Genomic DNA, 288,358 nt, shown 5'->3' with positions numbered 1-288,358 from the left:
TAAAAAAAAAAAAAAAAAAAAAAAGACTCACTCAGGACTGCTCTGTTTTCCAGGCAAAGGTCTCCAAAGCTTTCCCCCTATCCTTTATGGAGCATTTTATAAGGGTCGAGTGTGAACTGTTTTATATGTACTAATTCATTTTATACTTCAAATGACCCTCTACAGGGGGTGCTACTATCCCTCCCACATTAGAGATGTGGAAATGGAAGCACAGAGGTGAAGTCACCTGGCTGAACTCACACAGCCAATGAAGCCAAAGGCTAAGATGCGAATCCAGGCAGTGTGTCTCCAGAGTCCAAAATCTGAACGTGTGCACTCAATGGCCACCTCTAATGCACTACCTCTCCTTAAACTTCTGTTAGGTCTGCAAGGTCTTTGGTCTTTGGACCACTGCTCACTATGCGAGCATAAAATAAAATCGATTAGGAGGTGCCAAGTACAGATGTCACACGCCTTCAAACTGATAGCACAAAGACTTCAAATGGTCCTTCAAGAGTTCTTGCTTCCAAGGGGTCACTGGCTCTGGCTCCACGGGTGCCGTTAGCATAATGACAACCCTGCTTGCAGCCTCAGCCCCCATGCTGCCCGTGTCTGAGTGAGTGGCTGAGTGGCTGCCTCCCAAGGCTTCCCCTTGGCTTCACACTCCACGGGAGAGTGCAGACAGCCGCATTCATCCACTGCAGCAGCCTGAAAACCCACTCAGCAACTGCGTGCCCCTGCCCTGAGGCCAGTTCACCAGGAAGACCTGTGGGCTTCTCCAAGCCGGCCTGATATTCAAAAGGAGGGAAAGCAATAAAATAAAAAACATGGGTGACACAGGATAATACAGCAAGAAAAATGGGGTTTTATCCAGATGAAAACATTAATTCATTCATCGAAGGTTCTTATTATCACAATTTCTCACCTTCCCAAACTCAAGACCTCTAAGCAAAGTTTCTAGAATTATACCAAATAATCAAACGCTCCTTCTAGATTCTGTAAGCATTTTTTTGTTTTGTTTTGGTTGTTTGTTTTGTTTTTGCGGTACGCGGGCTTCTCACTGTTGTGGTCTCTCCCGTTGCGGAGCACAGGCTCCGGACGCGCAGGCCTGCCACGGAGCATAGGCTCACGGGCCCAGCCGCTCCGCGGCACGTGGGATCCTCCCGGACCAGGGCACAAACCCGCGTCCCCTGCATCGGCAGGTGGGCTCTCAACCACTGCGCCACCAAGGAAGCCCTGTAAGCATTTTTTTTTTTAAGAAAGAGTTTGTATTTCACTTCTACGAAGTGGAAGGAACTGTATGTATTAATACTTCTGCAAAACAGCCACAAATTATTTTGTCATCCTTTGAAGATAATTTCAGGTAGAGAAACAAAAAATAGAAAACACTCTCTATAACCTTGATATTAAGGCTCGTGCTCACGTGGAACAGCGTTAAGAATGTGAGTTTGGGGATTGGGCTGTCTGGGTCTTATTCCCACCTACCACTTACAAACTGCATGCCCTTGGGCAAGTTAACTGTCTTGCCCAGCCTCACTCTTTTCCTCTGGCATACTTATTAGTATCATGCCCACTTTACAATGTGGTGGGATTGTTATAAGGCTTCAATGAGATTATGTATGTAAAGCTTTCAATAAATGTTAGTGGTTATCAGCACGTGATTATTTTTGTCACCAAATATAAGATTGGTTATATTAATGAGAATCCTTTCTATTGGAAGAGACAGAAACCAGCTGAAATTAATTTAAACAAAAAAGAAAAGGAATGTATTGGCTAGCTCATCTGAAGGCACACAGATGGTACCAGCCCCAGGCTAGTCAGGATCCCAGAAATCAAACAGCATTAGAGTCCGTCTTTGTTCAATACTGGATTTCATCTCAACTTCAGTCTATGAGTTGTCCTCATAGTCTCCTCGGGGACATTGCTTCTGGGATCAATTCCTACAGCTCATGACACACGGGACAAGATCTTGAATTCTTCCAGCTCCATTTCAATTCAAAAAATTCCAGGGAAGTTACAAGCTTTTTCTGGTGGTCAGGGAAGTGGGGTCTATCGTTGGCTACCCCATCAGAACCACATGGGGTTCAACAAAAAAAAAAAAAAAAAAGAAGAAGAAGGATGCATTGTGCTAGAACATACCTGTTATTCATATGGGAACCAGTGTGTCATGACAAAGTCCCTTTAAAGAGTGTACACTATCTATCTACCTATGTAGATCTATAATATTCAGTATATACATGTTATTCAACGAACTGATGAACCGTAAGTTGTATACACTTTGCAGAAATTAAGTTTATATTTTCTTCTGTCCTCCACAGTGCCCAGCACAGGACAGTCACTCTAAGAAGGATTTGTGAAGTGACTAATAACTTAGCTTTGGAATCAAATGATGTCACTGTATTAGTTGGGATTACTTAGATTATGCTTCTGTTTAAAAAAAAAATAACCCCCAAATCGTAGTGACTTAGCACAAGTTTATTTCTCACTCACACAAAGTCCACTGTGGTACAGGTGACTGTCCAGGGCAACTGTCCTCAGGAGACACTCAGAGACTTCACAATCCTGCCATGTACCATCTGTAACTCAGGACCCCCTCAGTCAACATGCAGAAGAGAGCTTGCAGGGGGTGGGGAGCCACCTCGTACTGGAAATTAAGTCTTTCACTCCAGAAGGGACCCATATCATTCTGCTTGCAGCCCATTGGCTAGACCCACCCACTGCAAAAAAACAAACTGGGGAATATCATCTTTCATATGCCTGGGAGGAGAGGAGAACCAGATATGTGTGAGCTCTAGCTGTCCCCACCAAAATCAATTAAGATAAAACTATATTCTATAAAAATTATACCCCAATTTTTAAATATTAAGACAATCCAAAGAGAAGAAAGTAGCCTAAAACCTATTAATACGGCTTTCCTACTACTCCATCACTGAGCTCCATTCCCCAAATTTCTGAATAAACCCATGTTACAGCCCAGCAGAGACTAATTCCATTTGAAAGTTCAAAGTTTATTTTGCACGCTCCACTATTAGACACAAATGACCTTCAAAATCCAAATGAGCATACAATCTTACTAGTGGCAATTGACAGTTCTTTGCAAAAGCCTTTTAAAAAAAATATGCCTACTCTTTGACCCTGTAATTCCACTTCTGTGATTTAACCTGAGGAAATAAGCATGGACATGCACACAGATTTAGCTACAAGGATGTTCCTTGCAGCCTATTTGAAACAGGGAAAAGGAAGAATTAACCTAAATGCCAGCAAGAGTATGCTGGTTAAAGTATGTCCTCACACCAGAATACTATGTATCCATTAATAATCACACTGTGAAGGTGTGTTTATTAACGTGAAAAGAGGTTTGTGGTACATCGAGTGGTGGGAAAAGCACGTTATAAAATGGTATGTACACTGCATATGCCTGGGAAATATTCTAGAAGGAAATATATCAAGGAATTAAAAATGTTTGCTTCTGTGTGGGTGGGGTTATGGGTATTTTTATTTTCTCTTTTTTGCTAGACTACTATTTTCTGCTATTATGAGTATTGCCATTGAAATAAGAAAAACAAGGTACTTTAAGTTATAAATACATAATATCCTTGAGCCTATCACACAGTCACTGCTCATAATGGGGCTTTTATCTTAAAAACTGCAGGCAATTAGGTTCTTTTCCGTCTTTACCGCTCACAGTCAGTACTGATGACAATAAGCGATTTCTGGGAGACAGCACTTCCCAGTTTATAAGACCGTTTGTATTCAGAAGGCTCCCCACAACCGTAAAGGAAGGTAGCACAGGCCTTTCTACCCCACTTTACAGCTAAGGCTCAAAACTTCTACATGACTTACCTGCCCAAGGTGGGAGGCTACACAAGAATTCAGAACCCTTCCAGGCCGCTGCACTGTCCCAGGGAACATCACTGTGTTCCAGGGGTACCACTCACATAAAATATAAGTAAAGAGTGCCCCCGGAGGTGCGCTGTGTCCAGTCCTGCTCAGACCCTTACCAGAGTCGAAAGTCCTCCTACACTGATGAGCCAGCCTGTGGCCACAGTGGTTTACAGGTAAGTCAGCAAATTAGCATTCAACAGATATTTATTGAGCACGCCTACAAGCTAGCAGGCACCTGAAACTAAAAGTTTGGCCTTTATCCTTTAGGCAACGAGAAGATATTTGAGGGTCCTAAGCAGTAGAACGATGTAAGCAGAGTTGTGTTTTAGAAAGAACATTCTGGTAGAAATAAGAGTCAGTGAAGGTGAGCAAGACCAGAGAGGCAGGGAGACTGGTGAGTTAAGAGGCTACTGCAATCGTCTGGGCAGGAGAAAATAAATACCTAAACCAAGGCAGAGGTACCTGAGTGATGGAAAGCATCAACATCATCACCATTCTGATAATATTAGGAGGAGCTACTACTTACTGAGCACTTATTATATGCCATATGCTATGCTAGTGATTTACATAATGACCCCATTTGACCTTCAAACTAACCCTATGTGGTAGGCACTAACTATTATTATCCTACTTCTGAGGTACAGGTTCAGAAGAGTTAGGTCAACTGCCCAAGGTCACATAGCTAGCATGTGGCAATGATTCCAACTTAGGCCCATGTAACTTCAAAGCTCATCCTCTGAGCCATCATGCTAAGAATTAGCAGAAGAAGGTGGATGACTAAATGGATGACAACGATATGACAGAAGGGGATAATGAGTTCCCTTCCAGAAATGTGGAATGCCATGGAATGTCCAGATGGAGGAATCCAGGCTGGGGCTGAGGCTGCATTTCTGGAAGCCATCCGTGTGTAGGTGAAAGCTGGTGCCCTGAGAATGAACAGCTCATGGGGCGAGTACACAAAGCAGACCGCCTTGAATGGAAGCCTGGGGAACCTCAAATTTTAAAGGCCAGGAAAGCTTCTTTTAAAAAGCAAAATACAGGAAACTCTCTGGTGGTCCAGTAGTTAGGACTCAGCACTCTCACTGCCAGGGCTCCAGATTAGATCCCTAGTCAGGGAACTAAGATCCTGAAAGCCATGCAGCACAGCCAAAAGAAAAGAAAAGAAAAAAGCAAAATACAATCACGGCAAAAGGAAAATCAGGAAAGAATAGGGCCAAGGAAACAATGAGTAAAAGAGTTCCAAAAATCATACACTAGACTTAGTGGTATCAAATGTTACATTCCCAATAATAGGGGCTGATATTTTTGAGCATTTATTCAATGCCAGGTACTATTCTGAGTGATTTGTGTATATTAGTTCATTTAATCCTAACAACATTCCCATAGGAAGACACTATCCCCACTCGCAAATAAGAAAACTGCCCTGTCCCAGGTCCTATGGCTTATAAGCAGTGGAGCAGAGGTAAGTGCAGGGAAATATTCTAGAAGAAAATATATCAAGGAATTAATAATGTTTGCTTCTGTGTGGTTGGGATTATGGGTGTTTTTGTTTTCTCTTTTTCGTTAGACTATTATTTTCTGCTATTATGAGTAGCACTTGGTGAACAGCGTTAATGAATATCCCAGGCCTCTTCCAAAGCTGAAGTTTCATAATTTTTTACGAAAAAAGATCTTTCCTTTTTAGACCTCTAGAGCCAGAGTTAGACTGCCTGGTTGTTATATAAAGCTAGGCAGTCTAACTCTACAGATGGCACCCATGGCCTCTACACCATATTGTCTTCCTCAGTAATGTCTAACATTTTTTGAACATTCAGTATATGCCAGGCACTGTTCTACCTGCTAACTCACTTAATCTTATCACAATAACCTTATTAGGTGCCATTATTATTCTTATTGCACCGATGGGAAAACTGAATCATAGAGCAGTTGCCCAGAATCACACGGCTGGTAGAACCATCAAGGTATATAGTAGACCCATCCATGAGGAAATTAAAGAGTTATCAATCAGTACTTCGTGGGTGAAGGTGAGTTGGCAGGAATCTTAACCAAAGTGAAATGTAGAAATGAAAAATTCAGAGTTCAAGGGAAGCTAAGATATCATGAAACTTCAGCTTTGGAAGAGGCCTGGGATATTCATTAACGCTGTTCACCAAATGCCAGGCATGGTCGGATTGCACTTTCTGGCCGCCTGTGCTTGTGTGGTCCATAGCACTAGTTCCATCCAATGAGTGGTGAGAAGACATGACACATGTCACTTCTAGGCCAGCTGACTGCCAGTAAAAGACCCTTCAGAGCACTCTTTCCCTCTGTCAGAGCAATCTGCAGCAGTGGGAATGGTGGCTGCTAAAACAACCTGAGTCCCAGAGCATAGGAACATGGAGACGAGCCTCAGCTGACCCACAGTGGGCATGTGGCATGAATGAGAAATAAACCTGGCTGATACCAAGCCTGAAGTGACCTGGGTGGGGAAACTGAGGCCCAAAAGGACAGAGATCCGCCCAGCAACACAAAGCTGGCTACCTAGAGGCACCGAGCGGCAAAAATCCACATCCGGCATCCCATCCAGTTATCTTTCTTTTATACATCACTGAGCATCTTGCATATTTTGTAAGTCACTGCCCCTTCTAACCCAAAGCATATTCTGCTTCTGTAAATTAATGCAAAGGCTGAATTTAACTAATCATTGGCTAATTTTCATAAACTGTCTTCTAGTGCACACACTCAGAACTCAGTTTTTTCAAAAGGTAGAAGGAGAAGGCATGGGGGGGTCTGGAGGGGTGGGGTAGGGAAACCCTGCTCTATTATTTACAGAATCAACGCTAATTTAATTAAGTATTGACAGAAAGTGCTCAATATTGCAAATAGTTGCCACCCGTTTCTCCTGCAGTCTGGATCTCCTCGTAGTAACTGACTTCACTCCATCTTCCTCTTTGATGTATGAGGCCATAAAACAGGGAGTGAGTAAGTCACCTTCGAAGAGGCCTTTTGTCATTGCAATAACTAGAAGTAATTTATGTGCACCTGGAATTTGGGTTCTCTGTCTCTGACTAGACAACAGACTGAAATCACAATTTGGATGCCAGAAGCCAATCAGAAGGTCAAAGTGACTCTGAAAGGTATCAGTCCGCTAAAATCTACGATAAGAGAACACCAGCATCCATGCTCAGCAATTAGACCATCAGCAAAGATTTCAGACGCAGGCTGCCTCAGAGATAAACTGACCCTTCAGAATTGTCCCAAGTTGAACGGAGAAGGTCAGGCATGGATCTGTCATTGGATGTGGGCCATCCTAGGAAGGCCTTGGATAAGATGAGTCTGCAACTCAGGCTACCACCCTGAGTTTTACTCCCAACCTGGGATTTACTTCACCTTTGCAGATATCCTGGGACCCCTTCCCCATCATAACCACCATCCAAGTCCCTCCCATCCTTCACAACCCTGTTTAATTCCTGCCTCTTCTAGGAAGGCCTCCCTGACTATCCTAGCCTATGATATATACGGTATACTCTGACTTTACAATTCTTCGGGCACTTGTCACATTCCCCCTGGGTACGTGCTTTTTATGTTTGCGCGTCTAGACTCTGTAGATCATGTTTCTGTAGAAATAGGTTTCATCTCACGTGCCAACTGTGATCAATTAGTAGTGGCTGCCTAGAGTGCTAGAGTGAGAACTCCAAGGCTGCATCTGGGCTCAATGGTTAAGAGTGCAGTGATTGATTAACAAGGTCTGAAATGGGCATGGCCAGGAAAAATGAAAATGTGTGGCATATGTCTGCCCTCTATCCTGTAAACAGTGAATTCTTTAAAGATAGAGTCCATAAACTGCATTTATTTATATTCCCAGGAACATCTGCATAGGCACACAATGCATGTTCAAAAATTATTTGCTGAATAAATATTTCCCATTTTAACAATGACGTAACTCTACTGCATTAATCACATGAATTCTAATTATGGGTCTTTCAAACAGCCCTTAACACACATAGGTATAGATTTGACTCCCATCAGAAATCTTTCCAAAGCAAGATTTTATATGAAGGATGGCTTTTGACACATCAGTCCCTAAGGTTTCTGAATCTGAAAACGTTAATACTTAATAACTCCTAGCATCCATGAAGTTATTAATGATTTTTCAAAGTTTTTGCTCCTCATTTGGTTACTACATAACTTTCATGAGGTAAAAGTTTATTCCCATTGTACAGCTTTGAAATAACTTGTTTAATAGCATAACGCTTAGTCAAACCAGAAGATGTAACCCAATAAATAGTTACCAATCCTCCAAATAGTAAAGTAAGCCCTTAAGGTCCAGGCCAGTGTTTCCTGTAGTTTTTTCCCTGTAGAACACCAGGATTTTTGTAGGGTTACTACATGTCTTCTTGTGGTCAAATAAGTTTAGGAGACATTAATAGGTATTCCCTATGGTGGGACTTCTCAGAGCGTTTAAGACATTAATGCACTTGGTGAATTGCACAGAGGACCCTCGACATGAAATACTTCCCATCTATTCAACCTCAGAACCCCTTGGACAAGAAGCATACAAGTGCTATAAAACCTTTTGGGAAATGATTACCTGGGCTCATCAAGCTCCCATCCTTAGTTTTTAATCTAAAATTTGCATCGAGGTCACTAAAAGGACAGCAGAGTAGTTAAGAGCTTGGGCTCTAGAATCCAACTAGCTTTAAGTTCTGGTCCCAGCACTTAATGGCTGTGACCTTGGTTGAGTCACTGAATCCCCAGCCTTGCTTCCTCACCAGGAACATGCAGATTCTAACAAGGCCTAACTCCTAGGACTGTCATGAGGACTGAATGAGGCAAGGCAGGTAGAGCGCCTAGCTCACATAAGCACTTGATAAATGTTAGCTGATTTTATTGCCAAAGAGGCAGGAAGGTCAGAGTGGAAACTATTTTAAAACAGAACAAAATACCACAGGTTGGGCTCCCTGGGAGGCAGACTCCAAGATAGAGTTTAGCCTGCAGGAAGCTTTTAGAAGAGTGTCCTCAAAGTCAACATCAGTGGAAGGGAAGGGAAGAAAGAGAAAGAAAGTTGAGCCACCCCCAAAGGGAGAGACCTACAGATAAACTGACCCTTCAGAATTGTCCCAAGTTGAACTGAGGTCAGGCATGGATCTGTCATTGGATGTGGGCCACCCTAGGAAGGCCTTGGATAAGATGAGTCTCTGCAACTCAGGCTACCAGCACTTGCAGCAGCTGGGACAAGCTCTCCACCAGAGCTGCATCTGAGCAGTGCACACAGTGTCTTGCACACAATGTCTACCACGCCAAAAACAAAAGCAAAACACAAAACAAAGCAAAAGATTCCTCTGACCCTCTGGGAAGGAAAAAGGGGAGTCTGCAGATATCAACCAAATCTAGTCATTTATTCATTCATCATTTATTAATGCCTGCCATATGCCAGGCCCTGGGGCTCAGGGCTTATGAATCAGGTACTGATTATATAACAATAATAATAATGTCTTCTCTTGCCTCTTTAAAGCATGAAAATAAAGATGGGGAAACAGAGAAGGAAGAGATATCAAATCACTTCAAGCCAGGATATATTCTCAGGTGATCAGTCACCTGTCAGCCCAGTATGCAAAGGTGTTCATTTGAATGAAGAAAGGGACACGGCAGCTTTCTTCCCCCAAAGCAATACATCAAGTTGTTCTTGTGGTGACTGCGCGAGCTTGGCAAACTGTGCACTGCACAAAATTGAATTTCCAGGTTTGCGGAAGCCTGGGCAAGCTCGAGATGCATGAGAATTTATGGCTTTAGGTACTTAAAATGCCTCCCATTAATTTGTTATGACCTTCCCCCCCTGCCCACGGCCCCAGGTTAACCACAGTCTGGGGCTGAGCGAAGGTAAACGGCACATCAATCAAGCGAAAGCAGCCCCAGAGAGACAGGTGTCTGCCTGGCGGAGGGACAGAGAGAACAGAGTCCTTCATGTCCCCAGAAGCCTTGGCTGTGTTCCTCTCTCCCCTGGAGCGGCTTCGGTCCTCAGGGTCCACCTTCCCTCCGGACCTCTCCCATCCTCTCCATCTTGTCACTCGTCTCCCTAGTGGCCCCTCAAGCATTGTTCTTCTTTAGCACAAGACAGCTCTTGTCTTTCCCACTGACCATCCCATCTGTTTATGTCATGTCTTCTCAAGAAGCCAGCCAGCTACTCTGCAACTAATATTTCACATTTGCCTAGTACCTTACAATTTACTTCTGGGCCTCACGACCAGCCGAGAGGTAGGCACTGCAGAAGTGGTGACTCCCACTCCAGAGATGAGGGCACTGAGGCCCAGAGAGGCAAAGTGACTTGCCCAAAGTCACAAAGCAGAAGGGCGGGACCCAAGCCAGGCCCTCTGTGCCACAAACTAGCCTCACCGCTGCCTCTCAGCCCCAGGGACCAGGCCATGGGTTGGCAGTGTGCCTTATACTCAGTAGGACAATTGATCCAAGTCACAGATTGGGGGGATTACCTGGGAATCCACAGGGAAGATGGCCAGCCCCCCAGAGGAGGCCCATGAATACACTACTGTGCAAATATATTATCCAACTTGAGCATACTTGGAGAAGCCAAAGGTTTTTTTTTTTTCTCAAGCCAAAAGCAACAGATTAAAAAATTGGACTAAAACAACATAGATGTTTTTAACTTCGCTGCCCCAAGTGAACTTAGGAAATCCATGGGCCTCTGAGCCTAAATATTTTTCTTGTCAGTTAAAGTTCTTGTTTTAAAATTTTCCCAGGCACCCTTTTAAGAATGAGTCCTTGGCAGGTATTATTCATTCTACATCTTTTCTTTCACTCAACAGATATTCACTGGGCACCTACAGTGGGCCAGGAGCTGTGCTAAGTGCTGAGGACCAGGCAGGCAGATACCTGCCCTCAGGGGGTCTCACAGGCTGGCAGAATAATACGGTGATTAAACAAGTAAGTACAATGCAGAATTTAGAAATATCACTCTTTGTAACTCTGTTCATTGGAGTTTAAAATAGGACAACCTTTATGAAGAGCAATTTGGCAGTACCTATGAAAAATTTTAAATGCGCGTAGCTTAGGACTCAGCAGATGCAAAAGTAAAATGAAACAAAACTAAACTAAAACAGCAGATACTAGAGTAAGGGCAAAAGGTTATAGGTATGAAAGGGAGGGAGGGAAGGAGGGAGGGAGGGAGGGAGGGAGGGAGGGAGGGAGGAAGGAAAGGAAAACTTAAATACCCATCCAGAGGAGTATAATTTAAAAAGTTATGGTACATTCATACGGTAGAATACTACGTAGTCAATAAATATATGAGATAGACTTGTCTGTACCAGCCTGGGGAAATGTTTATAAAATATGCTAAGCGGAAAAAAGCAAGTTGGAAAACAGCGCATGTGTTATACCTATCTATGTATATGTGGATACGCCTCTATAGGCATATATGGACATCTAAATGTGTATCTATTTAAAGCCAAAGGGAAAAAATCAGCAAGGAGACAGACCAAACTGTTACCAGGGAATACCTCTGAGCAGTGGAATGGCAATGGTTTAAATGGATAAACTTTCAAACAATTTGCAAAGTAATCTTACTTTTGTCGTTTTGAAAACCCAGTTTAGCAAAATAAGGACTATTAAATGTTCTGACAGGGAAAGAAGAGAGAACTGTCTCTGAGCACCAAGCAGGACTTACCCTTCACTTCCTACCAACCCTTCACTTTTTTACCATTTTAATCTGCTTATCCTTCAATCTCCAACATTTCCCAGCAAGACCCCAAGCATCCTGCAATTTATAACCCCACCTAGTGGCAAACAGGTGAATTTCAGACGCCAAACTTAAGAGAAATACATTGTTTTGCAAAAGGAAGGTGGATGTGGTGGACTTCACAGTGGAATGCTGCAAAACGACTAGTGACAAAAAGGGGTCTTCCAGAGCCCCCCTTACCTCACAGGTCATTACGAGGAGAAAACGAGCCGAGTATGTGCAGAGGCTGCTTCCCAGTTCACACACTTGCTTGTGCAAGAAACACAATTACTCTTATTTTTTCTAACTCAGCTAAACTTTTATCTTGAGCTCTTATTCTGGCCAGATGGCAGAGACTTACTTTTAGTCAATACAGTGCTATTGGCTCTACCCCACCACCACTCCCAATACACAGTTTACACACATATAACACCAGGACCGGGGGAAAGTTCAAGGGCGGAGGGGTGTCCGGGAGCCAGTGTGCTGGGATTGGGGGTTTAAGTGTACACAGGCTACTGTAAGGTGCCCCATGCCTTCTCACCAGGCTCTTTCTGGCCCAGTGACTCTCCCTTGTTTGTGAGTCAGGAACTCTCTGCACAGTCAGGCCACCCCTGCCTCCCTCCAAGACTGGCCATATCACCTTCTTCCCTTGATACTCCCTTCCTGGTTCTCCGCCCAGAGGACAGGATGTAGGAAGTCTCTTCCAGATCCGCAGAGTTCACCACCCTCACCACCTCTGCATTAGCCCTCCCCTCCGCACCACAGGGGATCTTCATCTAGCCTGGTAGGGCTGTGGGGAGTGGTAAATCCCCCTGTCCTCCAACACTCCAGAAGTCAGCTGATGGGAGCACAAAAACCTGGAAGCTCTGCCCCCATTTCCCCTAAGATAAAGAAGCCCGGCACAGAGCAGAGTGGGGTGCGATACAAGGGTGGGGAAAAGGAAAATATAAGGAGAAAAGAGTAGAAGCTAGTGTGCCATGTGAAAACAGTATAGCATGGTGGTTCAAGGTTTGGTTATATAATTGTCTGGGTCTGAATCCCCACTCTACCACTTACTAGTGGTGGTCAGACTATTTCACTTCTCTTCAGGATACCAGTATCCACCTCAGAGAGCCATTGTAGGAATTAAGTGAGATAAAGGGATGCAGACACTGAATCAGTCTTGTCACTGCCATTCTGCTCACAAACAGACTGAAATTTGACATTGGTCCATCATAATTCAATTCAGAGTTCCTTACACGCCACCCTCTGCCTAAAGGTGGGAATGTCAATTGTCTGAATGTGAACCTCATGCTGAAAGCACTTTTTCTTCTGAGGGAAGAAAGAGTAGCGTCACCTTCTATAGTGGAGCCTCTATAAGGAACTTCCAGGTCAACATCTCTTCAGCAATGTTCCCAAGGCTGAGAGAAGCGATGCTTGGAGCTAATGGCAACATCTACTCAAAGCCTCCTCAGGTCTTAATCTCGAAGATCTTGCTTAGAAAAGCCTTCACACAGACGTACCCTGTTGACACTGGGCATGCCCATGTAGGGGGCATGCCCATGTAGGGGCCTTCCCAGTGACAGGAACTGATTGAGAAAAGAGGTTACGGAAATACACTGTGACTGCCTAGGCCCTAGCAGTTAATGTCTGGGGAGCAAAGAATGCAGAAACAGAGACAGGATAGTCAGGCAGGAGAGGTGCCATAACTTAAATAATAAATCAGTCACGAGGACCCCCAGTCCCGCTTTGACAGTAAAGATAAATCTGAGAGACATTCCTAAGTTGCTCTGCAGATACTAAAACCCCCACCAGGTGGAGGAAGTTGACTGCATGCTGACCATCAGCATGTAGCCCCCAAACAGGTTGGAACCAGAAAGTTGATGATGTTGACTCCTGAAATACCACCCTGTTACCTCACCCACCAACTAATCAGAAGGATGTCTACGAGTAAGTTATGCACTCCATGACACCCTCCCTCACACTGCATTTAAAAATCCTTCCCCAAAAGCCACTGCAGAGTTCAGGGCTTTTGAGCATTAGCTGCCCATACTCCTTACTTGGTGCCTGCAATAAACACTGCACCTTCCTTCACCACAACCCGGTGTCAGTAGACTGGCTTTGCTGGGCATCAGGCAAGTGGACCCAAGTTTGGTTTGGTAATACCATGAAGCCTTGAACCAAAGGAAAAGCCCTCTCTCTAAACAGATGAAGGCAATGGTTTTCCCAGCATTAGCATGCATCACCAGGAGGGCTTGTTGTAACAGTTTGCTGGACTCCACCCCTCAGAGTACTAATTCTGCAGGCTGGGATTGAGGCCATTAATTTTCATTTCTAAGAAGTCCCAGGTAATGATGATTTAGCTGATGGGAGACCATTCTCTGAGAACCACTGGATTACAGAAAAACACTGCTCAATAAGAAGAGCTATGCAGAACTTTAAACTAAGACAGGGACTTACATATGTAATTCATTCTCCCTCAGGGTAAGCTCACAGAAATATCACAGTGCAGTGATCTTTGGTATACCTTGCTCTAGAGTGAGGGTTTTACATTTATTAGCACTCATTATTCCCATTGGAATGGAAAATGTGACATGGCTGGTGTCTACAAAATTTCCCCCAAATCCAAATACCACGCAAAAACCCACGTGGATAAGAACAGGGAATCCATTAGTCCTATAAATTCTACATACACATTTCCTCCCACCCATGGTCTGAATATAAAGACTATGCTCCCAGCTCACTCTTATCCCTTCTGTGGATTGGCTCCTCCTTCCACAGACTCAGCAGGGCTAGGCAGCCACTGAACTAGACATCCGCCAGCTCACAAGTCCCTTCTCTAGAAAGTTCCCCCTGATCCATGAGAGGAGACAGAAGCCATATGACCCTACTCTCTTCCATTTCTGATTAGACCAGGAATGAATAGACCCAATCCAAGATTAGCCAATCAGGTTCACTCCTGGGAATTTGAAATTGGGATTCAGAGATATTCAGTCAGTATCTGAAATTGGCTAGACTGATAAGTATGAGGTGGCCAGAATTCACCAGATGGCCTGAGGAGCCGAAGAAACTAATCTATAGAGAAAAAAGAGCAAAGTAACTATGCATAGGTAGAGAGAGAAGATAAATACGTCCCCGTGGCATTCCAGACCCCAGCTTATATCTCTTCCTGAGGACTTCCTGGGGCCTTCCTTATCCCACCCTCAGGTTCCATGTGACATTATATGTCCGCATATTTTCCCTTTTCTAGCTGGAATCACTCATTTATTCAGACCTCAGCTGTTTGTTGAACACCTGAGCTGAGCCAGGTGCTGTCCTTGGTGCCGGAGAAATGGTGGTGAATACTACAGACCCATTCTTGATCCCATGGAGCAATCAGTTCTGTTATTTGCAACCCAGAACACCTAGTATAGCTCCTACATCTGCCACAATATAGAGAAATGCACTCACAGAAAGAAAAGTTACGGAAAAATATATTACAGTTTATCGAACATCTACTATATGCCAAGCACCTTGCTAAGTGCTTTACGTGCACCATCTCTGACAACAACCCTATGAGGCAGGAATTATTATTATCCCCATTGGCTCAAGGACACACAGCAGTCACACCTGGGTGGTCTGAATCTTCAGAGCTGCTAAGAGAAACGAGAGAAAGTGCCAGAACATAAGCAGACACTGGGGAAAGACACATACACACAAACCCATTTACACTCACACACAAACTCATACACACACAGAATTCAGGCCAGCTATATCAGCACAGACTCAGGCACCCTCTTGGTCTCTGTCAGGTGCTAGCCTCTCTGCTTCATCTCCATCCTATAAGGTGACAAAAATCAGAAATAACCCTCCCTCTTCAGAAATATCCTTGAAGAGCAACTAAGCTTGGCAATACTTTAATTGGACAAAGGCCTTCCAAATGTGGCCTCCTGAGAATAGCAGGGATGCATTTCCACCTGCCTTTTAGAAAATGTGCCCTCCCTGGATTGCATATGAATGCTCTTAGGGAAATGCCAGAGAGTCACTTTAAATGCTTTCTGCCAGCAGGTCAGCACTTACCCACTGGACACCTACCTCCCCAGGAGCCCCACTCAGGTTCCCTTGCAGTTCCATCCCAGTCTGCTCCCTGCCAGGCCCAGGAGAGCAGGGAGCAGCTCTGATCTAGGTGGACAGAGATGTGACTAGTCCCTGCCAACAGCCCCTCCCCTCTCAGTACAGACAAGCAAAACACTTGAAGGCTGGCTGAAGCTCCGAGTCTGCAGAGTCTGGGAAGAACACAGGATTCTAACAGACAGGGGACATTCGAACAAGAGAGGATGGCAAATCAGGGTGCAGATACCCCCTGTATGCTTGTCAGCTTCCTCATCTGGAAAGCTGGGATTCTCAAATCTCCCTTACATCAAAACAGATACCATTTATTGAGCACAAGCACTGCGCTAAACACATTTGCAAGTTATTTGAAAGAACCCTAGTCGATAGAGATGACTGTCCCCATTATATAAGTGACAAAACTGAGGTTCCAGAAGATAAAGCTGGGTTCACTTAGCTAGTCCTGGTTCACATAACTAGCAAATGGCAGAACCATCACTTTCCAAATTCCACGCTCTTAGCCACGAGCTGGTTTCCTTTGACTTGTGTTTGAGAGGATGAACTGACAGTGAGGAGAAGAGGGCAGAGCCGCCAGTACGTCTTCGTAATTTGCCAGGAGTCAGCCTGATCTAGCTGGAACTTTGATTCCTCCCCTCCCCACCACCACCCCAACCCCTTAATTATCTCCTAACACAGCTGCACACTTCTCAGGACCATTTTCAGGATCCTAAGACAGGAGGCTTAACCCCAGAAGGCCTTAGCTGCCACCCAGCCCAGCAAGCTCACAGAGCCCTAAAACAAATGTGCTGACAAATCCATATCCCATCATCATAGCCAGAAATTTTTAAAAACAGAAATCTGAGACGTGCTGAGGGAACTGGGAAGTGGTATCAGAGTTTAGGCTTCAAATGCTTCTCTAAAGAACAACAGGAAATGTCTGCCTTAAAGCCCCATAGAGTGAAGCTTTATGATAAATTTGGGAAACCTCTTTGAAACTCTTTCTGTCTCCCCATCCTCTCTGCTGGTAAGAATCACTCACACATTTCATTTAGTACTTTCTGCTTTGCCCTCACACAAGCTTTAGGGTGAGCTCTCTCTCTCTCTCTACTTGTCCTTCCTGAATTCTCAAGGTTCTCAGCAAAAGAAAACAAAACAAAAACAGTGAAATATTCGGTCCTCTATGGGAAAAGAAATCCTCAAAGATACATGTCTCAGAAACAGAATGATATGCTTTTATCTTACATTAGATCAGGTATGTTTCCAGTTACAGAAGAGAACAACCAATATCTTACAGCTAATTATAACTCTGATGTTGTCTGGGGTCTGTAGGTCCTTGTCACCCAGAGAAGACAAAATGTAAGTTCTGTTAGGGGCAGGCATTTTTGCCCCTTTTTTCCCACTGCTGTATCCCCAGTCCCCAGAATAGTGCATAACACATTGTAGGTATTCAATAAAATGTTTTAACTCTTTCGGGATCCATCCAGACCTATGAATCAGACACTCCGGGAATGAGGCCCAGCAATGCGTATTATAACAAGCCTTCCGGGTGATCCTGATATTCACTCAACTTTAAAAACCACTGAACTATGATAGAGGTCTGTGCTGTTCAATATGGCAGCTACAAGACACACATGGATATATTTTTATTGATATAACTGACATATAACGTTATGTTAGTTTCACACGTACAATGTAATGATTTGATATACTTATACACTGCAAAATGATCACCACAGGAAGTTTACTTAACATCCATCACCACACACAGTAACAAAAAAAATGTTTTCTTATGATGAGAACTTTTAAGATCCACTCTCTTAGCAACTTTCAAATATACAATATAGTGTTAAATATAGTTACTATTAAAACACCTTTAATAAATAGGCAAAATCACCTAAGCATACACAACACACACACACACCCCCTCTGGGGTAGGCAGACTTAAAAAATAGCTCCCAGTGATTCCCATTTCCTAGTATTCCTGCCCTTGTATAACTAGCCCTCTCTTTAAGGGTGGGCTATGTGCAATGACTTGCTTCTAACCAAAATAATATGGCAAAGATGATGGGATGTCATTTCCATGACTAGATGTCACTTCTATGAGTAGGTTACAAAAGATGGTGATTTCTGTCTTACCAGCAAAACTCTCTCTCTCTGGTTAGCTTGGATGAAGCAAGCCGCCATGTTGAAGCCCACATGGCAAGGAAATGAGGGAAACCTTCAGCTAACAGCCAGTGAGAAAATGCAGTCCTCAGTCCAACAGTCCCCATGGAACTGAATTTTGCTAACAATCACATAAGAGCTTGGAAGCCTATCTTTCCTCAGTTAAGCCTTCAGATGATACCCACATAATGACTGACACTTTGGTTGTAACCTTGTACACCCAGGAAAGCTATGCCTGGATTCCTAAGCCACAGAAATGCAAGATAATAAATGCTTGTTGCTTTAAGTTTTAGAGCAATTTATTACACAGCAACAGATAACTAATATTCCCTCACAGTGTAGAAATCCAAAACCTTCCCCAGCATTTCTGTGAATCACAGGCTGCTTATATTTTCCTGTTTCCCCTGGATTTGAACTCTAGGTTTAGTTTGATTTAAGAACCATCTCACTGTTCCACCTACACTACCCCTATTCCACACTCCCTCAATCTAGCCATGAACCTCAGTCTCTTCTTTATTTCCAAGTTCTCAGAGAGCAGGTATGATAGGCTAACCAAAAAGCTTAAAAGGAAAAAATAAAGAATGAAATGTCCCTAGGTGGCTTGGAAAAGCTCCAAAATACTGCTGCAGATCTAGAAGGCCATATGTATACATAGAGTTGTGTGCATGCTGAGAAGACCTGAGAAGATCCCAAGTTCTCATCTCTGGCTAACACTGAGGCTCTATTCAAGCAGGAGTTAAGTCTGTACACCCACGAAAGCTATGACTGGCAGCTGTAAACAGCCTGGCTCAGCACTGAACATGTGCCCCAACACAAACACAGAGCCCCTAAGCAAAGCCTGGAAGATGTACTGGCCCCAGACTTTTAAGGAAATCTCTACCCAATCATTCCCCAACAAGGAAATTAAAATTGTACTCTAGAAAATATCTATATTTAACACAAAAGAAGGCAGTAATAGAGGAACAGAGGAACAAAAAAATATCAGCTGTATAGGAAAAGGTAAAGTCGCAAGCATAAATTTCACCTTCTTGGTGATTACATTAAATGTTAATGAATTAAACACTCCAACTAAAAGGCAAAGCTTGGCAAAATGGATTTTTCTTTAATGATCCAACTGTACACTGTCTATATGAGACACTTCAGATTCCAAAACACAAACAGGTTGAAAGTAAAAGGACTGGAAAAGATATACCAAGCAAACAGTAACCAAGAGGGAGCTGAAATGGCTATACTAATATCAGATAAAATAGACCTTAAGACAAAAATTGTTACTAGAGACAAAATTTCTAAGTCAGTCAACGAAGAATACATAACAATTATGTGTATACCTAATGTGTATGACAGAATCCCAAAATACATGAAGAAAAACTAACAGAATTGAAGAGAGAAATAGACAATTCAAAAGAGACTTAGCAGACACATCAACCAAATGCAATGCATGTACCTCAATTGGGTCCTGATTTAGACAAATTTTATGTGTATGTGTATATATATACACACACACACACACACACACACACACACACATGCAAGAAAATCAGGGAAATGTGAACACTCAATGAATATTTGATGATATTAAGGAATTACCATTAATTTTTTAGGTGTGATAAGGGTATTGCAGTTATACTAAAAAAAAAGACTCCTTTTCTTTTAGAGGCATATTCTGAAATATTTTTAGATAACTTTATATGATGTATGCAATCTGGAAGGAAGAGGCAGAATACGAGGACTAGATCAAACAAGATTACGTATGAGTGGATAATTAACGTTGCTGGGTGGTGGGTCCATGACAGTCCATTTTATTATTCTTTCTTCTTATGGATATATTCAAAGTGTTCCATAATAAAAGGCTAAAAAAGGCAGAACAAAGCTACCTGACTGCTCACTCTGAGAAGCTCTAGGAACAAAAAGATTACTATTTGTCCATCCACTCAAAATTCATTTGTTGATTATTTACTATGAGTAAGTCACGGGGATAAACATGCTCTCAAGTAGGCACAGATAAAAATACTTATAAACAAAGAATGGAAGATGTGTCATAAGAGAGGCCCAAATGCAGGGCTACAGGGAGCTCATGAGGGAGAGATTATTACTGATGGGGACAAGGGAAAGCCTGAAATCACAGAATATTAAGCAGGAAGAGTCTCCATCGGAATCATCTTATTTACATCTGAAAAATCTGAACTCCAGAGAGAGGAAGTCAATTTCCCCAGTTACCACAGCAACATTCTAACAGAGCTGGGATTTATTTGTTCTGTAGTTAACATTCATAGAGAGCTTATTATGTCCTGACACCTTGCTTAGAACTTCACACATATTATTTCATTTAATCCTCACAATGTATTCCATTATTATCCCATTGTACAGAGGAGAAAACAGAGGCTCAGAGAGGTTAAGTGACTTACCCAAGTCAACACAGCTAGGAAGTGGCAGAGCTGGGTCTCCAACGTAGAAAGTTTGTCTCCAGAGCCTTTTCTCTTCTCACTATAATGGGATTTAACCCATAGTTCCATCACTCTGTGCTGGGTTATGCTGTAATAGGATACAGAGAGAGAGAGGAACAGATGTTTCAGGCAGAGGAAATAGAGGAGATTCAACTAACACTACTACTTTGCCCTATAGAGCTTTCTAGGACTGAGCACCTAGAGAAAAGGACCCTATTGCATTAATAATTTTATGCCACTAAACCATGGTTTTATGCTCACATAAATGAACAAAATCTGTCCACTGTAACCACTTTCCATACAGTGATCTCTGACCCATTGCTCTGGTTTTCTGCACTTGAAAAACAAAGCCCAGTTGTTGGGCTGCACTTCACAGGCCTACAAGACCTGTGCTTGCCCAGCTTCAAGACCGAAGAAAAAGCCTGGAGTCAGCAACAGAGACATCAATGGTTTAATAGATGGGGGGGGGGGGGGCTTACATGTCTTAAGCAAAGTCCTGGAGTGATTCCCCACCATGTGCAGTGGACAGCAGGCAGGACGTGGTGGCAGTCTTTGCTTGGGGTGGGGGGTATTTCCAGTTATAGGGGAATTGATGTCTGGTAGGCTCAGTAGTTACCAGGAAAACCAGTAGAGGGGCACTCCCCTCACCACTCCTTTGATAAGAACAATCACTAGCTAGGCCTGGGGCAAGTACGTAGGAAGGTCAGTCATATGCGTAGGGTACACGTGAAGCAGGCACTGGTTGGGCAGGGGAGGTACAGAGAGCAAGAGAGCAAACATCTTGAGTGGCCTGACCATACACCAGTTATCTCAGTCCTGCTGAGGGTTGCCAAGCCTCCTCTGGCAGTTCTTCCCCACTCCCAGCTGGACTGCAGCGTGGAAGGCTCCAGGGGCCGAGCCCTCACATGCTCCCTAGCTCTTTCCTCCTCTTAGAGGGGCTCAGTGGCATCATGGAAAGCTGGGCTCTCATCCTTAGCACTAGCACAGCTCACCCAGTGACCCTGAGGAAATCATTCAACCTGGACCTCAGTTTCCCATATCTTTCACATAAAAGGGGTTTAAACCAAATGAGCTTTAAAAAGGCATATTCTTCTATAAAAATATTGAATCACTATGCTGTACACCTGAACCTAATATTGTAAATCAACTATACTTCAATTTTTTTTAAAGGCATATTCCTCTCGGACAAGGCATAATTCCATGAAATCAGGGAGTGAGAAAGAGACACTTAAAAAAAAATTCTCTATCAAGATAAACAAAAAATTTTATAAACCAAATATAAAACTGAAAATTAAATACATATATAATAAAATAAATATACACATGCTTATTCACTGTGCAGTGTTAGGGTACAGCACTATTTTATGCAACTATTGGACACAGAATATCAGACAGACAGGCTGGAGTTTGTAGCCCAGCTTTGCCAAGCACTGGATATGTTACCTCCTTGATTATAATAACAATAATAATAGTTAATAGTCGTTGAATACTGCCTAAATGTCACGAACTCAACCCTCTACAGTGCCCTCTGGGGAAAATCATCTAAGCCTCAGTTACCACATCTATAATAAGAATGAATGGAGGCACACCATAATACAGTAGCAGTAAAATTACAGATTCTCAGCAAAGACTTTCTAAAATCATATTATGTTATTTTGAACAAGGTGTAAGCTTGTTGACAGCAACTGCTTCATCATCATCCAGGCTAATGCAATGTTAGCATTATTATTTTTGTTAGCAAAAAAAATTTTGTTAGCAAAAAAAAAAAATCTATTCAAATGTTTGTCCTTACTTTTCTTGAAAACTACTATTTTTAAATGTCATCTTATATCTTTTGGGTTGTTCATTCCAATAGCAATAATAGTAATAAATGTGTTATCTCCTTACCTTTCCCATTATTATTCCAAAATAAATTCTAACAAATTTAGGTAGCTCATCATGAGATGCCACAAAGAGCAATTGAACAAAAATAAAACATCTGTGAGAGAGACAGCCTCTATTGAAATCTAGAGCCAAAAACTGAAGAATTTAAAACCATCTGTATCACTATTAGGCACTCAGTTGTTCTTACCAGGCTCTAAAGAATTGAGGCTATTTCCACTATCACATGGCTATGTTCTCTCAGTTGGGTTTTATTATTTTTAGTGATTCAGCTACAGAATCAGAAGAGTGCTCAGAGATCAACCAGTTCAATCCCCTTTCAGTTCCAATCCCTATGTTCAGGAGAGAAAAACAAGACCCCAAAAAAACAATCAGGCAGCCAATCAGCTATTAGCTGTTGCACACTTATTATCATTTGCTAGCCTCTCTCTAGGTTCTTGGGATACCCCATGAACAAAAGAACACTAAAGATGATCCCTGCCCTCATGACACACATTGTGGCAGGGACAAGTGACTTGTCCAAATAACACTTCAAACAGGGACAAAACTAGGTCACCCTATGTCTAGACCTGGGCTAGAACCTTTATACCCAGTGACCAGACACCTTGGTTTACATCAACATTTGAATCATACCTGTGATTAGGATTATTCTTCCCACATTTTGTCCAACAGGCCTTCAAAACTTCCCTTCAATTCCATCTCTTTGGCAGAGACATACATTTCTGATTGCCAGATCAATCTGGGTTAACTACAGTGTGCTTAACCTATCTAGACAATACAGTGTCACAGACTATAATAATTATGTCTTATAATGTGTGTAATGCTGAAAAGTTTACAAAGTTTTCTGGAATCATTTGGGAATTAGGTATCCATGCAAGGTATTCCCATATTACCCTACACTTTCATTATAGTATTTCTTGTGTTACATTTTGTAAGTGCTTATTTTCTGTCTCCCTCTCTAAACTGTAAGCTCCATGATGGGGCAGGGGCATCTGTGTGCCCCATTATCGATATCTAGCCCTAAGCCAGACACATGATTGGCATTCAATCCATATTTATAGGTTGAATGAATAAATGATCTATTTTCTCTCTCAATCTTCTTGATGATTGAAGTGGGTAGAGATTACTACTACATTTTACTGGACTGAGAACTGAGACTCAAAGTCCAGGTCACATCTCCAAGGTCACGCAGATGGTCATAATAAAACTTGATTTCCTGACAATTATTCTAGTGACTTTATGTTTCTTGTACACTAGAACCACATGTTTTCCATCTCTGAGCCTTTCACAGAGTTGGTCACAGCGTCTGGCCCCTAGTAAACCTATTATTAAAAATTATTATTGATGAAATAGACTTTAAGTCAAAATCCGTCTTAAGAGAAAAAGAAGGACATTATATAATGATAAGAGGATCAATATACCAGGAAGATATAACAGAACCTAACATCACAGAACCGAAATATATAAAGCAAACATTGACAAAACTGAAGGGTGAAAAAGACAGCAATACAATAATAGTAAGGAACTTCAATACTCCACTTTAAATAATGGATAGAATATCCAGACAAAAAGATCAATAAGGAAACAGAGGATTTGAACACACCATAGATCAAATGGGTGTAAAAACCATATATAGAACATTCTACCCAACAGCAGCAAAATACACATTCTTTTCATGTTTACACAGAACTTTCTCCAGGATAGACCACATCTTAGGTCACAAAACAAGTCTTAACAAATTTAAGAAGACTAAAATCATACTAAGTATCTTTTCTTACAACAGTGGAATAAAACTAGAAGAAATGGATAAATTCCTAAAAACACACAACTAACCAAGACTACATCAAAAAATAGAAAGTTTGAAAAGACCTACAATGAGTATGGAGATTAACTCAGTAATCAAAAACCTCCCAACAAAGAAAAGCCAGGACCAGATGGCTTCACTGGGGAATTCTACCAAACATTCAGAGAAGAATTAATGCCAATCCTCAAACTCACTGAAAAAATTTAAGAGGAGGGAACATTTCCAAACTCATTTTAAGAGGACAGTATCACCCTAATAACAATGCCAGACAAAGACACCACAAGAAAACTACAGGCCAATATCCCTGATGAATACAAATACAAAAATCCTCAACAAAATACAATCAAACCAAATCCAACACATTAAAAGGATCATACTCAGGGCTTCCCTGGTGGTGCAGTGATTGAGAGTCCGCCTGCCGATGCAGGGGACGCGGGTTCGTGCCCCTGTCCGGGAAGATCCCACATGCCACGGAGCGGCTGGGCCCATGAGCCATGGCCGCTGAGCCTGCGCATCCGGAGCCTGCGCTCCGCAGCAGGAGAGGCCACAACAGTGAGAGGCCCCAACAGTGAGAGGCCCACGTACCGCAAAAAAAAAAAAAAAAAAAAAAGATCATACTGGAATGCAAGAATGGTTCAACATACAAAAATCAATCAATGTGATACACAACATTAACCAAAGGATAAAAATCACGATCATCTCAATAGATGCAGAAAAAGCATTTGACAAAATTCAGTACTCATTCATGATAAAAACTGTCAACAAACTAGTAATAGAAAGAAAGTACCTCAACAAAATAAAGGCCACATATGAAAAGCCCATAGCTAACATCATTCTCAAGGTGAAAAACTAAAAGCTTCTCCTTGAACATCAGAAACAAGGCAAGGATACCCATTCTCAACACTTCTATTGAACATAATACTAGAAGTCTTAGCCAGAGTAGTTATACAAGAAAAAGAAATAAAAGGTGTTCAAAATGGAAAGGAAGAAGTAAAATTGTGCCTGTTTGCAAATGGATATAATCTTATATATAGAAAACCCTAAAGATGCCATTAAAAAAGCTATAAGAACCAACAGACAAATTCAGTGAAGTTTGGGGATACTAAAAAAAAAAAATCAACCAATTATCTGAAAAGGAAATTAAGAAAACAATCTCACAATTACACCAAAAAGAATAAGATATATAGGAGTAAACTTAATTAACGAGGTGAAAAACTTGTATACTAAAAACTACAAAATACTGATGAAAGAAATCAAAGACACAAACAAATGGAAAGACATCCAGTGTTCAAGGATTAGAAATGTTAATATTGTTAAAATGTCCATAATACCCAAAGTGATCTAGTGATTCTATACAATCTCTACCAAAACCCTAATGGCATTCTTCATATATATATAGATACATATATTTATTTATTCATTCATTCATTCATTCATTCATTTATTTATTGGACTATAATTGCTTTACAATGTTATGCTAGTTCCTGCTGTACAACAAAGGGAATCAGCTATATATATACATATTTCCCCATATCCCCTCCCTCTTGAGCCTCCCTCCCACCCTCTCTATCCCATCCCTCTAGGTCATCACAAAGCATCAAGCTGCTCTCCCTGTGCTATGCAGCAGCTTCCCACCAGCCATCCATCTTACATTTGGTAGTGTATATATGTCAACGCTAGTCTCTCAGTCAGTCCCATCTTCCCCTTCTCCCCCTGTGTCCTCAAGTCCATTCTCTAAGTCTGCATCTTTATTCCTGCCCTGCCACAACGTTCATCACTACCTTCTTTTTAGATTCCTAATGGCATTCCTTAATAGAAAAACAATTTTAAAATTCATTTGAAACCACAAAAGACCAGGATTAGCCAAATCAATTTTGAGAAGGAAGAAACAAAGCTGGAGGGATCACAATTCCAGATTTCAAAATATATTACAAAGCTACAGTAATCAAAACAGTATGGTGACTTCCGTGGCAGTGCAGTGGTCAATAATCTGCCTGCCAATGCAGGGGACATGGGTTCAAGCCCTGGTCCGGGAAGATCCCACATGCCGCGGAGCAACTAAGCCCTGTGCCACAACAACTGAGCCTGTGCTCTAGAGCCTGCGAGCCACAACTACTGAGCCCACATGCCACAACTACTGAAGCCCGTGCACCTAGAGCCTGTGCTCCACTACAAGAGAAACCACTGCAATGAGAAGCTTGCACACCACAACAAAGAGGAGCTTCTGCTCGCTGCAACTAGAGAAAGCCTGTACGCAGCAACAAAGACCCAACAGAACCAAACATAAAATTAATTAATTTTTTTTTAAACTGTATGGTACTGGCATAAAGACAAACATATAGACCAGTGGAACAGAATACAGAACACATAAATAAATCTACACATGTACAATCAAATAATCTCTGACAAAGTTGACAAGAATACATAATGGGGAATGGCTTGTTTCTTCAACAAATGATGTTGGGAAAACTGGATAGCTACATGCAAAAGAAGGAAATTGGACCTTTATCCTATATCATAAACAAAAATCTACTCAAAATATATTCAAGACTTAAACATAACACCTGAGACTGTAAAACTCCTAGAAGAAAACATAGGAGAAAAGCTTCGTAACATTGGTCTCGGCAATGATTTCATGGATATGACACCAAAAACACAGTCAACAAAAGCAAAAATAGATGAAAACAGATGAGGCTAAAAAGCTTCTGCACAGCAAAGGAAACAATCAACAGAGTAAAAAAGGCACCCTATGGAATGGGAGAAAATATTTACAAACCTTTTATGTGACAAGGAGTTAATCTTCAAAATATATATGAAACTCCTGTAACTCCATAGGAAACAAACAAACAAAAACCTAATGTAGGCTAAGGACTTGAATAGACACATAGATACTTCTCCAAAGAAGGCATACAAATGGCCAAAAAGTATATGAAAAAATGCTCAGTGACACTAATTGTGTGGGAATGTAAATCAAAACCACAATGAGATATCACCTCATACCTGTCAGGATAGTTACTATCAAAAAAACACGAAAGACAACAAGTGTTGGTGAGCTTGTGGAGAAATTGGAACCTTTGTACACTGTTGGTGGGAATGCAAAATGGTGCAGCCACTATGGAAAATAGTATAGAGTTTCCTCAAAAAATTAAAAATAGGACTACAATATGATCCAGCAATTCCACTTCAGGGTATTTACCCAAATGAACTGAAATCATGATCTCAAAGAAATATTAGCACTCCCATGTTCAGCTGATTATGTGCAGCCCTATTCACGATATTCAAGATGTGGAAACAACCTGAATATCCATTGACACATGAATGGATAAAGAAAATGAGATATATACATACATGGAATATTATTAAGCCTTAAAAAGGAAGTTCTGACACATGCTACAATTACAACATGGATGAAACTTGAAGACATTATACTATGTGAAATAAACCAGTTATAGAAAGAAAAATACTGCATAATTCCACTCATATGAGGTATCTAAAATAGTTAAATTCATAAAACTAGAGAGTGGAATGATGGTTGCCAGGGGCTGGAGAGAGGAGGAAATGAGGAGTTACTAATCAACAGGCATAAAGTTTCAGTTAAGTAAGATAAGAAAGCTCTAGAGTTACTACAAAATATTCTACCTATAGTCAACAACACTGTATTATATACTTAAAAATTTGTTAAGAGGTTAGATCTCATGTTAAGTGTTCTTACCACATTAAAATTTTAAAGAAGTGTTGTTATTATTATTAAGAAGAAGAAGAAATAAAAATAATTTGCTAAAAGAAAGAAGCTCTGGAGTCAGAGGGTTCAAATCCCAACCCTGCCAGTTACTAGCTGAGGGACCTTGGGTGGGCTTCTTCATATACTTATTCATCTTATAAAAAGAACATCATAGTTCCTACCACCAAGGAGGATGGGAGGATTAAAAGAGATATCGCATGTAGAGGTCAACACAACATTGGCATTTCCCACGCAAGACCTTCAGGCCAAGGCCCCCTCCCCAGACCCACAGAAACAGCAAAGCCTTCTTCAAACTTGCTCATATAGTGCAGATGTACCAAACCAGGGGGTTCTAAGACTCGGATGCTCACAAAGTGGTCCCCACCTGGACAGGAGGCACTCGTAATCCCATTCAAAGTCCCTGAAAGGCTTCTTCCCAGCTTCTGATCAACTCAAAGTTTACTTGTCAACTCCTACAGGTTCCTACAGCTTCATTCAGTTTGGACAGTCTTTTCTGGTGATTTGTGTATGAAAAACTCTAAATGCCTCAGTTGGCATATGAACAAAGGAAATCCTTTTTGTTCAAACTAAAACCTTTGAAGAAACTAGCCAGGGGTTGACATAAGAGAGCAGCCTCACAGTCAGCACAGGCCAAGTAAATAGCCTAACAGTATTAACAGAACTATGTGAACAATAGGAGGCACCATAACTCTCCCACATGTCCCCAAATAAACAAAGCCCCAATCCACAAGCACCACAGACTGGATGACAGCAGGCTGGAAAATGCTGCCTAGAGATCAATCCCCAGTCTTTGTTCTGTTTTCCAAATCATTCAGCACAGAGACATTTGCTACATTGGACCTTCTGACATGAAAGCCGCTGCTAAATAGTTCTGACAATTCATGAGTGCTATTTATTGTCGTTTATGACCTCTACAAGGGAAAAGCTTGCAGCTGCTCTTCAAAACCCAACACTTTTTTAAACCTTCATTCATTTAACAAATATTTACTGGACACTAACTCTGTGTCAGACACTGAACTAGATCCTGAGGATCTAGCAGCAGCAAACAAAACAGAAATGGTTCCTGCCCTCAGGGATACTATATTCTAATGGCACAGACAGACAAAAGCAAGTAGACAAAAAAAACAAAATAATTACTAATTGCGTAAGTTCTACAAAGGAAGCAAATGAGGAATTGACATGGGGAATAATAGTAAAGTTTGAGGAAAGAGATAACATTTTAGCTAACATTCAAAGAACAAGGAAGGAAAGCCATGAGAAGAGATGGCGCTTGTATAATTCCATTTGTACAGAATGTCCACAAAAGCAAATCTATAGATACAGAAAGTAGATTAGTGGTTGCCGAGGGCTGGGGGTGTGAATGGGGAGTGAGTGTAAACAGGCATGAGGTTTCTTTTTGGGGTGAGGGAAATGTTCTAAAATTAGATTGTGGTTGGTGCTTGCACAACTGTAAATGTATGAAAATCACTGAATAGCATATAAAATAGGTGAATTTTATGATATAAAATTATCTCAATAAAGTGACAGAGACAGAAAATGGATGGATGGATAGACAGGTGGATGGACAGATGACAGATAGATAGATAGGTAAGAGAAATAGACAGTTAGATGGACAGATGGATGGGTAGATTGATGATTGAAAGAGAGAGAGACTGAGACAGAGACTAAAGCCAAGGATACAGTCTTTTCTGAGGGCTCCTGAGCAGCTCTCACCAAACTCACACAGTGCTTCTCCTGGATTAGCCAAGATTCTGATCCCTGATATCAGTATGGAGGTTCCTTAAAAAACTAAAAATAGAATTACCATATGATCCACCAATCCCACTCCTGGGCATATATCCAGACAAAACTATAATTCAAAAAGATACATGCACCCCTATGTTCATTGCAACACTATTTACAATAGCCAAGACATGGAAGCAACTTAAGTGTCCATCAACAGATGAATGGATAAAGGAGATGTGGTACGTATATACAATGAAATACTACTCAGCCATAAAAAAGAATGAAATAATGCCATTTGCGGCAACATGATTGGGCCTAGAGATTACCATACTAAGTGAAATAAAGTCAGACAGGGAAAGACAAATATGATATAATATCACTTATATGTGGAATCTAAAAAAAAAATGATACAAATCAACTTATTTACAAAACAGAAAGAGACTCACAGACATAGAAAACAAACTTATGGTTACCAAAAGGGAAAGGGGGGTGGGGGAGGGATAAATTAGGAGGTTGCGATTAACATATGCATACTATTATATATAAAATAGATAACCAACAAGGACCTACTACATAGCACAGGGAACTATACTCAATATTTTGTACTAAGCTACAAGGGAAAAGAATCTAAAAAGGAATATATATATTAGTTCCTGAAACTAACACAATATTGTAAATCAACAATACGTCAATAAAATAAATAAATAAAAATAAAATGTAGGAAAAAAATATTCTGATCCCTGAATTAAAGGGACTCTATAGGAGAGAACAGAGGTTTTTTCCTTACTTATCATTTTGGTTGCTTCGATTCAAAACAGAGAGCGTATATTAATTACTAAGAGTCGTACTTAATCTGAGCCTGTCTGCATAACAATTAAACTGTTCCTGAATTTCGGTTCAGGAGAGAGAGAAAGAGAGATGGGAAGATCATCTCAGGTGGAAGGAACAGCATGCACAAGTGTTCTCATGAGGGAAGGCACCTGGCACGTGCAAGGACTGAGGGAACCACTGTTCGGGACTCAGCAAGAGGTAGGAGAGTGAAGAGAACGGGGCCACCAGGTCACACGAGGCCTCCATGGCCATGGTAAGGAACAAGTTGCTTTCCACTCTACAAAGTGGACTCGCTGTATTCGCCCTTCAAGTTATTCATGTTTTGATGAAGAAACAAAAGGCAGAATATAGAGAAATGATACATCCTTGATGTTTTACAACGTCCTGCCCCACACAATCTCCCATTGGCTCTGCCAACAACCCAGTCAGAAGACATGGTTTTATGAACTTCAGTTAGGAGATGAGGAAACTGACACATAATAAAGTTAAACTGCCTTGCCCAGGTTGACACAGCCATTAATACGGAAGCTGGAACCACCTTTATTTTATAAACAAATTCTCCCCATTTTCAAACTTGTGGTTTACCAAAATCCACATTACCGATCTCCCTGTATTAGTCATCCATCTCAGCATAACAAACCTCCCCAAAACTTAGTAGCTCAAAACAACCCTTAATGTTGCCCAGGAATCTATGGGACAGCTGGGCGATTCTGTTGATCTAGACCAGATTCAACCAATCTTCACTGGCCTTGCTCACGTGTCTGTCACGTGGCTGGTCAGCTGGGATCCAGCTGGTCTCACTAACATGCCAAGCCAATAGTTTGACTGGCGGCTGAAGGCAAAGGAAGTGATTGGGCCACATATATTTTATCATATCGTATTATAGCAATAGGCTAGCTGAGGCGTTTTACATAGCAACAGTAACGTTTCAAGAGAGCAAGTGGAAACATGCAGTGCTTCCTGAGACCTAGGCTTAGAACTGGTACCCACCTCTTCTGCTGCATTCTATTGGCTAAAGAAAGGGACAAGTCCAGTCCAGAATCAAGGGGAAGAAAAATAGATTTTACCTCTTAATGGGAAGAGGTACAAAGACCCATTGCAAGCCAAGAATACAGGGAGGAATGAAGGATTATTACCATTTTTTGCAATCTACTAAAATCCCATTCCCACAAAGAGCAAGAAGTAAATTGCCCCTAAGGGACTACTGATCAGGAATTATTCCTGGAGTCTCACTGTCCTCTCTGGTCATCTCTGGTTGTGAGGCAGCAAGAGAGGATTATAATATCTGTTCATCAGTTTTTCTTCCCCTCCCGACACCTCTTTCTTAGAGTCTTCTTGAGGGCCTCTGGCTCAACCCCTCCACCCTGGTCATAGCTCACCAGATGGATGGACAGGACGAGCATTCCACTCAACCTGGCCAAAGACATTGTATTTGTTCCCTAGGGCTGCTATAACAAAGAACCACAATGGAGTGGCTTGAAACAACAGAAATTTATTCTCTCACAGTCCCGAAGGCTGGAAGTCCAAAAAGAAAGTGTTAGCAGGGTTGGTTCCTATTTCATGTTCTAGGGAAAATTTTTGTCCCATGCTTCTCTCCTAGCTTCTGGTAGCTGCTGGCAATGCTTGGCATCCCATGGCTTGTGGCAAAATAACTCCAATCTTTGCTTCTGTTCCCACATGGCATTCTCCCCCGTGCCTATGTCTCTTCTGTTTCATCTTCTTACAAGGACCCTAGTCATTGGATTAGGGTGCACCTTAATCCAGTAGGACCTCTTTTTAATGAATTACATCTGCAAAAACCTTATTTCCAAATAAAGTCACATTCTGAGGTTCCAGGTCAACATGCATTTGGGGGGATATCATTCAACCCAGTACAGGGATTCTCTGTCCCAGGTACTTGGAAATAAGACTTGGAAACACTTATTTGTCTTTGTTAATTCTGGAACAGAAGAGACATGTAAGGAGCTGGAATGGCCATTTCCTTCCATGTATGTAAAACAGAGAAAGTCAAACTACGGAGAGGAAAAGAATGAAGATCTGTAGAAAGAAGCAGAGATAACAAAACATGCTGAGATGGACAGAAAGACAAAGAGAGACACAGACCTTCCATCTTGGTTTCTCAGGGTCTTCAGAGCCCTGGCTCAGTTCCTCACAGGACCAGGTTGCACTCTCTACCCTCAAACTCCAATAGATACTGTTATATCCTTCCAATAAACTTCTCTCTTTGGTGTAAGTTAATGTGAATGGATTCTGTTAATTGCAACCTAAAAACTTCCACAAAGCCAGAGATGAATTCTTTATCCTGCCAAGATGTTTCTGGTGGCCAGCCTGGCTGCGGGTGCCACAGGAAGATGTCAATCATGAAGTGGGCAGTCTTGTCCTGGATATTGCTGTTGTCTCTGTTCATTGCACAATGTTACACACGGCGGTTAGGTTCCCAGACCAGCCCCCAAACGATCTTTAATCTTACAGTGCTGTTAGCATGCTAACTCAGTTACAGAACAAGTAGATTAATAAGTAAACGTATAAAACTGCATTCAAATATGTCAAATAAACTCACAAAATCTCCTTTACAGCCTGCCGAAATTAGGGATGTCTCCTCTCCCTACTCATTCTTTGTTTTGTTTTGTTTTTAATTTTTCAGGAAACAGAGATAGAGATTGCTCAAAGTGTTTTCACTCTCCTTGTAATCTCAATTGCAGTGTTCAGTGATGTCATAATATGTAATGGACAATTTGGCCACTCAGTATCCTGTGAACATCCGATAAGTCCATCATTTCCAAGGAAGAAGCCAAAACTCACTTTCCCAGCCTCCCTTGCAGCTCGAGTTTAAGTGTATGACCTAGTTTTGCCAACCTGATACAAGTAAGCCTTAAATTTGGAAAGGAACCACAAGGGAAAGCAGCACTATGCCAAATCCACATTTTAATGAACAAAGTTGTGAAAGTATCTAGGGGACATTTGTGACAGAGCTTCTGTCCCTAACATTACCAGTGAAAGCACCAATTTTTATGCTGAGCGGTTGTGCTGTCCTCATTGTAGTGTCCCCACAGTGTCATTTGGGCTTTGTTTCTGAATACATAGCCAGCCTCAAGCTTCATCTCTTGCCTTCCCTGAGATTCTGTGAGCCTCCTATGTCCTTTAATGAAATCCTTTCTTAAATAAACCAGCAAAAGTGGATTCTGTTGCTTGGAATTAAGAACCCTGACTGAGAGACGGTATTGCTGGTAGTATTGCTCCTACCTTCTACCAAAAGTAGGATTCTTCAACCATCTAGACTACCTTGAGCACTTGAGCTGGATTGTCTCACATAGCCTCAGATGTGGGTAACAGGACCGTTCTGACCCCTTTCATTGTTTGCCTCTTAAAAGCAACTTAAAATCCATGGCAGCATCCCCCATCAAAACTGAAAGGTATGTTTTTCATATATGTTACAAAGACATAAATACAAATAAGCATAATTTCTAAATACTGGGGCTTTAAACAATGATTTTTCAGAAACTATATAATCTATCCCTTATTACAAAAATGCAGCCTATCTTTTATGAGGGGCACCAAGGCCTTAGCTTATCTTGCTTGACAATAGTCATCGTAGTCTTTCAATCTCATCTGTTCTCACGGGAAGGAAAAAGTATGACATTCCAGGGACAGGTGTTTCAGGTTCCACAAAGGGTATCTTTCCAGGGGGTCTTCCATAACTCAATCCATTTGTACATTTCTTTTTCTGTGAATTTAATTTTTCTGTGATATCTGATCATGCCACTCCATTCAGTAAAACTCAAGTCATTCTGTACTGACTTTGGAAAAAAGTCCAAATTCCTCAGCATTATACATAAGGCCAAATAACGCCTGTCTCTCCAGCCCTATGTCTTGCTATGCTTTAAAACTCTACTCCTTGTCTCCAACATTCCATTCTCAGCTATACTCCACTACTTGTGGTTCATTCATTGAATGGGGTATACTGCTCCTTGCCTCTGTAGCCTTGCTCACACTGCTTCATCTGCCAAGAGTCACCTTCTGTACTTTGCCCAAATGATAAACACTTACCCTTTTATCAATACACAACACCAGTGTCAACTACTCTAGAGTATCTGCATATTCACATATGGATTTCATTTGATAAGAACTCTTTCATTTGTAAGTTAACAAATCATTCATACTGTCTTTAATTGGGAAAACGATTTGAACACTTTACAAAAGAAGATTTACAAGTGGCCAATAAGCACATGAAAATGTATTCAATATCATTAGTCATAATAAAAATGCAAATTAAAATCACAATGAGTACCATTTCACAACCATTAGAATGGTTAAAATTATAAGAACTGACAAAAAGAAATGTTGGCTAGGATATGGAACAACTGGTACTCTCAAAAATTGTTGATGGGAGTATAAAATGGTACAGGTACTTTGAAGAATTGTTTGCCACTTTCTTCTAAAATTAAACACATATCTACCTATGACCCAGCAATTCCATCTCTGGATACTTATCCATGAGAAATAAAAATATAAGTCTACAAAAAGACTCATACAAGTATATTCATAGCAGCCTTATCATAATAGTGTAAAATGGAAATAATCCAAATACCCATCAATAGGAAAATGATAATCACACTTATATATTCATACAATTGAATAGTACTCAGCAGTATAATAGAACCAAACTCTAATATACACAACAGCATGGATGAATCTCAGAAACATTGCGCAGAGCAAAAGATGCCACACCAAAAAGTAAAGACTGCATGATTCCATTCATATGAAATTCTAAAAAAGGAAAATATAATCTATAATGACGGAAGTCAAAAAGTGGTTGTCAGGGGAGGGGACAGGGGGAAGATTAACTGGAAAAGGGCACAAAGGATGACCTCCTGAAGTGACAGAAATGTTTTATATACTGTTTTGGATGGTGGTTGCTCAAGTTATATATTTGTGGAAACTTGTCAAAATGAATATTTAATCTGTACAATTTTTTTAATTTAATAAACAGTATTTATTAAAAGTACATAGATCATGGAAGTACTTTTAAATATGCAATCTCTGGGATGTGGGTTCACAAGACTCAACCAAGCGAAATCCCTGCAGTGAGTTCCTTCTTTTGGGGGGAGGGGTAGAGAGCTTAGAGTTCTAAAATGACAGTGACAATGATGGCAGGAGTCAAGAGTAAACGATAAGAAAGGTTGGTCGTAAGGAGGGAGCTGAGAGAAGGGAAGCTTATGGGCTCGCTGCGCTGTACCATCAGGGCTTGGTGTCTTCAAAGATGTCAAGGAAGAGGATGAACAAGGAGTCAGGTAAGACTTGCTAGTGTGATGGGAATTAGTTCAAAGAGAACACGCACAGAAAATCAGAATGCTTGGAGTATAATCAGGAGGCTGGGAAGTTATTCTAAGGAAGAAAATGGCTGTGTTGTGTGTGCTGTTGGGAAAGGGATTCTGAGTTGGTTACTGATATTCAAACACCTGCACTAATTAGGTGTGTTCATCTGGTATGAGTGGGATGAACTTTGATAGACATTCCAGGTGAGGGGGGAAAAGATCCAGGGTTAAAGCTACTTTGCGAAACCTAGAGCGGGAGGGAGACATTGTGAAATAACATTAAAAGCATGAGCTTTGGAAATCAAATGGATCTGAATGATAATTTATTTATTAACCAGGTATTTGGTCAAATATTATTCTGGGTGTTTCCGTGAGGTGGGTTTTCAATGAGATTAACACTTAAATTGGTAGATGACTAAAGCAGATTGCCCTGTATAACGTAGGTGGCCCTCAGTCAGTTGAAGGCCTGAAGAGACAAAAAGGCTGACTCTCCTCGAGTAAGAGGGAATTCTTCCTGCCTCATGGCCTTCAAACTGGAACATCGGCTTTTTCCCACCTTTTGGACCCAGAATGGAATGATACCTTTGGCTCTCCTGGGTCTCCAGATTGCAACTCACCCTGCAGATTTTGGGACTTGCGAACCTCCATAAGCAAATGAACCAATTCCTTATATCCTTATAATAAATCTCTCTATATATGTATATATTATATATACACACACATATATCCACATCCTATTGGTTCTGTTTCTTTGGAGAACCCTAATACAACCTGGGTTCAAATTATGGCTGTTTCTTAATAACTGTGTGACCTTAAGCAAGCCCTCTAACCTCCCTGAGCCTATAAAATGGAAATACTTAAAAATCCATTTAGCACAGGATTGTAACAAGGATTAACTGAAATAATTTCACAAAGCATTGAGCACAGTTTCTGACACATAGTGATCAATACATGGAAGTTGTTGTCGACATTATTTTTATTATTATTATAGCAGGCTCTCTTTTGAGGAGAAAATGCAGGTAAAACAGGACCTAAAGATGTATTTTTGGTGAGGGTGGTAGGAACGTGTGTAGGAAATGTCAAAGCTTTACCTAGTCAACAGCAAAGAGTCCCTTGTTCTTTCCTTCTAGTGTTCTCCCCTATTTTCAAGAAAGCTACTTCTCTGTTTCATCTCTCTCATGTAACTCTTTGTATGGGAAAATTCAGCTGAACCACTTTCTAAAACCCTAATTAAAATCTTGTTAAAAAATCTTCCAAATATACGTCACTTTTTCTTGACTTAAACATAATGGATGTAAAAATGTAGCCCTTCTGACTTAGGATGTTGCAGTGGTACTGAGTTTTTACAGAAAATATTAGTAATCACTGTAATGCACGATGTATTTTCAAAACTAAATCTCTCATAGCAATTTATTTTGCTGTCAGCCTTTCATAAAATTAAGTGTGGCATCAATTCCAGTTTACTAAGAGTTTTGGCTAGTAATGCTTTACTGTAAAAATCCCCTCCGTTTGACAATTTTAAGGAAGAGAATAATATCTTCATTTTATATTCTTAAATCTTTTCTCAGGATAAGCATGAAATATCATTGTGCAGAAACAGATCCCATTTCAAATGTAAACCTTTCATTTAGCGACCAGACTTAACTATCCACAGATGCGGTGGAGGTTCTGAAATTCCCATTTTTTAAAAGAGTAAAGACTGGCCAACTCCTCTGTGAAAAGAACCTGACTAATGCCAGTGTGTGGATTAGTTCTGGCCTGGAGAGCAGACAAAGTTCTATCATCTTGAATGTAAAACTACAGCACACTACTGAGATCCCAAAATAACTTAAGAGTCTGGTCGTTGGTTTTATTTTCCTTGGCTCCTTCCTCATGGGTGTTAGTGGTGGAACTGGGGGAGAGGTTAAGGTGGGCCTGGAAAAGAAGGGAACTGTGTTCCCTACAGCAGCAATATAGGTCCACTGCCCAATCCTCTCAACTATAAAAAAACTCTCCCTTCCCAAAATGGGCAATCTGGTTTGGAAAACTCACATTTACTCAATGAAACAAAACTACAAAAACTGTAGCTCTTACTACATGCTAGCCGTATTCTAGATGCTAGAGATACAAAGATAGATACTAGTTCATAGCCCCAAGAGTTTAGTCTAGTGGGAGAAACATGTAAGTGAACAATCACAGCACAGTGAACAACCGAATAACAGACGTGACTCAAAGAAAGCAGGGACAACCTGGGGAAAGGGAAGACTTCACAGAAACGCTAACAGGCTGTCTTCAGGATGCAGGTGGTCCATTCTAAGGTTAAGTATTTTTAAAGCAAAAACTCAATTTCCAGACTAAAAACCTTAATTTCTGAACGTGAAAACTTTACGTTCAGGTTCTTATAATCTATTATATGCACACACAACAATAACCCACACAAAGGGAAATTAGCTCAGTTTGAGAACATGATTCACCATCATTCACATCTGCTCAATTTAAGTCCCTCCCCAAATACGCATTACACTGAGGAATATGTGGTAGCAACTCCCCAAAATTAGGACAGAGAGACTTTTGCTGCTATAGAACAATATAAAACACTACGCATACCTCTGGATGTATTCAGTTGTTGGATTGTAAACCGTTAGTCCTTTTTAAACTCTGTTAAGATGGATACCGAATAAGGAATAATGCCCTAAACTCTTGCAGTTTCCATATTTACATCTGAAAAATCTCCAATTTACCAAGGCCAATGTGGTATTTCTGGGGAAAAAAATGAAAACTACACACTTGATTTATGGATTTCTGTCATTCATTCATGTCATAATCCTAAAAGCTACCTTTATTCCACAACTTTCCACCATTTCTTTCTAAGAAAAGGGTATATGAAAAGGTTTTTTTTTTAAGGTTATAGCCTTCAAAAACTTGAAATATAAATACGAATGATCCAACAATTAGAAAATGTTCCCCTACTACCATCTGACATTGCCCGTTTATCATTCTATTTAATATTCTTTTGTAACATCTAACACCCTTCACCTAACAAGGTCAGAAGTTCCTTGAACAGTGTTTTATAAGCTACCTACAGAGACAATCCCTGTGAAACCTGAGGATGCCACACCAACAGAAGGCCGGTCACTGTGATACGGCAGACCACTCTGCAAAGTCAAAATTGTAGTTCACTTAACCTCACAGCTTCTTTCCAGAACTCCCTCCCCGCCCCCGGCCTCCCCCGCACACCCGCCCCAAAGAACGGGAAAGTGTCGATTTTATAAGACGTCTGGACCTGCCTTCTTCAAAACGAAGCTTTCATCTGATTCCTGGAAGGTCACCTCGGTACTCCCAGGGCTCAGGATACAGCGCTTAGGTTTTTGACCATGGGCGTTGTCTCCTCAACCGGTGACCTTCAGGCCTCTGTGGTTAGCCCGACCCCTGGATGGCCTTCACACCACGGAAGGCACCATGCCTACCACTGCCACTGATTCAGAGACACGGCGGCTCAGTGGGGGCCCGGCTGCCCCCCCCAAACCACTGTTGGCGACGCCGGCCAAGCCCGAGGCCCCGCTCAGAAAGGCTAAGCCACCGCCCCACCGAGGTCACCTAGGACCGATGCCCCCATGGGCTCGGTCCACACCGCCTGCCCGAGCCCTCGCCGAGCCCCACTCCTGTTCTGACTTCAGCCAACACCGCACCCCGTCCACCAGGGAACTTTCCAGAACCCTGGTCCTCTCTGGGAAGTCCCGAGTCGCATCCAGGAGGGAACCCCAATTCGTTTATTTAACGCCTACGCTGAGCTCAGGGCTGGGCTGGCACGCGGAGGAGACCCTTCGCCCTGGCCTAAGGAAGCGCCGGCGTTCCACTGCCTCGGGCTGGGACCCGTCCTCCAGAAGAACCAAGAGAGGGGCAGCAAGGGACCGGGAGAACCGCGCCCCCAGCCCCCATGTCCCCTCTGCCCGCCTTTACCTTGCCGGACCCCACCAGGGCCGCCGGAGCTAAAATCAGAAACGAGCGCGACGCCCGCTCCTGTGCACTCGCCGCAGCGGGGCCAGGGCCGCGGCCCGGGTGACTCAGGGCTCCGCCCACATCCGCGAGGACCTTATCTGTACAATTTTTAATGTAAAGTATACCTGAATTTAAACTGGCTTTAAAAATGAATGCTCTCGGGGCTTCCCTGGTGGCGCAGTGGTTGGGCGTCCGCCTGCCGATGCAGGGGACACGGATTCGTGTCCCGGTCTGGGAGGATCCCACGTGCCGCGGAGCGGCTGGGCCCGTGAGCCATGGCCGCTGAGCTTGCGCGTCCTGAGCCTGCGCGTCCGGAGCCTGTGCTCCGCAACGGGAGAGGCCACGACAGTAAGAGGCCCGCGTAAAAAAAAAAAAAAAGAATCCTCTCCATAGATCCGTACATGTATATACACACAACATTCCTCCTGTAATTTCTGTATGTTCCCAGACCACAGAAGTTTACACACCCTGGATTCCTGGATTAAGAACTGCTGGACAAAATGACTCCTAAGAGCTTTCCAATATCTCACATTCTCTGAATTCTCTAAAGAAAAAACAATTCTGGAATCACAAGGTAATTACAAAGTCAATGGGGAAAAATTACTTCCCCAAATTCCATTCATTCCCATTTCACCTATAACATAAACCAAGAAACACACACACGGTCTTCCTTGGAGGTTACCTGCAAAGGTTAACTATCTTTATCCGCACCCTGTGGAGCAGAGGCCGAAGTTAGGGAACTCATTGTAAAGAACAACATGGATTGGAGGCGGCTGCTAGCCAGAGGAGACACAGCATGAAACAGAAGCCCTGGTTTGGAGCCTCAGTTTTATCACTAACAAGCTAAAGAACCCTAAAGGAATTTTGGAATCAATCAGGCCAACTGTCTCATTTCAAAGATCAACACCCTGAGTTCCAGAGAAAGGGATTAACTGGCTTAAGGTCAAATAGCAAGTAAGTAGCAGAGCCTGAGTTAGAACCCTGTCTTATCAAACCCAACTGTTGTGCACCCTGTTGTTTTATTCGGCCAGTGTCTATTTTCTAGGAATTTCTTCTTTGTCCCATTAAACACAGGGCTATAGTAGAGCTGCTATATTCCTTCAAAGCAACCCACACTACCAGGCCTACAGTTTATGGGTCTAGAGGGAGAGGTGAGCAGGGAGAGGGGAGAGGAAAGAGAGGAGGAGGAGGAGGAGGGAAGAGAGAAAGATTCCGTTTCTTAAATTTTATTTATTTATTCGTATTTTTTTCCTGTTAGAAGTTGGTCTTTTTTTTTTTGCAGTACACGGGCCTCTCACTGTTGCGGCCTCTCCCGTTGCGGAGCACAGGCTCCAGACGCGCAGGCTCAGCGGCCATGGCTCACGGGCCCAGCCACTCCGCGGCATGTGGGATCTTCCCGGACCAGGGTACAAACCCGTGTCCCATGCATCGGCAGACGGACTCTCAATCACTGCGCCACCAGGGAAGCCCAGAAGTTGGTCTTTTGAAGTTAGTTTTTGTTGTTGTTGTTTATTTTTCATTGAGGTATAGTTGATGTACAATATTATACAAGTTTCAGGTGTACAACAGTGATTCACAATTTTTAAATGTTATATTCCCTTTTTAGTTATTATAAAATACTCGTTATACTCCTTGTGAAGTCCATCTGCTTTTAGATGCTTGTACAAGGAGCCTGAGGCAATGGCCATTACCTGCAATGGTCTGGAAAATCCCTAAGTCAGAGGTGCCCAAGGACTAGGCCTGCTAATCAGCTTACAGATTATTTCTATAGAGCTTTTGAGAGTTCAGAGAATATTCAAGAAGGTATTTAGTAGGAGAAATTAGAAACATAGGCAGGATGCACTTAGACGTCAGTTTTAGTGGGTTTTTTTCGGAGGGATATGTCTCCTCAGGTAAGGGAAACAAAAGCAAAAATAAACAAATTGGACTACATCAAACTAAAAAGCTTTTGCACAACCAAGGAAACCAACTAAATGAAAAGGCCATCTACTGAATGGGAGAAGATATTTCCAAATGATATATGCAATAAGGGGTTAACATTCAAAATATGCAAAGAATTCATACAATTGAACATCAAAAAAGCAAACAACCTGATTAAAAACAGAGTATATGAATAGACATTTTTCTAAGGAAGACATACAGATAGCCAACAAACACATAAAAAGATGTTCAACATCACTAAGCATCCAGGAAACACAAATCAAAACCACAATGAGGGGGCCTCCCTGGTGGCGCAGTGGTTAAGAATCCACCTGCCAATGCAGGGGACACAGGTTCAAGCCCCGGTCCGGGAAGATCCCACATGCCACGGAGCAACTAAGCCTGTGTGCCGCAACTATTGAGCCCGCGTGCCACAACTACTGAAGATCACACACCTAGAGCCTGTGCTCTGCAACAAAAGAAGCCACCGCAATGAGAAGCCCGTGCACTGCAACAAAGAGTAGCCCCCACTCACTGCAACTACAGAAAGCCCACACACAGCAACAAAGACCCAACACAACCAAAAATAAATAAATAAATTTATTTTTTCTTAAAAAACCGCAATGAGATATCACTTCACATCTGTCAGAATGGCTATCATCAAAAAGACCACAAATAGCAATTGTTAGCTAGGATGTGGAGAAAAAAGAACCCTCACACACTGTTGGTGGGAATGTAACTGGTGCAGCCACTATGGAAAACAGTAAAGGGGTTCCTCAAAAAAATTAAAAACAGAACTACCATATGACCCAGCAATTCCACTCCTGGGCATATATCTGAAGAAAATGAAAATACTAATTAGAAAAGATATAAGTACCCCTATGTTCATAGCAGCATTATTTAACTAGCCAAGATATGTAACCAACCCAGTGTCCATCAATAGATAAATGGATAAAGGAGATGTGATATATGTACAAAACATAAAAAGAGTTATGTACATCAGTGTACAGTACCACCCAGAGACTGACAGGAAGGGTCTTACTCTGGCCCCCACATTTTAGAAGACCTCACATGTCAGAAAAAAATATATTCCTTGAAGAACACATGGGCACCTTTGTCCGTCAGTGTTCAACACTATAGCAAGCATGGCCCATCCCCTAAGTACCTGCTTTTCAGACAAATGCCATTCAGGCTCCAGGGAAGCAGTTCTGCTCACCTCTTGCCCCATATCCTTGAAGAGATGGCTGAGTCCAAATGCCACGAAGGTTTGTGGATCGTGGCTCTGCTGACATCAAAGACAGGAAGGCAGAGTGCAGGAGGGTTTGTGTGGTGGGAGTGCTTACGTTAGAGAAAAGACAAATTAATTTGTCAAATCCTTCCACAAAGATAGCATAAATGTGATAGATTCTTGAATAATGAAGTGTAATTTCCCAGTAGTGCTGAGGGTCCATTTTCTTTTTGCTTGTGTTCTAATATGTTATTCACAAATTAGCATGGTATTCATAATTGCACATGGTGACTAACGAATATTTGCCATATTAAACAATTCATCTGTATGTACTATCATGAAAAGATGGCCAAAATGTCTTAAGTAAAAAAATAAGATGCAGAATAGTATGTACATTATGTTCCCTTTTTTTTTTTTTAAGTTCATATACACAGAGACACACAATTTGTTTTGTTTTTTTGTTTTCTTTCTTGCGGTACGCGGGCCTCTCACTGCCGTGGCCTCTCCCGTTGCGGAGCACAGGCTCCGGACGCGCAGGCTCAGCGGCCACGGCTCACGGGCCCAGCCGCTCCGCGGCATGTGGGATCTTCCCGGACCAGGGCATGAACCTGCGTCCCCTGCATTGGCAGGCGGACTCTCAACCACTGCGCCACCGGGGAGGCCCCCACAATTTGAACAAAGTAAATTTCTGGACTTTCTGTCTGGAATTTTCTCTTTCTAGGGGTCCACTGAGAGGGCATCTTACTGTATTTCATGCTCTTCTAAAATGTTTGAATGTTTTTTACTGTTCATAGATTACTTTTTCAATTTCAAGAAGTAGTATTTAATAAAAAAGAAAGTCCTTATACACTGAGTAAATTAATTTTCTTTTTTGTTTATCTATTTTCTGATTTTTCTACATTGAACCTGTATTATTTAGTAACGTCTAAACAATTCACTTCTAGTGAATTCATAAAAGCTATAAAAGTTATAGTCACTAGTCACTTTCCCTCATTAGCCCAATGTGCTTGCACAGGATTTTCTGTCTCTATAGCTCAGAATGTGGGTTTCCAGTTATGCTGCGAAAGGAAGCCATGGTGCAGGGTGTGTGTATGACAGAGAGACACAGATACAGAGACAGAGGCTGACAAAAACAGAGACAGAGACAGAGAGACAGACAGAGAACAATCACAACAGCTGCCACAATCTCCCCAATCTCCCCAGAGTAAACCCAGGAAAGCAGCAAAGATAACACCTTGAGAAAAATGTTTCCACCTGGGGGTGTCCAGAGAATCTTCCCGGAATCACTCCTCTGGAAATCACAACTCCAACACTGCTTGGGGAGCCTGGCTAAGAGAAGCTGAGGCAGAGAGAGAACACAGTGCCAGCAGTTGATGGTAGGTTCTTATCAGCCCTTCAGACTGCAGAGGCCACTCACACCCGCCAGCTTGCTAAAACCTCCCGTGTGCCTAAGCTTCCCAGTCATCCCAGCACACACTGCCGGCCCCCTAGCTCTGCACACAAGCTGTCCAAAACTCTGAAACCAAAGCAAGAAGTCTCCACAGTCCTGAGTTTCAGACCTCCAGCTCCAAACTCTTCTCTTTAAAAAATGCCTATTAGCTCCATTTCACCTCATCTCATTCTAAAATCCACTAATTCATTGGGGGAAAGAGAAGCCTTTTGATCTCTGATTGCCTGGCCATTCATAATAGATAACCTGTCTTGGGGGAAAAAAAAAGTCACCATTAGCTGTTCCATTTGATATGCCCCAGAGCTTCAATTATGGAACCCTACTAGTGGAACAGAACTTTATTCTAATGAGGCGAATCAATAACGGATGAGGGGGCAGGGAAGAGCAAGAGAGAGACAGAAAGAAACAGAGAGATTGAGACAGAGACCAAGAGTCCAACCAACAGACATAGAGGGAGGAGTTAGAAACAGAGAGAGGATGAATGGATCAAACCTCCAACAGCCAAACCATCACCTAGGAGGGTTTTTAGCACAATCCTGGTTGTTTTCCAAACTCAAAACTCGGTAAAAACTGCCCCGGGACTTCTTACTCCCTTCATCACAGATAAAAATGGGAAGCAGGGCTTCCTTTTCCTGACAGTTCCACAACTGCCTAGACCCTCTCAGCAATGACCTTCCAGTGTGCAGAGCCACTATCTTAAGGGTCTTGGCAGCCGGCAGCCTTGAGAGTGAGCAGTAATGGGGAGTCCGTGCACACTTCAGGATGCTTACGTCATGAAAGTTTAAGTGTAAAGCAGATACGGTTGGGGGGAAGGAAGCGTGGGGAGGTGGTTCACGGGGAGTGGGGGAGAAACCTGGGAACAAGTTCAAAGGAAACACACTTTACTACCAAGGACTTTGAAGTAATCAGCTCTCCTTTAAAGAAAGCTCTGTTACTAGGTCATTTATATGTGTCTTGGGTACAATTTCACTACTCAAGAAATATGTGTACAGGGTTCAATCACATCAGTTCTGGTGATAGGGGAATGCTTAAGATATCTGAGCAGAAGGTACTCTTCTGGAATATTCTGTTCCAATGCAAAACACTAAATACACACACACACATCAAGTGACCTGACCCCAGGATATTTTCAGAGGCATCCAAAAGCCCCAACAGAGTGATTGCCCATACCAAATCTTATGTACAGAGGCTCCGTAGCAAAGAAAGTTGGAATTCAACCCGCACAAAAGACGGCTTGCAGAACAGGGCTACAGCGTCTGCTTAATTCCTATCAATTTGCTTGGAAAAGCCTGACAGAGACATTTTTGAGCCCTAAACAGGGTAACTGCAGCTCTCCTCAGAAAATTTGATCAGCAAGCTATTTGCATTCAAAGTCCAAATCTCTTAATCGTGGGTACCATGTTTTCAAATAATGATACCACCTGGAAATTGTACAGCACTTTATGTTTTTAAAGTGCCTTCACCCACCTGGTGTCCCAGTGCTAGCAGCCAGGCAGGGCAGGACACGGAGAAGGAAGCCACTCAAGGCAATGTTGTGCCTAAGGTCACACCCATGAGAAGTGATGTCCCAACTCTACATGTGGCTGAGTCAGGGACAACGGACTCCACGGATCTTTCTGCGATGCCCGGAAAGCCTTGCACATTGACAGAACCTCACATTTTAAACGTCATTACTCTGCTGGCTCGCATGGGCATTCACATTCACTACCTCTGCTCCTCCTTCCTTCTGCCTGGAACGCTCTTCCCCTGGGGAATAGCCACTCGTTATTCACATCTTGGCTCAAATGTCATCTCCCCAGAGGTCTTCCCTAACTACCCTTTCTAGCAGGTAAGTCTTCACTCTGACATCCCTTGCTTTATTGCCTACATAGAATTTAGCACTTTCTGAAATTATTTTCTAAACTGGTGATCATGTTAATCACCTGTTCCCCCAGCAGAACCATGAGGACAGGAACCCTGCCTAGCTTGTGCATCACTATATCCCACATGCCTAGAACAGTGCCTAATATACAGTAGGTACCCCCATATATTTTCTGAATGACTAACCTATTTCATTAATACTCATAACCAACTCTGTAAAACAAACACAAAAGCATTATTATTCCCATTTTACAGATGAGGAAACTGAGGCCCAGAATGATTGACTTGTTCAAGATCTCAGCTAGAAAGTGACAGAGTTGAGAAAAGAGCCTGGGTCTTTGACATCCAGTCCACGGCCACCTGCACTATATAGCTTTTTTATACCAAAAGTTTGAGAAGTGAGAAATTCTTTAATTAATCAAGAATTACTTTACATACCATTCATTTATTCAAAAAAAGATTCTGAGCAGTTACTAAATCCAAGAAATATATTAAACACTATGGGAGATAAAAGGATATAGGCAAGATATATTTCCTGCCTTCAAGGAACTTACCATCTTTTAGGGGAGTTAAAATAAACACACAAATATCAATAAAATAAAATTGAAAGTTGTAAGTGCTATTATGGACTGAATTGTGTCCACCCCAAAATCCAAATGTTGAAGTCTGAACTCCCAGCACCTCAGAATGTAACCTTACTTGGAGATAGGGCAATTTAAAGAGGTAAAGGTTCAATGAGTTCACACGGGTGGCCCCTAAACCACATAACCATATCTGGAGATGGGCTTCAAAGAATGATTAAGTTAAAATGAGGCCATTTCACATATATACAATGGAATATTACTCAGCCATAGAAAGAAATGAAATTGAGTTATGTGTAATGAGGTGGATGGACCTAGAGTCTGTCATACAGAGTTAAGTAAGTCAGAAAGAGAAAAACAAATACCATATGCTAATGCATATATATAGGATTTTAAAAAGCGGTACTGATGAACCTAGTGGCAGGGCAGGAATAAAGACACAGACGTAGAAGAGAACAGACTTGAGGGCAAGGGAGGTAAGGGGAAGCTGGGACAAAGTGAGAGAGTAGCACTGACATATACACACTACCAAATGTAAAATAGATGGCTAGTGGGAAGCAGCCGCATAGCACAGGGAGATCAGCTCAATGCTTTGTGACGATCTAGAGGGATGGGATAGGAAGTGTGGGAGGGAGGCTCAAGAGGGAGGGGATATGGGGATATATATATACATATAGCTGATTCACTTTGTTGTACAGCAGAAACTAACACAATATTGTAAAGCATTTATACTCCAATAAAGATGTGAAAAAAAAAATGAGGCCATTAGGGTAGAGCTCTAATCCAATAGGACTACTGTCCTTATAAGAAAAGGAAGAGACACCAGGGAAGCTAAGGAGAGAGGCCTCAGGAGAAACCAAACCTGCCTACACCTTGATCTTGGACTTTTAGCCTCCAGAACTGTGAGAAAATTAATTTCTGTGTTTAAGCTACTTAATTTGTGTCTCTCTCTCCTCTTCTTATAAGGACATCAGTCACACTGGATTACTAGCCCACCCTGTTCCCGTATAACCTCATTATAACTTAACTAATTATATCTACAACAAAGCTATTTCCAAATAACGTCACATTCTGGAGGTCAGGACTTCAACGTATCTTTTCGGGGGAGGGGGGCAGATACAATTCAACCCATAACAATTGGCTGGTTCAATCTTACTCAAAAAGACTCTTTCTCAAACTTTTTCTGGAATTAATGGAAAAGATAAACCCCACAAGGCTTGGGGCTTCCCTGATGGCGCAGCGGTTGAGAATCCGCCTGACAATTCAGGGGACAAGTGTTCGATCCCTGGTCCGGGAAGATCCCACATGCCACGGAGCAACTAAGCCCGTGTGCCACAACTACTGAGCCTGCGCTACAGAGCCCATGAGCCACAACTACTGAGCCTGTGTCCCACAGCTACTGAAGCCCGCGTGCCTAGAGCCCGTGCTCCACAATAAGAGAAGCCACCGCAATGAGAAGCCCACGCACTGCAACGAAGAGTAGCCCCCGCTCACTGCAACTAGAGAAAGCCCACGTGCAGCAACGAAGACCCAATGCAGCCAAAAATAAATAATTTTTTTAATTAAAAGAAATAAACCCCACAAGGCTTGATGTAAAGATTATGTTAACACAGAGTTGTCAGTGCCCCACCAGCCCACCAGTGGAAAGAGACTGGCAGAAAGCAGAGCCCGAAGAGGGAGAGATAGAACAAATGCTGATGGCTTTCTCTGAGCCCCTGGATCCACCCACGCCTGATGCTGCTTTTCCTCAACAGAAAAAAAAAAAAGAACGGAGCAGGCCGGAGCCACTGCCATTGCCATGACCCGTGATAACCAGCAGGAGCTCACCTGCCACAAGAATATGAAAAAGCAGAGCAACTTGGTTAAGGGAAAGCACCGAGCTGACGGGCTTTCTGCTGCCGCCCGCAAGCAGAGGGACTCGGAGATCATGTAGCAGAAACAGAAAAAGGCAAACAAGAAGAAGGAGGAACCCAAGTAGCTTTGTGGCTTCATGTCCAACCCTCTTGCCCTTCGCCTGTGTGCCTGGAGCCAGTCCCACCACGCTCGCGTTTTCTCCCGTAGTGCTCACAGGTCCCAGCACCGATGGCATTCCCTTTGCCCTGAGTCCGCAGCGAGTCGCTTTTGTGCTTCCTTCCCCTCAGGTAGCCTCTCTCCCCCTGGGCCACTCCTGGGGGTGAGGGGGTTACCCCTTCCCAGTGTTTTTTATTCCTGTGGGGCTCACCCCAAAGTATTAAAAGTAGCTTTGTAATTAAAAAAAAAAAAAAAAACACCTTTTTTTTTTTTTTTGGTGAAAAAAAGAACCATCCAAAATTCATTCTCCAACAGACAGCATCAGCAGGTAAAAACTACAGCGGTTTCTCTGTAGATCATACATTCACAAGGTATTATTACCTTAACAAGTGAGAAAGCCTCTGGTGTATTTTCTGTAATAATATCCACTTCACAGTGTAAACAGGTACTATTATTGTGTTCACTTACAATTCCAGAAGGAAAGGCACAACTTGGCAAAACAAATTTTTTTGGATCCTAAAGTCAGGTGCAATTACCGAGAGACAGACTTGAGAACAGGCGCAATCCACTTTTCCACATAGAAGGGCAAAGACTTCACCCAGAAATGTGGGTCTTTCTTTCTCCTTGTTAAATCCTCAAAAGTAACGCTTCATCGTCTGCTTAATATCACATATACAAAAGAGGGATTAAGAAGAAAAGAATCACAACAACATCTTGAACTTCCAGTTGCTCCCATCAATACATCAACGCTTAGGTTTACAACTGGGCCTAGGAACACTTCAGTGGTCATCAAATAAGAAAACAGAGACTATAGCTACAAAAATAACACATGAATGAGGTAGATAATTAAAGCTTTCACATCCACTACTTGCCTGTTCCAACTTGGTAGCCTTCATGCAATACTCAGAAGAAAAAAAATATATATTCATACTTACTTGGCATAAGTCACAATCAAGGAACTTCTGGTACAAATTAGTATAAGAAGTTATTAGTTACTAGACTTAACTGAACTAGGGGTTAAGTCTGGAGAAGTGAAAAAGAAACATCATTCCAGGTAGGAATGCTTGGCATATAGTTAAGTGCTCAATTATGATTTTTTAATGAATTGTTAAGGAAATGGAATGATAGAAGACCATATATGTTTAGGGAGAACCAAGAGACCAATTTGACCACAGGGATCTCACTGAGACTCCGTACACTTTATTTTTATTTTTTCTAATTTTATTGAAGTATAGTTGATTTACAATGTTAATTTCTGCTGTACAGCAAAGTGCCTCAGTTATACATATATATATTCTTTTTCATATTCTTTTCCATTATGGTTTATCATAGGATATGAATACAGTTCCCCATGCTATACAGTAGGACCTTGTTGTTTATCCATTCTATACATAATAGCTTACATCTGCTAACCCCAAACTCCCAATCCATCCCTCCCTCAGACTCCCTCCCCTCTGACAACCACACCTCTGTCTGTTCTCTATACCTGAGTCCATTTTGTAGTTATGTTCATCTGTACACTTAAAATGTGGAAATTGTATGTTATGTGAATTGTATCTTAATAAAGCTGTTTAAAAAACTGTCAAAAAAACCCCAGTTATTCAGGTTATTACATTCTCTCTGTTCATTAATCCAATATAATTGGATAACTTAAAACCAACAGTCCAACTAATAAAGAAAATAGAATCAATAAGATTTGACAAGTACACGACAGCAGGAAAAGGAAAGACAAAGCTACCTCCAAACTCAAGTTATTGGGAGGAAGTAGGGACAAGAATGGACAAAGGGAAGTCTATAGGAAGAGTAAGTTTGGGAGGGAAAGTAATGAGGTTGGTTTTGGATTTCGTGAGCTTAAGATTCTAGGATGACATGAACGGAGCTATATTCTATAGGACATAGGAAATATAAGATCAGGATCCATGGGAGAAAAGATTTACCTCCCATAAGTGTGATTCGTGCTAACACAGAGGGGTGTGTCAGAGTTCAGTGCAGGAAACCGAAGTCACTCTACATGTCAAGCAGAAGGAGATTTAATACAGGGAATTAATTACTCAAAAATAAAAAAAAAAAGAGCACTGGAAGGCTAGAAAGGGTAGAAGTCAAGGGGTCTCCAAGGGACTGGAGAGATCAATGACATGCTACCATAGCTGCAATCCCACCTGCTGCCACCCCTGCCCCTAGAGCCCCTGGAGGCTGGTGACTAGGCATTGGGATGCTGAGTGAGTCACCACAGCGGCCTCTTAACACATTTCCACCACCTTGACTCTCAGTGGCCATGGCTGCAGAGAGATCTCATGCAAGGGCAATGAATTGGGGGAACTTATCTTGCATCTGGAATCCTAGCTGCAAGAAAGATGAGTTACCTTTCCAATCTCTCCAGGTAGAAGGAAGAGGAAATGGCAATTGAGAATGCCAAGGCATGGCTTCTACTACAAGGGATATATGAATACGATGACAGGCTAGGTAAAAGAGCAACTAATTGTCAGTGTGATCACTGTACAGCTTTCAACAAGTGCTTTCACCCACTGAGTCTGTTTCTCCATCTCTAAAATGAGGCAACTGAACTAAGCAATTTGTAAAGTCCTCTTCAGCCCAGCTCTTTTAGATGTCTGTGAAAGCCACTCAAGTCCTGACCTAGAGTTAAACAATTTTCTTCCTGGGAGTATTAATTTCCCAGCCAACAGACCAGCCCTACACATTTGAACATAATCATTAAACACCTGGCAAGAAGTGCCACCCCACATTCAGTTTAATAACTCACATTCCAATCCAATTACTGTGTGTTTCATAAGCAAGTACTTATTAGAATACAGTTGTTTCTCTGAGCAAGCAGTATTTTTAGAAGGGAAATTACAATGATTATCTTCCAGATATAGGCATGAATAATATAATTATTCCTCCTCTCTCCTCACTGTTAACGTTTCCCTTCCAGGCTGTCTTAGATGGGAGGCTTCTAGCCAGTGGCTCAATGCAGTCACCTTTCCCACTCTGGACCCTTTTGCCCCTTCAACTTAGGATCCTCCCTATCTCTTTATCAAAACACATCTGTCCTGGGTCCTAGAGGAGCTTAGGGATTTGACAAGGGTCCTACTTTTTACCTCTTCTTCTCTGACTTATGACTGCATGTGAAGTTGGAGGGAATTTTGGGGGAGAGACAAGCAGCACACTGACAATGAGGCAACTGTATGGTTTGGAGCATCTGTGACCTCTTTCTGGGTCTCTGAATCCCCACCTCTACATTAAGAGGATTGGATTAGACCAGGAATTCTTAACCTGGGATACATGGGCAAGCTTTGGGGGATTTAAGGATAAGCCTAAATTATATGAAGTAAGTCATGTGTGTAAGGAACATTCGTGTCCCCAGTTTCTATTTGGGGGAATAATATGGTCATATCAGCACCACAGCAGAGCAAGTGATCTAGCTAAAGCAATCAGTGCTCTCTATTTCCTGGCAAGGGTACTGGTTTGGAGACGAGCATGTGCCTAAAACTTACAACCAGATCCAATCTTGTGACTTTTATTGGGAATGCTACAACAGAGACATTCTTTCCTGCTAGACATATACTATTAAGAATGAAATGCCAGGAGCTTCTACCAGCCATCTTGGAACCCACAGGGGAGCCAGCCTTGGGATAAAGCTGACATTGTAGGAGGCAGAGCAGACAGACAGAAGAAATGAGTCTTGGCGAAATTGTTGAAGTGCTGGATCAAGGTTCACCTGATACCCCTAAAGTTTCTAATTACATAAACCAGTAAATTTCCTCCACTGTTTAAGCTGCTCTGAATAGGGCTTCTTCTGTAACTTGAAATTCAAAGCAACTTAAATGATAGTATTATGTTTATCTGTGAAATGCTCTAAGGAGAGAAGCCACAGTTTTCAGGAGATCTTCAAAGGAATCTGTGATCCCAAAAAATATTTTAAATCCTTAAACTAGGAAAATCTTTAAGGTCTCTTTGCAGCATTAGCGCGTTCTGAAATCTTATGACTCTATGAAATTCTAAATTGTTGGTTTGACTGATAATGTGTAACTCACACCATTCTAAAAATAGCTTTTTTAGAAACAAAGTTGATTTTTTCCATTACGAAAGAAAAAGATGCTTATTACAGAAACTTGTAAACTATAGGAAAAAAAACTAAACAGAAAGACAACCACTGTTAATATTTCTGAAGTTTCCACACAATATTTTTATTTTTCTATGCATAATCTTAGGGAGATTTTCATACAGCTGAGTTTACACTATATGTGCAATTTTGTATCACACTTTTTTCACTTGACATTATCATATTGTTCCCACATCATTATAAACCCTTTGTAAACAGCCTTTTTTAACGACTTCTTAACATTCTGCTGAATGAATATTCTATAATTTACTTTATCATTCCCCAAATGTTTGGCAAAATGAGGTTGTGTCCAGGTGTTGTTTTTGGTTGTTTATTTTCTTGGGTTTTTTGTTCTGTTTTGTTTTTGCTATTCTATTTCCTTTTATAACAGAAGCCTCCTTGCTGAACGTAAAGGAAGGAGGCACTGGTCCTGGAGTGTCTATCACGATGCCAGACCTCGTGGGGAAAGAGGTGGAACGCCATCTGGACACGGGGCAGCCTCTGCCTGGCCATGGAGACAACTCCTGGGTCCTACATCAATCCAATGTTAAGCCACCTCTGTCCCTCTCGTACTTCTTCCATTTGGATGGGGCGCCACAGGCAGCATTCCTGGCCTCTCTCCGCCTTGAGATGGAGTGCCTGCCCTGATCGGTGAGCTTGGGAAGGAGCCCCTTTCACGGAGGACCAGCACAGCCCTCTGTTCCTTCCTCCTTGTTTTTAGCAGGTCAGGCCCCAGTTTGGGCAGCTCTGCAGTGATCCAGCTTTGTCTGTAACAGGGTGAGCAGTCTCATTCTGTTGTCCAGCAATAAAAATTCCCTTTAATCTCCAAAATCTGTCTGATTGGGATAAAGGTGATATTTTGGTCACCTATCTCCTTAGGTTTTGTCTAATTTTTCCATTGGTTCAAGCAAAGAAGAAGGATGCTATCTATCCAAGCCCTTCAAAACTACAACTAAGACAACAATATCCTCCACTGTTGCTGAATTTCTTCTGTCCTCATCCCACAAGCAGGCTGTTGGGATTTGGGATTCTGTTTAGAGGACTTAGCTGAAGGTAAAACTTCTTGCTACCTGTGGATCTTGGCAATCAGTACTATGTTCAGACAGATACCACAGATAACAGAATTTACTATTATTTACAACAGCCACTCCTGTTTCTTGAGTGGTAATCATGCACCCTGCATTGTGTTAGATGCTTTACACACTTAGTTCAGGCTAACAAAAACCCTATGAGGCAGGTAGTCACCTCCATTTTACAAGTGAGGAAGCCACAGCTCAGAGAGGTCCCGTAACACCCAGACTCACACCGGCAGCAGTGGCCAGGCTAGGATCCACACTTAGATTAAAGCCCATGCTGAAAGCCCATGCTCTTAACCTCTTGGCAGCCCAATGGGTTCCTCTGAGGAGGGGTCAGGACAGGGGGAGGCAAAGGAGGAAGGACTCCCATACTCCCTCAACACTCAGGCCAGGGAACTGCACCAGGCTCAGAGCCCCAGCAGAGCCATTATCTTTCCCGAGGCCACCTCTACAGGGTCAGTGTGGTTTAAAGGGAACTGCGGCGGCTGGGGGAGGGGGGGGGTGCTATTTATTTTGGGCTTCTGTTTTTTGCGGTAAAATTCATATAACATAAAACTCACCATTTTAAGTTGTACAATTCAGTGGCATTTAGTACATCCACAATGTGTGCAATCACCACCTCTATCTAGTTCCAGAACATTTTTATCACCCCGGAAGCATACCTTATTACACAGTCATTCCCCATCCCCTCCTCCCTCAGCCTCTGGCAAGCACTCACCTGCTTTCTGTCTCTATGGGTTTACCTTTTCTGAATATTTCATAAGAATGCAATTACCTGTAGATTTCTCATGGGTGATAATAGCTTACAACTCACTCATTCTGTAGCTAGGGAAGCAGTCCTCAAAGCACAGGGTAGAAAGAATTCTCCTCTCGCTGCCTACCCTGACTTCCTACTTTGCCACTGAGCTGAGCACCCACCCCCTCTCCCTACCTCCCTTATACCTTCACTCTAAAAAGAAAAAAACTTTCCCAACCAATGAGCCGATGACTAGGAAATCTAATGACTCAACCCTTCTTCTCTTGGCTCAAGAAGGTCAAGGCCAAAATGACAGAGTTTTAATCACAGTTTCAATTTCATTACTTGTGATTGGTCCGTTCATATTTTCTATTTCTTCCTGGTTCAGTCTTGGAAGGTTATACCTTTCTAAGAATTTGTCCATTTCTTCCAGGTTGTCCATTTTATTGGCATAGAGTTGCGTGTACTAGTCTCTTAGGATGCTTTGTATTTCTGCGGTATCTGTTGTAACTTCTCCTTTTTCATTTTTAATTTTATTGATTTGAGTCCTCTCCCTCTTTCTCTCGATGGAGAAATAGTACGGAGGTTCTTTAAAAAACTAAAGAATTACCATATGACCAAGCAATCCCACTACTGGGCATATACCCAAAGAAAACCATACTTCAAAAAGACACATGCAGGGCTTCCCTGGTGGCGCAGTGGTTGAGAGTCCGCCTGCTGATGCAGGGGGCACGGGTTCGTGCCCCGGTCCGGGAAGATCCCACATGCCGCACAGCAGCTGGGCCTGTGAGCCATGGCCGCTGAGCCTGCGCATCCGGAGCCTGTGCTCTGCAACGGGAGAGGCCACAACAGTGAGAGGCCTGCATACCGCAAAAAAAAAAAAAAAAAAAAAAAGACACATGCACCCCAATGTTCATTGCAGCACTATTTACAATAGCCAGGTCATGGAAGCAACCTAAATGCCCATCAACAGATGAACGGATAAAGAAGATGTGGTACATATATACAATGGAATATTACTCAGCCATAAAAAGGAACGAAATTGGATCGTTTGTAGAGACGTGGATGGACCTAGAGACTGTCATACAGAGTGAAGTAAGTCAGAAAGAGAAAAACAAATATCGTATATTAATGCATATATGTGGAACTTAGAAAAATGGTACAGATGAACCGATCTGCAGGGCAGAAATAGAGACACAGATGTAGAGAACAAACGTATGGATACCAAGGGGGGAAAGTGGAGGGGGGGCGGTGGTGGTGGTGGGATGAATTGGGAGACTGGGATTGACATGTATACACTGATGTGCATAAAATGGATGACTAATAAGAACATGCTGTATAAAAAAATAAATTAAATAAAATTCAAAAGTTAAAAAAAAAGAAGAAGACCAAAATGGCACTGATTATGTCAGAAGTTCAGCAGTCCAAATAGCCTGGGCTCCTACAGGAGTCCTCAGTCAATGAGCACACAATTCCACTGTCATGTCCACTTCCACCCATGCTAGCCTTCACCCTTGGCATAGGAGCTCTGAACACTGTATACATTCTTAGAATGTGTTATCTCTTCTTTCAAGATGAATTCAAGTCTTCCTGAAGTAGCTATGGAAGTGAGCAGTGAGCCTGGTTCATCATTCCTGTCTGTGAATGGAGAAGGTTGGAGAAGGCACAGGAGAGCTTCAGAGTTATTCAAAATGAGACTGCCAGAGTACAGAGTAGGAGAGGCAGAGAAGGACTGACTGATGGGAAGTCAGGACCAATGAGGCCAACAGGGATGGAGGGATTCTGTGCTGGAAAAGGACTTCTACATCTTTCAGGACCATCCTGTGGAAATATGAATTGAGACAGAGACCAGGCTGTCTCTGGGAAATTATACAGGCACACAGCATTTCCCTGGAATTTCTCTCCTGGTCCGCACCTGACATGAAGAAAAAGGTATTCACCAAGGACTTATAAATTCCAAAAAGTTCCTAGGTCGGTTCCAAATTCTCTGCATCTCAGCCCAACAAGAGAGCTACCTATATTCCCATGACAGAGAAGAGGAAGGAGGGAGCCGTAACAGGAGAACTGGGACAGATGAGACACAGCAGCCCTTGGTCCTACTGTGTCCCCTCCTGCCTTTTCTGAGTGGCACTCTGTGAACCTGAATGACCAGTCAGGATCATGAAGGCTTCTCGCTCTCATTAATCGCAGAACTCCTGTCACGCCCACCACCATCACCCACCCCCAACATACACACACACACACACACAACCCTCCAGTATCACTAAGTCAGTAGGCAAACACCCAGGATCTCTTTGGGAGGTTACCATTCAATGGATTGAAAATACAGAAATGAGTGTTCTGTAGCTAACAATCCTAACCCTAGAGGCTGAACTGGGAGCACGGAACACTCACCCCTCCACTGACACCCTGTTTCCTAGGGCTGCCACAACAAATTACCACAAACTGGGAGGCTTAAAACGACATAAACTTATTGTCTCATAGTTCTGTCTCATAGTTCTAGAGGCTAGAAGTCCAAAATCAAGGTATTGACAGGGCCATGCTTCCTCCAAAATCTCTAGGGAAGAATCCTTCTTGGTCTCTTCTGGTTTCTGGTGGTTATTAGTAACCCTTGCCGTTCCTTGGTTTGTGGCAGCATCGCTGCAATCTCTGCCTCTGTCTTCACATGGTGTTCTCCCTATGTGCCTATGTACACATTTCCCTCCTCTGATAAAGACACTAGTCATTGGATGAGGGCCCACCGTAATCCAGCATGAGCTCATCTTAACTTGCAAAGATCCTATTTCCAAATAAGGTCACATTCACAGGTTCAGGGAGTTAATACTTGAAGACATCTTTTGGGGTAACATAATTCAACCCCCCACACCCTCTAATTAGGACCAAACCAGAGGCCTGTGGCATGTTAACAATAGAAAGAGTTTCTAGGACCTCAAAAATATATCATCATCAACACTACAAAACAGAAGTATTTATTTAGCACTTACCAAGTGCCAAGCATTGTGCTATTTTACATGGATTTTCTTGTTAATCCTCAAATTGACTCTGTGAAGTAGGAACTATTATTAGTCCCATCTAAAAAGCAAAGAAATTGGAGCTTTAGAAAATTAAGTAACTTACCCAAGGAATATAGTGATCAATCCAGGATTTGAACCCAACTCTCTCTGACCCCAAAGCCCACCAAATTTCTTCCATGCTTTATTTTTCACGCCAAGCTGTGCGATTTGGGGCAAGTAAGTACCCCTCTCTGGGGCTTCAGTAGCCCTATCTGTAAAAAAGATCAGTTCCCCTAGTTTTCTAAGGGCTCTTCCCGCTATGAGTCCAGAGCTCTTTGAGTCTTTTCACCCAGGGTGAATAACCACTCTGGCCAGCTGCTCCACTTTTAAAATCCACTGCAGAAAGGTCTGCTCCCTGACCCCCTCCCCTCCCCTTCCCTCCCCTCCCCAGCAGCCAGACATCTTGCAGAGTGTGTTTAAGCATGATTCAAATAAACAGGACTGCAAATAACTTTTCCAAACTCCAATACCGGGTTCTGACAGCCTCAACAGAAGCAGGAATCATTTCTATCTGCACATACACTTCAGAGAGAGCCTAACTGACCCACAGGGAAAGACCAGCTCCATGAGCAACGCACATCTTTACAGCACTTGGGAAAAAAAACAAACAAACCTGGATTTCTAATTTGTTTCTCATCAGCTGTGTGCTTCTGGAGCTAAGCAAGAACCATCAAGTACGCAAAGTCTTTTACTTGACTTAAATGAAAGTTCAGGTTCCAATTCCACATTTCCTGACCCCCTCCTCCTGGCATTTTTCCTCTGCTTCTCACTCCACTGTCCAACTAGGCCACATATGTGGGGCTCTAAACATCACCACAGGAGAGAAGCAAGCAAGGGAAGGGGATGGGGAATAACTAAAAGATTAGGGGCAGTAAAGGAGCTGGTGGAAACATAAAGAACATCACTAAGAGGAGCAGGACCCAAAATGATCACAAAATCATAAGATGAATCACATTTATTGGATGCTACTGGTTTCAGGCATATTTTCTCTTGTAAAGCTCTCAGCAATTGAGAGGCTGCTGTGTATGGTCCCACTTTACAGATGAAAAAACCAAGGCTCAGCTAGTAAATGAGATTCAGGACCATGTGTGGCTGATTACAAAGCCTCTTTCTTCTACAATCCTGGAGCCCCCAGGGACCACAAAGAATAAAACAGTCCCTGTTTTGCAGTTTACACTGCTCTTGGTGTCACAGCTGCCAACTTCCAAGAGTATATTCTCTACTTTTTCTCATGGAAGAAGAGACAAGATTTTGTTTTAATGAAGCGATTAACAGATAAGATTACCTCAGATCCGGAGTCTCAGACAGAATCAACGCTTGTCAAGAAAGTGGTCATCTTCACTCTCCACTCTCCTCCCTCTGGCTCCCGCGGCAATGTCAAAATCAAGGACTAAAGGATTGCTGAAAGCTCTCGAAGCGACAAGATTTTACTCCAAGCTACACTCCCCATCCCCTCCCAGCAAAGGTGCATGCTGTGCAAACCTACGCTCACATCCTGGCTCCCTGAGCCTCCCTCATCTGTACGGTGAGGGTGACACTGCTGTATACATCCTGAATCCCACAGCTCCTCACTCCGCCAATCCCTAAGGCCCTATCCAACCCCAATCTCCTGTAATAGCCACCTAATTTATCTCTTGCCTTTCACCCTTGCTCCCTTTAGCCACGCTGTCTACCCAGCAGACACAGCGATCCTTTTAAAATGTAAATTAAGTCACGTAACTGTCTTGATCAAAACCCTCCAGTGGCATCTCATCATGCCTAGAATTTAAAAAACGCGTTGTCGTGGGGGAATTCCCTGGTGGTCCCGTGATTAGGGCTCCACGCTTCCACTGCAGGAGAGCGGAGAATGAAGATGACCACTCTTTCCAAGCGTTGATTCTGTCTGAGACTCCGGATCTGAGGTAGTCTTATTTGTTAATCGCTTCATTAGAACAAAGTCTTGTCTCCTCCTCCATGAGAAAAAGTAGAGAATATACAGTCCCGTGGTTAGGGCTCCGCGCTTCCACTGAAGCAGGTACAGGTGACCAGGGAACTAGGATCCTGCATGCCACGTGTCTCAGCCAAATAAAATAAAAAAATAAGATAAAATAAAATAATAAAATAAAACAAAATACTGTATGTCGTGGTCTCCAAAGCCCACTCCTGCCTGCTTCCCTTACACTCTCCACCTTGATCCCTCCACGCCAGCCACGTGGGCACCTTCTATGGATAGTTCCTGAAACTGCCAAGTCATAGCTGTCTGCACTAGCTGGTCCTTCCGGCCGGCATTCTCTTTCCCAGAGTTTCACACGCTTCCTTCCTCACTTCATCTGGGTGTCTACTCAAATGTCCCTTCTCCAGAGAAGCTTTCCCTCGCCTCCCCAATTGCAGCTTCCCTAGCAAACTCTAAAAGCTTCTTTGCCTCATTTTTTTCAGAACATTTATCACTACTTAAAATTTTACATGAGTATAAATTGTTATGATTGGTCACTTCCACTAAAATATAAGCTCCATGACAAAAGAAGTCTTGTCTATGTCGTTTATCCAATACTTGCCAAACAGTAGGTGCTTAATAAATATTAGTATAATGAATGAATGAATGAGACCACATAAGTTTTGGCAAAGACTGCTAGCTGTCTCCAATATCCATTCTCCCCTCTTCCTTTAAGTAATCAAAACCCCAAGCTGTAGTTCAACACATTACCACCCACCTAAAGACTATGTTTCCCAGACTCCCTTGCAGCTAGGTCTGTCTGTGTCACTAAGTTCTAGCCAATTAGGGTTGCCAGACAAAATACAGGATGTCCAGTTAAATTTGAATGTCAGATTAACAACCAGTAATTTTTTACTATAAGTATGCCCCAAATTATAAGTCCAATAATTTTTTTTTAATAAATTTATGTATTTATTTAGGCTGCGTTGGGTCTTCGTTGCTGCGTGGGGCTTTCTCTGGTTGTGGTGAGCAGAGGCTACTCTTCGTTGTACATTGCAGAGCATGGCCTCTAGGCGCGCCGGCTTCAGTAGTTGTGGCTCACAGGCTCTAGAGCACAGGCTCAGTAGTTGTGGAGCATGGGCTTAGCTGCTCCGCGGCATGTGGGAATCTTCCCCGACCAGGGCTTGAACCCGTGTCCCCTGCATTGGCAGGCGGATTCTCAACCACTGCGCCACCAGGAAAGTCCCTAGTCCAATAATTTCTTTAGTATAAGTATGCCCCATTAGGACAAAAAAAGTATTCGTTGTTTATCTGACATTCAAATTTAACTGGGTGTCCTATATTTTTGTTTCCTAAATCTGGCAACTCTATGGCCAACAGAATATAAGAGAAAGTAATGCCCACAACTCCGAGGTCACACCCTTAAAACTACGGGACATGTCCTCACTTTCTTTTCCCCTCTTGTTGGCTGAAACACAATCGTAGAGGAGGTGTGAGTCATCTTTGACCCTGTAGACCAGGAGTCCAGGCCCCAGGCTGATATGATAGAACAGTGCTGCTCTGCTCTCCAGATCCACCTGCTAGCTCAGACTTGTACATGAGAGAAAAACTACCTTCTGCTTCATTAAAGCCTCTGTTATTTTGTTCTCCATTAAAGCAGCTATATCAATATCAGAACAAATGCAAAATTATGAATGAATTATGGTAATTCGTGTGTCTGCTAGATCATCAGAAAGCCTCAATAAATGTTTATTTCCTCTTCTCCTCACTAACAGCGTTGTCCCCTCTTTACCAAATTTCACAGCCCTGTTTTGAAGGAATTTGGCATCTTCATGCTTTATCAGCAGCTCTTGCAAGCGCAGACTGTTTCAAAGCGGGGCTGCAGGAATTCAGCAGCCAGCAGAGGCTGTGCACCCTCTTGGCCTCTGAGGAGAGGGGCTCAAGGTGAAGCTTATTCATAGGGTAAAATTAGGCAAAGGGACCAATAAGATTTTCAGTTCTCCCAGCACTGATTGCCAGCTGCCTGGAGAAGCTCCGGAGTTCCCTGACACACAGCTCTGAGTCCTGGAAATACTCTCATCTATGGAAACCCAGGGAAAAGAGAAGCAGCTGAGGGTCCTTCTGCACGGGTGTCACCATCAGCTCAGCCACAGTCACAGACGCCCAGAGCGGGGAGGAACCTCCGGGTCTCCGTGGCAAGTTCTCTCCTCCACGCCCATCCACTGCTCCCCACACCTTCAGATGGCTGGTCTCTGCTCCCCTGGCCACTCCATCTAAAGGAGAAGCCCCTGTCACCCTCCATTCCTGCCTTGAACTTTACAGCATCTATCTCTTCCTATTGATATTATATATCTACTGGGTTATCGTCTGCCTTCCCCACTGAAAGGTAGGCTCCCTGAGGGCAGGGAATTTGTCTCTCTTATTCACTGCTTTACACCCAGCACCTCAGACAGTGCCCAGGCGATGAGGAGGTACTGGATAAATATTTTTGAATAAACAAACAAATAGAAGATAGATATGGGTACAGATATAGATATAGATATAGGTATAAATATAGACATATCGGGGTCACCAACAAGCCAAGCAGATTTTACCAATGGCTTCCAGCACAGGGTGACAAGAAAAGTGACAAAACCTCCACGTGCACGATAATACTGATGTTTTGTTAAAGAAAACTCAGCTTTTAGTGTAAGGTTTGACTCCCTATTGACATAGAAACCTCTGCTGGGTAGAGGTAATGTTTGCACAGAATGTTAGAGCCAAAGGCATCTGAAGTTCAAGTCCCCGATGGGGAAAGAGAGCCCAGAGAGATGATGGGGTCACACTAACAGTAGCAAGTAATATCTGCAAAGCACTTTTTAGTTTCGGAAGCATCTTCACTTCCTTACTTCTCACTTGATCCTCACAACAATTCTACTGGGCAAGTGGTGGTAATATTAATAGCATTGTATTATTTACAATTGCCAAAGTATGGAAGCAACCTAAGTGTCCATCAACAGATGAATCGATAAAGAAAATGTGGTATATATATACAATGGAATATTACTCAACCATAAAAAAGAATTTAAATTTTGCCATTTGCAGCAACCTGGTCGGACTTGGAGGGCATTATGCTAACCAAGTGAAATACATGAGACAAATATTGCATGATATCACTTATATGTGGAATCTAAAAAACTACAACAAACAAGTGAATAAAATAAAAAAGAAGCAGACTCACAGATACAGAAAACAAACTAGTGGTTACCAGTGGGAGAGGGAAGGGGGAAGGGGCAATATAGGGGTAGGGGGAGAAAAAGGGTTATTATGGGACTACATGAAATCATGTGTTTGAAACTTGAAAACTGTAAAGCAGTATAGAATTTAAAGAATCTTTCATTCAGTAAAAAATAATACAATGCAATAAAATAAAATAAAAATGTTGGTAGCATTATAATTATATTGAAATACAATAATTAACCTCCTGAACTGTGTACTTAAAAATGGCTAAGATGGTAAATTTTATGTTATGTGCATTTCACCACAACCAGAAATTAAAATTATATATGGGTATATATATAAAACTATTAGCCACAACTCTATTTTGTACATAAAGCCAATAAAGCTCAGAGAGGCTGTGATTTGTAAAAGTCACACAGTAAGGATTGTGTGGGGAAGCCAGCCTCACATCAGGACTTGCTCTGGACCTTTCCTACAGGGAGAGGGAAACTTCACAAACATGCCAAGAACCAACCTCAAGCTAGAAGATCAGTGCCCTGAGTTTTCTAAGGAAGCTTCTAATACACTTAATCCAGCACAGCTGTTCATGCAACTCTGCTGGAGAGGGCTGCCTCTTGTGTGATACCGTGCCGAGGGGTAGCTGATCCAACAGACAACAGCTCAGTACAGACTTGCGTGTCATTTACTCTCATTTCATGACAATTAATTTGCTTGGGGACCAAGGGTGTTCAGTAGTTACATTAAGATGCAAAGAAAAAGTAAACATTCATGCATCCTTTATCTCCTCATTTCAAGACAGATAAGTCCCATCAGTGTCTGCAGAAGATATTCTCATTGACATTGTTTATCTGTTCCACTTGACTCCAAATGACACTTGAGAAACAAGAACTATCATACCACGGTGTTTTTATAAAGCAGTGATGACTACAGCGGGCCAGATATTAAAGAGAAAACATCTAGCCTGAGATTCTACTGCAGCATAAACTCAGTGAGATATGACACAAAGAATCAGGCCCAAACATGCAGGAGAGCAAGAAAGCCTTCCTGGAAAAACCCATCTGGGCTTGAGTCCCTGCTTAATATGCAGCACTGTGCACGTTGGATTTCATTTCATGTGCCCACTTTGCTCCAACATCTAAATCACTGTGTTAAGAAAGAGTCTGAAGCCTAATCAGAAGTTACAGTCATAGCATGGAGCATAGGACATCATAAGTACCTGTGTTCTGATCCTCCTCCAGCTCTCCCACCTCACTTAGATCATGCATCTCTCTTTCATACCGGCTGTCTGGTCTTGATTCAATACCAGGCTTCTCAAGATAGGGTGGCAAAATGGTTAACTTTGGAGCCAAAGAGAGTTACATTGGAATCTCAGCTCCATCACTTACCACTTACATGACCTTGGGAAGTTACCTAACCTCCCTGATCTTGTTTTCTCATCTCACAAAAGGGGAATAATATTGCCTACCCCATAAGATTGCTGTGTGAATTAAACGAGATATTTTGTGCAAAGCACTGGGTACGGTGCCTGGTGGCAGCAAGGGTTCAATAACTGGGCTATTCATGATGCCCTATTATGCCTTGCACAGTTAACCCCAGAGCACATTTTCAATAAGCATTTATTAGCGGTTATCTCAGGGTCATGAGAATGAATGATCTCTTGGTTGGTTTTTACTGTACTTCACTCAACACGAATCATGCTTTATTGAGCACATATTATGTGCTAGACCCTGCTGCACGTGGTTTGTGTCTCAACTCATCTAATCCTCACACAGTCCAATCATTCTGTGGGTGGGGGGAACAGGAACACGCACCCGGGCAATCTGGCTCCGGCACCTGCCCTCTTAACCACTACTGCCTCTGCCCAGGAGCAGCTGCTACTTCTTTTGTAACCAGAAAATCAAAAATATTTTAAAAACAATTTAAGATAGTAAATACACACTTGTTGAATGACTGTCAGCTCTCATCTGAATTTGCAAGAACCTGATGATTGAGAGATTGACACTTCTTTTTAATTCAGTCGAAAATTACTGAGAGCAGAGTGTCAGGTACAAAGCAAGATGCTGTGGGAAATATAATAGAAGAAATGATGCCTTCCCTTCAGGACCTTTAGATGTGGAAGGTGAAATATTATTGCTAGTAGCTGACATTCATTTACTGTGTGCCGTGTGCCCAGTCACTGTACTAAACACTTTGTCTACATTATCTTATTCAATACTCATGACGAATCGATGAAATAGGTATGATTAACGCCCCCATTGTGCAAATGAGGAAACCAAAGCTTTTAAATCTTAATAACTTGCTGGAGGTTCCAGGAAGAAAAACCTGCACAGGTTAAGTGCCACGTGGCTGCCACAGGCAATGATTCACATCCATCTTTCTCTTCCCCACTGTCTTAAAAAGCAGGCCACCTGGTGGGTGCTTGAAACATTCCTGGCAAAGTGAATACCCACTTTTCAATACACTCTCATTGCTAAATATCTGTGCATTTACCAGACATTAAAGTTTACATGCATGTGATTACAGAGTTAGTGAGTTCTAAAGAATTCCACCTTCAGAGTTCATGGGCCTCTTCATACATCCTCCCCACCAGCATCTCCTCTTCCACCTTCAGCATTTGGAGATGGGCCTGAAATGGAGAAGACATTGCCATCTCCCTGCTCTCGCCTGTTAATTCTCAATTTCAAGATGTTCTATTACACCTGATTTATGGTCTGACAGAGCTCATTCTAGCCCACGACCTTGAGCTTGTCAAATGCACGGGGGAAAATTTACTAACGACTGTGTTCATCTTAATGCACTGTAGGGAATTTTTTAAGTGAAAAAGCCTCAAGAAGCAGGGACATTTCAAACAGCCAATTATGAATAACAATCGTTTGATGGCTGAGCACTGTAGATCTTCCAGCTCATTCGGTTTTCATCTAATTAAATCTTTCATTTCCACGGGCAGCGTGCAGTACAAACTTGTGTCTGCTTTTGTCGGCTGGAGATAATCAATAGCAGACATGTGGATGCATTTCAGCATTTATTAGCAGCTCAATCGAAAGTTGTTTTATTTTAATAACATCCTTGCCTTTGTTCTGTTCAGGATAAATCGACAGCTTTGATGAATAACAGACAGAAAACTGGTTTATATTATCCCATTAAGAGTAAAGATATCAGAGAATGAAAGGGAGCTGAGAAACTGAAAAACACTTTAAAGCTGTATTTTCCTTGTTATGAAGAAAAGGGAGAAACAAAAATACCTTCCATTCACTCTAAAGTATCATCAAACGTATTTGACTTCAGCTACATATCCCTTCCAAGACCAAAACAATAAATTCCCTCATTCTGAAACTTTCTACCACTTTTATTTGCTGATCATAGTTAGTAATTCTTGGTTAATTTCCACTGGAGCTGCAAGATGGATCAGAAAGGGGAGAACCAGGTACAAAATGTCATTCGTTCACCAGAAATGAACCCAAATGCCCAAAAGCTCACATCCTGAAATAGCAGGCACAATGGCAGGGGTCGGATGCCTTAGAACAAATACACAAGGTTCACCATGGTGAGGCATTTACAACAGCCTGCTGCACACCTTGGTCAGTGGAATTTAAACTGATCTGTGGGCCAGAAGACCTCTCTTTGAAATCTCGCTTGGTATAGCCAACCATTTACTTGACAGTGCCATGAAATATCTCTCAGGCATCTCAAATATAACATCTAAAAACCTGAATGTTTTGCCACAATAAGACACCACTTCACACCCACTAGGATGGAGGTTATCCAAAAACTTAATAAATAACAAGTGTTGGCAAGGAAGTGGAGAAACTGGAACCCTTGTGTACTTTGAGTGTGAATGTGAAATGGTGCAGCCACCGTGGAAAACAGTTTGGTGGTTCCTCAAGAAACTTAAAATAGAACTACCATATGATCCAGCAATTCCACTTCCAGGTATAAACCCAAAAGAAGTGAAAGCAGAGGCTTGAACAGATATTTGTACACCCATGTTCGTAACAGCATTAAATAACAAGCAATAAGCAAGAGCTGAAAGGTGGAAGCAACCCAAATGCTCGTCAATAAGCAGATGAATAAATAAAATGTGGCATATACATACAATGGAATATTACTCAGCCTTAAAAGGGAAGTTCTGACACAGCCTACAGCATGGATGAACCTGGAAGACACTGTGCGAGTGGAAAAAGCTAGTAACCAAAGGACAAATACTATACGATTATATGAGGTACCTAGAGCAGTCAAATTCATGGTGACAGAAAGTCGAATGATGGTTGCCGATACTCGGATTTTTCTTACTGTGGTAAGACATATATTACCACAATAAGAAAAATCTGAGTATTCTAACGCCCAGATATAGTTGCCCTCTGATATTTCCCACCTGAGCATACAGTGCATCCATTCACTCAGGGGCTCCAGCCAGACAGCTGGGAGCCAGTCCTGGTACCTCCACACTCAAGCCCCGAGCCCTCCAGGCATTTCTCCACTAGCAGCCAGACTGGGCTTTTACAGGCCTAAACCGCGTCCTGCTACCCTTCAGCTTCAAGCTTCCCCTTGCACTCAGAATCCAATGTGGACTCCTCCCTCTGAAGCCACATGACCTTGCCAAATTCTTGTGCCACATCTTCCCTCACTCTGTACTTCTGTGCTTCTCCTCACACTCTGTACTTCCATTAGTTCCTCAAACTAACCAGGTTCCATCCTCACGCAGGGCCTTTGCCCGGAACATTCTCCCCTCATCCTTTGCAGGCCAAACACTCCTTAGACTTCAGGCCTCAGCATAAATGGAACTTCCTCAAGGGTGCTTCACAGTTGCCACATTGCAAAAAGAATGCCTCTTCTCTCCTGTCAAGTGCTCTCTTAGCCCCCTGGCACTTTCTGCATGCCTCTATTTGTACATCCCTCACTACCCAGGAGACGGTCAGACGCCTGAGGTCAGCGCCCAAGTGCCTTGATCCACAGTCCCAGCACTTATTGCAATGTCTGGCACATAGTAGGTATGCACTTGTTGATGAGTGAATAAACAAAGGAATGCATGTTCTTTTAAATCACCCAAACAACGGGAAGCAGAAACCCTGCCTTTAACCCAAACAGCCCCCACCTTTTACTTTCTTAGACACCCAGACAGGCCTTTGTACAGTAATGTGAAACACGTCCCACCTCCACTATCCCACATACCTGCTCATAACCATTGGCACTGGACGCTCGCACCCAACGGCACCCTTAGAAAGGGGCCTTGCTTTTCCTAAGACGGGGCTGAGAGGGACACCTGTCGAAGACAAGGCAATTGCTTGAGTTGTTTCCTGCAGTGATACGAATCCACTGACAAGTGCCATGCAGCTGTTCCCATACTCAGTTTTCACTGGCACACTGCCTGCTGTGTTAGTGAGCAAGTTCCTTGAAACAACATGAGCTCAGCAATATTGATGGAATATAAAATTAGGTATGTAGCTGCCAAGCACCCCAGAAAGGTCCCGATTCCTTACCTCAGCAGTAATGATGAAGCTGGAGGCTCCCCGGCCATTCTTCCTCCCTCTGGCAGGCATCTTCCCCTAGGTAATGCTCCAACAAACAGTAACTTGGGTTGCCGTGATGATGATGATTATTATGGACTCTATTTTATTCTCATTTAATTAGTAATTATTTTAAATTACATGGCTGAAGAGCTGCTACAATGGGTGTCGCCTGGCAGTCAGGGGTTAATTCTCCAAAAATGCAGAAATATGGGCTATTTTCAGTTCAGCCGTTAGACGCTGTAGTGATGAACGCCTCTCACTGCCATATGGTGTGGTCTAAACCTAGTGTCTTTTCACAATAGTTTCACTTCTATTACCATTAGAGAGAAATATGTAAAAACAGTTTTCTCTCTAAACAGAGCTCCCATGCCAGCAGGCCCTAGAGTACCCTAGAGAAGGAAAGCAAGCAACCCTGCAGCACAGGTCGGTGCCAGTTGCTTTCTGCGCCCCCCTCAGGGATGCTCAAGTTTACAGCTGATATTGAATTGGCCATAAAATGCACATGTCTTCTTTTGGACTCACGAATCCGGTAACGAACCAGGGGTGAAATCCCAAACCCATGGGGCTCGCTGGTGGTGGATGCATGTGAAGCTACCTGGCAACACCCTGTTTTTGTGTTTTTGACATTTAGGGGTGGCTTTATGTCTACAGATGAATATGCTCTCCTCAAATCACTGAATCCAGGGAAATACTAAGATGAGGCTGGAACATCTTTTTGTGTCATAAAGTAAGAAAGTCCTCAAACGATGAAGAAATGTCAAAAGGACACAGGAAGCAACTTGCAATGGCTCCCACTGGCCAAATCTGGGACATCTTGAGCATGAAAAGAAATACTGATAGCAACAGATTAGTATACAGTGAATAAAGCAAGTACTCATGAAGCTATACCTATAGAAGTAAATGAATAAATAAATTAGAAAAGAAAGCTCTTCTTTATAGTAAACAACTAATAAATGCAAAAGAAATGATGGTTATTAGAAAATCACCATTTACTAACCATCATAGTAATGTTTAATTCAATCAAGAAACATCAAAGGATGCTAAACTCTAGTGGGTGAGAGATTGATGAGGAAAGAGATACTTACATAGTCTCAAAGTATCTCCTCACAAGATACTTATTAATTACAAAGAGACTTTACAATAATTTTACAGTAGAGACACCTGGCAGACAGCAGCACAATAAGTGAATCAAAGTTAAAAATACCAATAACCAGGGACTCCTCTGGTGGTCCAGTGGTTAAGAATCTGCCTTCCAATGCGGGGGATGCAGGTTTGATCCCTGGTCGGGGAACTAAGATCCCGCATGCCGCGGGGCAATTAAGCCTGTGCGCTGCAACTGTTGAGCCAGTGTGCCTACAACTAGACAGCCCATGTGCCACAACTACAGAGCCCACGCACTCTGGAGCCTGTGCACCACAACTAGAGAGAAGCCCGCGCGCTGCAACAAAGGAGCCTGCGTGCTGCAACGGAAGATCCCGTGTGCTGCAACTAAGACCCGACGCAGCCAAAAATAAATAATTTTTCAAAGAAAGATAGTAACTTAACAAAAAAAATCCCAATAACCAAATAGACATCGTGTGCCACCCTGTGGGGTGTGATTAAAAGAAAAAAAAAAAGCATCTGTGACATTCCAGTCAAAACACATAACCTGAGTCTAACCATGAAGAAACTGGTCAAGACCAAACTGAAGGAGATTCTACAAAATGACTGGCCTACAATCTTCAACCATGTCCGCGTCACAAAACGTAGGATTACCACATGATCCAGCAATTCCAATTCTGTATTAATACTCAAGAGAAGTGAAAGCAGGGACTTGAACAGATATTTGTACACTCGTGTTCAGAGCACCAATATTCACAGTAGCCAAAAGGTGGAAGCAACACAAGCCTCCACTGAAGGGTGAATGAATAAACAAAATACGATATATTCATACAATGGAATATTGTTCAGCCTGGAAAAGGAAAGAATTCTGAAACACGCTATAGCATGGACGAACCTTGAAGACATTATGCTACATTAAATAAGTCAGTCACAAAAGGACAAATAATGTATGATTCCCCATATATGAGGTGCTTAATAGAGTGGGAAGATTCACAGAGACAGAAGTAGCATAGTAGTTGCCAGGGGCTGGGAGGAGGGAGAAATGGGGAGTTCGTGTTTACCGGATAGAATTTCAGTTGGAGAAGATAAAAAGTTCTGGAGATGGATGGTGGTGATGGTTGCACAACAATGTAAGTGTACCTAATGCCATAAAAATGTACACTGAAAATAGTTAAAATGGTAAGTTTTGTGTTGCATATATTATACCTCAATTTAAAAAACAAAGTATTCAAGCTTTCGAGTCAAACCTGGGTTCAAGGGCTGGGAGGAGGAGATGGGTAAGCTTATGGCTCTGACAGTAATGATAGTTTCACAGGTGCATAGTTATCTCCAAACACCTCAAGTTATATATATTAAATACCTATAGCTTTTTGTATGTCAATCATACCTCAATAAAGTGGTGAAGAAAAAAAAAAACCTGGGTTCAAATTCTGACTGTGCTACTAACTCACTGGGTGACCCTTAGAAAAGTTATTTAATTTCTTTGAACCTCAGGCTTCTCATTTATAAAATGGAGACGATATTCAAGCCTACGAGATAGGATGGTTATGAGGCAGAAGATAATACATTTAGCACAATGCCTGGCACATAGTAGGCAGGAGATAATATTAGCAAGATGATAAATGTCCCCACACATGAGATAACATGCTACATGTTTTTAGAGGACGAAGCTACTTTGGTGTGGTTGGAGTATGCGGTGCTGAGCGAAGGTACTAGAATGAAAAGCAGATCTTTTATGCCAAGATGAAGAGTTTACACTTTGTCCTGAAGGCTGTGAGGAGTCACTGGAGGATTGTAAGCAGTGGAGGGAAATATTAGAGAAGAAGAGAGAGAGGACAAAGACATCTGTATATTTCACTCCATCATGGGCTTTCTCCTCTCCATCAACACAGATAATTAACACCACTGGCTTCAGGGAAAACAAACCATTAACAGAAACGCCACATTTAACACTCTCACTTTGCAGCAAACACCTTATCAGAAGAGGGAACTCGGATATAAAGAAGTAACGAGCCACGTAATAAAGTTAGGCTTAAGCACAAACTCCAAAAAGACCGCTCTGCCTTTATCTCCCACTTGAATCACTGGGTGGAGGGTACAGGAGCTTCCTGTGCTTCTATGACTTAACCAAGGCTTCCCACTGCCTTCTCCATCTGTCCCCTAACCCGTGCCAAGCTTCCTTTGGCCCCTTAACATCTGTGATGAGCAGGGCTGGGTCAGAAGCATTTTGCTCGGGTTCAACCTGCACATCAAGAATGGCCTGTGTCACATAACCTCATCTCCTTTCAGTGTTCTAATGTGGTCACATTTTCACCACTGTCACTGTCATTTTAAATAGCTGCTCTCTTCTGATTTTTCTCTCCATCTATAACGCTTAAGCGTTTAGGTGAAACTCAAGATAATGAAAGTAGCCAAAAGCACACATTTCTCCTGGCTAAGCTGCATTTTTCACCTGGTTCTGCTCAGTACTCTAAATGAGATTTTTGATTTTACTGGTTTTTTTCCTAATTACCTAAGTAATATACGTTCCACCTAGAAAATGTCAAAAATATAGAAAAGCAAAAAGGAAAAATAAAAATTACATATAATCTTATCAACCAGATATGCTTAAAAATACTGGTATACATCCTTCTAGGTTTGTTTTTTTTCCTAGTTTTCTATGCATATTACTACTTGCTCTTTTTAAAATTGGACTCATGTTGTACATAGTGAAAAACTTATGTTTTAAATAATAACTAGTAATTAGTCTTAACACTTCACATTTTATGTCATTAATAGCATATTGTGAACCTATCCCTATGTCATTCAAAAATGTGCTTTAATGACTCCATAGCACACCATCACATTGTGTGTATCAGAGCTATGATCTCCGCTGTCCAAGTTGTTGCATGCACAAACTGGTAGGCCTGGCGTGGGGTGGGGTCCCCCTGGAATAAGAGGAGCCTTTTTTCTAAGTCACACAATGGTGTGCATTTTAGCTAGAAAACGCCCAGGTACACAAAGGGAACATAACCTAGCCAGTTCCCCATCATTGGAATGTTTTAGGTCATTTCCAGTTATCTTTATTATGAATATCTTTGTACATATCTTGTTAAATCAAAGAATATACAATTTTTGAGACTCTTGTTAATGTTGCTGGACTGCTCTCCTACCAAGTGTTTCAGAGTGTTCTTTTCTCTACAACTTTCCAATTCTGGATGTTTCCCTTCTTTTAATCCTGGACAATTATATATGTGACAGGTACACACTTTTAATGTGTAACTACTTGATTACTAGGGAGAATGAATATTTTAAAATGTTTATTAGTAATATGTATTTCTTCCCTTAAAAGTGCTCTATCCATATTTCTTGCCTGTTTTTCTACTGCAGTATTGGTCTCATTGATAGTAGGGCTCTTTGCATTTCAAGAATGTTAACCATTTATCTGCCATATATATATATATTTTTTTAATTTATTTTTGGCTGCGTTGGGTCTTCGTTGCTGCGCGCGGGCTTTCTCTAGTTGCGGCAAGCGGGGGCTACTCTTCGTTGCGGTGCACGGGCTTCTCACTACGGTGGTTTCTCTTGCTGCGGAGCACAGGCTCTAGGCACGCGGGCTTCAGTAGTTGTGGCACGCAGGCTCAGTAGTTGTGGCTTGCGGACTCTAGAGCACAGGCTCAGTAGTTGTGGTGCACGGGCTTAGTTGCTCCGCAGTATGTGGGGGATCTTCCCAGACCAGGGATCTAACCCATGTCCCCTGCATTGGCAGGCGGATTCTTAACCACTGCGCCACCAGGGAAGTACCCTGCCATGTATTTTTTAAACTTTTTCCCCAATTGTACATTGTCTTTCAATTTTTGCTTTGATGTTTAAAAATTTGTACATCATTTTTAACTTGGGAGTAATCAAACCTATCGATCTTTTCCTTATGTCTTCTGCCTTTGATATTTAAAAAGGCTTTCTCCGTTCCAAGTCAGATTGATTTCACCCATATTTGTTTAATTTCTTATACACCTCATAACTGCAACCTAGGTTCTTTTAAACTGGGTTTGGTTTATAAGGTTCACAGTCTTTAAACCTGTGCTGAACCATGTAGTTGCTCTGGCTGATAGAGCATTGTATAGGGAATGGGGAATTGGATGAGGAAATGGATTATCTTCACCAATGGACTTGGATCCTCTGTGTGTAAAATATAGGAAATTACATTTGGAACCCAAGTTTTACCTTTTTTAAAATTATAAAATATGGTACATATACAGCGGGCCGCACAGTGTGATGAACCATCATAAAACAAATGTTCATGTAACTGCTATCCATATTACTGAGATGGAGAGGGAGGGAGAGAGAGGAAACGAGGGAGGGAAGAGGAGGAGGAAGGGAGAGTGGAGGGAGGGAAGGAGGGACGGAGGGAGAGAGAAGACAGAAATTCCTACAATGGGTTCTTTCTCAAGGACACACTCCTTTTATCTCTTGATAATCACTATCCTGTGTCAGTCTTCACTTCCTTGTTTTACTTTATGCTCTGCTCTCGTATGTATTCATCACCTATCTTTTCTGCATATTTTTAAGTTTCTAATGGTTTTTTTCACTCTTATTTATAATCCATTTGGAATTTATCTTATCATACGATGTGAGGAATCAAAAGTTAATTTTCCACAAATGGTTTATCAATTTTTTCAGCACTGTTTAGCATAATACTTTCTTCCTGAATCAGTTTCTTAAAGTCAGATCTCTCAAGATGTAATTCATCCTCTTTAAGATTATAATGCCATGAATTCTGACAAATACATAATGCGTAGTCACAACAATCAAGACATATAGATGGAGTATTTCCATCATCCCAGAAAGTTTGCTTGTGCCCTTTTGTAGTCAATCCCCCATCCCCACCTGCCAGCTCCTGGAAACCACCGATCTGTTCTCTGTCCACACAGTTTTGCCTTTTCCTGAATGTCAACTGAATATAATTATACAATGTATGTAGCCTTTTTTTTTCCCCAATGTTTTATCCAGCCTTTTCAGTCTGGCTTTTTCACTTACCGTAATGCTTTTGAGATTCATCCATCTTATTGATGAGAAGTATTCCATTGTAGGGACGTACCACAATTTATAGATTCGATCTTCCAGCATTAAGTATAATGGTAGCCATAGGGTTTTTGTAGATGTCCTTTATCAGATTGAGGAAGTTCTAGTTTGCGGAGTTTTTATCATAAATGGATGTTCAATGTTATCAAGTGCTTTTCATGCAGATATTAAGCAACACATCTTGGTCCGTCTGCCCTGGGAGTAATAGACTCTGCCACTCCAGAGACTTGAGGTTGTAGTCTACTGTCCAGGGAAAATTGTCCAGGTTAGTAGGCAGGGCCTTGGGCCTCACATCCACTGATCACTTTGAACCCTGTGGGTAACTGAGTTTGCTGCCCTACCCACAGTAGCTTAGAGCTTTTGATCCCTAAAGGAGGAAAATCCAGGGACGCCAATGGCATTTTGTGTCCCCAACATCCATTGATTGCCTCCCTCTGCCTGGACCTCAGAGGTGGGCTCAAGAGGGCCAGCCTCCTGCCCTGCTCCCAATATTTCTTGTGAGCACCTGGTGGAAGTCTGTGGAAGAGAGTTTGTAGCTGAGTGGAAACTCCTCTTCTACCTCAGCTTTCCCAGATTTACACACTCACCCACACATGGATTTTGTTACAATTTAGCTGATTTCTTCTCCCCACGTGGATAGTGGCCGTGCCTCTCCTCCCCATGCTCTGCCAGAATGGAGACAGTTGTGAAGCCCATTTCTCCTCGGAGGGGCTTGTCTCTCTTCTGAATGAGGTTACTTGGTTGCCTCACAACCTCATCTTTCTCATGAGCTCAACAAAAGTAACGATTTTGTAGTTTATCTGTCATTTTCTCATTATTAGGACAGAAGCGATGTGCTTAGCAGCTTTCTGTAACTTAAGCAGAAATATAAGAACATTTCAATTCCACCTTTATCCTAAACCATATGGATATACTTGAGCCTGTTTGGCAGGCTATTTTTATTCTTACACAAGAATCATGCTACTTTTATAATAAATCTTTCTTTCTAGCACTGTAAGTCACCTCTCAATCTTCTAAAAATTCTTCAGCCTTTTATTAAGCTTCCCAGGTGACCTTAGGATTATATTGTCTAGTTAAAAAGAAAAATACTTTTGACATTTTTATTAGAATTGAAATGGCTGAATTATTGAGTTATGCCATCCAAGAATGTGGTATGCCCTACCATTTATTTAAGTCTTCAAGTCTCCCAGGTAAGTTTTACAGTTTTATTTATATGGGTCCCGCATACTTTTCTTATGTCAAGTTTATTCCTAGATATTTTCTATTTTAGTCTCTATTTTAATGCCTTTTTAAAATTGTATATCCTGATGATTATTGATTTAAGGCATAAGCATTGACTTTTGTATACTGATCTTGTAACCAGCTGCCTTACTGAACTCTCCTTACTTCTAATAATTCTTCAGTTGATTTTCTTCGGTTCCTAGGGAGGCAATTATACGCAAGTAATAATTTGTCTCTTCCTTTCCAAAGATATTTCTCTTATTTCATTTTATATTACTGCTTTGACTAAACTTTTGGTAAATTAAATAACCATGGATGGTGGGCATACTTGACTTGTACCTGACTTTGGTGGGAAACTCCAGAGCTTCATCATTAAGTACGATGAAACCTGAGGCAGATACAACAAATTCGCTTACTGAGCAGTCACTCAAATTCCCTTGCAGGCTGTACTTGAAAAAGAAGAGAAAGGAACAGCCCCTGACATTCAGAAGCTGGCCAGGCACTCAACGCTGTTATTCTCCTTTTGGACGTAAACCAGGTATCTCACAGAATACCAACTCAGACAAGGTCATTCTGACAACATGATTAAATCATATAAAGCAAGTCCACAACATAATTTTGTCTAAGCACAGACAAAAATAAGGTTGCTGTGCCATCCACAAAATACCAAACATCACCCTCTTTTCGCTTAAATGAGTGACTGTTAATTCTTTATCAATTAATGACACCTGTTTCCTCACCCTAGTCTGCCCTCCCTATGTATAAAATTTGAGATAATCATAGAATTCCCACACACACACTTTCTGATGGCATCCAATACAGAGCAAACCTTAGCTTCCTTAGACTCTCCACAACTCAATCAACCAAAGCCCAAATCCTATAAAGTCACTCAACCAAAGCCCAAATCCTAATATCCTCTTGCTGAGGATTCCCCATGGTTCCCCACAGTGTGTGTTCTCCCTTGCTGCAACAATAAACCTGACTTTTTCAACTATAATTGTGATCATGGTGGTCTCTGGCTGCAGGATATTGACATGTTTTAGGAGGCTAGAAAACTAGAAAGTACATTTCTATACTCCTTTATAGCTAAGGTTCAGTCCTATGACATTTCTGCCAGTCACTGATACCCATGCTTAAATTAGTCTAACAAGATGTTGGAATGGGACACTTGCTACCTTAGTGTGGTGTCTTAGACTGAGGCACCACTGTGATAGGTATCAAGATGCCAAAATGATTGTGAGAGAATCACTTCTAACTCCCAATTATGACTCAAGTTCATCTTTTGATCAATTCTAATCCAGAACTGTACAGAGAAATAGAATGATCCAGCTCATTCCTACAAAGAATTTTAAATTTTTTCTGTATGTTTTATGCCCTTGTCTCATACGTACTTTTTCATTTGTATTTCTTTTTAATTGTAGTTGATTTACAAGGTTGTGTTAGTTTCTGGTATACAGCAAAGTGATTCAGATACGTATATATATACACACACACATATATTTTTTCATATTTTTTCCATTATAATTACAAGATATTGAATATAGTTCCCTGTGCTATACAGTAAGACCTTGTTACTTACCTATTTTATATATAGTAGTTTGTATATGCTAATCCCAAACTCCTAATTTATCCCTCCCCCACCCCCTTTCCCCTTTGGTAACCCTAATTTTGTTTTCTACGTCTGTGAGTCTGTTTCTGTTTTGTAAATCATTTGTGTCATATTTTACATTCCACCTAAAAGTGATATCATATGGTATTTGTCTTTCTCTTTCTGACTTACTTTACTATGATAATCTCTAGGTCCATCCATATTGCTGCAAATGGCATTATTTCATTCTTTTTTATGGCTGAGTAGTATTCCATTGTGTGTGTGTGTGTATATATATATACACACACACCACATCTTCTTTATCCATTCACCTACTGACAGATATTTAGGTCACTTCCGTGTCTTGCCTATTTGTATCATTTGTATTTCTTATTGGACTTACAAGATCTGTCCATTTCAATGATTCTTTCCCCCAAAGAACCAAGAATTAGGAGTGTTTTATTATCAAGTAGATTATGCTTAAACTTTCTTTTTAAGAACAAATTTCTGGTTTTAGGGCAGTATTTTTAAAAGTGACCTAGGGCTTCCCTGGTGGCGCAGTGGTTAAGAATCCACCTGCCAATGCAGGGTACATGGGTTCGAGCCCTGGCCAAGGAAGGTCCCACATACCCCAGAGCAACTAAGCCCATGCGCCACAACTACTGAGCCTGTGCTCTAGAGCCCGCGAGCCACAACTACTGAGCCCACATGCCGCAACTACTGAAGCCCGTGCACCTAGAGCCCGTGCTTTGCAACAAAAGAAGCCACCGCGATAAGAAGCCTGCACATCGCAACAAAGAGTAGCCCCCGCTCATCACTAGAGAAAGCCCACGCACAGCAAAAAAGACCCAATGCAGCCAAAAATAAACAAAAATAATTTTTTTAAAGTGGTCTATATAATTCTTACTTGAGATAATGTGAGGTCTTCTTTGTAAATCAATTTTACAATTGTAGAATCAATTTAGAGTCTACAACTGTAGAATCTAAAATTTGTAGAATCAATTATACAAATTGCTATGGACATTTGAAAAGGATAGGTATTCTCCTTAAGAGTACAAAGTTTGAAATACTTATCACAGCTGCTACTATGTAGCAAACTACCTCAAATTTCAGTGGCTTAAACAATAAGAACTTACTAATTTCTTCATGAGTCTGCAGGTCAGTTTGTGGTGGTTTACCTGTTCTCACCTGGGCTCATTCAGGCTTCTGTCATCAGTTTTTCCTGCATCTGCAGCTGTGCTGATGTCTGCTGGGCTCTCTCGTGTTTTGTGGTTGGCTGCCTGTAAGCTGGGGCCCACATCTCTCTTCCACGTGGTCTCTCTTCCTTGAGCAGATCAGCCTGGGCTTGTTTACATGGAGAAGCAGAGGTCCAAGAAAGAAAGAGGAAGCAAACAGGGCCAAGGCTGAAAACCTGCAAACTGTCACTTCTGCCACGTTCTATTACAAAGTAAGCCCAAATTCAAGAGGTCAGAAGAGACTCCACCTCATAATAAGAGGCGCTGCAAAGTCACACTGCAAAGAGCATGGATATAGAAAGAGTCAAGAACTGTGGCCAGAGAAAATGAACTTAAATCGTTTCTTATGCTGGGGTCCACTATGGAAACTTGGAACTTTTCGATGACCTTCAGGAGGTTTAGAAATGGTTTCACATTGACTGCAGAATGTATTCCTCCATATGTGCATTAAACAACGCTTTTAGGTTCATTTATGTCTTTTCCTTAAATTCCACTTTGTGATATTAATATTGCCATCCCTTACTTTCCAGAGTGGAATTTTTATGTCTCCTTGAGCCATAAGTGAAAATAAAAATTCATTCAAGTCCCTATTGGACAAACACAAAAAATATTTTACTTGACTGCACAAGTATGATTCATTTCCCAATATTTTCTCTTTGATCCAATGTATTTGTGATTCCATACAGATAAATCCTAAGTTATGTACTAACATAACTCAGAGTAGGCTGGTTTGCTTAAGAATAAAGGCTAGAACCTCTCTTATATAGAGATCTGACCCTAGACAGTTATATCAGAGACAGTGGGTTAAGAAGAGGATGTCCACTCTTGCCACTGTTATTCAACATAGTATTGGAAGTCCTAGCCACAGCAGTCAGAGAAGAAAAAGAAATAAAAGGAATACAAATTGGAGAAGAAGTAGTAAAACTGTCACTGTTTGTCCATGACATACTATACATAGAAAATCCTAAAGATGCCACCAGAAAACTACTAGAACTAATCAGTGAATTGGTAAGGTTGCAGGATACAAAATTAATGCACAGGACTTCCCTGGTGGCACAGTGGTTAAGAATCAGCCTGCCAGTGCAGGGGACACAGGTTTGAGCCCTGGTCCGGGAAGATCCCATAGGCTGCGGAGCAACTAAGGCCATGCACCACAACTACTGAGCCTGTGCTCTAGATTCCGTGAGCCACAACTGTTGAGCCCGCGTGCCACAACTACAGAAGCTCGTGTGCCTGGAGCCTGTGCTCTGCAACAAGAGAAGCCACCGCAATGAGAAGCCCGCACACTGCAACGAAGAGTAGCCCCTGCTCACCGCAACTAGAGAAAGCCCACGTGCAGCAATGAAGACCCAGCGCAGCCAAAAATAAATAAAATAATGATAATAAATAAAAAATAAAAATAAGGCAGTAGGTGGCACTCACTTCCCTCTTGTTAGCAGAAAATTGTTAAGAGTGTTCAGCACTACCTGATTCTCGTTGATACACATGTTTTCATTGACAAGAGGCACTCTGTCCACAGCCCTAGTCTGGTGTTTCTCAAACATTTGTATGTAGAGGAAGAACTTGGGGTGCTTGCTTATTAATGCAGACTTCTTATGGGTTTCGCCCAAGAGATTCTGATTCACTAGAAATATGTTTTAAACAAGCACTTCAGGTGATTCTGTTGTAGGGGACTGTACTTTGAGAATATCCCTCTAGTCAAATGAAGAATGTAGCTTTAGTGCCATGTTTTAAGATGGCATTAATTATAGATACTATTTACTGGGACCTCATTATTTGACATGTTCCATGCTATATTTTACAAATAGAATTTTGTCAAAAGCTTTTTCTGCATCAATTGAGATGATCACATGGTTTTTATCCTTTAATTTGTTAATATGGTGTATCACATTGATTGTTTTGCATATACTGAAGGATCCTTGCATCCCTGGGATAAATCCCACTTGGTCATGGTGTATGATCCTTTTAATGTATTGTTGGATTCTGTTTGCTAGTATTTTGTTGAGGATTTTTGCATCTATGTTCATCAGTGATATTGGTCTATAATTTTCTTTTTTGTGATAACTTTGTCTAGTTTGGGCATCAGGGTGATGGTGGCCTTGTAAAACAAGTTTGGGAGTGTTCCTCCCTCTGCAAATTTTTGGAAGAGTTTGAGAAGGACTGGTGTTAAGTCTTCTCTAAATGTTTGATAGAATTCGCCTGTGAAGCCATCTGGTCCTGGGCTTTTGTTTGTTGGAAGATTTTTAATTGAAGTTTCAATTTCATCACCTGTGATTGGTCTGTTTATATTTTCTAATTCTTCCTTATTCAATCTTGGAAGGTTGTACTTTTCCAAAAATTTGTCCATTTCTTCCAAGTTGTCCATTTTATTGGCATAGAGTTGCTTGTAGTAGAGTCTCTTAGGATGCTTTGTATTTCTGTGGTGTCTGTTGTAACTTCTCCTTTTTCATTTCTAATTCTATTGATGTGCATCCTCTCCCTTTTTTTCTTGATGAGTCTGGCTAAAGCTTTATTCATTTTGTTTATCTTCTCAAAGAACCAGCTTTTAGTTGTATTGATCTTTGCTACTGTTTTCTTTGTTTCATTTATTTCTGCTCTGATCTTTATGATTTCTTTCCTCCTACTAACTTTGGGTTTTCTTTGTTCTTTTTCTAGTTGCTTTAGGTGTAAGGTTATATTGTTTATTTGAGATCTTTCTTGTTTCTTGAGGTGAGCTTGAATTGCTATGAACTTCCCTCTTAGAACTGCTTTTGCTGTGTCCCATAGGTTTTGGATCATCGTGTTTTTGTTGTCATTTGTTTCTAGGTATTTTCTGATTTCCTCTTTGATTTCTTCAGTGATCTCTTGGTTATTTAGCAGCACTGTTTAGCCTCCATGTATTTGTGTTTTTTACTTTTTTTTTTCCTGTACCTGATTTCTAATCTCACAGTGTTGTGGTCAGAAAAGATGCTTGATACAATTTCAATTTTCTTAAATTTTCCAAGGCTTGATTTGTGACCTAAGATGTGATCTATTCTGGAGAATGTTCCATGTGCACTTGAAAAGAAAGTGTATTCTTCCACTTTCAGGTGGAATGTCCTAAAAATATCAATTATTTTAGAATGCAAGCCTGCGACTGGTTCAATTCCTCTCTCCATTAATTTGAATGCACTCTGAAAAATGAATCAATCCTAAACAAGACAACCAAGCAATAGAAAGCATTGTTGGTAGGAGACATAAAACAGTCATTATTTAAGTAAAATAAAACTTTCTAAGTTAAATGGTTTTTGGAGTTTTAGATTAATATATCTAATAAACTCCTGTAATTTCAACTTACTGCTAAATCAGTAAAGGAAAATAAAATCGCTCATCCACTGGCCTATGCCAACAGTGAAAGGAAAAACTGAACTATAGAATGCCCTAAAATATTGCACTGAAACAATGTGCAGGGATGCTCCCGTCCACCACCCCCTCCCCCAGTTCCAGGAGAAAAATCAAGTGAAATAGTTAAGGACAAGTTTTCTTATCCTATAACTTTCTACTCAAGTCCAGTATCAAAAGTACCACCTGCAGGGCACAAGCTAGAAAGCTAACATTGCCCTCAAACATCACTCAAAAAAGCCTTCTGAATTACATAGTCTGTCACTATGTTTAAAGCTGATTTCTCCTTCCTAGTTGCAAATACATAAAATATACCCAGAGGCTCAAGAGAGATGGGCAGAGCTTTATAAATATTCATGTAAAACTAGCAGTTGTACTTCATATTTCAATAATTCAATGACAAATCATAAAAAGCATCTGTCTTTAATTTTTGTTGGTTTTAGGAAATGAATGGTAAAATATATACACTGTGGAGTCTTAATACCCCCATCATAGAGTGTGAATGATGGTCCGGTTGCGAAGCTCCTGGATATACTCTTTGGCATGGGCGACTGCTGTCTTTGGTGCCTCAGGTGGAGGTGGAGGGCCTTCCACCAACTTCACAAAATAATGGCAAAAAACCTTCTCCATAATCCCAAAGCGACCTCTGCCGTGGTATCGGATGCGTTTCAGGTACTGGCCCCGCCCTGAGGTGGACTGAGCTAGACAGAGAAGAAAAAGAAAATTATAGGAAACAACTGTATCCACAAGATTACAGCTTGATCAGCTGAGCAATTTCTGCCCTTTCCTCAACTGGATTCTAAGACTACATGAGCTCACAGGCTGGCTACAGCAGGTTTGTCTCAAGACAAGTATCTCCTGAGTCCTTCCTTACTAAGGACCAGGCTCTACTCCAGGTGCTGCAGAAATGGGAGTGAACAAGAATAGCAAGGGTCCTGGCTCTGTGCAGTGCACACTCTAGAGGAGAAAGAGAGAAAATAAACATGACCATTTTAGTTAGTGACAAGTGCTACAAATAAAGAAAACAGTGATGTGACAGAGACTGATGGGGTGCTGGGAGGCAACTTGAGACTGGGGGGTGTCAAGAGGCATCCTTGAGGAAGAGACATTTGATCCAACACCAGAATGAATCATTCATGCAAATATCTAGGGGCAAGGTGTTCCAAGAAGAGGGAACAGCAAGTGCAAAGGCCCAATGGTAGGAACATGCTTGGCTTGGTTCAGGAACAGAACCTGCTGAAGCATAGTAAGCAAGGGAAAGAGTGATAACAAACAAGGGGACGAGATCAGAAATGAAGGCAAGATTACACAGAGCCCTGGAGGCTGAGGGATGACGTTCTGATTTTATTCTAACTGTATAATATTCTAACTGTTCCTTTGGAACCAATGATTCCCAAATGCTGTCCTCAGGCTACTACATCAAACTAACTTAGGGAACATATTTAAAATGCTGATGCTGAGATCCCATCTCTAGATACTCTATATTTGGAGTGGGCTTTGAAAATTAAATCCTGAGCAAACAACACTCCCCCGCACCCCAAACAATTCTGATTCACAGCCAGGTTTAGGAACTCCTGTATCACATCTGTCCCCTCATCTCCCCTCCCCCATTCAACATGTCAAAGTTTGACCCTGCAAAATTTGAAGAAACCTCTTAAACAGCACAAGAAGAAATCTGTTCACCTGTTCACCCACAGTAAATCAGGGTAGTAATTACCTTCTACCACCTTCTGAATTTACTTAGTCTTACGTTTTTAGTTAATTTAATAAGCCTTTTAAAAAGGCAAAATCTATAGCATATGTAGCAAATTAATTCACTTCAATACTCACCATTCTTTTACTGTGACAGAACTTTATATTGCAGGGACCATATCAAAGTATGTGCTCCACAACCCTCTAACTACAAACCTCTCATGAAATGGTTTCAGCAGAAGCACCCTAGCTTTGCCAAAGAGAAAGCTAAGGATGAAAGTGATTAAGAAAACTGCCTAGGGTCTCAGTGAGATAAGGAGAGAACTACCACCCTTTTATCAACTTCATCTACTGGCACTAAAGAAATGAATTTAAGAATTTCCAAAGATGGGGGTGGGGGCAGGTGGGTGAAATGGGTGAAGGGAGTCAAAAGGTACAAACTTCCAGTGATAAAATAAATAAGCCATGGGGATGTAATGTACAGCATGGTGACTATAGTCAATAATACCGTATTGCATATTTAAAAGTTGTTAAGACAATAGATCTTAAAAGTTCTCATCACAAGAAAAAAAATTCTGTAACTATGTACAGTGACAGATGTTAACTAGACCTGTAATCACTTTGCAATACTGAATCATTCAGTTGTACACCTGAAAGTAATATAATGTTATACATCAATTATACCTCAATTTTAAAAAAATTTTAATTTTTCCAAAGAAAAAGCAGCATTACACAAATCACTTTATAATAAGGTACTACCAGGTGCCCTGAATCCACTTTTCAGGAGGAATCCTACAAACAAAAACAGTGACACTGGAAAGAGGGTAGAAACTTCTAAAAAGATTTTACAAACATGATAGCTAATTTTATCCAAAACTGCTACTCTACCCAACTTGAGCACCAATTTCCAAATACCCAGAGAATAAGGAATACTACTCCAGTGAAGGAAGTATCAAAATTAGCTAACTGTGCAGGACTACATAATCTATCAAAACACAATGATCAACCCTATGAGGGTCTATGTTAACTACCATTTTCCTCCCATCTCTCCCAAAATACAGAAGAGAAGACACGCAATACCTGCTAAATGCCAGTTATGATTTCCTCCTTAATCCATAAAATACCATCTGCTTACCTTTATGCAAATAATGCCATCCCTTTTCTATGTCAAAACAAAAACATTAATTCTTCTGAAACACCAGGATTCCTTAACACTCTGGAATGGGAATACCCAACACAGCCACTCGGACATCTGAATGAAATCAGGGCTTAGAGTATAAATTCCGAATTGGTTTTTTTTTTTTTTTGGCCGCACCACACAGCATGCAGGATCTTAGTTCCCTGACCAGGGATCGAACCCATGGCCCCTGAATTGGAAGCGTGGAGTCGTTTCAAACTGCTTTAGTACGGAACCATTTCAATTAAATGAAACAATACGTAGATGCCTACTTTCACGTGAATCTGTTAAGAATGAAACACGGGTGAGGGTAGATCCAAAACTGCTGCCATTCATTCACCCAACATATAGAAATTCCAAGTTCCTGCTGGGTGTGAAGCGCCATCCTGGGCTCTAAGGATACAGCAGTGACCAAGAAGCCTTTCTGCTTGTCCCAGGCCCCACCCCTGGAGGCCTCAGAGCACAATTTCAAAACCAATGCTTAGAGTTAATAGTCTTAAAACACTGCCTTAATAACATAAATCTCTTACCCAAAAACTTCCTGTGGTTCCTCGTCAATACCGTTTTAACCAAATGCCACAGCTTGCCATGTTCAGCCTTCTGAAATCTAGGCCATGTTCACCTTTTCAATTTCATCTCCTCTAAGGCAAGCCTCTACTTCCTCTGCACTGTTCTACTCACTGTACCACACACTTACTGCTCATCCCAACCTATGTGCCTTTGCTTAAGTGGTTACCTCACTTTGAAAATTTTTCCTCTTGGACACTCCTTCGGGTCCCCAAAAGCGTATCTTTAAAAGCTAAAATTGTCTAGAAAATCTCCATGACTATTTTAACCTATACTGACCTCCTCTTCTCTATTCCAACAATACCATTTACCTGTTACTCTTTTTGGTCCCAAACCATACGCTACCTTGTGTACGTGTTCATGTTTCACCTGTAAAGGTTACTTCCTCAACAAAACTTACACTCCTCTTGTATTGTCCCCAAAGTTCATGCCCCATAAGGAACAGAAATGATTTTGAAATACATCTTCTGCTAATTAATATCATTTTTTCAATACAGATGTCTCTGGTAAATTTGCTCAAATTCTAAAATAAATTTCAAAGTTTTCCAAGTACATACAATACTAATAGTGTACGTGGTTTTGTTCCAACTAGGGAGAACAATTTATGTATTCTTCCAAAGGGCTATTACTGTCAAAGAACAAAACTACTTGTGCTAAATGTTTTAAATTGCTATAAAAGATATACCATCACCTAACTGTGTGTGTGGTATACTCACTGAAGGCACTCAAATACTTTTTGAATGAAAGAAAAAACATAAAGACATCTCAAAAGTGGAAATGACCTTCTAAAAATAATGCCCAAGATAATGCTCTTCTAAAGATAATGCCCAGCAGGTACCATATTTAAAATATTGTCAATATTTCCTATTACTTGTATTTAGGTAAATGAATCTTGACTTAACTTTAGAAACTCTCCCCCTTCCTCATCATTCTTAGCCCAGAAAACTGATTTACAAAGTCAGTCGTTCACTTTCCCTGAAGTGAACTACTATAGATGTCATGAATCATGAAGCAGTGACATTTTATTAGTCCATGTCCACTTGTTAAGGCCTGTTCACAGTGTCATTAGTCATCATTGTAAGTCTGAAAAGGAAATGAACTTTCAAAGTCTGTGGTCATGCAACACCAGGTATTAGCTTTAGACTGATGACAAGCATTTGAGGGAATTACCACATAATGAGAACATATGCTACCAAAAAAGCAAGTCCCTTAAAATGCCCGTACTTACTTATTTCAGGGGACTGAAAGAGCTATTGCTGAGCCGAAACAGTAGCCAACAAGTAACTAGTCTTTCAAAGCTCTAAAAGAAGTCTATGGAATAAAATGTCTAGGCCCTTTCAAAGACTGTAAGAAGATAAATCCATTTCCCAGATTTTATAGGTAAGAATGAATAGAACTTACCCAGGCCTCTCCCCTGGGGTTTCAGATTCAGTAAGTCTGTGGTGAGGCCTGGGAATCTGTATCTTTAATAAGAACCTCAGACGATTCTTATCAGGGAAGTTTAGCAAATACAGGGATAAAATGCCTGATGTGTCGTGGTCAGATACTTCATCTTCCTGGGGGTACTCATCTCTTTTTCCTTCATAATGGAATTAGGCAACAAAATACTTAGCAAATGAGTTTGTAAAATCATAAGACAAATCCAAAGTTATTAGCCCTACTTAAGAAAAGAGATTTTGACCCAGAACTACATGAAAGGAAGGTGTAGGAAGGGCAGAGGTTTTTCAGCAGAAATGTGCCTAAAGAGACCAACGCATTAAAGGACCATTCACATGGGACTGGTTAAGTTGATTTTTGCTTAAAGGCAACATTGGACTTTGCTCCTTCATTTGGGAAGACAGGATTAAGCTCCTCACCCTCTCTCTCAACAGTACTACAACTGTTGAAACATATTTAACACAAATTCCATTTCACTTGCATCTGATTTCCATTATGAAATGTTGCCTATCAGCTAAGAAGCCAATATTCCTATAAAGTTGAACAAAATTAAATAAATTTGATTTCATATTCAGTCATGGAGCAGGAAGGGTCAGCAAGAGGTTTTAAGCAAACGGTCTTGCTCTTTATTTCATCTCTTTCAATGATTCTGGGTCCTTCCAGCATTATTTATTCATGCTGCTCCCTGAAGAAAATGCTTATGATTAATTACTGTGGACTGCATCTTCTGAGTTGCCATTTGATTCCCCTCTGTATAAGAATGGTATTAGTTATACAAGATTCAGCTTTAAAATAAGATATTTCAGTTGAAAATCATAACTCATTTGAATTTCAGAAGTAGGTGTGGTTGCCAGCATCAATTCCAGGCGAGTTGAGGTAAGGTACTAACTAAATCAGAATAAATATCTCCAGTAGAGCAGAGGTTATATGACAAAGTGCAATTTAGATGTTTTTTTAAAATTCTAATTTTTGAAAAACTATAAGGCACAGCTAACTTCCCCCAGAATGATTCAGCCTTTTACCCTCCATTTGGAGAGCAGCAGTTCCCATATTTTGAGTTTAAAATAGCTTTAGGTAAACAGTCCTTCTCATATGCAGGTTTGGCAGATTGAGAAAATTTTGCTTTGACATCAACATCTCTGTTTGATTACAACACTGCTGAGGTTAGCAGTAATTGCTGCAGTAACTCCAGCCACTGCTCTACTTTACTGTGGTGTTAGGGGAGCGGGGGGAGAGCTTTGTAATAACCATTGATCTCTTTCTAAAAAAGGAGCAGTATGAAGGTATGCTACCAAAAAATCCCTTACATTTGTACAGTGTACCAGGCTTCCCAAAACATATTCCCACACATTAATTTAATGTGATGTGGAACAAGCATACAAAGCTGAGGTAATGCTTCAGGATGTAATAACAAAGGGGAACCAACACATCTGGGTCATCTGAGCCTTCGAAGGCCCCTTGGCTTTTAGAGTTCAACAGATTTTCCATTCTGGTAATTGGAAGACTAACTTATAGCATACCTTTAGGGATTAGGCACCTGGCTTGGCACATTATAAACAAAGATTTTTTTAAGTCCACCTGTGATCCTTTATATGTCTCCTTTGGGTTGACAAAGAATTCATTTTTTAAAAAATCAGTTACATTTTTCCATAGTTTCATTATGATTAAAGGGCCACTCTATATATCATCTTGATATCCATTATTTAATAATTATCAGCAACAGGTTTCATGATCTCAGTCTCATTACGGAACAGGTAACAATAAAGCAGTAAAGTTAGGACCATTTACAACTGACTAACATTAGCATGCTGAAGGCTGAAGAATAAGCTATTAGCAACAATTTTCACTAGCAAACACAGTCCAAAGTATTTAGATATCAAAGACTGTTATTAGATGAAGAATTTGGCATCACTGTTGGAAGCCATTTTCCAAAGCTAAGAATATTAAAGATCTTACCTATATATAAATTGGATCTGAATTCCACATTGTGGTCTCTCACTGCCATATCTTGTGCTTCTAAGAGAACCTTAAATAAGGAAAAGAAAGGCATTCATATGGCTGACCCGAACTAAAACAGAATTAAATTTCTTATTTCTTATTGTTATTTCTATGACTGCTAATCACATGCCTTCCTATTGCAGTCAATTTTAAAAAGAGAATATCAAATTATAACAGTACTAAGGAAAAGGGATACAGTGAGCTTTCCTTCCTCAGACAAGAATTGCAAATGCAAAGAACACAGTCCAGGTCCTGCTAAGTTTTAAATGGAATGTGTAAGCTGTAAAGAAGGAGATAACAACACTTGCAGCAGTACCCTTGGTAATGGGCATTATGGCTTTGATTCATAGACTTGTCAAGTTCAAGAAGCTCAAGGGCTAAATCTTATTGAAAATTCTTAAACTTTAGATCCAAAATAACCATTAACAACATCAGACAAGTAGAGAAAATCATACTTGAAAATTTCCTTTAAGAATTATTAAATTTGGGAATTCCCTGGTGGTGCAGTGGTTGGGAATCCACCTGCCAATGCAGGCGACACGGGTTCGAGCCCTGGTCTGGGAAGATCCCATATGCCGCGAAGCAACGAAGCCCGTGGGCCACAACTACTGAGCCTGAGCTCTAGAGCCCACGAGCCACAACTACTGAGCCCATGTGCCACAACTCCTGAAGCCCACGCGCCCAGAGCCCATGCTCCACAAGAGAAGCCACCGCGATGAGAAGCCCACGCACCACAACAAAGAGTAGCCCCCTCTCACTGCAACTAGAGGAAGTTGATAAACAAATAAATAAATTTTATAAATTTATTTATAAATAAATTTATTTATTTATAAATTTATTTATTTATAAATTTATTTATTTATAAATTTTATAAATAAATAAATAAATTTTTTTAAAAAAGAAATTATTAAATTTATACTCCAAGGATATTTTGACTTAACTTCCTCCAGAACACATTTTTTAAAATAGGACAACTGTTGTCAGAAATAACAGAAATCAGATCTTTCCCTCCTTTAAAGATAAAGAATGTAGTACAAAGCTGGGTACACAACAGATAATTAGTAACTGCATTCTGAATGGAAATAAATACAAGCATTATAATAGAGCCTCTTAGAAGTCTGAATCCAACCACCTTAAATATTCACCCACTAAAAGATATGACTTTATATGAAAATTAACTGAACTATAGGAAATAATGCTAATATCCCCAGATGTCCTCAACTCAGCTTTTTGAAACAAAAACACTCATGTGCCTAGAATGAGTCAGCACAAATATCAACAGTCATGTGCACCCAGTGAATCAGCTACATTTAGAGCTAGAAGTGTCTTTAGAGATCATCCAATCCAACCCCACCTAGTTTACAAGTGAGAAAAATAGAACCAGACAAGTGTCTTGCCCAAAATCACAACAGAAACTGTCAGAGAAAAGATAAGACTCCAACTCCCCTGAGTCCCAGTACAGTGCTCCTTCCACTCAACTAGTTATAAAATCCCAAGCTCTCAGTTGTGGAACTTACAAAAAACAAAATCTTTATAAAGTTTATCAAGCCCCCAATCATTAGAAATAAGATGTATCACTTCACTTCACAGACAGATCATAAAACATAAATCACTATCTGGTGCAAATAAAAGCATCTAAGGAAAAAAAAAATACTTAAAGCACAGAACATTCCTAAGGTATAAGGACATTAATAAAACTGAGTCCCCTAAATCTGTATTGTATAAACTATGCCATTTACACTAGCAAATTCAGGATTTAGGAAAGCTTACTAACACCTGCAAGCCAACTATTCGCTCCCTCCCCACCAATCTTAGTTTACCTCTTTAATTATCTGGGCCCCTTTTTTGTCACTGAATTCCAACTGAGCCAGAGCCTGGTCAATGGACATTCCTTGTATCTAGAATTAAGGGGTAACAGACAAGAGAAAATAAACAAATTAGTTTACGAAGTCAGCATTCCCTTTTCAGTGAAAAGTAAAAGTCTTACATAATCCAAATAACTTCTAAAATTAGCTAACTAGTTACATGTTAATTACATCTCAATAAAAGTGGGGAAAAACTTTTTTCATTAATAAAAATAGCTAACTAAACGCAGGCAAAAGAGAACAAGTTTGAGAAGGGATGCCACCACCCTCTCTAGGTCAAAATCAAACTTAAAATTTTTAACCACTAAACCTGGATTATAATGGTTTCAATAATAATAAAAGAGAGTGGACATGACAGAGAAAGATCACAGGTTGGCAAGGATCACAGTAGGCACTAAAGGCATCTCCTTCTCCTATAGAAGAAATGTATTACATGTGTATTTGCTGCTTTTGTCTTCTCTCATATATAAATTTCATTTTCGAGGTAAAAAACTTACAAAGGCAACAGTTTTGAAATAGGTTGAATCAACTTTTACAGATACGTAAGCTTACTTCCTGGATTCTCTAACTACAGCCAGGTTCTTGATGCCTTTTTTCTGAAGTATCTATATATCCAACATGATTTAGTTTGTCAGGAGGTAAAAATTAAGCAAAATCACCAACCTCTGAACTATCACTTTTGGATTACCTACGAAATGTGTAAAAATGTAATTATATTCCTCACTTTTTGGAAAAAACAGGGCAAGTTTTTTTGCTTTTTTCAAATCCTGGGGTAAAATTTGTAGCTTCTTTCCCTATATATTATACGGTAATAGTCATTTTAGCTTACCAATTTTGCCAAATACCACATCTTGTCTTTGCTGTACTTTATTTGTCTTCGACAATGGTAGATTTCCTTACAAACAGGAAAAAAAATTAAGCAATTTTATCAAAATGACAGTAAAACACTGTTAATAAAGTTTTTACTTTCTGTGTTTAATGAAATGCTGCCATAAGAAATAAAAACATTATTAAGAATTTGGAAGACTTCCCTGTGGCGCAGTGGTTAAGAATCCGCCTGCCATTGCAGGGGACACGGGTTCGAGCCCTGGTCCAGGAAGATCCCACATGCCACAGAGCAACTAAGCCCGCGAGCCACAACTATTGAGCCCGTGTGCCACAACTACTGAAGCCCATACACCTAGAGCCCGTGCTCCGCAACGAGAAGCCACTGCAATGAGAAGCCCATGAGCCTAGAGCCCATGCTCTGCAACAAGAGAAGCCACTGCAATGAGAAGCCTGCGCACCACATCGAAGAGTAGCCCCCACTCACTGCAACTAGAGAAAGCCCACGTGCAGCAACGAAGACCCAAGGTAGCCAAAAATAAATAAATAAATAAATTTATTTTTTAAAAAAAGAATTTGGGGACGCTTTTTCCCTATACAAAGTTATACTTTTCCAAATTCTCACTATGTTATAAAGATTACTAAGGGAAAAACAAACTGTAAAATGGCTAGTTTGTGACAAAGTTTGCAATGCTGCTATACAGAGGAATAGTAAAAGACTTAAACTAAAGTATTTTGAAAACATTTAGCTGGCTAAAAGAACAAAAGAAAAGGTACAAAAAGGTTTCTTGTTAGTGAGGAGAACAATGGCAAAATGGATAAAGTAACTATTTTCATAAGAAAACCAATACTGTAAGTGTTCAGTCAAGAGCACAGGTTCTAGAATCAGACTACCTCGGTTTGAATCCCAGCTCTACCATTTACCAGCTACTTAACTTCTCTCTGCTTAAGTTTCTTATTCTTTAAAATGAAGATAATAGTACCTAACACATAAAACTATAATAAGGATTAAATAAAGTTACCTATATAAAGTAAGTACTTTACAGTGTCTAGCACATGGTAAGATCTTACTAAACGTTAGCTTTTATTGTCTTCTATTTATAGTGGTAGGTATATCCTACTGAATTTTTAAATCAATCATCCATTAAACAATTTATAGTTCACAAAGCACTTTTCATATTTCATATGATCTAACTCTATGAGTTGGGAGAAAAAACACTTTATAAACCTTTTACAAAATGAAAATCAGAGAAATCAAGTGACTTGTGCAAGACAGCAAAGTTTGTAAGCTAGTGCCACACAGGGAAGTATGTGAAGGACTTAATACAATGTCTGGCAGGTGTATCTTTAAAGTTCCCCTCATGACTCTAAAACCCACATTCTTCCTACTATTATACCATAATGCCACTTAAAAAAAAATTAGAAAACATTTTTCAAGGCAAATAAAAGCAGAGAAACCTCAAAACTTTCTAACATTCTGACTCCTGCTAGAAGTTTACAAATGCCTTAGGATTTTACTCATTGCCCCATCTACTATTATTTAACTACATATTCCAAATTGTGAAGATCAGAATGAGATAGAATAGTAAATATTATCTGGCCTTCTTCTAAACAAGAGATAAAACTAATTTTTAAAATGTTTGCAGGTAGCGGATTGGAAAGCCTAAGGGACACTGCAAATAATGGCACAGTGTATCAACTATGTGACTAGGTGAGGAAATTATTCCCTGTTAATAAGCAAGGTGTTTATAAACAGCATTAATAATTTAGTCATAACAGGTATAACTGTTACACCAAAGTCAATTTACTAAATACTATTTAAAATCAGAAAATGTTAAGGTATTTTCCAAAAGTCTTAATTTGTCCCAGAAAAGGATTATTCCCTCAAACAAAATCTGTGCAAAATAGAGAACTAAATGAGGTTTCTCCAAAGTGCCTATATAAAATCTAACCAAATGTCTTCACACAGGCACTTATAGAAGTATATATTATGCAAAAGTTAACCAAAATAGTTTCAGTAAATTACAATATATAACAAATGATTTAATTGACACTGTTCTTCATTTGCTAGAGTCAGGTAGATCATCTACTGCTAACTATTTGAATTTTGCTATTTAGGATGTATCCTGAAGTGTGTTTAACATCCAAAAAGACTCGTATTTACAAAATACAAAATTTCGCTTTAGATTCTGGACCTGACAAATACTATTATGATTTCTTTATTTCCAGTTAAAGCCAAGTCCAGAGAGCTCAAGTAAGAAGTAAAGAAAGCTCATTATAGAAAATATATATTTTTTTTAATTTTTACTTTATTTTTGGTTGCATTGGGTCTATGTTGCTGTGCATGGGCTTTCTCTAGTTGCGGCGAGAGGGGGCTACTTTTCGTTGCGGTGCACGGGCTTCTCACAGAGGTGGCTTCTCTTGTTGCAGAGCACAGGCTCTAGGCGCACGGGCTCAGTAGTTGTGGCACATGGGATTAGTTCCACCACGGCATGGGGGATCTTCCCAGATCAGGGCTTGAACCCATCTCCCCTGCATTGGCAGGCGGATTCTTAACCACTGTGCCACCAGGGAAGTCCCTAGAAAATATTTTATTTATGATATTTGTACAAATGTGTAAATTTTGGTTAATTACAAAATGGAGTCAATGCTTAATAGCAATCAATGCTTAATATTTTATTTATATTTTATTTTATGATATTTTATTTATGATATTTGTACAAATGTGTAAATTTTGGTTAATTACAAAATGGAGTCAATGCTTAATAGCACAGATTCTATGACAAATCAAACTTTTAAGCTCTGATGGCACAATAAAATATGAAAGTTAACAACTCATTTGTTTAAGCTATTAAGATCTCTTTTTCTTCTTAGTTCCCAATCAGGTAGGAGGTCTTTAAATGAATAAATTAACTCCCCTAAATGAGAAAAAAAAACACAAAAAACATAAAACTGTACTAATTCAGACTAATATCTAGATAGCAACTGAATTTTAATAAAATGCATGCTGTCAAGTTCATATAAAAACTAAGCAAATGACATTACTTAGATTATATCCATTATCCAGTAGCCTTAAATCCCAAAGGACCTTAAAAGATGTTTGCTAAACTGAATGATTTATAATTAACACAGTAATTCTATTTCTAAAGTACTTATCACAGTTCATCTTCTTAAGGATTCAAATGTTCCCACCTTGTTTATGCTATTATTACTTACTTAAACTTTTTAAGAGATGTGTATGTATCCCACAGAAAATTCATATTAAGCTAGAAATTTGTCTTTTATTTCAGACTAGAGCAATGTCTAGCAATTTGGAGAGGGCAAAAGGATTCTGAGCAACTAAAGATAAGTTAAAGTCTGGAAGGAATAAGGTATCTCTGGAAGGAATCCAATGATTAAATTCAAACCTTAGGTTCAAAGGTTTGTAAATTACAAAAAAAAAAGGAAGAAAAACCTCACAACCAAGTGTGTCTATACTCAAGTATAAAACATTGGAAAATCACACATATGATTTTAATATTGGCCAATGGCTTAAGCCATTCTTACCAACCCCTCGTGCTCCATTATCAAGCCTCTTGGAGTCAAAAATCAGTCGAAACGTCTCAAGCTATTAGCTCAGTTTTAGAGTTAAGGCTCCTATCCAAGAAGTTAAGTCAAGGCAAATAAGTAAAACAAAGACAATCATTTTAACTACAAAAAAGATAAATCTAGAACATTTTCTGTACCAATTAAAGGATCAAGCAAATTCCTGTATAATTTTTTTCTTTTCTTAACATGGAATAATAAATCACTGCTAGCCACACAAGAGCAAGAGTGCTTTATCAAAATCAAGAGATTAGTTCTACCCACAAACTTACAGCTGGTCTCCGAGGTTCTCCAGGCAGTTGTGGAGGATAAACAATTTTATTCTTCTTCTCCCATTTTCGAGATATTTCAAGAGAAGCACTTGTGTGAATATGTGATTGGGGTAAAACGCTGTGAGATGAAAAAAGCCTGTAAAGCAACAGACATTTAGAATCTTTTCCAAAGCTTATCTATCTTCTGAACCACATCAGCTCCATTTTGATGGCAACTATTTAAGGATCACGAGTGGAAACATTCTAGACATATTTGTTAACAAAGAATCGAGATTACATAAAATACCACAAAGAGCTAGTAGTTTACTGAAGGCTAAGAAGAGTGAAAAGTCAGTAACTCATGTAAGTCAAATAATAAGTTATTAACACAAGATTTTAATTGAGGTATAGCTGGTGTAAGTTTCAGGTGTACAGCATAGCGAGTCACAATTTTTAAAGGTTACATTCCATTTACAGTTATTATAAAAGTTTGGCTATGTTCCCTGTGTTGTACAGTATATCCTTGGAGCTTATGTATTTTATACATAGTAGCTTGTACCTCTTAACCTCCTACCCGTTCTGCCCCTCACCTCTTCCCTCTTCCCACTGGTAATCATCACCTTGTTCTCCACATTTCTGTTTCTTTTTTGTTTATATACACTAGTTTATTTTATACTTTAGATTCTACATATAAGTGATATCATACAGTATTTGTCTTTCTCCATCTGACTTATTTCACTAAGCAGAATACCAACCCAAGTCCATCCACGATGTTGCGAATGGCAGAATGTCATTCCTTTTTATTGTGGTCAATGACTATTGATTCTCTACTGTAAGTCATCTCAGTCCTAAAATAGATTTAAAGGCACAGAGGATCTCTGACATGATCTGTGGAATTCCTCAACTTTGTTGAATAATCAAGACAAATAACATCACTTTCTAATCCCTAAGAAATTAATGCATAAAGGTGGCTTCATTCGCCTCCTGATGTAAAAAGACACCACCCACCATCCATGAAGTAGTCTTTCTGCAAAAACAAACTCGAATTAATCAAGCCTCCAAATTCAATGCAGAAAATACAGAGACAGGGAAACCTGTTAAACAACACAAAGGGGATGCACTCAGCAAAATCCAAGCTGTACAAAACTCTACAAGACGAACAGCCCATTTTCTTCAACAAATAAATTACAAGGAGAAAAAAAAAGAGCTGAACAAAGAAACTACGGATTACGAGAATTAAGAAAAAAGTCAGTTAATGGGTGGACTTTTTAAAAAATTTTTATTCAATGTATTTAAACTAAAAAACAAACAAAACAAACAAACAAAAAACCCCAATTCACCCATTTCTCTCACCCTCAACCCGCTGCCTCTTGCAATCACCAATCTGTTCTCCGTACCTATGAGGCTGGTTTGGTTTTTGTTTTGCTTTGATTTTTAGATTCCACATATAAGAAATATCAAATGCTATTAGTCTTTCTCTGCCTGACTTATTTCACTTAACATAATACCCTCAAGGTCCATCCTTATTGTCACAAATGGCAAGATTTCATTCTTCTTTATGGCTGATTAATATTCCTCTATGTTTGCGTGTGGTGAGTGTGTGTGTTTATATATTTACATATATCACAATTTCTTTAACTACTCATCCACTGATGGAAACTTAGGTTGTTTCCATACCTTGGCTATTGTAATGTAGCAATGGACGTGAGTGTGTATATATCTTTCCAAATTAGTGTTTTTGTTCTATTCAGAAGTGGAATTGCTAAATCACACGGTAGTTCATTTTTAGTTTTTTGAGGAACCTCCATACTGTTTTCCACAGTGGCTGCACCAATTTACATTCCCACCAACAGTGCACAACAGTCCCTTTTCTGCACATACCTGCCAACACTTCTTATTTCCTATTTTTCTGATAATAGCCATTCTAACAGGTGTGAGGTGGTATCTCATTGTGGTCTGGATTTGCATTTCTCTGATGATTAATGATATGGACTATCTTTTCATGTACCTATTGGTCAATGGCATGTCTTCTTGGCAAAATAGCTATTCAGATCATCTCATTTTTTAATTTGATTGGGGTTTTTTTTACTATTTAGTTGTCTAAGTTTGTTGTATATTTTGGACATTAGCCCTTTATCAGATATATGACTTACAATTATTTTCTCCCATTCAGCAGGCTGCCTTTTCATTTTGTTGATGGTTTCCTGTGCTATGCAGAAGATTTTTAGTTTAATTAGGTCCTACTTGTTTACTTTTGCTTTTGCTTTTGGTATCAGATTCAAAAAATCATTGCCAAGACCTATGTCAAAGAGCTTACTGCCTGCTTTCTTCTAGGAGTTTTATGGTTTCAGGTCTTACATTCAAGTCTTTAACCTATTTTGAGTTAATTTTGGAGTATGGAGTAGGATAGGATCAAATTTCATTCTTTGGCATGTGGCTGTCCAATTTTCCAAATACCATCTGTTAAAGAGACTGCCCTTTCCCCAAAACATGTATTCTTGCTCTACTGTCATAAGTTAATTGACAACATGTGTGAGGGATTATTTCTGGGCTCTATATTCTGTTCCATTGATCTATGTGTCTGTTTTTATACCAATATCATACTGTTTTAATTACTATACCTTTGTAATATAGTTTGAAATCAGGTAGCATGATGCCTCCAGCTTTGATTTTCTTTAAGATTGCTTTGGCGGGGCTTCCCTGGTGGTGCAGTGGTTGAGAGTCCGCCTGCAGGTGCAGGGGACACGGGTTCATGCCCCGGTCTGGGAAGATCCCACATGCCGCAGAGCAGTTGGGCCCGTGAGCCACGGCCACTGGGCCTGTGCATCCGGAGCCTGTGTTACAGAGGCCCATGTAACACACACACACACACACACACAAAAGATTGCTTTGGCTATTGGGGTCTTTGGAGGTTCCACACAACTTTTAAGCCTGTTTGTTCAGGCTTCTCTGGTGGCACAGTGGTTATGAATCCGCCTGCTAGTGCAGGAGACATGGGTTCAAGCCCTGGTCTGGTAAGATCCCACATGCTGCAGGGCAACTAAGCCTGTGCACCACAACTACTGAGCCGGTGTGCAACAACTACTGAAGCCCGTGCGTCTAGAGCCAGTGCTCCGCAACAAGCCACTGTAATGAGAAGCCCGTGCACTGCAATGAAGACCCAACGCAGCCAATAAATAAATAAATAAATAAATAAATAAAATTAAAAAAAAACAAACAAAACACTGTTTGTTCCATTTCTGTGAGAAATGCCATTGAAATTTTGATAGGAATTGCACTGAATCTGTAGACTGCTTTGAGTGGTATGGTCATTTTAACAATACTAATTCTTCCAATCCATGAACACAAAATATCTTTGCATTTATTTCTATCTTCTTCAATTTCTTTCATTAATGTCTTATAGTTTTTAATATACAAGTCTTTCATCTCCTTGGTTAAATTTATTTCTAGGTATTCTATTCTTTTTAATGCAATTGTAAATGGGTTGTTTGATTAATTTATCTTTCTGATAGTTCATTATTAGTATAAAGAAACAAAAGATTTTTGTTTGATTTTGTATCTTGCAACTTTACTGAATTTGTTTATTAGTTTTAAGTTGTTTGGAGTCTTTAGGGTTTTCTTATCATGTCATCTGTAAATAGTCATAGTTTTACTTCTTCCTTTCCAATCTGGATACCTTTTATCTGTTTTTCTTGTCTAATTTCTGCAGCTAGAACTTCTAATACCATGTTGAATAAAAGTGGCGAGAGTGTACATCGTCGACCTTAGAGGAAACGGTTTCAGCCTTTCACCATTGAGTATGATGTTAGCTGTGGACTTGCCATATATGGCCTTTATTATGTTGAGGTATGTTCATTCAATACCTGCTTTGTTGAGAGTTTTTATCAAAAATGGATGTTGAATTTTGTCAAATGCTTTTCCTGCATGTCAATATTGAGACGATCATATGATTTTTATCCTTCATTGTGTTAATGTGGTGAATTGCACTGACTGGTTTGCAGATGTTGAACCATCCTTACATTTTTGGAATACAGCCCACTTGATCACGATGTATGATCCTTTTAATGTATTGGTGAATTCAGTTTGCTAAGAATTTGTTGAGGATTTTGCATACATGCTCATCGGGGATACTGCCTGTAACTTTTTGTGTGTGGCACCCTTGTCTGGTTTTGGTATCAGGAAAATACTGGCCTCATAAAATAAGTTTCGAAGAATTCTACCCTATTCTACCTTTTGGGAGAGTTTGAGAAAGACTGATTTTAATTCTTTTAATGTTTGGTAGAATTCACCAGGGAAGCCATCTGGTCCTGCACTTTTGTTTGTTAGACGGCTTTTGATTATTCATTCAATCTCCTTGCTAGTAATCAGTCTGCTCAGATTTTCTATTTCATCATGATTCAGTCTTAGTAGTTTATATGTTTCTAGGAATTTCTCCATTTCTTCTAGGTTGTCCAATCTGTTGGCATATAATTATTCATAGTAGTCTCTTAAGATCCTTTGTATTTCTGTGGTATCACTGTCACACTACTCTTTCATTTTTGATTTTATTTATTAGAGTCCTCTCTCTTTTTTCTTGTTGAGTCTAGCTAAAGATTTGTCAGGTTTGGGGTTTCTTTTCTTTTTTAAATCTTTTCAAAGAATCAGTTCTTAGTTTTATTGATCTTTTCTATTTTTTTGATCTTTTCTATTGTGTTTTTAGTCTCTAGTTCATTTATTTCTGCTCTAACCTTTTTATTTCCTTCCTTCTACTAACCTTGGACTTCATTTCTTCTTCTAGTTCCTTGAGGTGTAGAGTTAGGCTGTTTCTTCAGACTTTTCTTATTTCTTGAGGTAGACATTTATTGCTGTGAACTTCCCTCTTAGAACTGCTTTTGCTACACTGCATAAATTCTGCTACGTTACATTTCCATTTTCATTTTCCTCAAGGTATTTATTTCTTCTTTGACCCAGTGGTTATTCAGTAGCATATTGTTTAATCTCCTGAACTCACATCCTCCTACAGACACACTGAGTCTACAGCTACATGTGGAACAACTTCCTTTTAAAAAAACCTAAAGGCTGGCTGGGTGACAACTACATATCAGGCAAACAAGAAGAAAACGACATTAAAGCAGGTAGGAAAGGGTGGCTCACAATCCTGTCATAAACCCCACCCCCAGTATGGCAACCCATACCTGGGAGGGAACTCAAAACCCAGAGCTTCTCCCTGAGAAACAAAGGGTTCAAACCCCACATCAGGAACTGCAACTTTTAAGACACGCACTTCAGATGAACCCCCCAAACACCTAATTTTGAAAACCAATTGAGCTCATGGCCTGAGACCCACAAGATGGAGACAATCAGAGAAACACCTCTTAAAAGAGTCACGCTCAGAAACTCACCTGCCCCAATGCCCAGCTCAGAGGCAGCTGATTGCACCCATACGTAAAGTAAAGGAGGCTCACCTGCTTACAGTAAAACCTCAGGCTAGGGGGACTTCCCTGGTGGCACAGTGGGTAAGACTCCACGCTCCCAGTGCAAAGGGCCTGGGTTCGATACCTGGTCAGGGAACTAGATCCCACATGCGTGCCGCAACTAAGAGTTCACATGCCACAACTAATGAACCCGTGTGCCACAACTAAGGAGCTGGCAAGCTGCAACTAAGGAGCCCTGGAGCCGCAATTAAGGAGCCCACCAGCCACAACTAAGGAGCCCACGTGCTGCAACTAAGGAGCTGGTGAGCCACAACTAAGGAGCCCACAAGGAGCAACTAAAGAGCCCGCCTGCCACAACTAAGACCCTGTGCAACCAAATAAATAAATAAATATTAAAAAAAAAAAAAAACCTCAGCCTGGGGACTTCCCTGGGAGTCCAGTGGTTAGGACTCCACACTCTCACTGCTGAGGTTCAATCCCTGGTCGGGGAACTAAGATCCCACAAGCCATGTGGCACGGCCCAAAGCAAACAAACAAACAAACAAAAAACACCTCAGCCTGTGGATCAGGCATCCAATTTTACATACACATTTAGGAGCCTGCTGGAACACTCACTGTACGGGGATGGAGACTAGTGGGTGCCATCTTTGCCCTCTTGCTTTGCTGTGTCCCCTACATTGGCAGGCAGATTCTTTTTTTTTTTTGCGGTACGCGGGCCTCTCACTGTTGCGGCCTCTCCCGTTGCGGAGCACAGGCTCCGGACGCGCAGGCCCAGCGGCCATGGCTCACGGGCCCAGCCGCTCCGCGGCATGTGGGATCCTACCGGACCGGGGCACGAACCCGTGTCCCCTGCATCGGCAGGTGGACTCCCAACCACTGCGCCACCAGGGAAGCCCCGGCAGGCAGATTCTTAACCACTGCACCACCAGGGAAGAAGTCCCTAGGCGATAACTCTTTATTGCCTGGCTCTGGAGGTCAGGGGAGTTTGCGCTCCTGGTCACATGGGACTGTAATAATAGGTGTCACACAGACAGGAGTTCATAACCCTGTTTGGCACCGTGATTTTTATGACTGCTGCTAGGGGACACTTCTACATCGCCTGACTCTGGTGACCAGCAGGGCTTATGCCTGTGGGCCCCCCAGGACTGTAACCAACAGAGAAAGAGTTCCTAAACAGCTGCCACCCCCAGGGCACAGCAAGAGGCAACAGACCTTTGAGGTCTGTCTTTTGGTGAAGGAGGCGTGTATTAGCTAATCATGACGACTGTGGCCTGGGGGCAGGCTTCTAATTAAACAACATATGGAAGGGCTGACTGTAATCCTGGGCTGGTGCAGTTTCTGCGGCTGACATCCAGAGGATGCCCATCACCTGGCCCTGATGGCCAAAGGGGCTTGTGTTCTGGGGTCTCATGGGACTGTGGCAATTGGGGAGGGATGGTTCTTGGCAGGCTACTATCCTCAGAAGACTGTGCAGACAGCAGACCAAGGCACACTCCCCATTCTTTCTGTGAAGGAGGCCACTCTGCCTGTCCCGGAGCTTTCGACTGAGTGGCAGGCCTCAAGTCTGGCACACGTTTGGTGGCCTATGGAGCTGCTCTCAACAATGCAGGCTGGACACCCCATCTTGGTGCTCTTTCTCTGCCTTGCTGCAGCTCACCAGTATCTCCCAAAAAAGAAGCTTATACATTCATCTGGACAGTGTATCCTGATTTTTGCAACTGCTGCCCAGGGGACAGATCATGTGGCTCTGGGGGCCAGCAGGGCTTACATTTGTGGCCCCCCAGAACTGAATATATCTGCATACTTATAAAGCTGCTGCCTGAGGGTCTAGCTTCCAGTCCGACTGAATCTAGGTGCTGAAATCCTCCTCTTTGGGACACTGTCTATTCTTGGCACATCCTCAACTACTGGGAGCTACTAATAACATAACAGGATGCTTGGACAAGCACAAAAGTTTGAGAGATGACCAAAAGTTGGGGCAGGGCTGAATAAAAAGTTTTATCTCTTACATGAGGCCACTCCTTCAAGACTGGGAGAAGTGGTTGTTTCTTCTACTGTATAGAAACCAACACAGAGAGTCAAGCAAAACAAAGGAACAGAGGAATATGTTTCAAGTCAGTTAACAAGATAAAACCTCAGAAAAATATCTTAATGAAACAGAGATAAGTAATTTACCTGATAAAGAGTTCAAAGTAATGGTCATAAAGATGCTCACCGAACTGGGAAGACAAATGGATGAACACCGCGAAATCTTCAACAAAGAGATGAAAAATATAAGAAAATACCAAACGGAAGTCACAGAGCTTAAGAATATAATAACTGAACTGAAAAATACACTAGAAGTGTTCAACAGCAGACTGGATAAAGCAGAAGAAAGAATCGGTCAACTTGAAGAAAAGGCAGTGGAACTCACCCAAGCAGAGCAGCAAAAAGAAAAAGAATGAAAAAATTTGACTATAGCTTAAGAGACTTATGGGGAATATCACACAGACTAACGTTTGCATTATAGGGCTTCCAGAAAGAGAAAGAAAAGGGCAGAAATCTTACTTGAAGAAATAATGGCTGGGGAATTCCCTGGCGGTCCAGTGGTTGGGACTCCAGGCTATTACTGCCAAGGGCCAGACTTTGATCCCTGGTCAGGGAACTAAGATCGCTCATGGCCAAAATAAATAAATAAGTAAATAAATAAATTACTATCCCTCTACTCTACCATAAAAACTCCTCTTAAGAATGGACTTGAGGACATGGGGTGGGAGGGGGAAGCTGGGGCGAAGTGAGAGTACCATGGACATATATACACTATCAAATGTAAAATAGCTAGTGGGAAGCAGCAGCAAAGCACAGGGAGATCAGCTCACTGCTCTGCGATGACCTAGAGGGGTGGGATAGGGAGGGTGGGAGGCAGGCTCAAGAGGGAGGGGATATGGGGACATGTGTAAGCATATGGCTGACTCACTTTGGTGTACAACAGAAACTAACACAGTATTGTGAAGCAATTATACTCTAATAAAGACCTATTTAAAAAAAACCCAACAAACTCCTCTTAAAAAAAAAGAGAGAGAAAAAGAAATAATGGCCAAAAACTTCCCTAACTTGGGGAAGGAAACAGACATTCAGATCTAGGAAGCCCAGAAAGTTCCAAGTAAGATGAACCCAAAGAGACCCACATCAAGACACATTATAATTAAAATGTCAAAAGTTAGACAAAGAATATTAAAAGCAGCAAAAAAAACCAAACAGAAAGTCTTGTTACATACAAGGGAAGCCCCATAAGCCTATCCACAGATTTTTCAGCACAAATTTTGCAGGCCAGAAGGGAGGGGCATAAAACATTCAAAGTGCTGAAAGAAAAAAAACTTCCAACCAAGAATACTCTACCTGGCAAAGTTATTCAGAATTGAAGGAGAAAGAGAGTCTTCCAGACAAGCAAAAGCTTAAAAGCGTTCCTCACCACTAAACTGACCTTACAAGAAATAAGAAATGTTAAAAAGACTTTTTTAAGTGTGGACTACTATAATCTTAAAAGTACAAAAGTTATTTAACCACTGGAAATTTGAACATTAACTGGGCATTTGATATTTTTTAATAAGATACATGGTGAAATATTTATGGATGAAATAATATACTATCTGGGATTTGTTTCAAAATATGATGGGGAAGAGCAGGGGCTCTAGATAAAACAAGAAAATAAGATAGGCCATGAGTTAATAATTGTTGGAGTTGGGTGATGGGTCCATGAGGGTTCGTCATATTGTCTACTTTTGTTTACATCTGGGTATAGCCAAATAACAACAACTCTGGTGTTTCCCTACCGCTCAGAATATAGTCTAAACTCCTTAACAAGACACAGAAGGCCTTCCATAATCTAACACCAGCCTGGCCATCTCAGCTTATTCACCTTAAAGCCTAACGACACAAACATTCATTGTTCCCTGAACAAGCCACATTCTTTCATATCTTTACACTTTTGCTCATGTTGTTTCCTCCTCCCTTATTATCTCCTAAATGAAACGCTTGTCCTGTTTTAAGTCCCAGCTCAGGTGTCACCTCAATGTGAACCTGATCCCTTCTCCAAGAGAACCAATCCCCCCATTGCCTTAGTACTCTGTTCTTGCCAGCCGTATAGCAATGAGTTGTATTACTCCTGAACTGTAAGGTGGCTGCAGAAGAATGAGTTCCTGGATGTAAGAGGACAGAATTTTCTAATAAAACTATAAGCCAGGTGATGAGGGCAGAGACTACAGAGTCAACTAGACCTGAGTCTAAACCCTAACTCTAATACTAGAAGAATGGCCTTGGGGAATTCATATAACTTTCTAGACCTCAGTTTTCTCATCAGTAAATGGAGTAATAATAGTAATTACCTCATAGGCTTCTTTTTTTTTTGGCCACACCGCAAAGTATACAGTATCTTAGTTCCCCAACCACGTCCCTGCAGTAGAAGCACAGTCTTAACCACTGGACTACCAGGGAAGCCTCCCACACAGCCTTCTTAAGGAGCTCAAATGAGATACTTTAAGGAAAATACTTAACCTGACACATAATAGGGCTCAATAAATTTGAGATTATTACTTTTAGAATGAGAAGAATACCTACTTCATTCTGTTGGTGGTATATAAATAATTAACATACAACACCCTACAAAGTCTAGCACAAGATAAACACTGGTAGCTAGTATTAACTTTAAATTAGGCCCTCTGAACAGTTCATGTCTCCTGTTCTCAAAAAAAATAAAGTCTGAACTGTCTGAATTGTGTAAACTTCGTATAACACAATTTCAAACCTTCTTCTCATGTTTATAATCATGATCATTTGTTTCTATGAAGTTGTAATTCGTGGGTGCACTAAGTTTGTCAATTTCTTTATCCATGAGAAGAGGAATTGGCGTACTTCATCTCCAGGGTCTCTACAAACCTTAATTCTTCTTTCATCTCATGGATGACAGCAGGGTTACAGAAATATGAATACCTTGGCTTCTCTTTAACTCTTCAGTGAAATCACTACTATACTAAACAGTCTGAAAGACTGCTTGAGGGTGAGGCCCATGCCTTCTATATCCCCCATATCTAGCATAGTGTTTGATACTCCTCAAATCCTCAATACACATTCAGTGAATTAAATACAATGGCTAATAAATTAAACACATTATGAATCAATAATGACAAAGCTTTCCGAACGCCTACAATACTTTCAGGGCTCAAATGCTTCATAAAATGAATTATCAACCAAATACTAAACAACTGTAATCAAATCAAAGTAAAATATGATTACAAACGGGGTCTTTAATTCAGAAGTATACTAAATCAAAAAGTCTCATGCGCCCTCTCCTGGCCAACTATTGGAATAACACTAAGTTAAAGCAGGAAACGAAGAGCTCATAAAGTACACTCGAAAATAAAACTAATTCAAAATTTAAGGCTTTGTTTTTTTTTGCCATGCCAATCGTCTTGCAGGATCTTAGCTCCCCGACCAGGGATTGAACCCAGGCCACGGCAGTGAAATCACTGAGTCCTAACCAATGGACCGCCCGGGAATTCCCAAAACTTAAGGCTTTTATGAGACCACTTTATGTAAGAAAGCCTGTGAAGAGTCACTAAAGAAAACAAATTCAAGAAAAGGAAGTTGGGGGACTTCCCTGGTGACACAGTGGTTAAGAATCCGCCTAAACCATCATCAAAAAAATCTACAAACAATAAATGCTGGAGAGGGTGTGGAGAAAAAGGAACCCTCTTGCACTGTTGGTGGGAATGTAAACTGATACAGCCACTATAGAGAACAGTATGGAAGTTCCTTAAAAAACTAAAAATAGAACTGCCATACGACCCAGCAATCCCACTACTGGGCATATACCCTGAGAAAACCATAATTCAAAAAGAGTCATGTGGGCTTCCCTGGTGGTGCAGTAGTTGAGAGTCCGCCTGCCGATGCAGGGGACACAGGTTCGTGCCCCGGTCCGGGAGGATCCCACATGCTGCAGAGCAGCTGGGCCCGTGAGCCACGGCTGCTGAGCCTGAGCGTCCAGAGCGTGTGCTCCGCAACGGGAGAGGCCACAACAGTGAGAGGCCTGCATACCGCAAAAAAAAAAAAGGTTCTGAAGAACCTAGGGGCAGGACAGGAATAAAGACGCAGACATAGAGAATGGACATGAGGACATGACGATGGGGAAGGGTAAGCTGGGACGAAGTGAGAGAGTGGCATGGACATATATACACTACCAAATGTAAAACAGATAGCTAGTGGGAAGCAGCCACATAGCACAGGGAGATCAGCTCGTTGCTTTGTGATCACCTAGAAGGGTGGGATAGGGAGGGTGGGAGGGAGACGCAAGAGGGAGGAGATATGGGGATATATGTATATGTATAACTGATTCACTTTGTTATAAAGCAGAAACTAACACACCATTGTAAAGCAATTATACTCCAATAAAAATGTTAAAATAATTAATTAATTAATTACAAAAAAGAAGAATATGCCTGCCAATGTAGGGGACACAAGTTCAAGCCCTGGTCCGGGAAGATCCCACATGTCATGGAGCCCGTGCACCACAACTACTAGAGAATGCGCTCTAGAGCCCGCGAGCCACAACTACTCAGCCCATGTGCCACAACTACTGAAGCCCACACACCGAGAGCCCATGCTCCACAAGAGAAGCCACCGCAATGAGAAGCTTGCGCACCACAACGAAGAGTAGCCCCTGCTCACCACAACTAGAGAAAGCCGTGGGCAGCAATGAAGACCCAATGCGGCCATAAATAAATAAATAAGTTTATAAAGAAAAGGAAGTTGGAATTAACAAATGATAGCATGGGTTATTGCTAGAATCCATTTCCTTCTGTAAAATTTCTTCCAACAAATATTAGATTTTAACTCTGCCTAGAGCTCTAGCTTACTGTTAGCATTCTAAAGAATGAAAATAAATTAAAATCTTAAAAAACAAAAACAACCAAAAGGCAACCAGGATCAACTTTTATCATTTTGAAACTCAAATATCACTACTGGTATTTACTATACCCTTTCATTTACTAGGAAACCCAAATCCCTTTAGCTTCACTGCATCTCCGTAAACTGGGTGAAGGAAGGTAGGCATGAACTACCACTCCAGAGCGCTTGTACACGAAACACACACAGGTTCCCACAGTACGGTGAGATTGCCTGAGCTCAAGCAGAAAGTAAATGGTATGCTGGAACTAGCATATGAATTTCCCTTCTCTCATCATTCTGGTGTTTTCTATCTACCAATACTTGAGGATTAAGTTTAAGTACCATGTTTCAAATCCTGCCCATAGTCATTAGGCATTGAAGAGTAGCAGATACAATCCAAATTTTAGGATTAAGAGTTAACTCAGTTAAGACAGAATATCTAAAACTTTCTCAAGTCACAATTTGACAGAATACTTCCTCTTTGTTACTCAAAGTTTACTCTGAAGTTTAGTACAAGGTATACTCAAGCCCCAAGTGAAGATGATACTGGCCTCAGGGTCAATCTTAAGAAACTCATGTTGGGCTTCCCTGGTGGCACAGTGGTTGAGAGTCTGCCTGCTGATGCACGGGACGCGGGTTTGTGCCCCGGTCCGGGAAGATCCCACATGCCGCGGAGCGGCTGGGCCCGTGAGCCATGGCCCCTGAGCCAGCGTGTCCGGAGCCTGTGCTCCGCAACGGGAGAGGCCACAACAGTGAGAGGCCCGCGTACCGCAATAAAAAAAAAAAACAAAAAAACCCCTCATGTTATTAGATGCATCAAGGTAAAAAGTTCTTTGTTCCAAATTTACTTCAGATAACATTAATCCCACACTTGAGGCTGAATAAAAGAACATCCTCCCTCTTGCCTCCATTAAAATCTAAAATAAAAAGCTGAAGTGATATGTATATTCTCATAACTCAGTATAATTTTAGTACTTAGTGAAAGTCAAGGACAATCAAACAAGGAAACAAGAATTTAACAAACAAAAAAAGTGAAATCCCAGCAACTATGGACCATGGTAAGTTCAGAGTTTTTCGACCTCAGCATTACTGACATTTTAAGCAGGACACTCTTTGTTGTGAGGGCTCTCCTGTGCCTTTGTCATAAGGATGCTTAGTGGCATCCCTCACCTCTACCTACTAGATGCCAGCAGCACCCCCTGCCTTGTGACAATCTTGCAGCGCCTCCAAATGCTGCCAAATGTCTCCTGGGGGGAGGTGAGAGACAAAACTGCTCCCAATGGGAAGTCACTATTAGCTAAAGCAGCATTAAAACAAACACACAAACAAAAACAAAATGACAGTGCTAGTTTTTGCAGACTAGGGAGCATGACCTCTCTGTTCCAAAAGGTTCCAGTTATCACGCCATACACACGTGGATGGTTAGTAAGTCAGATTTTCTCACTCTGTAAAGCAATAATGACTGAATGCCTAAATTTTACATTCTTATTCATAAGAATAAGCGGGCCCTTAAGGCTGCCTGGCATTCCTACTGTATTTCTCTAGTCCATTTACTCTCCTAGCCCCTGTAGACAAACTTCATACCTCTTCCTTGCTAGTTAAACCTCCCATATCTCCTCCCTCATCCTCAGTCTCAGCTGAAAATTGTGCTTATTCCCTGAGAAAATTGAAAAATCAAAAGAGAACTTCCAGGGAACTTCCAGGGGACCTCCCTCAGTTAAGAATCTGAGCTCCCAATGCAGCGGGCCGGGGTTCAATTCCTGGTCAGGGAACTAGATCCCACATGCATGTCACAACTAAGGAGCTGGCAAGCTGCTACTAAGGAGCCCGCAAGCTGCAACTAAGGAGCCTGCTGGCCGCAACTAAGAAGCAGGTGAGCCACAACTAAGAAGCCCACCTGCCGCAACTAAGACCCAGCGCAACTAAATAAATTTAATTAATTGTTGCTTTTAAAAAAGAAGAAGAAGAGAACTTCCACAAGCTCCCACCACCTAATCTATATACCCACCAGCATCCATACCCATACACACTTACTATCTTCACTTGTTACTATGAATGCAAGTCTATGCCCTAATCAGGACCAATCTCATCCCTTGCTCCCTAGATCCCATTTCTTCCCATCTACTCAAGGGCACTGCTTCAGCAATTCTTTCTTCCCCCTTTAAATCATCAATTTTTCTTCTTTATTGGAACACTACCATCAGCAAACAAATATACTCTAATATCTCCCAACTTAACTGTCCCCTGACCAACTCCCTCTAGCTACTGCTGCAAAACTCCTTGACTGAGTTACCTAAACTCCGTCTCTAATTCCAGCCCTCCCATTCATCCTTAACCCTCTCCCATCATTCCATCAAAAGTGCTTTATCAAGGTCATCGAAGATATCTGTGTTGTAAAATCCAGTGGACAATTTTCAGTCCTCATCTGAGAATGATCTAAGTATCCCTGGTAAAAGGGCTCTCTGACTACCCAACAATTCCAGAAAGCCCGGGCACAGCAACGAAGACCCAGTGCTGCCAAAAATAAATTCCTCACACCACCACTAAGCAACGCTCTGACACCAGCTGGGTGTCCTACAATTAAATTCAATTCTGACACTCTCTACCTAGGGACAGCATCACATTAAGGGCTCTGTCCCGCAAGACCACCCTCCACTTCTGATGCCAATTACAAGCTCAGGTTGTTACCTGTGCTTCTGACCAACTGGCTATAAATCAAGAGGTTCTCATGATGCCCTTCTTGGGTTTGATTAATTTGCTTCACCGGCTCACAAAATTCAGGAAACCCATTTACTCACTAGATTACTGATTTTTTATGAAAGACAGTAAAAGATATGAATCAAAAGCCAAATGAGGAGATACATAGGGCAAAGTCCCAAGCAATGGAGCTTCTGTCTTCGTGAAACTTGGGGCCCAGCACAGTGACACATAGAAGCATTCTGGTTCCCCACTCAGAAGCTCTCTGAACCCCCTCCTTTTGGCTTTTTATGTAGGCTGCATTACATAGGCAGGATTAACTAACTCACTGGCCTTTGGTAACTGATTCAACCTCCAGTCCTTCTCCCCTCCCTGGAAACCAGGAGGTGGTGGGACTAAAAGTTCCACCCCTCTGTTCATGGTTGGTTCCCCTAACAACCAACCCCCATCCTTAGGTGCTTCCCCAAATTCACCTCATTAGCATAAACCCAGTTGTGGTGGAAAGGGGCCATGTCAGGAATAACAAGACACCCATTTCACTTTATGGCTCTGAAGCCATAAACTGAGGACAAGAGAACAAATATGATGACAAAAGAAGCTGCCATAACCCTATGGCTCAGGAAATTCCAAGGGTTTGGGGAGCTGTAAGCCAGAACCATGGACAAAGACAAAATATACATGAGAAATATATTTTGGCCTATTTGTCATAAATCATAATATCACATCTGGTCACCTGCTCTTCCTTGAGGCACTTTCTTTACTTGAGTTCCAGGACACTACACACTCTGGGTTTTCCTCTCACCTCTCTAGACACTTCTCTAGTCTCCTTTGTTTTGTCCTCCTCAACCTGATCTGTAAATGTTGGCTGCCTCAGGTAGGAATCAATCCTTGGACTCTTGTGCTTTCTATCTACTCTCATAGTGAAGTCAACCAGACTCATGGCTTTAAATACCGTTCATACACTGATGGCTCCCAAACCCGCAGGCCTTCTATGAACTCCAAACTCATATATCCAATTGCATCCTCACGTCTCTACCTCACACTCACAAGCCCCAAATCGAGCTCCTGATGGTCTCCCCAACTTGCTCCTCTGGAAGTCTTCCTATCTCAGCAAACGGTGACTCCACGCTTCCATCTGCTCAGGTCGTAAACCCTGGTGTCACCCTTCTTTCTCACAACCCACGTCCAATTCACCAACAGGTCCTGTCAGCTGCTGTTAATGCACTGCCAGAATCCAACCATTCACCCACCTTCACAGCCACCCTAATCTCAAACTTGAAATATTCAGTGGTCTCTACTTCTATCCTTGCTCCTCATCCCCACACTGGTCTGTTCTGAACACAAAAAGAGCCACCACCCATAAACATAAGTCCGATCATATCACTCTTATACTGAAAATCCACCAATGGTTTCCCATCTCACTAAGAATAAAAACCAAAGTACTTAAATGATCCATAAGGCTCTACATGATCTCCTATTCCTTCTTCTGACCTCATCTCCTACTACGACCTCCCCTCCTCACTCACTGCTTCTGACCATACTAGGTATGTTCCCTCCTCAGGGCCTTTGCACTTATGTTCCATCTCTCTAGAATGGTGTTCACCCAGATGCTGGCATGCCTTGACAGCCTGCTCCCTGGTTTCTTTCAGATCTTTACACAAATGCTATCTTAATGAGGCCTTTCCTATCTGAAACTGCAACCTCCCTCTTGTATACACACACTTCCTATTCCCATTCTCTGCTCTCATTTTCTCCTAAGCAGTTGTCACTATCTAATATACTCTGTATTTTACTTATTATTTGCCTCCCTCACTAGATTGTACACTCCATGAGAGCAATGATTATGTTCTTTGTTCATTACAAAATTCCTAGTGCTAGAATAGCCTGGCACACAGCAGGCAGTACATACACATTTGTAGAATGAATTAGAGAATACAGGGGGCAGCCAGGTAATATAAATAAGAGGGCTGGGTATAGGTACCTATGTAAAAATTTCACACTTGGTTGGAAAATGAGGAAAACTGAAGAATATACATCCCATCTAAAGAGTGGTACACTCTTCTGCTCTAGAAAATTGTTGCCACGCTTTGCAATGCATAATAGAATCTAGAAACCTAGATTTTTATGAGCAAGCTGCTACTTTTTAAACACTGATTGAAAAAGAAGGTTCTAAACACAATATAACAAACAGACAAAACATATCTGTAGGCTTGATTCATCAGACAGATCTCCAATCTGTAACCTCTCGGGGTAAGCTAGCACAGCCCCAAAGCGGCTATTTAAAATGTTTCATTCTTCCCTGCCCCCATGTTACTCTTCTTTTTCATGATATAGCACATATTTATTCATTTATTTTTATTTATACTTTGGGGAGTTTGGCCCACTATAGAGGGGATGAGAACAAATTTAAAAAGTCACAATTCTCAGTAGAACAATTTTTAAAAAGAATCTGAGAATAAATCAGAAAGTTTATAAATATATTCTTGTTCAACTTCCTAGTTCACAGATCTAACACCTTCCCTCAGAAAAGCTAGTGGAAGCCTCTGGTGTCAATAATCATGTGAAAATAAGGCATTAAACCTTTCAGATCACTACTGTGTCATTCAGAGTAATAACAGTCATATTCTAGTGAGTAACTAACTGCATGGGTACATAGAGCTTCTAAAGCCCTCATTTTGTCCTAAGGAATGCTGAAAAGAATTTGTATAATTAGCATAAACTATTCTATTACATAAAGCTGGAAATCTGTACCTATACTTAATTTGCCATTAGGATTCCTTCTTGGCACTGGAGTGGAAAAACCTGAATCTCATTTCTGGCAATCTCTCAGACTACAACTTGCATCTGTTCAGGCTGACTGATGGTTCAACTTACACTTACTGACCAAGTAATAAGGATAGAGTACTACAGGTACTATTCTAGGTGATGGGAATGCAAAGAGACATAAAACCTATTTCCAGCCCTCAAGTGACTTAAAATTCAGTTAGAGAGAAAAAGGATTAACCATAATGTGCAACAGGCATTACAATGTCGGAAGAAGTCACAGGAGGGCTGGGGTAATCAGGATGGCTTTAAGGAGTTGGGACTTGAGCTGAGTGTTTACAAAGTATGGACTTCCACATTCAGAAATCTGGTAAAAGAGCACTCCAGGTTAAAGGCACAGCAAAAGTAAAGGTGTGATTTACAGGGCATCTTTCTGAAAAAAAGGACCTGAAGATGATACAATAGACCTGTTTTGAAAGAGAATACTGTGGGCTGAATGGTGGCCCCAAAGATATGTGCACATCCTTACTCCCAGAATCTGTGAATAATACATTCTATAGAAAAGGAGGTAATTAAGTTAGGGATCTTGAGAGAAGGAGCTTATCCTGGATTATCTTGTTTGGCCCTAAATGTAATTCTGTTTTTCTTAATGAGAAAGATGCAGAAAAAGTTTTGAAGCAGAAAAAAGGAGGGAAAGGTAAGGTAAAGACAGAGAGAAGCCGGAAGAGGCAAGGAATGGATTCTCCCCTATAGCCTCCAGAGGGAGTACAGCCCTACTGACACCTTGATTTTGGATTTCTGGCCTCCAGAACTGTGGGAGAATAAATTTCATTCGTTTTAAGTCACCCAGTTTAGGGTAATTTCTTACAGCAGCCCTAAGAAACTAATACAGAAACCTTTCAGATCCATGAGTTAGACTTGAAGGAGATACAAACGCTGATTGAAAGAAGAGTTCTGAGAGTGCTTTCAAAGGAATGAAGTGTCACATAAACAAGAGACTCACTAAACAAACATAAATATTATGGAATTGAAAATGTCCATCTATAAGGTCTCCTTGTTTTAGCACATGGCCATTTTAGGGCTTATTGTCAAGCCTCAATAATGGTCAATTTTTCTTTTTTCAAAAGTAAATGTCAGGGAACTTGCCTGGTGGTGCAGTGGTTAAAAATCTGCCTGCCAATGCAGGGGACACAGGTTTGACCTCTGGTCCAGGAAGACCCCACAAGCCACAGAGCAACTAAGCCCATGTGCCACAACTACTGAGGCCGTGCTCTAGAGCCCATAAGCCACAACTACTGAGCCCACACGCCACAACTACTGAAGCCCGCGCACCTAGAGCCTGTGCTCCGCAACAAGAGAAGCCACCGCAGTGAGAAGCCTGCGCACCGCAACAGAGAGTAGCCCCTGCTTGCCACAACTAGAGAAAGCCCGGGCACAGCAACGAAGACCCAGTGCAGCCAAAAATAAACTTAAAAAAAAAAAAGTAAATGTCAGGGAATTCCTTGGCAGTACAGTGCTTAGGACTCCATGCTTCCACTGCAGGGAGCACAGGTTCAGTTCCTGGTTGGGAAACTAAGATCCCACAAGCTACACAGCGCAGCCCACCCCCCTCAAAAAAAAAAAAAGTAAATGTCAGCATACACTTGATTTCTATTTGAATCCTTTTAACTAAAACATTAAAATAAAAGATCATTACATTATACCATTTTGATCATGGTTTGTGGTTCCTGGGGACTGTTGTCACTTTCAGGAAATACAACCTGAAGTGATTGGGAGTAAAGTACCATAACGTGTACAATTCACTTTCAAATGATTCAGGGAAAAAAGCATGTATATTTATAGAGTTATGTTTACAACTGATGAATCCAGCTGAAGGACACTGTAATCTTTCAACTTTCCTATACGACGGAAATTTTTCAAAATATATTGAGGAAAATATTTCACCCATTAACACAAGGGTCACTGCCTGACACATTTTCCAACATACTTTACACCACTAATCATTACTGTGTAGTTACGTTTATTATTGTGTATCATTATCGTCCTTTTGTTTTGTTATGATGTCCCAGTGCAAAGATTCCTACACTAAGGGTTATGAAATTACAAGCCAAACTATGAATGCGATATGCATTTTTCTGGGAACATTTCTTGTGGCCTTCGCCATACTCTCAAAGAGGTCTGTGACTCAAATTTAAGAACCACTGTCCTAAAGGGCAAGGAATCACAAGCCCTCAGATCATAGGATAAGATCTATTTAAGAGAGCACAAATCAGCGGGGCTGTCAAATCTGCTGGCCATGGCAATCAGAACACTGAAAGCATGGATGCATGAAAACAAGAGGTAATTACTACCCCTTACACTGGAAAAGTCTCTTAAGAGTGACTCAACTGAATAGGCTAATGTATATTTCAGTTTCTTACCTTCCTGCCAGTTGTTCTACAAAAGTGGGGCTGATAGATGAAATATGTAATCTCATCTAAGAGTGTTGAGTAACTACTGATTGGTTCCAGCATTAAATCCGATTCCTCTCAAACAACTTCACAGCAATATCATCCCCAGTCAAAACACCTCCACAGTACCAGGCGCTAAAACAGACATTTTACGTATTAGTCTCTTAGTTCTCACAACCACCCTTGAAGTTAAATATTATCCTCATTTTTTGATATGAGGAAACTGAGCCTCACAGAAGTTAAGCAAATGGCCCAAGACCGCAATACTTGTCCCTGACAGAGACCTGAAATCCAGCTCCATCACCTGAAGCCCAGTATTTATTCAAATATATCACACTGTTCTCATCATTTATCCACCAAACTGCCGATTCATGACATTTCCAACTTGGGTTTTCTTGTGGAGAATTTTAACCTATGTACAGCTTAGTAACCAGTGCCTTCAAACTTTTAAACCACCAAAATATACTCTTCATTCTTTAAACTTAAACTCACCTCTTCCAGAAAGACTCCTCCGACAAACCCCTTCAGGGCTCATCACTCAGTCCCTCCCAGGATGTGATACAGCACTATTTTAAGCCAGAGAATTTTTTGTTTAGATCCTAGGTTTGCCATGTAACCTTCAGTAAGTCACAAAAATTCCCAAATGCATGCATCAGTAAAATGGGAGACTTGAAATTCAAAGGTTGGAAATTGTCAATCTGCTACCAAATATAGCCTGCAGAAAAGTTTTATTTGGTCGCAGCATTTTTTTAATCCAATTCAATGCCTTTAGAGGAGGAATGCACTCTACGACTGCCACAGGCCCTACCACTCTCTTTATACAAAGACCACTTCTGCTAGTTCATTCATTTCTATTACCTGTCCGGCAATTGGTATGTAATTAAGTTTCCAACCACTGAATTAGATATCTCTAAAATTTTACACGGTCATCATAAGCATTAGTTATGCCTTTTCTACTTAGTTTTCATGTGGTCATTTCCCCACTAGAAAGTTCAGAATGGGGACTTGTAAAATTATATAACTTCAAAACTAGAAAGAGCCTCCAAGACTACCTAGCAAAATCCAACCCTCTTGTATTACACAGATGACAAGACTGAAGCCAAGCTGCTTTAGTTACTTGCTCAGAGCTTCCCAATATAAGTCAGTGTGGGACAATTTAAATCAACAAAAATCAACAAAATATTCACTTTGTGCAAGACCCTATACTGGAGCTACAAAAAAAACAAGAAGTGTCCCTAACTGTCCAGGACACACGAGGTAGCAAAGGACACAGACACATATACATGAAGCCATTATTTAAGGAACACATACTAAAGGAAAGGAGAAATTGATTTCTTTCATTTTTAGTGAGATCATGAAGGGGAAACAGTTAAAGAGGGGTCTGAATAATGAGGACTGCTGTTACTGACAGAAAGTGAGAGAAAATTATGAAAAACCAAGAAACAAGTAAAGGCACAGCATACTCAGAAAAAGTAAGTAAATCAGCATGGTTGGGGGTAGGGTGATAGAAGATAATCTACGAAAGCAGTGAAGACAAATCCTAAGTGCCAGTACTTCCTACTTTCTTCTTTAGCCCACCTCTTCCTCCCTTGAGCCGAGAATCTAAGACAAAGCTAGATATAATGGGAACTCAATAGTAGTTTATAATGATAAAAACACTAATGGAAGCTAAGATTTAGGGCGGGATTATTATACACCATGCACTGTACAAAACACTCCATAAGCATTATCTCATTTAATCCTGATTAAAAATATATGAGGTAGTACTAATTTTCCTCTCATATCATAGAAGATAACTGAAGCTTAGAAAGAATAAGTAACTTTTCCAAAATCGCAGTTAAAATGTGGACTCACACTCAACTTATCTGTCTCCAAAGTCTATGGACTAAACCAAAATTAATGTTAACAAATACATCAATCAGAAAATTTACAATCAGATTATCAACCTCCAAAGAGCCACAGCTGTACTACAGAAGAAGAACGAGAAGGGAGCAGAGAAAGCCTCTTGCCAGTACTGACTTCAGCTGCATTCCCTAATCTTAACGCTTTGTCCTGAGGTCAAAGAATGCTCTAAAAATATAGTATAAAGCTTCAAAATTCCTGTAACTGACGAACCTTGGGCAACTTACTTTACTTTGAGGGCTTCAATTTCCTTGTCTGAAAAAATGGGTATAGCAGTACCTACACTACGTAGGATGCTGTGAGAAAGAGATAAGGCGTACAAAGATTTTAACAATGTCAGGCACGATGTAAACCGCACCTGTCTACAATACAGTCCCTGCCCGTAATAAGCAAATAATTACAGAGATAACTAGAAAAGTACGCTCCCAATTTGGGCGGGAGAATCTAACCATATCCAAAAAGATCAAAAAAAAGTGTTCAGAAAAGACATTTACAACGTCTCTTCGGTCATAGATAATCCGGATATCCGCAGGGCTATGCAATACGGAGGTGAAAACACAGGGTGGCAAAGCAGAGACTGGCTGTCTCATTCGCTAGCCTCAGAGCCTAAAGCAGAGCCTGGCACTTAGGGTCTAAGTAACTGAGACTAGTAAGACTAAGGCTTGGACCCTTCCCCAACTCCAAGGCGAAAGACTTACCCCAAGGCCAGCTTCCCCCTCAGATTCTGCATCCATAACGCACCTGCAATATCAACACACGCCATCAATTCAGACTCCCACCTCACTCCCTCCCTCCACCCACCAAGAAATCCTTACCCAAACGATCCAGTATTGCCGCCGCCATCTTTCTCCCGCCCTCTACGGAAGCCTCTGAGTTCAGAGGCCGTGTGGGCAAAACGCATGCGCAATTCTCCGGACTTAACCCCCCTCTTATCGCGAGACCGAGCCGCAACTGACACCCGAGGTGTCGTCATGGAGACCGTGAACACGCGGCCGGCGCTTAAGGTGTGGTCAGATCAGCCTTGCTTGGGAAAGAATTACTTAACAAAGGTCAAAGACTAGCGAGTTTCCGAACATTCGTCGGGATCCAGAAAAACTGCGAAGCCTCACCTCACAAATGGTCTGAAAGGATTTGGAAAACAGAGACCGTGAACCAAGCCAACTAACCTTCAGTTTTCTCAAAAGAACTAAGTATTCCTACGGCACAGGCTTGTGAAGATCACTAAAGATTGTGTGAAAGCTCTTTTAAAGAACAAACATACAAACTACTATGTATAAAATAAATAAGCTACAAGGATATTTTGTACAACACAGGAAATATAGCCAATATTTTATAATAACTTTAAATGGAGTATAATCTTTAAATATTGTGAATCACTATATTATACACCTGAAACTAATATTGCAAATCAACTATACTTCAATAAATAAATAAAAATAAAGAACAAACAGTTCAAATACAAAGTATGATGCTAATCTCCAGGTTGACCTCCAAGAGATAAGAGTTAATAATCAGCAGGAACTTGCTACCATATATGGCCAGCAGGCATTTCACTAAATCTCGTGTATTCCTCACAGCAATCCAACCAGACCTGTATTATCAGGTCTTCAATTGAGAAAAAAGATTTAGGATAGGTTAACGTCTCTCAGATAATACCTGGCAAAAACAGTGGTCAATCTAGGGTTGGGTGCCTCCAAAGTTAGTGCTCCTACCCACATCCGAATAAGTAAATGTATGTGTGTGTATATATATATTTGTTTTTTCATTAGCATAGATAGCTCTGGTTTCGTTTGCTACATATGCAAGAGTTCCTGGTATCCAATGCAAACAAGCAATACGGAGTAGAAGAGTGTAAGCGCAGAAACTGAGCATTTTAGGACGTTTGAGTTGGAAGGAAACTTTGGTTCTTTTTCCTCCACAGCACTTAACACAAACAGTCCCTTCATAGAGTTGGCACTTAATCAGATCAAAAGAGAGTCACTCTATTCTGCTGCTTCTTGAGTATCAAAACCCAGAGCCAGAATTTCCACCCAGTTGCAGAAACCCTTGTTTTTGATTTCTGATTCGAACTTTTATCTTTGTTAATTGTCTTCTTGTAGATACGTTTAAAGCATCTCCAGAGCTACCAAGGCGCCCCGGCACATAGCTTTAAAAAAATATTTGATGGGACAGGGTTGAACAGGTCCAGAGAATAAACCAGCAGTGCGGGGAGGTGACTCCATCATTCTAACCTCTTAATTAACCTTCCTTGCTGTAGCAAATGAGAATACCTAACCAGCAGCACCAGACCCTCCAGCCGCAGGCGGCATTGGTGGGGCAAAAAGCCGCCCGCAGGGCCCAGCCTTTCCCAGCCCCGAGGCCGCAGGAGCGGCGCGCGCAGTGAGACCTGGACCTCCGCGCGCGCCGTAGCGGCGTGCCCCAGGAGGCGGGGCTCTAAATTAACCCCGCCCCCTTCCCGTCTCCGGCGTAGGGCTACGAACTGTCTTCCTCATCCCCGGTTGCTCGTGATCATGGGACAGGAACCGCGCACGCTGCCGCCCTCCCCTAACTGGTACTGCTCCCGATGCAGCGATGCCGTGCCCGGGGGCCTCTTCGGCTTCGCGGCGCGGACCTCTGTCTTCCTTGTCCGCGTGGGCCCGGGAGCGGACGTGATCTCAGGGACGTCTCCATTTCGAGGTAATTCCCCACCTCTTGGCCCCAGCCTTCCTGCACTAATTGCGTTCCCCGGGGGCGCCGAGCGAGCGTGTCCAGCCACCCCCCCCTCTCTATTGATGGGGAAACTGAGACGCGGGCAGGGAGAAGGGTCCGCTCACAGTCATCTAAACTGAGTCGTGTCCCGGTCTCCGAGGTTGGCTGTACACCACGCTGCGGCTGAGTGGTCCCGCCTCCTGGCGCTCTCACGTGGATCCTCTGGCTTACTGAAGAGTTATCCATGTGTCTCGCCAGGAATTTATAACACCTAGCCCTTCCTCCCCAACCCAGTGCGTGCGGGCCCCCTGAGAGCCTTCCTGGGGTTGGGTGCTGCCTACAGCTCCAGGTCCTAAGAGAGATCCTGCAAATATGATACTCATTTCTGTAAGATGAATGACTTGAGCCGGATGCTTTCAGGCTCTAAACTAGGTTTTGATTATGCCTTGGGATATGGTATGCCAGATACTTATTCTTTTCCAAATGACTTCTGGCCAGATCTAAATAGGAATCCCTTTTACATTCTTCACTTGAGCTGCTCCTCAGCCTAAGAACTAGGCACATCAAGTGATATGAATGGTATTTTACAGTTGAGAAGACTGAGACCCAAGAAGATAAAAAGACTTGTCTGAAGTCAGGTGGCAGAGCCAATACCAGCAGTTGGGGTTTCTGATTGTGAGTCCCTGGAAATGTTTGTTATTCCATGGGATAAGTGAGGCCCCAATCACCATCTAACAACAGAAGGATTCTGCCTGGAATCCTAGGTAGCACTTTAATCTGGAGTCGGTTTTGCTTGAAGTCATAGGGGAGTTGGTGGGACACACCGAAAGGGTGTCTGGCTTCACGTTTTGTCATCACCCGGGTCAATACAACCTCTGCGCCACCAGCTCTGATGACGGGACTGTGAAAATCTGGGATGTAGAGACAAAAACAGTTGTGACGGAACATGCGCTCCATCAGGTACCATGACTTGCTGGTTTCTCAGACCATTACTATTTATCTGTACCAGAGTTCTCTTCCTTCAAGTATAGTTTTGCTAGCTCATCTGTGCAAGGTAACTTTTATAATTGTGTTTGTTCATTAGATTAGAAGCTCTATATTGTAAGGTACCTCAAAACTTTTTTGGAAGGAGATACATATAAATCAGACGTCAGCAAACTGCACTGCTGCCTGCTTTTGTGAATTCTTTCATTGGAATACAATCACAGTCATTCATTTAAGTACTGTCTACAATTTTAAGTATTGGCTGCTTGCACACTACCGTGGCAGAGTTGAGTAGTTACAACAGAGACATTATGGCCCACACAATCTGAAATATTTACTCTCTGGCACTTTACCATGAAAAAGACTCCTGATATAAACTGTAAGTGAATGAAACTTGTTTCCAAACTAGATGATTAATTGATATACCTGCCTAGAGAATGTAGGAAAGGACTCAGTTAATCTTAGTAAGAACTTTGCATTAATCTATCAAAGGAAGAAATTTTTTAAATGGCTCTTTGATCCCCAGTAGCCTAAATTCTCCTTTCATTTGGTTATAATGTAGTCTTGCTCTACAAGTGGTCCTAACAGTATTTATTAAGTACCTATAATGTGCCTAGCATTATACAGGTTAAAAACTAAGTAAAAAAAGTTCAGCATTGACAAATGAAAAGCAAAGATATCTTTGTTTTGTTTTAAAGCATACAATATCAGCATTGCATTGGTCTCCTCTAGTAAAGGATTTACTGGTATCTGGAGATGAAAAAGGAGTAGTTTTCTGTTACTGGCTTAACAGAAATGACAGCCAGCACCTCTTTATAGAACCCAGGACAATTTTCTGTCTTACTTGCTCACCTCATCATGAAGATTTAGTAGCCATTGGGTAAGTACTGTGCCATCTGCACTGATGATCTATTTTTGTTTATGATCTTATTTTGCATTTTCTTTACCTTCTCCTGTCCCTTTATTCTTCAGAGGAAACCATTTACAGGTACTAACCACTCTCCCTTCACCCCTGGTATCATTTATTCTTGTGACCTCTGGGTCCTCATTGTCTCTCCCATTCTATTTTTGTTTCCTTGGTTTCCATGATACTGTACTTTACTCATTCTTCATATCTGATTTCTTCAGTCAACCTCCAAATGTCAGAAATGTCCTCTTTCATCTTTTTTCCCTCCATACTTACCCTTGGTTATAACATTTACTCCCAAAGTGTCAAATGACTCAGCTCTGTCTCTGGTTCTCAGCTCTCCCACTCAATTGGGAAAGCGATCTGGCATTGGGATCTGTCTCCCCAGTGATCACCAAGGTTGTTTCACACGAGCTGCCTGAGAGCACAATCCCCTCTCCTTCACCACTCCATTTACTTCTCTCCCAAAGATGTTCAGTCTCTCTAGTTTGAATACTAGACATAAGCACAAGAATGTAGGAGGAGAAAGTTCAACTGGAGTGGATTCAAGAGACTGGGAGGTGAGGTAGATACACATGGAGACAACGTTTCCACAGTTTGTTGTGACAACGTGCATATAGACATGAAGCCAGAGGAGGTGTATGGGGGTCAAGGGAGTATTAAATGGAAGATAACAAAGGCATGTTTTTATGCTGATGCTGAGGCAGAAAAGGGGGAGCCTGTGGCAGGGGTGAACAGTGAAGAATGCATGAGTGATAATGGGAGGTCAAGAGGAAACTGGATCCAGACCACAAGTAGAAAGAACAGCTAAGAATGTGGAAATAGGTGCAAGAAGGTTCACAGATCTTGTTGGAAGAGGAGGGTGTTTCATTCTGATGGCTGCTGATTTTCTTAGTGAGGCAGAAAGAGGTGGAGAAGAAGTCAAAGAGGTGGAGTCAAGTTCAGGGTGGGGAAGGAGCTGGATGCAGGAAGAGGGTATGTAAACAGTCATCTCAGAGAAGAGGAAAATGAACTTACTGAGAGAAACTGCAGGTCCTGTGGTCCTGGTTGAGTGCCAAGCCAAGGATTGTGGTCATGAATTTTAAGTAAACTACTCAAACTGGTTGACAAAGGAAATGGTGGGGTTCAACCAGGTTTGGGGTTTTGTGGAGTAAATACCCCTGAGAGAAAGGGGGAACAAAGGAGATAAGGGTGTTTTTTAAGGAGTGAATATAATGATGGATCATGAAATCTGCACTGCATGGGGCAAAGGACAGGAAGACAGGTGTGGGTGAGTTAACAGTGAAAACGGAAGGGGTCTGTGATCAGAGGTCTCCATGAAATGGGAGCATTGTCTTGGTGGAAGTACAAGAGAGGGAGCAGAAAGGGTGGTAGGCAGGGGTCAGAGAAGCGTGAATCAAACTGACCTTGAAAGATGAGCAGGAATTCACAAGAAGAGTCTTTCAGGTGGAAGACAATCAAACAGGATTGAATCAGAATTTGTTTTTAGAGGTTCAAAACAGTCCCTGAAGTCTTGACTGAAATTGTAAAACAGGCTGATCACATGACTATTAGGTTATATATCTTGATGGTTTTCAAAGTCTGTGTCTTCAAAGATTTGATATATTCTATGATTTCATGTTTTTTAAATAAAGCTGTAATGGGGGAAAAAAATTTTTAATAAAAGGAGAAAAATAAATAAAGCTGTAGTGGTATTTTTCCCTGTAGGACCGTCTAGTGTATAGGAAATGTAAACAGGTATGTCCACTTTGGAGAGCAATTTTGCACTTTCTAGTAAAGCAAAAATGTGTATATCTTAACATCCTATTACTAGGCATCAAACCTGAAACTGGCTTAAGTGTGTATAAAATTCTTAATAGCATTTTTTGTTTGTAATGGTAGAAAAAAAATGGAAGCCCTTCAAAAGAAAAATGAGTAACTAAACTTGTGGTATATTCATATGGTGGAGTACTATGCAATAGTACAAACGACTGACCAGGAACTAGAGTTACATGTGTCAACATGAATGCCACAAAAAGAATGAGTGAAAAAAGCAAGCTACAGAAAAACAGACAACATGATACCATTTATATGAAGTTTCTAAATGTACAAAGTAATTCTGTATCTTATTTAGGAATATATACAAAGAAAGGCTAGGATTAATGTAACACAAAATTGAGGAATAGCAGTTTACCTCTGGGGAAGAAAGGGAGAGAGGTTTGATTGGGGTGGGATGTACAGAGGACTTCAGCTGTATTGGTAATATTTTTTTTCTTAAGCTAGAGAGTAGATATTTCTTGTATCTGAAATACTTCATCATTAAAAAAGAAAAAACAAAACTATTACAATTTCTAAGTTTCTTCCGAATTCAAAAAATGACAGCCTTGGAATATCCAGATCTAGAAGTTAGAATTCTGCAGCTTTTGTTAGAAAAGTAAGATCATTTGTAAAAGGAAGGAGATATTTTTAGTTTATTAGGACAAATTCATTTCCAGTTAGGGAAATTGCTGGGCCCCTGTCAGAAGTATTCTTCTGTAAGTTCCCCTTGGGCACAGGCATGGTCCACTGTTTGAGCTTCGTGACAGGCAATGTGTATAGTATAACTTAATGCCAGGAGTTTGGCATGGGGGAGGGTTTTTTAAAAACTGGAAAACATGAAATAAGTACTTTGGAATAAGGACAGAACAAGATTATTTCTTACTCTTTTTCCTTCCCCCCACCCCAAATGCACTTAACTTTTAGAAATGCACAATAAGTCCTAAGCCAAAATGTTTCCTAGAAAGACAGTCTGTCTTCATTTTTCAGTAATATTTCTAACTCTCGTTTTTTAGCTACAAGGATGGCATAGTGGTTATAATTGACATCAGCAAGAAAGGAGAAGTTATACACAGGCTTCGAGGCCACGATGATGAGATCCACTCCATAGCCTGGTGCCCCCTGCCTGGTGAAGATTGTTTATTCATAAATCAAGAGGAAAATTCAGGTAGAGATGATTTAAGAGGGTTCAGTACTCTTTAGACCTAAAGAACAAATTAGGTAGAATAGTACAATTTGAATTATGTTTAAAACTAGATTTTACAGATCAAATCTATGAAAACAGTAACTAAGTTTCAGGAACCCTTGCAAACTAATTTTTCTTTGATAAGTGCATGTTTAATGCAAATTAAAAACAAAATTACCATCTCTACCCTAGAAGAACTTGAAATCCCCAATGGGAAAGTTATAGCACAAACTCCAGTAAAAAAAGGCTGCTACTTAGCCACTGGAAGCAAAGATCAGACCATTCGTATCTGGAGCTGCTCTAGAGGCCGAGGTAAGACTGACATTTAACATTTCCTTTGTGATATAACCTATTATCAATCCAGTAGAAGTAGAAGCTTATTATTTCTTGTTATCCTCGGTGTGTGTCATCTGTCAGAAAGCAGTTCTTTACTTTTCTATCCAGAAAGTTTTAGCCTGGGCTAGAGCTCTCTGCACTCTGAACATCTGGCTTTGGTGTTGGCAATGAGGTTTTCTATTGCATTCACAGAAAGATCACTGTCTGGCCTGGAGGGCAAGATGTTTATTATGAGAATGGGAATATCTGAATTTGGCAAGGCCTGGATCAAAGGAATGGAAAAGATCTCTAGAGCTAGAGCTTTTAATGCACAAATGCAGAATGAATAATGTATACCTAATATAGAAGTACCTGTTTAAATGTAAAAGCTCACTTTACCCATATTACAGAGACCCTCAGTCATATAGCTTTCCCAAGCTTCTCTTCGAACAGAACTTTTACCTTAAGTTTATATTGAATAGATTGAGAGGAACTCCAGGCAGACTGAATTCTACCTTTACAGTAAAAATCTACCTTTTCTCTTTACAGCAGTCTTCTTTCTCCAATTTATGTAAAACCATGGAAGTTTTTTCATCTTTGTCCAAATGAATTAGTACACGTAAAGCAAGTAGCACAGTGCTTGGCACATAGTTAGGGTTCAGTCAGTGGTACCTAGTAGTATAATTTTGGAAAGCAGAATTTTTTAAGGTTTGTGGACTGCTCTTGGACACACTTTGGCTGATACTCCCTACTGGGGACAACATCGGGCTAGGAATCCCTCCAAAAGGGTAATCTCTGAACTTACAGATGTCTAATACGATGGCATTCAATTCTGGTCATGCAGCAGAATCAGCTGGAGGTGCCTACACCCCACCTCGAATCTGCTGAATCAGAATCTCTAGGGGTAGAGCCCTGGCATATGTATTTTTAGAAGCACCAGTGGTAGTTCTCACGCACAGTAGGGACTAAGAACATCTGGTCAGTAGCATATCAGGAGTGGAGAACTTACCACCGCAACTGCCAAATTTGTCCCCGTTGTTGGATTTCTTGCCAGCTAGAAGATGGAATCCTACTCTCTGTCCTTCCAACTTTGAAGAATCTTGGGTTGTGTTACCACCTGGGTTCTCAATCCCAGTTGGAACCTCATTTTCCCAGATACACCATATTCTTTTTTTTTTTTTTTTTTTTTTTTTTTGCGGTACGCGGGCCTCTCACTGTTGCGGCCTCTCCCGTTGCGGAGCACAGGCTCCGGACGCGCAGGCTTAGCGGCCATGGCTCACGGGCCCAGCCGCTCCGCGGCATGTGGGATCTTCCCAGACCGGGGCACGAACCCGCGTCCCCTGCATTGGCAGGCGAACTCTCAACCACTGCGCCACCAGGGAAGCCCCACACCATATTCTTAATGTTTAAGTTGCCGAGACAGCCTGTAAGAGCTTGTTTGACCAAAATGTGCTAGACTATATGTGTAAATTTCCATGAGGTCTGAATTCTAAGCAACCAAACTAACAAACTTTTAAACGTGAACTGTGTTGTGAACTGCTGGTGGGTTCATGCATGTACTTTCATTGTCTTGACTGTCCATGGACCTTCTTTTAACCTGCAGTGGTGACGACTTTGAAATTGCCCTTTCTGAAGAGAAGAGGAGGGGGTATAGACCCAACTGTTAAAGAGCGCCTTTGGTTGACACTCCATTGGCCCAAGGGTCAGCCAACACAGCTGGTATCCAGCTGTTTTGGGTAAGTCTTTTTGGTCATGCTCTCTGACATATTTTGTTCTCTTCTCTAGCCTCAGGAATTCCTAGGCCTTTCTTTCTAGACACAGAAGATGGAGAAAGCAGTGACTAAGGTTTATATTATAATGGGCCATTTGTAATGGAAAAATCATGGAACTAATACCTGTGCTGTCTAATAAGAGTTGTGAAAAGATCAAATAAGTACGGCCTGGTGGTTAAGTGTGGACTCTGAAGTCAGGCGGAACTGAATTTCAGAATCAATCTGTTACTTACCGGCTGTTCATAAGCAAGACCCTTCACTTTTCTGAGCTTCAGTGACTTCACATGAAAAAAGGGGAGGATATAAGTGTTTCCTCTCTCTTAGGATGATTATGGCCATTCATTAATCAAAATTTATTGAGCACCAGCTTCTAGTTGCTTGAGATGGTAAGTGAATTTAACAGACAAGTTCCCTGCTTTTAAATGAGGTAATACAGGCAAAGCATATAGAAATACCCCAAAGTGTTAGTCACATCCCAACTATCCCCACTGCTCCAAAAAAGACATACTATGTCTTAAAGCCTTTGTGGCTCTGCAAATTATGGTGGCATTTTATAATTAAAGCTTTTAGGAAAATCTGTTCAAAAGGTAGTCCAGTACAACTGTATGATTCAAAAAGAATGAAAGGATATAGTAAAGCTCCCTTTTTTTGTTTTGTTTTTTTTTACTATTTCGGCCACACCACACAGCTTGCGGGATCTCAGTTTCCCAACCAGGGACTGAACCTGGGCTGCCGCAGTGAAAGCACCAAGTCCTAATGACTAGACCACCAGGGAACTCCAAAGCTCCCTCTCCACCTCTGTCTTCACTACTTGGTTCCCCTCTCCATAGGCAGTGACTTTTTTTTGTTTTTGTGTGTGTTTTTCCAGAGATTATTTTGTGCCTATTTCAGAATATGTAATTTTTATCTCCTTAAAGGAACAATGAACAGAAATTATTTTGCAGCTGAGGGCCCACACTCTCTGGCCCAAAATCACTTGTTTTCAGATTGCTCATGAAAGAGAACTAATACTTGTTTTTCCTTCACAGAGGCGAACTGCTACTATGGGATCTCACTCAGTCTTGGAGACGGAAATATACCCTCTTTAGTGCTTCATCAGAAGGGCAGAATCATTCAAGAATTGTGTTTAATTTATGTCCTCTACAAACTGAAGATGACAAACAGCTGCTGCTTTCCACATCAATGGACAGAGATGTAAGAACAGCTTATTTTGCATTCAGCACTGTACAGCAGTGATTGAGGACTTGCATGGGATTAGAGGGCTTTTTCAAACCGTACATTATTTCTCACACCTCACCTTGCCCCCGCGTTCCAATTTCAGAGTTACTGATTGGCATTCAATACATTAGCAGCAGAAAAGTAGGGGAAAGCTGATAAACGACCAAGATGCCTTTTTGTTAAAGCAGGTACAACAAGGAAGAGTAGATGTGTCCATGGAAGGCTGTGCGAGATCATCAAGCCTTAGCTTTCAGATACCCTCGTCTATCGTTCAGGTAGCAGAGCCATCTCCTCTTGGCACAGTCTCTGTAAGAGACAATCGGCTTTACTTGAGACACCTTTCTGTTTTACAATAAGCTAGGCTTGTTTGACAGACCGTTCTCTTCCAAGTCACTGTTAAACAAGTGACGATTAAAAACTCAGCACTCCTCTTCCACTGGCTATGATAAAATACTTTGCTTTTGAAGATAACGATTCTGATTCTTCCACTGTCCTGAGGCACCTGTATCTTTTTTTTTTTTGAGTCTGCCAAATGAGAAAATTACCAATGCTGTAATACAGTGATACAGTAGAGTGGAAAGGCCACTGAACTCTGGGAAATAGGAAGCCTGGGTTCTAGTTTATTGTGCTCTCAATTCACTTGGCATCTTAGGGAATAAAGATCCCTCTGAGCTCTACAATTTATAACTGATTATTTTTTTCTCATTCCTACTGGAATAGTTAAGTTACATTATCCTGAGGTATTCTGAGCCCATCCTATTTGAAGTGTTGATTGTTTTCCCTGTTTCTCTGACCTTCTTTATAAAGACCCTAACCCTTCATCTTTTCAGGTAAAATGTTGGGACATGGCCACCCTGGAGTGCTGCTGGACCCTGCCTTCCCTTGGTGGGTTTGCCTACAGTCTGGCTTTCTCTCCTGTAGACACAGGCTGTTTGGCGATAGGCGCTGGTGATGGCATGATCCGTATATGGAATACATTCTCCATAAAGAACAACTATGATGTGAAAATTTTTTGGCAGGGTGTCAAGTCCAAGGTTACAGCGGTAAGGAAGCTTTCTTTGAGCTTGCCACGAACTTTTTTCAAATAACTAATTCTCTTTTAGAGAATACCTATTCATATAAATGAACTCTATTGGGAATTCAGACTTCTTCAAGGGTATTTTCGATGCAGTTTGAAAGTGGAGCAGCAGAAGGACTCTCTCTGACCAAACCCATTACATACCTCCTAATTCAGAAATTTGGCTTTGTTTGTAAAATTAAGGTTTTGTTCAAGTCACACTGTTTTCCAATAGTAAGAAATTAGAAATAACCTGGATGTGTATTCATAGGAGATACATTAAATTATAACCACATGGGGAATAGTATTAAACTATTAAAAGTGATAATGTAGATCTTTCTTTGATGTGGGAAAATGTTAATGATTCATGAAAAATGCAAATTACAAAACATGGAATGCAGATTACAAAACAATATGTATAATTTTTTTGTTTTTCTTCAAAGTGATATCTTTGTTGTGGCTATTTAATCTAAAAGCAATAAAGGTTTGTGGTTCAAAACGAAAACCACAGTACAGAAGTGTAGGAAGCAAAAAATGTTTCCTACCCCACCCTTGACTCCATTCTCCCACTTCCATCATCCAGAGAACCACTGTTGACAGTTTGTGATGTATCTTTCCAAGCTTTATTAATGATGAATAGAATCATATTTTCTGAATTGTTCTGGAATCTTTTATTCCCCACTCAACAATGTATCATGCACATCATTTAAATGTTTGAACCTATTTTCGTTTTTTCAATTATATATAAAGTTCAACCACAAAAAATGTCTAGAAAGATACAGAATTGGCAGTGGGGTGTTTGGATGGTGAGATTACAGGTGACTTTTACTTTGTTTTTAATACTTCTTTGTTTCTCTCTTTTAAATAATGAGAATTTGTTACTTTTAAAATTAGAAGACAGAAAGAACAAGAAAGTTTTCCAGCTGAACACTTGAAGTATAACCTAAGGATTCCCTTAACACTGCCCCTTTCCTCATTTTTTTGTAGCTCTGCTGGCACCCAACCAAGGAAGGCTGCTTAGCTTTTGGAACTGATGATGGAAAAGTGGGATTGTATGACACCTACTCCAACAAGTAAGAAATAGATGATTCCTATTTAGCCCATTGACCAAATTGTCAGTGAGTTAATTTTGAGTTCAGAAACCTGGATGTATATCATAATAGGCCTGGGAAGCATCTTTAAGATTCTGACTCTGAGTTTAGGCTTAGAACTCAGAATTTTATTTAAAAAAATTTTTTCAGGTGATGGTGGTTCAGCCCATCTGACCTGTGGGAACCACTAAAATAAACCATTTGCTTTTGTTTTCCCTAAACATTTTTTTTACAAAAGTTTTCAGACATCGAAGAATGTTAAAAGCCGAGAACAAAGAACATCTCTGTACCTTCCATCTTGATTTACCAGTTGTTAACATTTTGCCGTACTTGCTTTATTTGTCTACACTTAACAAAAATTAACAATATCCATAATATGAGCTAATATCCAGTGCATATACAAATTTCCTCATTTGAGCCAAAAACGTTTTCCCGAGTGGTTTTGTTTTTCAAACTTTTTTCAATCAGGGATCACACATTGTATTTTGTTATGTCTCTTTAGTCTCTTATTCTAGAATAATCCCCCACTTCTTTCCATAACATTGCCTTTTCAATTTGAAGATTCCAGATAAGTTGTTTTGTAGCATATTCTGCATTTTGGACTTGTTAATTCTTTGTGGTGACTTGTAACTCATTTCACTATTCCCTGTATTTCTTATATTCCTTGTATTCCCTGTATTTCCTATAAACTGTCAAGAGCTGCACTGTCCATTACAGTAGTCTTTAGTCACAGGTGGCTACTGAGATGTGCTGAGTGTAAAATATACTCGAGATTTCAAAGGCTTAGTCCCCAGAAAAGAATGTAAAATGCCTCAGTAATTATTTATTTTCATTATATTTTAAAAGATAATACTTTTTATATACTGAGCTAAATAAAATACATTCTTAAAATTGAATTTCACTTGTTTCTTTTACTTCTGTTAACTTGGCTACTAGAAAGCTTTGAGTTGCAGATGTGGCTCACAGTATAAATCTACTGGGCACAGCTATTCTAGATGCTTGATTAGATTCCAGACCTGCACTGTTCAGTTTGGTAGCCACTGGCCATGTGTGACTATTTATAGTTAAAGTAATTAAAAATAAATAAAATTAGAAATTGAGTTCTTAGTTGCATGAGCCACACTTCCAGTGCTCAAGGGCCATATTTGGCTAAGGGCTACTTTATTGGACAGCACTGTTCTAGGCCAGGGATTAGAGAATTATGGCCCATGAGTTAAGAATAGTTTTATCTTTTGAAATAAATGAAAAAGAATCAAAAGAATATTTCACAACGTATGAAAAGTAAATAAAATTCAGATTTCTCTGTCCATAAGTAAAGTTTTATTAGAGCCCAGCCACGCTCTTTCTTTTTTTTGGCCGCGTTGGGTCTTTGTTGCTGCGCATGGGCTTTCTCTAGTTGCAGCGAGTGGGGGCTACTCTTCATTGCGGTGCGTGGGCTTCTCATTGTGGTGGCTTCTCTTGTTGTGGAGCACGAGCTCTAGGCACGCAGGCTTCAGTAGTCGTGGCACACAGACTCAGTAGTTGTGGCTCGCGGGCTCTAGAGTGCAGGCTCAGTAGTTGTGGCGCACGGGCTTAGTTGCTCCGCGGCATGTGGGATCTTCCTGGACCAGGGCTCAAACCCGTGTCCCCTGCCTTGGCAGGAGGATTCTTAACCACTGCGCCACCTGGGAAGCCCCACACTCATTTTTTTTTACCTCTTGTCTGAGGCTGCTTTCATGCTACCACATAGAATAAACGAGTTGTGACAGAAATTGCATGTTTCACAAAGCCTGAAGCACTGACTCTCTGGCCCTTTACAGAAAAAGTTTGCCTAAAGATCATTTGCATCTAAGTGAGAATCATTCATTATACTGTGCAGCTAACCTTTTTATATGCCAGTTTTTTAGGTACTTATGTATAACTGAATACGCAATAACTATTTTTCTTCATATCTAGCTTTTTTTTAAAAAGGCTACACTATTTCAAAGAAGTATTTAATAAAATAAAACTATATATCAATTTAAGTAGGTTTGTGTCATCACAAAACTGCTGACTAATTCTGGTAAATTACTATCGTTTGGTTATTATAAGCTGAATATCTAAACTGATAGCAGCAAAGGTATGTAGTAGGAGGAAGGATGTTGCTGTAGATACATTGTTAGTATTCAGCCAGAAATGCTTATTCTACTTCTTTCAGCCAAAGAAAAATTGGTTCATTGTCTAGAGTGATAATGATAAATGTGTCAGATACATGGAAAGAAGTCAACAGCTAAGTTAGTTCAGTCATAGGTTCTAGAATCCTGGGATTCTAAAATCATACAAAGAATACAGTATATGTTAAAGGTAATAACCGCACTGCCCTGTCCTGACACATCACATATTATTAATCACCACAGCAACCTTCAAAAATACCCTGAAGAGCAACGTTTCTTTAAAAAAAAAAAAAAAAAAAATCAAAAACTCAAAAAGAACTACCATATGATCCAGCAATTCCACTCCTGGGTATATATTCCAAAAAACACAAAAACACTAATTCGAAAAGATACATGCACCCCTGTGTTCATAGCAGCATTATTTACAACTGCCTAGATATGGAAGCAACCTAAGTGTCTATCAACAGATGAAAGGACAAAAAAGTTGTGTGTATACACACACACACACACACACACACAATGGAATAACTACTCAGCCATAAAAAATAATGAAATTTTGCCATTTGAAGCAACTTGGATGGATGTGGAGGGTATTATGTGAAGTGAAATAAGTCAGACAGAGGAAGACAAATACTGTATGCCATCACTTACATGTGGAATCTAAAAAATACAACAAACTAGTGAATATAACAAAAAAGAAGCAGACTCACAGATACGGAGAACAAACTAGTGGTTGGGGTGGGGTGGACTATAGGGGTGGGGGAGTGGGAGGTACAAACTATTGGGTGTAAGAGAGGCTCAAGGATGTACTGTACAACATGGGGAATAGCGCCAGTATTTTGTAATAATTAAATGGAAAGTAACCTTTAAAAACTGTAAAATAGGGCTTCCCTGGTGGCACAGTGGTTGGGAGTCCGCCTGCCGATGCAGGGGACACGGGTTCGTGCCCCAGTCCGGGAAGATCCCACATGCCGCGGAGCGGCTAGGCCCGTGAGCCATGGCCGCTGAGCCTGCGCGTCCGGAGCCTGTGCTCCACAATGGGAGAGGCCACAACAGTGAGAGGCCCGCATACCGCAAAAAAAAAAAAAAAAAAAAAAAAGAATGTGATGTTAACGACAGGGTAAGCCAAAAATGACTTCCAGTCTTTTACTTGAATATAAGGTGGATACATCTGCTTGGTGATAATATATGCTTAGCAGTAACCTTAGTTCTGGGCTTAACAGTTTGCATTTTCTGTCTTATCCTGTTTTTCTCTAGTTGTGATAGCCTTTACACTGGTATATAACTACAGTAATATTAGAGTATTTGACAGAGATGGGGAGAATGATCCCAAGCTGGCCAGTTGGGGAGGTTAATAGCATTCTTTTACTGGGTGAAGTATGTTCGGGACTTAATTATTTTGTTAGTAGCTATCATTACATGGTATATTATTTAAGTGTTTGCTTGTTTACAGTCAGTTATTTGGAGAAAGGTACTGTTAAATTATTTTTCTTTAATATCAGCAACTAAGTTTATATAACAGGTAACTTTTTGAAAAAGATGGTCTGTTTTCCACTATATCTTTTTGTTTTAAGTCTTTCTGTTTGTAATCCCCCTTCCCCCCAGGCCTCCACAGATTTCTAGCACATATCACAAGAAGACTGTATACTCATTAGCCTGGGGGCCACCGGTACCCTCCATGGCACCCGGTAAGTGTGAGTCATTCTGTAACAAACGTGAGAGTATTCTCTTTCTTTCAACTTAATCCTAGGATGTGCAACCTGGAAAGAGTCATAAATATTCTAATGCAGTGGTTACTTAAGCAAGCTGCTATGTCCCCAGGGGTCCATGAGGGCATTTGTAACAGGTGATAAATTAGAAAGCATTCACCCAGAATAAGCCTCTCCAAACTCCAAACTAAAGCATATTTGATCTCTTTGAGCTGAATTTTTTCATTGTGAATATAGTTATCTCATGCTTGGTCCTGATACCTAGTCTAATGATTTTCACTAAAATTTGCTATCACCTTTTAATTTTATCAGAATGATAATGTTGGGAATTCCCTGGCAGTCCAGTGGTTAGGACTCCGTGCTCTTACTGCCAAGGGCCCAGGTTAAATCCCTGGTCGGAGAACTAAGATACCACAGGCCATGCAGTGTGGCCAAAAAAATAAATAAAGATAAGCAATTTATTTAAAAAATAAATTTAAAAAAAAGAATTATAATGTTAATGATCATCTGTTTTCACCTACAGTTAAAGCAAACTTACAGTTTCTCAAATGATCTCTTGTTGCCTTTGATGTATTCTGACCCTTTTCCTTTTCTAACCCCTCAGCATTATATTTCTCTCGTATGCCTACAGTGGTAGGTCTTGCAGAATTTTAAAAATGAATGTGTTCAGCAAAAGTCTTTGGTAATCTTTTCTTCACCATATATAATGGGACATCTGTAAATTTCCATAATAATGTAAACGTTTACAGTGTAAATCATCAGAACTCAAGCAGCATTGCAGTGGTAGTTCATTCATTCATTCATTCAACAAATGTTGATCCTTGATTTGTGCCAAGCATAGTTCTAGCAGTGGTGAAAATAAAACTTGCCCTTACAGAAACCCACCAGAACCACTGTCTGCTTCTTAAAAATCAACAGGATGATTGCTGTAACACCAAAGAAATCATTGCTTTGAGTACAGCTTCTTAGTTAGTCATAGCAAGTCCTGCAGCTCCATATATTTAAATGCCCAAAGAGTACTTGTCGGTAAGAGAAGGTAAATTCCCCAAAACTTTGAAAACATGTTTTCTGACCCCAGCTTTGGCACCCCTACTATTTTGAGTGGCAGAAGAATGTTTAAAGCAAATATGTTGTATTATAAATATTAATGTAGAATTAGTATACCGTTTATTTCTGCCCCCAACAACTGTGTTCAGATGCAAAGAACAGTGACTTTATTCCAATAAATTAATGTAATTCTTTTAAAACATCTCATAGTATGATATGGTCATACTATAGCAACAAATAGTTAAGCTGGTGAAGTACAAAACGGATACGCTTTCTTTCCTTATCTCATATAGGAGGAGAAGGGGACAGACCTTCCCTCACTTTATACAGCTGTGGAGGGGAAGGGATTGTCTTACAACACAACCCCTGGAAGCTTAGTGGAGAGGCCTTTGACATCAACAAACTCATCAGGGACACCAATTCAATCAAAGTGAGTTCTTGTGGTCTAAAGTCTTCTCATGATCTCTCCATCTTCTTGGCTTCTCATCTTGCATGATAAATGCCATTATAAGAGGTATCCATTATGCTCAGGCAGATTTCAAGCTTCTTTCAATTGCAATGGTGATTTATTATAAACTTTCCAATCTTGAATATAAAGCAGCCTTTTCACGCCAGCCACTTTCTCCAGAGTGAGGTGTTCGTAAAAATAATTTTTTAATATGGTATTCAAGTGCAGATATAAGGTATTTTGCTCAAGACAGAACTGTCATTTTGTTTTTAATTTTTTTAGTGAAATAATTACAGATTTATACAAAAGTTGCAAAAATAATACAAATAATTTCCTTATATCCTTGACTGAGATTTCCACATTTAGCCACATTTTCCTTACCATCCTATCAGTGTATCTGTATGCCAGAACTGTCTTTTTAAATGAAACCATAAATGTTGAGATTTCCTTACTCTTTCAAACGAGCATTTTTTACTGTTGCTCATTATTTTGTATGGCTAGCATAAAAATAACATTTAATCATAAATTGAATTATTTTTGTTGACTGTATTCCTTCATGTCTTAAATGTCATCTGAACGTTAACATTCAACAATGAATAAAAGACAAAATTCCTATTCTTAACAAATTTTTAGTTTTGTGACAGTTAAATGTATGGATCAGAGGCTCATATAAGGAGTTTGGGCTGGAAATAGAAATTTGGAGTCTCTTCACATGAATGGTAGCTAAAGAAGCTGCAGGTATGTATGAGGTGATCTAAAGAGACAAGTAAGAAAAGAAGAGGGCCCAGGCAGCTTTGGGGAACACCAAAAAAAAGTTAGGAAACAAAAAAGATTCTGGAAAAGAAACAGAAGAGATAGGAAGAAAAAAGCGTAGTGTGTATGACTTCTATTAAAAAGGTGATGACCCCCATGTTATCAAAGCCAATGGATATGTTTCATGTCTTATTGTGGGATAAAAATCATTTTAATTAAGTTCATTTCACAAGGTTAGACACTGCAGACATGTAGTATTTACTGGCCTCTCTTTTTTATCCCATTTAGGAAATCGTATTTCAAATACTTGCTCTTAGTACCTCTTTGGCGAATTATGTAGATTATTTATAAGAATGGCTGTTGTACAATTAGAACATTTTTAAACTAGGGATTTTCTTTTTTTTCCCCACACCGTCATCACTGATTTGTAAGAAGAACAATGTTTTCAGTCAAGATTGGTTTGTTTTGCTTTCTAGTACAAATTGCCTGTACACACAGAGATCAGCTGGAAAGCAGATGGCAAAATCATGGCTCTTGGCAATGAAGATGGGTATGTGTTTGTTTCTTTATAAAAAAAACTTTGTAATTGCGCATACATTTGATCACAAGCTAATGCCATCTGTAATGTTAGTTGGGAAACCCTAGTTGTATTTGATATTATGACTTATCCCTGATATCCTTAAATGACTCAGCTCTCTGCATTTTTGAGAACTGCAAAATAAGTTAAATATTTTCAGCCCAAAGAGAATGTTTGCCTACTCTGTGTTTTGGCTGTTGTGTGCTTCACAGAATCCTCATCTCCAGAATTAAACTGCCTAAATCTCCCTTCATTTTTTTTATAGTAAACCTAGGCAGAAATGCTTTTTAGGCCTCACCATGCCCTTTCCAACATCTTTTTCTTTTTGTTTTTTTTGGGTTTTTTTTTTTCCCCTTTCCAATGTTGATCATAGTAACATAGTCCTATTTCAGCCATTTGTTTATTAATTCTTCTTTTAGCTTCTCCCTTGCACCATTTATTATAAGAGCCTGATAAACACAACTTTCCAGAGATTGTTGAGATTTGTGAAAACTGTTTGAAAGACCTAGTTTTTGTGTCTGGTTCTTTGTGAGAGAGTAACCTCTGCAGTTTATATAGGGTTATCCTATTCCATTTCACCTTTCTTTGACTGATGGGATGAGGGAGATACCTGTTTGCATTGGACTGTAATTTGAGCATCCATCTTTCTTGTCTTGGTGTGTTTCTTATTCCAGATCAATAGAAATATTCAAGGTTCCTAACTTGAAACTGATCTGCACCATCCAGCAGCATCACAAGCTTGTGAATACTATTAGCTGGCATCATGAGTATGGCAGCCAGCCAGAGCTGAGCTATCTGATGGCCTCTGGGTCCAACAATGCAGTCATTTATGTGCACAACCTGCAGACCGTCATAGGTAACTTTGGTTTCTTTCCATATTGGGGGTGGTATATGTGTTCCGCTACTTCTTGTTCCAATTTCTGTGCCTTTTTCCTTTCTTTTCGGTATTAAAGTAAATACTACTTTTATAATTTTTCTGCTTTCAAAAGTAGTATATTCACCTTATTTAAAATACAACAAAAGTTTCAAACATGACAAAATTCCCTAATCCCATCCCTCAGTAAAAACCAGTGTTATTAGTTTGCTGCATGTTTTTTCCAGATTTTCTGAAGTATAGTTATTGCTATAGTTATTCCAGGCCAGGGGTAGGGATATGACTTTTCATCTTGTGTGAAATTGTCGCTCTCCAAAAAGATTTTGCCAGTTTATATCCCCTTCCCTCAGTGTTTCCATGTGTGACTGCATCTAATTCTCACAGTCCTGGGAGGTAGGTTTTGTTATCTTCATTTTCCTGATTAAATTGAGGTTCAGAGACGTTAGCTCACTTCCATAAGTCCCACAGCTAGTATATGATAGAGCCTAGATTCAAACTCAAACTCAAATTGTCTAATTGCAGAGTCTGCATGTGTTCTAGTAACTACTAGTCCCTGCCTGGCACGTTGATCTTTTTCATATTTTCATATGATGTATTCCTTAATGAATCTTAAACTTCTCTGAATTTCTTCAGCACCCAGAAGAACCATAATAAGTGGTCAGAGGCGCCTGTTCTTTTAATGTGAAGGAGATGTAATTACTTTTTTTTCTAATATGAAGAAATTATAATGTGACACTAATCTGTTTCCAAAGTGCTGGAGAGTATGTGCTGTCAACCATAGTGAAAATTTCAAGTTGACATTTTAAATTTCTCTAGAACTAATTTCCAGTAATTTCCTGAGAATCTTTATTTGTAATAACAAAACAATTTTTATTCTAGCAGTGACTCTCTCAAGTTGAAAGGAATATAGGAAAACTAATAGTGTACATAGATTTTTCTAATAATAAATAGCAGACAGTTTGTAACTAATAAGCATGATATGTTAGAAAGCTTATCCTAGTCCTCTGATTCCAAATTAAATATCTACTTTGGCAAAGGACATAAACTTAATTTTTTTAAACTGAAGTATAGTTGTTGATTTACAATATCGTATTAGTTTCAGGTAGACAACATAGCGATTCAGTATTTTTATAGATTATATCCATTTAAAGTCATTATATGGGCTTCCCTGGTGGCGCAGTGGTTGAGAGTCCGCCTGCTGATGTAGGGGACGCAGGTTCGTGCCCCGGTCCAGGAAGATCCCACATGCCACGGAGCGGCTGGGCCCGTGAGCCATGGCCGCTGAGCCTGCGCGTCCGGAGCCTGTGCTCCGCAACGGGAGAGGCCACAGCAGTGAGAGGCCCACGTAGTGCAAAAAATAATAATAATAAATGAATAATAAAGTTATTATAAAATAATGGCTATCTTTCCCTGTGCTATACAATATATCCTTATTGCTTATTTATTTTATATACAGCTTCGTACCTCTTAATCCCACACTCCCATCTTGCCCCTCCCCTCTGCCCTCTCCCCACTGATAACCACTAGTTTGCTCTCTATATCTGTGAGTCTGTTTCTGTTTTGTTACATTTATTCATTTTATTTTTTAGATTCCATATATAAGTGAAAACATACAGTATTTGTCTTTCTCAGTCTGACTTATTTCACTTAGCATAATACCCTCTAGGTCTCTTTTGTTGCAAACAGCAGAACTTCCTTCTTCCTTATGACTGAGTAATATTCCATTGTACATATATACCACATCTTTATCCATTCATCTGTTGATGGACATTTAGGTTGCTTCCATATTTTGGCAGTTGTAAATAATGTTGCTATGAACATTGGAGTACATGTATCTTTTAGAATTAGTGTTTTCATTTTTTTGGGGATATATGCCCAGGAGTGGAATTGCTGGGTCATATGGTACTTCTATTTTTAGTTTTCTAAGCCACCTCCATAGTGGCTGCACCAGTTACATTCCCACCAATAATGTACGAGGAAAAAAAAAAAGAGAGAGAAAAAAAATAATAATAATGTACCAGAGTTCTCTTTTCTCCACATTCTCACCAACATTTGTTATTTGTGTTTGTGTCTTGTTTTGTGCTTTTTGTTTTTTTTTTCCTTTGGCTGCATTGGGTCTTCGTTGCTGCACACGGGCTTTCTCTAGTTGCAGCAAGTAGGGGCTACTCTTCGTTGCAGTGCATGGGCTTCTTATTGCAGTGGCTTCTCTGTTGCAGAGCACGGGCTCTAGGCGCATGTGCTTCAGTAGTTGTGGCACACGGGCTCAGCAGTTGTGGCTCACAGGCTCTAGAGCACAGGCTCAGTAGTTGTGGCACACAGCCTTAGTCACTCTGCAGCATGTGGGATCTTCCCGGACCAGGGCTCGAACCCGTGTCCTCTGCATTGGCAGGCGGATTCTTAACCACTGTGCCACCAGGAAAGTCCCTATTTGTGTTCTTTTTTATGATAGCCATTCTGACAGGTTTGAAATGATGTGATTGTGGTTTTGATTTGCATTTCTCTGATGATTAGCAATGCTGAGCATCTTTTCATGTGCCTATTGGCCATATCTTCTTTGGAAAAATGTCTATTCCGGTGTTCTGCCCATTTTTTAATTGGGTTGTTTTTTTGACACTGAGATCTATGAGCTGTTTAGGTATTTTGGAAATAATCCCTTATCAGTCATTTGCAAATATTTTCTCACATTCAGTAGGTTGTCTTTTTGTTTTGTCCATGGTTTCCTTTGCTGTGCAAAAGCTTTTAAGTTTAATTAGGTTCCATTTGTTTATTTTTGCTTTTGTTCCTTTTGCCTTAGGAGACTGAGCCAAAAACAATACTGCTATGATTTATGTCGAAGAGTTCTCTTCTAGGAGTTCTAAGATTTCAGGTCTTACATTTAGGTCTTTAATCCATTTTGAGTTTATTTTTGTATACGGTATGAGAAAATGTTGTAATTTCATTCTTTTACAGGTAGCTGTCCAGTTTTCTCAGCATCACTTATTGAAGAGCATTAAGTTAATACTTAAGAGCAGTGCAGATCTTTTTCTACTGTAATACTGTCACCCTAATTTGTTTTTTATTTCATATCTACTGAATAATAGAAAAAGGAAAAAAATGGCCAGAATCCATTTCATTTTATTTTTACCTTCTTATATTTAAATAATTGAGACTTAGAGGAAAGTTGCAAGAATAGTACAAAGGACTCCCATATACCCTTTCACAGATTCAACAACTTATATTTTGTAATATTTGATTTGTTCTGTGTGTGTGTGTATGTATGTATTTTTCCAAACTGTTTGTGTTGCATGTGTCATGCCCCATATCCCTTAACATTTGTGTATTTTGTAAGAATAAGGCTATTCCCTTACATAACCATAATTCCATTATAAACTTCAATTAATTTAATACAATAGTTTGATCTGCCATGCTTATTCTAGTGTTGTCAATTGATCCAATATTGTCCTTTATATCTAGAACAGTCTGTCAGCCTTTTTTTATTTTGCCACACCACGCGGCCTGTGAGATCCTTGTTCCCCAACCAGGGATCGAACCCATGCCCCCTGCATTGGAAGTGTGGAGTCTTAACTACGGGACCACCAGGGAAGTCCCTCATGTTGATTTTTTTGAAGAATGCCAGCCTGTTATTTTGTAGATGTCCCCTCAATTTAGTTTGGTCTCCTATTTTCTCATGACTAGATTCAGGTCACACATTTTTAGCTAGAGTGCCATATACATGATATGTTCTTGGTATCACATCCAAAATGTATTATTTTCATTTTGATGGCTTCTAGAAAGAAAGAATGATAGCTAATACTTCTTGCAGTAAGCCCATGTGCCAGGCACTGTGGATATGCCTACACACTTAATTACTAAACAACACTGCCCACGTAGAAACAATATTGAAAATCACACAGAAAGCACGTGGCAAAATCTTGACTCTTGCCATGTTAATACCCTCCTTTATGTCTTTCTGTTGTTGTTGCTGGTAGAAATGACATCATCCCCTTGTCTTATAGAGAGCAATCCTGAATCTCCAGTGACCATTACAGAGCCCTACCGGACCCTCTCAGGGCACACAGCCAAGATTACCAGTCTGGCATGGAGCCCACATCATGACGGAAGGCTGATATCTGCTTCCTATGATGGTACAGCTCAGGTACTATTGCGTCCCTGATTCAGTGGGTTCTTCACTGTGTACTCAAACTCTTTCCTCCTTTCCCCCAGTTTTGTACAGACTCCTTCCCTCACCATTATCTTCTATAGAAAGGGACTTTTCTGAGCTCTAGAGGGCATTTTAGTTTATTAAATATATCTGGGCCCTTGGCAGGCTAAGTTTGGGGTGTATTTTACTTAGATGAAAGGGGAACTATTAATAGGAACTAGCTAAATTCTGATGTTTTTAAAGATTTCATTCTGACCTACTGTCAGTTTAATGGGCTAAAGTTGATGTGAAAAGTACTCCTCCCATTCTGTTCTATCACAGAATGTTGACTATAAGTAATGAAAAAATATTTCTAATAATAAATTGGTAACTCAGACCTCCAAGCTCTCAAAAATAAAGATGAGATGCCAAACAAGAGGTATGGGGTGAGTTTCGGATATCAGAACCAGAAGAGACCTTAGGATCTATCATCTGTGATGGATGTCTGTCTCAGTAATGAGTGGTAAATGAGCTATCTGCACAGAGCTGAGAGCCATGATGGGCTACCCTTTGTGCAGTGCAGACTGGAGTAATTCAAGAAACAGCAAGGAAATTGATCATTTTCCCACAGACAGAAGAATCACCTGTGAGAAGTTAGAACCCTAAGCATCCATCACATGTGCAGGTGTGGGCTCTGAATTAGAATTCTCTTCATGGTATCTGAATCCCCAGCCCAAAAATAACATATGATACTGGTTGAGGACAGTGAAATCCATAGGGCACCATTAAAGCTTACTCAAAATCATCCACATGGGAATGCCTCTATATCCCAGAATACATAAATCTCCCACAGGAAATAGCACTTTCTGAAACTGAACTCCTAAAAGTACAAATCACAAGAGGAAATAAGAGTACACAGATTTTTAAAATTTTTTCTAAAATGTATATACCCCCCCAAAAAACAATAGAATAACGAGAAATTATTCTCTTGTGTGACTTTTGGTTTTAGGTGTGGGATACTCTCCAGGAAGAGCCTCTATGCAATTTCCGAGGACATCGAGGTCGACTGCTTTGCATCGCATGGTCTCCGTTGGATCCAGACTGCATCTACTCAGGGGCAGATGACTTCTGTGTGTACAAATGGCTCACTTCCATGCAAGAACATTCCCGACCTCCTCAAGGTCAGTCAAAACCTGGAGCCCATAAAGGCTTGCCTAATTCCCTTTCTCCTTTCCTCAGTAAGTGAGTTGACTGGAGTCAAGCAAGGAAGACATTCGTGCAGGGCGGCAGCAACAGGATGGTAGGGTTGGAAGCCCAAGCAAGGATAGCAGCCATGAGGGGCCTGAGGACAACACCCAAATAGTAACAAGTATACCTAGCACCCGGATCTTGTTTTCTAAATATCATCATTCTCCATTAAAAGGGACCGACCAGGGCTTCTGGAGAAATGGCTAATTCCAGGTTAGGACAGGAAAAATACAAGATGAGCCTGCAACATCATATGCCACAAAGGAAGGAAGCGCTCAAAGAATAGAGAGCATCAAAAGGACAAAGAAGCCAGCTTGAAGGGGCTGGCTACCCAAATCTGGGACAATCTGAACTTGAAATAATTAACAGAATTCCATTTCTGGCTATAAAAGAATAACTGGTACCAGATTTGCCCACTCACCAGAAATAGCTAGAAAACTAGACAGAGTATATAAACAACTAGAAATATACCCGAAGAAATGAAATGATACATCCATATAAAGACCTATAAAAGAATGCTTATAGCTTTATCTATAATTGCCACAAACCGGAAACAACAACCCAAATGTACATCAGCTGGTGAATAAACTATGGTATATCCTGTAGTGGAATTCTACTCTGCAATAAAAAGTAACTACTTTTAAACACAACAAAATGGATGAGTCTCAAAAAGGATTATGCCTAGCAAAAGAAGCCGGGCACAAAGACTAAATACTGTATAGCTAATACAGAGTATGAAATGTAGTTATAGGGCCTCCCTGGCGGCGCAGTGGTTAAGAATCCACCTGCCAATGCAGGGGCCACGGGTTCGAGCCCTGGTCCGGGAAGATCCCACATGCCGCAGAGCAACTAAGCCCATATGCCACAACTACTGAGCCTGTGCTCTAGAGCCTGCGAGCCACAACTTCTGAGCCCACATGCCACAACTACTGAACTCCATGCACCTAGAGCCCGTGCACCGCAACAAAGAGTAGCCCCTGCTCACCGCAACTAGAGAAAGCCCGTGCACAGCAACAAAGATCCAATGCAGCCAAAAATAAATAAATAAAATAAATTAAAAAAAAAAAAGAAATGTAGTTATAAATCATAAGAATTTGTAAAACAGACAAAACTAAACTACAGTGACAGCAAATCAGTGATTGCCTGGGGCAATGAAATGCATAACCTAAATCTAATCGTGAAAAACATAAGGCAGACCCAATTTGAAGGAAATCTGACAAAATAACTATCCTGTAATCTTCATGAGTTTCCAGTCATGAAAGTCAAAATAAAATCTGAGCCTGTTCAGGCTGAAAGAAAGTAGAGACATAACAAGCCAGTGCAACATGTAGTCCTGGATTGATTCTTTTTGCTATAAAGGACATTCTTGGTACAACTGGCAGAACTTAAGTGAGGTGGGAGTAGACAGGAGTAATGTATCATCGTTAATTTCCTGATTTTAATGGTTGTGCTCTGATGATGTAGGAGAATATCCTTGTTTGTAGGATATACACTCAAGTATTCAGGGGTAAATAGGGCATTGTGTTTATGATTTAATGAAATCCCAAAAGGGTTTGGTTTGGTTAACATTTTGATAATATAACTAAGAATTCATTGGGAAGGAAGGGAAAGGGCAAGAATGTTATCAAAAACAAGAGTAATAAGGTTTTGGAGATTATCTCCTAGAGTGCTTTTAACCAAGAATATATACTTTAATCTCTCCTTTTCTGAACTGTGATTTCTATAGGCAAGAAAAATATTGAATTAGAGAAAAAAAGGCTCTCTCAACCTAAGCCAAAGCCCAAAAAGAAGAAAAAGCCCATCTTGAGAGTGCCTGTAAAGCAGGAATTGTGTGACGGGAATGAAGAAGAGAGTGTAAAGGAGAGCTCGGGCCCTGTTGAGAATGGAGTGTCAGACCAGGAGACTGAGGAGGAAGCCCGGGAGCCAGAGCTACCCTGTGGTGTCACCTCGGCAGGTATGTGGCCAAATCCTGTGTTTCACTAACTCTCTAGGACTTAGTAGTCATGACCAGGAAACTAAGCCAGGTCTACCTTTGAAGTATGAAGGGGATCTAATGGGTGACTGGGATGGAAATAGTGAAGTTCTATAGAGAAAACTTCTTATCAACTTGAGCAGGGTAAGACTGTGGGACAAAGTGAAACTAGGGCAATGTATACATAGAAACTTACATGGGGAAAGTTTTAACAATATGATGTCATCAGCCATGTTTACTGAAAGAAACCATTGTCCCTTACAAATATCTGACCTAGAAACTCGCCACTCTGGGAACTTGCAGGCAAACAATATAAATAGGACTGACTCATGTTTAACTCTACAGCAGAATATTTTGATGTGACAGAATTTTAAATGGCCAAAATATATGGTACAGAGTCCTCCCTGACCCTCTCCATCCCAAGGGATGGCCACTGGGACCCACAGTTTGGGTAAATAAAGATCTAAAAAGTTTAATGGATTTATTTTTTAGATTCATCAGAATACTTCTTTATCATAAAATGTTCTTTTACCCCTGTAGATCAACAACTTAGTTTGGGTTTTTTGTTTTTTGTGGGGTTTTTTGAGTTCATGGTGTGTACACTCAGGATTGTGACTCTGTATCCCATACACTTTAAATTTCTATTGGTAAAGTTGTTCCTTGTTTGTGGAATTAAATATGCAATTAGTACTTTGTCACCCAAGCCAAGTTTGGGAACTCCTAGACCTTTGTTATAAAGCTGTGGAGGCTAGAACGTTTATAACTTTTCCTTAGATCAATTAGTCAAGAGTTCTAAGCAATAAACCTACAGATTCTTGGAAGGCAGTTTGTGAGATGGGGAAAGGGAGACTACCCATGCTTCCTATCTGAAATATTTCATCTTATATTTGGGGTAATAGATAAAATCACACCATTAAGACTGGTATACTCTTAATTTTTAAAAAGAACTAGATTCTACATTGTTCTTATCCACATTTTTTTTCTTTTTCCCCATGATGTAGTCTCTAAAGAACCAGTTATCTGCACTCCAGCATCCTTAGGCTTTGAAAAGTCAAAAGTCACCACTAATAACAAAGTCACTTTACTGAAAAAGGAGGCACCTAAAGAAAAGTCAGGTTGGTATTTAATAATTAAAATATTTGGGGGGGACTTCCCTAGTGGTGCAGTGGTTAAGAATCCGCCTGCCAATGCAGGGGACACGGGTTCAATCCCTGGTCCAGGAAGATCCCATATGCTGTGGAGCAACTAAGTCCGTGCACCACAACTACTGAGCCTGCACTCTAGAGCCCACGAGCCACAACTAGTGAGCCCGCATGCTGTAACTACTGAAGCCTGCGCTCCTAGAGCTCATGCTCTGCAACAAGAGAAGCTGCCGCAATGAGAAGCCCACACACAACAACAAAGAGTAGCCCCCTCTCACCACAACTAGAGAAAGCCTGTGTGCAGCAATGAAGACCCAACGCAGCCAAAAATTTTTTAACAAAAGAATAAAAAACAAATTTATTTATTTGGCTATTACAATAAATAAAATATTTTGTTAAAGTATCCTCAAAAATTGCATGCAACTGAAAACTCAAAAGTTTTCAGTTTTTCGTTTTGTTTTAGATTTTAAATATTTGTAAGTGTTTTGATTGTTTCGATTTGGGGTCATTTTTTTAGTACTTGAGGAACTGTCATTTTGCAGCTGTTGATGTTGCTTCACAAGTTTTCACAGGGACACGTTTGTGTGTGTTGTGAACATTGCCCCCAGCTAATTTAATTTGAAAGCTTCCTTATAAGAGTGGGAACTTTCTCTGCCCAGCAGTATCCCTCCAGTAGGTTACATATACAATGGGCATGCATTCAGTTTTGTGTTTTTGATCAACTCTTCTTCAGACAGTCTGTACTTTTATTACATTTCAGAAGCCTTAATCAAGAAGCGAAAAGCTCGTTCCATGCTTCCACTGAGTACAAGTCTGGACCACAGATCCAAAGAGGAGCTTCATCAGGACTGTTTGGTATTAGCCACTGCAAAACACTCCAGAGGTACAGAAATACACTTCCTTGGCCCATCCGTAGTCTTCTGGGAAGTGACACATAAGAAGTGCTTGTTTATATGTTATATGAATGAGCCAACAAATGTCCAAAATTGTTGTATTTCTGCATCATCCCTCCCCCACACCCTGCTGCCAGGTTCTGTCCACACTCTGACCGCTGTCAGCACTCTCCAGTGCCTTGGAGACATAATGCTCTGCTTTTCTATTATAAATCAAGTTGTTGCCAGCCATATGGGTGCTGGAATTGGTATGATGGCTGAAATATCTCAGCGTGAATCAATTCCATCAACTGTTTTTCCCCAGTAAACAGCACGTACATGTAGAAAAAAAAGAATCATTTGCTCATTGGAAATAACCCTTAATACGGCAGTTCCTTTAAAAATTTTTGATGGAGGTTTTTGTTTATAGAAGGTGTTTTGGTCTCAGTTTTTCAAAGCCCTCACCTAATGTGTGTTATTTTAACATCTGAGCAACTTTTTTCTTTTTAATTTTGAATTTTATGTGTTGAAAAGGGTTGCACATGATAAAATGAAATTCAAACAGTATGAAACCTGAGCCTAACAAACCTGACAAACCTAACAAACCTAACAAAGTATTTTCATATTTTGCCAACTTTGTAACCAGCAGGGTCTCTGTTAGGGTAAACAAGGGCACAGGACGCTTTTTCTCAGCATCTGAAGTGGGTGTTACATACATTTGGAAGTAACTGGACAGAAAACAGTAACCTATTAAATGACTTCATCTGAATTTTTGTCTTTTTGAATTAGCAGAGCCAAAGGAGGATGTGTCTGCTGATCTTGAGGAAAGACTTCACCTGGGGCTTTTCACAGACAGGGCTACCCTGTACAGAATGATTGAGGTTGAAGGTGAGACTAGTCCAATCAACACAATCCTGTCCATCTTTACGCTTCCCTAACGCTTTATACATACCTCTTTTATGGCTGCCATCCTGTGGTGTGGTAATGGTTAGTTTTACATGTCAGCTAACTAGGTTTTGAGTTCCCTTATTTACATGTTCATAAACACCCCTCACTCGCATCTGTCACAGGACCCTAAACATACAGTGTTCATTCTGAGTGTCTGAGTGCAAGTGAAAGTGGGTGGGTGGGTGGACAAGTGACTGAGTGGGCTTCAGTCCCCATTATGAACACTCTGGGAAGTGACTTACCCATCAGCCAGTGACTACATATTCTAGGAATTTATTCCTGTCGTTCATCCTGCCTTTCTTTTTCTAGAAGACAGTGCAGACAGATGTTTCTGAAACATCTTCCAAATATTTCTCCTCCAAACAGGAAAAGGTCACTTGGAAAATGGCCACCCTGAATTATTTCACCAGCTCATGCTTTGGAAAGGAGATCTAAAAGGTGTTCTGCAGACTGCAGCAGAAAGAGGGGAGCTGACAGACAATCTTGTGGCTATGGCACCAGTCGGTATGTTCTTTTCAACAAAAGCCCTAGCATCTCTAGGATACATCCACTAAAGATAGACTTGTCTTGAAGGACAATTTGGCCATGTCTAATAATTAAATTTAAAATCCACATCCCTTTGACCCAGCAGTTCTAACTGTAGGAATTTAACTGCACCTGCACATGCAAAATGGCAGCTATATATGGACTATGATTGCAGTGGTGTTTGTAATAGCAAAAGATCGCAAGAACCTCTATGTCCATCAGTATAAGACTGGTTAAATCTTGTATATCTATACAGTAGAAACTCCTATAGATACCCAGAAAACGAGGCAGCTCTGTGCATTCTGATACAGAGCGGAGCTCCAAAATTTAGTAAGTGAAAAGAATCAAGGTATAGATGCACAACAGAATATTTAATACTCTGTCCTTGATACTTATACATGTGTGGTTATATATTCATAGATTATTGCCAAAGGTTTCAAAAGAAACTAATAATAACGGTTGTCTCCAGAGAAAGGAATTTGGACAAGTTTGGGTAGTAGGATGCCAGGATAACAAGGAAATTTTTTATGCCATGCCTCATTTTTTAGCTTTTAATTGAAGTATGCCAGAGAGAGAGATGGAAGTACACAGGTCATGAGTGTACTTGAATTTCACTAACTGAATACACCCTTGTAACTAGCACCCATAAAAAGAAACATAACATTGCCAGCACCCTAGAAGCTTCTCTCATGCTCCCTTTCAGTCAGTCTACATGCACCCCAACAAGGGTAAGCACTGTCTGACTTCCATACTCATGTACATTTGAATTTTGTACTGTTTTTTATGTATTACATAATCAGAGAAACAATTTACATTTCAGAATGTAGGGACGGGGAGAGGTAGATGAAACATGACCAGATGAAACAGCAACTGAATTACTATCTAAATGTTCTGCTTAATGCAGTGACTAACAAGCATTTTCAACCCAAATGTACGTGCTTTTTTTTCCTTAAATCTGCTGTTTTTTGTTTGTTTGTTTGTTTGAAGCCGGTTACCACGTGTGGGTATGGGCCGTCGAAGCTTTTGCCAAACAACTGTGTTTTCAGGACCAGTATGTCAAGGCTGCCTCTCACCTACTTTCTATCCACAAAGTGTATGAAGCTGTGGAGCTGCTCAAGTCAAACCATTTCTACAGGTCTGTATGACCCAACAGTTGAACCAGCAGTTGGATGTAATGTGAAATTAATCTACATAACAGTTCTGTTTCATTATAACCACCATAAAACCTTTATTGTAATTAAACATCTCAAATGTACACAAATGTATGTTCGCTAGCTTAAACATCAGTGCACCCACCACCTATACTTAACAAATGTTAACTTTCAGCAATATTTGCTACTGATATTTTTTTTAATTTCTTTATTGTTAATACAAATAAGGAAAAGAGCATGACACAAATGAACAGCTTAATGAATTACTAAGAGAGGAACTTTTTTAAGCCCCACCTGTGAAGTGAGAAGTATAACATTCCAGACTTAGTTGAATTGCCTTTCCCCGATTCTGTCCTCATCCCTTCTCTAGCAGTAACCACTCTTCTGAGACTGGTATGAATCCTTTCTGTTCAAGTTATTATTCTTCCACTACAGTACATATTTAACTACAGAAAACAAAAGCAACAAAATATTTCTTGTAGACAGCATACAGTTGGGTCTTGTTTTTTATCCAGTCTGATAGTCTCCGCCTTTTAATTGGAGTGTTTTAATGTAAATATTAGTGCGACTGATTTAAATCTACCATGTTGCTATTTCATTTCTTCTTTTCCTGCTTTCTTTCAGATTAGTTAAATATTTTTTTATCTCCAATACTGGCATGTCAGCTATAATCCTTTATTTTTTTTAATGGTTACTTTAGGGTTTATGATGAGCATTTCTAACTTATCAGTTTACCTTCAGATAATATTGTACCACTTCTTGCATACATCATACTTCTTTCTTTCTTCCTGTCCCTTCCACTATTGCTGTCTTATATTTCACTATATACATGTTATAACCCCACATTACAATATTAGAATTCTTGCTTTAAACAATTACCTTTCTTTAAGTTTTTAAACATTTTCTTATATTTGCCCGTATATTTATTTCCAGCACTTTCCATTCTCTTATGTAGATCCAAGTTTCCAATTGCTGTCAATTCCTTCTTTCCCGTGAAGAACTTCAACATTTTTTTTTTGTAGTGTCGTCCCACTGGTGACATATTCCATCAACTTTTGTTTGTCTATAAAAGTCTTTAATTTTGCCTCTATTTTAAAGGATCTTTCAGTGGGTGTAGACTTCTAGATTGGAAGGTTCTGTCATTTTGTGCTTCATAGATATCATTCCATTTTTTCTTGGCTTGCATTGTTGACTTGACTACTGCATTTATTCTTATCTTTGTTACACAGGAACTATGTCTTTTTTCTCTGACTGTTTTTAGGACTTTCTCCACCACTGATTTTCAGCCGTTTCATATGATGGCTTTGGTGAGACTTTCTTTTAATCCTATTTTGGTGTGTTGTCTTCCTTTAGAGAATGCCGGACTCTGTTTTGGCAAGCCGTAAAGTTACCTGCAGATCAACTTGATCTTTTCCTGCCTGTTTTAAGGTTTCTTAGGGCAAGTTCAGAGAAATCCATACTCTAGAATTAGTTTGCCCTCCTGCCTTCTGGTGTCTTTACCGAATGCCTTGTGTAAGTCAACAAATCAGAACTCAAATGTCTGGGTGGTCAAAACTTTTATGTCTCCACAACCTGAGTGAGCCCTGGGAATTATTCAGCTTATCGTTCCCTGATTATTCTTTGTACAGCCTTAAGGACTTTCCTACATATGCAGAGCTTTGTGTTTAAACCAGAGACTCAACAGGATCCCTAAGCACTGTTGCAGAGCTCTTTCTCTGGACAGCTTCTTCCTTCCTACTGTCCTGCCCCACAAATTCCAATTGCTTCGTCTCCCCTCAGCCCTGACTGCTAAAGCTCTGCTGGGATTCCTTCTGGGAAAATGGTTTTAGGCAGAAAGCCAGGGCCATGATTGGGCTCACATTTGTTTCGTTCTCTCCGGGGTGACAGTCGTGTGCTGCCTGGTGTCCAGTGGCTGCAAACAGTTGCTTCATACCTATTTTCTCCAGTGTTTTAATTTTGCAACAGGAGGACACGTCTGGTCCTAGTTGTCACTCCATCATGGCTGGAAGTAGAGGTCTCAAATTATGTACTTCTTAAATATTGCTGTGTCTAAATCACCTTAGTCTAAAACACTTCTATTCCAGCTACAACTTTATGTTGGCTGCAACTCAGAAGTTGTATGTCATTTGGAAAATAGTAGTTCAGTCAGTTAACACAGATCCTCCAAATGTTAACATATCTCACTATAAAATATCAAAAAAAATCACATTGCTTAACTTCATCAGAAAAGTCTTTCACTTTGGGGAAGCCGTCAAGCTCACAGTGGCAGGCACAAGTTTCCTAAAACTCTAATTTTCACCTGAAAGCTCAAATTTTATCATTGGCAACAGTACTGTTGGTCGTTTTCCATGAAATGACAGGCTTGCTTTGTTCATTTTTGAGAAAACATCTGCCAAATACTCAACACTGAATAACTATAGTTTGTTTGTTTGTCATTCTTTCAAGAAGTAATGAGATTCCATCTAAAAAAAAGCAACTAGTTCAGCTTGCAATTCGTTCATACAGGTTTTTCATAGAACCATTGTACTTTGGAATTCAGCAAAGAATACAAAATGTTCTTCCCATTTTGTCACATAGAATATTAACAGGATGTGCAGGATTTACTGAAATTAATCATTTCTGCTTTTCAAGGAAATTTACCTTTTTTTTTTTTTTTAACGACAAGGGCCACTAACTGGATTCCTGCTCCAGATGCCAGCAGTTTACCCACCATTGCTTTCGCATAATCAGTACAAATGTCAACACACTGACAAAAGGCAAATAACCTCTTGACATTATTGTGAAAATAGTCTTGACCTCGTGAACCCCCTGAAAGAGCCTTTGGAACTCCGGGAATCCACAAACCACACTTTAAGAGCTGCTGACATAGGTGAAGAACTGAGCACAGCACGCAGTTCTAACTTGCCCCGTAATGCAGGGATACAGTTTTTTTATGGGAAGTTGGAACAAGACAGACAACACAAAGGGAACGGCTTATCCTACCTTGCAGCCCCTCCTAGGGCCTCTTTCAGATTGGCTAATTACCTATTCTTGCCTCTAGGGAGGCTATTGCAATTGCCAAGGCCCGGCTGCGCCCAGAGGACCCGATCCTGAAAGACCTGTACCTCAGCTGGGGAGCCATCCTAGAAAAAGACGGCCATTATGCCTTAGCAGCCAAATGGTAAGTCTGAGGGAAACAGGAGTGCACCCAAACAAAGAAGAGCTTTGAAAGAGCTGGACAAGGGTGGAAGAAAGAAGTTTAGAGGTGGGGGTGAAATAACTAGCAAATTAAAAAGCGTATATGTATTAAAGCAGCTTCATAAGATTCATCAGGATCTACCTACTTGGTATTTATGTAAGTCACCCTAACTTCAAGAAATCCAAGCCGTGGACTTGGAAATCACTCCTTTCTTTAGGGATGCCTTGTATCATTAAATATGCGAAATGGGAGGGAATGCCTCCTTTGCTTGGGTTCAACTCAGCAACTGCTGAAGTTCCTTTATTTCCTTAACCTGTATAATGCTGCCTCTTCAGCTTCTACTGCACTGGCCTCAGCCTTCACAGGGACAGCCACAGGTAATGACACACCTGGGACCACAGGAAGGCACGCAAGGCAAAGTGGACAGAAATGATTCAACCCTCTGGGGAGCAGGTGTAGGCGATCTGTTTATGACACTCTGCTTGAGTTTTCTCTTGTATTTTAGCTATTTAGGAGCCACTTCAGCTTATGATGCAGCCAAAGTTTTGGCCAAAAAGGGGGATGTGGCATCACTTAGAACGGCTGCAGAGTTGGCTTCCATCGTAGGAGAGAATGAGTTGTCTGCTACCCTGGCTCTCAGATGTGCCCAAGAACTGCTTCTGGCCAGGAACTGGGTGGGAGCCCAGGAAGCCCTGCAGCTCCACGAAAGTCTAAAGGTCAGTCTGTTACTGCCTCTCCTGCTTTTAAGAGGGATGAGCCCCAAACCCTTTTCTAGTCAAATTCCAAGTGAATTACCCAGTTGCACAAGCTGTACCGATTTGGTAAGTATCCTTAGAAGTGTCCAGCAAGCCCTGGCCATACTATCCCATTTAAGTACTGTGGCTTGTCAGTTGCCCCACTCAGAGTAAAAGACAATGTGGTTACTGACAGTAATTCCCACTGCTTAGCAGTCGAATAGCCTTCAGTCAGTTCAGCCCGTGTTTCTTCATTGATGTCATCAGCACAAAAATGAAGAGGAAGAGGGTCTGCTTTGAAGAAAATGGATTGGCTTTAACAGAAATCATGTTGCTCTACCTGTAGCAGCCCTCTTCAGCTATTAGCTGTAATTCTGCCTATATGAAACAGAGACCTTCCCAAGCTTAAGTGAGAAAATATTATAGGGATATACAAGGAATCTCATGGCAACTGAAAACCCAGCAGAAGTAAGGATTTTTTTTTAGACCTTTTCTCTGTGCTCTCTTCTCTTCCAGCTGATTCCCTCTGTTAAACCTACTTGGATACAGCCCCTAACCACTCCCCCAGCTCTCAGATCTACACAGCTTGTCTGCTCCAGCACCTTCTGCCTATGATGCTTTAACTTCTGTACGCTTTAATCTGAAGTTTGGGCAGAGAAAAGAACTAGATGAGTCCAGCCCATCTTTTCTCAAACTGGGCCACAAGTCTTAAGTGGCTGGCCTGCATGTGGCTTAAATTTCAGTGAGTAGGGCTATAGCTGGGGTGTCATATTATAAATATGGTTGCTAAAAAAAAAAAGTAATAAATATGGTTGCTTGAGCCCCAAGAGCTGTGGGTAGGAATCCCCAAAAAGGCATTTGGAAAAACTGTCTGTTAGATCACCTCTTTTTCCCTCCCACAAGACTCACTGGGCTGGCAGCACAGAGGGGAAGGCTGCTGCAAATGCAAAGGGGGAGAATCTGAGAGACTGGGGAGAGCTCTAGATAATGGAGCACTTCCCTGCATAACAGCTCCTCTCCTTTGTTATTGGGTTCCAGGGTCAAAGATTGGTGTTTTGCCTTCTTGAGCTACTGTCCAAGCACCTGGAGGAAAAGCAGCTTTCAGAGGGCAAAAGCTCCTCCTCTTCTTACAATGCGTGGCCCGCAGGCAGCGAGAGGCCCTTTGTGGAGAGGGTGACTGCAGTATGGAAAAGCGCCTTCAGCCTCGACTCCCCAGAGCAGTCCCAGGCAGCATTTCAGCAGCTGCAAGATATCAAGTACCCATCTGCTACAAGTAACACTCCCTCCAAGCAGGTACCCCTTCTGCATGAGCTTTTGATATTAATCAGTAGTCTAAGACTTCTCTAATCCATGTCTAGTATAATAAGAAAACATGTAGAATGCCAGTTTGTATTTCAGAAAAGATTAATTAAGCCAGGCCCAGGAAACCTGGAAAGATCCCTTCAGATGAATTAGAGCCCCTTTATCTTTAAAGTTAGTCTTCGATCTGAATTCCCTTCTAAAATAAAAAGAAAAAAGTCTAAAAACAAAGAAAAGCACAGAAACTAATATAATAATAGGTACCCATCAATTAGAATTAATAAACAGATGTTCACATTTTGTCATTTTTGCTTCATGGAGTCTTTTGGTTTTGTTTTGTATATTCCTTTGCTTTTGGTAGAAGAATCAAGTTGAAGTCCCTCATGTTTCCTTCCCCAGTACCATTTCCCTGCCCTAGCTCACAAAAATTTCAGCCCCTGCATCAGACCACATGTGTTATTTTGTGGCCTCCTTATGTGATCATTGTTTATAAAATCTTAAACATACCTGTTCACGATGACACCCAGCAACCCCATTGCTTAGATATTTCACTAAAAGAAGTGAACCCAGGTGTCTACACAGTCTTGTACAGAAATGTTCATAGAAGCTTAGTTCATAATAGCCAAATAGAAACAACACAAATGTCCATCAGCTGGTGAATGGGTATACAAACTGCAGTATATCCATATAGTGGAAAACTATACTATGCAACAATAAAAAGGAACAAATTACTAATGCAAAAAGAGTATCAGTGAATCTTGAAAGCATTATGGTAAGTCAAAGAATCAAGTCACAAAAAACTACATACTCTACTGTTCCATTCATATGAATTACAGAAAAGCCAAAATTATACTGGCAAAAACTAGATCACTGGTTGCCAAGGGATGGGGAGAGGGGAGGTGAATGCAAAGGGGCACAAAGGAGTATCTTACAATGAAAATGTTCTATGTCTTGATTTTGGTGGTAGTTATACCATGTGTATGTGTGTGTATATATATACATGTATACATATATATATATACACACACACACATATATATATTTGTCAAAACTCATATTGCACACTTAAAATTGATAAATCTTAATTACACTCCAGATTTTTTTTAATTACAGCTTTTAGTTCAAGAAACTCACTTTTTGTTTAATTTTTTTAATTTTAATTTGCATTTAGCAAATGTCAAGGCATTTTCTTAGCATGAACAGACTTTAACACCAGACAGTGTATGTTGCTGTACAACTAAATATGAAAGTTTCCAGTGAGGAAGCAAAAATGGGTGGTGGAGATAGGGAGGACCTTTCTTAATTGTGGACTGTGTGTACTTCCCAAATGCAGTTAATAGGAACATTTTTAGTGTCATTCCCAGTGCCTGATGTGAGAGGATGTTTAACTGAGTCTCTGGCTCCTCTCTCCAGCTCCTGCTTCACATTTGCCATGACCTGACCTTGGCAGTGCTAAGCCAGCAGGTGGCCTCCTGGGACGCAGCTGTGGAAGGACTGCTTCGGGCTGTGATCCGGAGCTACAACTCAGGAAACTTCACCATCATGCAGGAAGTGCACTCAGCCTTTCTTCCGGAGGGTAAAAGACCCCCAGCTCTGCTGGAGCACACCCACTAAAGGATGATATAACCACCGCCAGTGTTGTGGCACCAGGAGTACATAGGTTACTGAAAGACAGACATGGGCCAGTGTGTCATACAGTAGGAAGTTTGAATTCTCTTACCCAACCTCCTTAAGAGGTAGCCAGAATGACTAAGCTGTTTTCCTTTACCTGGTCCTACCTACCTACCTCACTGCCTCCTATATACTTTCCTACACACAGCTCTAGAGAAATAGCAATGTGCTCACAAGTTATTAAGAATGGAGAAGACATTCCTTGAGCTGCACAATTAGTCACTAACCTAAAACACTGTGGTTTTTCAGAGACACAGTGGGATCTTACCCCCAGAGCCTTCAGTGGGACAGATGAAATACTTTTTGTATCATGCTTTAAATGGCCTGTAGCAATGAGGACACTGCCTTAGGCCAAGAAATGTTTAGCTGTGGTTGGCTTCTGGTGGAAAGCATGTGGTCTCATGGATCACTGCTGTTCTGTTTCTTGGGATCTGATATGCCTCTTGGGTGACAGGAAACAACATGTGGGGAGGAAGCCAGATTTCTGACAGATAAAGAAATGAACAACCCTAAATCCTCTTCTTCTCTCCTAGGCTGTGACCACCTAAGAGACAAACTGGGTGACCATCAGTCCCCCACCACACCAGCTTTCAAAAGTTTGGAGGCCTTTTTTATTTATGGACGTCTGTATGAATTCTGGTGGTCTCTCTCCGGGCCTTGCCCCGAATCCAGCGTCTGGGTAAGGGCTGCTCACAGAAGGACAACCTCTGTTGAGCAGAGCCAACAGCTTGACAATGTCAGCCTTGAAGAAACTGACCCCAAAGCTTCCCAGCCAGAGCCAAGCAGGACTCTAGAACTAGACGTGAGACTCACAGAAGAAGGTGAGCAAATGCTGAACGCTTGTAAGGAGCTCTTTTCAGAAGAGCACGCTGGTCTCCAAAATGCACAGAGAACCATTGCTGAAGTCCAAGAGACCTTGGCAGAAATGATCCGCCTACACCAGAAGAGTCAACTTTGTAAATCCACAGCAAATGGCCCTGATAAGAATGAACCTGAACAGGAAGCAGAACAGTCCCTCTCTAGTCCCCAGAACCAGTGGTAAGTACTGATTCAATACAACATGGAACTAAAGTACCCTGCTGGATTCTCACATAGTACTTGATGAGATTGATCAGGTCACTTGGAAGCACCACAGTGCAGTCATTAAGGCACAGGCTTTGAAGTCAGATGTGGGGTTCCAATCCTGGCCCTGTTCAGTGACCTCAGGCAGGAGTCTTTAATGTCTCTGAGCTTTAGTTCCCTCATCCATAAATGGAGTACCAACTCCATCCTTGCTTGTTTTGAGAATTAAACAGAATCACAAATATCGTTAATAACAACAGTACAATAAAACCCTACTTTTTGTGCAGTAGATTCCTAAATCATCAGTCATGTAAAATAGGGAGTCGCATTATTGCATCATTAATGAAAACCATTGATGTTCTTTTTTTTTTTTCTTTTTTTTTCACCGTGCCATGCAACTTATGGGATCTCAGTTCCCCAACCAGGGATTGAACCCGCACCCTCGGCAGTGAAAGCAGTATCCCAAAAAATACACAAAAAGGGTAGTGTACAGAATTACACACTAAACTGTAAAAAATCCCAAATGATCAGGTTGCTGCAGCATCCTAATCATTTCCATTGAAAATAAGGGCCAGGTAGATACAGATGATTATTAATCACTTCAGAGCCCTTTGGCATTATCACACGGCACTTGGCTATGGGCATTTGCAGTGATTAACGGTTACTGATGAGTTGTTATGCCGAGTGCCTTTTACCTTGATTATGTCCCCCCGCAGCACAGGGCCTAAAATATAGTAACTAGCACAGTCAATAAACTTATAGCTATTATTACTAAACTTTTAAAAATTAAAGTTACATTTGTTGCTCTAAAAATACTACAAGTGAAATTCTGAGTCAGAGTTTTGAGTTACTTCTCTAGTGAGCTACCACACTCTAGGCAGCGCTTTATGTTCGGTTTTAGTAACAAGAAAAACACAAAAAAGTTCTCTAACCCAGCGGCTCTTACCCTTTGGATCAGAGGGCCCCTTTGAGAAGCTTAAGACACTCTTCCCAGAAAAATGTGCATCCATACACCCGAGGGTAGGAACCCAGGCTCTGTCTAACCCATTCCCCAGAGAAATCCAAGCCCTTTGCATTTGGCTGCGGATTGAATCCCCTAAAGGTCCTTAGTTTTCATTGGAGCTGTGTCTAAGAAGTGGGGATTTGGAAAGTGGTGAGGAACAATACTGCATTTTGAAAATTTTATATCACATCACGTTAAATTCCCTTCTCTTAGCCTTTGTATTTAAAGATAAGAGATAAAGACCCAGGTGACAAAGTAATTTTATTTACAGGACAATAGATTTAAAAGTTAGGGGCAAGACGTATAACTTGTACTTTTTTTATTATTATTATCACTAGTAAAGAAGAAAAAAATGAACCAGTTTCTTTGCCTGAATTAACCAAAAGGATTACAGAGGCCAATGAGAGAATAGCTAAGTTTCCTGAGAGTATTAAGGTAAGATTTATATAGCAGTTCATTTGGTAAAACTACTTTTTATATTACCAATTGACTACACCAAATTCTTTAATGTCATCTGAAATCTGTACACATTTGTATGTGCTTAAAAATTGAAGATCCAGTTGCCTTCGGTGAGCTAAAATGTTTTGTGAGAGTAGAATTATTGACACCACAAGCAATTTTATACCTTAGCCTTCAGAGAAATGTAACAAATTTTCTAATGATGAGGTAAAGTAAAATTACAGTTGGTACCATGTATTTGATCGCTTACAAATGGATAGGTATATTTGGATGTGGCCCTAGTAGTAACAGAAGCATCATGTTTTAAATTCATTTGAGTAGGGCTCTAGAAAAAGATTGTATCATTTGAGAGGGACATCTCAGTTTTGAGTATCATCTCTCCTTAGAGTAACTGATGAAGTCTTAGGAGAGAAATGGCTCAACCGTGCCAGAGAAGTGTCATGAGATAAGACTTGAGATACTCATGCCTCTGTGCAGGTGTCTGTGGCTTTTTTTTTGCAAATGCTTCCTTATTTATCCCCGTGTCATCTTTCAGACCTGGCCCTTCCCAGATGTGCTGGAGTGCTGCCTCATCCTGCTTCACATCGGGTCCCAATATTCTGGCTTCGTGACCCAGGAAATGCAGCAACAGGCTCAAGAGCTCCTTCAGAAATACGGCAGCACTAAAGTTTACAAACGACGCTACCAGACCCTCTGCACGTGAACTTTCAAGGACCTCTAAGAAACAGTGCCAAATTCAAAACATCCAACACCTTTCACCTCTGCATTTACACCTCGCCAGACATTCACTTTGATCCCTGTATGTTTCTGCAGTGATCCAGATAATACAAATGAGAGTCAAGTTTCAATCAACTCTACACTTAAACACAAATCTGACTTTGGACTCAGTTGTGGTTTCCTACTGGAAGAAAGATCATGAAAAGCCAGCAGTGGTTACTCAGAACTAACACCTGCAAAGTGATTGTTGATAATCTCTAAAGCCTTATGCAGGTTTCGTCCAAAGAGGAGAAACTATTTTAATCACCCAAAGTGTTACATTCTTAAACACAAGCTACCTTTATAAATGCTTTGCCTGATCATAAACATGTACACTCTTCTTTGAGGGTAGAGATTATGTCTTCCCTTTACTATTTTACCCCTAGCACTCACTTAAGAGTGTCTAGTATCTAATGGGTACATAATGGAAACTTTCAACTGAATAAGTTGGGAAACAACAGAAAGAATGCTCATCAATAGCTTAGACTTAAAGAACTCAAAACTGAGGTCACTGATACCAGCACTGGCTGACAACTAAGGCTTGTGATTGGTGGTTGACCTTACTGCGTTAGCAGAACACAGGAATTCAAGAACATCTGGCAGTACAATAGCACCCCCGTCAGCCACGATTTCACTTTCCACAGTTTCAGTTACCCCCCCAGTCAATAGCAGTCCAAAAATATTAAATGGGAAATTCCAGAAATAGACAACTTATCAGTTTTAAACTGTGGCCATTCTGAGTAGCATGATGAAATCTCACGGCAGTCCCACTCCGTCCTACCCAGCATACCCATGCTGTATATACTACCTGCCCATTAGTATAGGAAAACCACAAAGCATACATTATAGGGCTCAGTACTACCCATGGTTTCAGGCCTCTACTGTGGGTCTTGAAACATAACCCCCGCAGATAAGGGGAGACTACTGTATATGGAGGGGCTGAATTACACCCATAGTTAGTATTCTCTTGGTTACTCTTCAGGACCATCCCTTTCTGAGGATGACCACTAACACAGCCCTACATACACTCATATATATACACAAGGCAAAGTTCTTTACAGTTCTACTACACTTGCGCCCCTTTCTTTAGCACCACTTTAATAAGCTGTTTCTTATCTCACCCATGCAATGAGCACACCCCTACTCAACACTTAGTTCCTCAACCCTGCATCTCCACATTTCTCCTGACATGTCAGTAAGCCTGTTGTCAACTGTGGCAAAAATAAACACCTATTTTAAATCCAAATTTGTTAAGGATATATGTGTAGGGCTCACAGTCACCAGCATGCTAAAGCACCTTGGTTGAGGACCACTGACCTATGCTGCTCTACCACAAATCTTACGATAAATATATCTCTTCCAGTATGTGAACATCCCAGTCAAAATCCTAGATCTGCTCCTGTACCTGACTTCTTACAACCCCACATTTTTGGGCCAATAGACAGGATTGGAAACAAAGCCCTGAACCAAGTTTAGGATATCAGACGTTCAATTTATCCAAAAGAAGTCCACTAATTAATAAGTGAATCTGCCGTATATAATAGAGTAGCACCAGGAAGTAGAATTAAAACTGATTTTCTAGTAAGGCCCAATAATCAGCAAGGCGTATGAAGTAAACGGACAATTCCGTTTACACAGCTGCTCGTTAAAAGCTTCCTACAAAGTGACACATTCTGTAATGCAAGCCAACTTGTGGAAAATGAAGGCAAGAGATAGGGAACAGACAAGATGCTTCCATATCACTGACAGCGAACAACCGTCTTCTAAAGCCAGCAATTCAGAGCTTTGAAAGACCAAACCTTCATGCCAGTGGTTAAAAAGAAATCTTTATTTTACAAAATTAAAAACATAAATAATATTTACAAGCATCTTAAATACCAGCTTATAATACTTGACACTTTTTTTTAAAAGCTTCCATAAGCTTTTAATATGCAAGACTATTCAACCACTTCAGTGAGTTATCAGTTTTCATTTCCACTATTCCAAAGGAGTTTTTGGTTTTTTGAAATTGTCCATACTGTAGTCATTCAAAAAAAAATACAGTGTACTTTTTAAATGATAAGTTTAAAAAAAAAAAAAAAAAATCACAGTCCTGAGCTTCCTACCCCAGTTGTGGGATATTACTCCAAGAGAACCCTATAAACCAAATTCCTTACTGTCCTGTTTACATGTAACCACTATAACTTTTTAAAGACTCACATTGCTGGTACTCACCATAATCCATCTCCCTAACTTCTCCTCAGTTTGCTGAAAAGGAAAGGCAGGGAAAACAGAGAAGAGAGGCAGGAGAATACAGATGACCATCTGAAATCACATTACTGAAAATGTAACAGACTTATGATCCAAAAACCTGCTCTTAGTAGTTTCCTTCGGGATCAAATCCAAGGTATTTTATGAAATGAAAACTTAAAATGATTTCAAATGATGCACATGTGACAGCAAATCTCCGTGGCGCAATGGAACACAGACTTCAAGAAAGTGCTTAACTTAGTACCCATTCTGGAGTTCCTTGTGAATAAAGGGTAGACAGATTCAGTAGAATTTTGTTTTTAAGGAAAGTTTTCATTATCTGGTCTTCATATCTCAGCACTGAGTAATTCATTTCCACGGAATAATACATAAAGACCAACAAAGTGTGAGGAAAGCAAATGTCCTCGAGAAGGGTCAAAATAAACGAAAAGGAAGGAAGGAAAGGAAAGGTTCAACATCTATAACCCACTTCACAAGACCACCACTTGGTTCCACTTTCCCTTGAAGCCCTCAGCTCAGCTGAGGATCACAGCAAGAAGTCTTCATCCTCAGAGATTAGCAACAAATTTAAAAGAAAAAGAATGACACAGGTAAGAGTTATATACATTTTACTAGTTTGTTTCTGACTTGTCCTGGATTTTAGAAGGTGTCAAATGAGCCATGGATGCTGGTGGCAGGAGGCAACTGGAGAAGAGAGGCTTAGGGATGAGGAATAGGGAAGACGTGTTTACAGATTCAGAGCAAACTCCCTTCTTCCGGATCTAAAAGACATCTTTTGTCTTCAGTAAAACAAAAGTCTTTCTGTCAACGCAGATGGTAGGTACAGTTTGCTCAAAAGCAGCGTCTTCTCTTGGGGAGGAAGATAAGTACACAAAGTCGGCACATTAAGCACCACTCTGGGACCAGGCCCACCCTGCAGAGCCTCGCCGCCGTCACTGCTGCATGTTGTTGATGATTGCCAGGATGCTCATCTTCTCCTGGGCAGAGTCCACATCCTCATTCTGCTTCTGGGCCACTCCCGTGCCTAGGCCATAGAGCCGCCCACAGTACTTGGCATCATCAATACTGTCCTCAAAAAACAACTGCAGAATAGGACAGAGAACCCCTGGTGAGAATCATGCCAAGAGTCATGCCAAGAATCAGGCCAAGCCGCAATACTACTACCTCAACACCTCCCAGCTCTCTTAAAGCCTTGAAAACCTAGCCAACTAGAAACTAACTTCATCAAGAAAGGCTCCAAACCTTTCCTACACAGTCTTTTCATGCTCCTTTCTCTCTACATAGGCTCCCCTTTCTGAATAGACTTCCACTTTCCATGAGTTTTTACTGCCAGGATCCCTGTGCTGCTGTTGCTGTTTAATACAACTGCCTGTATCTCCTCCCTTCTCTTTAACAGGCAGTGCAATGGTGAAGAGCTTGAGCTCTAGACTCAGACTGACTCACTGTGTGATCTTAGAAAAATCACTTCAACGCTCCTTAAGCCACAGTTTCCTATCCATAAAATGGGTAATATAATAATAGGTTGTTACGAGTGAGAAAATGGACAGGAAGCACATACACAGCAAGGTATCTCACCCTTTTGGGCACTACTAGGCAGGATAATTCTCTGCTGGGGGGCGAGGAAGGTTGTCCAGTGTATTGTAGCACTGTAGGATGTTCAGCAGCATCCCTGGCTAGTAGCACACAACCCAACTCCCACAGGTTATGACAGCCGAAAATGTCTCCAGACATTGCCAAAGGTACCTCAGAGGGCAAAATTGGGAGCATGATGCTGCCAGCTTTGTTCTTCTTCCTCAAGATTGCTTCGGCTATTTGGAGTCTTTTGTGGTTCCATACAAATTTGAGGATTATTTTTTCTATTCCTGTGAAAAATGCCACTGGAATTTTGATCAGGATTACATTCAATCTGTAGACTACTTTGGGTAGTATGGACATTTTGACAATATTAATTCTTCCAATCCATGAGCCCAGAATATCTTTCCATTTGTTTGTGTCTTCTTCAATTTCTTTCATCAATGTCTTAGAGTTTTCAGTATACAGGTCTTTCACCTCCTTGGTAAAATTTATTCCAAGGTTATTTTATTCTTTTTGATGCAATTGTAAATGGGATTGTTTCATAATTTCTCTTTCTGATAGTTCACTATTAGTGTATACAAACAACATATTTTTTATATTAACCTTTTATCCTGCAATTTTACTGGATTCGTTTATTAGCTCTAACAGCTTTTTGGTGGAGTCTTTAGGGTTTTCTATATATGTCATCTGCAAACAGTGACAGTTTTCCTCCTTTCTGATTTGGATGCCTCGTATTTCTTTTTCTTGCCTAACTGCTCCAGCTAGGACTTCCAATAACATGTTGAATAAAAGTGGAGACAGTGGGCATCCTTGTCTTGTTCCTGATCTTAGAGGAAAAGCTTTCAGCTTTTCACCACTGAATATGATGTTAGCTGTGGGACATTTGATAATTAATAGAACTTAGCATAAAATAAGTGGGTAGGTTCACAAATGTGTTCATATTATAGAAATCAAAAGAAAAGCAAACAATTGCAAGGATGAGAGGTGCTAGGAACACCAAGTACACTTCTGAGTGACCTCCATTTCAGAATGCTTCTTTGCCTCCCAAATCACATCTAATATACTGAACACATGCATAACAAACAAACCAAAAAAAAAAAAAAAAACCCACTGCTTTCAAGGTGATCACCAACTTCCAAGAGAAACTATAAATTTTCAACAAACCTCAGCCCAAAAAACCTTTGCCTTACCTCTTTCATCCTGAAGAATGCCATTCCCGTTAGCAGTGAGTCTGAGCCTGCCTGGTGCTGCCTTCCAATTCTCTGCAAATCCAACTGATCAGCAACTTCCTGAAGACCTCCCTGGAGATGTAAGGAAAACAAATATAATATTACAGACCCGACTTCTCTACTGGAGTCAACTATGTCTATTCTTGAGTTTACTTCTTGTGGTGACAGGAAGTAGGAACAGGCCATTTACTTAACAGGTCTTCCCCAGCAGTATCCCCTTTTTAGCCCTCCAAATGATACACTGTGTTATATTCCACTTTTCACTCCTTTCATTCTTTTCTGTATCGTTAGTTTTGTCAGACCTCCGCCCCTGAAAGTCCTCACTGCTGTAAAATAAGGTTGGGGAAATAGTAAATGCCAATCCAATTCTAGATGGCAAACCTCTTATATCAACAATTTATTAGAGGAGGGAGTTCTTAAATTGTCTAGAGCTAAGAACCCCTCTGAGAGTCTGGTACACTGTAGACCTCATTCCTAGCAAATCATACATATACCTCGTGTCTCCAACTGTTTCACTAGGTTCGTGGGCCCTAAGTGAAGAATGCCTGCCTTAGGGTGAGAGTAGCAGAAGGCTCCCTTCATGCCCAGGTTAAAGACAGTTACCACACAAATCTCTCTGCCAATCAACTCTATATATACCCTGTCTAGCACCATGCTGGCACCTAGCAGGTACTGAAGGACACATGCTGAACAAACTGCAATAAAGCAAAATGACAAGTCTGCATTTTTGTCTTGTTGTCGTTACTACTATTAAGAAAAATATTGTGTACCTTAAGATTTTTGCAACTTTTCATCAGGTATTTCACATCATAAATGGATGGGAAGAAAAGGTTCAGAATGTGAAAGAATTCATGTTCCTCTTCTGGCAAACGAGAATCCGTAAGTAACTTAACCATGTAGCCAAAATCATAGCCACTACGAGGAGAGAATGAGGCAGTAAGGTGAAAGAGCAGGAGTTAACAGGCCCCAGCATTCAACTGCTTTATTTCTCAGAGCTTACGATGCTACCTCATGTTAGGAACTTTCAGTTTTCCAAAGTAGTTTATCCTGTCCTCTGAACTTTCCACTAAATAACCACATAACAGATTAATATGGGAGATATATAAGAGAACCCAAGGGTTTATAAATGGGGGTTTTATTCATCAAAAATTCAAAAGTACTGAAAGGTATGGAGTCCCCTGGTGGGCTAGTGGTTAGGATTTGGCACTTTCACTGCTGTGGCCCACGTTGACTCCCTGTTTGGGGACTGAGATCCCACAAGCCAGGCGGGGCGACCAAAAAAAAAGAAAAGGTATTGAAAGGTAAAATAACTTCTCCTAAGGGGAATTTGGCTTTTGAGTACCCAGGAAACTCCAGGCCAGCCATTTAAATGACAAGAAAAAGATGACCAAGTACTTCCATCCTTCCCACCCTCCATCTTTCCACTTGACATATGCCCACTGCAGCCACATGATACAGCCTAGTACTGTGTGAAAGAAACCAGTATGCGCTCCAAAGTGTTTTCTGAAAAACTGACATGTGAGCAACTGTTACCATTTCAACTTTATAACTGCTAGTGAGCAACAAAAGAGCGCCAAGAGGACTGCAAAAATAACATAAGAATTCAATTCTTGCTTCCAAAGGAAGAGAGAAACACTCTCTTGAGACTGACCTGTGAAATGAAAGCCATTTGACATTGTCACAGAGAACCACCCCTGATGTCATAAGCAGCTCTGCAAAGTGCAATGTGTCAATCCCTTCCTCTTCATGCTTCTGAAACTGCAGTCCTGAGTTAGCAAGGAGATCTATGGAATCCTGGGAGTACATGTCCTCTCTAAAAAGAGAAGGTGTTTACTTCTTAGCTGCTGGTAAGGTAACAGTAGTAGTGGGCAACAATATGACCATCACCTTATAAATTATAGAATAAGTATTCTTTTTTTTTTAATTTATTTTTTTATATTTTATTTATTTATTTTTGGCTATGTTGGGTCTTCACTGCTGCATGCGGGCTTTCTCCAGTTGTGGCGAACGGGGGGTACTCTTCGTCGTGGTGCGTGGGCTTCTTATTGCAGTGGCTTCTCGTTGTGGAGCACGGGTTCTAGGCGGGGCGGCTTCAGTAGTTGCAGCACGCGGGCTCTGCAGCTGTGGCTCGCAGGCTCTAGAGCACAGGCTCAGTAGTTGTGGCGCACGGGCTTAGTTGCTCCGCAGCATGTGGGATCTTCCTGCACCAGGGCTCAAACCCATGTCCCCTGCGTTGGCAGGTGGATTCTTAACCTCTGTGCCACCAGGGAAGTCCCTAGAGTAAGTATTCTTGAAATACTTTCATAATTTAAGAATAAATCAATTCATTCCTTCCAGTATTCTAGCAAACACACAAAGTAATCTTACCTGTGACAGAAAGAAAAATGGGATTTTTGCCCCACAAAATAAGTATCTTAATTATGAAAGATCCACATTTTCTCATTATTTAATGAAAAGCAGGACTTCCCTGGTGGTGCAGGGGTTAAGAATGTGATCTTTTGTGTCTGGCTTCTTTCCCTTAGCATGTTTTCAAAACTCATCCATGTATAGCATATGTCAGTACTTTATCTCTCTGTACTGTGCAGTAACATTCCATGGCATGGATATACCACATATAGCCATTCCTCAGATCACAGACATTTGGACAGTTTCCAGTTTGGGCCTTTATGAATAATGCTGCTATGAACACTCACATACAAGTTTTTACACGGATGTATGTCTTCATTTCTCTTGGATGGAATTGCTGGGTCATACGGTGACTCTATTTTTAACCTTTTGAGAAACTGCCTGTTTTCCAAAGAGGTTGCATCATTTTATATTCCCAATAGCAATGTATGAGAGTTCTAATTTCTCCACACCCTCGCCAACATTTGTTATTGTCTTTTTGATCACAGCCACCTAGTGGGTATGAAGTAGTATCTCATGGTTTTGGTTTGCATTTCCCTAATGACTAATGGTGGTGACCATCTTTTCATAAGCTTACTAGCCATTTCTAAATCTTCTTTGGAGAAATGTCTATTCAGATCTTGTGCCCATTTCATTTTTTTATTTATTTATTTACGGCTGTGTTGGGTCTTCGTTGCTGCGCACGGGCTTTTCTCTGTTTGCGGCGAGCAGGGGCTACTCTTCGTAGCAGTGTGCAGGCTTCTCATTGCAGTGGCTTCTCGTTGCGGAGCACAGGTTCTAGGCAGGCGAGCTTCAGTAGTTGTGGCTTGCGGGCTCAGTAGCTGTGGCTCGCAGGCTCTAGAGCACAGGCTCAGTAGTTGTGGCGCACGGGCTTAGTTGCTCCGTGGCACAGGAAATCTTCCCGGACCAGGGCTGAAGCCCGTGTTCCCTGCATTGGCAGGCAGATTCTTAACCACTGTGCCACCAGGGAAGTCCTTGTGCCCATTTTTTTTTTTTTTTTTTTTTGCAGTACGCAGGCCTCTCACTGTTGTGGCTTCTCCCGTTGCGGAGCACAGCCTCCGGACGCGCAGGCTCAGCGGCCATGGCTCACGGGCCCAGCCGCTCCGCGGCATGTGGGATCCTCCCGGACCGGGGCACGAACCCGTGTCCCCTGCATCGGCAGGCGGACTTTCAACCCCTGCACCACCAGGGAAGCCCCCTTATGCCCATTTTTAATTAGGCTGTCTTTTTATTGTCGACTTGTAAGAGTTCTTTAAGAGGGACTTTACTTTTTGAGATTCTTTACTCCATCTTCTGCTTGACTACTCTCTCCAACCCCCTACTTGGGTTTGGTGAAAACAAAACTTAAAATTAATAAAATCAGTTAGAAATCAGTCTGTACAAATGTAGGAAATCTAAGAATAACATTGAGAAGTGTCTCAGACACTTACGTAAGGTTGAATTTGAAGTTGAACTGCCAAGTGTTGATTCCAGAAGGATATTCTCCCTTCTCATTCGTGAATGTAAGGCCCAGCTGGATAATTTTTAAAAGGTCAACATTGCACCGTAAAAGCTGATACTGGTAATCTATGGAACTACGAAATTCACCAATGGGTCGCACCACAACACCTGGAAATTCTGTGTCCTAGAAAAGGAAAAAATCTCTCATTGTAAGGTTTCACAAAACACTGAATGCTGGGGGGAAAAAACAAAACAAAACACTGAATGCTGACTTGACCATTCATAAATAAAAGTTTTACCTCAATTTATAAAAGTTATGTGAGAAGCCCCAAGCTCAGGCACAAAAATTCACCTTAAAATACTGATTTCATTGATGTATACAGAAGGAGCACTAGAAACATGAAGCTTTACACAACAACTTGGAGATCCTAAGCAGGATGTGAATAGAAGTAGTTGACTAACTCTAGGTCTATTAGGAACATTCTAGGTTCGGGAATTCCCTGGCGGTCCAATGGTTCGATCCCTGGTTGGGGAACTAAGATCCCACAAGCCACGCAGCACGCCCCCCACCCCGCCAAAAAAAAAAGAACATTCTAGGTTCATATACAGTTAATTAGGAACAGTCTAGGTTGAGAACAAAACACTATATAAATAAAAATGCAAATACAGGAAAGTGAAACAGCCATTCAACAAAAGTAATAAATAGCCACATTTGGCTTAAAGTAAAAAGCCTGGCACAAGATCAGAGAGAGTTCTGAATACCAGGCTAAAGACATAATTCTACACCCTCCACAGCAGGAGTTGCAAACTCCAGGCAGCTAACGTAACAGAGTAAAGTGTGCAGGGTATTAAAATGGTTATGAGTAACGGGGACTGGAGCAAACTAAAGGGTACATGCCGCCCCTAAAAGAGGCTCTTGATATCACTATGATACGTGCCTCCCTCCAGCCACTCAGTGTCAGGCAGGAATGTAGACCCTATAATGCCAGATCTGTCCATTTCTTCCAGATACCAGAAATCTGGAATTTAAGTAAGGTCTCTTGATTTTTAAATGTTGGCAACTACTTTTTAAAAACTGCTTTAACACTGCCAGTCAAATTCACCATACCTGTGGAACAGATGTGCCCTATGGACTGAGACAACTTCTGCTTAAAGACTTGCAGACAAAAGTAACATCATAAACACTAGATACTAGAGGTTACATCCTTTTCAGACACACAGGCTACCTTGATGTTTCATAAAAGCAATATAACCTTCCATCATGTTTAATTTACCATGGCTTTAGTATAATCATTTCTTTCAAAAATCTTCCATTAAATATTCCCTAAGTCCATACCAGAAGGTGAGTCAAACAGAGTAGAGCTCTTTACCATGGCAATATAACTGTAACTGAGCACGATTTCTCGGATCTTCCTCATCTCTTCTTCTAGATTGCTGGCCCAGACTTCACAGATGACCTGGCTGTTCTCCACAAGTGCCGCAGGCATCCTGAAGAAACTTGAAGTCGCTTTCAGCTGACTATGTTAGAGGGGACTATGTCAATGGTTGATCTGATCTACATTCAAAAACACATTTTGAAATCACATTAATTTACATACTGGCATTAAGACATTAACAAAGATATCAAAACAGTATTTTACCATCACTTCATCAGCTTAAGCTACAACATTAGGACTATTATATTTATTCTCCATTTTATATGATGAGGGAATCTGCCTTTGTCAAAACAGACACAAACACACACACACACACACTCACTCACTCTCCCTCCCTCAGTTCTTTAACCTGAAGAAAATAAAATTACTTAAGAAACATGAAGAAACTTTTGCCCAAGCTACCCTTTAGCACAGAAATGAAACCATTGCCCTAAACCAGTTTTTGAGCCCTCTCCAGACTACCTAGACTAAAATAGTCCCCTGTTGACACAAATATGCCCTTACCATGACTTTCACATCACTTTGCACAGGGACCAAATCATGCAAACATTTCTAAAGGAATCACTTTAGCCAGTTTAAATGTACTGGGATCTCCAAAAGCCTGAAAGAATGTGGACCTGAACTCTCACACTGAAGTCCTAACACCATACGATGAATATGGACGTGGGACTTGCCCCTCCACTCCCCCAAAAAAGGAAATTCTTTTTCCCGACAATCCAAAAGTCAAATACAACGAGAGGCAAATAGATCACGAAGTGAGAGATGTAAGTTGTAAAAACCAATCCCAAGTTGAACAACCACAATGAAAATCAGAATTTATTAATGTCTACTTTTCAACATACAATATTATAAAGAAACTAAGTATCAATTCAACAATAAAAATAGAGAAGACAGCAGGTATAAATAATTCAACCAGCAGCAGAATGATTTACAGTGTATATTCTGGGAGGAAACTGGGGAGGCAACAGTATTCTACACGATAAAACTCAACATGGTTCAGCCTCAGAGTAATGCTGTTATTATAGCAATGATACGCTTAGTTATAAAAAGACAAAACGGAGCTTATCATAAGGGGATTTCCTTAAAACGCAAGCCCACGCACAGATCCTCAACACAATGTAAGAGTGGGCTCCAGCGCATATATTTAAGGAACAATTCCTAGAAAGAGTAAAACAAACCTTTGCTTTCTACTTTCAAGATAAGCAGATACAACAATAAGAATCTGGATCAAAACAAAACTGCCATTCTCAAGTGGCATCATTTCTCTGAGACACTTCTGAGAAAACAATCTATCGGTTTGTCACCAACCCGTGAAGATTCCATTTATTCAAGTTACTCTACATTTTTACAGATGCTTCTCTGAAATTATAGTAGACTTACTATAATTACTCTGAAACTTAAGTAGACTGTGGTAGCTTCCTAACAAATATGGGTGAACACTTCTTAAAGGCAGAATCCATTTCTTCTCATTTTTGTTCTATACACAATGGGCATGAATGAAAGGCATGCAGATGAAGAAATCAAGAACATCAGAAAATGGCAGAAGTTCAGACTGAGTGTGTAGTAAATTCCCCTATCTGACCATAATTAAGAAAATGTTGGGGGAATTCCCTGGCGGCCCAGTGGTTAGAACTCAGCTCTCTCACCGCAGGGGGCCACAGGTTCAATCCCTGGTCGAGGAACTAAGATCCCACAAGCCACGCAGCAAGGCCAAAAAGACAAAAAAGAAAATGTTGGGGCTCAGAACTTTAGATTCTAAACCATGCTTAAGGTTTTCCCCTGCAAAAGGGCATAAAACCATTTCTATGCCCATTAATGTTAAATCAGTACCACTTCGCTTCCTTATTTCCCTAACTGAAACAATGCACTCCCTTTTTGGTGTCACTTTAAACACAACCATAAACTACTTTAGGGGAAGTGGGTTATCACTAATTGAAACATCTCCATAAAAGCAAAAGCAACTAAAGGGACTCAAGCAAAAAATGTCTCTGGCCTCCAAGCAGCAAAGAGCAGACTTAAAAAGAGGGCAATTAGATATTTACATTCAACCCTTAGAACAAGGCTCCCCAGCTAAGAAGCTCTTAAGGTTTTATCAGAAGAACTCAGGAAACAATATGAAGAGGCTCCCTCTCGTCAAATAAAATATGATATGAACATCATTATGGATAATTACTACGATGCATCACGACTTTTCAGATAGAGATTTAAATCCAGGAGTTCATAATGAACTAAGAAAATAAATTTACTTGGCCACCATTGGAGAATGCTAATGAATGGACTTATTTTTAAAAATACGTATCTTGTCTTTCCTATATAAACTGTAACCCCAAGTAACCAAATAGTTGAAGGAAAGTTTCTCTTTATAAAAGTTGTATAAATAAAAATAAATAGGGAATGACAGACTATCACCGTTTTGTAACCCCTAATGAACTTAGAGATCTGGGCAATAATCATAATGGCATTTACACGGAATTTCCAGAAAAGGCAACTCTATAAAGGCAGAAAAGACTACATGGTGGGATGGGACTGAGAGTTATATAAATGGGAATGAGATACCTTACCTCATGAGGTGACAAGAAATGTTCCCAAACTCCATTAAAATGATTATTGCACAACTCAGTAAATTTACTAAAAATCACTGAGTTTTACATGAAAATGGGTGAGTTTTATAGTATGTAAACTATATCTCAATAAAGTTGTTAAAATAATCACTAGGGCTGTAATCATCACAAAAAGAGACCACCAGGTATTATGTGCCTCAAAACAACACATCACCACTATGAAACAGTCTTGACCAAAAAAAAATCTAACTTGAATCTGACCAAGCCTCTAGATTTAACTACCAATGTACAGAAAATACAGACAGAGAAGCATATTAAATGACACCAGAGAAATGCAATCAGCAAAATCCAGAAACTTCTATACGAAACTAGAGAACCCAGCTTCTTCAACAAATAAATTACAAGAAATAAAAGTAAGGAGACCTATCAGTCAATCAAAACATACAGACCTAAATTAAACCCTGCTCTAAACAAGTGATAGGAAAAAAAAATTATAACATTTTTGAGACAAGTAGAAGTCTGAACAGTGCCTGATTTGGGTATTTTATTTCAGGGTTTTGTTTATTTTGCTTTTTTTTTTCTTTCTGGTGTTATACTGTGGTTATGTTTTTTTTTTTTTAAAAAGAGTTCTTACCTTTTAGAGATAATGAAAAAGAGTTATAAGTGATACAATATGAAATGCGGGGTTTACTTCAAAATAACAGTGAAGAAAACTCTCAATAACTTTGTACAGTACTATCTTTCTCTACATTTTACAGATAAGAAAACTGAAATGCAGAGACAATTTTAAAAGGTAGTGTCCATGGCTTCCATTTCCAAGAAAATTCTTTTTTACAATATAGGGGTTGGGGATTAAGAGGTACAAACTATTATGTAAAAAATAAGCTACAAGGATATATTGTGCAACACAGGGAATATAGCCAATATTTTATAGTAACTGTAAATGGAGTATAACGTTTAAAAATTGTGAATCACTATGTTGTACATCTGTAACTTATATAACACTGTACATCAACTATAATTTAAAAATTTTTTTGGATTATTTTTAAAAGCTAACCATTGTTATACATATGTGACAAACAAGGAAGTCAAAACCAAACCAGTGGCAAAACATTTAAGATATTCTTCCACCAAACCCTTACCTAGGAAAACTTGCAAGCCCCAAATGTAGTGCCACACAATGAAAAGGAATCACATTGCACACATTTAACTTAGCATAAATTACTGGATATGCTAGCCAAAAAAGAAATAATAATAAAATACTACTGGCAATTCTGCCTGCCACTTTCCACTCAGTGAGCACATGCTCCAGTATGAGCCTAAAATGGGGATCACAAACATACCATTCCCCTTGGTAATTGGTCTTCCTCCTTCTAAGCCTCTCAGAGCCAGCACTGCACAGTGCACCTCACAGTGCAGAATGACTCTATGCCATTCACTTATGTTTATTTGTGCAACACGGCCCCTAAAGGTAAACCTAATTACTCTACCTGGGTTACAACCAAAGAAATAGTAACAAGTTTCAAAACAGAAGGAAAAATGACTGTGCTGGATTTACTGAGAAACACTATGGCCACCTCCAACTCCACACCCTCCTAAGGAATTTTTAAGGATAATTTTGGTTGCATGCACTGCTTGCCTTGCAGGCTGACTTTAAAACTTGACTGCCACATGAGCTACTCTACATGAAAGCAAAATACAAGCCCTGATACCTGCTGTTTCCCAGTACTACACCGTATAAGAAGGTCACCCAGGAGTTACTGAGGTCTCTGCCCTGCACTCATCTGTAGAACAAACTGTGCAGTTCGCCCCCCAATGATCTACAGTGGAAACTTCTCCAAAACAAAGCTGCTTACTAACCCAGGAAAGCTCTGAAGAGCAAGTAAATGATAAAGGCAACCGAAAGCTTTCTCTGCAAGCAATCCAGAGTGCCAGACCTTGCTGGAGAAAAGCATGTTTTGGTTTTTCTGACTGTGTTTTGTTTAAGGCTAAGAGTGCAAGGAAACAATAAACATCACTTCCCCATTCTAGACGACCGAACAAAGGCTTTGCCGCGCATGGGTAAGATGGAAAAGGAAGTAGCAGCACTTCAGAAGAAATGGCAGCCGCTTGCAAGAGGGTTCTTTCTATCCACGGCCGCGGGGGCCGCAGTCCTTCATCCCCGCCAAACACAGTATCCCAAGACACCACCCTCGACCGAACCGCAGTTCAACCAGTTCTCCAAACCACCCATGGGGCCCAGGCCTGTGAGCTGGCTCCTCCGGAGCCAAGAGCTCGGGTTCATAAAGCCACCGAATAGCAAGGAAAAGTTGCAGGGACGCAAGAACCAAGAAGGGGAAAGCCCGCAAGGTTCCAAAGTCAGGTCCTCTGACTCACACCGTCTCTCGTCATCCTTCTCTTCCTGTTCAGGATCACTCTCCCTCTTCAAAACACCCTCATCCGTCTCCTCCTCCTAACTCCCTTTTTTTTTTTTTTTTTTTTTGGTAAAACGAAGATTTTTAAATTGCATGACTTAAGGACAGAGAGACCTAAGTTCGAAGCCAGGACACGGACGAGCTGTGTGGCTTTGCATAAGTTACTTAACCTCTCTCGTGCCTCAGTTTTCCCTTCTTGTAAAATGGGTCGTCTAATGGTGGTGCACACCTCGGAGGACTGCTGTAGGGGGTAACAGAATGAAGCATATAAGGTGCTGGCACATATCACTAGAATATTAATATCGTGTGGTAGTGGTGGTTATTATGACTACTATTCGACGGACCTCTTTCTCTTTTCACACACCCTGTCCCTCTCGCACGCTCCCACTCCCCTTCCTCCCGCAGGCCCCCGATGGCCTCCCACACTCTCTCATCTCACGCTCCTCTCTGATAAGCGGGAGCCCGCTTACCCTGACCGGCAGGGCCCGCGAAGCGCGGGCAGACGGGCTGGCGGACAGACTACCCGGGAGCTGCGTGACCCGGCGCTCTCCGCCCGCTGCCCCGGATCGGCTACTGGAACCGAGCGGCTCAGTGAGATGAGCGCCCTCATGCCCAGAGCGACCTTACGCACGGCCCTCCAAACAACCTGGCCGCACCGCTCTACCCACCCGATCCTCCCGACTCGCCTGCTCCCTTCGCGTCGCTCCAGGCGGGCGCGCGCCTGACGCTGCCTGCCCCTCCCCTTCTGCGCGCCCCGGCGACTCCGTGCGTGTTCGCCCAACCTGTGAGCTCGCGGGAGCGGCGCGCAGGCACAAAACCAAGAGGGCGCCGCGAAAACGGCGGGGCGGGGCGACCTCAGACGACGCAAGTGAAATACGGCCCCCTGCGGCCTTCGCTGGGTTAGTTTCGCTGGTTCAATTCACCAGGATCACTGCTCCTCCATTTCGGTTCTACTTCTGTGCGCTCAGAGGGGGCGTGGTCTAGAACTAGCCCCCCCCCCGTGGCGGGCGTGGCCTATCTGAGGCCGAGGAGAGGGCGTGGCCCGTCTGACCAAATCCTCCAAATTGCAACCTCCCCGTCTACCTCCTTTGAAGGACCATTAAAATCGGCGGAAGCTGAGTTGGGAGGAGGTTCGCTGGGGGAGATCCTGACCGCTTCCTTCTGTACTAATGCGGCCCCCTGGACCCTTCACTTACAAAACCTCTACCATACGGCTTCCTTTCTGGCAAACACTGGGTTGGGGGGTGGGGCAGCACCCCGAAACCGAGTCTGGGTGACGTCAGCCAAGGCCCGCCTCCCCCCTCCGAGCCTCGGGGAGCTGAGCGAGCAGCGTTACCATAGCAACCGGCCCGCTAGGGTCAGCTCGAGTTACAAAGAAGATGCAGCCTAGGTTGGGGAGACGCAGGGCGAGCGCTGGCGCCCTCCCGCTTCCCGAGAAGGTCCGAGACCCGGCGGACGCTAAGCGAGCTCGCCAGATCTTCATTGCGAGACCAGTGGGGTCCAGGCCTATATTAGGAGGTTCCTTCAAAGCTCCCACCCGCCCTCCTATTCAATGTGAATCCTGTTTGGAAAGAGAGCTCTTCGCCAACGCCTGACCTTAGCAGCGTTTGTTCTCCAGTGGTGGGAGAGAAGACAAAGCACTGACTTCCCGCACACAGCTATCAGTTCCGGGCCGCCCTCCTAGTCAGTCGCGCAAGACCTCCACCCTGTCCCTAAGAGAAGGTGCGGACTCCCCAGAGCATGGCTGTGGTCATACTCCTTGACGCCTTCCCTCGAAAGGGGCTGTTAAGTGGATAGCAAATTCACCCCCAAGTCCCTGCACCTTCCTACTTTTAACCATTTCCCCCTAAAGAGGCTCTGCAAAATCCTACCTCCGTTTCCGAGACTGGAGGCAGGGCAAGTCTTCAGCGGCAAATTCCAACCTGGATTCCCAAAAGCTAGTCTCCAGGGACGTGAACCACCCCCACCCCACCCCCACCGCCATCAAATGCACTTTCTGAACACTCCTCCCCTTCTCCCCTTCACATGAGTGTCTGTCTCCTTACCTGCAACATACGGATATGACTAACTATATCAGCGGATGTTTGCGTTAATAAATGGAAAAACCACCCCACACTGTAGAAGATATATAAGTGTATTCAATAGATAATTGTTTCTGGCCTGTCTCAGTTTGTTATCCCCGAGATATTCAGTGTTTGTTAGCTCTGCTGCAGACTTAGCACTCTTGTCATTCTGTTCAGCAATACTGTGATGGAGAAAGCAGGTAAGCCGCTCCCTTCCCCCTGTCCTGTGAGTTTCTAATATTTTGTAATCCACTCTGAAATTACATTCAGGAGAGCGTAGGCCTATCAGCAGCTAGTCGCATGAAGAGCAGCCTGTTTTTTCCTGCAGCACTGGGCCTGGTGTGCACCGGAACAATCAAGCAGGAAACGTACCCCATCTCCTTCCCCCTAATGCACCCTCACCCAGAACTGATTGTTCATTTCTCAGGTCACTGAAGACAAGGGTAACACAAACACAATGATGGCTTGTGTTTCCAGAGACCTTGGAGTGTCTGTTGCAAACAATGGATTTTATGCTGCTCTTATTGCAAAATTAGAACAATTGTGTAAATCACTGATTCCTGATGGGAGGGAGGCCCCAAACAAATAAGAGGGTAGTTGGAGTAGAATATATTCATTAATACATCACATTCGAAAAAAAAATATTGCTTGTGAACTACAAACTATAGAAAGTAAGGCTTAAACATCTCCTCAGCTGGGAGAGTACAGGTTTTAAAAAACCGAGGAACATTGGTTGTAAAACGGGTCTCCTTAAGAACCAGACAGGGTGATTTCCTTAGCCAGCCAAGCCTTTCCGTTATTACCAATTCTAAATAAACCTAACAAGATGAATTTCTTAAACTGGAATATGTACAGGAAGATAAAATCTAAAACACGTATTTGGGTTTGAAATATTTTGAAAATGGAGAAAAAGGTAAATGCCTCCAGGCATATAGTACTGCTATATGAGCCCAAATCTCAAAAACCTTTCTAGAGTGCTGACACACCTAGATGCCTGTCAGCTGATTAATTCCATTCCATTACAGTACCCACTGCCCCAAGCTTAGACAAGGTCTGTCACTTTGTACGATGTTTCTTATCAGATAATATATATATATATCTTTACATTCAACTGAAGATGCATCCAGCTGTCTGGTTTCCTTGGTGTAGTTGGATACATTTCCTGCTTTTGAAGTGTGTTGTCCCTGCTTTTCCTACATAATAGAAAAACCTTCTGATTCTTGACAATTATCAGCAGAGCATCAAACTTCCCCTAAATGTAAAGCAAAGATCATGTTTCATGACTAAGCATTTGAGTATTATTTTGATCTTTTTATTACAACCTGAAAAACCTTCTGATCTCTGATTAGATCAGAGATCAGAGTTCATTTTTTAAAATCCAGAAATAGGTATCATTTTATTTGTATCTCATGTGATTTTCCTTCTCCCTTGGAGTCTACTAAACTAACAACATTTCAAAATCTACCAATAGTAATCATAAAACTTATTTCCACAGCTGAGAGGGTCCATCAAGGTGTCCTAACTAATACATTCCCCTAATTTCACAATAATTAAATAATTTTAGGTTACCCAGCTCCCAAAGATAGGACCAGGATTTGAGTCGTCCAATTTCCAGTCCAGTATGGGATTGGGTGTTCATCCAATCAGTTGTGTTTATGGTCCATTTGCTATGGGCAGGGCTGCATTTTGGCACTGGAGGATGCACTAGTGAATGAAACTGATATGGTTCCTGGACTCGTGGAGCTTAACATTTGGTGGCAGGGACTGACAATAAAACAAGTAAGCAAGCATTCAAGTAAGAAATAAAAGGATAATGAAAATTTTGATAGCCGTCATGAAGGAGACTAATGAGGTAAAAGTCATGGAGAATAACTGGATTGGGGGAAGATATAGGCAATTACTTAAGACCTCTCTGAGAAGGTGGCACTTGGGCAGAGATGAGAAGGACAAGAAGGACAAAACGAAAGAGAGAGAGAGAGAGAGAGAGAGAGAGAGAGAGAGAGAGAGAGAGGGAGGGAGAGAGAGAGAGGCATGAGCAGTTGGGAGCAGTAAAAGGATTAGAAATGAGTTTTCTGTGTTAGAGGTAGTGAAAGGCCAGGGCAGCCGCCAAGAGGTGGAGCAAAGGCAGAGTGGCTCCACAGGAAAGCAGAGGCCCCGTGAGCCTAAAGGCTGGGAGGCTTTAAACTGCACTCTGTTCAAAGTGCATCAGGAAACCCAGAAGGATTTTACTTACAGGAATGACCTGATCCAATCTATGTTTGTTTTTTGTTTTGTTTTTTGGGTTCTTTTGGCCACACGGCATGTGGGATCTTAATACCCCGACCAGGGATTGAACCCATCCGTGGCCCCTGCACTGGAAGCGCTGAGTCTTAACCACTGGACTGCCAGGGAAGTCCCCCGATCTATGTTTTTAAAGATTACCTTAAAAAAATAAATAAATAGGGACTTCCCTGGTGGCGCAGTGGTTGAGAATCTGCCTGCCAGTGCAGGGGACACAGGCTCGATCCCTGGTCCAGAAAGATCCCACGTGCCGTGGAGCAACTAAGCCTGTGCACCACAACTACTGAGCCCACGTGCCACAACTAGTGAAGCCCGCGCGCCTAGAGCCCGAGCTCCGCAACAAAAGAAGCCACCGCAACAAGAAGCTCGCGCACCACAGCAAAGAGTAGCCCCTGCTCGCCGCAACTAGAGAAAGCCCGCACACAGCAACGAAGACCCAACACAGCCAAAAATTAATTAAATAAATAAATAAATAAAAGATTACCTTGACTCTCAGGGTCAGAGAATGGAGTAAAGGCAGAGACATCTTAATTTTTTTTATTTGAATTACAGTAAATTTGATAAGAAAAGAAAGCTAGCTTCCCCCAGGCATGATAAATATGTTGCCTATGGAAATATTTGATGACAACTTAGGTAATTTTATTAGGTGGGTCTGACTAAGAGTTACTTGCCACTACTTCTTTCGATTTTTGTTACTGTGAAACTCATCAAAGCTGCTAACTGAATATTCAGTACTTTATAAAGAAGAAAGTTGATCTCTGCCTGTACAGAGCAAGGCAAACAGAAATACAAGCCAATGGAAAGAGAGCACATCAATATAGCTAAGAGTAAAACTTTTACTTTGGGACTCTCTAGTCACTTCTAAAGCTCTCTTCTCTAGCTGTCCCTTCCTCTCCCTGTTCGTGAACGTAACAAACCCATCTCTGGTGTTACAGCCAGATCTCAAAATCCCCTGTGATTTTTTTTTTTTTTTTAATGTGACCAGTGTTGAGAATCTTGTTTTGAACTTCTGTAACATTCTGTCATTTTCTAGGAGCAATGGGATCCAAAGGCTTCAGAATATCTCTGAAGTTTCTAACCAGATGTGTTTGTTTGTGGGATAAGGGATATATTCCAGAAAAATTGGTAAACACAGTTGTAAGTCTCAACTCCATTAGAAATAGAATGGGCCTCAGAGATCCTCTAATCCAACTGGCTCATTTGACAGATGAAGAAACTGAGACTCAGAGAGGCCGAGGTCACAAAGCTGGTCAGTGGCAGTGCTCAGTTTGAACCCAGATCTACCTTCTTCCAGGATCTCAGGGCCTCTCCTCCTTTAAAGGAGATCAGCTAAGGGAGGGGCCATCTTACACAACCTTGAAGTAACAGGAAAGCTAAGCAAGTCCTCAAAATTAGAATGGAGAGAAAACCCAGAGGACCAGAGAGATATTCTCGCAAGCTCTACCGAGAACCTACTATGTGTGAGAGTTATTAGAGCCATGAAGATACATAAAGCTCCTATTTGACCCGATTACAGAAAAAATTACCTGCTACTCTAGGGAGTGTTGAACACATAAGCTAAGAAAGTTCAGAAAGAAAAGAACAAGTGATTTCCCTTGTGGTGCAGTGGTTAAGAATCCGCCTGCCAATGCAGGGTACATGGGTTTGAGCCCTGATCCGGGAAGATCCCACATGCCACAGAGCAATTAAGTCCGTGCGCCACAACTACTGAGCCTGCGCTCTAGAGCCTAGGAGCCACAACTACTGAGCCCACGTGCCACAACTACTGAAGCCCGCACGCCTAGGGCCTGTGCTCCGCAACAAGAGAAGCCACCGCGATGAGAAGCCTGTTCACCACAGTGAAGAGTAGCCCCCGCTCACCGCAACTAGAGAAAGCCCACGTGCAGCAACGAAGACCCAACGCAGCGAAAAATAAAATAAATAAATTTATATATAAAAAAAAAAGAACCAGAGGCAGAGTAGTGGTCTTGGACAAGGAAGGAAATTCTGGGTGGGAGGATTAGTATAAGCAATTACTTGGAGGTAGGCATGACAGGAAATAGAAAAAATTTTTCTGTACATAGCGATCAATAAATATTTGCACATGACAGTGATGCTTAGAGCATAGGAAAATAGGAAGTAGTGAGGAATAATGTTATATGAGAGGAGCTAGATTAAGGCGGGCCTTGGAAGTGAGGTAGCAAAGGTCTGATCAGGGCATAAGGCAGACTTGGATGGCCAGGAATATGTACATTATGCAAATATCTGGAATATTGAAAAAAATATTGGTACCTCTAAAAGGAGAGATGATGAAAAACAGGAACAAGTTGTACAAAATAAAATTTGTAACAAACACTGAATGTTTACTGAGCTTTGTGCTGTGCAAGGAGTTAGGGAAAGATGACTAAGATATGGTCCTTTATTGGCCACATAAAGTATGACACATCTAGACACCGGGACAGCACTCAGCCTTAAAAAGAACATTGTAGCTCTTAAAGGTACTATATGGAACAATCTCCATATGTGCGTGCTAAGCGAAAAGAGCAACGAGCGTAACAAGCATATATGGTAAGCTGTTTCTAAAGATGGGGAGATATATATGTTTCTATTTACAGAGACAAGCTCTGGATGGATATACAAAACACTCGTCCCAGGGGTTGCCTCTCGGGAGAAGCAGAGGACTGGGAAGGAGTAAAAAAAGACTTGCTTTTTACTGTACACTCTTTTGACCCTTTTGTTTTTTATATTAGACATTATTAGCTATTCAAAAATAATTTTTAGAAATTTAAAAATAAAAGCTCACTTCTTTTTCAAAGGTCTCACCTTTTTACATCACAGGTCATCCTGTATTCTAATTTCACCTGTTTCAAAGTGTAAACTTCACCTCTCCAGGGGTTCCTTTCCTGCATCTAGACTGAACAGTAGTAGTTGATACATCTCGCCTCCCTTGGCTGTCCTCAGCAGCAACAGAAGCAATCAAAAATGAGAAAATGAGGCCCTGTGGTCCATGTCACCTTTTTATTCACTTGAACTGCCCATCTTCTGCCTTCAACATGATCTGACACCCATGCCTCTTATCGAAACTGCCTCCTAGGGGACCGTGACATCTTCTTAAGCTGAGGAAGATGCGGGAAGTTTTTAAAAAGAAGAAAAACAAGCCCAGAGGTCAGTCAAATGTGCTTTTTCCAGCTCTGGCTTGAACTGCGCATTTCCTCTCAGCTTTCAGGAGATGTCCTTTGGCAAGAAAGGCGCTTTTGTCTCTCGTCAAAACAGACCCAAATTCTTTCTCCCGTCACGTGCCTGGCCGGAGCCAGTAGGCTGCTCCGTAGCATGATCACCTTGGCCAGCCTCCCAGCCTACCGACTAATAACAGGGTGAGGCGGCAGCACAGCGACAGCAGCTGCCAACGTCGGGGCTGAAGGAAGAGAAAGCGGGCTTGAGCTGTGCCAGGACCTTGGAGGAGCTGGGAAACAGCCCACTGCAGAGGTGAGCGGGAGCTGCTGGGCAGGGAAGCTGGTCGCCAAGGTCAGGACGCGTCCAAGTTCACTTAAAGAAAGGCAAAGCATACCCTTCTCACCTCTGCCACCTCTCTGTCCTCTCCACTTACAGGGCAGGTGAGATCTGCCTCTGAACAATGTCCTGGGATGTTTTCTTAGTACACAGAGTCCCTTTCTGTCTCACTAATGTCTGCCGTCCTCTGCCCATGTTTGTATAATCTACCTCCTCCGTAGTCTTGTTTTTCTAGCAATTGACAGGTAATTCTGTCAAACGGACTCGCTTTGGCTTCAAAACCACGTGAAAGAGAAAATCCCAAATCAGAACTCGAAAATCCTACTGGAAAAAGACTGCCAGGAAGCAACTGTGGTTGAATTGCTTCTCCTCTCTAACCTGCCAGGGTCACCTGGAAGGGATGGGGTCAATTACAACAGTCTTAAAATTGCAAAGGCCCCAGGGCAATGTGGGGACTAGAAGGTGGACAACCATGTCAAAGCTGTTTTGATCGACATACCGGGATTTATCAACAGACGCTCCACTTTCAGACTTGCTGATGTCCTGGTAGTAGCTCAGGGAGGATTCCCACAGAGGTTACCGAGGGAGAGGAATACAGTGTGTGTAGATGGGTGTGAACAATGGGCCACTGGTTTTCAGGATGCTATACAGGTCTTTGGGGGCATAAGGCAAGCAAGACAAGACAGAGACTTGTAGGGTGCTTCAGTTTCATATGCAATTCCAACTAACTTTCTCTGGCTGGGATATAAAGATTCAATTCAATTTGGTAAAACAAATGCTCTGAGCGTTAGCTTCTGACCTTAGAAAGGTAAGTGTGTAGTATAGGAAAAGGTGATGAAACGTTCAAGAGCAAATGTTGGACACATTCTGAGGGCAAAAAATAAGGCTTTTAATTCTTTTCCCCGTCTTTCGTTTATTCAACAAATATTTCCTGAGTGTCTGCTACATGCCAGGTTTGTGTTTGGTACTGTGGATCTCGTAGTAAACAAAATAGGCAGGCTTTCAGCTTCACGGGCATGCAGTCAACTGGGGCAGTAAATCATAAAGGGTATAAGTACCCAAGGCAAAAGCAGTGAAGGGAGCATTGCTAAAACTGTCCAGAGGGAGTAATTTTTGTCTCAAAATTCAACCTTTTCCTTCATGCATTTTACCTTCTTGAATGAGTATCTTTCCCCTCTGTAAAAGTCTCACGTACGTACAGACCTTGGGCATAGCAGTTCCTCGAAACCCTCTTCATCAGAGGCTTTAAGCTAGAGGCAGGCTGTTCAGTTTTTCCCAAGAATACAAGCAGCCTGAGAACAGAGGCTGAAGTAATGGGAGTTTCAGTCCTCAGGAGAGTAGTCCTGTCCCGTATGAAACAGAATTTATGCTATTCTGAAAACACATGTGGCACCAGGCAAAGTGTTAGGAAGCCTGGATTTTGCCAGAAACTGTGTGGAGTTTGGAACAAGTCAGTTCTGCTATCTAAGCCTATCTCTTTAGCGATAAAAATGGAAGGAGTAGACCAGATGGTCCATCAGGTCTTTTTTTTTTTTTTCTGATAATTTCATGAGATATTTACAAAGAAACCATGCACATTCACATAAAGATAATATATCTTGTACCTATAAAATGGGAACCTTCATCAACCGTGCAGAATATCCAGGAAGCTAGAATCTGAAAGAATCAGGCTGCAGACAAATACAAATTAAAATTAAACTGTCTACTTCTCCCACCCTCATCCCATTCCCCTCCCCTGTCTTCAGATTTTTTTAGGTTGTGAACATGCACTATAGGCTCACTGTGCCATTTACCTAGATTGGGGATTCTGCAATAAATCACTGCTTTCAAAACAACCAAACTAAAAAGTATCTAATTTGGATAATCTTATAATATCTATCGAAATCCCTTTAAGGGAGAATCAATTCATTGTTATTAAGTATTAGAATATTTACTTTTAGTGCATTTAATTTCTTTCTCTCTCTGAATGCATTCTCATCATAAATGTTATTTCATATCCTCCTCCTACATACTTTCTCACTTGGAAAATCAAAGTTATATAGTATTACATTATTAAATAGGACCAAGAAGCATGTCTTATTCATGTTTGTATCCTCTGTAGCTAGCATTGTATCTGGCACACAATAAATATTTCTTGAAAGAATGATTATTACCTTAGAAAAACCATGCTCTATTTTACCTTTTGTATTAAAAAAAAAAAAGCACACACACACAATATCTAATCCATTGTTTGTGGCTGATAGAGGCTGATCTCATTGCTTTGTGTCCTTTTACAATCCAAATGCCCACCCCGCATTCACCAACATCAGCACATTCTATACCTTTTGCAGACTTAATCGGTATAATGAGCACTGAATTCAAGTTCTGCCACTAAATAACTGTGTAATTTGAAGCTGAATAATGAAGATTTCTATGCCTCCATTTCTTCAAATGGAACATAGGGGCATCAGAATAGATGAGCTTAAGACAACTTCTAGCTCTTAGATGGGAGACTTCAAAAGGTAGAGAAAAAGAGAGGAGGTATCATAAAAATGTAATGATTATAGTACCTTAACATAGTAAATATTTAATAATTGTTATTGTTGATTTTGTTTGCCAAAATTTCTAACTTGAACAATACCACTGGCAAACAATGTCAAGGAAATTCTTTGGGTGAAGACACATCGGCCCACCATGTTTGAGGTTGAGAACCTTTCTGACTGACTCTGTTCAGTTAAAACTGAAAACAAGTCTACAGAGGTAGAGAGGCACAGAAAACAAGCTGCTTTATCATAAAATATTCAGAAGAATGATACGGTTGTGTAGCTTAGAGGAGTCAGCTGCCTAGACAAACATCTCAGGAAATAGCATGTGGGCCTATTGGCTTAGCCGAAGAAAAATGGCATATCAGGAAATGTTTCATTGCTTCTAATGAAGTCAGATGTCAACAGATAAATGCTATGACTCCTGCAGCCACAGGGCCTTCCTACCACCAAAAGATAAAGAGTTACTTTCCCTTTGACCTGAAGGCTGATGTTCCAAGGTCAAGCTTAGGTATCAGCCCCTAATCACTCAGTCTCAGCAAAGCAGTTTCTATGGCACGGACACAGCAGGCATCAACACCCTGCCTGTGGAGTCAACAGAGCCGCCTCCTCCCAGGGTCTTATTGTACTGACAGCCATCCTAGTCTCACTTAGGTGTTTAATTTTAATACCTACTTAATACTTTACATCCAGCCTCCATCTCAGAAGGGTTTGAGATAGCTTCCAATAAAAGGATATATGCAGTAGAATAGTTGCAGAAAAATAAAAACTGATTAGAACCCATCAGGCACTCAGTAAATACCTTTTATACTGTTTTGATGTGGGGGTGGGGGGCAGTGATCTGTAGAAAAAAGAACCAGGTGCTTTACTGCTATTGCTTCGCTTTTGGACCATGTAAAATCATTACCAAAAAAAAAAAAAAAGAAGAAGAAGAATAAACAGGGCACTGGTCCTTGTCGTAGTTACCTTTAATAATCTAATGAATGCTATGAATATGAAAAATGAAATTTCAGGGGAGACAAAGATTTCCCTAAGCCCTTAAGGAACTGCAATTAATATGATGAAGAGTAAAGTAAAAATGAATTACTCTGTGAATCTTCAATAAAATATTTCCTATGAATGAGCACTGAATTCATTTAAAATTTTTTAATATTTCTGTAATTTTCTGAATAGGTAAAATATACTCATGGTACAAAATTCAAAAGGCAAAAAATAAGGCACGTGGTAGAAAGATAGCCTTCCTTCTGCCTTGACCCCCAGCCACCGAATTCACCTCACCAGAAGCCACCACTGTAACCAATTTCTTATATATTCTTCCAGCAATAGTCTAATATTTTATGTATTATTCTATGTATACATAAACAGCACACACACACACACACACACACACACACACACACACACGTTCCACACATTACTTTTTCACCTAAGAGTTCTGGAAAGTACACATAGGGCTGCCTTATTCCTTTAATGGCTACAGAATATTTCATTACTAGATGTACTATAATTACTTAACCAACGCTTTATTGACGGAATTCAAGGTGTTTCCAATTCTTAGTCATTAAAAACAATGCCACAATGAACATCCTTGGACACACATCATTTTTTATATACTGGATTATATAAAAGGAAAAAAAATCCCAAGAAGTATAATTGAGCATTAAATTTAACTCTGAAATTACAGGCAGCCAAAGCAAAAAGGGGTGAGAAGGACCAAAATGGATTGCCTTTTTGCATTCCACAAGTAAGCATACCACTTCTTCCAAAGAGGAGAACTTCTTTTAAAAAAAAAAAAAATTAATTTTTTTTATTGACGTATAGTTGATTTACAATGTTGTGTTAATTTCTGCTGTACAGCAAAGTGATTCAATTATACATATATATACATTCTTTCTTTTATATTCTTTTCCACTATGGTTTATCATAGAATATTGAATATAGTTCCCTGTGCTATACAGTAGGACCTTGTTGTTTATCCATTCTCTCTCTATGTATTAGTTTGCATCTGTTAACCCCAAACTCCCAATCCATCCCTCCCCCATCCTCCTCCCCCTTAGCAACCACAAGTTTGCTCCCAAAGAGGAAAACTCCTGTGCACTAATTTCTTTATAAGAATTTATCAGCTGTATTTTCATAAAAAGTGCACTACTTCATTTGGGGAACTAAATAACGGGGTAAGGAATATATTCTATGGCAGTTTTGATATTCATGTGGCAGATTCTTACATCTATATTGATTTAAAAATAAAAAGTATGATATAACTAAAACCCAGCATTCCTTGGATAAGGTAAAATGCATTTAGGAGGAAAAGGCTTGGTTGTAAGGTTGGAGACCACGAGAAAGCCTGGGCACTGTCCTCCTTTAAAGATTTCTTGGGCATGCCAGATCTCCTGCCCTACTCAGTGTTTTCTTAGCTCTGGACCAGAACTTAGGCTAGCACTTTTCATATGGATTTTTGTAATGATGGGTTCATGTACCTAGACTGAGAGTTTGCACCTCCAGGAATCCTTGTACATAGTAAGTTCTTCGTAAATTTTCCTGGAAGGAATAGAGGAGCTTCAAAAGATCAAAGACCGTGTCTTATTAGCTTTGCAAGCTCTTGGCAAAGATAACGGTGATGATAAGATGTGGGGGGGGGGGGGGGGAGCTAGATGAGACTTTGACTTGTAAGTGAAGTTCCTGTGACATGGCATGGCAAAAAGAGTCCTGGTAGCTAAAGAAACAAACAGGCAAACAAAGAAACAAACCCCAAATCCCCTCAGCCTCCATCCCAAACAGGATGGATATCTCGACAGGGTCCACAGAGCCTTTCACCCTTCCTAACAAGCACTGAGGAGGGAAATGCATGGTGATGTGAAGGGTCTACCTTTCTGCACATGGTTTGCAGATATTAAGATCTCCAAGTCGTTCCCAACTTGAGGTGTTTCCTTTAATATTTGGTTCCTTGTCATTAAGACACTTTACAGGCTTAGCCCCCAAAGTACCTAGCACAACTAGGTACTTAAAGATCTGTGCTTTCTGGGACTCCAGGCAGAAGGCAAACCGCCAGATTGAAAATGACCCTGCTTCATCCCAGAATTCTACCACTGTGTGAAAGGTAACTTCATGAATGGGCCCGTATCCATCTTGAGGATGTGGGCCAAACTTGGGAATTGGGCCAATAGGAATTGTTCAGCACAATGAAGAGGGAGAAAATCACTTTTTTTTTTTTTTTTTTTGAAAATCACTACTTAAAGGAGAATTCTTAAGGACCTACTGTATACCACGGTGAACTCTACTCAATACTCTGTAATGGCCTATATGGGAAAAGATCTAAAAGAAGAGTGGATGTATGTATATGTATAACTGATTCACTTTTCTGTACATCTGAAACTAACACAACACCGTAAATCAACTATACTCCAAAATATAATTTTAAACATCTTTTAAAAAGGAGAATTCTTGGGAATCCTTATAAATTCAGGTTACTGAGTAACATCTGTTGTCCCCAATGTGGGGCAGGGCTGTTTACCATAGTTTGGGGCTGAGACTTGTCATCCTGAAACGCTTGTGCAGTTATCCTCTGGAAGCCTCAGGCGGTACAGAATATGACTATAGAGCACCCCTAACACTCAGGTAAGCAAAGGAATCCTGACTGCCCTCCTGGGTCAGAACAGGGAGTGAATGCCTGCACCTTCACTTTATTCCTTCTCTTCTGTTGTGTGTTTTTCTTTCTTTTTTTTTGAGAAGTCAGCACAAGGCGGAGCTCCACACCTCCAAGCTACAGCAGGTTCTCCTGCTGCCGGCCAGGTAACAGAGGGTGCTGGAGGAGGGAGTGGAGGTGACAAAGAAGCAGGCCTGGGGGGGTGGGGCTGAGGGGGCTATAGTGTGGCTGAAATCCATTCCCCTGCCTCCAGGTAGAGACTGGGCTGACACTGCACCAAACATTCAGGTGCCTTTTCTTAAACCAGATGCTATCTCCCTGACCGGGAATCAAACCTCCCGGTATTTCTCCCTGACAGGCTTTTCCTCTGAGCTGACTGCCTCCCTTCTGCTGTGATGTGATTCACAGTGGAGCTGGTGAGCAGCTTATCACCTCCCTCTGCTGTCCTAACTTCTCAAACCCCTGGAGGCACTTTATATGTCACCATTCCTCTCTTCCCTTTTCCAGCCTAAGTATTCTGTAAGAAATGAGGGTCAAGGGGAAGCTGTATTTCCTAAGGTCAAAGCTGGTAAAAATGCATCTAGAATAATAAAACCAAGCATAAACACCCACAAAAGAATAAAACATCCTTAGAGATATTGGAAGCTGGGCCTGATCCTGGCTCTGCCATCTATAAACTCACCTGGCCTCCTTTCTCTAGGTTCCTTCACCCTTGTCCCATGGCAGGACGATGAACTGTAACGCTCCTCTTCAGCCAGGTCATGACACTATTCGATAGCGACAATAATAAGTGTTGGTGAGGATGTAGAGAAGTTGGAACCTCATACATTACTACTGTTGGGAATGTAAAATGGTGTAACCACTTAACGTTCCTCAAAAAGTTAAATATAGTTACTATATGACCCAGCAATTCCACTCCTAGGCGTATATCCAGGAGAAATAAAAACGTGTCTACACAAAAACTTATGCAAAATTGTTCGTAACATTATTCATAACAGCCACAAAGTGGCAACAATCCCCATGTCCATCAACAGAGGCATGGATAAACAAAACATGATATATCCATATGACAGAATGTTATTTGTCAATAAAAAGGAGTGAAGTACTGATAGATACCACAACATGGATGAACCTTGAAAACATTATGCTAAGTATAAGAAGCCAACCACAAAGGACAACATATTGTAGGATTCCATTAACATGAAATGTCCAGAAGAGGCAATTCCACAGAAACAGAAAGTGGATTAGCGATTATCGCGGGCTAGAGGTGGGTGAGGATAGGGAGACAGGAAATTCATGGCTAAAGCGTGTAGGAGTTCTCTTGGGATAATGAAAATATTCAAAAACTGACTGTGATGATGAATGCACAACTCTGAATATACTAAAAGCCATATATATGTACACTTAAATGGGTAAATTGTATTGTATGTGAATTTTATATCAATAAAGATGTTTTTAAAAAGAACAAATACAATTTTAAAGTCTCATCAGCAGAGCATGTGGCCAAACTTTTGGAATTTTGTCACGCTGGCAGGTGAGAAATAATATCTTATTATAGTTTTAATTCACATTTCTCTTATTATGGAGGAAGTTCAGCATCTTTTCAGTTTAGAGTCCATTGATATTGATTTCTTTTTATTATATACTAAATTCCCATGTATATTTTAAGGTCTATTTGCAGACTTTCTAATCTGTTGTATATGTCTGCCTACTCATGCGCTAGCACACAATTTCAACTATTAAAACTTTATGGTGGGACTTCCCTGGTGGCGCAGTGGTTAAGAATCAGCCTGCCAGTGCAGGGGACATGGGTTCGAGCCCTGGTCCAGGAAGATCTCACATGCCACGGAGCAATTAAGCCTGTGTGCCACAACTACTGAGCCTGCACTCTAGAGCCCACGAGCCACAACTACTGAAGTCCATGCGCCTAGAGCCCGTGCTCTGCAACAAGAGAAGCCACTACAATGAGAAGCCTGTGCACCTCAACGAAGAGTAGCCCCCACTCTCAGCAAGTAGAGAAGCCTGCGCGCAGCAACAAAGACCCAACGCAGCCAAAAATAAATTAATTAAATAAAAATTTAAAAAAAAAGAAAAAACTTTATGGTGGGACTTCCCTAGTGGTGCAGTAGTTAAGAATCTGCCTGCCAATGCAGGGGACACAGGTTTGAGCCCTGGTCCAGGAAGATCCCACATGCCACGGAGCAACTAAGCCCCTGAGCCACAACTACTGAGCCTGCGCTCTACAGCCCGCGAGCCACAACTACTGAGCCCGCGTGCCACAACTACTGAAGCCCGCGTGCCTAGAGCCCGTGCTCCGCAACAAGAGAAGCCACCACAATGAGAAGCCGTGCACCGCAACGAAGAGTAGACCCCGCTTGCCACAAGTAGACAAAGCCTGTGTGCAGCAACGAAGACCTAACGCAGCCAAAACTAAAATAAATAAATAAACTTATTACAAAAAAACCTTTATGGTAAGACAAGTAGGGGGACAGTCAACCAAGTCAAGCTGGGCAGCAACTCAGGGTAAGTGCAATCCCCAAGCACCCTCCCATCAAACCCAGCCACCGTCCCAGGCTGTCACCTTCACAGAGAAGTCATGGCTTTATTTCAAATATGGAGAAACACAAAGTTTGTTGCAAAACACTTAATAGAAATGCCAAGAAATGTGATAAAGAAGAGACTGAAAAAGGCCAAGATCTAAAAGGTCATTCAGATTGGCACAGAGAAGTCACAAGAACACACTCTAAAGACACAAACCATCAGAAAAACCTAGCACTTAATTTTGTGAGAATAAAGCCTAGGGTAAATGCTGTGGCAGCTGGAGACCAAACTGCAGTAGCAGTAAGCAAAGGCAAGTCTGGCAGGTGTAGTCAGATCTTTGGATGCTACATTGAAGAGTATGAACACGGACAAAGACTTCTGCCTTGAAGGACAATTTGAACACCGGTTTGAAACACTGGAGGTTCAAATGCAACAAATGGAAGACACAATGAATAGCATTTCAACCCTAACACCACCACAAAGCCAAGACGCTATGTCTCTTCAAGAAACACACCAACAGCAACAACAACAAAAAGAAACAGCAGATGGCACTGGCCTTGACCTCACTATGGAGCCACCGCAGGGTCAGTCAGGTGGTGTTGGCACAAGAACAGGATGAACTGTCAGAGAAGTACCCACATCCGTGATCAAGTGTAAGGTGTAAAGAACTGATGCTTCTGAAATATTCCCTGGGTGTATATGTATATGAATGTGTTACACTACAGTTACGTTGGAAACACTGCCCGAGTCAGCACGCATACTTGTCTACAATGCTTTCTTTTGGTTTGCTGTACCTTGAAAATACACTGGAAAATTCCAGAAAGTTTCTACCTTGCCAGATTTTATAGTTCTGTGCAGTATGTGTGTAAGTGTGGAGGATACACTTTTGTAGATGTTTTTGACAGCATAGAACTAGCTTGTAGTAAAAGGAATATCGTCCTCAAAACTTAGATCAAAACTCTAGTACCGGGCTTCCCTGGTGGCGCAGTGGTTAAGAATCCACCTGCTTGGGCTTCCCTGGTGGCGCAGTGGTTGAGAGTCCTCCTGCCGATGCAGGGGACACGGGTTCAAGCCCTGGTCCGGGAAGATCCCACATGCCACGGAGCAACTAAGCCCGTGCGCCACAACTACGGAGCCTGCGAGCCACAACTACTGAAGCCCACGCACCTGGAACCCGTGCTCCACAAAGAAGCCACCGCAATGAAAGCCTGCATGCAGCAACGAAGACCCAATGCAGCTGTAAATTAATTAATTAATTAAAAATATTTTTTAAAAAAACCTCTAGTACCAAAGTATTGTATAATCTTTAGAATAAAGGTTTTTATTTTTTAAGTCAAAAAAGTTTATCTCTGTATGCATTGACTTGTGATGCATAAAAATAAAAGCAGGGAAAAGCACACTTAATATGTTGACATGGCTATAAAAAGAAACAAAATTCAGTTATTTGTAGTGAGGTGGATGGACCTAGAGTCTGTCATACAGAGTGAAGTAAGTCAGAAAGAGAAAAACAAATACCGTATGCTAACACATATATATGGAATCTAAAAAAAAATGGTTCTGATGAACCTAAGGGCAGGACAGGAATAAAGACACAGAAGTAGAGAATGGACTTGAGGACACGGGGAGGGGGAAGGGTAAGCTGGGACGAAGTGAGAGAGTGGCATGGACATATATACACTACCAAATGTAAAGTAGATAGCTAGTGGGAAGCAGCCACATAGCACAGGGAGATCATCTCCGTGCTTTGCGACCACCTAGAGGGGTGGGATAGGGAGGGTGGGAGGAAGACGCAAGAGGGAGGGGATATGGGGATATATGTATACGTGTAGCTGATTCACTTTGTTATACAGCAGAAACTAACACAACACTGTAAAGCAATTATACTCCAATAAAGATGTTAAAAAAAATATGTTTACGTGGCCAAAAATATCTCATTCAGCATATATTATGGACAATGCCATTTTTTATCCTTTTTGTTTCATTTTGCTAAGTATAGATGCAATTGGTTTTTAATCTGTGTTCACCACCTTTTGACATCAGAATTTTTATTCAGTTGTCTAATAACTACTATTTGGGTTCCTTAAAATAACTTTTATTTTGCATTTGATCGTTATCTTTATATAACCAGGAAAATTCTGCAACATCATATCAGAAAATAAAAATGATCAAGCCTTAATTTCTCCACTTATTAGATATTGGTTTTATTAAGACTTCCAGAAAGATTTACCCTGTCGTACTTTCAAATGGAGATCTCAAACGCGTTCCTAATTATTCTCCTTCTAGCCAGTTCTTGTTTGACAGCATTTTAGAAGGAGTTTCATGCACCGCATTCCTATCCATCTGCTGGGCCATAGAACCGTTGACTGGTTTCAGAAAAACCTTGGTTGTTGTTTTTAAACTGAAAAATAATAACAAAGAATACACAATTGAACCAACTCAAGTTAGAGCTACTCTTTAAGTCCTGGTTAAGAGTCCACTGATATTCTTTTATCTCACAGGAACAACTCTTTACTACCTTGAAGAAATGAGAAGAGCATAATTAAGTCTTTTAAAAAGCCTTATAATGTGTTTTAAGACCTGCTAGACCTAGTATCCCTCGTGCCCGTCCCTCCTCTACTCTTCTGCTGTATTCCTGGCTATTCTTGCTTATTTGCTTCTCCATGTAAATTTTAGAATCAGTTTGTCCACCAGGGTTTTTTTTTGGTGTTTGTAAAATCACTCCCAGGTGATTTTAATGAGTTGCCGGCATTAAAAACCACTGCTGGCCATTCACCTTGACTCTCTCTATTCCTTACTTCCTTGGTTGCATGTGAAAATGACATCCAGGCTCACCTGTGCTTTTTCATTCCAGATGAAGGGAGAAGCTGGAAGTGTGCCACACAATGAGAAGCAAAAGCAGGTAAACGCGAGCACCTCACCCACCAAACTGGTGAGAACGCAGCCAGTGACCCTTTCCACATCTGCGCCTGCAGCATAACTGACAACACCGCCCCCCCCCCCAAGGTTTCGGGATATAGCTGACACATCCGTGAAGTGCTCGCTTCAGTAGCTGAGCAGAATCACTTGACTCCAGCTGCCTGATTATAACTCAAGCCCCTTTGCCTGCATGAAGTTAGCTGAAGAGCCCCGTAGCTGTCCCACCAAGGTCTCTTGGCCCTTAGAATGCCCCAGGCTCAGGCCTTTGGAACCACCCCTTTCTACAGCTGCTCTGGGGACAAGAGAGGCCCACTGGGGGCTGGGAACTGGGGGGTGGGAACCAGCTGTTGAGCCCAGATAACTTCTGTGCTGCATGCTCCTTCCTGCCTTTCACAGAGACCTTTGTCCTGTCAATTTACCTGGCCCTCAGGCTGCTAGAGAGAGAAAACACCACGATCCCTGAAAACACATCTAATCTTACATGTGAAATCGAGGTTTTAAATCTGACTTGGCTTGATTTGATTAAACTAAAATGAAAAATTCCTAGTGAATCTGGAAAGCTCAGGAAAAGGGTCCTTTGAATCCTAAAAAAGGACTAATTGCCAAAGCCCAAGATGAACTGTCTGGCAAATTTGGGGGTGACCTTTGAACAGCCTGTATAAAAGAACAAGTTTCTGTGGTCTTGGCGATCCAGCCCTTAACGGGGGGAGACAGAGAGAGAGAGGGAAACAGACGGTCATTTTCAGAGCTCAGAGAGAGAGAAGGTCATTTTTCAAACCTCAGGACCCGAGTAGACCTTTAAAAACATTTCACTCGCCACGGAAAATGACTTACTAACTTCTGATCAAAAGTGGGATAGGGTAATCAGAGAAGAAAAGAGTCCATGCAGATTCAGGTTGCTCTGAATGAGTCAGTCAAAACGGTCTGCTCCTTTAGATCTCCAAAGGCTGGATTAAAACCTGGCCCCCTATTAGATCAGCTTCCCCTACAACAGTGTATGTGACCTGGTTCACTAACTGCACACACCCATAGGGACCACCACCTCCAGTCCTCTCCCATGGAAGAATATTAGCAGACTGCATCTGGGCGTAGAAACATAGGCTGTAATGGACATTTGTCATTCCTGCCCAAGGTACTTTAGAAATTGGTGACACACCTGGCAGCCAGGGTTTTCCTTCCGCAAGCCTGGGACCTGCTGGTTGACCATCGAGCTCGCAATGACCACTGTTTTAGGCTTTTGGAGGAGAACATGTAAGGACCGCCCAGTGATGGCCAGCGGTCTGTTCTTTGCCCCTAGAAGCCATCATTGTCCCGTTCAGCTGGCAGCCCAGACTAATATCTCCGGAAGGCAGAGGACATATTACAAGTCAGAAAATATGTTTATTTGCTCTTTTCTTCAAGGGCAAAAGGGTGATGGGCATGGGAAAACAGGCCTGGCTCAGGAACACAGTTGAAGTCCCCGTGGCCTCATCAAGGATTCTGCAGATCCTTCTGTGATGGCCATCCCAGCTCCGCCTGTCCATTGGAATTAGCTGGGGACCTTTAAAAGACAGGGAGGCCCAGCCCCACCTCCCCTGCCCCGGCAGAGACTCTTATGTAATCGGGCTGGGGAGTAACCTGGATACTGGGATTTTTTGAAAGCTCCCAGGTGATTCCAATGTACAAATAATCTGCATCTCTGTTCAACAAGAAGACTGGTCATGAAATCCCATGGCTCTTGGAAAGCTCACCTGTCCTTCTCTGGGTGATGAAATTGCATGCTAGATTCTCTGGATCAGGTTTGCTCTCTTCCCTCCCCCAACCTTAAGCTCTTTCATACTCACCTCCGCACACAGCCTGAGAGCTCTTGATAAGGAAGAGCCTTCCACGGAAGTTGGGAAAAGGTCAGCAGATGTGCCATGGTGGCACGATTGAGATCCTGATGGCACCTCACTCCTGCCGGGCTTCAGCAGTGAGCTGCGTGTGAAGGCAGGAGGCTTGCTGGGACCTGACGCTTTCTTGTCCTCCCCTAGGAGGGACACATCTGGGGCTCCATGAGGAGGACGGCTTTCATCCTGGGCTCTGGCCTTCTCTTGCTTGTGGCCCTCTGGAACTCAGTGACATGGTGAGTCTTCTCGGCCAGCTCTAATTCGGGAGCTGGGGGCCGTGCGGTGGCGGTCTATGGGCAGAGCATGGATTTAGGAGCTGTCCACCCACCAGTCTTCACCCAGAAACATGAATGAGTTTTCTTTCAAGGCATCTTCAGAGATTTTGGGGTGCTTCTGGCTACTTCTGGCAAGCCCAGTGGGAGAGGCTGCTGTCTGCATTCGAAGGGAAGGAGTGGCTCCTCTACATTCTAGGTGAGATTCCCAGACCACCAGCACTTAGGGTTTGGGTACATGGTTATAGCTTAATTCTTTTTCTTTTGTTCTCTACTTTGGGACTTCTCAGTTTATTACTCTAAGGAATGAGGACTTAAAGTTTAAGGCAGTGGTAACCCCAGAGTGCTAAATTTGGGGGTTAATCTGGAATGGATGTTTAAGGATATCTAAGAAAAGAAGCTGAGACACCTCCTCCATCCCCCCAAATAGAAAAATAAAAAGAGAAATAGTTTGTGTGTAAACGAGTGCTTGTGAGAGCAGTAACCCTGCTTCTAGATGTCAGGTCCACAAGTGCAAAGGGCTGTTCTGTCTCATGTGAGGCTGTGTCCTTGGACCTGGTGCAATCTAGCTAGCTCTTGGGCCTTGACAGCAAGTGTTCACTCAAAATGTAATTACCGACAGTGCCAAAGCCTGAAAGCAAGCTCAAAACATAGTAGAAGAAAAAACCCATTTTAACACAGGTATTTATGACAGCATTATCTACAATAGTGACTGTCCTCCGTCATACATTCATTCACTCACATAATATCTATTAAGTTATTCTGTGCCAAACTCATTTGTAGGATATAGAGATATTTAAGATAAAGTATTAAGGTAAAATGTCTACCCTATTAAAAAACTATGTCACCGTTTGACTGGAAGAAAATTAATAACTACAAAACAAACAAACCTCAACCAAAAACACTCTGTCACAGTCTAGAATGGGAGATTAAAAAAGTGTCAGTTGTCACAAAGCAAACATAGAAATAAAATGTTTCTGATGATTGTTTTCTTCTAGGAAGAGAACTCCGAAAATGGGCTGAATATTAAACATGACAGGTTAATGGAACCTTAAGCACTCGCTGAAAAGAACAATGCAGATTTGCAAATATACATGGGGAGAGTGGTGGGAAAACATTTTATATGTTTCTGTTACGATGACTGGAAAACCACCTATCACCTCAGGGATAAGCAAATACCAGAGAGAAAAAATATTTGCCATTTGAAATGTTAGAACTGGAAGACAGTTCAAGATCACCTCTTGTGATTTTCATTCGGTATATTCCTCCAGGAGCCCTTGGGTTGACACGTAGGCAGGCACCTCGAAGGGTGGCCCGCTAGGCAACCACCAACCTGACTTTTTTTTTTTTTTTCAAAATAAAGTTTCTTATTTCTGAGGATAAAAGTAAATACATGCTCACTGTTAAAAATAAAAATCACACAATTCAAATAAGCATAAAGAAGGTGAAAATCACCTACCTCTCATATCCACGAAATAAGCACTGTTAGTATACTGCATATTTGGTTAAATTTAAAAGACGTCTACTATTTTTTAAAATTTATTTATTTTTGGCTGCTTTTTTTGGATCTTCGTTGCTGCACACAGGTTTTCTCTAGTTGCAGAGAGAGGAGGCTAGTCTTCGTTGCGCTGTGCAGGCTTCTCATCGCGGTGGCTTCTCTTGTTGCGGAGCACAGGCTCTAGGTGCTCGAGCTTCAGGAGTTGTGGCATGCGGGCTCTAGAGTCCAGGCTCAGTAGTTGTGGCTCACGGGCTTGGCTGCTCCTTGGCATGTGGGATCTTCCCAGACCAGGGCTCGAACCCGTGTCCCCTGCATTGACAGGTGTATTCTTAACCACTGAGCCACCAGAGAAGTCCCGACATCTACTATTTTTTTTAACTTTTTTCATTGAATTGATTATGGACATCTTTCCATATCAACTGATACAGATTTGCTCAATATCGTAAGCTGTCCTGTCTATTCCATTGTGTGGAAATATTCTAATCAATTTAGTCCATTCTCTGGGAATTCGAGTGGTTAGGACTCCGTGCTTTCACTGCCGTGGCCTGGATTCAACCCCTGGTCAGGGAACTAAGATCTGGGACATTTAGGTTGCTTAAATGCTCTACTGTGCTTTTTTTTCAATTGCTGAGATGGGCATTTATGTGCACGAGTGTGTGTATGTCTTTTCTTTCTTCCCCTCTTTCTGTCTTTGTCTCTCTGTCTCTGTCTTAGTCTGTCACTCTGATCTTTTCCTCACTTCAGATACTGCCAAACTGCCCTGAGGATGTCTGAGCCAATCCCATTTCCTCACAGTGCTAGCCAAGTATTTTTCAGGTATCAACTACCACACGGCACAGTGATTGATGGAGCAAGAAGGGTACTGGAGGAAGAATGCAGAGACAGAGAATTAAGTTAAACACCCTTGCTCCTTGGAATATTGAAATTAGAGGAGGCGGCAAATCAAGGAAAAACAAAGTTAAAGAGTACAAGAGTTAGGTAACACTACAACGTCACTTGAATAACTGCCAACTGGGGTGGACAAAGTGCTTATTTGTTCACAGGAGGAGAACAGAAATACTTGGGATGACTTCACGGAAAAGTGGGATGTGGGGCAAAAAGCCCTATCTAAATTTGTGTTGATCGGTATTTTCTAAAATACCCCGCAGCACATCGGTTCTATCGGAGGTTAATGGGTGGGGAGACCATACGACTTATCATCGAAATGGGACATTTGTGAGAATAAAGGAGGAGGGGTTATTAATCATGATGGATATGATGGATACATACTGAAATTGTCCTGGGCAGACAGGGACGAATGGCCAGTCTATTCTCAGATGTTCTGAGAAGACAGAGTGCTGGGTAAAGAAAAGCCTGAGAAAGGGTGAATTTAACAAAGTCAAACAGGAATTCTCAGAGCTGTGACCACACTTGTCTGGACCCTGACTCTCCAAGAAGGTAGGGTGTGAAGACTGTTTTAACCAAGGAGCCCCCTGAGAGGTAGGTTTTCCACTTTGGAAAATGCTCACTGGACACCTGAAGTACCCCTGCTCATGTCCTCATAAGGTCATGGGGATTGGGGAACCCAAGTGCCTGTGGTGAGCTGTACCATACCAAACTCCTCCTCTGCTTCTCCCTTTGCTTCTCCCTTCCTCGGCTATTCTTAAAGGGCTCAGTGGGCACAGACACCCAAATGTCAACCGAACTTCATTTCTGTTTGGAGTGTATCATACATCTTACCATAGTTGTGTGTTGTTTTTTTCTCCAACCGCCTAGAAGGTTGTTGTCCCCGTTCTACAGCTAAGAAAAGAAATAGAGACACTCTTTAAGTGACCCATCCCAGTCCCCACAGCTGGTTTGTCACCCCCAGACTGAAGGCGGGCCCCCAGCCCCGAGCACCCAGACACCAAGGCCCTGGCAAGGGCCTGCCTACGACGCAGCCTCGGTTGCCACCGAGCACGTGTTCGGGGAATACGTGCGCCGCCAGCTCCTGAAGTCGTCCTGACGTTTCCTTCTTCTTCCCCACCTCAGGTGCCACCCAGGTGCCCGTTCTGCTCTTCTGGACCGTCAGTGGACTTCTACTGGTGGTTGACACAACTGGAAAGCCTAACTTCGTCTCCCGCTACCGAATTCAGGTCGGCAAGAATGACCCTGTAAGTGTTGCTGCAGCCTCTCCTGGTCAAGGCACAGAAAGCAGGGGCTAAAGCCACATTCTCCAAATTCTGCTGGCTGGCCCAGGAGAGACCGGGGCCGGTGGGAGCCAAGTGATTCTGTACAAGGCTCCCCCAGGTTAGAGGATTAGAGAGAGGAAATAATATGACATTAGCCAGCCAGCCAAGACTAATGTCAGTCAAGACTAACCTTCTGACTCCCAGGCCTGGCTCTCTACCTGCCCGTGCTGGCCTACGGCACTGTGGTCAGCATTTTAGGAACAGAAATGATTGTCTCAGCGCAGCACTGGACCGAGTCCCAGATATGTCAGGTAGGTCCCCGCCTATCCACGGGAGGAGGGACAGCAATAACTAGATGCTGAAAACACGGATAACAGCTGCCCTTGTGAGAGAGGGACACAGCTGCTGAAACAGCGCATAGCCCCACTATCATATTAATTGCGAATGTGTCGGTGGTGGCTGGTTTTTAAGCAGGTCCTCCTTCCTGATTATCCAGTACCACCAATAGTACGTAGGTCATCCATGGTAAACAAGGCCTGGACCTTGCTGACAAGGAACTCCTGGCCCCGAAGGAGAGAAAAAGCCAAGCACGTATCTTGGATGGACACAGGCCGGGGAATTGAGCCCCACCGTTCACTGCTCCCTGAGCCCGGCTTGCCCTGCTTAGCGCTCTGACAACCTCAGAAGCCTTTTCTTACACAACAAGGAAGAAGTTGATGGTTAAACCCAGATTTTTTTACCCCAGCTCCACCAAAACCACATCCTGGCTTCCTTCCCAGACAAGACAATCATTTTCTTTCTTTCTTTTTTTTTTTTTTATAAATTTACTTATTTATTTGTTTCTGTTTTTGGCTGCGTTGGGTCTTCGTTGCTGTGCGCAGGCTTTCTCTAGTTGTGGCGAGCGGGGGCTACTCTGCGTTGCGGTGCGCCGGCTTCTCATTGCACTGGCTTCTCTGGTTGCGGAGCACGGGCTCCAGGCTCTAGTTGTGGCACGTGGGCTCAGTAGTTGTGGCTCGTGGGCTCTAGAGCTCAGGCTCAGTAGTTGTGGCACACGGGCTTAGTTGCTCCGCGGCATGTGGGATCTTCCCGGACCAGGGCTCGAACCTGTGTCCCCTGCATCGGCAGGCAGATTCTTAACCACTGCGCCACCAGGGAAGCCCAGACAATCATTTTTAATTATCTGTCCAGGTGCCTGGGTGAGTCACCTCAGCTCTCAGGGAATTCTACCCAGGCCAGCACTCTAGAAAGCAGAGTGGCTGAGAAATAGTGCCCTTGATCCAGGCTTTCAGGACCGTCCCTTCCTGAACCAGAGCTACTGGCCTGGCTCACAGTTCCCCTCACTTGAGATGGCAGGGGCCTCCTCCATGTCCAGCTCAGCAGGCAGGGACCAGAGCCAAAGGGCTAAAGGCAGGGCTTGTTCCTTGAGAATGTTTCACCTGTCAGACCACGGAGGTCTCCTTACCAGGCACCACTGACTGAATGCGTACGTCTTCAAGGCCAAGTACGGTAAACATCTTCATCATTCAGAAGAGAAAACAGAGGCTCTGAAATGTGACATGGCTTAGAACCATGATTCACACTCAAGTTTTGTGACACCAGGGCTTGTGCCCTGAACCACTAGGCCACATCAGCTCTCAAGAGAATCACCTAGCGCAATAAACTTCACAGTCTACCATGAATGGAGGGCCACACAGGGAAGGTCTCGTGGCATTTGGCAGAAGCTGAGGTTCAGAAAAGATGCACTGACTAGTTCAAGGTTAGACTGTTCTTGGAAAGCTCGTCTCATCTGCTCCTACACTGTGCGCACCCTCAGGTAGTCACACAAGTAAGAAGGAAGCCCCAGATGCCATTTCGTCTTCGGCCCATTCCAAGAAGGTCTGACCCCTGACCTAAGACATCAGAAACAGGTCATCGAGTGGGACCTGAACGCAACGGCATTCATAGGACACCACCAGCCACCCCCGCCGCCCGGCTCTGGTTACCCTCCCACTCTCCCGGACTGGATGGCTAGTTCACGCCTCTCCTCCCTCCTCAGATCCTCAACACCTCTGCGCGTCACCTCCTCCCAGAGGGTGGCCTTGCCTTCAAGCAGAAGACAGCTCCCACAGCCGTGCACCACCGCAGCCTGGGGGCAGCACTTGTGCACACGCTCTGACTGCCCACCTGCTGCAGCCTGTGGCCTGTCTCTGGTCCTACTCCAGCCCGTTCCTCCACTGTCTGCACGCTACACCCAGCACCTCTTGTTTACTCCAGCAAGTTGCTCCAGCAATTCTTCCTTCTCTTTCTTTTGTCCTTTTTTTCCCTTCCTCTTCTGGATTTTACTCTCTGGCTTATTACAAACCTGCTATAATTTTTCCCAGCTTAAAGCCAAACAAAAACCAAAAACCTTGCGTCCATCTCCCATACTCACTCCCACTCATATTTTTGGTCCCCTTTGCAGCAAAGCTCTTTAAAGGGTTGTCTATACAGTTTCTGATTTCTCCCTGTCCACTGTCTTTTCCCAAAATTTCAGAATTATGAAAAATTGAAAACACATATACAGAAGTGGAAAAGGTAGTAGTACCCTGATCACTCATTTATATACCACCTAGATTCTCCAGTCTTGTCTTAAACATTTTACAATATGTGCTTTTTCTGTATATAAAACTATAAATATCTATGCATCTATAATTTTTTGCTTCATCATTTGAAGCTAAGTTCAGACACCATAAAACTCTAAATCCTTCAGCCTGCACCTCCTAAAATAATCACAAAACAATCCTCTCACCTCCTCTAGAAACCTCCTCGCATCAGGCCTTCACCTCCACCGCTCCACCACGATTGTCCTGGGCAAGGTCACCAGTGCTCCTGTCGCAGGCTTGTCTCATTAGACCTACCAGGGCTGTCTCCACAAGTTGCTCATGCCGCAGCCTGTTGTAGCTTCTTATACCGGCTGCCAAGGCCCCACTGTGTCCTCACAGCTCGCCACTCACCCCTTCACAGCCTCCTTTCTGGGTCCTCCCCAGACTAACCTCCCCACCCTCTTTACGCTGACGCCCAGGGCACAGCCTCATCGTCTTCTCTGTCCTCATCCCCTCAGCGTCGTGACTTTAAATAACCGCCTCAACGCCAACAGCTCGCCAATTTACCTCTCGAGCTCAGAACTCTCTCCCGATGCAGGACTAAACATCCAAATGCCTCCCTGACATCTCCAATGCAACATGACCCAAGGACAATTCCTGCTCTCCCTGCCCCCAAAGCCTTTGATACCCACAGCCTCCCCAGTGCAGAGGCCTTGGAGTCACCCCTGACGACTGTCTTTCCCTCGTACACCACATCCAATCTATCAGGAAACCCTATTGGCGCAATTTCCAAATGGATCCAGGATCCAGCCCTTTCCCACCACCTCCATCGCCGCCATCCTCTTAAATGCGTACTTTAGCACTTCTAGTCTTCCCGTTTGTATTCTTGGTCTCCTGTTGTCTATTCCCAGCACAGCAGCCAGAGTAACCCTGTAAGATCCTGTCACTTCTCCGCTCACAACCTTGGGATGACCCTCGCTTCTCTTGGAATAAAAGCCAAGGTTCTCAAAGTGGCCTACGGGGCCCTGTACGCACTGGCTCCTCCCTGCCTCTCTGACCTCCCCTCCCACTTCTCCCCACCTCACACCTCACTCTTCTCCAGCCAAGTACGCCAGGAGTGTGGCCTATCGTGGAGCCTTTTCACCAGCTCTTCCCTTTGCCAGAAGACACTTCCCCCAGATACCTGTTTCCCTCATCTTTGTTCAGATCTCACCATCTCAACGAAGCCTACCCTGACCATTCTACTTAAAACGATAAGAGTATAAACTCAGTGAGGGCAGGAATCTTTTTGTTCACTGCTTCCTTCCCAGCACATAGAACACTGCCTGAAACACAGGGGGCGCTCAGTATCAGCTGAGTGAGTAATCACATGTCACACCCACCTCCTGGTCAAGGCTGCCAGAAGAGGTGTACGGCTTCCTCTGTGGTGCTCTCAGACCAAGGCTGCCCAGACCTGGCTTCACCATGGGATGAATTCTGGTCCATCAATACATGCAGGACATGGAAAAGGCAGAAGAACAGGCAGGCCTGAAGTATGAGGACCACGCTGAACCCGGCCGCACCTTGGAGCAGAAACCCTCCAGCTTGCAGACAGTTCTCAGGAGGGAATCCCCTTTGAGAATGCCAAACCAGTTCATCGGGACCAGCAAGTGACCTGTGGAGATGGGGCTATTCCCAGGAGCTCCAGGGCTCTGACAAATGGAAGGGTCAGGGGTCACTGGTTCCCAAGGAAACGCTGGCTGTAGTCTTGAGCCTCAAAGGGATGTGAGCGCGTGAGGCCAGCTCTCCACAGCGCTCTGGGGAGAATGCGCAGGCAGCCCCTCATCCTGACAGCCCCACCCTGAAAACCAGCAAGACCTGCTCACAGCAAGCGGGACAAGAGGCCAGATAGCAGCTCCCTGGCTCCCATCCAGGGAGGCTGGACCACACGAGGAGGCAGGCGACCCTGATCTCTGCACCCGATCCTGGTCAAGGCTCTCTGGACGAGCAGGGACCAAAAGGCTGAAGAAGGAATGAGGCTGGGAGCCTTCTCCCAGCACCCTGGAGGCTCCCCAAGATGCCTGTCGGGAGTACGTGGGGTTGGGCCTGGCCAGAGAAATGGGGAGGACAGTGGTGGAAGCTGCAGAAGCAGGAAGGGGCAGGCAGCTTCAGGCAGAAACTAAGGCCGGGGGAGGGGAGTTTCCAAAGGCAGGGCATTACCAGGCGGTTCCATCCCTGGGCTGGGCAGCACTCAGGGGTTGCTGGCTACAGGCAGACATCACTCCTAGCATCCAGCCCCGAGCGAGGGCCTCCCGAGAGCTGCTCACAGAGGAGCCTGGTTCCTAGAAGGGAAAGACCTGCTTCCCACACTCTCATCCACCTCCTTTCTTCCTTCTTCCCCCCCCCCCCCCCGGGCAGGTGGACCCCATGAAACTACGCCAGTCTATCCACATGGTTCTCTTCAACCAGTTTGTGATCTCTTTCCCCATGATGGTCTGGCTCTATCCCATCCTCAAGTTGGGGGGCGACCCCTGCCGCCGAGAGCTGCCCGCCTTCCACTGGTTCCTCCTGGAGCTGGCAGTCTTCACGCTGACTGAGGAAGTGCTGTTCTACTACGCACACCGGTGAGCGCTTCCTTTCTGAGCACAGCCAGCTCCTCACCCTCCCAGGCTCACCCGCCAATGGGGCTGAACCCTGGCCTCCTCGGAGTTGTAGGGGTGCGACCAACAGCACCTGGCATCAAGAGCCTCCCGCTAACTAGCTAACACGAAGACAACTCTTCGCTCCACAGCTGACAATGTGCGACCACCGACGAGGGTCCGGGATCTCCGTTCATGTGTGTGGCAGGGCAGTTTCCCATTCATCCCCTTCATTGAATCCTTTCTAGCCATCCTCCCTATTTTATAGCTCATACAGCTGAGGTAGAGAGAGGCAACGTCACCAGAAGAACTCACAAGGCAGGGCTGTCGGAGCACCAATCCAGTGTGTTTTCACTGGATGTGAAACTTTGCTCCATGGATATAACCCCAGTTCCTACCTTTGGTTTCTCGTGTTCTGGTGGGGCAGGGGGAGAGGGAGGTTGGCCGATTTATCAACTGTTAACTCTCTTCCCAGCCTCCTTCACCACCCAAAACTCTACAAGAAAATCCACAAGAAACACCACGAGTGGACAGCTCCCATTGGCGTGATCTCCCTCTACGCACATCCTATCGAGCATGTGGTGAGTAGAGCTCGGCTCCCCCAGAGGAAAGGGCAGCGGGCGCCAACCCCCTTCCCTAAGGTAGTCTCCTGCACAGAGCGGGATCACACTGGCTCTTTCTTCTGCCCATTCAACAGCTACCATTTGTTGTTGGCATATGCCGGGCGATGCTACATGCTCAACATAAGTTATCTCATTTAATCCTCCCAACAACTGTTTAAATCCTCATTTTGCTAATGAGGAAGTTGAGGTTCAAACAGTTAATAACTTGTCCTAAGTTTCATGTCTGAAGGAGTCCAGCAAATCCAGTCCCAGAAACTCATTCAGCTTCCCCAGATCTGGGTCAAGAAGTCTTCCCGGACACCCACCTGCGTCCCCTCCATCCCCTTGGGCCCCTCTTCGAACAGCCCTCTCCTTGCAGGTCTCCAACATGCTGCCGGCGATGGTGGGTCCAATCGTCATGGGATCCCACTTGTCCTCCATCACCATTTGGTTTTCTTTGGTCCTCATCATCACCATCATCTCCCACTGTGGCTACCACCTACCCTTCTTGCCTTCACCTGAATTCCATGACTACCACCATCTCAAGTAAGGCAACCCTCCCCACTGTGGGTCTCTGGGCAGTAGCCCCCACGTTGACTCCTAGAACTCCTGACAGCAGACACCGGTGTCTCAGTTCAAATGTGGGTCTAGTGGAGGGAGAGGTCTGCAGGTGGGGACAAAGGTGACCATCCTGGGACCCAGATCACCTTGCCATTCTCTTTCTGTCTGATACTGGATCTTCCTGCCACTATGGGTCTTTAACCTGCATTTAGGTCCTGGACCCTTTGAGGATCTAGTGTAAGCCATGGGCACTACCAGGAAGATGCATACATGCATAGAATTCCCGCAGGCAATTCAACAGAAGCTGTGCACGCTCTGAAAGCCTCCAGGCTCGTGGAAACTCCTGCACCAGAATCACCTGAGATGCTTTCCTCAAATGCAGCCTCTTGGGTTCCACTCCAAATACACTGAATCAAAGCATCTGGGGGAGCAGGCCTTGGCACCTGCATTTAGTTAAGTGTTCCAGGGGATTCTGATGGAGGTGGTCCCAGAACCTACCTGAACAAGCTGGCTTTGCCCCAGGTTCTGACTTGTGTGCGTCGAAATCACAGAGAGCTTTCCAAAGGAAGAGCATAGCTTTTCAGTCTGGAATGGCCCCAGGAATATGTGCACCACCGCCTGGGTTAACCGGAAGCAGGTGGGCAGCATGGTGGGGATGGGTGTGGGATAGGAGGGCTCAGAAATGTGTGTGAGGCTGGCACAGGTGAAATGAACGTGAGCTCGCCCGCCTCCAGCACCCTCCTCTCTCCTCCAGGTTCAACCAGTGCTATGGGGTGCTGGGGGTGCTGGACCACCTCCACGGGACTGACACTGTGTTTAAGCAGACCAAGGCCTACGAGAGACACATGATCCTGCTGGGCTTCACCCCACTCTCCGAGAGCATCCCAGATCCCCCGAAGAAGATGGACTAAGACACGGCCCGAGTGCCATCCTAGCCGTGCCCTCTGCACGGTCTGCTAAGGTGGCCTGAGGCCTCCTGGTCGCACCTACCAACTCGCTCCTTCAGCCACGCACTCTGATGACAAACCACAAGGACAGGGGGGAGGTCAGCTTCCTGGAAAAGCAGGCCCAAGGAGGGGACCAGGGCTCCCCCAACTACCCCTATCATCCCAAAGGGGACCAGGGATTGGCGTAACGAAAAAATATAGCTCCCTGGAATGGAGACCAGTCAGAGGGAAGAAGGCACTTTGAGAGGGCTCCTGGGGGGTCCCCCTGGTCCTCTGCTGTGGAAGGGGAGAGGGACACCAGATGACTCCTTGGTAGCCCTGCCAAGACAGAGAATGACAAAGGTGGCAGGAGGCCGTGTGGCTCCAGCCATAGCTCCTGATGCCAGTGGGTGGGAGAACCAGAAGATACTGCTTTGCCCCTTCCTGTCCCCAAAAGCCTCTCTCATTCTGTACTCAGGCCAGGGCCAGGACACCCTGGCAACGGTTCTGGGATCAAGTCCCCACTGCTTCCCAACACACACACGCACGCGCACACACACGCACGCGCACATGCACGCACACGCACAGACACGCAGCGTGATAAAGACCCCACTTCAACTCTGCCCCACTGCAACTGGACATCACCCCTCTCTGAAAATACCAATCACAGGAGCTCCTCCTGTGATTACAACTGAGATACCAAAAAGAGGCACAGACCAAATCTCAATACCTTCAGCCACAGGCGGAAACCAAAGGCCAAACCCTGTGGCCCCGCTCAGCTGGGGCCCCCTTTTAGCCACAGAGGGTAGGGTCAGAGTTGCTGACCTTTGGGGACACCCAACTGAGGCCCCTTATTAGGCTCTCTGAAGCAGGACCAAAGGAGCTAGAACCCTCTTCCTCCACTAAAGCAAGAAATACACGGCTGAACAGAGGGTAAAATCCTTATTTCCCCCTCAAATGATGAACCAGTTGTTTCAGCACCATTTTTACAGGATGACTTTAGCAGTAATGCCTTTTCCAATGAGACCTTATTGTCTACCACAAAACCACAGAGCTGCCCAGGTGGAAGCAGTCCTCACCCTGGGTTCGCTCAGCTGCTTCTGACATTGCCAGGAACCCTGTGGCTCCCAGTATCAACGTGAAGACACTCTGATTTGCAAGGCCACCATTATAGTTTCCAAAGTCTGATATTCTCCTGAACATTCAGTTCTCCTCTGTCCAGAAAACCACCCGCTGTAGTTTTATAAAATACTTTAACATCTGATAGGGCCACATCTCCAGGCAGAGCTATCAAAGAGGACGACCTCCTGCCACGGGCCCTATCTCCCCAGAGGACCTGCCCAAGAGGCCGACCAGGCGCTTAGCAGGCAGCGTCCTCCTCGGGCCTGGGTGGGCTCAGCCCCCTCCCTGGGACCGCATGCCCTTCGCTTGAGCACAGCTCCTGGTGCACCAGTGCTGGACGTGCTCATAGCTGCTGACCTGCACCCACAACCTGTCCTACGAATAAACAAACAGTTGGAAAACGGTCCCTCTTCAGTGCACTGAGCGAGGGTCGGGAATGAGGAGTGTGGAGGAAGAGGAAGAATGGCGGTCTCTCCTTTTAACATCTGTAGACCTGGAGGTACTGCTGGGGCGCAGAGGGGCGAGGGGCCTCGTTCTCTCACCCTTTTTCTTAGGCAGGTCGCTGGGCCTGGCCCCGACACTGGTTACCAAATAGCCTCAAGGAAAGGTCGAGGTCTCAACACTGGCAGCAGAAAATGTGAATGTGAATGGAGAAAGGATGGAGAACAAACCGGTCTCCTTTGCAGTGGATACTTGGGTTTTTGTCTCCCTACGTGAGTCGTTCCGGCATCACTACCACATGGTGTCTGTGCGCCACAGCAGCACAAGGAAACACTCAGTGGCTTCTTTCAGAGTATTCCCAGCAAGCCGTGGAAGGAATGAATGTCTTCCTCTTCCCGGAGCGGCCCGCAGAAGCCCTGCCCACTGTCTCCTAGCCTCACCTTTGGCCCCTGCGGGCCATCGGTGCTCTTAAAGTTCCTGTTCACCTGACACAAGGTGGAATTGTCTGGAAAACCATTTCAGATGGGACGCTCAAGCGCCAGGCCCAGGAGACAAACAGCTGTCAGGGAATGAGTAAAGCCCAGGAGACAAACAGCTGTCAGGGAATGAGTAAACAAGGCTCATGTTCAGTTTTGTAATGACATCCCAAGGCCAGGCCGGCATTCAGACTGTTATCACGGCTGGTCCCTGGCCTCACGGGCCAGGGAGAGGCACCAGCGGCTCAGGGGCCGGTCCCGGTGGGAGCGCTCATCCCTCCTTCCCCGGCGTCAATCCTCAGGGCTCGGTGGCCGACCTGGATTCCACAGGGCCAGAGTGTTGGTCCCTCCTTTATACCCCGCAGGGAAGTCTGTCCAGTGAGGAGTCACAGCAACTTGTATCTTCCTGGCTGTGCCCTGACACCATGCCAAGCCACAGCCAGTGCCTGAAGTCCTGGAATTCCAGCTGCTGGAATGGTGTTGCTCTGGTCTGTGGCACTGCCTACAGCTCCCCCATCTCACTTGAGTCACGAGGCGGACATGAATTCAAGGCTGGCAGAAGCTCTCCGTATCTCCGAGGAACCACCTGGAAGCACCAGCGGCCGTAGGAGCTGTGTCAGGAGCCCCTGCCCTGGGCAGACTCCCCGACAGCACAGTGGCAGAGCCCCGCAGAGGTTTCATGTGCACATCCCGAGCGCAGGCTCCTCTGGATCTGCGGTCGGAAGGCGAACCAGGCTCCACCCCACACACCCAACAGCTGCACCCCTCATGGGAGACCAGCCAGGCTTTTGCCTTTTCAAGTTTTTATTTTTATACATTTTTTTTGTATTAAAAAGAAAAGCATAATTACCACAAATTACAAACGACTAAAGCAGGACTAGAATAATGAATGAATCACTTCAGCCTGGAAAGCAGATAGTCTCAATAATATTAATGTTATAATACAAGCTCATTCAAGTATTTTACATTTTTTTGTCCTTGTAAGTGTGATATCCTAGCACATGGTAAAGATAACGTACTATGAGCATAAGGTGGAACCTTCTCCGCAAAGCCGGTGACAAGTTTTCCTCTCCAGTCAGAAATGGGCTGTATGCTCTGATCTTCTCTGCCTCTGCTATCAACACGGCTGAAGGAGAGGGTGGGGCTGGGGCACATCCCGGGCCCTGCGCACACAGGAGAGACCTGGGGCCCCGCTCAGGAGGCACCAGGCGATCCAGACCGCTCTACCCAGGCTTCTGGCAAAAAACCACCACCCTCCCTATAAGCTGGTCGTCCTTCTTGCCCCTCCTCCCCACTGCCAGGGCTTTCTGAGCAACTTTCTTTTTAAAAACCAATCATCAGGAAAGGGGAAAAAAGAGCTACAATAGAACAAAACAAAAACGTAACAACTTTGACACGGGGGGCTCTGCACCTGGATCTGAGCCCAAGGGGTCCAGGCTGGGGCAGGGTCGGGCAGCCCCTCTCTCCTGGTAGTGCCTTTACTCCCAGATTCAGGAGAGCACGAGAGAAACCTGCCCCTTAGCAGGGCCGAGGTACACAGACCTTCTGATGTTTGATGCCCAAAGGCTGTGTTGGCATGGACCAATCTTGGAAGGGTACAGGATGAACAGAAGGATTTGGGCAGGCTGTTGCTTTGTGTCTCCGATCTTGGATCCCCATGGAGGATGGTGCTTGTCACAGATACATCGGTCCTAAATTCAAGTGTCTTCAGAAAGTGAAGATGTAAACTACTCTTTGCAACATTAACTCCGAACATGTTACAAAAAAAAAAAAAAAAAGGGAAGAAAAAAAGGAAGAAAAAAGCCCCCCCAACCCCAGCCTGTGTTGAGATGACGTCCTCACCTCCCCACCCAAAAGGGGCTTCCTCTTTGTGGGGTGTCTGTGGGGAGGATCAGGGAGAGGATGGCAGCCCCCTGGCCTGGGAGTAAACTCTAGATAAGAACAGCCTTTCCCCACACTCCCAAGGCTTCCTTGTGCCCCCAAACCCAGCAGAGGACAAACACTGAGGTTTCTGTGGTGCTGGATACAGTACAGGGCTGAGCAACCCAAAGGAAAGAAAGAGGCAATGAAGGGAAGGAGGAGGGCGTCCAGTGTCTGGCACATTGTGGGGCAGGCACCAGACTGGGCAGGGAGAGGCCTCAAACCCCACTGTCAGAGCAGAGACCAGACACTCATCCTTGGCTTTCGAGACAACCGGCTCACAGGAACTAAGATGGGCTTCCCCATACTAACTGCTGGGAGGGCAGAGATGGGGGAGGGCACAGGCCAAAGCAATGAGGTGCCCAAGACACAGGGCAAGCCCTAGCCAGCCTGAGATACTGTCTCCGACTCCCAACTTTAGGGCCCGACAGAGGAAGCAGCTGACGAGGGCCAAGAGGCGTGAGCACATGACCACCACCACCCTGTGGTGAGCGTGTTGGCACACCCGCACCCAGCCCCGTTTGTGAGGGTCAGTTCTGGGTCACCCTCCCTAGCTCTGGATGCCAGGAGACTCCAGCCATTCCACTGTCATTCACAGCCCAAGTCAAGCAGTCAGTGGTTGGAGAAGTCAGGTATACTCTATGTCCACATATACCTTCCTGCCACAGAGCTTCTCCAACTGGCAGGACCACCCCCACCCTCAGAGCCTCCTCAATCTCTCGTTCCCAGGCGGGGTCAACTGGAGGGTGGGCAGAGATGGCTTGCAGAGGGGGCGGGGCGCAAGATGGGGATACCCACCCGGCCCAAGGGAGGAGAGGCATCTCTCTCCACCTTTTAAGAGACAAAGCCTCCTTGAGGTCTCAGAGATCAAGGGAATGCAAGAAAGGTTTCCAAGCCTCAGCTGCCAAGCGTTCACCTTTCCCCTCTGAGGTGGGGGAGACAGTCAAGCTGAGGACGAGTGTGTCCCAGATCCAGGCCAACGCTGTCCTCCAACAGTCTGAAGCAAACTTGGCCTTGGCGTTCCAAGGGTAGGATGAAGGGTGTCACGGCAGGACGGGCCCTGGCGTGAGGCAACAGCAAGCAGAGCAAGGACACGACAGTGGCAGCAGTGTACAGACACGGGACGTCAGCTTCAAATGATGCAACAGCGGAGATATTCTGGGCACGGCTCTGATCTGAGCCGCCCCCAACTCTCTTGCCTACAGGCAGGAGGCACTGTACATGCAACTCAATCCAGAGACAGATTCTAGTCAATCCAGCCCAGGCACATCCAGAGAAGGTGGGAGCTCTTCGAGTTGACTCCACCGAGGAAAACAGGCATTTGGGTATTTCAGATTCCCACTCCACAATAAGGCAACTTTTAAAAAAATACTATTTCCAAGAACAAAACAAGAAAATTCCAAGGGTAGGGGAAAGACATCACTTTCTGTGGATTAGGTGGGGGTTTTCTGATGGGTTTTTTTGGTCTTTTATGGTCTTTTTTTTTTTTTTTTTTTTTTTTTCCATTTTCCCAAGGATGGAAAGGTCAGAGAAAAATAAAATAAATCATCTTTCAATAGTCTCTTCTGGTACGAGCAGCGTCTCTCTGGGCTGGGGAGTAAGGGGCATGGGGGGAGGGGAGTGGAGAGAGGCCAAAACCTTCCCCACCCCCACTTCTAGATCCTTTGGTTTCCTTCTCCCGGAAGATGGCAGGAGGGCGTGGTAGGGACAGCAGGGAGAGAACAAGGTGATGGCAAGCCCCAGATGATCAAGGGGCTGGTGCTCGTGGGGCCCAGGGACGCTGCCAGAGCCTTCTGTGAAACAGTGCTGGGCAATGGGGCCCACAGGGCCTTTCTGTGGGCTGCATAGTTGGCTGGCGGGGGAGCAGGACGCAGCTGTGGATGGGGACCAGGGTTGCGGCCTACCAGCCGCGGGCAGGGCTGCAGAGTGATTTTGGTAATCCAGACGAACTATCAATAATTTAAAACTTGATATATATATATGTATATATATATATATATAAAAAAAATTTCCCCCCTTCCCCCCCCCCCCCCCCCAGAAGAAGCTAGGATGTGAAGAAGAGCCATGGAGAGAGAAGAGGGAAGGGGTGTGTGGAGGCTCCTGCCCAGGGGCGCCTCTGATAGCCCAAATGGTGTACACGCTGCTACTCAGCACAAAGGCCCATCCCAACAACTACAGGCCTGTCCCTTCTCTGTCCCCTCTCCTGGGACTGGGCACCCCCACAGACTCTCACCTACCCCCTCCATCCCTCCTCCCCACAAAACCCCAGGGCTAAAGGGTTTTTCACTTTCCCAAAGTCTGTGCGTCCGAGTGCTGGCTTGTCCATTTAGCGTCTTCTCGGATGGGCTGGCCGGTAGCTGGTGTGGGGGGTTGGCTGACCACGGCGGAGGGCCTGCCGGAAGACTGGGAGGGGCACCGCCTCCTGCCCTCGCCGCTGCCACCTCCTGCTGCCACTGGGTGTCGCTTGTGGTTGCCCTCCTCACCCATGGGGGGCTGCAACAGAGGAGGGAGTCAGAGGTGATGAGGGAGCACTACTACCCACACCCCCTTCCTTGCCAGAGCTGTCTAGAGACCCCCTAACTTCCTACCTCCCAGTGTAGATGATGAACAGGTTTATAACCCTAAAAACCAGTCACCCGTTTTATTGAGCACATCTCTATGCCAAGAGGCCAAGCCTTGTGCTGGTTTATGCACATTCACTCCGGTGGTCCACACCACCCTTTGATGTAGACATGCCCATCTGATTTCACAGATGAGGACAGCGAAGCATAGAAAAATGATTTGCCAAGGGTCCCAGAGCTTCTAACTGGTAAAGACAAAATCTGGACCAGGCCCGTCTACCTCTGAAGCCCAGGCCTTTATCCATACAAGTTTCTGCTCCCCTTCTGAGAAGAGGTCACTGCTCAGGAGATGGTACATGGAACGTGGCATGCAATGCCTCCGCTCAGAAGGCCCAGATGCTCCTGGGGACTGCCTCACGCCCCTCAAGGCCCTAAAAAGGACACTGATCTTAAGAGTCAGACCGGGATCCAGTCTAGCCTCACCACTGCCAAAGGTCCCGTAATAACCCCGAGGACACTTCCTTCCCTTTCTGGGAGCCAAGAGTGGAGCCCTTCTTGCTCTACTCCCAACAGGTCTTCCTATTCTCTGCCCATGTACTCCCCGCTCCAGGCCCAGAAAGGAGGAAGACCTTAAGGATGGAAGACAACGGACTCATCTTTTTGTCAGGACACCTGAGCAGCGCTGCCACTATCTCACTGGCTGGCCATGGGCTCCAGTTCATCCACTGCTATAGTGATGATAACAGTAACCCTGCTTGCTTCATTTTATAAAGGTTAAATGAGGTCAGTGTAAGTGCCTAGCGCTATCAGTGTCAATTTTTAAATAAATGTGAGGACTATTATTTACTTCTATTTGCCCTTTTGCTAAAAGGTTTCAAGGGAATAAGATGACTGGCATATCCCTACTACATTATAATCTCTCTGAAGGAAAAAGTTTTACTTATCTCCGGAGTCCCTGAAGCACCTAGCACGGAAGAGGAACCAGCAGTAATAACTTTGACCCACCACTGGATGTCACTGTCGAGTCACTGCTCCAAGAAGATGAAGTGGGCGGAGCAGGGAAGAATCGGACATATTTTATAAACTTCTGGGGTTAGAACTGACCTCTCCCAGAAAGACATTTACCTTGGGTACTCATCCTGATCACCTCTAACTAAGGCACAGCAGCAAGGAGGGTTAGAGATAATAGGGAAAGAGCATTATGATGGTTTAGCCACATCCACCATGGGAAAGGGAGGAAGGAGCAACCATACACCCTCCAATTAGCCTTCACTGCCCAACTTCTCACACGCTCTGTTTAACAAAGAAACTGAGGCCCAAATGGGGGCAGGAAGGGTCCCTGAGCTAGTGGCACAGCTGGGATCAAAATCCAGGTATCCTGATGTCTGGTCCAGTTTTCTTTCTAGGACAATCAGGGTGGGAAAGAGGAGAGACATCCACTCACATCCACTCGGAAGTCTTCAAGACGTCGGAATTTGCCGAGGTATTCTTGAAGTTTGGGGTCAATGTCCAAATTTTTGGCTTTGGAATATTTCAAGAAGGCCCAGAACTTCTCCAGCCCGTACAGCTGACCTGCAGGGAAAGAGGAGAAAGAGGTAGAGAGAGACTTGGTTCTGCGAAGTTGAGAATAGAGAGGCTCAGGAGAGGGAGGTATGACATGATACAGACAAGCCCAGGCAGAGCTAGGGGCCGAGAAGACTGAGATGACCAGGGCTCGCAGAGCCCCAACTCTTTGACTCTTACCAGCTTCATAGTCCTTCACGGTTTCCTCCTGAAAGTCCTTAAATATGTCCAGCCGGAACTTCTTTTCCAGGCCATAACTGTAGTATCGAAAAAGGCACTCCAAACCATATCTGTAGAAGAACACAAGCCAGTGAAATTGGGACAGTTTCTTTATCTGTAAGACAGGAAATGCACCTGGATGATAGATGAACTATGCAACAGTTTAAACACATGGATTATTGAGAAAATGGTAAGCATACTTTGAGAAGGCTAACATTTAATGCTAGTCTAAATGAGTCCAGCATTAAATGTTTGCCAAGGGTCAGCAAACTGAGGCCGAATGAACGACAGCATCCCTGCCCACACCCATTTGCCTATGAAATATCACTGGGTGCTTTCTGCTACAAGAGCAGAGTAGTTGAAACAGAGACTTTATGTCCCACAAAGCCCAAGATATTTGTTGTCTGTCCCTTATGCAAAGTTTGTCAATCACTGGCATGAACTCTCTGCAAAGCCATTTGACCATGCCAGTTAGTAGGTTTCTTCATTTACCTCAGAAATTTCAATTCTAGAAACATATACCAGGGAAATGACCAAAAATGTAGACTAAGATTGTACAGATGTACAAAATTGTTCATAGCAGCATTATTTTGAAAAATTTAAATGTCTTAGAGAAGCGATTAAGAAAAATCATGGTAACTTAGTACAAAAGAATAATATAATCTATTAAAAATTATAATGGGGCTTCCCTGGTGGCGCAGTGGTTGAGAGTCTGCCTGCCGATGCAGGGGACATGGGTTCGTGCCCCGGTCTGGGAAGATCCCACATGCCACGGAGCAGCTGGGCCCGTGAGCCATGGCCGCTGAGCCTGCCCGTCCGGAGCCTGTGCTCCGCAACGGGAGAGGCCACAACAGTGAGAGGCCCGCGTACCGGGAAAAAAAAAAAAAAAAAAAATTATAATGTAAATATACTACTGAGAGATGTTTACAATATATTATAAAGTAGAAAAAACACATTTCAAACTGCTACATGTAGAATAAACCCACTGTTGTAAAGAAATATGTAAAATTTATATCTATATATGCACACACAAAGTCTGGAAGGGCACAGACTACATATATTAAATATTATTGACACTGGTTATCTTTGGGAATTGGGATTTTCAAATGATCTTGTCTCATGTAACAACTTCTGTAAGAAGGCAAAAAGGTTAAGTATTTTAACAACATGGAAAAGTGCTCATGCTTATAAATGATAAATAAGACATAAAAAGGCATCCCTTGCATGACCTAAATATACATAATATGGCAGAACATTAACACTGGTTGTCTCTGTACTGAAGGACATTTTCCCCCAGCTTCTTTAAACATTTCTGTCCTTTTCAAATTGCTTACAGAGAAAACATTTTACTTGGGAGAAAAAGTGTCCCTTCAAAGTTTTTTGGGTTTTTTTTTGAATAGCAAAATGTTGAAAGCCACCAAAGTATCTATTAATAGGAGACTAGTTAAATAAATTATGGTACATCTATACAGTGTAAGACCATACAAGCTATAAAAAAAGAACAAGGAAGTCATTTATAAATGGATACAGAATGATCTCTAAAATATAGCCTTAAGTAAAAAAGTGAGGTGCAAAATAATATCTAATGGAGGCCATCTCTTGTGTAAACAAAAGGGGCGTGTGGGGAGACTACCTAGGTCTGTTCTTGCTTACATAAGCAAAGTATTCTTATAAAGGACTCACAAGAGTCTAACAATACTGGCTGCCTGTGGGGAAGGGAACTAGACGGCTGTAAAACTGGGATAAGGAGACTCCTCACTTGCTACATAACCTTCCGACTTCTTTGAATTTTGAATATATTACTCATTCAAAGTAATAATTTTTTACAAAGTACATGAAATATATATACAATAGATTTCCAATTACAGTTCTGGAAGTAGACCCAACGGAGAACCCTCATCACGCCCCCAAGCCCCAGCCAGAGCCTTCACCCCAATCCCACTCACCTGTAGCCTTCTTTGGCATCCTCCAGAGCCAGCTGCTTGAACTCCTCATACATCTTTTTGTTGAAGTGATCTCGGAGGAAGAAGGACCAGAAGCGGAAGAGAGTGTTCATCTCCTGAGACTGGCCAATGCCCAAGCGCTTCCGCTCTGATTGAGGAGGAAGGAGGAAAGATGTGTTTTAGAGCCAGGCTGCCTGTGCTTCAGGGGACAAATGATCCTGGGGCTCAAAGACATCGGTCTTTTCTCCTCCCAACTCCCTTCCTCATCACCTGCCCCCTTAAGTGTTTGGGGAAGTGTTTATTGAGGACTAACTACCCTGCGTCAGGCTCTGCTGCTCGGCACTGGGCCTGAGCACCCCCAGAAGTAGGTGGCATCAGCTTCAGAACCAGGTCATCCTGGTCTAGCTCTCCACCTCAAAGGTTACTGCTCTCAGTGTAGTTATATAACAAGGAAAAGCATGAACAAATAATTTGTGTACTCCAACAAATTATATTCTTCACTATATCATCAGTACCGATTATTTCAGCAGTCCTACAATATTAACGCGTAAAAATGGTACCATTAAAAAACATATGTAAAACACCCAAGAAACAAAAAAATCTGATATCACTAAAAAATTAAGAACCTTTGTTCTTAAAAGGACATGATCAACAAGGTGAAAAGACAACCCACAGAATGGGAAAAACTATTCGCTAATTATGTTATCTGATAAGGAGCTTGTACTTAGAATATATAAAGAATCATTACAACTTAATAATAAAGACAAACAATCCAGATAAAAAGTAGACAAAGGATCTGAACAGACATTTCTCCAAAGAAGACATTTCTTACAAATGGCCAATAAGCACATGAAAAAATGCTCAACATTATTAGCTATCAAAACCATATCAAATCAAATCAAAACCATAAAAAGATATCACTGCATACCCACTAGGATGGCTATACTCAAAAAGATAGACTATAACAAGTTTTGGGAGGATGTGGAGAAATCAGAACCCTCATACACTGCTGTTAAGAATATAAAATAGTGCTGCCACTTCGGAAATCAGTCTTGCAGTTCTTCAAAAGGTTACACAGAGTTACACTATGATATGACCCAGGAATCCCACCTCTTCCACTCAAGATAAATGAAAACCTAGGTCCACACAAAAACATGTACAGGAATGTTCAAAGCAGCATTACTCATGATAGACAAAAAGCAGAAACCCAAAATGTCCATTGATTGATGAATGGATAAACAAAATGTGGTACATCCATAGTGGAACGTTGTTTGATAATAAAAAGGAATGAAGTACTGATACATGGTACAACATATAATGAACCTTGAAATTATTATGCTAAGGGAAAGAAGCCAGTCACAAAGGACTACATATTGTATGATTCCATGTATATGAAAAGTCTAGAACAGGCAAATCCATGAAGACAGAGAGCAGAGTGGTGGTTGCATAGGCCTGGGAGGAGTTGGGGAGGTGGGGGGGGTGGGGAGTGACTAGTAAGGGGCACAGGGTTTACTTCTAAGGTAATGAAAATGTTCTAAAACGGATTCTAGTGATGGATGCACAACTCCTAAATATACTAAAAGCCACTGGCTGCACTGTACACTTTAAATGGATGAACTGTATGGTATGTAAATTGTATCTCCATAAATTACACACACACACACACACACACACACACACACACACGAAGAGAGAAGTAAGGCAGATGAACCAAGCATTTAGCAGCCTTGTTTTGCTGAATAAAAGGGGATTGAGTGACTTAGTAACTCTAAGTGAGCATTCAGATCGACTCTGAGCATCTTTAGAAACAACCTGACAGAAACCTACAGTTAAAAGCTATCTCCTCTGTGATGAAAGGTAACAGGTGAGAGCGTCTAGAGAGGCTCTCTCCTTGCAGTCTCATCTAGAGCAGGGGTCAGCCATCTCTTTTTCTGTGAGAGGCTGGAGAGTAAGTATTTTAGGCTTTGCAGGTCACATATGGTCTCTGCCATAAATTCTCTCCCTCCCCACCCCACAAACACTCAAAAATGTAAAAAACTGTTAGCTCCAGGGCCGTACAAAGATAGGCTGCTGGCTGGATTTGGTCCACAGGCCATCACTGTTCTAGAGAATATACGCTGTCTCATGCACACCCTTTTGTGACACTGGTGGTCCTGCAGACCCAGGAAAATTCTTGGTGTTTTTTATATCAGTAGAGAAAGATCAACAAACAGGAATGTTCTAAGCACCAGATTCTTTTTGCCTCCTGTATTCCAAAACTACCTGGCTATTATGTCATATCACTTCTTGCTCTGAGGTTAGAGAAAATAGTCACCTGCTCCACCAGCCCTTACACTGGATCTAAGCAGTGGTCCAGGAAGCTCAGCCCTCTCCCTCTGTGCTTCTTACCGTTAAGGCAGCGCCTACGATACTTGTGGTAGACGTGTTGTGTGAAGCCGTTTTCCTTGAGCAGCTCGTGGGAAGGATGCTGGAACTTGGGCAGCGATTGAGGGGTACAGCCATAGCTGCCAACCGCAGGCGTGCCTTCTGAGGGGCTGGAGCTATAGAGACCATGAAACAGATAGTGTCACCAGGTTCCCCAGACCCGCCAGCCATCAAATAGGAGGGGCCCCTCTGGTCTCTTCCAGCAGCCAAGATCCAGCCTCTCACAGTGCAACAAACAAAGAGGCCCAGGTACTGTGCTAGGCCCGTAACTTATTATATATATCCATGGGTCTCACTCTTTGTACCAACCTTTGGATGCTTTTTTAACAAAGAGGTCACTGGGGCTCACAGAGACTGCGAGTCTTGCCCTGGGTCACAGAGCTAATATTTAACTTCCCAGATCTGTACAGTGCGCAAACCTGAGCTTTTAGCCATTTACTTATCCCGTGTTAACATTTGACTTTCCTTAATGAGCTGTAATGGGTTAACCCAAACATATTTTTCTTAAAACCATGCCTATCTTTGCAGGGAGTAGACTGCATAGGTCAGTGGCTCCCAAATCTTGCTTTGGAACTGAGAACACTAGGGTAGTTTTCCTGAGAAAAAATTAAAAGGAATCTGGGCCCTACTCCCTGAAGCTCAGTTAGGAGATCTAGGGTGGGGTCCAGGAATCTGTATCTTTATTCAACTCCCTAGCTATCTTGAGGGAGGCAGCAGACACCCACTTTTGAAATCAACTGAGCTATCCCGCTGAGAGAATGCCATGTGGCCGCCACACTTCAGAAGGCAGCCTTCCTCTTTCTGGGGTCTGGATTAAGCTCTCTAGACTACTCCTGCTTTTTTGGATTTGGATGAGGGCACCTTCCTTAAATTTTCTTTAATTTGCAGACCAAAGAGTTTCTCTCTTCTTGGTCCCATCAATGTCACGGCTCTGCTGCCCGCCCTGCAGTCAGCCTGACCTCCCTTCCCCAGTGTCCCATACCTTATGGAAGCAGTCCGGGGCCTGTGCTCGCGGGAATCCATCACCCAGCCCACGTGACTCTCCAAGGGTGGGTTCGAGCTGTGTCTGGTCTTCCTTTTCCGAGGCATCTGCAAAGGTCAGTCCGGGACTTGTTACTAATTGTACTCATCCAACACTGAGGAGCATCAAGCATTTGTAGGACTAAGATTCCCTCCTAGGTGTGAGTTATCTCACAATTTATAAAGCATTTTCATGTCTATTTTCACATGATGTCCACAGCTGTAAGCTAGGAGCTGACACGCCTACTTCACAGATGAGGAGATCGAGGCTTGCTGGTGACATGATCTGCTCAAGGACCCACACCTGGTCAGTCCTCCTTAGGCCTTACCATGGCTACATGCGGCCACCACTCCCACGCCCAGTCCATCTTGCAGATGTGTCACTCAATCCTGGTGGGCCCACCAGCCTAAGAATACGGAGCAGGTGGGGGACGTGGCACTTTCTTGGCTCAAGGCAAGAGAGAGAAGCAGAGCCCTGGAATGCACTGAAGTGAGCCCAAGACTCTTAGCAGCTCAGCAGGAACGCCTCACCTTGGCATCTAGCGTCCGACCTTCCTTCACCACTGGATAAAACCGTGACGTCTGGCTTGAGTCTTTGAGCTGCGGTGTCCGGGGAGTGCGAGGGGTCCTGGCGTTGCGATAGTTTGGCGACTCTGGCACAGTGGTTGGTAGAGAGCGGGCAATGGTGGAGGGCTCAGGGGCACCAAACAGCTTGTTGGCCAGGGCGTCAGTGGGAACTGCAGAGGCAGAATGGGGACAGTAAGCAGAGGTAGGCCTGTGAATGCCTGTCCCTGTAAGGCCCCGTCGGACGGCTCCAGACCCTCCCACCCAGGCCAGGGTGGCAGGTGTCACCTCTCACCTTGCTGGAAGCGAGGTGGTCCAGGAGGGACCTCTTGGTTGGGATCCACAGGGGGCTCAGGGGTTAGTGTGTCAAACTGCTCCCGACTGATCATGTTGACTTTCTTGAAGTTCTCGACTTCTTGCTGCAGAGGATACGAGATTGGGGTGGGGCAGGGGGGGGAGGGATGCTGGTAAGAAGACTGCCCTAGCCTGTTTAGGGATCAAGACATGCAAGAAGCTGAAGAGGGCAGCTCCTGCGACCACATACATGGAATTCTGGTCCCCAGGCTCTCAGCTGCCCCGTCACTATCCTCGACCCCAGGTACCCAGGCATGAGTGTGCTAACCCAGAAGGGGGGAGTACTTGCCCAGCCCTCTCTGCAGCAGCACTGAGGTCAGGACTCCGGTTCCCCAGGAACGTGCTGTAGACCCCCCCACCCCGATTCTCTTCGGGCAATTCTCTCCTCATCGCCACCAAACACACTACTACTCACAACAGAGGCTCACCAAAGGCCAACCGACCCCCACACATACCCACTCTGTAAACACCTACTATACCAGTTTTGACTGTTTCCAGGTAGCAGTGATTTTTTAAAAGACCTATCTTTCCTCCACATTTCACACTCAAAGCAAGTTCCTCAAAAGGCTTTTAAACTTTTATATATGCCTAACAGAAATGACGATCCAATCCCTAACCTATTCCTCACCAAAGTGCCTAGCCAACTTAAGACACTGAACACAGACGCTCAAGGAGCAGAGTGACCAGCTCTTACACTGGCACAGTCCACAGTGTTCACGTCGAGCATCACCCCCTTTTGTTAGAGGAGGATGCTGAGGCTCTGTGCCCAAGGTCACACGGCTTGTCAGCCTTCCCCTTCCACACGTTACAGGCACCCCAGGCCCCACCACCACTGCTAGGCCCAAGACTCACCTTGATCTGGGAATACTCGGGTTCAAACTTCTCAGTCCACAGGTCCTGCTCGTAGTAGAAGAGCCCATCGTTAATGACCTTGGCCAGCTCAGCGCTCATCTTGGCACGCGAGGTGTGGTTGCCTGTGCGGTCCCCCCCCGGGTGCCGGCGCATGTAAGGTGGCGTCTGGGTGACAATGAGGATCTTGTTGACATCCCGGTCATCAATCTCATAGTCAGAGTCCTCATCAGACCAGGCGGTAAAGGTGTTCTTCCGCCCGTCCATCTGCTCCATTTCCTCATCAAACAGGAAATCCAGTTCCTCTTGCTCGTCTTGATCCTTGGACATGAGCTGCTGGGAGGGCAGCTGCTGAGGCAGAGTAGTCGGGTGGAGGAACCGGGGCTCCTCTGACTTCTAACATGGGGGCAGACCAAGGAGAAAGGGAATCACCAGGGCATCACCTTATACCAGGCCCTGTCGCTGTGCCCTGGGAGAAGCCCTGACCCCTCAACATGGGACTGTTACAACTGCGGCCCTGATGATGCCAGCAAGTCACAGCTGTCAGCCTCGGAGTCAGCCTCATGGAAAAAGGATGTCCCGTACGAGTCCAGGTTTCTCCGCTCACAGCTCACATCACAGTCATTCATAAACACTGAGATAACAACTCCCCTGCACGTAGGGACTGCACTCTCATTTACCTAAATGTGCATCCTCCACAGCACCTGGCCTGAGAGTGGGTACAAGTTCAACAGGCTGATTCATCCATTTGTCCATCCCCAACACCTCCCAATAAACTGGAAGCTTCAGCAGGCAAGAACCACAGCTGCCTTGCCTTCCATCCTATCCAGTACTTAGACTGGGATCCAGCAACAGCACATGTTCAACTACTTGATAAATGGGCAAGTACCCACTGGTACCAGGCCCTGTATGAAGATGCTAAAAGCAGAAAAAGAACAAGACCAGGTCCTTGAATTTATGGAGCCCTCAGTTTAGTGGGAGAAAAAGTCAACCAACCAACCAACTGCAGTGTGTTATGGTAAGGACTATAAATAGGCCTCGTGGGAGTACACAGGGAGTAGCACTTAACCAGCTGGGGATGGGAGTGGGGACAGTCGGGGAAGGCTTCCCAGAAGAAGTGACTATGAAAGGACGCGCATAAGTAAGCCAGATGAAGGCAGGGACAGAGACAGCGAGAGGCAAAAAGAAAACAAACAAAAACACAGCATGTCCCAAAGGCAAGAGAAAACAAGACTGCTTTCAGCCAAAACAAAGTATTCCAGAGTGCTGATAGGCTGAATTCATCTGAAATTTTGGAAGTAAAGCATCTGTCTACCCCATAGTATATATCTAAACGTCAATTCCCTGCTGTGCAAAGCGCTTTCTGTATAAACTCTAACCCTATTCTCTTTTGGAAGGTTCACCATAGGTCAGGTGGGAGAGGGGGCTCGAATTCTGGAATGGGAGCTAAGCACAGCTCCACCTTTCCAAAGCCTTTGCAGTCTGCAGCACTGAACTGAACTCTGTCAGGTCCTTGTGCACTGACTACCCTACCCTCTCCTCATGACTCCAGCCTAACCCCTGACACTTTCTGGAAGACCGCAGCCAGAACAGGCTGGGAGGTCGGGGTATAAACAGGAAGGGAGGAAGAAGGAGTTGAGGGGGGTGGTCACAATGGAAAAGGGAGCACAGAATTCCATAAACCCAAAGTCCAAGGTCACCTCTGAGGCCTCCTCACAAGCCCCAGACCAAGAAGGTCTCCAAAGAAGGGATGGCAATGGGCAGGTGAATGGAGCAAAAGTCTGCTCCTGGAAAAGGGGCAGTAATTTTAGTTCGAGATTGAAACACTTCTCTAACAGGGGACTAAATGTGAGCTATTCATATATTGCTTTACTATTTCTAGAGCAGTCTAATCCCTCCTTACTTCCATCCGAAGACGGAGAAAATGAAGCCTTGAGATATTAAAGAAGCTTCCCAAGGTCAGCAGCCAGCAATGACAGGCGACCTGTGTTCTAGTCTAGACTCTGTCCAGACCGTGTGTCTGCTCCCCATCCCTTCCCTCTTCAGAAGGTCTGAGGGGCTTATATATGGGACAGTGAGGACAAATTCAGGGGGAAGGCACTAAAAATGCAGCCCCAGGGATTTAGATGGGGTCAAAAGAACAGCCAAGGGACTTCCCTGGCAGCCCGGTGGTTAAGACTCCGCTTTGCCACTGCAGGGAGCATGTGTTCGATCCCTGGTCGGGGAACTAAGATCCCGCATGCCACATGGAGTGGCCAAAACCAAAAAGAACAGGCAAGTGTTAAGAAACACTTAATGAGACACTGCTGCCAGAGGCTGCATCATCTCCTCCTGTGAAAAATGCCATTCAGGATCTCACGGAGCTAAGGTTGTCCTGAGGGGTGATCCCCACTGGAAATGGAAACAGGCCATATCAGCCTTCCTGCAGTCACTGGTGACCTCCAGCTCGCATTACAACCCTGAGCCACCCAGCTTGCCTGCCAGCCTCTACAAGCCCAGAGCTCTGTGCCTTTGCAACACCCCTCCCCACACTCCAGGCCAGACCCCTAGAACCCAGGGTGCGTGGCAGGCCTCACTCACCTTGGGTCGTGCTGGGGAGGGCCGAGGTCTTTTCTTCACTTCAATCCAGTTCTCAGAATCCAGGTCAGGGAGGCTGGCAGACAGGCCCTTGGGCAGGGTCTTTAGGTTGCTGACCTCCTCTGTTTTAGTTGGCACTGGGGTGACAGCACGGGGAGAGCCAGGCGCCGACTCTAAAGGGTGGAAAGGGGAGATCCTCATCCCTCCAGCCCTCCTCCTGATGGCCAGAGGACAAGGGCAACAGGGAGGCATCCACATGCCAGCAGGGTACCTACCTGTCTCCTTCTGATAGTGCTGGCGGGGCACAAACTCTGGGCAGTTGAGAAGCTGGGAGAAATCAGTCTGGGAATAATCCACTATTGGGGGACCAGGAAGAGGCCATTTCTCTGGCTCCTCCCTTCGGCGGACTTTTTCATCAACGATCTCCACCACCTTGCTGTCCTTTAGGGCCTGCAGGGTTGAGAAAGAGGGAGAAGATGCAGAGGAAAGACACAGACAGACTGAGATCTTGGAAGCTGGTAGATGACTGAGCCCCATGAGCTCAGGGATAAGTCCAGTGCTGGCAGGAGTATAAGAAAACTGGTACCATCTTCCACGACCAGCAGACGGGTGAGATGTTCAAACTTGTAGGAGGGTACCAACATGAAAAACACACCTGCCCTTTGACCCTGCCATTCTACTTCCAGGAATCAGCCCCACAGAAATACTTGCACAAACAGGTGACAACATAAGATCTGGATATAAGGCCATTCACAGCAACATTGTCTGTAAAAGGAAAAAACTGGAAACTACCTACGCTTGCCACCACATAAGCAATTTAAACCAATTATGGCACATCCATTCAATGGAACACTATTCAGGCTTTAAAATCAGCTTCAAATGCGCTGAGGTGGTAAGAGTCACAAAAAAGCAGGTGTAAGTCAGTGAGTTTAAGATCCCATTGGGGGACTTCCCTGGCGGTCCAGTGGTTAAGACTTCGCCTTCCAGGGACTTCCCTGGTGGCGCAGTGGGTAAGACTCCACGCTCCCAATGCAGGGTGCCCAGGTTCAATCCCTCGTCGGGGAACTAGATCCCACATGCATGTTGCAACTTAAAGAGTTCACATGCCGCAACCAAGGAGCCCATCTGCCTCAACTAAGGAGCCTGCCTGTCGCAACTAAGACCCAGCGCCACCAAATTAATTAACTAAAACGAAAAAAAGACTTTGACTTCCAATGCAGGGGGTGAGGGTTTGATCCCTGGTCGGGGAGCTAAGATCCCACATGCCTTGAGGACAAAAAACCAAAACATAAAACAGAAGCAGTATTGTAACAAATTAAATAAAGACTTAAAAAAAAACAAAAAGATCCCATTGGTGTTTGAATTTTTTGGTGTTTGAATTTTTAAGTAAGAACATACAAATGCACACAAATTTTTCTAGGATTCACAGGTAAAGTGCTCCAGGTGTTTATCTCTGGGAAAAAGGGTGAAAAATGGAGGGGGGAGAAGAGTTTCCTTTTAAAAATCTTTTAGGGGCTTCCCTGGTGGTGCAGTGGTTAAGAATCCGCCTGCCAATGCAGGGAACACGGGTTCCAGCCCTGGTCCGGGAAGATCCCACATACCACAGAGCAGCTAAGCCCATGCGCCACAACGACTGAGCCTGCGCTCTAGAGCCCGCGAGCCACTACTGAAGCCTGTGCTCCGCAACAAGAGAAGCCACCGCAACGAGAAGCCCGCGCACCGCAACTAAGAGTAGCCCCCGCTCACCGTGACTAGAGAAAGCCCGCGCGCGCAGCAACAAAGACCCAATGCAGTCAAAAATAAATAAAATAAAATAAATGAATTTATTAAAAATTAAAATTAAAAAAATAAAAATCTTTAAAATGGAGGAGGAAAACATTTTAACATGTGACAACATACTGTGTTGGTGAGGCTGGGGAAGAGGCACTCTCATATACTGCTGGTGAGAATGCAAAAGGCACACCCACTAGAAAGGGAATCAGGTAACAGCTAGCAAAATTACATATGCATTTGCCTTTCAGTTCAACCATCCCACTTCTAGAAATTTACACCAAAGACACGGGCTAAAACATGAAAAGATTATATATATATATATATATGCACCTGTAAATAAGAATGAGGAGTACCTTTCTTCTTCTACTACTACTACTACTACTACTACTACACGGTCAGCTCCCAGATATATTAAGTGAAAGCAAAAAAAGCATGAAGAAATACATGTGCTATATGTTACCGTTCATCTAAGAAAGGGGAAGTATATAATACCCACAGAGGCATTTACTTAATTTTTTTAATAGAAAGATTCAAGAAAGGTTGCTAATAGTAAAAGAAAAGGAAAAAGGTGTAAGTAAGAAAATTTTAAGTCGGGCTTCTATGAACATACCATCTGACTTTGGAACCACATAAATGTTTTCTATAAATGTAAAACAAACATGAAGACGTAAGAAAGCAATCCCCAGAATGTGAAAGCAAAGCGAAGCTAATGAAACTAATATATATTAAGTTAAAGAAACAACCACAAAAAAATTATTTCAAGTTGAAAATAGTCACTGACTGTATAAATAGGAAAAAAAACTTTTTAGGAGTAGGAGAGGTACTATAAGTATAATGTGTATAAACTGTAGAGTAAAACAAATGAATAGTTATGTTGATGTTGTTAGGAATTAGGATTTTTGGCATGGGAGAAAGTAGTAGTTACAGATAAAAGATACTTGGGGTTATGTATAGGCCCTACAGAAATTTTAATAGAAAATATCAGTACAATCTCATGATGTATTTTATTAAAACAAACAAACAAAAAGCTCTAGAAACATCGACCAATCAAGTAGCAATAAACACCGCTACAACTCAAACTGTGTTATCTAAATACCAAAAACACCACTTCCCCAAAATAGAGGACCCAGAGTTCCTTAAAAAAAACGGCCAATTTCAGATCTGGGACAGGAAATGTACAAGATGAAGCAGGGTCCCACTGGCCAAAGACACAACAATTTGATTCAGCATAATCACTACAATAATTTTGAAATAAACAAAATGTTTGAACCTACAAGTTTGTAATGATATTAAATGATACTAACACAAAAAAAACAAACTCCAAACGCACTGTTCACCTTTGAAGGTTATTAGGGATCAGCTCATAATTCTGAAAACTGGTTAACAAAGGAAAAGATCAAGCACTTATCTGCCCTTCCTGTACAAAGTATATACTTCTTGGTAACCAAATAGTTGATAATGCAAAGTACCTCCTTAAAGAGGTATTCCAGCTAACAAATAAAGACAGACTGACAGAATATAAACATTTTGTAGTCCCTAATGAAGTAACAGGCAGTGATTTGCAGTTTATATGGCAAAAAAGAGAGCCAAGTGAAGCATTAAGTGACATCTGAGAGAATATATCACTATCTATAAAGTATTCTTGACGAGGAGGGAAAAAAAAAAAAAAACCAACCAAAACCTGAATCTCATCAGGCTTCTCAAGAACCAATTTACAAAAAAATCTGGAGTACAGAAGAACATGTGAAATGATACCACTCTGTCCTATGGAAAATTCTACAAGATATACAATCTAGCATATTCAAAAAATAAACTGCAAGGAAAAAGAGAGGGAGAGGAGGAGACTTAATAAGACAATAATATTGGTCTTATATGGATCCTGATTCTCATAAACTGCCAAGACATTTTTGACAAGTGGGGTGAATTTGCAACTGACGAGATATTTGGTGATATTAAAGAACTGTTAATATTTTTACATGCAATAATCATATACTGATTATTTTTTTTTAACAGGCCTTTATCTTTTAGACACAGATACTGAAACATGGATGAAATGTCAGATTACCGGAGAGTTCCTTCAAAGTAATCTGGGAAAGGAAACATGAGGAGACAGATGGAATAAGACTGGCCATGACCTGATAGATGCTGAGGCTGGGTGATGGGCTCATTATACCATTGTGTCTACTTTTGTAAATTTTCCATAATAAAGGGATGGGTGGGGGGAGGGGGGAGGGGGGGGGAGGGGGAGAGAGGCTGGCCAAGCCTTGGAATCTTAGCGTAAGTAATGAGATGAGGACTCTTCCAGGGTTTTCTGCCTTGGCCCAAATTCCAGCTCCTTAATTAAGTAAGGACCTTTCTTTCCTCTGCACCCCAGCCCCAGGGAGGGAGACATACCGCAAAAATGAGTGAAATGTCAGTGGTAAGGGCCTGTACTCGGTGGAAGGACGCAATAAGTGTGATGGGAAGGAAACCGTCAGCATCCATTTTCCGTCGCAGGAAGAAGTCTCGCTCTAAATTGTCCACGCTGAAGTAGTATTCACTAGGTGGAGGGGAGAAGAAGTATGATTGCTTCATCATCTGTGAATATGCCTTCCTTGTTCTGTACACTCCAGGAAGCTCACGTAGCCTCTGACCAACCCTGTCCCTACTGTGCTTAATAGTCCTAAAGGCTGAAAAGAGATGATGTTATCCTTTCATGGCTCCCTAACCTTGGGTCAAACTTCTCTCTGCCCTTCAGCCTCTTTGTATGCCTGACAAACGCCTCATCCTCCTTTAAAACCCAGCCCCAATCCTGTTGGTCACTTTCTCTTCTGTTCCTGAGCCACTTATCACACTCTTCTGCAATGATCTACTTCCTTGTACGGCTCCCCCACTGGACTGAGAAACAACGCACTAGAGAGGTTAGGAGTTAAGGTTTTGCAAATCAGACAGAAATGGACTCAAATCTGTGCCTTGTCACTTACCAGTTAGGCAAGTTACTGGGCCTGTATGCTCATCAATAAAAAGGGGATAAAACCCAGCTCATAAAAATTAAATAGACAACCATAGGACTAAATAAGAGAATGCCTGTAACGCACGGAGCACTGAGCCTCACCAATAATGCTAGCGTTCTGAATGCTGCCATTACAAATAAAGGGATAAAGTGGAGCAGAATCTAGACATTTTCTCTCCTTTTTAAAAAAAAGTAACGAATTAAGTTTTATAATAGTAGTACAGCTCTCTCAAGTTACCTTTTTCAGCTCCAGCCAGAGGCAGCAACTGCTGCTAGCACCGGAACGGCCTGCACAGCCCTACTCTACCAGGCTACCATCCTCAGGCAGCCCCCAACCCTACCCACGTCTCCAGGAGGAAGGCGCCTGTCCACTTACATCTGGCGTTTGATGTAGTCTTTAAGCAGCTCCTGGTCCACGCTGTAAAGCTCAGTGCTGCTGACATTGTCAAAGTAGTAGGTGATGTTGTTCATGTACTTGGGGGTGCGCGGCCCCTCTGCACCGTCAAACTTTCGGTAGCCGAACTGGTAGTCAAAATGGGCTAAGGGGGAAACGGGCGTCATGAGGGAGAGGAGACCCCTGCCCGCCCCCCACCGCACTCCCTCGGACATCCCGGAGCCCAAAGGGGCCTCACGTACTTCGAGTGCCACCCCGGCCGCGTCCCCGGCCGCGACCACGCCCCCGTCCACGGCCACGGAAGGAAGCCCGCGCCCCACCAGCCCCATCACTCTTCACACTCGATGTCTCATCCTGGTCGTGCCAGGCAGGCTCCGATTTGGTCTCTGGTTGCCAGGCTGGGGTGGGGGGGGGCCACGGGCACGGGCACGTAGGTGGCAGGCTCAGACCCTATGGGGAGAGGGGGCGCCGGGTCAGGCCTGAGGAGGAGCCCCATGCCCAGGCCCTCCATAGTGGGAGGTGCATACCTTTGATCTCCCCGCGGTTGGCAGGTGTGTGTCGTGGCTCCGGCGGGCGAGTAGGGCGAGAGACCAGTTTCTCTCTGGGCACTTCAGGCTTCATGTCTATTTGCAACGGAACCCACTTGTGTTTGTTCCCTGGAGGACAGCATGGGTACAAGAAAGGCTTGAAGGAGAGGTTCCCTCCTGGCCATCCCTACCCCCAACACTTCTGTCCCTGTCTGGGGTCTCAGGCCTGAATCACCATCTGGTGACCTTGGGCAAATTCCTTTCCCTCACCGGACCTCATTTTCATCTCTAAAATAAGAAGGTGGGGGACTTCACTGTGATGGACACTCTTGGTTGACTCCTAATATCAACTTCTCCACCATCAAGAGAACCCCCTCTGGAACCAGACACATGGCAGCCCAGAATCAAGACTGCACCTTCAGGCTCCCTCAGACACGTGCCGAAATTCTGCCCAGGGGAGCTGAGTGGAAGCAGTCAATTCCAGGGTGAGTCCCTAAAAGGCAGGGAGCTACTCCCCCCTTTCCCCATCCTGCTAGGTGGAGTGAGTCATCTGGAATGAGAAGAGCCAACACACAGCAAGACAAAGGAATCAAAGAGCTGCACCTGGCCTACTTCCACCCAGCTCTCAGGTGAGAGAAATAACCTTCCATCCTGGTCAGACCCCTGTTCCTCTGGATATGTATGAGAGCAGCCAAACCTGTACTCTAGCCATTTCAGCCAGAGCAATGGGAACTCCTGTCTTTAAATGAAATCTAACACGGGACAGCAATACATCAAGGCACACAAAGAACACTGTGAGGCAGAGACCCCCGCCCCCGTCTTCTGCACTGCTAGAGCCCCAGTGCTGAGGACAGGGCTTACCAAATGCTTGTTAAAGAAAAGGAACTGATGGACAGGTAGCTGGAGTGAAGCTTGCTACCCAGTGGCCTACACCCATCAGCCTCCCAAGGACGTCTTGCAGGGGCTCCTGAGGTTGCTCCAGCAGCCCTGGCGTTCCCACATTTCTTGGTTCTGCCCTACCACCTTCTCCCGAGTCCTGATCCAAGTCACTCACCTTTCTTCTTCTGCCCGCCTCGCTGGTAGTCCTCATCCCCATTCTTCTCCTCCCCCGATTCATCTGATTTGGTTTTCGGGCTCTCCTTACTATCACTCCCCTCTCCTTTCTCCTGTTCCTTCATGTCCTTTTTGGGTGGCAGCTTGCGGGCAGGCTGAGACTTGTGGGACTGTGGCTGCAGCGGGAAGTAGAGGAACAGGGAGGTGATGTGAGTCTGAGAACCTCTTGGGATGGGAAAGAAGGGAGCTCCCTGTCACTGGAAGAACGGGGTTGAGGAGCTGGAGCATGTGACGGCAAGTTGGGCTGCATGTATTCTAAGGTCCTACTTTCACACCTGAGATGCTTTCGCTGGGAAGAGTTGTCAAACAGGCAGGAGGTAGAGGACAACCTGTCTCTCCAGCTTCCTTAAGTCTAAATGACAGAGACAACCCCCAGGGCTGGGGCTGCGGCCTGCAACGGGCAATTGTTTTACTCCCTACAACAGGATCACACAGTTCAGGTCACCTGTGGGACGGAGGAGATGCTGGCCCCTGGTCTGTCCACACCAACCCTATCTGTGAACTAAAGACCAGTGTGGCCAGAGCCAGTGAGGGACCTAGCTGTCAGCCCAGAACAAAAGTGCTGGGAAGGAGAGGACTGACCAGGAGTCCATCTTCTGCTAGGGCTCAGGAAAGCTACATAAGCTTCCCCATGACCTGTGGTCTGGAGGCGGGTACCTGGCCTAATGATCACCGACAGGCAATCCAAGTGTAGTGATGGAGATCACAGGCTTTGGAACAATACAACACACCTGACTTCTAATCCCCACTTGGCCATCAAGGGCTAGTAATTAACTGTCCCCAGCCTCAGTGGCCTCATCTGTAAAATGGGAATTACTGAAGGACCTATCTAGGAGTCACTGAGGGTTAGATGAAATGATGAAAAAACAGCACTTGGCAGTCCCTGACACACAGCAAGGGCGCAAAGAATGATTCTTAGCTATTTCAATGTTGCCCATATGGTACCAACCACTCCTCTTAAAAAAACAGAAAGGTAACAGCTGAGGCTCTGAAAGCTTGAGGCCAAATGTGAACATGTAGACAGAATTCAAACCTGCCCATCCCTCCCCACAGACTCACCTGCACACTCTTGTGGGCTATCTCTCCAGGTGTTGGCCAGTTGATTGCATCTCCAAAGTCACCAACCTGCAAGGCACATTCTATGAGGGCTCCAGGGTAACCCTGCCTCGACCATTCAGGCCCTCATCTAAAATACAGCTCCACTGAGAGATCAGAGGCCAAAATCAGTCTGTCCACGAGGACCATCCAAAATGTAGAGACCCAGAAAAAGTACCCCTGCTATTCAGAGAGAACCCAGAAGTACCTCGCAGTCCAGAAGCACTCACTACAACAGAAAAGAGGCTCCCACCTCCAGGAAGTCCCTGCTTGGGTTGCCAACTCCTATTTCTTACCTTGCTACCTTTGCGCTGTTTAGGAACTGCTGCCCTCACCACCCTGGCCGGAGCAGCATGTTCTGTGGGAACAAGAAGGGAGGGAGAGTTACGCAGAGCCCATGGGAGGGGCCCACAACCACCTCCTCAGCCTCATCACTACCCCACTCCACCAAACAACCTGCAGGCTCCCAAAGGAGGAAGACGCGGTGGGGACGGGAAGGACACATGCTCAAACACCTCTTTCTGAAGAAATCATGGCAAGTGCGATCATGGAAGCAGCAAGCAGCCGAAACCCCAAGAACTCAACTCGGAGGACCCTCACAGCTCTATACCCTCTTGTGAAAAAAGGAACTGAGTCCATGCCAGGGTTTGCTCTGTAATTCAGGGCTCCCGAATCGACCCAGATTCCATAAAGGGATCTGAAAGACCCTCTCTGGCTCTAACATTCTAGAAGTCTGTGTGTGAGCAGACTTAGGAAGGCAAGATACAAACCCTAAGTGGGCAATCCAAGGACCTCTTCTAAGCCCCACATGTCAGGGCCAGCCCTGTCCTCAGTGACCTGTGGTCAACAGAAGAGTGAGCCATTCAGAGAAGATGTGCCTGCCTTCCAAGTTTCTAAAGAAAAAGTGAGACCCCCATTTGACTCAATGGTTCCACCTTTAGGGATTTATCCTAATGATACAAATTAGACAAGTGTTTAGGGTTATGTGCAAAGATGCTGAAAGGGCTATTCATAATTTCAAAAAAACTGAAAACAATACATGTCCAATAGCAGGGAACTGGCTAAATAAAAGTTCAACAACTTTTAGAATGGTCATAAAAAGATAATGATCTCTACTGATATGAAAAGATAAACACAATAAGTGAGAAAAGTTATAACCCTATTTTTGTAAAGTAAATAAAAAACGTATACGTACACATACACACAGTAGAAACTCTAGAAGGAGATATAACCGAGTATTACCAGGAGTTAAGTGGTATGTTTACAGTGATTTAATTTTGTTTGGGGTTCTCCAGTAGTTTCAACAAGGGCAGACGGGGATTTTTATTTTTTTGGCTGCACTGCATAGCATGCAGGATCTTAGTTCCCCAGCCAGGGATCAAACCCACGCCGCCTATAGTGGAAGTGCGGAGTCTTAACCACTGGACTGCCAGAGAAGTCCAGGGGCTTTTTAAAAAGAAAAAAAACAAAAAAATTTTTTTTAAGGCAGTGGCTCTAATAGGTCTGATCCTTCCTACACCTACACTTATTTTTCCAACTTGGCTCTGAAGACCAAGAGTTTCTGAACCCTTCCTCTCCCAGAGATCCACGGGAAAAGATACATATCCTGGGGCTCTGCTCACCCACAGCTCGCCCGTCACTTTGCCTCCATTGTTGGCCAGCCGTGCCAGGGGTCAGGAGCTGCCCCCAGTCCCTGAGCAGAGAAATTTGTCCGGCTGGTCTCAGAAGGAATGTTCTATGCCTTGATCAGACGCGTGTTCCCTTAACGAGCAGAGAGAGTCCTTTCCTGAGTCCTAACTGTGAGGCCACTGCATTCTTGGCTTCTACCCCATACCGGAGCCACTGCCCCCTCAAGACACCCCATATGCCACAGGAGAGCTGGGGCTCTGTAACCCAATCCACAGCATCCCCCATTCCCAGTGCTGAGCAGTGGAGAACGAGAAAACCCCTCTCAGTCCCAAGAGGATGAAGCCCTTAGGCCCAGAGAACTACTTACTCCACACTGATTTTCTTGCTAATTCTGGTTTGGCCCAGAGAAGGCTAATACCACCTAGTTCCCTGACTAGGACCAGCAGGGGCAGCCACGAGAAGATCACCTCCCTCGGCTACACACGAGCTGTGACAGCAGTCACTTCTGCAGGGACCCAGCCTCCACACTCCAACAGCACCGCCTGCATGCTACCAGAACGAGAGCGCGCCCAAAGGCCTGCAACAACTTCATCAACACAAAGTTGGAAAAGAGGATCGGAGGGCCAGGTGTTCCTGAAAACTACTGGAAAAGGTTTAAGGCAAAGTTTTTCAGGTCACTGTCTATTTCCTCTAATAAAAACTCTTTAAAAATTGCGAGGAATCAGATCCTGTAATCACCCTGCCTGACATTCTGTTCACCAAGATCACCAAGGGACATGGTAAAGTACTAAAAGTTCAGTCTCCAATTAATGGGAGCGCTAAACTGCCACTGAAAGAGCCCACTGATTACCTACTCCCCCACAATCCCAAGCTGACCAGGGGAACGTGACAACAGGGGGGTTAGGGGCACCCACCCCCGACGTAGTCGAAAAATCCAATCGCACATCATGTGGTGCTGTTTTTACTATTGAAAAAAACCACATATAAGTGGACCCACACAGTGCAAACCTGTGTTGTTCGAAGGTCAACTATATTTTCTATACTGCTTGTTCCAGAATGATCCTAAAGCTTATCTTTTGGAAAAAAAGCTACCTAGAAGGGCCAGATCTAGGAGGTCTAAGGAGCGGGAAACTAGGGGAGGTTTAGGGGGAGAAAGCACGTGGGTGAGTCAAACTCATCGGGTTGTGGTAAAAAGAACTGGTAAGAGGAAAGGAAAAGCTGGAAATGAAACAGGGATGAGTGTAGGTGAAGTGAGATGGGGCCGGGTTAAGATGGGAGAAGGCCTTGCAGGATGGGGCTGGCCAGAGGGAACTACTAGATTTCAGGCCTTAGTGCCAGGAGAATAGGCGAAGGCCAAATATTTATTGTGGGGCTGGCATCATCTCCTAGAGATGAGTAAAGTATCTAAAAAGACTGAATTTACCCTGATTGCAAAGAACTTCTACCTTGGGGAGCAAGGTAATTTGTAGGGGCTTAGGGGCTACATTACTGGAGTTCATACCCACCTGCTGCCATATACCTGGCCATTAGGTCGACCCCCTCGGAGGAGTCCAACCAGATCCTAGGCGAAGTGCCCTGGCTCTGCGCTCTCACTGCGTTGTGTTAGGTGCCCGGTTACTTATCCACCATTCAGCCCACCCCACCCCTTAAGAGCAGGTACCAGGGTGCTTTCATAGCAGTGATCCCAGAGTCTAGCTCAGGGCCTAGCAACACGGCTGACGTTTGTTTAACGAACGGAGAGTTCACACACCCATCTCCTCTAGGATTTCACACTAGAGAAGAAAAGAAGCTTTGCTTTCCAAGTGCTTGTTCCTGAGTCTATGGCCTTAACCCTCAGCCGGAGCCTTCCCCCCCCCCGGCAGAGAAACAAGTATCCTAGGCACTGCTGGATCCCAGGGGAACCCATGTCCCAGCCCTGCCTTGACTCCAGAGGCAACTGATCACCTGAAATCAGTCTTGGGTCCTAGTCCAGACTCCAATACTCACCAGTTGTATAACCTTGGAGACACTACATACCACCCCCTTCCTGGGGCCTCCCTCACCTTCCTCAACTGAACAAAGGGAATTCACATCTAGAGGTAGAGGAAAGAAAAGGTAAGATCTCAACCAATGAGACCTCTCATGAAAGCAGAAGAGGTGCTAGCAACAAGCCGTGGTCATGATATCAACGGAGTGAGCACTTACTAGATGCCATGCACTGTTCTAATGCTGAGTGAGTTTCTCTAATGGGTCTCATTTTCCAAATGAGAAAACCAAGGTACATGGTGGAAAGGTTATTTACCAAGATCACAGCTAGCAAGCAACAGAAGAGGATCTGAAGCTACGCAATCAGACTCTAAAGCCTGCGCTCTCAGCCACCTGGTGGACGGCCCAAATTACCTCCTCCTCGTGGCCAGTAGGGCAGGCCCTCAATGGCTGGGCTGCAGGATATCATTCTACACACTGGAGAAAACCAAGGCCCACTGCAGGGAAACCTAAAAGGTCATAGAGCAAGACAAGCGACACTCCTAGGACTGGACACTGGCAACCTGACAATCCCCTCTCCTGCACCCAGAGAGAGGCAAGGGAAATTGCCACCAAGCAGGCCCGGAGGAAGCCCCACATGTGGCACCCCCCAGTCCCGTGAGGAAAGAGGCATTCAGGCCCGCTTCCCAGTCCCTCCACTTCAGCATCTGCCCCACTGAGGATGGGGGTCGGGGGCGGGGGTAAGCATCCAGCTGACATGGATTCTGCCCCCACCACTGCCTGAACTACAGCCCAGGACCCTCACTGTGGAAGGCAGAGACACCATTTAAGGGCAGGGAGTGAGAGGCCAGTAGGAGTCTAGATTACATCACCCACCTGTGCCCGTCCCTCCCAGGCCAGCCTGGGGACAGAGTAAGAAAAGCCTGATGTATTTTCAGCTGTCATCCAGCCTGGGGGTGTGGTGGAGTCACAGAGGAGGAGCCTGGGGACCCGGTCTTTTCATCCCATCCTCACTGATCCCAACGCCACCCCCACCCCGGCAGGAACACTCTTCTACAGAATAAAAAAAAAAAATGCTGTGTTAACCATCCTCACCCTCTTCACTGATTCCTACCACTGCCACCACCTCTCAGAAGCCTCTCTCTATCCAGCCTTCCCACCTCAAGTTCCCCCAGACCTGCAGGTGAAAACACGGGAGGGGGCTGAAGGGTGCCCTTATAGAAAGGACTGGACAGAGAAAAGAAACCTTCGGAAGGTCCGCTCATCTTGAGGCTCCGCTCAAAGGAAGCTTTGGAAGAGTCTGCGTCCCTCGGCCTGGGAGGAGGGGCAGGGGGCAGCGGGCTCTGGTCACATGATACCACCTGGCCCAGCCCAGCTCAGGCTCAGGCCCCAGTCAACTATCTATAGCCTGCAGTGACTCTCCCTGCCCCAGACACAGACTCTGCTGTCCTGGGGTGGCTGTGGTCACTCCCACTACTGGTACCAGTCCCTGAAGTCCTACCCCAAAGCTAATTAACTAATCGTCATCACAGCTGAAATACATCAGCAGGCAGTGAAGCCTCTGGCCTCCAAGCACCAGCTCCCTAACGCAGCCTTTCCGAAGAGCACATTTGGTTCTAGTTAGAATGGTAATGGTAATCACCACCTTTTACTGGGTATAGTGACTAGGTGCCAAAAACTGGTTTAACTTGCTATGTGTAATTTCACATAATTGTTTCAGAGAGACATTCCAGTTGTTCGGAAAATGAAATTGACGGAAGAGACTTGCCCAGGGTCACACAGTATGTATTCTGTGTAACACACAGATCTCAGCATAAATTCTTCTCAAGGCCTTCCCTAATTGCCCAACTAGCAGCTCTGGATCAAGTTCTAATTCAGTCTATCACGTGGGATCTTCAGAGTACTCATTAGCCCCTGAAATGGTTGCATTTTTGTGCATCTCAACCCCACTAGACTAATCAATTGCTGAGTCCATATACTATCCACGCAAAATGCCAAAGTACTTCACATGCAGTAGCTCATTTATTTTTCACAACCACGCTAGGAGCTAGGAGGCAGGTAAGATGATGAAGACTCCCAGTTTACAGCTGAGGAAAATTGAGGCTCAGAGAGCCCACCTGCCTAGTAGGTAGCAGAGATGGATTGAAACCCAGGTACAGCCTGACTCCACCTTGGGCTTCACCAGCCGGCAACGTGCTGGATGTGTGGACAATGACTGGGAGTTCCACAAGGGTAGGGATCTTTTCTGCGTTTCTCATTGGCCGCTGGAACCCAACACTGCAGCCTGTACATGGCTGGTCCACAGTAAATATTTGCTGAATTAAGAAATTTACATCGGCATGGGTGCTTCCTGAAGGACTTTCCAGAGCGTTCTTTTCTGGGAAAAGAGGTTAATTACCCCTTTGCATTATGTCTGAACAGCACAGCTCTGCAGCCTGGCAATTGCAGCCCCTCTGGAGTCTAGACCTATGCCCTGTTCTCCTTCAAGTTGGAATCAGTGTGCTTCAACCCAAACACCAGACGTCGGCTGTGGAAAACAGAACAGAGAGTGTGCAGCAAACAAAACAGCACAGGAACTCCCCAGAGGTCCCAGACTAAAGCCGCCAGGCCCCAGGCTACACCATAAATCACAAGGCTGGCTGGCTGGCTGGCTGGCATGGCAAGATGGGAAGCACAGACACCAGCTAAGAGGGCAGCACCCACTCAAGAGCAGTCGCAATGCCACCCATGAACACAAGCTTATGTTGCCAGAGCTTCCAAGTTTTCAAGAAAGGTAGAAAAATAAATTTGATATGGGAGGGAAATTTTCTGCTTTCTAAATATTGTTAATGAATTCACATTAAAAAACAAAAACCCGGGCTTCCCTGGTGGTGCAGTGGTTGAGAGTCCGCCTGCCGAGGCAGGGGACACGGGTTCGTGCCCCGGTCCGGGAGGATCCCACATGCCGCGGAGCGGCTGGGCCCGTGAGCCATGGCCGCTGAGCCTGCGCGTCCCGGGCCTGTGCTCCGCAACGGGAGAGGCCACAACAGTGAGAGGCCCGCGTACCACAAAAGAAAACAAAAAAAACCCAAAACCTTCTTCAAGCCACATCCAGCTTGTGGGCTCCTGCATGCTCTCCTAAGCGCTGCCTGAGGAGCAGGTTAATCACCCAGCAGCTGGGCCCTGGATTTCAGAGCCAATCCTCAGGCAGGCTGCAATGCTCTGCTGCCCCACTGACTCCACCGTCCTTCTGTGGGAGGCTGCTGACATCAAAGCTGGTTTTCCCTTGTCCCTGTGGTCACCCACCACACCTTAGGTAATGCAAACTCACTTTTACTGTCCTAAGTCTAAGGCATTCTCTGCTGCATGAGGCTTCTGAATCTCCAAGAAATTACTGTGGATTATCCCTGTTATTGGAGTGAAGAGGCTGGAAGGGACCTGAGAACTCATGCCATTATACAGATAGGAAAACTGAGGCCCAGGAGGGACCAGGCTGTGCCCAAAGTGACCAGTGAATTGTTGTGGAGCTGACACTGAACATCGAGTTTCTGCCTAGTGATCCCGAGCTTTTCCCACAGGTCAGGAAGCCAATTTTCTCACTCAGCAAAATATGCCCCGTGCACAACTACACGCACTCACAGACTGGAGGGCAGGGCCTCAAGGACCCAAGCATTCCAGGTACCACTCCCCACAACTACTGAGGGTGCCTGTATCAGAGTCCCAGAAAGTCCCCGTTTTTAAGAATGGCTTCTCACACGGAGCTGGGATACATAACAGAAAAGGAGGGGTGCCCTGGCTGAAGTGGATCTGCAAGCGGGGCCCCACTTCCACCAGCGACTTAACTTCTTTGCACTTCTCCAGGGAAGGCTCTTGGCTCCATCTGGAAGACGTGGGGCAGGCAGGCTCTAGAGGTCCTAACCAGCCATCTATCTAGTGTGACAGGTTGGGTACCCTCACTAACCCTCAGTTTCCTGCTCTGTCAAACGACTGGGTCCTAACAGCTCCAGCCCTGCAGGCTGGGGACACTCGGTAACAGGGAAAACTCCAGCAGAAATGGGAGAGACTTGCCAAGTGTCCCAGAAGCACATGGGGAATTGGAGTTCTTGGGTAAAGACTAGTTCCCCCAATCCAGTTCAGCCAGATTGGCCCTGCTCCCCAAAAGCCGCTGATTTGTCCCTGCTGCTGAGTTTGGGCAAGCCTTGGAGGCCCCTTCAGTGCCACTTATTATACTCCAACTGGGTAAGAAAAGAGCCCTGGGATGCCATGGATATGGAGACAGGCTGCCCCACCAAAAAACTCCCCGCCCTTGCTCACTGGTGCCCTATTTCACTCCCTCCCCCTTCAGCAAATGTAGAGGGGATGTGACCCCTACACTACCAACCCCCCTCCCCGCCCCACCCCACCCCAATTAGGCTGTTGGGCTAAGAGGCAGAACAGAGCAGCTGTTAACAGCATAGACTCTGGAGTCCACATGAGAATGCTCTAACAACCAGCTGCCATCAAATAAGTAACTCATAAGGCCAGGGGAGATGGTCTTATCTGACCAACTCCTCATGCAGCTTGTAACTCGATAGGCATTAACAGGGCCACAGAGGAACGAAAGCCAAGCAAGCAGGTTCATCAGGAGGCAGAAAGGCACCCTGCATGGAAGATCCTAGAGTAAGACTTAACCTCTCATTTTCTGAAACTATGATAGGGGTTCAGGGTGGCTGCTAGGTAACAGGATTGTTTAAGAGCTTAAATATGGGCAGAGTTAAACAGAAAACTACCATAAATGCATTACAGTTATTTTTTTTGAATCAATTCTTGAATCTGTCTGGTGCTTTACAAAAATTTTTAAGAAGGATTACAGTTGCCAGATGTAGCGAATTTCAGATAAACAACACTAATTTTTTAGATTATGTCCCACGTAATATTTGGGACACCTTATACTAAAAAAATTATTTGCTGCTTACCTGAAAATCAAATTTAACTGGGCATGGTGTATTTTTAATTGCTCAATCTGGCTACAGTAGGAAGGAAGGACCATTGCCCCATGTTCCATGACAGTGAGTCAGTGTCCAGAGCACGGGGCTAGGAGCCGGGAGACTGACGCCAGTCCTGGTGCCGGCACTACAGCCCTTGCCATTGGAGCTTGGAAGAATTCCCCTCTGGGTGCCTTCAGTTTCTCTACTCAGAGGTCTGTTCTTGGGGTGTGGGGATCTTGTCATCTTCAGTCCTAACGCCCTTTAATTCTACCCTCACACTCACTGATCACCCTAACCACAACCTTAGATGAAACCAGCTTTCCAGGGGTACAAGCTACCTCTGAAACTACTGCTACAAAGGACTTGGGCCCTAAGATTTCAGGATGCAAAAAAATTATCTATCTTCTGAGAAGCCTGTCAAAATGCAGATTCCTGGGTCCCACCCTCCAGAGATTCTTGCTCAGGAATGGTGGAGCCAGGAATCTGCTTAGTAATTCTAAGGGAGGTTTTCTCCAGACACACTTGCAGTTATCTTGATAGACCAAATGCGTTTCACCTGCTAATTTTGATGGGGTTACTCAGAACCACACCACCGCATTTAGTATTTTTAAAATTTTTTTATGGAAGCATAGTTGATTTACAATATTGTGTTAGTTTTAGGTTATAGCAAAGTGATTCAGTTATATATATACATATATTTCATATTATTTTTCATTATAGGTTATTATAAGAAATTGAACATAGTGCCCTGTGCTATACTATACAGGAAATCCTTGTTGCTTATCTATTTTATGTATAGTATTGTGCATCCGTTGATTTTATACTCCTCCTTCATCCCTCCCCTTCCCCCAAGCTTGTTTTCTATATCTGTGAGTCTGTTTCTGTTTTGTAAATAAGTTCATTTGTATTATTTTTTAGATTCCACGTATAAGTGGTATCATGTAATATTTGTCTTTCTCTAACTAACGCCACTTTAGTATGATAATCTCTAGGTCCATCCATGTTGTTGCAAAATGCAGTATTTCTTCTTTGTTTAATGGCTGAGTAATATTCCATTGTATATATATCCCACATCTTCTTTATCCATTCATCTGTGGATGGACACTTCGGTTGTTTCCATGTCTTGGCTGTTGTAAATGGTGCTGCTATGAACATTGGGGTGCATGTATCTTTTCGAATTATAGTTTTGTCTATATACCCAGGAGTGGGATTGCTGGATCATATGGTAGCTCTGTTTTTAGTTTTTTAAGGAACCTCCATCCAGTTTACATTCCCACCAACAGTGTAGGAGGGTTCCTTTTTCTCCATACCCTCTCTAGCATTTATTTGTAGACTTTCTGATGACGGTCATTCTAACCCGTGTGAGGTGATACCTCACTGTGGTTATGATTTGCATTTCTCTAATAGTAAGTGACATTGAGCATCTTTTCATGTGCTTATTGGCCATCTGTATGTCTTCTTTGGAGAAATGCCTATCTAGTTCTTGTGCCCATTTTTTTGATTGGGTTGTTTCTTTTTTGATATTGAGCTGTATGAGCTGTTTGTATATTTTAGAAATTAACTCCTTGTCAGTTGCACTGTTTGCTAATATTTTCTCCCATTCCATAGGCTGTCTTTTCATTTTATGATTTCTTCTGCTGTGCAAAAATCTTTTAAGTTTGATTAGGTTCCATTTGTTTATTTTTGCTTTATTTCTTTTGCCTTGGTAAACTGATCTACCCAATTAGTATCTTTAAATCAGGGCTGTGCTTCTTAAGAACTGGTAGTGGGTACATGGGTCCTTGTTTCAATGTTTCCCTCTTTATTTTACATTTTTGTATTAAATAATACTTTCTTGAAAAGAAAACTAAATTGCAGAACTATTCTGGTGGAAATGGAACCCAAGCCCCCTTCCCACTCTACGTCCCATTCAGCTGGAGTCCCTGAGCAGAAGGCTGTATGAAAACCCCTCACCTCATGCCTGTGGAAACTGGGACCAGTAAGCTAGCAGACTGGCAACACCACTTCCACAATCTAAGAACACCAGAGGAGGTGGGGATGGGTGACCTTGGTTAAATGCAGATTCCTGCCTTCTCCCAAGCTCCAGAAAGCAGTTTGCCAAGAGGGGCAGAGCATGAGCATCTGCATTTTTTAACAAGTTTCCTGTGCAAGGCTGGTGCCAATTAATGTTTGAGAACTGAGCTGCCAATGAGTGAGACTGGCGGTAAGGGACCCCCTGGTCTCCAAGCCCCAGTCCAGGGTCTCATATTTATGGACAGGAAGTGCAGACAGGAATTAACCGGCTCACAAGAGCAGGAAGGGAGCATGTTTTAATTACACACACAGACAGCAGCCTGAGGAGGGATGTATGAGGAACTCACCACCATCCAATCTCCAGCATCAAGAACAAAGATTGGTCAGGCCAAGAAGCCACAAGCAGAGTGTCTTGACAGACGTGAGCTCACAAAAAAATCAGTGTGGGCTGAGCTTGAGGTTGAGTTTTACAGTGAGCTCCCGACTATGGCTGTGCCAGAATGAAGGCTCTGAAGGGACCTGTCTGCCTCTTCCTTACAACCAAACAGCTTCCACTCTTCCCCTACACATCGCTGTTTGCACACACAAGGCCCTGAGGTCTGGATCTGTTAAATAATAATGGCTACCACCTACTAAGCATTTACCTCAGGCTTCCTGCTGCAGGCCTTTTGTGCATTTTCTAACCCTCGCAGGGGCGGAGCTATCCCAGTTTTAGAGGAGACCCAGATCCTAGGTGGCTAGCCAAAGGTCACACAGTGAGAAGGTAGCTGACCCCAAGGACCGGAAAGTTCAGGCTACCCTAGGCCTCTCAGCACTGCAGGAGACGACACTAGGTTCTTGAGGTCCCAAAGGGCTCCAGCTCAAGCTGACCCTACCATGGACTGAGGCCATCAGCACCAGAATTCACTTCTCTGAGCCTATTAGCTCACCTGCCAGGCGAGGACAATGCCACTCAGCATAGGGGACAGGAGCAAAGCACAGCCAGGAATCCAAGCACTATTAATTGCGAAGGCAACGCTCTAGGGTGGTCTGCAACCCGAAGGCCTGGGCTCTGGCTGCAACAAGCCCAGGAGAATTTTGCCCCCTCCAGCAGATCAGAAAGGAGAGGATGGAAGAAACTGCAGAGCCCCCATCGGACAAAGGACAGACAGGAGGGAGAAAGGGGTGTAGAAAAGCAGAGATTTTATGTAGGCTCTGCACCAGGGCACAGGGGAGAGCTGAGGAGAGCATAAACCAGCCATTCAGATAAATTACCCTTCCTTATCGTTGGCGACCAGGGCTAATCAGTTCATAAGGTCTACCTCAACCAGCACTGCATCTAAATCTCACAATTTCAGTTTGAGATAGGAAGGGTGGAAATGGTTCTCCCCATATTACATAATAAGACAGAACTGAGACACAGTGAGCTTCCTGGCTTGTCCCAAGAATATCAACTTGTTTTTGAAGATGCCAGCCCCAGGCTCCTGCCACTCTTATCATGAAACGTCATCACTGACATGAGGGATTCTGTGTGCCAGGCACTGGGGAAGTAATGGTAAACAAGACAGTCCCTATCCTCTGAGGGCTCAGTTTATATAAAGTCTTAATCGTAACTCCACCTGTTGGTTGATCTCAACTGCCTGGGATGCTGTACTGAGGATCCTCAGTAAACAGGCTCAGGAAAAGCCTGTGATCAATTAGCAATGTCTTTTGTGGGCACGAGAAGGGACAGCAGTCACAAACGTATTTATAATTCCAGTTTGGTAACAACTGAAAAATGCTCTTCATCTCAACAACCATTTAGCCCATACTATGTATTGTAGATACAAAAATGGGTAAGATTGCCAAGGGTCCAGCCCATGAAACTAATGACTGACATGAGAGCTGACATGGGTGCTGGTGGATTCAATGTACTTTCCCTCCAGGGATCACTCTGTCCTCACCCCCAGGGAAGACCTGCAACCCTTAGGCCTGGCCTCTCCCAGAGAGATTAAGGCAAGGCTCAGGAAGAACAAACTGCAGAAACACAAGTGAGAATTATGGAATGGGTGCCTCTGTGGAAAGCTCACCTGGCTGCTACTTCCCCAAGGTCAGCCCGGATCACCCCACTTCACTACCAGCAGCAGGGCAGTGCAATGGTTAAGAAAGAGCCTGGGCTCCAGAGTCCCGGTTCTGCCAATCCTACCTCAGCGACTCTGGATTTCTGTAAATGAGAACAGAGTTTCTAACCTACTGGGATTCTGCAGATTAAATGAGTTGATATTTGTAAAGCACTTGGGGAAGCACACAGGAAGTACTCATTACTCGTTAGCTATTATTCGGAAGTTTATACATATCTCTGATTAAGGCCTTTGACAAATTTTTCTACCCCATCTCACTCATTGGTGAACCTGTCAGTTACTTGATCCTGGCTGTTTGAGTGTTCCTCACCCCTCCTAGAACCATGCTTTACACTCTTTATGTTCTATCTTGAAGAGCTCATCAGTAAGGTAGAGTGGAAAGGGGCAGGTGCTGCTGTTACTGGGAAATTGAGAGCATTTCTGAGCAATACCTCCTCCATTTGGGCAGGCCTTCCCTGGCCTGCTCAGGGTGTGTCAACTGCTGGCCCAGTGTAGAGGAGGGAAGAAAGCTGAAAGCTTGTGTCCGCAGGAACAGGAGTCACAGCATCTGCCCTGGGTCACCCTGGGGCACGTGCTGCCAGACCTAGTCCTCTTCTAATCTTCACGCCTACAGCACCAACCATTTGAAGGTCCTCCCATTTCTCTATCCTTGAAGAAACAAGGCTGAAGGAAGAGAGAACTAGCATGGGCATCCTGACTCCTTTGGTGCCACCCGGGAGACGTTGGCTAACAGATGACATCAGCTTTCTGCAAAATGAGAAGTGACCAGATGGCTTCCAAAAGTCCCTTTGGACTCTGGCCTTCCTCAACTCTAGGATCTGCAAAAAGCTGCCACCTCAGAGCGGCAATGGCAGTGATGATGCAAGCCAGGGGCTGGGACAGGGGAGACCTGGAATGGCAGAGACCATCCCAGAGCAACTGCAAGCCCAGCCGCAGCCAATGGAGAACTTCACCAGCCAGCCTCTCCATTCCCAGCCAGGAGTCTGGCATCCCCAGGCTGCCACTGCCCTCACACTCCTTTCCCCAAGAGAACCTCCCGCTCAGTAGACAAACTGCTATCCCCACAGCTCCTTGATCAAGTCAAGTATCTTTCTAAACAAATGATTATGCAGCTACTATTGAGCCCTTCAGTATGATCTGTCACTGTACTAAGTGCCTCCCTTGCAATATCTTAATAGAAAGACTGATGCTTGGGATTTCCCTGGTAGTCAAGACTTTGCCTTCTAATGAAGGGGGTGCAGGTTCGAGCCCTGGTCAGGGAACTAAGATCCCACATGCCTCAGGGATAAAAAACCAAAACATAAAACAGAAGCAATATTGTAATAAATTCAATAAAGACTTTAAAAACTCCCACATGCCGCGGAGCAACTAAGCCTGTGCGCCACAACTACTGAGCCTGTGCTCTAGAGCCCGTGAGCCACAACTCCTGAACCCGCATGCCACAACTATGGAAACCCGCGCGCCTAAAGCCCGTGCTCCACAAAAAGGGAAGCCACCGCCTACGCACCTCAACGAAGAGTAGCCCCCCCGCCCCCCCCCCGCTCACTGCAACCAGAGAAAGCCCACGCGCAGCAACGAAGACCCAACACAGCCAAAAATAAATAAATAAATTTTAAAAAAGGTCCACATCAAAAAAAGAAAAAGGAAGACTGATGCTTATCTTCTTTTTACTCTCCTTAATTTCTTCCATATTAGTTGTGCTTTAAAGGGGTGGGGGTTGGGGAGGGGGACTGGCTCTGCCAGTTTTTAACTCTGACCCTGGGCAGTCCCTTAATCTCCATGAGCCTATGGAGAAGGAATTTCTCCATAAAAGGGGGCCAATTACCACCCACCTCAAGGGTACTGCGAGATAAGAATAAAGAAGTGTTCTGTAAAGTCTAAAGGGCTATCCCAAAGACAGTACCAACCCTTGCAATCTAAGGACTTGATGAGTAAGACTAGACCCCAGGAGTAATCAAAGGATGGCGGCTTAGAATCCTCAGCTCTGGCAGGCCACCTTGGGCCATGTCCCGCCTTAGGGCAATAGAGCGTCCAGGAGTACAAACCAGCTGCCTCCCAGGTACCTGAAACAAGCCCCTCCCAGCCTGTGGAGACTTGGCTCAGGGCTGCTGGATGCTACAGTGATGGGGGAGAAAGGCTGGATTCCCTGGATCCACCCAGTCTTCAAAACCTCAGTCATCAGGAATCTGATCACCTTAACTGAGGCCCAATCCAAGGTCTGCTGCTCAACCCAGCCCTCCTATGAGGGGGCAGGGGGTGGCCAGCAGCAGGCTAGTGATTTGCCTAGAATGCAGCCCCATTCTATAGGCTGAAAAACTGAGGCAAAGATTTGGGTGTGGGGGAAGAAGGAAAAAAAATGACACCAGGCTCCTACAAACCTCAGACCTGCTAAGAAATGAGGTTCTTGCCACAAAAGCCGCCTGGTGTGAAGCATGTGTCCCTGCACTAGGGGGACAGCACTGTTTGACAAACTAATCAATTATTGAGAGATTTCTAAGTCCTGACCTCACCCAGTCCAACCCACGTACCTTTCTGCACTTACTCTGGCCCTGCTGGTCTTTTTCCCATTGCTGGCCAGCTTCCACTAGGGATGTGCTGTGGCCTTTGGGGGTACCCCAGGGCAAACCCAAGTGGAGGGCTCTGCCCACCCCTCCCGGGTTTCCCCTTTGTACTTTGGCTAGTCGCAAACCCAAGCAGTAAGCTCTTGGAAACCAGCCGAGAGTGATGGAAAGAGCACTGAACTGGGCATCGGAGGGCCTGTATTTTAAACAATGCACCCCTGTACAACAGCCTCGGTCAGTAGCTTCCCCTGCGCGGGCCTGCTTCCCTCAGCAAAAGGGTGGTATGCATGCACATGTGCACAGGGTACGTGTGAATTCTGGCCGGGCTCAGTGGTCTCAGATCAACTCCAGGTGCCTGCAGGAGCAGGGGCCTCGGGTAGAGAGTGGGTGTGTGCATCTGCCAGGCAGCAATGTAGTACTGGCCAGCTCCTTAACCTTTCTCACCAGGAAAATGTAACCTTCCTTTACCAAGGCTGCTTTGAGGGTTATAAGCAACTTTGAAAGCCTATGTTTTTAAGCGGGGGAAAAAATTTGGCTCACAAAATACCATGATCCCATTTTTTTAAAGGTGTGTGTATATATACAAAATATACATATGTGTGTGTCTGTGTGTGTGTGTGACTCACAAAGAAAAATCTAGAAATGTGCTGTCCAATACAGCAGTCACTAGCCACATGTGGATACTGAACACATGTAACGTGGCTAGTCTGAATTGAGAAGTACTTTAAGTGTAGAAGACATACCAGATTTCAAAGACTTAGTAGAAACAATAATTTTTTATACCGACTATATGCTGAAATGATAATATTGTGATTATCCTGTGATTATCCTAATGTTGTGATATTATTTAAGTTGATTTCACCTGTCTTCACTTTTTAAAAATATGGTTACTAGAAAATTTTTAATTGTATACACGGCTTGCATTGTATTTCCATGAGGCAGCACTGATCTAAAAGCATATGGCTGCTTACTAGTATTTCTGGTGGCTGGTGGAACAGATTATGAAGGGATTTGTTTTCTCTTCACTAAAACACACTTGGACGTTTTTTCTACAATGAACTGGTGCTGCTTGAATAAGCTGAAAAGATTTCCCCTTCGAAAGAAGTTAAAAGACCGAACACAAGGACTTCCCTGGTGGGTCCAGTGGTTAAGAATCCGCCTTCCAATGCAAGGGACGCAGGTTTGATCCCTGGTCAGGGAACTAAGATTCCACATGCCGCAGGGCAACTAAGCCCACGCGCTGCAATGAAGAGCCCTAGTGCTGCAACTAAGACCCAACGCAGCCAAAAAGTAAGTAAATAAGACCCAACACATAATAGTATTTTCCATCCGCTTTGACAACCCAGAGCCAGAGAACCTCCCAATGCCAGTAGAGAGCAGCCCCCACCCCTCCCACTGGCCCAGAGGCCATGCCCGAGAAACCACAAGGTCAGCAGGGCTCTTTCCAGCAGCAGGCTGCACGTGGCCTGACAGAGCTGAAGAGGAACATCTCTGAGGGAAGAGGGGCCAGGGCTCCCCAGCAGGATCAGAAGTTCCAGGGCCTGGCTCACACTCACTGAGGGTGGCCAGGGCAGGCAGAGCTGGGACCTCCAGGCTGGGCCACTGGGACCCACACAGATTCCTGCTGTCTGAAGATTTGTGTGGGTCCTCTCTCCCCCAGAAAGTTTTTCAGGTGAGATACGTATACTTCTGTGGTCTGGGAGAATGCAAAGCCAGACGGTAAGTCAGTCTGCCGTGAGCTAGAATCCCAGCTGCTAACAAACTACCATGCAGCCTTGAGCAAATTACTGAACCTCTCTGAACTCCTGTTTTCTGGTCTGTAAAATGAGGATCATGACTGTAGCAGCTGGATCCCACAGGGATGTGAAAATGAACCAAGATCATGAACAAAATGTGGGTGATGGCTCAGAAGTTTGTTAATCACGGGAGACGTGGAAGCTCTCAGGCAGTCTGGCATGGCTCCCTGGGGCATCTGTCTTCAACAAGGCAAGCTACCCATGAGGCAGGTTCTAGAACACCTGGCTAAGCCCAGGGACAAGATAAAGGCACATCAGCAATGGATGAGCAATGCACTCATGAGCATGGGATCCAATCCCTTCATACAAGTCGTGAGAAATGAATGTCCAGCCAGTAGAAATGTGAGAGCGGGGCTGAAATCAGAACATGGATCTCCAGACTTCCAGCTCTGGCAGCTTGCTCTGACCCCACCCTGAAGTTCTTACCTGAAAGTTTCCAATAAGAAGTCAGGAATGGAAAACTGTGACCAAGAGAGCCCATGTCGGGCTCATTCCCTATCTCCAGGCCTCCCTGTGCCTGACGCCATGCTGTTCACCCACACGCTCCCTCCACCTCCACCCTGGAGCATGGAACCTAGGAGAGGCCAGGGGAAGCAGAGAAAACACTCATACTCCTCCTGGCTCTGGGGCTGAGAGACCCAGATCCAGGGGAAACATACCTGCCTGCCTCAGGCCACCCTTCTGATTAATGGACACAATACAACTGATCTGACTTCTGGACAGTACGAGAAGAGAGGAGCAAGTAAGAAATAGCAATCACAAAACGCCCTCTTTAAGTGGCCTAGTCTGGAGGAGGGGGGACAGGACAGGATACTAAGTTAGTTGGATGGCCCAAGTCACTACGCCATCGTCTGTTCCTTTCCATATCTTTCCTGGACGCCTGCCGAAGTCTCCGAGGGGCCTCCCTGCAACTAACCGGGCCTCTTCCCGCCCCGACCCCAGTCCACTCTCCACAGAATGGACAAACCCTAAAGCAGGAGCCGCATCATGCCACTTCCTTCCCTGCTTTTAGAACAGCAACCAAACTCCCTAAGCTGGCCTCCAAAAGCCTCTCGTGTCAGTTGCTTGGAGAACTCGAAATTCATCACCTGCTGTTCCTCCAGGCTAGAGTGCGCATCAGCAGGCTCCTTATCAACCCCATCTTGGCTCACCCTTAGAGGTGTTCCCTGACACCCTGATTGAAGCTACCCTCACCCACACAACCCCCAACACTTCTCTATTAGTTTGTTTCTTTCACAGCACTCACCACTATCAGAAACTGCCAAGTAGTACTAGAGATGGTGGCAAACCGACATTCCTCCCATTGAAAAGCAGGGCCCATGTCCCCTCCCCTTCATTCTCAGCAGGGTCTGTGACCTCTACCAACATCACGTGCCAAAAGTGATATTGTGCCAGTGCTCAGGCCCAGCACCTTAGAATACTGACCACAGCTACTTCCTGTCTCTTGGAACAGCTCTCCGGGAGCCCCAAGCCACTATGTAGTTAAGTCCTACTACTCTGAAATCACCATGCTGGAGAGGGCACCTGAAGGCACTCCAGTTCTAGCTGAACCCAGCCATCCCTGTCAAGGTTCCAAACATGTGAGTGAAGCTGCAGTGGGCCCTGTATGTAGACCAGGACCTGCCTGCCACCTCTATCACTACCACAAAGAAAAGAAGAATCATCTGGCTGAGCCCTGTCCAAATCCTGCCCCATAAATCAGTGAATAAAAGGGCTGTTTTTGAAAAAAAAAAAAAAAGGGCTGTTTTTGATATAACTAGTAGCCTCCCTTTCCCCACCCGCAACCCCCCAGTGAAGATGGCCGTGTGTCCTGCCCCCCATCCACCATACATGGTGGGGTATCACTCCAAGACCTTGCTTCAGACATGTAAGCTCCCCATCCATTAAACCACTGATGACTCTGTTGCTGACTCTGGGATCTTTCTTCAGTCTTGAAGCTGGGCAACAGAGGCCCTGAAGGCCTCCAGGGTGCAGCCCAACAACCAGCAAAGAAATAAAGATTTGTGACAGGCTAGTTAATCTTCAGTCTTAGCAAACACCAAAATTACAACTAACTGCTGAACCACCATCGACAAAAAAGACCAAAAACAAACAAACAAACAAAAAACAACGCTGGAACTTACCAAAAAAGATACCCTACATCCAAAGACAAAGAAGCCACAACGAGATGGTAGGAGGGTCACAATCGTGATACAATCAAATCCCATACCTGTCAGGTGGGCGACTCATAAACTGGAAAACAATTATACCACAGAAGTTCTGCCATAAGAGTGAAAGTCCTGAGCCCCACGTCAGGCTTCGCAGCCTGGGAGTCCGGCAACAAGAGGAGCCCCCAGAGAATATGGCTTTGAAGGCCAGCGGGGTTTGATCTCAGGATTCCACGGGGTTGGGGGAAATAGAAACTCTACTCTTGGAGGGCGCACAAAAGGTCACATTCGCACCAGGATCCAGGCTGTTTTGGGGGTGATTTGTTAGGCAGCAACAGATAACCAGAACTACCTTGCTGGTTTACATTGTCACCCCACTAGAATGTAAACTATGTGGGCAGGCCCCTTCTGTCTTATTCCCATCAGTATTCCCATGGTCTAACACTTAGTAGGTTACTGAAATAAATGTGTTAAATGAATGATTTTCACTTTGGTGGCAGCCAAGTTAGTTCCTTCCAGGCAAACAAAGGTTAGGCTCAAGCCCTGGTGCTTCTCTAGATAAGCCTGAGGACTCTGAATACTCAAGACAATCTCTCTAGGGGAATTCCCTGGCAGTCCAGCGGTTAGGACTCTGCACTTCCACTGCAGGGAGCACGGGTTCAATCCCCGGTCAGGCAACTGAGATCCCGCATACTGCGTGGCCAAACCCCCCCCCCCCCGCCAAAAACAGAGACTCTAAATGAAATAGTCCTGGGCTATAGTGCTCAGTTTGGCTCAAATAAACCTCTTAAAAAAAAAAAAAGACAATCTCTCGAGATGGGCTGGCTTCCCCTCTCACTGACCTTAGTTGATACTTTGACCCTGGCCTCCGCCAGTCCTAGGTTCTAAATCTCAGGGCCAGAAGGGGGTTCCCAGCAACTGCCCAAACTAACGAGGTACAGAACCTCCTCAACAACATTCCTGCCAAGGAATGAGTCACCACTTTTTGCACGCTGCTGGGGGCACTCAACAACTTTCTGGGGCAGCTCACCTTGGCCCAGAACTTCCCAGAAGCCTAGGGCAGAATACCCCATGCCTAGGTAGAAGAATCCCACAGCCTTGGCCAACCTCTTGGGGATGACACTCTAAAGCTGGTCCAATCAGGTGGGGAAAAGCAATCCCCATTAGATAAAATCTTTCTCAAACTAGTCTTGACCTCTGATTTGATACACAGAACTTAATCCTAGTGGGAAAGGACCTTGAAAGGTCTTCTGGCTCGACCACTTTCATTTACAGAAAAGAGAAAGAAGTCCAAAGAGGTTCAGTCAGTCACCCATGGTGTCTTAGCAATTGAGCCAAACATCTGGGACTAGAAGGCTGGTCCCAAATTCTCCTGCCCAGAGTTCTCTGTCCTAGGGCTCACACTCGTGGAGAAGCCTCTTTGCAGTGTCTGTTGCCCCAGAGAATTCAGTGCTCCAATGAGCCTTAATTCCATTGCCCAAAGAGCAAAATCATGATGCACAAGGCCTCTAGCCAGCATCTTTCCCCTTTCCACCCGAAACACAGTAACATCTGCCTTAGCTGCTCTCATACCTGAAGGGTGTTTGAGCTAGAAAGGGCCTTAGAGATTGCTATCAAGGATGTTACACCCATTTCACAGATGCAGGGAGGGGAGTGAAGTCTCATTGGGGCCTAACATAACTGCAGGCTCACGCCTTAGCATTCAGACAGCTTTCTACTGCTGCTCTGGGGCCTCAGGCCACAATGCCCAGTGGTGTCCTGTCTCCCCATCACACCCGCTCTCCCTCAGAGAGGTGGGTACGGAGACCCCTCCAGGGATTGCATGCAATCCCTGCCCTTAGCCTTAAAGTCTTCCCCACCCTTTACTCTCAAATTCTTCTCGAATAAGGATGCTCTCAGCTTGTGGGCTGGACAGACTGCTGTCCTCTCTCCTTTGTATGATAAAATACACAAAGACTGAGCCCATAGGCCCAATGCAGGCATCCTCGTCTAAAGGGAGCTAGATCCTGACATTGGATAGTAGTCATAAAGGAACAGAGGCTCAGTGTGGCCAGGTCTTCTCATTTTTTTTCATAACAGCTTTACTGATATTATTCACATACCAGGCTACTGACCCATTTAAAGTGTACAATTCATTATTATTATTATTATTTTGGTATATTCAGAGTCTGGCTTTTAAAAGAGGAGCTGCAAATCTCCAGGTTTCCAGATACATTTTCTTGATTTTAAAACACAGATGATTACTTTCAACTGTTTTTATTTATTTTTTATTTTATTTTTATTTTTTGCGGTACACAGGCCTCTCACTGTTGTGGCCTCTCCCGTTGCGGAGCGCAGGCTCCGGACGCACAGGCTCAGCGGCCATGGCTCACGGGCCCAGCTGCTCCACGGCATGTGGGATCTTCCCGGACCGGGGCACGAACCCGTGTCCCCTGCATCGGCAGGCGGACTCTCAACCACTGCGCCACCAGGGAAGCCCTCAACTGTTTTTGAATGAAGGGTAATCAAACGCTGTCAGCAGGCTGAACTGGAATTGAGGCAGTAAAGGGAGTGGATACCTATTTGTAACTTCTACCTTTCAGGACAAAAGCTCCATCATGGCTTTTGTGTCTTATTTACCCCTGAATTCTGGAGCCTGATACGTAACAAGTACTCAAAAATTTCGGAATGAACAAATCTAGGAAAGTACTTTGCAAATTTACAGCTGCAGAGCCCTACAGGAAACTGCCATCCAAACTCTTTAAATACTACCACCATGTCAAGGAACCCAGTACCTCCTGTGGCAGCTGAATCTGTCGGGGGCCCTACTGAAAGTTACTACTTGAACAGAGCCAAAACCTACTGACCCTCCACCTCCCACTTGCCATCAGAGCTTTACCTGTAGGGCCACTTGAAGCAGATCTGTTCAAATGCTGTAGTTCAGAACAACCGGCATTTCCACCCACCCCAAGCTTTGATTCTCTGGGAAAAATAATCCTAGTTTCTTCAACCATCCCCTCCCTCTTCACAGTAAGGTGCATGCGTCCCAGTGAGCAGCCACCTCTTGTGTGTTCTTGATTTCCTGTCTCCCTCCCACACTCCCTAGAAGCAGCATCCAGCCTCCCACACCCAACCATGTCCAAACTCCACCCCTACACTCGGCTCCACTTCGGACAAAACCTAAACTAGGCTATTCCATCCAGATAATTGGCCTCTCTTTCTTGTATCACTGTAAAGATATATGAAGGACAGGAAAAGCGCAGACCTCCACTCCCCCAAGCAAACCCAAAGCTGCAGAAAGATACCAAACATGGAGCAGGAAGGTTTCACTTCAAACCACCTGAGGGGCTCCCTGGTGGCGCAGTGGTTAGGAATCCACCTGCCAATGCAGGGGACACGGGTTCGAGCCCTGGTACGGGAAGATCCCACATGCCATGGAGCAACTAAGCCCGTATGCCACAACTACTGAGCTCGCGAGCCACAACTACTGAAGCCCGCGCGCCTAGGGCCCGTGCTCCACAACGAGAGAAGCCACCGCAATGAGAAGCCTGCGCACCGTAACCAAGAGTAGCCCCCGCTCACCACAACTAGAGAAAGCCCGCATGCAGCAACAAAGACCCAACGCAGACAAAAATAAATAAAAATTTTTTTAAAAGCACCTGAGCTGTTCTCTCACAGATATTCTACCACTAGGGCACTCTCAAGTGCCACAATATGGGCTTCTCATGCAGGATTATAGCCCCAGTGATTCCTTAAATTCCCCTTCACTATGGAGTTGTGTAACAGCCTAGGGCAGGGTAGGAAGAACTGGCTCTAAGTGACATGGGCGGCTTTCCTGTGTATGCTCAGGACCAAACAGCAGGGATAAGGGGCAGAGAGGACCCAGGAAGACACAGGAAGCCTGGCTTTAGCACTTGAGCTCTATTAGCAAATTGAAGACCTGGGTCAAATTCAAGACCTTGAAAGAAGAACCACCAACACTCTTACGATTATCACTTATTATTTGCCAGGCTCTGGCTGAGCACTCCCCTTCCCCTAGCTCACATGCACAGTGATCCTACGACGTGGGTACTCCAGATATAACTCCATTTTACTGAAGCCCGGAAGTTACCAACCTTTCCAAGGGCACTCACTTGGTAGGTGGCTGGGCTAACTCAAACTGGATGACTAACTCCAAAGTCGACATTCTACCACCCAATATGCTATTTCTTCCTCCAGAGGAAAACAAAATCGGAGTAAACCCAAGAGACACGGGTTCAAGTCTCAGCCTTGCTTTGAACTGACTGTGATCTTGAGCAACTCTATTTCCTTTCTGGGCCTGAAGTACCTAACCTGTAAATCAATGGTTTAGATTCAATGACTTCTGGGGTCCCTTTCAGCTCTAAATACTCCTTCTCCTCTGAAAGGAGAGAAAGGAAATCCAAGCCCCTGAGGGCACAGCAATGGGAACAGAGTTGATAAACGGGCATTGGTCAGGGTAAGCCTGGCTCCCTAAAGCCCAGTATTCTCAGGAACTCACTACAGCAGCCCATCTATGGGCAAATGCAAACCCACTGTTAGCACAGGTATAAAAATGGCTGAATTCAGCTGAAGGGAGGTAGCTCTGATGGGAAGGAAACCTTGTGCACGTAGCTATCTCTGGAAAAGCCCACAGAGCCAAGCTGCAGAGAGGCTGGTGGCAGGCAGCCTAGATGTGGACCTAGAAGTCCCACCACATGGGTGCTTTCCCTGGTGGAGGTGGGGATTCCCGTATGGAAGCCTATCCCCCTACCGGGGCCGCCTCCTCTTTCCAGCTAAACGGCTGCAGCAGCGCAAGCAGGCTGGGGCTCTTGGCTTAAGCATGGACTCAGCCTAGGCCAGTCCATCAGCAATTGTGATTTTCCCAGGAACCGAAACGCATTCCAGATAATCTGGCCTTCTGAAAGGTCAGAGAAATCCCATACACTGGAGCTGCTCCCTACCCCTTAAGGATGACAGCTGATAACTGTCCTAGACATACACTTCAGGTAAGACTCTGAAGTCTGCTCCCTTTGTACTCCAGGAACCTTGCCCCAAAGGATCAGACAGGAAACCCCAAATCATCTATTCTTAACCTAAGAGGTTCTGCCACGTGGCAAAAGCAATCTTTCAAAAGCAAAAATCTGACCATGCCACTCCCTCACTTAAAATCTTCAAAAGCTCCCTACTGCCTTCCAGTTAAAATGAGAATTTATACTACAGCCACAGGGAGTTACTCAATTCTCTGAACCTCATGGCCTTTCCTCAACCAAGACAGCTCTCTTTCCAGACCTTTTCTCAGATAAGTCCTACCTGTCCTTCCCATTTCAGGTTAGCCACTGCTTCCTCCAGAAGGACTTCTCTGACCTAGACTGAACTGGGTGCTCCCTGCTGCACTCCCAAAGAATCCCACAGCTTTCTTACACAGCACTTTCCATTATGGATTGTGAGTGTGTGTGTTCTTTGTCAACACAGATTTTTATTATTCACTGTGGTATTCCTCTATGCCAGACTCAAAATGTGAATGATGCTGTTAAAAGTACGAGATTCATTCATTCATTCATTAAATGTTCACTGAGCTGCCTACTATGTGCCAGGCATGCTTAGGTGCTGGGGATAAAGCAGTGGTCAAACACCAAAGACCCTCATCCAATGGTGATAAAAGCTAAGAAGAGGGCTTCCCTGATGGCGCAATGGTTGAGAGTCTGCCTGCCAATGCAGGGGACACGGGTTCGTGCCCCAGTCCAGGAAGATCCCACATGCCACGGAGTGGCTAGGCCCGTGAGCCATGGCCGCTGAGCCTGCGCGTCCGGAGCCTGTGCTCCGCAACGGGAGAGGCCACAACAGTTGAGAGGCCCGTGTACTGCCAAAAAATAAATAAATAAATAAAGCTAAGAAGAAAAATGAAGCAGGGTAAAGGGATGGGGATAGACAGTATGGGGTGCAGGCTTGCTATTTAATATAGGGTGGTCTGGGATGGCCTCTCCATCTCAATGAATGGAACAGGAACCTGAAGAAAGTGAGGGTGTGGCCCATGTGGCTATCTGGGGGAAGAGCATCGCAGAACAAAAGCCCTGAAGCAGGAAGGTGCACAACATGCTCCAGGAAAAGCAAGGACCAATGTTGTTGGAAGGGGAAAGTGGTAAAAGATGAAGTCAGAGCTGAGGGTCAGGGCAAGGGGACGTCTGGGGAGCCAGATCAAGAAGAAACTCTAAGGACTCTGAATTTTACTCCGCTATAGAAGCCATGAGAGGACTTTAAGCAGGAGTGACAGGAGGCCAGTTCAGAGGTTCCTGCAACCTCCTAGCTGAGCAGTAATGGTATGTGGACCAGGCTGGCAGCCAAGGAGGTGGTAAAAAGAAAGCATTTAGCTTTGGTCACAGTTTTTTGGAGCCAAAAGGAGGTAATGGTAAATTAGATGTAAGGTGACAGAGAAATAGAGGTGCCAAGAATGACCCCAAGGTTTTTAGTCTGAGCAATTAGAAGGACAGAGCTGCTTATTAATCTCTCCTGAGTCTCACTTTCCTCATCTGTGAAGTGGGGATAAAAAGAGCACCTGCTGAGCAGGTTACACAGGATAATTGCAATATCACTATTACTTATAGTGGGGTTATCAGGAGCTTCAATAAGCTAGGGTATGTGGAAAGGAGAGCAAAAACCAGAGCTCAGGCGGACCATGCATCCAGATGGCTCCTGGCAACTGTGGGACTGAATTCAGTTCCTCTGAAAAGCTTAGAACTTCATTTTAAAGGAAGGAAGAGAAAAGGCTACCTGGAGTTGCTGGAATGTATGTTCAGACGGTAAGGTGGTTACCACAACAAGCTTGGAGGGTTATTACAAAGTATCCTGTACACAGGCCTCCGATGGAGGGGCCATCTGGGTTTACCAATAATACCTCAGATTGAGGTGGTAAAGCCCCTCACTGTATGTCAGATTTATGTGGCCGGCTTTACAAAATTCATCAGAAAAGCCCACATACCTCACCTTCCACACCGGCTTTGCCAGTCCAAAGGCGCAGTCAAAGGAAAAGTGCCACATCAAGACTGTCCCTCTGATTCTGGGAAAGTCCCTCATGGAGATACCGTAGGCTATCTGCCACGAAAAATTGGCCAGTTGGCCCTGGTAACTATTACATAGCACTGCTTGACAATGCAGTTAACTCCAGATTATCCATCCTCACTTAGGAAAGGCATGGATAACCCCTCAGAATGGGTAATTACCTCAAACTACATATACAGTTGACCCTCAATAACGCGGGGTTAGGGCGCCAACCCCCAGCTCAGTGGAAAATCCATGTGTAACTTTATAGGTTGTGCGGGCTATCTGCTGTTCCTCCCTATCTGCGGTTCTGCATGAGCATGGACTCAACCAACAGTGGAGAGTGTAGGACTGAAGTATTTATGGAAAACAACCCACACGAGTGGACCCATGCACTCGTGTTGTTCAAGGGTCAACTGAACCTGGCTTTGGAATGCATCTTCTGGAAGCTAAACCACTTACATCTATCTGTGTGGGACATTTTAAGTCATGAACTGGGCTACCCCACAACGAGGTATCAATTTGATCCTCAAAACAACCTTAGCATAGGGGTTACTCCCATTCTGGGAACAAGAAAACCAGCATGTTCTGATTTAAATCCCATCACCTACCCCTTTGCTCCTTCACCTCGCTGTTTCCTGTGCTTTCATTAGCCAGTTATCAAAACTTATCTTCTTTCACAAACCCCCAGCAGGAAAACTGTCCTCTCTCCTGGCCACTCCCTTAGATCACTCTGGACCAGCCAGGGAGGTTTGTGAGCCCTCTGGAGGCCCCAACACCCTCATTACCCCCTTTTAGGTTGTCTGGGATTTTGCAAACAGGGGCACTCCCATCTGCCAAGCTCTGCATGTTAAAGAGGTTTTTGTGGTTTCAGGTCCACTGCTCCGCCTCCTCTCTCTGCCCGACTCCCAAAGAGAGGGAAAGAGTGCTGAGTAACAGCTCTAAAATACTTACTCTAGCCTAGGTCCCACTGCAGACAGGGGCTGGGTCAGCCAAGAAAATCCCCCCTCCACTCCGCCCCCCAACTCTGGGAGGTTCAGAGTTCAGGACTGCTGAGACTGCCCCCTACCTGCCAAGGGCCTAGGACCACCTCCAAAGCACCTCCCCCTCCCTAACAGGCACTCATTTCCCGGTTAGGGTAAAACTCAAACTCCCTGCCCAGAACAGGGGGCAGGCAGCTGAAGGTTCCTGGAGAAGGCCTCCTTCCCTTCTCCCCTTCAGAGGGTGTCCTAATTGCGTGCTTTCTTCACAAGAGAAGAAAGTGATCTGAACTACAGGAAAAGAGCATCAAGCCCTCGTTTACCAAGCCCAACCTAACAGTTATTTGCCAGAGGTGTACAATATAACCAGCTATGGAGTTTAAAACAAACAAAAAACAACCATAATGCCATTATCACCCTTGACAAATAATTCCTTAATATAATCTAAACTGATCAGTTATCCTCAATTGGCACCAAAATTTCTTCTTATAGCCTGTTTGTTCGAATCAGGATTCAAACAAGATCCACACAAGGCATCTGACTAACGTCTCAACTCTTCATCCATAACAGTTCCCTCTTTTTAAAATGTTTATTTTTTTAACTGAACATGATGTACAATATTATATGTTACAGATAGATAATACAGTGAGTCATGATTTTTAAAGGTTCTACTCCATTTATAGTTATTATAAAATATTGGCTATATTCCCTGTGTTGTACAATACATCCTTGTAGCTTATTTTATACATAGTAGTTTATACCTCTTAACTCCCTACCCCAATATTGCCCCTCCCTCCTTCCCTCTCTCCCCACTGGTAACCACTAGTTTGTTCTCTATATCTGTGAATCTGTTTCTTTTTGTTATGTTCACTAGTTTGTTGTATTTTTTTGAACGCCACTTATTTATTGACAAGATAATCTGTCTTGTAGAATTTCTCACATTCAGAAATTGGATAACTGCTACCTCATGGTCAATCAATGCGTTCCTCTAACCTCACAGACCTATGGTTCTATTAGGTGTGGGTTCAATTTTTATTTGGTGGAGGCAATTTTTATAGACAGCACTGTGTACTTTCTATTACCACATTCATTGTAAGGCACTTAATGCCTGGTTGCTACACAGGTTGCTCTGATATGAACCCCCAAGCAATTGGCTCAGGTTCCTGAAACCAGAAGAGTATCTCCAGCACTCACAGAACCTGGATTCAAAACTGGAGTTCTTAACCACTATGGCAGATACGAATATACACATTTAAAAAGCTTTGCTTTGTAAAAATTGTGAATTACTGTTGTACACCTGAAACTTACATAATAATAATAATAATAAAAGGCTCTGCTTTGGTTTCTTTTGTGGGGAAGGGGTTTATCGGAGAAACTGTTTTTGATACTAAAAAAATTTTGAAGACATATTCCAATTCCCTCATTTTACAGATGAAGAAACACAGGTACAGAGAAAGTATGGGGGTTGCTAGTGTCCACAATGCTGGACACAAGCAGAATTACAAGTGAAATGAACACTACTAACAATGGTGATCATTTATTATAGCTAGCACTTATTAGATGCTCTGTACCTGGCATTAAGCTAAAGGTTATGCTAAACATCTTGATTTTCACAACCCTATGAAATAGTTACTACCATTACTCCCATTTTGAGGATGAAGGAACAATGGTTTAGAGAGGCTGAGTAATTTGCCCAAGATTGCACACCAAGTTAGAAGCAAAGCTGGGACTCAAAATTACAGACTGTGTAATTCCACCCAGTCCACTTCTAGTGGTGAGGAAGGAAGGAGCCAGGGTCTGAAGTAGCTCTGACACCGTGAGGTCTTCATGCAACGAAGACTGACTGATCCACATGGATGCCCCACAGAGTACAACCAGTTGTGGCGTTGGTGGGGGAGGGAAGATGGGAAAGGGCCCTAACCCAGGAAGAAAACTGAGACTGGGAGTGGAGGTTTATTTGGGGCCAGTTCAGTGTGGTGGCAGATTCCTGGGGTTGCCATGGGTTAGCTGGGATTATAATCCTTTTTTATTTTGTGTCACCAGTTAGCTGCACTTCAAAAAGACACAGAAAAAAATGATGCCCAGAATATAAATATTCAAGTCTCAGGCCCTGCCCCCGCCTTTCCTCTAAAGAGAAATGAAGAAAAAGATCACAGTACTGGTGTTTTCTTACTACACAAAGTTAGAAGTGTCAGACAATCAACCCACTGATTCCCTGCTAGGGTTGCTGGAAGCTTGTGGGGATGATATGCTCTCAAGTCTCTACCTACTACATGTACACCAGCCACAGCAAATTTTTAGTTCAGTTAGGCTCGCCTTTCCCCATAGCCCTGAGAGCACATGAACACTCCGCCAAAAAGTAATCTTTACAAAAGGCAAATAAATTAAAACTTATTTTTAAAACATTCATCATAACACATTCCAAAGAAAAAACAGCCAATTACTTGGGTCATCAACCTTTAAGATTATCCATACCATGCCCTTCATGTCTGTGGATAAGCAAAAGCCCACTTTTAAGGAGACATATCCCGTATGTTTCAGGGAGTACTAATACAATACCAGAAAAGGAAAGTACAACACTCTCCAACCCCCTCATTTTACAGGTGGAGAAAACGGAGACCCAGAAAAAGTCCCAGAAAATCCCACAGTTTCAGTCTCCCAGACATGGTACAACAGCAAACACATGCCAGGCACCAAGCTAAATACTTCACACATATCATCACAGTGAATGCTCACAATGGCCCCATGAGGCAGATAAATAATTTAATTTCTAGAATACAAATGGAGAGGCTGAGGCACAGAATGGTTAAGTATCCTGCAGGAGGCACAGCTAAGCAAGTGGTTGAGCTGGCATTTGAACCCATGCAGTTTTGATCCCAGAACCTTTGCTATGTATCACTTCTTTTTTTAAAAAAAAAATTTATTTATTTATTTTTGGCTGTGTTGGGTCTTCGTTTCTGTGCGAGGGCTTTCTCCAGTTGCGGCGAGCAGAGGCCACTCTTCATCGCGGTGCGTGGGCCTCTCACTGTCACGGCCTCTCCCGTTGTGGAGCACAGGCTCCAGACGCGCAGGCTCAGTAGTTGTGGCTCACGGGCTTAGTTGCTCCGAGGCATGTGGGATCTTCCCAGACCAGGGCTCGAACCCGTGTCCCCTGCACTGGCAGGCAGATTCTTAACCACTGCGCCACCAGGGAAGCCCTCACTTCTTTAACTAAGACATCTTGCCTCTCTCATACTTAAAAAGTTGTGGCTAAGATAAGGAAAAAATATTTAATGTTTTCAAAATATTCTAGGGGAAGAAAATACAAAAAACCAAAATGCAAATCCCAAGATTTAAAACTACTAAGACACAGAAGCTTAAACCAGACCAGAGAACCCCACAAGAAAGGGGGGATATAGCAAAACATCTTTTATTACTAGTTACTGCATGTGTCCCTTAAAGAACTAAAATACTAGCATCTGAGCCAAAAGGAGAGCTAAAAATAGGCATTTGCAGCAAGCTTTGGAAAGCTTTTGGCTTGCTTATGAGGCACCCAAAACATATGCATCACGGAACACAAAATTTCCCAAGACCACACTGTCATTCCATTGTGTCTCATTTAAACTTGTCCAAGCTGTAAATAAAATCAGGGCTGGAAAAGGGCCTTAGTGATCCACGTAAACTTCAAAGAAAGTGCCACCATCTACCCTGACCACAAAATTCTCCCTCAAAAAGCATCCAAGCCCTAACAACTGGCTTAAACAGAAGAGCTACTGAATTCAGAGTTTGTCTGTCAAAGACTATTCTGCAAGTTCAAAACCAATGAGTAGACAAGACACTTTCTTACCTAACAAGAACAGAGTAAATCTACCGGACTCAGAATTTTGCTGTGGGCACTTAAAGCAAGTTGGCTTTTCTAAGAACTCAGAGGTAAAGGCGAGATGCCAGCCAAGCTGTCCTCTTCCAACGATCAATAACCCCAGTGATGCACCCTATCAAGGGCCCCTGGACTTGCACAAAATGCCAGCTCAAGCACCCAATACCACCTGATGTCATGCTGATGTAAAACCCACAAGGTAGGTTCACCATTAGCTAAGCAGCAGCAGCCAGAGTGAGTAGCCCCATTTAAACTTCTGAGGAGTGCTCTCTCCTGGGCATGATTATACCTCCTTGAGTTTAAAGAGGGGGGAAGGACCAAAGAGTGTCTTAAAGTTGCTATTCCTCCCTCTGTGGGTGGATCAGGAGGGATTTGCAAGAAAATGGAGGTTTCAGCACTGCCCTTTGCATAAGAGGGTTCTGGAAGGAACGGGGGGGAGGGGAGGAGGGCAAAAGGAAGAGAACACGGTTTGAGGTACTATTAGTAAACGCCAAATGTCCCCTCCTCCAAATGAAGCAACCTTAAAAGAAATAAAAATTACAACATGCCATTTTCAGAATTCGCTGTTCTGGTTCCCCTAGGACTACAAGGGATTCTATTCCCTTGAATGTAAAGGCATTAAGCTTCCCTTTCCCCATTTTGATGGTTTAAACCAGTCAGCCTCAACCAGCGCTACAGAAGGGGAGGGGTTTTGAAAAACCAATACGGCTATGGCCACAGGCCATCATTCTAGCTCCAAGCGTGTTTTAACACTGAACCACTACAAAAAGACCCTGAACCGAAGAATCCAGCCCCACTGTGCCTATACGCGCCGGCAAAGGGAGCAGGGCGGGCGCGCCCCCTACCAAAGCCGACGATCTATTTTTGGCAAAGGAAGGCCGAGCCGAACCTCCATATTCTGCACCGCCTCTCTCCCCCCAGCGCCACTGACAACGCTCTGCGGGGACTTCCCACCTTCCCCAAGGGGCCGGGTCCAAAAGGACCCAAAGCCGAGAAGGGAGAGGGAGGGCGCGGGGAGCGCCGGTCGGCGGTCACATGCCACTCGCCGCGCGGGGTGGCACCACGTTGTCCCGGCTGCGGAGGAATGCCGGGAAGGAGGAACGCGCACTCACACCCGCGCACACGCACACTCCTGGCCGCGCCGCCCGCCCGCACCCGCCTTCCACCCCGAGCGCCGAGGCGGGCCCCGAACGCCCAGGCCGAGCGGTCGCGAGCAGCCCGCGGGTCGGCGGCGCGGCGCAAGGCGCCCAACTGTCACCCGCCCGCCCTCCCGGCCCTGCCACTCCCTCCCCCGCCGCCACACGCCCCTCGCGTCGCCGCATGCCCCCTTACTCGCCTCACATTTCCCCCTCACTGGATGCCCCGCACGCTCTCCATTCGGCTCCCTCTCAAGACGGAAGGTCCCCAGGATCAGGGAGGGAAAGCACCGAATTCAATGACACTTTGGGTTTCCTCTTCTCCCCATTCTGCCCGTAACCGACCCCTGAACCCATCGCCAATGGCCATTCTACCACCTAATACTATCTACTCGAGAACAAAACTTGTTAACTTTTAAATCCCGAATCTGTGTGGTCGGTATGAACTCATTGCCGGGCGTTTTGCTGCCTATGACATATACTTATTACACATTTACAACATGGGGACGATCGCAACGCTACCAAAATGAGAAGCATGGGGCGGAGTGGTAAGAGGGGGCTTCCCCAGGAAGGTTCAGGCTGGAAACCATCTCTTACACTAACATGCGGTAGGGGGAGAGAGCCTTTTTCACCGAAACCAGCGCCCACCCTCTCCCCGCGAGGTAGGCCCGGACCACGCCGTTGCCCACTAACCGCTGCGGCCCAGGCAGTGGCCGCAGCCTCCCGGAGGCCGGGCCCTCTGGCAGGGGCAGGTTCCTGAGTGTGCTGGGGGACAGGGCACGGCGACCCGAATGAGCCAGGAGATAATAAAAAACAAAAACTCCGAGTCACCACGACCAGTGGCGGACCCCCGGGCCCTGGAGGCCGCTGGGGGAGGGGACGCCTATGTCCCCGGAAGAGGCCCCGGACCCAGGATACCAAACAGAAAGACCCACCTGGAGGAGACTGTCCATTCACGGTGGCCAGGACCGGCGGCAACGCGTTCTTAGTCCACGGGTTCACCTTGGGCGGAGGGGCCTCCACGAAGTCTCGGCGCCCGGCGCCCGCGGCTCCGGCAGCTCCTCCGCCAGCGGCCGGCTCGCCGCCGCCGCCCTCCTCCCCGTCGCTGACGGCCGGGCCCTCGGCGCCAGGCGGCTGCGGCGGCCGCGGGCTCTCGCGCTCCAGCTGCCCTGTGCCCTCCTTGTGTGGCTTGGCGCAGGGCGGCCGAGGTCTCCGGGCGCCGCCGTCCGGCTCCCCCGCTCCGACGTCGTTCGCCCCGGGCTCGCCCTTGCCCTCGGACGACGGCGGCGGCTTCTTCCTCACCAACCCCCCGTGCTCTTCGGCCTGCAAGAGTGGGGCGCCCCCCGGCAGCAGCGGCTCCACCTGAGTGGCCATCTGCGCGCCCGCCCCCCCAGAGAAGCCGGGCGCGCCCGAGGCTGCCTCCCCCGCCTCGAACTTGGCTCTCCGAGCGCCCGCGACGCCTTCCTCTGGGGCGCTGGGCCCCAGTCCCGGCGGAGAAGGGTCGGGGTTCACGCTAGGCGCGGCCCCCCTCCGGGTCGGATGCAGCCGCCGTAGATCCAAGGCCCGCTGGCCGGGCGGGGGGGGGGACGAAGGCCCCCCACTATGCGGTCCAGGCCTCCTCGGCGCGCGTCCCCCCCCCGCCCGTTCCTCGCAAGGCGTCCCCACCCCGAGCCTGGCAGGCTTCTCGTCCCGTCCCTCCCTCCCCCCCGCCGCCGGGGCGGCCCGGGCTTCCCGGCTCGGGGGCTGCAGCAATATGGACGGACGGGGGAGAGGCGCGGCGAGCCGAGCTGACCACGCGATCCGCGGCAGGCGGCGGGCGGGCGCGCGCCTCGCGACGCAGCGGGCAAGGGGAGGGGAAGGCGCAACGAGGCCGCGCCCGCCGGAGCGGGCAGTGGGCGACGGGAGGGCGAAGGCGGCGGGAGCGCGCGCGCAGGGCCTCGCAGCCCCGCCCCTTGCCCCGCCCCTCGCCTCCGATTCCTCGGCGCACCTCGGGGCTGGTGGGTGAGGGGTACTCAGACCTGACGGGGGCGAGCACGTGCCTGATGCAATTCGGGAGCGGGCGGGGGCAGCGAGCCGGGCAGGAGAGAAGGGATGGTAAAGAGGGGGAAGTGTCTTAAAGAGCCAGCGCGTGAGAGCGGCCGCAGGTGGAGCACATGGGAGTGGGCCACGCGGCCGGCCGGGCCTGCTCGCGCTCTTTAGGTTGGCTGCTCCAGATTCCGAGAAAGGAGCCATTAATGTCACCCTCCACTTACAGGATGATGGAGGTGGGTGCTAACGGCTCCCTGGCGTCCCGTGGGCCTGCCCCTTGCAGGCCCCGCCTGAGTGACCTTGGGCCAGCCGGCCTCACCTCCGCGGACTGTGCTCGGCTCCTCCCAGGCGGCCCCGGCCGGGACACTGCCCGGAGTTGGTTTCGACGCCCGGCCTGGAAGGCGGGCCCTTAACCCTTGGGGGCATTGGGCGCCTACGAAAATGAACGGGGAATTACCAACAGACCCCAACCAGGCCAAGCTCCGAAACCAAGTATTTATGGGCAGAAAATTTTTTTCTCAAGTGGATTTCATTTACGAGGCTTGCTTGGGGCGGAGACGAAGAAATAAATGCCCGATTGGGACTCTGGAGAGAGATTTTATCCTGACCCTGGTTCTGCCCCTTACCAACTCTGCAGCAGCTGGGCCTCAGTTTCCCTAGTGTAAAATGAAGGAATGGTGTATGACAGGAGTTTCAAATTTTAGTACACATTCAATTAAATAAATATTTACTGTAGGGGTTCTAGGAAACAGGGTTTGGAAATAAACCAGACTTATAAGGACCCTATCCTCATGTAATTTACATTCTAAGGTGGAGAAAGAGACAGTAAAACAACTTAAGTGATAAACAAGTGCTTGTCTCACAGGTTAGCCTAGATCAGCTACTTTGGATGATGAGGGAAAACCTTGAATGCAGATTCCAAAGCATTTGGAATCAGGCATGTCTGGGATTGGACCCAGAAATCTGCATGTCTAGCAAGACCCCTTGGGTGCTTGTGGTCCCACACTTCACTTGGAGAAGTCCTGGCCTCTGGCTGGCTGTGATCCCACCTGCTTAAGACATAACAGCCTAAAGTGTTAGCCATCTCCAAAAGAAGGATTAGAACACCCGTCCTGCTGGATAGAGGATAAAGCTTATTAAAAGGCTTCCTGAAACTGCCCCCAAGGGGTGAGGCCAGTTGTAGGGTTGCTGTAACAAGGACTACTGGGGGAGGGGTGCTCCTAGGCACAGCCAGGCAATCTGATGTTTAATCCCAACTCTTCCCTGACATGGCCTCCACACCTTGGCCAGCTTGCAGCACTTCCCTGGGCCCTCCCTTCCCTGGTGGAAAAATGGGGGTAAATTAAGCTTGACTTGCTTCTACCGTCTCAGCTTTTGTGAGGAGTCAAGTGAGACAATGTCAGTCAAAATGCTGTGTATGTTATACTGAGGCCACTGCTTCAAAAGAGATACCAAGAAAGCTAATGATTAAAGGGATCTTGATGAATTAAAGCAGGATTCTTCATAATTACATTATATATACACTTAATCAGAAGGAAAATTATTGTACATTGTCACCAGAATGCACTATTTTTTATTTTATTTATTGATAAATATTTCCTGAAGAGGATCCACATTAGAAACTCTCTGAACTTTTTAAAAGGGGACATAATGGTCATTGTTGGTCATTCTTTTCTACATTCCTTTTATTTTTTATTTTATTTTTTGGGCTGCGTTGGGTCTTTGTTGCTGTGCATGGGCTTTCTCTAGTTGCGACGAGCGGGGGCAACTCTTCGTTGCGGTGCGCAGGCTTCTCATTTCGGTGGCTTCTCTTGTTGCGGAGCGCAGGCTTCAGTAGTTGTGGTGCACGGGCTCAGTAGTTGTGGCTCGCGGGCTTAGTTGCTCCACGGCATGTGCGATCTTCCCGGACTAGGGATCAAAACTGTGTCCCCTGCATTGGCAAGCGAATTCTTAACCACTGCGCCACCAGGGAAGTCATTCTATATTCCTATAATTGGAGGTAGAGGGGAGAAGTGCCCCCATACACTTTGTGAGGGGACCAGGGCTCTGTGTGGACAAGTAACTTGTTCATGCTACCCAGTATTCAGTCTGAGCTGAACGAGCACCACCTGGCCCTGTGTGCAGGCTGGAGGGGCACTGAGATCTTCACACCCTGGGCCTGCCGTGCCCCAGAGAAAGGCTCCTAAACACTCATGTGCCATTTTACAAATGGGCGAACTAGGGCCAGAGAATGTAAGAGAAGGTAACCTGCATGAGACCACATCTTAAACTGAGGCTGTTAGAGTGGAAAAATGAATCTTAATGATTACTCAGTCCCCTTGTTTTTCAGGAAACTGAAGTTCAGAGAAGTCAAGTTCCTTAACCAAGGTCACACAGCTAGTCCATGGCAGAGTCAGGTCTCACACCTGAATCTCCTGATCCTAAATCCAGTAGCTTTTTCTACTGGAAATGATGGAATTGCAATTTGAATTCAGTTTTTTAAAAATTAATTAATTAATTGATTGATTTTTGGCTGCATTGGGTCTTTGTTGCTACACGCGGGCTTTCTCTAGTTGCAGTGAGTGGGGGCTACTCTTTGTTGCAGTGCGCGGGCTTCTCACTGCAGTGGCTTCTCTTATTGTGGAGCATGGGTTTCAGTAGTTGTGGCACGCAGGTTCAGTAGTTGTGGCTTGCAGGCTCTAGAGCACAGGCTCTGTAGTTGTGGTGCATGGGCTTAGTTGCTCCGCGGCATGTGGGATCTTCCCAGACCAGGGCTCGAACCCGTGTCCCCTGCACTGGCAGGGGGATTCTTAGCCATTGCACCACCAGGGAAGTCCAGTTCTTGTTTTTTTAATTCCTGACCTGCTGTGGCATTCTATATGCATGTGTTCAGTTCTAAATACTACTAATGACCAAACTGTTCAGAGTAGCTACTTTTATTAAGTAACTACTACATGCTAAGTTCTATGAGAAATACTTGACATACATTATCTCATTTAATCCTCACATTAACCCAATGAGATAGGTATTAATTTTTTCCACAAATATCTATTGTGTCCCTACTATGTGCCAGCCATTGGAGCTGTTATTATCTTTGTTTACAAATGAAAACAACTGAAGTTCAGAAAAAGAAAGTAAGGTGGGTGCCTAGGGTCCCAGGCAGCAGCTAACTCCCAGGCCTGTTTTTACCTCCCATACCACACTGTAAGGCTGCCCCTCTTCCCTCCATTGCCATATCCACAGGTATTTATGAACTCATCAAATACATAGGACTGGGTAACATACTAAAAAAGTTGAATCCTGTCTCTCCAAAAGGTAATTTCTAATTGGGGGGAACCAAGTAATTAAGCAATAGGTGACCTCAAGCCAAAAAAGAAGAAGTTAAACAAGATATGCTTTAGGCAGAAAGCAACACGGATCAGACTAACTTTTTTTTTTTTTTTAGCCACGCCGCACAGCTTACAGGATCTTGGTTCCCCGACCAGGGATTGAACCCAGGCCCATGGCGCTGAAAGCACCAAGCCCTAACCACTGGACCACCAGGGAATTCCCAGGATCAGACCAGCTTGTGCTGTGCCCATGGCTTCAACACATCCTAGGCTTAAAACTCACAGACACACAGAGAGAGAAAATCAAACTTAAAAAATAAAAATTATAAAGTGGGTCCAGGGACTTCCCTGGTGGCACAGTGGTTAAGACTCTGCACTCCCAATGCAGGGAGCCTGGGTTTGATCCCTGGTCAGGGAACTAGATCCCACATGCATGCCACAACTAAGAGTTCACATGCCACAACTAAGGAGCCCACGTGCTGCAACTAAGGAGTCCGTGTGCCGCAACTAAGAAGCCCTCAAGCCGCAACTAAGGAGCCCACCTGCCGCAACTAAGACCCAGTGCAACCAAACAAATAAATAAATAAATATTTAAAAATAAATAGGGACTTCCCTGTTAGCACAGTGGTTGAGAATCCGCCTGCCAATGCAGGGGACACGGGTTCAATCCCTGGTCCGGGAAGATCCCACATGCCGTGGAGCAACTAAGCCCGTGTGCCACAGTTACTGAGCCTGCACTCTAGAGCCCATGCGCAACAACTACTGAGCTCGCGTGCCACAACTACTGAAGCCCGTGCGCCTAGAGCCCGTGCTCTACAACAAGAGAAGCCACCACAATGAGAAGCCCACGCACCGCAATGAAGAGTAGCCCCCGTTCTCCGCAACTAGAGAAAGCCTGCGTGTAGCAACGAAGACCCAGCACAGCCAAAAATAAATAAATAAATAATAAATTTAAATTAAAAAAAGAAAAGGAAACGTTTGCTTTAAAATAAATAAATAAAGTGGGTCCAAATACCTATTTATAATTATGTGCTTGTTTGCCCCTGGTGCTGACAACTTCCTAAAGAGATACAAGGAGGCTGAATGAGGGACTAGAGACAGAAGACCTGGTTTATAACCCGGTCCCGTCTCTGGCTTTGCTGAATGAGTTGGGGCAGCCTCCTGAGCCTTCCTGGGCTTCCATTTCTCTGTTCACAAAACAGGAAGCGTAATACCTGCCCATTGAGCTTATGGGTGTAAAGAAAGATACAGTTTCCCTGAAACTATTTTTCTGGGGGGAACACATGTAAAAGGGGGATGGTTCCTTTATCTGTGCTTGTTACCTGTGCTTGGTTGGAAGGAAAATTTAACATACTTGGACATTCACTTTTATTCCTCTTTGAGTTTGATTTTCCAAAGAAACTTTTGTTTCTGGAAGAACTTGGGCCGTATCACTTATCTTCTTCTGATACCAGGGGCTTCTGGGCTTGAGGCCTCTTTATACCAACATGGAAGAGCGGGTGGAGAGGGGAGGGGCATTGGCCAAACAGGGAGGGGCACTGGCCAAACAAACAGTATCAGCTAGAGAGTGTTTTCCAAAACCTGAAGACTTATGGCACATGCCAAGAAATTTACTTCAGTTCACAAGAGCCTAGATCTCCTCTTGTCAAATAGATGCAAAAAGCAATAGTTCACATGTAAGGGGGCTAAGGAGTAGGGGAGGGTACTGACTGTTCCCATGATACACGGTTAACCCTCAGGGCAACCCTTTTCTGTAAGTGTGATTATCCCCATTTTACAGATGAGGAAGTAGGCTCAGAGGCCGCCCAAGCCACCCCACGAGGCTGGTAAAAGAGGAGGACAGATTTGCAAAGAAGGTCTGATAGAAAATCAACTTTTAATATGTTCATCACTGAGTTCAAGACAGGCACCATCCCACGACTCTTTCCACTCCATTCCACCTACACAGCCTATTCCCCCAGCCCCACTCCCCTCCCTGGTATTCCTGCACTGTCTCAAGTGGTCTCCTGATGTGCTTCCCCACCAACTAAATTCTCCTCCCTGCCATGCAGCCTACCACACTGCCTGAGCCAATTCTCTGGCTCTTTGATTGACAGGCCCTGCCTCTGCTTAAAATCTCCGCGTGCACATCCCTGCCTGTCCTACTGCCTTTAGCCACACAGGCCTACGCTCCAGCAACAGTGGACCACTCACTCTTTGTTTTATTCTTTCTTTCGACAAATATTTATTAAGCATATATAATGTGCCAGCTACTGTCCAGGCCCTGGACATGGAGAGGAGGGCAAGACACACATTCCCTGCCTTTAGGAAGCTCCCATCTAATCCCCTGTGGGTCCCATGCTTTCCTGCCTCAAGTCATGTTATTTCTCTCACTCTGACATAGCTGTGAGGTCCTGAGCGTGAATCCCAGCTTGACCACCTTGTGACCTCGGGAAAATATCCATCCTCTCTCTAAGCCTCAGTTTCCCCATCTGTCAATTGGAGATGATACTACTACTTTCCTCACAGAGCTTCAGTGAGCCTTAAATGAGAGAATGTGTGTAATTTAAAAGCACAATGCCTGACACATAGTATATGCTAAGTAAATATTACCTTTCATTGCTTTAATTATTGCCAATGATGGCTTTCCATTTCCACTTGTCCAGAATTCTACTGGTCCTTCAAGGCTCAGCACAAAATGCCAACTTCACAAAAATCTTATTTAATCTCCATAGTTCGAATAGATTTCTCCCCTCTCTTAACTCCTAGTGACAATTTCCCTAAAGCATTTACTACTTTCTGTCTTCAATTATGATTACTTATAAATATGCCTCATCCTCCATCTAGATTATAATATATTTCTTGAGGGCAAGGATGATACCCCATTCTTCTTAGTGTTGCTTGTAGTAACCATCAGTGCTGCCTTTACACAGCTAGCCCCCAGTATGTTTTCTGGACAAAGGAATGATTGAATGAACGATGCAGGATCACTCCTGATCACATCAATGTGTTGGTAACCAAAGCAACACTGTCAAGGGCCAAACTCTAAATTTTATATATTTATCTATATATAAACACTTAATATATATGTACTTAATGTATAATGTATATAATAAATATATTTATTATATATAATAAATATAAATTATAGATATACTTTCAAATGATAAGATATAGGGCTTCCCTGGTGGCGCAGTGGTTGAGAGTCCGCCTGCCGATGCAGGGGACACGGGTTCATGCCCCGGTCCGGGAGGATCCCACATGCCGCGGAGCGGCTGGGCCCGTGAGCCATGGCCGCTGAGCCTGCGCATCCGGAGCCTGTTGCTCCGCAGCGGGAGAGGCCGCAGCAGTGAGAGGCCCGCGTACCGCAAAAAATAAATAAATAAATAAATAAAAAATGATAAGATATAATACAAAATGGGCTAACTTTTGCAAGTAGAAAAAAAAATTTAAGTCTAGCAAAGCAAAACCCACATATAAGCTCACAACCCAGAGGCAATCATAGGCAAGTTGGTGTATTCTAGTCTGTTTTGTTTGTATTTTACATAATTGAGATCATACTGCCCATTCAACAGCTTTATTTTTTGCTTTTTCTCCCCCTTAACATTGTATTATGAGTATTGTCTCCACATCGTGGCAAATCCCCTCCACATAGTCAGTGAGGTGTCATCTATTGAGCACCTATGGTATGCCTTACCTCACAGTAGCCCACCTTCTATTTGTACCACACTGCATTTCCCAAAGGGCTTTCACGGAGAGAGGACAGATGTGAATGTCCCCAGTTGGCAGCTGAAGAACTGAGCCCCACAGAAGTTCAGTGACTTGCTCCAGGATTCTGGGGCAGCAGAATCAAGATCAGAGCCCAGGTCTCTCCCCTCCCATTCCAGACCCCTGCATCACACCACAGGAAACAGAGATAGCACACATTGAAAATGCAAAACTCTCATAGCCAAACGAAGGTAACCATGTTTAAACATTCCAGGGTCAAGAAACATCCAAGTTCATGGGGGCAGGTGGGAATCAGCAGTCAAAATGAAGGCAGAAGGCAATTTTCTTGGCAACATGATCATAACTGAGCTCCAGGACAGAAGGGCCCTGAGCTAGGGACTGGAGTAGAAACAAGAAAGGGCAAGACAGGATGGGAGGGGAGTTTGGGGGAGAATGGCTACATGTATATGTATGGCTGAGTTGCTTTGCTGTGCACCTGAAACCATCACAACATTGTTAATCAGCTTTACCCCAATATAAAATAAAAAGTTAAAAAAAACAAAAGAAAAAAGAAAGGGCAAGACATGTTTTTTGCCCTGGGGAACAAAACTCCCCATACCAGCACACTGTTCTCTTCACAGACCACTTGCTTGTCCTTTACATATGGCACAGAAAAAAGGGCAAAGGGTTTGGGGTCAAAGAATTGGGCTGAAGCTCAGGTTTGTCCACTTCCAAGCTGTGTGATATCAGGCAAGTTACTTCACTTCTCTGAGCTTCAGTGTCTCCATCTATAAAACGGTGAAAAGGGAAATACTTGCTTGATAAAATTCAGAGAACATCAAATGAGCCAGTATTTGTGTAAGGGTGTTATAGTCCCAGCTGTGCCACCCACCACCTCTGTAACCTTGGGCAAGTTCTTTCACCTCTCTTTGCCTCAGTTTTGTCATCTGTAAAATGGAGATGATAACAGCACCTACCTCTTAGGGTTATTGTGGGGACTAAGTAAGTTAATACTTGTAAAATGCTTAGAACAGTGCCTGACAAATAGTAAGTGCTGAATAAATGTCTGTCATTATTAAAAAGGCTAGTGGTCACTGGCATAGAGTCAAGGCAACCATTCTTCAAATTTCATGAAGAAAGCAGAGCCAGTGTTATGCTAATTATAGATAAGGAAACTGGGGCTCAGAAAGATTAGGTATTTATCTGACTCACACTGCTAGTTGGTGGCTGCTCCAGGACTTCTAAAGATTCTAAATGCAATGCCTTCTCCTCCAGATAACATTCTAGCTGTTGCAAGCTGCCAGCCCGCTGGCCAATGTCAGCCCACAGCATGTTTTGTTTGGCCCACACAGTATTCGTTTTTTTTTAATTGAGTTTAACTGTGATTAGATGGGCCCAGCACACACGAGTGAGCCTCAGGTCCCAGCCTCCTCTGGTGTTTGTTACTCCCAGCCAACTACCCTCATTTAGATCTCTGCACAGGCTGATGCCATGCCAGTCACTAAATACATGGTACAGACAAGTTCAGGAGACTAAAGGGGAGGCAGAGAGGAGCACAGGCCAGAGGGACGGGGAAAAGGCAGTTAGGGAAGACTTCTTGGAGGTGGCTGTACTTGAGTTAGGACTTAAAATTGGAGAGTGGGGATTGTTTAGATTAAAAGGGAGGGTAGGAGGTAAGGCAGATTGATTTGGCATTTGGCGACCTTCAGGGATGTTTATGAGTTTCCCCGCCAAGACTTCCTCAGGCCTTTTCCTTGGTTGAGAAGAGGAAAGAAATGAGTTGCCCTTTATCGCAGATGAGGTCATGTGACTCAAGGAGGTCACATTGTCAAGGTTTGATGATTGGATTACTGATCTGTGTCATCATCCTTGAAGGCTCACTGCACTGCTCAAGGCACCAGGAAGGAGGTGTGGTCACAGGAGCCAAAGTACGAACTACGGCCTAACTATGGCCATCTAGAACTAAACTTCTTTCCATCCGAGCAGTCTTGATGGTAGTTTCTAACATTTCACACCTCTGTGGCAAAGAAGATGAGTGCTGGTCACAGAAACAAAATAGGGAAAGGCTGTGGCAAACTAATGGAGCTGCCTGACTGCCTGACTCAGTGAGAGTCACTGGATCAGAGAGGTTTGCCAATTCCCACAGGGTCCCACAGCACTTGAGTCTCTGGATCTGTGACACATGGGAGGAATAGGGAACTTCAAATAACGTTGAGTGGCCTAATTACCTCATGTGGGTAAAGTGCGTAGAGATCACCAAAGACAAGGTTTAGCCGGGCTCATTTTGCACTGATAGCATTGCCTGCCGTGTTTTCTGCAAGCCTCCAGGGTGACAGGGCTCCCAAGGAGCCCCTCCACCGGGAAAAGCAGGAAATGTTACCGCACATCTGCCACTCCCGTGCATAAAACCCTCCAATGGCTTCAGAGTGCAACAGAAATAAAGTCCAGACCTCTCATCTCGGCCCACAAGACCCTGTGTGCTCCAGACTCCATCCACCTCAAATTTCCCCTCTGTGCTCCTCTCCCCTGCCCTTGCCCTGTGCCAGCTCCTCAAACGCCGGGAACTCATCCCTGCCTGGGGGCACCGCCTGGAACACATCCTTCCAACACACGCACACAAACAGCATGCACTTCTCATCCTTCAAGCCTCAGCTTAAATGGCCCCTTCCCAGAGAGACCTTCCTTGATCGACTTGGCTGAAGTACTTCATGTGCTTCATAGCACAGATCACAATCTCTGCTTTTTCCCATTTCCTCCACTAACATGTAAACTGTGAGCCTGGAGCTCATGGCTATTCTGTTCACCCTTAGTATTCCCAGTCACAAGCACAGTGCTTGGCACAGCAGACACTTAATATTTTGCTGAAGGAATGCTGTGTGGTCTCTGACAAGTTGCTTCCCCTCTCTGGGCCTCAGTATCCCTACATGTGAAATGCAGTGGCTGGATAAGGGGCTGCTGAGGGCCCTTGGCGCTCTGACTGTGGTTCTATGACTAATGTCTGGGCCTTGGGCCCAGGAGTGAGCCTGGCGTGCTGCATCTCCATAGCACTGGACGCTCGTGCTGATTTAATCAGGTGGCAGACACCCTGTAATCTAGTGCTCTGCTGTCCCTCCTCCCTAGTCCCTGGGCTGGAGACCATGCTGTCAGATTTCCAGGATGATCCATGCACAGCCACCTGTTCTCCCAACTCACTTATCCCAGTGTCCACGAGGAGGGGATGGTTGGCAGGCAGGACGGGCTGGGAGAGGATGTTCAAGCCAGAAGCTTGAGAGCCAGGAGGACTTGTCAATGTCATGAACTGAAAGATTGGGATCTGTGAGAGATTTCGTCAAACCCTACACTCTCTGGTTAGAAGGGACCTTCCAGGACAACTGACCAGCCCTCTGCCTAAACCCTACCTGCCCTAAACAGTGCTCAGTAATGATCACCATCACCTTGATTCCACTCGAAGTGCCCAGAATAAAGGCCTCGCGCCCTCTCAGAGCTGCTCATCTTGTCAATCAACAGCTTTGTCAAATCAAAGCTCTTTACTCAGCAGCACAGTGAAACAGGAGGCAGTGCAGCGTGGGGGCGAAGGGCCAGGGCTCTGAGCCAGGTGGCCTGGGCAGAATCTCAGCTCCACAACCTCCTTGCTTTGTGAGCTTGAGCAAGCCAGGAGCCCTCTTGGTGCCTCCATTTCCTCTTCTGTAAAACAGACAGAACGCTCGTTGGGCTGTTGGGAGAACTGCAAGCGTTAATACCTAGTGGGAAGGCCATAAACGTTTGTTACTGTGAACTGCCACCTATGAATGCCCTTCTTGGTTTTGTTATTGTTTTTAGTTCTCCTTGGACTCTGTTCTCAGGGTTGGTTGATTTGTTTGCAAAAGAGTGGGGCACAGCCCAAAAACACAGGGCTGGGAAATCAGAGGGGTGTGCTCGTTGGTGACTGTAAGAACATTCACTTCATCCTTCCTGGCCTCAGGATCCTCACCTGAAAAAAGGGGAGGGATAATCCCTGTCCCGCTTTCTGTCATAGAACCGATGTACAGAACAAATAAGAAATAGACAAGAAGGCTTTGAAAAGTGAAAAATGCTATCTATAATGGGAGGGATTCATCTTATGTTGTCAGAGAAGCCCTTTCCTCTTTCAGCAAGGCACATTCGATTCCAAACAGCAAAAGAGCTAAACTCAACCTATTTGGCAAACAGGGTGTTTTGGGTACTGGTGAAGTTGAAGCTAATCCTTTCAGAATCTTCTTTTATTAATGTACCAGAGCAAACAAATTTGAGAAGGGTTTACTTACAGGCATTTGATACATTCCTACAAGATGTAGGGCTTGGTGTGGCTGATTTCTGCCATCTTTGTTTATTGTTATAGTTATTGTTTCTTCAGTTTCTCTTCTTCAGCAATTTGATTGGCAGGATCCAGGTGATGCACATTCACTTTTGCAAATATCAGCAGGACACAGTAGCTCTGCATAATGTCAGGAATCTTGTGTGACCTTTGTTCAATACCTGTTATGCCATGTGGACCCAGGGACAGCCTCTTCACTGAACAGATCAGAAACCAAGGCCTAGAGAGGCGAGGGCACAGGCCCAAAGTCACACAGCTGGTTAATGTGAGGCTTGACTTGGTAACCAGGTCTCTTGACTCCAAACTCCATTCTCTTTCCAGCAGCTCTGTGGACTCTTGCAATTCCTCTAAATTAGCTGACTGTGTATCAAAATCTTGTAATTCATAGGGGTTTATGTTTGTCAAAGCTCACTGCACTGTAAACTTAAAATCTGTACACTAAAAAAAAAAAAAGCAAAAATGAGAAAATCTGTACAGTATATTGTTGTAAATTTAACACAATTTTTTTGTTTTTGGGCCACGCTGCGTGGCAGGCGGAATCTTAGTTCCCCAACCAGGGATCGAACCCGTGCCCCCTTCAGTGGAATCGCAGAGTCTTAACAACTGGACCACCAGGGAGGTCCCAAACACAATTTTTAAAAATGATAAAATGGTATGGCGGAGTCCTATATCATGAGGGGATCAATGTCTAAGGTCAGCATTTATGGCAAAAAAAAAAAAATGTATAATATAAAGGGCTCAAGAAAAGCCTTTAGAAAGGTAGCACATAGGAGCCAGCATGGTCTCTCAGACGTGGTTTCTTTGGGCATTTTAACAGCCGACTGTTTCTTCAGAGGGTCCAGATTAGATGCTGACTGGCATATAGGGGTCAGGTTGTGAGAAAAAGAATGTGTCTCTACAATAGGGTGATATTCAGTGTGGTGAGATGCATACGTGGGAACCAAGTCTGCAAAGGGAATGACAGCTTGTAGTATCTCACCTTAGACACACACACACACAGGCGCTCGCATGCACGCACATGCAAACCTCCCCCCACCCACCCCAGCAGGTTCCTGGATCAGGTTAACCAAGGGCCTGAAGCCAGAGACAAAGATCTGAGGGTTCCTGGGACCCAGTGTGTGAGTGAAGTAGGGGAATTTCAGGGCCTCTGCCAGGGAGGGCTGAGGGGAAGGGGTTGGAACCAGGCTGGAAAGTTGGAACAATGGAAAACACCTCATTCAAGAGGAGAGGGCAGGGATGGGAACCAGAGAAGGAGGAGGAGATTAAAGGCTTGGAGGAGATCAAAGAGAGAGACACTGGGAAGTTCGGTTTTTGAGAAGGAGAAAGCAAGTATCAAGGGCTGACCTGCTGCAACATCACAAAACTAGGAACTGTCCTTCGATAAGTAAATACCCTAAAATTTAGAGTGATGGGAGGCTCATCCAAAAGCAGAATATGTTTGATGAGATTAAATTTTATAAGCTTCCGAAAGGTTGTTAGTCACTTATACATAAAAAGGAAGATTCCACATTTCTCAGTATCAAAAGGGTTTGCTCTTTTGAGGATTTTAAGCATTCCCCCTAGGATTGTGTTAAAACAATATATATGGGGCTTCCCTGGTGGCGCAGTGGTTGAGATTCCGCCTGCCGATGCAGGGGACACGGGTTCGTGCCCCGGTCCGGGAAGATCCCACATGCCGCGGAGCGGCTGGGCCCGTGAGCCATGGCCGCTGAGCCTGCGCGTCCAGAGCCTGTGCTCCGCAACGGGAGAGACCACAACAGTGAGAGGCCCGCGTACCACAAAAAAAAACACACAAAAAAAACAGTATATATGTTCACCTCATACCAATTATGATGGCTACTATCAAAAAAGAAAAAGAAGATGGTCACCTTATCTTTGATAAAGGAGGCAGGAATGTACATTGGAGAAAGAACAGCCTCTTCAATAAGTGGTGCTGGGAAAACTGGACAGGTACATGTAAAAGTATCAGATTAGATCACTCCCTAACACCATACACAAAAATAAGCTCAAAATGGATTAAAGACCTAAATGTAAGGCCAGACACTATCAAACTCTTAGAGGAAAACATAGGCAGAACACTCTGTGACATAAATCACAGCAAGATCCTTTCTGACCCACCCCCTAGAGTAATGGAAATAAAAACAAAAATAAACAAATGGGACCTAATGAAACTTCAAAGCTTTTGCACAGCAAAGGAAACCATAAACAAGACCCAAAGACAACCCTCAGAATGGGAGAAAATATTTGCAAATGAAGCAACTGACAAAGGATTAAATCTCCAAAATTTACAAGCAGCTCATGCTGCTCAATAACAAAAAAACAAACAACCCAATCCAAAAATGGGCAGAAGACCTAAATAGACATTTCTCCAAAGAAGATATACAGACTGCAAACAAACACATGAAAGAATGCTCAACATCATTAATCATTAGAGAAATGCAAATCAAAACTACAATGAGATATCATCTCACACCAGTCAGAATGGCCATCATCAAACAATCTAGAAACAATAAATGCTGGAGAGGGTGTGGAGAAAAGGGAACACTCTTGCACTGCTGGTGGGAATGTGAACTGGTACAGCCACTATGGAGAACAGTATGGAGGTTCCTTAAAAAACTACAAGTAGACACCATATGACCCAGCAATCCCACTACCGGGCATATACCCTGAGAAAACCATAATTCAAAGCGAGTCATGTACCACAATGTTCACTGCAGCTCTATTTACAATAGCCAGGACATGGAAACAAAAACCTAATTGTCCATCATTGGATGAATGGATAAAGAAGATGTGGCACATATATACAATGGAATATTACTCAGCCATAAAAAGAAAGGAAATTGAGCTATTTGTAATGAGGTGGATGGACCTAGAGTCTGTCATACAGAGTGAAGTAAGTCAGAAAGAGAAAGACAAATACCGTATGCTAACACATATATATGGAATTTAAGAAAAGAAAAAAAAAAGGTCATGAAGAACCTTGGGGTAAGACAGGAATAAAGACACAGACCTACTAGAGAATGGACTTCAGGACACGGGAGGGGGAAGGGTAAGCTATGACAAAGTGAGAGAGTGGCATGGACATATATACACTACCAAACGTAAAATAGATAGCTAGTGGGAAGCAGCCGCATAGCACAGGGAGATCAGCTCGGTGCTTTGTGACCACCTAGCGGGGCGGGATAGGGAGGGTGGGAGGGAGGGAGACGCAAGAGGGAAGAGATATGGGAACATAAGTATATGTATAACTGATTCACTTTGTTATAAAGCAGAAACTAACACACCATTGTAAAGCAATTATACTCCAATAAAGATGTTAAAAAAAAAAATGTGGAAAAAAAAAAGAAAAAGAGGGCTTCCCTGGTGGCGCAGTGTTTGAGAGTCCGCCTGCCGATTCAGGGGACACGGGTTCGTGCCCCGGTCCGGGAGGATCCCACATGCCGCAGAGCGGCTGGGCCCATGAGCCATGGCCACTGAGCCTGCGTGTCCGGAGCCTGTGCTCCACAACGGGAGGGGCCCCAACAGTGAGAGAGGCCCATGTACCGCAAAAAAAGAAAAAAAGAAAATAAGTGTTGGAGAGGATGTGGAGAAATAGGAACCTTTGTACACTGCTGATGAGAATGTAAAATGATGCAACCACTATGGAAAACAGTATGTAGCTGCCTCAAAAAATTAAAAATAGAACTACTATATGGGGACTTCCCTGGTGGCACAGTGGTTAAGACTCTGCACTCCCAATGCAGGGGGCCCATGTTCGATACCTAGTCAGGGAACTAGATCCCACATGCACGCCACAACTAAGAGGTCGCATGCCATACTAAGGAGCCTGAGCGCCGCAACTAATGAGCCCACGTGCTGCAACTAAGGAGCCAGTGAGCCTCAACTAAGGAGCCTACGAGCCACAACTAAGGACCCCGCCTGCCGCAACTAAGACCCAGTGCAATCAAATAAATAAATAAATATTAAAAAAAAAAAAGAACTGCTATATGATCCAGCAATCCCACTTTTGGGTATATATCCAAAGGAATGGAAAGCAGGGTCTTGTAGAGCTATTTGCATACCCACATTCATAGCAGCATTATTCATAATAGCCAAAAGGTAGAAACAGCAATAAAGTCCATCAGTGGAGGAATGGATAAACAAGTGTGGCCCATACATGCAATGGAATACTATCCAGCCTTAAAATGGAAGGAAACTCTGCCACATGCTACAACATGGATGCTAAGTGAAATAAGCCAATCACAAAGCAACAGATACTGTATGATTCCACTTATATGTGGCATCTAAAATAGTCAAACTCAGAGAAACAGAAAGTAGAATGGTGGTTGCCAGGGGCTGGGGGAAGGGGGAAAGGAGAATTGTTTAGTGGGTACAGAGATTCAGATTTGCAAGATGAAAAGCTCTGGAGATCTGTTTTACAACAATGTGAATATACTTAACACTATTGAGCTGTACACTTTAAAATGGAAAATGTTATGTTAGGTGGCTTTTATTACAATAAGAAAAAAAACAGACAAACAAAAACCCAGTACATTTGCCTGTAGACCTCCCTTTACTCATTGAAAAACAGCTGGCTATAAAAAACAGCTTGTTCAGTGTGATACTGTTTGTGTCAAATGTCCTTTTTTGTTTTAATACATGTAGGTCATCATCATGAGGATATACACCAAAAGATAAACAGTGGTTATTTCTGAGTACTGATTTTGTTCTTTTGGCCAATCTGTATTTTCTAACTTTTTTAAACAGAGCATTCTGTTACTTATTAAAACAACAAAAAAAAACTTCACCCCATTCCAGCCCCTGTCTTGATGTCCACAAAGTTTACAGAAGTTGAATTAGCATTTTTAAAATTTAATTAATTATTATTATTATTTTTTTGGCTGCATTGGGTCTTCGTTGATGCGCGCAGGCTTTCTCTTGTTGCGGCGAGCCGGGGCTACTCTTCGTTGTGGTGGCTTCTCTTGTTGTGGCACATGGGCTCTAGGCACGCAGGCTTCATTAGTTGTGGCACGTGGGCTCAGTAGTTGTGGCTCACGGGCTCTAGAGCGCAGGCTCAGTAGGTGTGGTGCACGGGTTCAGTTGCTCCGCAGTATGTGGGATCTTCCCGGACCAGGGCTCGAACCCGTGTCCCCAGCCTTGGCAGGCGGATTCTCAACCACTGCACCACCAGAGAAGTCCCTGAATTTGTATTTTTGAGTTTTATTTCATATATAATTAGAAATCACTGCTAATAATTATTATTATTATTATTTTTTTTGCGGTACGCGGGCCTCTCACCACCGTGGTCTCTCCCACCGCAGAGCACAGGCTCCGAACGCACAGGCCCAGCGGCCATGGCTCACGGGCGCAGCCGCTCCGCGGCACGTGGGATCCTCCCAGACCGGGGCACGAACCCACAGCCCCTGCATCGGCAGGTGGACTCCCAACCACTGCGCCACCAGGGAAGCCCTAATAATTATTTTTAAGATAATAATATTAATAGTAATATTTTCTATGTAGGGCAAGCTTAGTCTGTGCCAGACACTTGTGCTTTTCATGAGTTAGGTCACACAATAACCCTTTGAAGTAGGTACTATTATTAAACCCATTCTGCAGATGAGAAAACAGAGGTTAAGTGGCTGGTGCAAATTCATTTATAAATGTCAGAGATATGTTCAATCTCACAGCAGTCTGATTCCAAAGCCTGTGTTATTGACAGCCTGACTATTCCGCTAGACCCACATGATGTGCTTATCTGTCATCCAGCTTATGAGTGCCTTGTCAGCCACAAACATATAATTTATGTGTCACTTAGACTGTTCAAACAATACCTTTCACTCTCCCACAGGTTATAGGATATTTGTTTCAAAGATAACACAAAGATCAACCTCCCTCCAGAAATCCCAAGCCATGTAACACTCCAGGTGAGTCCCGACAGAGCTAATGAGCCAATCTTGGGGACTCGGAGCGGTCTGGGACCCTGGTACTGTACCCAGGACTTTCCCCTTCTTCACCTATATACTGACTCCACTGCCCGCTACACCAATCAGGATACACACTCACTTCCTGGGACCAACTTCAACTGGAGGGGAGGGGAATGTGCGACAGGAAAGGCTGTCAAATGTGGCAACTGGCATAATACGATTTACCTCAAAATAACATTTACAATTAGGTAATTAGCACTTTGTATCCAGATATTTTTATCTCTAAGGATCTCTGAAAGTCTTACAGATAACTTAAATATATATCACATACATTGCTGGAGACGAAGTCTATAGTTTCAGAAGATAATTAAAACTCCTTCCCCTTTGGAATTAAGAGAATTGCCTATGGGAAGAATATTATGCCCACCAAACACGAATAGATCGAAACCCAGGAACTCTGAACACAGGGCTGGCAAGGATCTTGAAGAGGAATATGTCCAGGAAAGACAAATAAATTTCTAATAAACATAATACCAATTTCAAATCCCCTGCTCATGGCAGGAATTATTAATCAACCATAGCACCCTTCCCCACTAAGCCTGGCCTTGTCCTCAGAATCTTTCTTAACACAGCACTCAAGGCAGCCGCCACCACCTAATCAGAGTTGAACCCTATTTGCCACGCAGGAAATTAGTCCACTGTCATCCCTCCAATGTGACAGACAGGGAACTGAAGTTCAGAGAGGTAAATTAACTTGCTCAAAGTTATATAGCTGGTAATACAAAGCTGAAGTTTCCAAATGTTTGTTTTTTTTCCTTAATCTCTTCCCCTGCTCTTCGCTCTGTTCAAAATATACTTGGATTATATGCTTTGCACCAGATTTCTCTTTCTTGAATGAGCTGTTTAGAATGCCTCTTCCAAAGATTTGCTGAGTGACAATGGGCCTACTGCTTAACCCTTCCAGCGTCAAGTGCTTTCAAATTGAAAATGGAGATGGTAATCTGGGTTCAGATCCCTGCCTTCTTACTGGCAAATTGGGATACTCTTTTGAGAAATGTGAGCTGCTGCTGAAATTTATATGACTATAGGGAAAGGACCAGACATTTTGACAGCACTTTCTCTAGGTAAGGTACTGTGTTCTGCTGCAATGTGGTTTTGCCCTAGGAAGTGTAAAAATGAAGTAAGCCACTGGCTGGCTATGGTGATCTGGCTATGTTATTTGGAAGACTACTTGGAAGGAGGTGGCATTTGAGTAAGAGATTGGAGATCAACAGGATTAAGTGTTTCTTTTGATTATAAAAGAGTACATGATATACAACTACTGGGAAAGACAGTATGTCAAGAGGAAAAAAATCACCCCTATTTCCTTTATAAACCATGTCAACATTTTGTTTTATTTTTCTCTTCTAATATCTTCTTTACTCCATGCATAGGTATTTATTTTTTTCCCTCCTTTCCTATGGTTGTTGTTAATCTATGCATACCACTTTATATTTTGATTTTTAAAAAGTTTTAATATACTGTGAGAGTGCTCCATAACCCAATAATTCTACTCCTAAGAATAACCAACAGAAGTACATACATACATATGTTCACCAAAAGGCACGTGCCAGTAGTACTTTTCGTAATAGGGCCAAACTGGAAACAACCTGAATATCCACCAATAGAATAGATAAATAAACTGTAGTATATTCACCAAATTGAAAACTATACAGTGATGAGAATAAACTATTGCTACACAAAGCAATGTGGATGAATCTCACAGATATAATTTTGAGCAAAAGAAGCCAGACACAAAAGAGAACACACGGTATGATCTATTGACATTAAGTGCAAAACCAGGCAAAACCTACCATGGTATAAGAAGTCAGAAGAGTGCTTATCCTTGGGGGCATGGCTAGTGACTGGAATGGAGCATGGGGGCAGGCATCTGACTGTAGTTTACAAAGCATAATCAACTGGTGGAAATGTATCAAGCTGTAGGTTTATGACGTGTACTTTTCTACATATATGCTGTAAGTCAATAAAACATTAATTAAGTAGTTGCAGGAAAATACATTCATTAGGCAGACAGGGCCAAGAACATCACTTTGGGCAGAGGGAACTGTACAGACTCAAGAGTGGGAAATGGAAAACATTCCAGATTACTCACGACGTTGGTATTACAATAGTTTGCATAAACAACCTATCTCAAAACTTAGGGCTTGGGACTTCCCTGGTGGCGCAGTGGTTAAGAATCCACCTGCCAATGCAGGGGACACAGATTCGAGCCCTGGTCCGGGAAGATCCCACATACTGCGGAGCAACTAAGCCCGTGTGCCACAACTACTGAAGCCCACGCACCTAGAACCTGTGCTCTGCAACAAGAGAAACCACCACAACGAGAGGCCCGCGCACTGCAATGAAGAGTAGCCCCCGCTCGCCGCAACTAGAAAAAGCCCACTTGCAGCAATGAAGACCCAACGCAGCCAAAAATAGAATAAATAAATAAATAAATGATTTATTTATTTATTTATTAAAAAACCAAAAAAACAGGGCTTAAAAACAACTACATTCATTTGCACATAATTCTGAGAGTTGGCAGTCTGGGCTGGGTTCAGCTAGAGAGTGCTGCTAGTATCATCTGGGTCGCTCATGCAGTTATAGTCATGGAGACTGACTGGGGCCGGATAGTCCAAATGGCCTTGCTGTTCATCCTTTTTGCCTGCTCTAGGAAAATGAATCTGGGCCCTTTAAATATCCTTTCCTTGGCATGCTGCTTAATTTTGTCAGTAGAGGGAACTGGAGAGACATTAAAGTAAGAAAGGTTTTTTGCTTACTGGTTTCAGCGTGCAGGCTCACCAGGCTCCTGCACTGCATGTGGGTCTCCCATGCCCAGCTCCTCTAAAAGATGGCTTCTCCAGCATCAGGCTCCTGCAGTTCACAGCAGCCAGAGGCTTCCCGGGGAGTTCTTGTCAAGTGATTTTTGTAGCAAAGTGTCTCTGGTGAGACATTTCTCTATGAATGGCTTTCTTGGAAACTGAGATGGCATATTTCCAGCAACTTTCAGAGGATGATTTCTACCAAGTCCACTGGCGTGCCATGGTACCACAGTGACTTCTCTACCATTCAGTGGGCACAGCCATGTCCTCTCCAATGAGATCTGGATCTCAGCCCTGGGACAAAGGGGGAGGCTCTTCCTCAGGTGCTCTATGTCAGCTCTAGGGATAGTTGCTGCTCCTTATACCTGC

The 288,358-nt window shown here is 43.4% G+C and overlaps 5 protein-coding genes, 2 long non-coding RNA genes and 1 pseudogene across 18 annotated transcripts; 3 read left to right on the top strand and 5 right to left on the bottom strand.

Annotated features, from left to right (window-relative positions):
* Nucleotides 1-57,470: 57,470 nt before the first annotated feature.
* On the bottom strand, nt 57,471-68,978 carry LOC114892414. Its single transcript, XR_003792719.1, has 3 exons — nt 68,148-68,978; nt 67,840-67,930; nt 57,471-57,558 (listed from the first exon to the last, which is right to left on the bottom strand). It is a non-coding gene; the product is annotated as an uncharacterized LOC114892414 (long non-coding RNA).
* A 12,396-nt stretch (nt 68,979-81,374) lies between these two features.
* On the bottom strand, nt 81,375-119,014 carry MRPL22 (mitochondrial ribosomal protein L22). 5 transcript variants are annotated; one of them, XM_029216068.1, is made up of 7 exons: nt 117,986-118,132; nt 102,770-102,805; nt 95,162-95,297; nt 91,309-91,374; nt 90,435-90,512; nt 88,573-88,642; nt 81,375-82,444 (listed from the first exon to the last, which is right to left on the bottom strand). In XM_029216068.1, the coding sequence occupies exons 1-7, from the start codon at nt 118,048-118,050 to the stop codon at nt 82,233-82,235; spliced, it is 663 nt and encodes a 220-aa protein (XP_029071901.1). In that variant the 5' UTR covers nt 118,051-118,132; the 3' UTR covers nt 81,375-82,232. The 5 variants fall into 5 exon arrangements, with proteins under 5 accessions (XP_029071901.1, XP_029071906.1, XP_029071904.1 ...); XM_029216073.1 differs by lacking the exon at nt 102,770-102,805 and adding an exon at nt 115,878-115,951 and having other exon boundaries at nt 117,986-118,028; XM_029216069.1 differs by lacking the exon at nt 102,770-102,805 and having other exon boundaries at nt 82,148-82,444; nt 117,986-118,028; nt 118,103-118,147.
* A 742-nt stretch (nt 119,015-119,756) lies between these two features.
* On the top strand, nt 119,757-162,080 carry GEMIN5 (gem nuclear organelle associated protein 5). 4 transcript variants are annotated; one of them, XM_029216057.1, is made up of 28 exons: nt 119,757-119,963; nt 120,775-120,935; nt 121,658-121,839; nt 124,677-124,828; nt 125,039-125,158; nt 126,765-126,897; nt 127,962-128,127; nt 128,982-129,194; nt 130,196-130,281; nt 134,037-134,119; nt 135,481-135,617; nt 136,865-136,938; nt 137,640-137,821; nt 141,835-141,974; nt 142,969-143,140; nt 144,934-145,161; nt 146,181-146,294; nt 147,082-147,204; nt 147,986-148,081; nt 148,508-148,645; nt 149,654-149,801; nt 152,858-152,977; nt 153,501-153,711; nt 154,768-155,022; nt 156,442-156,604; nt 157,233-157,737; nt 159,103-159,199; nt 159,759-162,080. In XM_029216057.1, the coding sequence occupies exons 1-28, from the start codon at nt 119,798-119,800 to the stop codon at nt 159,924-159,926; spliced, it is 4,533 nt and encodes a 1,510-aa protein (XP_029071890.1). In that variant the 5' UTR covers nt 119,757-119,797; the 3' UTR covers nt 159,927-162,080. The 4 variants fall into 4 exon arrangements, with proteins under 4 accessions (XP_029071890.1, XP_029071889.1, XP_029071892.1 ...); XM_029216056.1 differs by having other exon boundaries at nt 119,758-119,963; nt 147,983-148,081; XM_029216059.1 differs by having other exon boundaries at nt 119,773-119,963; nt 125,042-125,158.
* CNOT8 (CCR4-NOT transcription complex subunit 8) lies at nt 161,784-189,985 on the bottom strand. 4 transcript variants are annotated; one of them, XM_029216065.1, is made up of 8 exons: nt 175,761-175,783; nt 175,405-175,528; nt 170,250-170,434; nt 168,870-169,063; nt 166,685-166,846; nt 165,804-165,948; nt 164,995-165,105; nt 161,784-163,311 (listed from the first exon to the last, which is right to left on the bottom strand). In XM_029216065.1, exons 3-8 carry the CDS (start codon nt 170,364-170,366, stop codon nt 163,162-163,164), a joined length of 879 nt encoding a protein of 292 aa, XP_029071898.1. In that variant the 5' UTR covers nt 170,367-170,434; nt 175,405-175,528; nt 175,761-175,783; the 3' UTR covers nt 161,784-163,161. The 4 variants fall into 4 exon arrangements, with proteins under 4 accessions (XP_029071898.1, XP_029071899.1, XP_029071900.1 ...); XM_029216066.1 differs by lacking the exons at nt 175,405-175,528; nt 175,761-175,783 and adding an exon at nt 189,970-189,985; XM_029216067.1 differs by lacking the exons at nt 175,405-175,528; nt 175,761-175,783 and adding an exon at nt 176,073-176,195.
* Nucleotides 182,965-211,641, top strand: FAXDC2 (fatty acid hydroxylase domain containing 2). 2 transcript variants are annotated; one of them, XM_029216062.1, is made up of 9 exons: nt 182,965-183,098; nt 194,680-194,727; nt 196,757-196,848; nt 196,980-197,083; nt 200,393-200,514; nt 205,491-205,696; nt 206,187-206,292; nt 206,693-206,859; nt 207,629-211,641. In XM_029216062.1, the coding sequence occupies exons 2-9, from the start codon at nt 194,680-194,682 to the stop codon at nt 207,783-207,785; spliced, it is 1,002 nt and encodes a 333-aa protein (XP_029071895.1). In that variant the 5' UTR covers nt 182,965-183,098; the 3' UTR covers nt 207,786-211,641. The 2 variants fall into 2 exon arrangements, with proteins under 2 accessions (XP_029071895.1, XP_029071896.1); XM_029216063.1 differs by lacking the exons at nt 182,965-183,098; nt 194,680-194,727 and adding an exon at nt 195,965-196,522 and having other exon boundaries at nt 207,629-207,908.
* LOC114891770 lies at nt 191,620-192,680 on the top strand (annotated as a pseudogene).
* On the bottom strand, nt 194,014-200,405 carry LOC114891771. The gene is made up of 3 exons (XR_003792599.1): nt 198,344-200,405; nt 196,568-196,902; nt 194,014-194,226 (listed from the first exon to the last, which is right to left on the bottom strand). It is a non-coding gene; the product is annotated as an uncharacterized LOC114891771 (long non-coding RNA).
* A 1,573-nt stretch (nt 211,642-213,214) lies between the features above and the next one.
* Nucleotides 213,215-267,289, bottom strand: LARP1 (La ribonucleoprotein domain family member 1). The gene is given in 20 exon segments (XM_029216060.1): nt 213,215-214,252; nt 215,765-215,892; nt 216,064-216,173; nt 218,049-218,193; nt 220,434-220,585; nt 221,452-221,558; nt 222,021-222,226; nt 222,349-222,472; nt 223,260-223,652; nt 225,837-226,006; nt 226,109-226,283; nt 230,001-230,145; nt 230,975-231,137; nt 231,235-231,403; nt 231,405-231,442; nt 231,520-231,648; nt 232,574-232,748; nt 233,692-233,757; nt 234,024-234,085; nt 266,805-267,289. Coding segments are annotated over 20 exon segments (3,306 nt in total). The 5' UTR covers nt 267,244-267,289; the 3' UTR covers nt 213,215-214,042.
* Between the last annotated feature and the right edge of the window lie 21,069 nt (nt 267,290-288,358).

The sequence above is a fragment of the Monodon monoceros genome, unplaced genomic scaffold, assembly GCF_005190385.1.
Source record: "Monodon monoceros isolate NGI ecotype Baffin Bay Population unplaced genomic scaffold, NGI_Narwhal_1 Super_Scaffold_12, whole genome shotgun sequence".
Lineage (NCBI taxonomy): Eukaryota > Metazoa > Chordata > Mammalia > Artiodactyla > Monodontidae > Monodon > Monodon monoceros.
The sequence above is the reverse complement of the archived record's forward strand: the minus strand, read 5'-3'. Positions and strand labels throughout refer to the sequence as shown.

Excerpts from the sequence above, each read along its gene's own strand:
- FAXDC2 (XM_029216062.1), top strand. The coding sequence starts at position 194,680 with ATGAAGGGAGAAGCTGGAAGTGTGCCACACAATGAGAAGCAAAAGCAG. Across the intron at positions 196,849-196,979 it reads CTCTGGAACTCAGTGACATG|GCATCTTCAGAGATTTTGGG; the intron begins GTGAGTCTTCTC and ends TTTTCTTTCAAG. Across the intron at positions 206,860-207,628 it reads CATGACTACCACCATCTCAA|GTTCAACCAGTGCTATGGGG; the intron begins GTAAGGCAACCC and ends TCTCTCCTCCAG.
- MRPL22 (XM_029216068.1), bottom strand. The coding sequence starts at position 118,050 with ATGGCGTGTGTTGATATTGCAGGTGCGTTATGGATGCAGAATCTGAGG. Across the intron at positions 102,806-117,985 it reads AGGGGGAAGCTGGCCTTGGG|ATTTCGCGGTGTTCATCCAT; the intron begins GTAAGTCTTTCG and ends TCTTTGTTGAAG. Across the intron at positions 88,643-90,434 it reads GGGCCCAGATAATTAAAGAG|GTTCTCTTAGAAGCACAAGA; the intron begins GTAAACTAAGAT and ends TCCTTATTTAAG.
- GEMIN5 (XM_029216056.1), top strand. The coding sequence starts at position 119,798 with ATGGGACAGGAACCGCGCACGCTGCCGCCCTCCCCTAACTGGTACTGC. Across the intron at positions 128,128-128,981 it reads CCACATCAATGGACAGAGAT|GTAAAATGTTGGGACATGGC; the intron begins GTAAGAACAGCT and ends TCATCTTTTCAG. Across the intron at positions 148,646-149,653 it reads TGTGGCTATGGCACCAGTCG|CCGGTTACCACGTGTGGGTA; the intron begins GTATGTTCTTTT and ends GTTTGTTTGAAG.
- CNOT8 (XM_029216066.1), bottom strand. The coding sequence starts at position 170,366 with ATGCCTGCGGCACTTGTGGAGAACAGCCAGGTCATCTGTGAAGTCTGG. Across the intron at positions 166,847-168,869 it reads AACTTCAAATTCAACCTTAC|AGAGGACATGTACTCCCAGG; the intron begins GTAAGTGTCTGA and ends TTCTCTTTTTAG. Across the intron at positions 165,949-166,684 it reads AAATGGCTTTCATTTCACAG|TGGCTATGATTTTGGCTACA; the intron begins GTCAGTCTCAAG and ends CTCTCCTCGTAG.